General features: G+C 43.3%; 7 protein-coding genes across 19 annotated transcripts; 4 read left to right on the plus strand and 3 right to left on the minus strand.

Moving 5' to 3' along the window:
• Nucleotides 1-14488: 14488 nt before the first annotated feature.
• Nucleotides 14489-125857, plus strand: 5-HT1 (serotonin receptor). 3 transcript variants are annotated; one of them, XM_076532924.1, is made up of 8 exons: nucleotides 14489-14885; nucleotides 20764-21026; nucleotides 89920-90339; nucleotides 98999-99132; nucleotides 119868-120011; nucleotides 121417-121572; nucleotides 121961-122121; nucleotides 122632-125857. In XM_076532924.1, exons 3-8 carry the CDS (start codon nucleotides 90222-90224, stop codon nucleotides 123116-123118), a joined length of 1200 nt encoding a protein of 399 aa, XP_076389039.1. In that variant the 5' UTR covers nucleotides 14489-14885; nucleotides 20764-21026; nucleotides 89920-90221; the 3' UTR covers nucleotides 123119-125857. The 3 variants fall into 3 exon arrangements, with proteins under 3 accessions (XP_076389039.1, XP_076389040.1, XP_076389041.1); XM_076532925.1 differs by lacking the exons at nucleotides 14489-14885; nucleotides 20764-21026 and adding an exon at nucleotides 62638-62797; XM_076532926.1 differs by lacking the exons at nucleotides 14489-14885; nucleotides 20764-21026 and adding an exon at nucleotides 81308-81419.
• Nucleotides 125858-127813: 1956 nt separating this feature from the next.
• Nucleotides 127814-132367, plus strand: or (AP-3 complex subunit sigma-2 or). 3 transcript variants are annotated; one of them, XR_013038569.1, is made up of 4 exons: nucleotides 127819-128325; nucleotides 128392-128775; nucleotides 129586-129993; nucleotides 130087-132367. XR_013038569.1 is itself a non-coding variant. In XM_012287568.2 (3 exons), the coding sequence occupies exons 1-3, from the start codon at nucleotides 128257-128259 to the stop codon at nucleotides 129247-129249; spliced, it is 519 nt and encodes a 172-aa protein (XP_012142958.1). In that variant the 5' UTR covers nucleotides 127814-128256; the 3' UTR covers nucleotides 129250-129490. The 3 variants fall into 3 exon arrangements, 2 of the variants coding, with proteins under 2 accessions (XP_012142958.1, XP_003704232.1); XM_012287568.2 differs by lacking the exons at nucleotides 129586-129993; nucleotides 130087-132367 and adding an exon at nucleotides 129184-129490 and having other exon boundaries at nucleotides 127814-128325; XM_003704184.3 differs by having other exon boundaries at nucleotides 129586-130095.
• LOC100875047 (GATA zinc finger domain-containing protein 1) lies at nucleotides 130374-131220 on the minus strand. The gene is made up of 3 exons (XM_003704183.3): nucleotides 130945-131220; nucleotides 130671-130873; nucleotides 130374-130606 (listed from the first exon to the last, which is right to left on the minus strand). Exons 1-3 carry the CDS (start codon nucleotides 131218-131220, stop codon nucleotides 130393-130395), a joined length of 693 nt encoding a protein of 230 aa, XP_003704231.1. The 3' UTR covers nucleotides 130374-130392.
• On the minus strand, nucleotides 131694-133076 carry Pym (partner of Y14 and mago). 2 transcript variants are annotated; one of them, XM_012287566.2, is made up of 3 exons: nucleotides 132919-133076; nucleotides 132563-132659; nucleotides 131694-132439 (listed from the first exon to the last, which is right to left on the minus strand). In XM_012287566.2, the coding sequence occupies exons 1-3, from the start codon at nucleotides 132925-132927 to the stop codon at nucleotides 131964-131966; spliced, it is 582 nt and encodes a 193-aa protein (XP_012142956.1). In that variant the 5' UTR covers nucleotides 132928-133076; the 3' UTR covers nucleotides 131694-131963. The 2 variants fall into 2 exon arrangements, with proteins under 2 accessions (XP_012142956.1, XP_003704230.1); XM_003704182.3 differs by having other exon boundaries at nucleotides 131694-132489.
• A 976-nt stretch (nucleotides 133077-134052) lies between these two features.
• LOC100880684 (uncharacterized) lies at nucleotides 134053-147157 on the plus strand. The gene is made up of 14 exons (XM_076532929.1): nucleotides 134053-134873; nucleotides 135035-135168; nucleotides 135274-135505; nucleotides 135616-135780; nucleotides 136193-136422; nucleotides 137273-137482; nucleotides 138296-138539; nucleotides 139070-139344; nucleotides 139420-139726; nucleotides 139780-140253; nucleotides 141402-141532; nucleotides 145623-145774; nucleotides 146015-146274; nucleotides 146725-147157. Exons 1-14 carry the CDS (start codon nucleotides 134738-134740, stop codon nucleotides 147000-147002), a joined length of 3228 nt encoding a protein of 1075 aa, XP_076389044.1. The 5' UTR covers nucleotides 134053-134737; the 3' UTR covers nucleotides 147003-147157.
• Nucleotides 147158-161150: 13993 nt separating this feature from the next.
• On the minus strand, nucleotides 161151-165539 carry LOC105662731 (uncharacterized). Of its 8 annotated transcripts, none has more exons than XR_013038568.1 (6): nucleotides 164563-165539; nucleotides 163772-164104; nucleotides 163548-163715; nucleotides 163398-163480; nucleotides 163268-163332; nucleotides 161151-161808 (listed from the first exon to the last, which is right to left on the minus strand). XR_013038568.1 is itself a non-coding variant. In XM_076532928.1 (5 exons), the coding sequence occupies exons 1-4, from the start codon at nucleotides 164941-164943 to the stop codon at nucleotides 163442-163444; spliced, it is 921 nt and encodes a 306-aa protein (XP_076389043.1). In that variant the 5' UTR covers nucleotides 164944-165539; the 3' UTR covers nucleotides 162729-163332; nucleotides 163398-163441. The 8 variants fall into 8 exon arrangements, 2 of the variants coding, with proteins under 2 accessions (XP_076389043.1, XP_076389042.1); XR_013038567.1 differs by having other exon boundaries at nucleotides 161151-161868; XR_013038565.1 differs by having other exon boundaries at nucleotides 163398-163485.
• Nucleotides 161852-208727, plus strand: LOC100874822 (uncharacterized). The gene is made up of 7 exons (XM_076532923.1): nucleotides 161852-162308; nucleotides 165537-165636; nucleotides 167539-167701; nucleotides 198339-198527; nucleotides 204014-204206; nucleotides 204287-204579; nucleotides 204654-208727. Exons 1-7 carry the CDS (start codon nucleotides 162065-162067, stop codon nucleotides 205197-205199), a joined length of 1728 nt encoding a protein of 575 aa, XP_076389038.1. The 5' UTR covers nucleotides 161852-162064; the 3' UTR covers nucleotides 205200-208727.
• Nucleotides 208728-217004: the final 8277 nt, after the last annotated feature.

Raw genomic sequence — 217004 nt, forward strand, 5'->3', positions numbered from 1 at the left:
TAAGATTACGTAGACAGAGTTAATTGTGGAAAACTAGAACCACAGTTAACCGAAGAAGCTAACTAAAGAGACCGAAGTTACCTAAACAAAGTAATTTAATTAAATAGAAAATTCAATCTAGGAAGCTAACTGAAAGATATTAAAACTTGACTAGGAGTAACCTATCAAAGCTTATGAAACTTTCCTTCAAACTATTCATTCGACTCGCTCAGGTAATAAAATCGATTGTACGATCACTTAGGGGCTCGTATCGCGAATCACCGATTTCGCTCGTATCGCGAATCCGATAACAACGATACATTCGAGGCAGATAACGAAAAGGCGTTTATTGTCGACGCGAGGTGAATTATTCCCCACACTTTTGGTTACGTGTGTTCGCTGTAAAATTCACCGTTCGCGGAGACATGAAATATGAAACGATCTTCAGAGTTTGATTCACCGTCACTCTGATGTCTTTCAGCGAACCAACTTCCTCAGTCGCATCCAGATTCCGTGTAATATCTGCATTCGACATCAAAGACGATGCTACCTGTCAGCGTCATCTATCCCGAGTCATCGTTGGATCTACGATCAGCGGCTTATTATGCGGCATCAAAGACCTCGTGTTTGCCGATGTCCACGAACCTAGAATATCGTTTTACCGTGCTGATTATATATCCGGAGTCCTCTTATCCTTTGCGACTCAAAGATGTTAATTTTCGTGTCAGTCAAATACCATGCGCTAGGATTTTGTAACAAACTATCGAGTGCAGTGCACTAATTTTTCAGAGGTACAGTTGAAATGCTGTGTTCATTTGGAAAATTAATCTGAAGCAAAATTGTAATAGTCTCGATGAAATTTGTACTTTCGAATGATATTAAGCTAGCAAACCCTCGTCCCAAGTATATTATTTCCTCTGCAAACTCCATTGAAAGTTCTCGCGGAAAAAATTAGTTCGGTTTATTAGAAAGAATTTACTGCGAGAAGAGGGTCATCCTAGGGAACTTTATCCGAGTAGTAATCCTAGTTCCATAAAGCCAATATCTGCATTTATAAAGCATATGAAAAATTGTCAAAGTTTACGGAAGTCTTAACCGAGCTTGCGGCCTCGCTTCTAGCAACATTGACAATGTATTCTACTCGAAGAAAGTTTTTTAAAGCATGCAAATTGAAAAGCTCGCTAGGCGATGGACCATCTAAGAGCAGTGTAACTCAAGGTACGTTTAATGGAACTTCATAAATTTCTGGCCATAGTTAGTGGGCCCTAGATCGATCGTAATATTGCCCGTCGTTTACGAACGTTTCCAGGACTAATTAACGACACTGTTATAATTAACACCAGGAAACAGGCGGTGCATACACGTGACGACGTTCCATGGATCGCTTAACGCATTATCCTGGTTTGTCGGCGTAATTAATTTCCTACTAGATAGCAAGTTCGCGAACACGGGTCGGATTCGATCTGCAAAGAAAGAAACGCAAACGCACGAAGTTGGATTAAGAGGAGAGTTTCAGAGGTTTGTTATTTGATTTTCTTTGGAGTTACGATTCGAGATTACGGTTAGGTCCACTTGAACAAGAGTCTCGATGTTCCAAAGCATTAGTGGTCAGATGTTAAACGGATTACGGGTGCAGAGTTTGATGAGGTGTCGGGGACTTTGTAATTTAAAATTCGGAGTTATTTAGCGATATAAAAATATGGAAATGCAGATGCAGTAGCCTGTTTCAAAGGAAATTTTAGATGTAGATTAGAGAAGCTCATGGTTGGTCTATTTGAAGAAAATCGCACGAGGTCGGTGTTATTTTACGCGGCGACGATCAAACGAAAATTCTTCCCGTAAAAAATTCCACTTTATACTCGCAATGTTTCTCCTTGTTCATTGAACTCGGTCGTATTTACATCTCATTAATTTTAACGAGCATTGAATTTACAGGCAAGGGACAGCGAAGCTAGCGGATTACTTTTCTGCGTATAATTTTCGAAACGAATTTCGTAAGAAGTTAAATAAACGGGAGGCTGATGATTTCGGAGGAAGTAAAAAAGTAAGAAGCGGAAAAGCAGCGAGGGTTAATAAAGTTCAAAGGACCTGTTTACGTAACGAAATATTAGCAGGTGGAAGAGAAGGTGGCTCGTACGCCGTCAACGGTCTTGGTTGCTCGGTGAGACGGTCTTATTTGGGGTCGACCCCATTAATTTCTTCCACGTTGAAACGGCAGGTTCGCGATTTCTAATCCGAAAACGGAAGTTGCTCGTATCGGCAGTTTTCTGAGCTCTTCTATCCCTCGTGATTTATTATTTGAGGAGTAATCGATCGTCGAGGGGCCGAGACAAGGCGAAAAATAATTTTTAATCCACGCTCGTCGATCAAGCAGACGTCCGATAGACGCTTTCGCAGAAACAGGGACCGTTCTCTGTATTAACGATACAGGTATGAAGCGTGATTTACAATCGACCGTATAACTCGTAGCAGCTCGCATCGGGAAACAGACTATCGATGCATTTTCTCAGCAAGCCGTTTCGCTGCGTGTGATTTATAATAGCTGCATCGCCTAGCTGTTTCGTGGAACCGTTGATTACGCTCCAATATCGCCTCCCTTATTGAGTTTCGAAGATTAAACGGGCCTGGCTCGTACGAGTTGCTTTCATTTTCCCATAGATATCGTTACGGCGCCATACGAATGTCCCCGTTAAGCGATAGAACGTTTTACCCTGCTTCTTTTTATCTACCTATAAATTCAATTTAGTGTACTTGCAACGCTGAAATATTTGTAAGTTTAGACAGTTTTACGGGGACCCATTTGACCCCGTGGAAACACGTGCGCGTGCTCGTGAGAAACGCTCGGCGAGTATGCATCTGCAAGGAGAAAGAACGAGGTTGAGAACGAGAAAAAGAAGCGGGGAAAATTGAACTGCCAGATGCGCTTCAGGGAAAAAAGAGCTGACTGAATAACGCTTTATAATCCTGTCCGCTTTCTCCCGTTCTCGTTGATTTATAAACAAACATTTCCACGTCTCTCTGCATACGTATGCCTTGCAACGTGTTTATTCAAAACTCGAATAACGCGAAACTGGACGCCATTTCCAGGGGGAGAAAGGTTCATTCGGGGCTGAGTGGCTTTTGTGCCGTGTTACCCTCAATGGAATTTTTCGTTTTCGAACAAAAGACACGCAGGGATGATTTCGTAGATCGCGCCAACTATTATTGTTCTCTGCGTTTGTATTTCGGAATATGGAATACAATGCCCGATAATACAGCCAATGAAAATGGTACGATATCGCGATACAACTTGCTCATACTATGCGTTAACCCCTTGCACTATGGCTTATTTGTCAAGTGCGTCGGTCAGAATTAATTAATTACAGCTACAATATTAATACAGACAAAACAATTTGAAATGTTATGTCAATATGTTATTATACAATCGTTGACTATGTAAATTATTGGACTTGAACTTCAAATTGAAGCGTACTAAAAATTCGAGTAAAATTGATCACGGCCGAAGTACGAGTCTGACTCGTCAAAATAGTGCAAGGGGTTAACTACGTCGACAGTTTAACAGGTAACATGCTGTATAAACGGTGAAAATGTATAGTAGCAACGCAAGTACTTTGTCTAGAACATAACGACAGTTCCCTATCAATAATTCTGATTTACCCTCTGCATTATCGACTCGAGAGCTCCATATTAAGATAGATCATGAAATAGGAACATAAATTGTGAAAATAGGGGTACCTATCACTACGGTTTATTTAGTCTATTGACTCGGAGAGTGTGACTGGAAGTTCGTGTAACCTCCCACGCGGTTGATTTATGGTTTCAATCGCGTCGCAAAACACGCTCGCTGTTTTAAATGTAGATTTATCGATCATTTGCCGTCTCGAAGGAGCGGTGGGAACAGACGGTCATATGTTAGCTGCATTAGTACCACAAGTGGCTTTCAATCGAGCTGCACTACTGCCTCTTTGAGGACGAGCGTTCTCTCGCGTCGATATTTGGGTATTCTCGAACGGAGAAATCTCGCCATTCGAAGGAATAGTTTCTAGACCATCTTCTTTTCTCGAGTCGAATTCGATTCCGTTCGATTCACCGGGAGACGAATTTATGAGCGCAGGGGTTCGTTCGTAGCTCGTCGAAAACGAGATCCGTTGTTTCCCCCGAAACGGAATTCGATTTCTTTTCGATAATATCGCGAAATAACTTCACCCCGAATCGGTGTAACGGATTTACAGACAATTATGCTAACATTAAGGGCTCTCCATGGAAGGGAATTGCTTTCGAACGGTTTTCTTCCGTTTCATTTCGATTCAACGACGCTTGGTAGCAACCGTCGAACGTTTTAGTTCGATGAAAGTTGAATGGTGGTCGGGAAACCGATGTTACAAAGCCAAACATCGGAAATCTAATGTGTATTTCCATTCTCGCGCGACTTTCGTGTATGAACGAGAAAAATATTGTAAATCGCGATTCAAGAATCTTTCGGAGGAAATTTATCGATAAGCTGCCGATCGTGCACAAACGCTCGAATCGATACGATAAATTTGCAGATTTCATTTTGGGATTTCGGGTCAGCGTTAAATCGAGATACAAACGTATCGTGACAGAAATGTTAGACCGGTCGGTAACACGCGATAAAATATTCGCTTGATGCGTTTCCCCGTGTTAATGGAGTTTGAAGGAAATTATAATGGACGTCGCTGATCGTACGTTGCAATCCTACAATTCGTAGGAGAGCCATTGAAATTTTCGCGATAACTTTTAACAGCAATTTCTATAAATTAGAACGGATACGATCACTCGGAAATGTATTATCAATATCCACTTTCTTGTTATCATTTTATCGGAAAGAAATAATTTCGTTATCTCGTGTTAAATGGGTCGATTACAAGCTCTCCGAGGAAGCGAACCTTATTTATCGTCCATTTGTGCGGGGGCGCAAAAGGAACGAACGAAAAACACGGGGCACATTGTCTGCAGGACGAAAACTTTCAAACGATTCTGTATTTTATCGTTTGATCATTAGTGTTGTTCCTAGAGCGATTGTTTGCTCGGGGATACGCGGAAACTTCCTGTCTGGTATATATTGGACATACACGATGTTTTCCTTCAGATATTTTTGTGTAGAACTTTTCCAGCTTAACTTCGCGACCATCAGAATATCGCGATTAAAAACGAACTTTTCGGTAATTTTATTTTCCTCTTCTCCGACCGTGAAAAATAAATGTCTCGTTCAGAACGGAACAAAATTTGATCATAAATTTATTAAATTCATATCCGATAATAAAATAATCGGTAATCACGATTCGGTTATCGAAGTAATAATTAAATATAAAAGAGTTTCTTTTAATTTGATTTTGTAACGGTACGCTGGAAAGTTTCGTGCGTCCGAATGGAAATTATATGTAATTTCCGCGAGTGCAGATGATATTTCGTTGCAGCGCAACGGGTATACAAAGTTGCAACCAGCGATGCTCGAAAATCGACGTTCCGAAAAAAATAGCCTGTTATGTGCAGTTTTGCGGCAGACGTAAAAAATCCGTGGGCCGCGAGAACATGCAATTTTTGAGAGTAAAAAGTTGCCGCGCAACGAGCTTCTTCTCTACGGGTCCAAAATGGAAATGGAGGAAAAAGTTTGGTCCATCGTGCCGGCCAACGAATATCGACTATTATGCCCAGTCGAATTGAAATGTGTCCGAACTTTCACGAGCCGGAGATTCTCCTCTCGTCTTTTATTGGAATATTTTATACAGAAACGAGTGGAAAAAACGAACCAGCCGCGTCTAATAAAATACATCCTACGACCGGTACGCGAAATTGCCACGATTTTTCGATCGATCATCGATTGGCCTTCGAATCTCGTCTTACACCGCTTCGAAAACGAACGACACTTTTCTTGATCTTTGAAATTCAACGAAGAAATTGAACCCGGGTTTCTACGAATAAAAATATCGGATGAATTTCAGACGAAAGTCGTTTAACTTCAAACGACGAACCAGAGTGGCTCATCCATTTTTCCTTTGTATTCAAATTTTGATAAACGAGTATTCCAGATTGGATCGCTTTCCGCAGTCATTTTTTACATCGATCTTTCGAATTCCAGATCTTCGAAATTTCCGTATTGGAGATATTGGCAGGATATAATCGTTTACAGTTCGGACATCTTAATTTTCGATGGAGTCGCTTCATTGCGGCCAGGATTCGATATCTGGTCAGGATAATTGCTTTCTGGTATTCGAGGAGTATTTAAAAGTACCCGCTTGTGCAAAATCTCTTATTACGCGGCCACCCTCAATAATTAAATTCACTACTCTACTCCGGGCTTTATTAAATCGTTCCGAATCGGGATCACGAGGAAATATCCGAGCTCGCTGTCTTCGGCGTCCTTCTCTCCTCCATTTCCAACCTGGAGCTACGTCGAGTGTACGATCTACGTGGAACTTTCCTCTCTCCACGTTTCCCTAGGAGCCGTCGATTCCCGGAGGATTCAATGTTCTCGCAAATTAATCGATTGTCCACGTGGAGGATTTAGAAATGTTACCTAATGACCACTCGTGATTATCCTTGCCTTATGGGACGTTGCTGGACATCTTCTCATTAACTAATATCATTTAAAATTTTTAAATTGAAGTTTACTCGATTACTTACGATTGTCCAATACTTTATTCACAGATAGACCCTTTAAATAACCCTTCTATAAATTCCAATCTGACCCTTTAAACTTTCATCTGGATATCATTATCTTCGATGACTTATCCTTTCAACACCGACGGTAGCCGAGATTGAAATTTTTGAAGATTCACTAGTCCCTCGAGAAGAATCGATAGCAGGGCGATGTCTTCTTGGAAATTTAATTTTTCTTGGGGACGAGAGAGGTTTCATTTGAAAAAGATCTGGCCCTGTTTCGATTTCCGAGAAGGCTACCCTGCGTATCGGTCATTTGCATTCTCGACCCTGCCACGTTGAGATATTTAAATTTCTCACTGAAGCGTGAAAAGCACTTTCCGTCTGTGGTTTGAGCGACGCAATTTTCGGTCTGAATACTGGAATCATCCCGTTTCATCCAGCTTCCTTTTTGCAAGTGATTTCGACGAACGTCTCCAGCACAAATTGGACAAAAATGAAGCTCTGCCTTTTGAAAATTAATACCGGGATACTGCGCCATGGGAACGTTTTAACGAATTCACCTGATACTCTATTAACATAGAAAATTGATAGCTCAAGGTACGGCTCGAGATATTCTTTCTCCAATTAATTATTTCAAATGATATCAATTATAGTATCTTGCCTCTAAAATAAACAAGAACTTTGTAAACTTTCATGGAGATACCTTAGAAGATCAGAAGTTATCGTAACTTCGAAATGAGATACTAGAAGGTGCTATTTTATGAATGCTATACCAACAAATAAATTTTTGAAAGGACCTTGTAAAATATATTAGGGGTACCGAAAAGTGTTCAAAATTTCTTCGATGACATTAAAGTTTTTCTACGAAAAGGACTTTTTTTAAAAAAGGAATCAAACAATTGCCTTTACGTTGACAAAAAGCGTTAGAAAATAATGGAAGTTATTTTGTCGATTAGCATTTAAGATTTCTTTAATAAATAAATGTTTCTTGCCAGCAAAATTTTGATTACTTTTCGGTACCCCTAATATATTGCATCTCCTGTCACGCATATCTCTTTTAAAACTACCAGATTTTCCCGAAATCTGCAGCAGTCTAGACGTCACTATCGACTAAAACACGTAAGTACACTTTCAATCAGAATTTCCTGAAAACCCGAAATAAGTCGGAACGTAAAGGAATGATTCGTTGACGCCGTAAGAAGACGTTCCCTTTGATTCGTGGAAATTGGACGTCGAAGTATCTTTCGACTTAACGTTCCATTAGGAAATATCGAGCTCGCATGCGAGCACGTGCACACGCGTCGTTCCACTTATTCTCTTTCGGATTCGCGTGTAGCGTGTGTAATGTCGCAACTTAAAAAGTGTCGAGAACTTCCGTCGCGGAAGAAACTTAGCCGCCATCGAAGGGATTTCCGCTACTCGTGAATGCATGCTGCTCGGTCGAAACTTTCCTAGTCTCCGGCAATTTTCTCGGCTATCGTGGCAGCAACTGCGAAATCTTTTCTACCTTTATGAAAATTGTTCGTACGGTCGAATGCCGATCTTACATTCTACTCAACGTTTCTCTGTTCCGTTTATGGGACATACGGCAGAATTTTATCCGCCATCTTAACTCTTTTGACCGTTCGACGAAAATCCTATTCGGAAGCGTGTGGAATAAAATTGCGCTTCGAAACGTTTGATAACGTTTTGTTTCTGCGGAAATGTATTCACAACAATTTCAATAGTTATAGTTTCAAATTATATGAATTAATGGATTATGTAGTTTAAACCTGATTAACACATTGTCGTATTGTATATTCATTAGGTGTGTTTTCTCTAAATTTTATAAATTATTAATCTGCATTATGGGATATTGTGACCAAAATATAATAACAGTTCCGAAAATGTGTGCATCATATACTGTCTCCTGATATGATCTTTGAAAACGGAAGTACAAGTGTTTTTCCTCTTGGAAAAGACTTAGTTTAATTTTTCCGTTGTTGCATCGATAGCAGCGATTCCGACGAAGTTCATTTCGCCCGCTTTAAAACCCGATTACTCCATAAAACATAGGTTTTATTGCTTTCGACACGCGATACAGTCATAATTTTTCGTCCCGAACGAAGGAATTAATAAAACTAAGGTTATTTATCGCCGCATGGCAGCCGATCTATTCGGTTGGCGAGAGCAACGATATCGAAGGCCCGACCAATTTGCTAATATCGAAGGAACCTGGTCCGATAGGGGTTTCCGTCGAACAAAAGGAAATGAAACGATGCTAGCAGCGCAGCAGACGATGGCATCGATTTATTCCACGGACAATGAATAAAATACTGAAAACTCTCGCACTGGGCCAGGTTGTTTAGAGAGTAGCGAGGGAAAAATAAAAGGGCAACAGAGAGAGAACACGGTGGATCAGGTGTGCAATTCGTTGCATGCAAATGGACATGCTGCGCTATAATTATTTATGCGACTCCCTGTAATTTGTATCTTCTATCTGTGTCGGGAAATCCCGAACAAATGTGCCCCTACGGCAAAGGACACTTTTCCATCACGTTTGCGAACCTTACACCGTATCCCATGATTTCCCTAGCCCTTTACGTGTCATCGTATCAACGGGAGACGTTTAAAATTCTCGCTTTCTTGCGAAAGAATTTATGAAGTAAGTCGGGGCTGTGCGCCTGGGGGTTTATAAACTGGTATTTCGGGACGAAATATAAAATCTCTTTCTATCGTGAAAAATTCCAAATTTCCATTTGTACTTCCTTTGTACGAATGAAACTTTTGCAAATTTATCGTTCGAAGACTTCATCGATTCAGGGCACACGTGCAGGAGTTTAAAAATTCCTAAAAGTTCATCAAAAGATTTTACGGAGATTCGACCGTTGAATCGTGTTGTCGGTGATCGTTTAGTCGACGGTAAATTTCAGTTCCCTCGACACCTCGAAGCGGTAAAAATCGAACGTGTCTCGTTCGGTGCTCGATGAAAAGGGCAGGCCACGGTTGTGGATAGTTTGACCCCAAGAAGGGTGGAGTTTGTCAGCTGGAAAGCCGATTGTTCGCTTGTCCCGATTTTATGATCACGGAAATTACTGGCTGGCTGCCTCCCTCTTCCTGATACAAGGACGAGTGCCGAGAGATCCGATGAATATGTACATAATCGGCAAACATGCATCGAGCGTGAATCGAGCCCGTTTATTGGCACAGCGGGATGCACTACAATTTCGATAATTAAACCGGCTTACATAGAGTTCCACGACGTCCTACTTTGACCGCTTTTCCACCGAGATCGTCAGATCTTGAACCGACTTGGTCAGATCGATCCGGATCATTTCGAAGTTTATGGCTGCCGCAGGTTGCTCGTAAATCTTGGACCGTGCTACGGGATTTTCAGCGCGAGCCAGCGTGACGATGGCGCGGGAAAATGGCTCGATATTAAGCAACGAACACCCTTTTCCATCTACCATTATCAACGATTTACTCCGATTATCGGTAGATTAATCGTTAACACAATTCCAGAGAAAATTATAGTTCGAAATGCTTGGTTGCATTGTAAATGTCCTTTACGGCGAAAATGGGTGGAGTAGATATTGCTCGCATATTTCCTGTTTTCCGTTATCGGCGATTTACAGTAGACACTGGAGATTGCGGGTTCAATGGGGTGAGAAGAATTTTCAATTTAATACTGCGATGGAGATGAAGCAGCTTGATTTGCGTTTCATCTAGGATCCACTGGTGGATTAGTCGCTGAAGCTACTCGTACATCCGGTGCTACAACAGTTAGAGTCAGATTATAGGGTATATGCATTTGAATGGATAGTCTGAAATGCCTGTTGGTATTGCGAATGATCCTTGTGACGACGGAGGAGGAATAGAGAAGATTATGATTCCTTAACACTTTGAGGTGCTAATTTGCTCCTTCATTTCTTAGTACTCTTTAATCTACTCAACAAGACTTACTGACTAGTCAATAAATTTAAAAAGTTATAGGAACCTAAGTTAAAGAACTTTGATTTAAAGGGCAGTACACGAATAAGAATAAAGACTGATATCGTATTAAAAGATTAAAGAACTACAAAGAACTGAAATTAAAAAAAACATTATGATAGCACAGTTCCCTCGAGTTATTAACTTTAGTTAAACATTACAACACTCGTTTCTGCGTTTATTCACTCTGGAGAATCAATTTTGCGCGATTCAAGGGAATTCAGTCGGCGTTAACTCCGACGCGTCTGATCAATCGTCGACTCATTCTACTTGTTCGCACTGTGTTTCCCGAATCACCAAAGTGAACCGTTCTTACTCGTTCAAAGTCTCGAAACGGTTGAATTTCAGTACCGATAACACCCTGACGTAGCGTGTTCGCCTCTAAATTCACTCACGACCCCACTGCATGCTCGTAACTTAAGTATACCAGCCTGTACATTAAATATAACGCCGCGTCCGCTACTCGAAATGGCTCCCTCGACATTTTCGATGGGAGGGTGATCATGCGAGCAACGTTACAGCCTGTATTCGTAGCGGTATGCCAAGGGAGAAGTTCGAGGGAGGTAAAAGTTTGAGATTCGTGCCTCTTGCCGTTTACACCCCCTGTTTTCCAGCCCATTGATCCGAGTACCTGTTTCGCCCCCTCTTTGTCCACGCAACTTTACGCAGCTAAACCTTCACGAGACTAACGAGAGGTTCCAGTAATCTTATTAGATGATCGTCACTGATTCGGTGGTATATTTCGGGGGCTGATCGCAATCTTTCCAATTCAATTTAGTTGACTTAAGTAACTGAGTGTTGAGAGACTTGTTGGAAGGATTTAGGACTGTCTGTATCAACTGTATAACTGCGAATAATTTCTGCCGATGTGCGTTTATATTTGTTCAACCCTTGAAGGTTATCAACTTGAACCAGATTGCCAAATTTTGCTCCCTGTGAATTATTTTCCATCTCTCGTTACCACTTTTAAAGCAAATCGAGGCGAAATTTCACCCATGTTGATATTTCCTGTGATGGTAGTTTTTAAGGGATAATTAGTAAGGCAAACGATGGTGCAGCAAATTCGAAATGATACGATATCGGCAAATATTTAAATCCGCTAAATTATTCGGTTCTGCTTATTCGGATCTGAAATTTATTTATAGAATGTTTGTATAGTATCTATCGGGAAACATTTAAACGCGCTAATTTCGGTCGCGTTTCGCAAGCTGCGGTTTGTATCCCCGAATAATATTGATAGAGAGCAACGTTAATAACCCGAAGGGATACATCCGTGGATTTCAATCTCGAGGCAAAGAAATCATGCTTCATCGGAAGACGTCATGTTTCACGGAATTATTTCCCCTTATCTACCCTCGGCTGTTCTCTTTGCTCTTCCTTTTAGAATGTACTTGAAAACTCTCGTCGAGCTCGAGGAATCCAGCAACCGAGAATTCCAGCATCGGTTGACAATTCTTCCTGGTGGTGCGAAGCTCGTATCGAGAACCACCCAGGCCAATATCGCGCAAACACCGACGCTCTTCTTTTTTCGAGTAATAATAAAGGGGGACATGCTTCAAGGTCGTAAATAAGTCGAGTATGAGTCTAATAACGGATGAACGAGGCGAAATTGAATACGCACGTGGTATGACGATAGATACGATATTGAAATACGAATTTGAAAGATGACCCGTCGAATAAAGCGATCGTTTACGGAAACCGATCCGAACGAAATATCTTAGAGACGTACTGCACTCGGTAATTCGGTTGCTCGAAATAAACTTTCAATTGACTCGGAGCGAGTTTGAACGAGTAGGTCGGACGAGGTTGTTAGAAGAATAATAAATTTCCGCGGAATGAAATTGAAATCGATTCGCGAGAAACAGAGTTTCTGCGAGTTCGAAAAGAGCCGTGACAAATTTGTCACAATAATACCGGGTCCGCAAGAGTCGGAAGGATTTGGAATAAATTTGCCAGTGACACGAGTCTTCCACGAGTTGGAGCGGGTTATAAATCGAACCAGAGATATCTTGTACCTTTTCATCCAGCTCGAAGGATTTATAGAGAACCATCGAGTAGCCGTTTTTAAAAAGCTCCCTACCAGGCCTACGATCTTCTGTTGGTTAATTAATAGCTAACTGTTCTCGATGTAATGAAGTTCCCTTATCAAACGCAGATCGAAAATACTGTAAGACCCTCGATAACGTTGAACGAGAATCGAGGGATAATTCAGCCTCGAATAACAGGAAATCCGATGGTTCTTTACTTACTCGATTCACACAAATTCTACACCGTTCTCGTTTAACAAATTCAATCGTCCCAAGGTGTAATCGGGAAAGTACGCTACATTCTAGCGACGAATTTCGTAAATCTAATATAGTACATTTGTATCTCAGATTTCTCTGAAAGCAGTTCAGCAGGACAGAACTCCGTTGGGACTATGCCTGAAAGTTGCAAAAGCTTCCTTATGAACAGCTCCGCGTTCCCGAAAGAAAAATCTACAGGCACGCGAAAGGACGAGGTGCAACTTCGAAGACGAACGAGGTTTTCAACTCGTCTGGCAGCCGAGGCTGGAAATCAGAAAGACAAGAAGACGAAGGAACAAACGAAATATTGCGAACGATCATCAACGGGCGAAACGAAGAACTGCAAAAAATAAAGAAAAGCGTTCGAGCTTGAATCCACGAAGAATTACAAGCATCGAATCAACTCCGTCACTAGGATCAGTCCTCTCCGTATAGCCTGGGGCGCGCTATCCTTCGACTTTTCAACGTTTCTCCATCCTTCTTGCCTGTTCGTAGATTCGATTCGATTTACTTCGTCAAAGACGCTGAATCTTCGCGACGACAACGTCGAATCATCGGAACGCTGTTTTTCACGGAGCTTCAGCTTTCATTCCTGTCGTTAACGAACGTCGGTCAGCCCCGTGGCCGCGAAACGATGAGGCCGCTGAAAATCTACCGAATTTCGCGGCCGCGAATAATCATGCTAATCGATTTACAACTTGACGCGAATAAATTTCGTTGATTACAATCGTTACGCGTTGAAACGTTCCTGGCAACTGCGTTTCTGGTCGAGTTTCATTCAGTTACGTTATTGATGGATGCCGTTATTGGAATTTCGAATGGCGAATTATTCAAAACATACCTGAACACGAGTATTTTGATATTCATTCTCTCGTTACTTGAATGCTTGCAATCTTTTCCTATTTTTGTTGCTTTGTTCGAGGGAGTTTGCTAGAACAATTGGTGATTCATTTCGTGGTATCATTACTGTCTGGCCACGCGTTGTGCAAGTGTCAATATCGCTACATGTTCTTGCTGTATTTTAGTATTGTGAGCATTAACATCGCTACACGTTTGTATCGTCCGCTACGTGTTAACATTGCAGCACGTTGTATTATGCATTAATACTGCGATGTATCACAGTGCGTTAATATTACCACACGTCGCTATTACAGGCGTTTATCCTCGCATTAGTACCACTTAACCGTTACTGTATCGCGAAAGATCAGTACCATGCGTTATACCATATTTATATTCTCTAAATTCGAATGATAAAGAAATGGATGATTCACCCCTTACGATGGAATTACCGCAGGGTAATTATTTCCAGCGACGCCGTCGTTTATCAGTTTACGCGGCGTCGTATCTGGAGTCACACGTGTACACGCGTGAGGAGGATCTTCTTTCGACGCGTAGACGGATAAGCTTTTGCTGGATGGTGCGAGCGAGCGTGTAGTTGGCATCGGTGGCCGTGTGGGGCGGTCGAGCACTCGAGTTTAGGGGGTTGTCAGAGCAAGGGTGGAAGGAAGGTGGTTGTGAGGCGAGCAGAGAAGTTAGCGCCTGCGTAATACCATCTCTGTCTACTTGTCAGCCAAGCGGAGCTGCCACCACCCTGCTCGCTCTTTCCTCTCGTCGCTACTCGATAACAAACTCCACGGCACCAGTACTGGCACGGTACTCCGGACCAAACGGGTCTCTCGAACGTCGCGCCGCTTTTCCTTCACCTGCCATCGACCGGATATCGATAAGCCGTGTTTACGCGACCGGCAACTCGATCGATCGTTTCGCCGTTCCCGCTCGGTTCGATTCGATCGCGATTTTTCGCGGACGTTCGCGACTCGTGCCTCGTGGACCTCTTCGATACTTTTTTCTTTATCGATTCTTTTGTGAAAAATGATCGATCTATCTTGATCTTTTAAACGCGAACGCGGGGAACAAATTATTTGCAGACAGAGATCGGGACCTCGAATCGAACGACCGATTTGAATCGTGTTCTTTCGTGGACGCTGCACGTCGATCGACGCGTGTGAACAGCGAACCTGTCAATCGGTACGCTTGTTATGGTGTATAACTTGTTGCACGGCCTCGCAGAGGGGCCGTGATCGTTGCCATGATTTTAAATCGCGAGCCGGAACGTCGTGCTCCGAATAATTCCTCGCGGTAGTTGCCGTCCACCCTTCTCTCGATCGTTCGTTGTTTGACGACCGCCTTGGAAGTTTGCGAACCTCGAACGCGATCGACGGCTCGGTGAGCGACAGAGGATCCTCGGCGAAAAACGAAGAGGATTTTTCATCCTTCCAGGCGATCCCTCTCGTTATTCGCGGCTTAAGATGCCAGAAAACAAACAAGCTCGTTCTGCCCCGATATTTGCTCGTCGGATTATATTGTTTCCCTTGGGATCGTCCTGAGGCCCCAAGAAGATCGAGTTCCTAGCGATCGATGTCTCTGTGACGGGCAAACAGTCGCGTGTGATATCGGTAAACAGATTCCTCGTAAGCTTCTTTTGTTCTTTGGAATTTGGACGTTTTCGCCGAAGAGTTTCGAGAGGTGGAAAGTAAAGAGGAGGAAGAGGCGTTGGATGCTCGTTTAATTCTCCAATTTTGCAACGGTGCTTCGAGAGGGTAAACCCGTGGACGGAACTACGAAGAGACGTATCGGTCGATTCGATGGAAAAGCAACGGAAAAATCGGGTAAACTCGATGATGGAAACAAATTGGAAAGTCTTGGGGATGAGAGTCGGTCCTCTCCTTTTTACGATCGTCCTGACGCCCGTTTCTCTTCCAACGAATCCTGGTGAACAGAGATCGATTCACGGATCGAGATTACCCTTCGGAAATGAGGTTTCCCCTACCGTCGATTCCGATAATTTCTGGTTGTGTTTCCCTGCCACCACCGAGAAGGTTATTCACTTTCACGGACGCGTTTGAACGGCCATCCATGTCAGGGAATAAAATGGGATCCGGTAGGATGCGACAAGGGTTGATTGTCCCGATTTCATGCGTCCAAGTTTCGTGCTCTTAACCGATGGGTTCCACCTCTATCGGGGAAAAAAGTCCATCCGCGGAATCGAATTAACCAGCGGATCGAATCTTTGGGATCGATTAAAGCTTCTTCGGCAATGTTTACACTGGTGCTGTTAAAACTCATGTAGATCGAAATAGGAATGTTAAATTTCAATATGTGCAATTCATACAAGTTCTTCTTCATTGTTTCGAGCTATTTTAAAATCCTCTTCACGTTCTTTACATGTAGAATCGTGCTGAACGACGGTGTAATAAAACGATAATACCCATATAATTTTAATTCATCAATTCAGGTTTGCTTCTCGTGTAATACGTCTACGTTTTACAAATATTTCCTTATAATATTCTAGCACGTGTAATAAAACGACGCTATAAATTATCTATAATTTATGACACAAATTGCTCCGCAAGTTTGATAGTCCAATTATAAGCGTATTAAAATTTAACACTCTTGTTACATAATATAAATGAATCGATATTAAATCCTGAAATATTATAATACGTATACTGTGGTATTTTAATGGGGAAATTCGTTGTCATTTCTTTGCTCAAACATTCTTTATCATCGTCGAGAAAATCTGTCAGTCAAATAAAACGGAGCTTGATCTTTCCGTTTTCCCCAGTCTATTGTCGACCTAATCTCACAAAAGAATACCGGGTAAAATTGTGTCGTCCTTTTTGTCTCTAGGCAAACACCGTTTTATCGCCAAGCGATACGAGTTGCTTTCGTTGAAAGTCGCAACTCTGTTCGGAAGCTTTGTCGTTTTTCGTCTCGTTGAAGCACGGCTCGACACTAATTTCGTGCGATCGAAAGTTTCATCGGTTCCCCCTCCGGCTTTAATCCCCCCACCCCTTTTTGAAAGATCCGATTTCGAGATCTAGCCGGCCGACAAATTGAATCTGTACCAGAGTTGTCCGTCGAAAGGGCGAACTCTAAACTCCGTTGAAAAACTCAACGAACAAGCGTTTTCATCGTTCGACAATTCGTTCATTCAAGGGATGGAGAGCTGCATGGATGCAATATCATCGATGTAGTCGGCGAAATTACGTTGCCGAAAATTTTCAACCCTGCGCAGTTCGAATCGTGAAATATTAGGAGTACGCAAAGTACTGCTGAAGTTAATACCCTGCTTATGGTATGTAATCGACTTTTTCAATCTGTATAACATAGGGGATCTCCATTGTTACCTCTGACGTGGATGGCAAAATTTAGTAAAATAATTCGTAGCAGTCAAAGAGGAAATTAAAATTAATATTTAATAATGTTGCTCGTGTCTTTGATTGGTGTATTCGAATATTGTCAAAGGTTGTGATCGGTCGAATCATTTCTCTTTCACGCCTTTGATCTCTACAGAATTTGAATTCGGCGAATTTCCGGTGGCTCGGATTCGCTAGATCAGATTCACAGATCCAGCTAACAAAATTGAATTTCCCTGGAGCGTATCCGGTCCGAGACGGGCGTGTCCCGTTAAACCTCGGTTTTATTCGTTAAAAAGCTGCAGGATCAGCTAAGGTGAAGTTTAGTTGGTGTTACATCGACGTAGATAAATCGAGCGAAGCAAACAGCTGGACCATCGGGTCGTTGCGGTTTCTTGGCACCAACGGAGCCACGAGGATTAAGCAATTACGGCTTCTTTCGAGCAGCATTACCTCGACCCATTCACCGTTTTTCTCGCCCACCTGGTCGTCGATCCGTAAAGCTCTCTGTTCGAAACGGGAACCGACGACGACATTGTTCAGAGTTTTCCCATTGAGGGGGACTCGATGTTTACTCGGTGTCCAGCTGTTTGTAATCACCGAGGACATGTTCTGTCTGTCTTTGTCGGTCCGTCTTTCTGTACCGCTACACAAATGACCGGATACGCGGTGACGTAATTGCGAAATGGTATTTGCGTTTTCCAGCTTGACCGAAGTTCCGAATCCGTGACATTCGATGAAAGGAGGGGGTCGCTGACACCCCGAAGCCAGCTTGTTTCGTGGCTCCGGGCGTGTGGAGTGTTAGTTTGACCATTAATCGGACCTCCGTGTTCCCCTCGACAACGAACCGTGTCGTCGACGAAAGTTCCGCACGTAGCTCGCACGCGGAAACTTCTTTGCCAGCTTTTCTTCGACCCCTGTAAACGTTTGATCGAGCCGGATACAAAGTTCCATGCAATATTTAACGAGGCAACTGTTTCCTCCTGCTTTTCTTCCTCGTTTCTGACAGGCGGCGAGACAATATTTTCGTTATTGTTTCAGGGGCGATCATTTTCGCTGCTCTTCTTCTTTGCTTATCCCTCGAAAAGTCGACCGGAGCCTGTCCTTTTTTACTCGTACATGCACTTTTAGTACAAACTTTAAATTTAGTTTTCGAACTCATTCATCCCTGAGCAACTTTCCAAACAGAATGTATAAATGCAACAGTATTTACATAATCGGGAAGTGACATTACAAGCCAGGCCAAAATTATTATTTTTGCAGTAGTTTCATCGTATAGGGAGGGTAATTTTGAGACTTTGTAGAACATAAATCAGAAGTAATCCGGTAGCAAGCGAATATTAATACTAGTAACCGGAAATTTAACGCGTAATTCGATAATGAGATTAATCGGGTGTCCAGTACCAATGACGTAGTGCTAATTGCGAACGTGTAACGATAATTTAAGAGAAAAATTAGTAGAGCCAACGTCGAGGATTAAGAGGATTATGTCGTACTTCGATTTATGAACAAGGGAGTAAAACGTTATATCTTCTTCTGTTGTACCTGCGGTAACGTGACAGGCTACACAGTTGAATAACGAGTCTCGAAAGAGCCGTGGGAAATTGATTTTATCATTAACGTGGCCAAACAAAAGGGACAAGCTGGTTACAATACCGCCGCGGTTATTAAATAAGAGAGTTTCCAATATTGGATCTTATGGTCACGGTTATGGTTATAGTTATGGTCAGGATATGGACCATGGCATACCCGCGTAAAACTTGGAAAAAATACATTTTCGTTTCTTTGTTCCTTGTTACGATATCGTTTCGTTAACACGGTTGCATAACGGACCTTTTTTGTGAAGGAATTTTAAAGTTAAAAGAATAGGAGAAACGTTCGATCGGCTGTTTGTTTTCCTCTCGCGATTATTAAAATTTATTGGTTTATCGAGCATGGTAACCCTCGCTCGGCGGAGCGTGAGATCGTTGGATTAAGAAAGGTCGTTAACAGGGTCACCTTTGTCCTCCATCGTGCGCTAGAAATACCTTGATAATGCAGTACATTACGCATACACTGTTTTATCTTGCAATTTCGTTCCGTTGAAGTAGCTCCAGCCAGGCTTTATGACTTTTTAAAATAAAGAAACGCGAATTGCGCGATAAAAACGGTGGCAGTTTCTGAAGCAAACTTTACGAGAATCAATTATCTCGATCTTTGAAGCGCGATTAAAAAGCTATGATCATTTTTACGAAGAGTCGGAACGAGGGAAAGAATGTAAATGTTCATTTTTCACGCGTCATTTGCTCGCGTCGAGGGGATGTTATTAAAAAATATTTGTCGAATATTCACGGTGTCCCGTGCGCCGGCCGATTCGTCGATTCCGATTCTATTTGCTTTTCATTTCTCCCCATTAACCTCGGTCACAAAATTCTTCCCGATCTTCTTATCGAATCCAATTCGGTCCCCTCTTATCGGCCTACGAAAGTTCCCATTGCGCCGCAAATACTTCATCCCAGAAGGATGATTTCCTTAATCCAGCAGCGGCTGGAGGAGAAAAGAGAAATAGAAGAAAACGGAAAGGTCCTTTCCAGCCTGGACGTTCATTCGTTGTCGACGATTTTAAATCGCTGCGAACCAATTAATCTGCTCTCCGTTCCTTCTGAATGTTGAATAACGACCGACAGACGTGTATTAATTGGAACTCGATGAGGGGATTAAAGGCCAACCAGTGAGCTGACCTTTTTCCTCAGACATCTAACCTTCCTTGCCATCTCAGGCCGATGAATCGTGCGGTTTTTCTGTCGCGACACACGGGTCGTCATCGTGTTCTTGCACGCTCGGAAAAGTCGGCAAGACTGGAAATCAATCAACGGACAGATTCGTCATCGTTCGATCGACATTCGATTATAAAAGAACTGGAGCACCGTTTGATCGCGAGTGATACGCTGGATAGGTTTTTTGTTACGAGTACCTTTTATCATAGATTTCCAATAACCCATTCTGTAATTTGTTTACTTAAATTAGTGCCATATTCTCTAATGCGCCACTCGAGTTTCATCGCGAAAACTGATTCGAAACACCTGCGCCCAGAGGAAAGATCGAACTCGTAAACTTGTCATTCGACGACTATATGTCTGTAATCGAAAAGTTTTCAATATTCCATCGGACCATTGATTCCCTCTTCCAGAATGCAGACCTTCGTTTCGAGATAAAGTATCGGCTTAAAAAATGTCCTCAAAATAGCTGACACTCGTTCATTTCGAAGTTTCAGATCGAACCTTTTGCAGCTAGAAGCCGATATTTGTTATCGAGCTATTTGATATTTGTTACGCTGGTACTTAGAGTTTAAAGTCCTCCAGCAAAGTCCTCGAAATCTATAGTTACCGATGATCAAAGTCTTGAAAGTCCTCGAAATCTATTGTTACAGATCATCCAAGTCCAAAAGTCCTCCAAGAAGTCCTTAAAGACCTTCGACTTCACAATCGTGAAACTAAAATCACCAAAGTTGAAAGTGTCGGTACTTGCACACGCGATAAAAAGTAGGCTCTCGCAGCCGCTCTAGAAATTGAAAGTCAAAGACCTATTTTTTCAGTAAAAAATCAGGCTGCATCATGCGAACCGCTACTTTCAGCTCGGCTAAAGCGTGGCTGACACTAGATTATCGGCCGTCGCGATTCGATATTCGTTCGTTCGAAATAAATGGCCGTTAATGGTATTTCTGGTAGGTGTCTCGAGCGATAATGCGCGTCTCTGGTCCAGCCACCGCTAAAACGACGAAAACAGCGCGTTGCCGGTCCCTGCTGGTGTCCAGTCCTCGCTAAATGATCCAACGAGTTTAATCGATCGCGTCGACCCGTCGAGTTATCCGCGTGTTCCGGCATCGTGGACGTTGGATCACGTACATCATCCTGGAGGAGCGTCGCGACGCCTGCTGGCACGACGATGCACGTCGTCGACCGCTGACCACCGGCCTGCGTCCAGATTTCAGGTATGAACTCGCCTTTCAAGCGATCACGTACGCGAGCGTGACTTCTGTCGCGATCTATCGAATGTTGATTGGTTCCGTATGACTTTCGTGAAAGTGGCTGAAATATTTTATCCGGTCGATCGTGCGACGTTATTGATTTACGGTGACCGCAAGATAGATCGTTTCTTAAAAATACCACCGTATGTACTTTGGTTATTGAAGGAAACAGATGGGCTTCTGATCGATTTTTCGAAAAGGGAGTTATCGATATAAATAGAAGGGATACACTTTGGATCCCGATCGCATACCACTCCGAAGCGATAACGTTGATTTTCTTGTATTTTTTAGCGAAACTCGAGATGAGACTCTTGCGTAATAAAATAGTGAAGCTCTCGTCGATGTAGGAAAACATGCGCATAAATTACGCCAACTTCTCCGTTCGGTAGTTTAGTGTATCGAGAAACTGCAAACATCTGTAGCCGTGTAACTCGTGAAGCGAAAGGGTCGTGTTCGGCGAACTGTGATATCGTATCATTGTTGTCAAATGCAGGGACGAGACAGGTCTTCTTTTTTTACTTTCCTTACTTGCTCGTTGCTGTCGGGGCTTGTTTCGATTCGTACGTTTACTCGGCCGTGAACAATGCGAATTTTGTACGATTCGGAGCCACGGGAAAGATCGGTCGACCGAAGGGGTACGATGTTTAGTCTTCTTCTGCCTTCAGGGCGATTGGATCGAGACGCGTTCCGCTGGAAAATATTCACGATTTTTTCGATCCTCAACGCTTCGCAATGAAACACTGTATTATTGATACCTTAACTCCTTCATCACAAATTGTTTCACACTTTTTTTTTTAATTTAGGATATACAACGATCTCGTCAGAAAAGGAATATTTTATGATACATGTACATCGAATTTTACTTTCTTCAACACTGTTAAGTTAGATAACATTGACAACCACCGGTGTACAAGGAGTAACTACGCTGACGTAGATACGTTACAATATAGATTATTAATAACAAACTCGATCTTCCAATTTCATTTTTTAATCTACAGCCATCTTCTATCGCCCAATCTCAAAATACAGAGAATCCGTATACTCGGAAAAAGCTTTTATCGCACGCGTATACGTCCGCCACCCGGATGAACGAATGGTCGTTACGTTACAGGAAAGCCATCGAATCGAACAGAATTTTCTTCTCTCGTTTTACGTTCTCCTGTAAGCAACAAAGAAATTTATGCGTTTCCGTTGGAAGCGTTCATTCAAGCCTCCTTCCATTTACCCAGGCGCAATCGAAAGCATTTAGTTAGCGATCCACAGATCAACGGTACTTCGTAATTTGTTGCAGACTCGGGTAGTTTCATTGATTGCTTCGTTCCATAAACAATTCTCTTATCACAATGGCAATTATTCGTCTAGACTCTGTTAACTCCGTTTATGGTGTCGAAACACTCGTGTGTACTTCACATGTACACTCAATGAAATTGGTACACGATTTTTATTTGTTAATTATTTGACTTGCTTTATGACTTTTACAACTTTGACAGCTGTTTTGTGGATTTTTAGCAGACATGTATATTTAATAGATTGATAGTCATAGAGGTAATGTGATAAATCTAATGGAGCCGAGTAATTGATTAATTTTTCATTCGATTTGATTTTATCTGGTCGATCGGAGATCGTTTCATGGTTCTCAAGTATTCACAACGGGATTCTATCACTACCGTAATTTCACAGTTTAATTGCAACCGTTCGAACTCGAGGCGCCGCTGAAAATCCTTCTCTGTTTTACTCAGCAAACGAAATCCAACGCCGAAAATCTCCCGGGACCAAAGTGGAATTAATCTCGAAGATAGTTATTTCGAGGTTGGCCTCGGAAATACATAAACGTTTTCCCAGCCTCTCGTGGAACGCGAGATTAACGTTCGATCGAAAGACAAATATTATATTCGCGAACGAAGCTGATCCGTTTGACTTTCAGCCACGTCACGGTTCAAGGAAAACACAAACCAATTCGCGGATTTCATTCGATTTGCTCGCGAACTTCGATACACACAGATTTCGTTCCCGAACAATTTTTTAACCTCTCAAATAAATTGTCGGTAAAAATTGTTACTAAGATCAACTAACGTACAACTGAACTTTCTGAAAAATCTCACTATTCAGAATGTCGAGCCAAAACCCTTGCGAGTAATAGTTTTAAATCCCACTCGTGACGAAAGTTTGCGTCCATGTTTTATCGCAGTCGAACGCGCTGTCGTTTTCGCGGACCGCACCTTATCGTGGGAACGAAGGTAAAGAAAGATCAAGGGAATTTCCTCCGAGAAACAGGCCAAGCGAGCTGGTATCGGTGCTGCCTCAACGGCAAAGCCTCCTTGTTCTTTTAATCTAGATTTCTCGCGAACCTCGCAAGGTGCAGCCTTTAAACGCTTGTCTGCCGAAAGAGAAACGGCTAACTTGTTGAATTCGCGTTCAAGAAGGTTGGCTTTGAACGACGACCAGATCCTTTTCTCCGGCCCCTTCAGAGGCCCAGTCATTTAGTCTGCAATATTTAAAGAGCTTCGCACTTTCTTCGACCATTCGTTACTTCAAGGATTAACATCCATCTTCGCTACTGAAACTCATGGTGCTTAATGCATTATTAACGTGATTAATGTAGAATATTTTATTATAATTATTTGTATGTGATTTGTATTATTTGTAATGTGATTTTATAATAAATTGTAATTCACTTATTTAGAATTTTCTGAATAATAATTGATATTCAGAATTTTGTCCCTGGTCAGGAATATTGACACCCAATAAACAACACTGTAATTTAAGTTCATGTTCAAGTTCTATAGTGAGGTTGGAATAGAATTTTATTATTAAATGTAAAATTTTGTTCAAGTTACAGTGTCGTTCATGTGAGATGCCTATAGATGCTCAATTAACGCCTAACATGAAGAGTGTTAATTCAGAAATCTTCCCAAGAATTTTTAACTTAAATCAGCGTTTCTTTTCCTTGCAGAAGAAAATTAGGTTTGTATTAACATTACGGTGTCCGCTGGCAATGGCGCAATAAAAGGTAAAAGGAATACGGGTTTGAAGTCTCTATCGTTTCTTGTCAGTTTGGTGGTCGAATCCAGTAGATAGCAGTTTCCTCAGGATGCTCGTAGGTTTTTATGCTTCTCGATGCACGTTCATCCGGGATATCGCGAACATAAAGGCCGGGTATAAAGATTCAGTCGCGACGAGAATGGCCGAGAAAGCGTTCCTGAAGAGTCTTCAACGCGCCACTATTCTTCAGCTTCTAAACAACACCGAAAGCTGTTTGGCTTTTCAAAATGGCATGAAAATCTGCGGCGTTGGATAGTCGAAAGGACGATAAATGAAATAGTCGAAAGGACGATAAGTGAAAACTATTACGTCGACGAGGATCTTGGTGCGCATATAATTAGCAGAAAATTCTGCTTCATCACGTGTTCGATGAGCGCGTGATTAACGCGGAATTATCGATAACGAAATTTCAGCCAACCACTGGATAAATGTAGCGGGTTTATTTAGTTGCACACAGCGCATTACGCAATTCGGCCTGGATGTAACAACGCGGAGAATATATAATTTAACGGACGTTGCGCGAATACGGTCGAAACTTATTAATCAAAGTCACTCGATCGATCACGAGCTGCCGTGTGCAAACAATGACAGAGGCATTTCATGGATTTACGATACGGGAGTTTCTCGTGGCTCTTTAAAAGTCGAACTTCATTTTACTCTATCGAATAGGTTGCGTCCCTTGCATTTATGTCTCCTAGCTTCATTAACTTGGACTTGATTTACATTTGTAGTCCATTAAACGTTTCATGTCTGAAATTTCTAGTCCATTAAACGTTTCATGTCTGATAAACGTTAAGGACTCAATTAATTCGGTATTCAATTAGTAAAGGGTCAAATTGTTCACTTTATAATTCAGAGCACACTATCTTGAATAGTTTCTTAATATCTTTTCGCTTCAAAGTCGGTGAAACATCAATTAATACCATTTTTAGTACTATTTCGGTTAAACGGCAAGTAAAATTAAAATAAACGCAGTAGAGCTTTTTGCAACTAACTGCAATTAGCTGCAGTTGTAATAATTGTAGGTAAGAAAACAAGGGCAATTTTTGCTGGGCGTTTTTGCGTGGCGAGCAAAACCGTAACAATGAGATTCCCGTCTCATAAGAGAATTATCACGGCAATAAATAGCGCAGATAATGGGAGAACAAGTACAATACAACCGCGTCGTTTTGCTTTACTTTTACAATGGCCGGGCAAACTTCACGACCGGAAATCAGAAACTAGAACCGGTATGAAATTTCCGTGAACACCACGGGCGTTGTGTAATCGGTATTATGACCGCGTAGTTTCGATGATGCCGTGAAATGTTCGTAGTTACGAGGTTTTAGAGAGATGTTACGTAATAATGTTGTAATACTACACTTCAACCCTTCGGTTGACCCTTCAAGCGACCCTATTCTCCGTGGTACATTCAATACGTGTCGAGAGGGTATCATGTTTGAGTTATCTGTTAGAGCACAGTGTACAGGAAGTGGGGAAAATAACTGAAAGCAGCTTTGCGAACAAGACTGTTGATGAATACCTTTGTTCTGCCAAACGAACATGTCGTTGTTTCAATTTTACATTGACTCCCTTGCATCGATTGCTTTTCCGTTTGCGATACATTCTCGGTGCATCTCATGGGAGATACATTTTATGTCGGGGGATCAAGTACTCGTCAACGAGCTTTTCAACTTTTCCACCCTGTTAATTTACTAAGTCTTTAATAATATGAAATCCGATAACACAGGAAGGGAAAATTTATTTGTTTCTAGTAAAACACGTTCATAATCCCTCCGCAATATAATATGCATTTCTACGCGGAATGAATTATGCAACGAAGAATATTCAATATCTGATTGCAAGTAGTAGAATTTTGTTACGAAAATTCAATCCGCAATCGTTTCGAAATCGCCTCGCATCGACGTTCGAGAATAACAAAGCATCTTTCCCATTCTCGCCCGTTGCAGATCGTATTTTTCCTTTTTATTACCGCAATAAAATCATATATCGAGAGCAACTCTCAAACGGGGCGAAATTTCTCGTTACACTGCTAAATAAAGTGAATTGTTTGAGAGGTGATTCTACGGGTTGTTTCCCCTGATCGATTAAACATTATCGCCATAAACCGACAGCGCGTAATTGCCGCTGTAAACCCGTATATTTTTACAATCTTGGTTGCACCGAGGAACCGTGTTTAGAGTCGTTGAAACGTAATGCGATCGAATAAATTTACCAGCGTTTCCGGCGCAAGATAAGAACCGTTTAACCGAGAAAACGAATCGAATCTTGTAAAAGCTCGACAAACTTTCTGTCTAAGAGATAGGAAGCTTCCAATTTACGGCTTAGAAAGAAACATGTTTGTTCGATTCCTTGTAGTCGATTTCCTCTAACGTTGATCAACGTTCCCAAAAATTAGACACATTATGAAGCATTAAAATACAGGTTCAAAAGTTTAATCTTATTCAGTCTGTTTATCGGAAAACTCTGTACTATAAAAGTTACGAAAGAATGTAATGAAAGTTAAAGGTAAATGTTACAGGTATTAATTTTTAAACGTAAGATCTTGAAAGTTTAAACTGGTTTAATCGCCTGTAATGGTGGCTATAGAAAAAGGCGAACAAGTATATCAGAGAAATTTGATATATAAACACCAGTGCACAATGGGTTAACACTCGTTAGCGACAGCACGAAGTTATCAAACGTTCCCTAACGTCTCTGTAACTCCATCGGCTTTTTTAGTCATCTGTTTTTCTATTACCGCACGATTCCGATACGCCCGGAATGTTTTCAAACCCGTCGCAGTAATTATCGATGTATCGATCCTCGGGAGTGCATCGAGTGGCAAACAACCTGGTCCCACGAATTACACCAGCATGGTCGAAAGCGTTCATCTATCATCACGGTTATGTACGAGCACTTTGACGTGGTGCAATTCGCCGGGAATAAGCGCGCGATATCGTAATATCGAGCCTTCTAGATACGGTTGCCTGTAAAATATGTCAGAACGATTTCTCGGTACAAACTTTCCAAGGCTGCCTTCAAATTGTGGATACAAATTATACTCTTCCCTCTAAAACATCGAGCGTTTTCTGATCGCAGGTGGATGGAGAGCATAAAGTTCAAACATACGAAGTACTAAAACTTTGAATCACCGTATAAATCAGAATATTTCCGAGAATATCAAGAACCGAAACAATATTTTAAGAATGTTAGACATATTTTTGCTGGACCTTTTTCTCTTTCATCACTGTTAACTCTAAACACCTAGGTAGTGATTTTAACTACTTTCAATTTTATATTATCTCAATGCATGTTACCGTTCAAACTTCATTTTATCAAGTACGTGAAACTTCTTCATGAATACCCTTCCAAAAATTGAATTGTTAGGAGAAAGTTTTCCGTGAATAAGTTTGACTCTAAAGCAGCAGATACCTGTTCGATATAAACTTGTTCGCTTTTCTTTCCATCATTCCTCGTTCAATATCGCCGTCAGAACGTCAACGTATTCATCATCCACGATTGGCGTACGTATCCGGGAGGCAGAAGTGCACGACAAATTTCAAGGGCGTCATTTTCTGCTCGTCTGGATGCGGTCGAACGTTCATCGATCATCCGAGAGTTAAATGCACGGATGCGTGCACTCGATGCCATGCAATTTGACACTACACTGGAAAATCGATTCTAGGTAACAGTTAGCTCGATACCACTTATGATGCCGGACTTCTGGCAGAGTCATCTGCGTGCAAAGAACTTGGAAACAGTTATCAGTTAAGCTTAATGATTAGAATAGTCATCAAGCTATGACTCTGGGTTTCAACTGGAAGTAGAAATAATATTCCAAGAGGTATAGTCTTCCTCTTGTAGCTTTGAAAGATGTACTTCTGCCAGGAGAGACATCTGCGTTCAAAGAACTTGGAAACAGTCGACCGCCATTTTTAAGCTTAATGATTAGAATAGTCATCGAGCTACAACTCTGGGTTTCAACTCGAAATAGAAATAATCTTTCAAGAGGAATAATCTTCCTCTTGTAGTCTTCAGAAGTATACTTCTGCCAGGAGAGTCATCTGCATTCAAAGAACTTGGAAACAGTCGACCACCATTTTTAAGCTTAATGATTAGAATAGTCATCAAGCTACAACTCTGGGTTTCAACTCGAAATAGAAATAATCTTTCAAGAGGAATAATCTTCCTCTTGTAGTCTTCAGAAGTATACTTCTGCCAGGAGAGTCATCTGCATTCAAAGAACTTGGAAACAGTCGACCACCATTTTTAAGCTTAACAATTAGAATAGTTATCGAGCTATAACTCCGGGTTTAAATAATCCTCTTGTAGCTTTGAGAGAAGCTTGATTGTATCACATTTATGTGGAGATTACATTACACATATTACGAGTTTTCAATCATTTTCAATTTCACATTTAATCATTTTCAATTTGAACACGATTAAAATCAGAGTTTGCTTTAGACGTTTATATTTCGGAAATTTGGAGACGAGATATCCGCCATTTGAATAATTTGACGATTACAGTCCTCTGTTTTATGCTTCAGATCAGGTTATTCTCTCTGTTGAATATAAACCGTGGCGCTTTCTCGTTGTCAGAACTTAAAACACGGTTTTCACGTTCGATTAAACGGGTCACAAGATTACAGCTAGAATAATGGATGTTTAGATCGAGATCAAGCTCTTAAAGTAGCCCACCGTGTTTCGCTATTAAACCTTCACGAATACCTTATGGGTATTTCCTGAACGATATTCAATTCCAGGGCACAGAACGTGTAACTTGTTTTTCGATTAAATGGATTGCGTTTAATCGATCCGCCGGGCGATTTTGTTTGTCAAAGGTTATTTTAACCGAATAAACCGAGGTAAATTTTGGTACCATTTCAATACGTACGGGAATAAATAAATATGGAAATCAAACACGTTCTGATTAAGAAATTTTAATGCTTCGAAATTATCGTCGAGTTTTCACCTCTGAATTAAAACCAAAAGGTTTGAGTCCAAGACTCGGTGTTACGAATAATATGCTGATAGAGGGAGCGAATTTTGATATAGATATTGCAAAACGTGTCCGAATCGAAACAGACTACGTTTCGCCGACGGAATAACTCGACTTTCGAAGACGTTCGGAGATACGTCAAGTTATAGGAGAACGTGGCATCGAATTTCCCAAGAAGAAAAAAGAGCGGGACGTGTCGGATACAGCATCCGGATATTATCATAGAAATAGAGTCTTTGGATATTTGAAATCCTTCAGGTGCATATGGCATCGTGGTGAGCTAATTTGTTTGCTCATTTCGAGGAATATGGAAAGTTGCAACGAGAGGGAACAAATTTCCCGGTAATTCGTTTCTCGGCTAAAAATTCCTCGAAATCGAAGCACGATCGAAAAAGTTTAAACATTTTGAAACTTTCGACATGAACCGTTCCCTCCTCGATTACGCAAATGATTTTCAAAGGTACTCGTTTCCCAAAGCATTCGAATTTCAAGAGCTCCCGAATATGGGACAGAATTTTTGTGGTCTTTGATGTCCACTTATGGCGACGTTAAATCGAACATGCTACAAATGCTCCAATTGGAATGCTCCACGTTGCCCTAAAAATATCTAAAAACAGAAACTTTTAAAGGATATAAGTACCGAGCAAGTTCGTGAATCAGTCGTAATGGATCATATAATTTTACGTAAATTTATTACAGAACTCGATATCCCATTATTTGTTTTCGATTAAATTCGAAACCGCACTGTTAAACGTCCATTAATTAACGTTTAATTAATTGTATCGTGTAAGTTAATGAACTGTTGGATAATCCAGTTCGCATTGAAACACGAGCTTCGTGTTAATTTTTATCGATTCGAAAGTTGAAACGAAATCGAAGATGGGGTTGCAATCTATTAATTATCGATGACATAGGAAAACGTGTAATTTAATTAAAAGAACGATTATTTGCAAACATACAAATAAAGCGGATTAATATGAGACTAGTTTTCGACAACGTTGTAAATCGCAATTTATTGTAAAAATAAAATAGGTTTCTCACTGTATGGTTACAACGTATTTTTTCGACGTTGCTCGTCCCTCAATATACTTAAATTAATTATATCCATAATTTCAGTGCTCCAATTTCGCGCATCGCAGACGTTTGTTTAAACGTCCAGACAAAAAGTCGAACGTTTCGTTTTTTCTCGGGTTCTTCGCAAAATTTCCGCGTAATCGTCGCTGGCTGCGGTCCTCGAGGTACATCGAATTATTCAACAACGGAAAAACGTGTGTAACGTTCTGGAAAGCAACCACCGAAGATCCCCTTTATTAAATTGAATCCCCGACTCCCAGCTTTAATCTTGTTGCCTGTCCCGGTCCGGTGAACGATACGTCGCGTTCGTGAAATTCTTACGGGCATTCTGTGCGCGATTTACGACTCGTCCGATTCGGTTTTGCAACCGTGAGACGAGAATTTCTCGCGTTAATCCATCGCGCTCGCAGACCGTGACCGTTCAACAACGATATTTTACACATTTTGCGTGCACAATGTTTCGCATGGATACCGTCCGAAACTATCCATTTTCGACGCGATTAACGCTTGCATGCTGGGCCGATCGTGACCCAAATCTTCGAAATCGACTGCTTCGAACCAGAATCAGATTTCAAAGGACTTCACTCGCAAACTGCCATAAAAAATACTACAAAATTTAAACAACTTCGAACACTTAGGTGATGCAGAATATTTTGAGATCCTTCAACAAATTTGAAAAGTCTACGAAATTTAGAAAATTTGAAGAAAGATATGGAGAATTCTCCTGTCAATTGAACGTTTGTTTCGAGTATTTCCTCGGATTTCCAAAGAAAATGAGAACCTGAGTAAGAAGAGTGGATGTAGAAAGCGGAAAGAAGGCTTTTGATGGAACAGCCACGGAAGTTAGAAGCGATCAGGTGCGCGAGCACGCTTATACCATCTTTATCACGGTATTTGGAACGGCTCTGAACGTCTCTAAAGCTGTCGAGCTTTTATGGTTATGTTATATAGCTTTCACCTACGACGAGTATACTTGATCCTTTAATAAAACTGGTAGTAAAACAATTTTTCTTTGGTTGTGTCTCGTGAAATATTGCGTGCAGCTGTTTCACATTATCTGTTGCTTGTTAACACTCTGAGTGCTGCGTCGTACAAAGCAGAAAATTGGATCGTTATTGCGATATAAAACTTTAATCATTTGAAAGTTTTGAAGCTACAATTGTATCATAAATTGCAGAATTATGATAATCCTAAAACGAAAGAAGGGAAATAACGTACGGTGTCGATATAGTATCGCTATTACCAATTTCCTATAGTAATAACGTTCTTTGCTGAGTTCACTCGCACAAAGATTATTCAGATTCGATATCACGAGCCATAGAAAATATGCTCTCCGTTTCTCGAGAGAATATGCGACGACACATTGCATACGTGTTTCCGTGTCGTGTACACTCCTGGGTGTCGTTACAAGGAACTCATATTTACCGTATAAAATAAAACGTATCCGAAACATGAAATGCGTCCGAAAAGCTTTCAACGCGCTCCTCGCAGTGAGAGCTTATCGATCAGCAAAGTGTATCCATAATTTACTGTATAGCATTTCGGAGGAAGAAAGGAGGAGCCATTCGTTGCAAAATGAAATCGCGTGATCCGACGATAAGTCTGTTAAACGAGGATCCGGGTAATAATTACCATAGATTTAGCCAGGTGAAATTGGACATTTATCCCGGTGGATTAGCAGGGGATGGCGTCATCTGTTAATTTCCTTTGAATGGCGTGCGATAAATTAAATTAGCCGCGATTGGACCACGAGGAGATGCCAGATCGAGGTTGCTTTATTATTTCCATCGATCCGTAGCCGGGTAACCGCTTCGCTAGTTGACCGATAGTTGATATTTTTACAGTACATCGTTTAAAAGGTCATATTTCTTGTATTTCCAATTTCAAATAGAAGTCCTTTATCTCCGGTGTCAAATACGTCAGTTATTAATTTTCGAGAGAAACCAACTGCATTTTTAATCAAATTTTTTAATAGGAACATTTCAGTTCGTTTAAAAACCACAGGATTGTCTTCTAGTATCCACAGCTGGCACGTTTAATATCGATTGTACGAATCGCTCGATTGTCTTGGCTAATCGACGCAGCATGTTTAATCGAACGACGCTGATAAAATTATCGGCTCGACCGATTATCATCGTCACGCCGTTAAAAGTCACTCTTCGGAGCAATTATCGAATAATTACAACTGGAAAATTGTCGTGGAACAAGCGGGACGCGTTAATCGCGTAACTTTCAGGATTGAATCACGGTTAACGAGGAAAAACGTTCGCTCGTGCGTTGCGTTCATTTCCTTTCGTTTATTACGCTGACATTTGGCTTAATTGCTCTGCTCTTGAACGATTATGTAATGGCACAAATGGAGGCTGTCGTTGGCTCATAGTGTCGGGATACAGTATCAATTTTTCACTTGTGTACCCGCTTTTTCATCTGTCTAATTAATTAAGTGTTCCCGCCAATTTGAGGCTTTACACGGGTTATTAAATGCATGCATGTTGTTCGTACTCATCGCTCTTCATTACTCTGACACACCCGCGATATTTGGCTTAATTGCTTTGCTTTTGACAGATTATGTAATGGCGCGAACGGAAGCTGACATCGATGGTTTAACGTGCTGATATATCACTAATTCTTCTCTGTGTAGTCCGATTTCTCATCTGTCCTCTTTAATATCGTCTACACGCGTATTTTATACCTATCATTTTTTAAATTTCATATGCAAATGTTGCACAGAAACCTGACTTACATGACTTCATACATTTGTAACACAATATTTTTGCTTACTTTCTGTTTACATGAACATAGATAATATAAAATATATTTATAAACATACATATAAAATATATGTATAAAACATATGTATAAAATATATGTATAAACATATGATGTATACATGCATGTATAAACATATGATGTATACATGCATGTATAAACATATGTATACATATGATGTATACATATGATGTATAAACATATGATGTATACATACATTATGTATTGTATGTATACATATGATGTATAAACATATGATGAATACATACATTATGTATTGTATGTATACATATGATGTATAAACATATGATGTATACATATATTATGTATTGTATGTATACATATGATGTATAAACATATGATGAATACATACATTATGTATTGTATGTATACATATGATGTATACATACATTATGTATTGTATGTATACATATGATGTATAAACATATGATGTATACATACATGTATAAACATATGTATACATACATAACATATATGTATAAGCAATAAAATATATGTATATGTGCATCATATAAAACGTACGTCATATAAAATATACATTACATAAAAAATTAAGTAGAATGTGAAAATGTATAGAAAGTGGAAATTGTGTGGTGGGTTATGGATACGGTGGAGATAAAGGTAGCAAGAATGGGCAATCACGATGACGCTGGAGCACCATCGATAGAAGTTTATCTAATGATTCGTGATAGTTCCGAATCGGAAGGATTGTGACGGAGGTCCTTGCATTGAAATCGAACCACATAGTTTCGTCCAAGTTCGAATGGGTTTATCGATGCTCCGTTGCATGTGCAACCCGCTCAAACTAATTTTCGATTTTCGTGGCAATCGAGGTCAGGATGAACGATACTCGACCCTGACTGAATCGGCGCCGGTTGCAAATTTGAAATTGTACGGCGTTACCGAACAACATAAAGCGGCGACAATTATCGGAGATTTTTGTAGATTGAATTAAACGCGATAATGAAACTTTATAATGGGCCGGATATTGCTTCACCAGAGCCGGACGGCAATTTGCAATTTAATACGAGCAATTTGGACGGCATCGCCGCGAAATTGGACAAATGCAATCAAAAATGTAAAGCGATCTTTTCGATTCAATCGGATTTGCACAATCAACGAGAGTGGGGAAAAAATATTGTTGTATGCTCTTGACAAGCACGTTAGTTTGGCGTAGATAAATTGTCAAGTTCGGCGATATTTCAGTATTTTCACTAACCATTGATTCCGAATTTCCAAATCCACAAATTTAATCTCTGTGGTACCATTTATCATGGAAAAATAGGGCTATCCAGTTTCGCCCTACTTTTCTTTATTGCTCGTTGGACCAATGGCCACCCTCGTTAAACGAGACATTTTGGGTAGATTTTTACCAGTTCGGCAAGTTGTGATATATAGCGGGCAATTAGAGAGAAAGAATGTTTCCTTAGTTACGATTTACAGTAATTATCCGAACAAAGTTGCTCAATCCATTTCCCTGATGGGTAAACATAGTTGGAATAGTTGGTTGGTTAGATAGTAACAGCTGGTAACAGTATAATCTAGGGATTGCTTACGTACACGTACGGAAGGGGAATGTAATTAATTGGATGCACGATAATTGTGATAACCCTTTATCTCTCCTTACGAGCAGTTAATTGGATTAATAGCGATAATTGACGACGGCGTCGGGAAAAGTCAATTGCGAGACGTCATGAGAGTCGATGGGATATAAATATCGATCTTACTGGGGCGTGAAATTGATAGTTACCGGTATCGAGGTTGAAAGAGGAACGAATTTTTCCGCCGAAACGTATTGGTTTTCGTACATGGAAAGGGATACAAAAGGGTATCTTGTAAAAAAAGAACCGAGAGGAATACTTTCGAGAACCGGCTGATAGGATTGAAAATGCATCTCGATACGTATTTCACTATTTTTGGAAAATAATTTTCGGAATTGAATCCCTCTACACCGTGCGAACGCGTGGTTTGTAAATGTTGCAAAAAGGTCCCTGAGCGAAACGCGGAACCAGCACGCGATATCGAATGCGCGGTATAAATTGTTTCGCTTTTATTCTTCTTTCTGTTTAAAATAAATTAATTTACAACCGGTACTCGTAACGAACATTGTATTGAATAAATTTTCAAAATTTATTCCGAATATTCGCCGATTGATCGATGCTTAAAAAAATAAAACTAAAAGAGACGTTATGGGAACGGGAGACATGTTGACATACAAAATGAGACAGCTACCGCTTCATGTTTATTTTGTACAAATATTTATTGTAGTTAAATGCTCTTCGTATGTATTACTATTTAATCAGAACAAACATCGTCGAAAAATTGAAAAGAAATATCAGGTTTCGTATTGCTGTTGAAATTAATACACTACAAATTGCCGAGTTAATTAATACGTAGTTGGAAGGTTGCAATAATTAATAATTCCAATCAGTTCTTTTCGATCGCGATTATGTTTCTATGTGTTATCACATATTCGGGATATTTATTTCATACACTGCGTATAAGCAAAACGTCCGTGTCCCCTTGCAAAATTAATCATGGAAATAATCTCGATACTTGGCGAGACACATCTATACCGGACAATGTATTATTGGTGGACCGTATCGAGGCTTTAATTATCACCGACAATATTACAACATTTCATCAGTAATGTTTTAATTAGCGATGCAGCTTCGTTTGAGCAATATCATTTCACCCTTTCGTATCGTATCTCAGTACCCACAGATTTATCGTGAGCATTATCCGTTTTATTCATTTTCGAAATATATCTTTCTGTATTTATGATTAGTGCAGGTGTTTGACACCCTGTATTAGCAAATAGTTCGCTCGTCCACTGTTCAAGAGTGGATCTTAAACTGTTCTCATTCACTGTTAACCATCTCATCTACAGAAAAGAACATGATTGCTACCTTCGTACAATAGATTCTGAAGTCTGTTGTTTGAAACGTGTCCAATTTCAAGGAAAATTTGTGTCCAAATGGATTCTGCAAGTGTGCACACGGGAGAAGAGTCCTAATTTTGAGTAAGAAACAGGTGGTTCGTTTTATTTTCAAAGGCAATTCCCTTCGAATATCGTGGAGATCCCTTAAGGAGTAGCAGCGGATAAAAGACTCTTGACAGTTAATAAAGACAAACACTCTGGTGCAATAAAATTATAAAACTTGTAAATTCTGTCGGGGAGTTTTTAAATCATAGAAACGAAAGTTTGATCAGAGCCTTCCGAAGGGATAAAAGAAATCGGCTTCTTGATCCCATTCTGTCGAGTTCGCCCTTTTAATTAACAGCTATTAACGCCAGACAATTCACTTTTTAACGCCGAGAATAATGTCAATACAAGGAACGCTGTCGAGGTGAAGTTCGAGCTGAGAACAAAAGTCACGTCGGTTCTCGAAGACGAGGGTAATAAAATCGCATCAGCTAAAGTCTGCTTTCTTTCTTAGCTCGTTAGCAACGTCGTAAAGGGTAGTTTGCATTTTAAGCGAAAAATAATGCAAACGAGCCGACGGTTTTCGACGAGCCGTTCCGTCTCGCGGAAACACCGACGGGACGCGGAAAAAAAAACTTCCGGGGAAAAAAGCGTCGTTTGTTTCCGAACGAGCTTCTATTTTTCTTCGTCCCGAACCACTCTGTTTCCCGTGTGCTTTCACGCCGCGCGATCGGGAAACGATTCCGCTCGAAGGAAATATGAAATGGAAACGTCGAAAACATACGAGCCGCGTGCTCTCCGTCGCCGACGAAAATGGCGACTCGTGATCGGTAATACGTTAAAAGCGATCGTCGAATTTATTATTCATGAGAGGGTTGCAGCGATGGATCTGCTTTTCGCTTATGTTCGTGTTTTAGATTAACGTTGCTAGAAAGACACACTATTATTTATTTGGACTCTAGACAAAAATTATAAATGTTTCAACATTTTTATTACATTTCTCGGTGTGTTAATAATAATTAAAAATAAGATGGACTAACTTATCAAACTTCTATAAGTCATAACATTCTACTCGGACATAGTGTGGCAGACATTTTGTCGCGTGAACAATATGGCGAGACTCGAGGAGTTTCACAAAATGGTTAAAATGATGAACCTCAGTTTACTAGTTGATTTATTGATTTGAACACAAACGAATTTTTGAGGACTACAATAATGTTGATCAAGTAGATGATTGATACACGCAGGACACGTCTTTGATGATAAATGACAGGGTCTATAGCTTGTATTAGTAAATCTAACTGAATCGAAATGGGGCAGTCGATAAAGAAACCTAATCCTTCGCAACAGGTATCTTGTAAGTTACACTCAGACTATGGAGCTTCAAATGTGTAATTCACGTAGAATCCTGATTTAAAATGGAATTCTTTTATCTGAACCTTTCTAGCTATCTTTTGAAATACGTAACTCTTCTTGGTAGCTATTACATATTCACAACATTTACGTTGAATAATCCTTCCAATTTTATGTGTCTGAAATGAAAATAAATTTTCTGATTTCCGTTAAGGAAGGAGACAAAACGTCCAGGTGTTCGTTCTATGTTAAATTAGAATTTGATCGGCTTTTTCCATTAATCAGCTACCAGTTTTCTATCGTAATATTCCTCCTAGCACGATTCTCGCCGCAGAGAAAATTCGTAGTACTCGAGGAAGTTTCCTGTAGTTTGGGCCGAGGAGTTTCGACGCGGTTCCTATAATCGTTCAAATTAATAATTAACACGGGCGTTCGTTAACGACCTGATTCTGCGTGTAATTCATCGAGGGAGTTGATTAATAAAATATCGGAAAAGTTCGCTAGTTTCCAAGAAAGAGCTCGTTGCCGCGTGAGATGCTAGTATCGAGCATTGAATCGTCCAATTAGCCGTTCGCCTGGATAGATCGGCGAATTAATGGCGCAGGCCTTTTGATTAAACGCCCTATAGTGGCTCGTTACCGAATCGATGATAGAGGAACCTTGCTGTTGCTTTACTCCGTTCGACGTGTACGTTTTCAGCGCTGTTAATCTTCTTCGCTGTTCCAGCCCACCATTCAGTCGATCTCAACATCGAAACATGGAAAAACTTTTTCGATACTTATCGAAGTAATCTATCGGTGAAACCCACTAAACTGTACGAATATTAAACCAAGACAGACAGTGTTCCCGAGCGGAGAGAAATTTACGATAAAATTGCGAGAATGAGGATGAAAAGGAATTTTAAATTAAACTTGTTCGGTTCTGTCGCCGTAATAATACCAGAATTCAGTGGACCCCATTCCAATAGGAGTTAAAAGAATTTGATCCGTTTCTGTAAATCCCGAATGCCGTGAAGCGTAAGCAACGGGAATTTCGACGTTCGCGAGTTTCAAAATGGAGTCCAGCCCGAAAGTCATAGAGTTTTTAAAGTTGCCGTCCTCTGTAGAGTGGAAAGCTTCACAGAAGTTTCGAATTGTTCAGTTTTGGTTCGATTGTTGCCGCGTGGAAGTTCCAGCAACGGCATCCTTTGTGAGCGTTTCGTTCTGCAAAAAGTAGACCGTGATTTCGTTGGTCAATAACTTTTCTCTTATTCAGACATTCCCGTATGGTAACAGAATATCAACGAAACGTTCTACATAAAATCCACATAAGACTAATCGGCAGAACGACAATGGTTCGTAGAAAATATTTCACGAGCCATTGACTTTTTTGACATTATGCTGTAATATTTTTTCACACTGCCTCGAAGAATCGATCTATATATAAAAAGGTACGCCATTTGCTTTGAAAAAACAAAGTTGACCTTCAGGTCGCACACGCGCCTCCACCTGCAAACAAATTATTAATACCGGACTATGCCCTCTCGAAAACAAGCGATTCTAAAGGTTAAACAGAAACGATATGTAAATGTTCGGATCCATCGGTGGAAATTGATCGACGTTGTACCAACGTAGGTGACAAACGTTGCGTCGGCTTTACAGCTTTCTGAAACGCTCGCGAACGAGCAAATCTGTTTGCGGAACCGCTTTTTCCTTGAAAAACAGGAAAATGTTGGCGCAGGCGTCGTAAAATGGATCCTCGATTTCGTCTAAACACCGAGCACGTACGATGGCGCGTAAAGAACGCGATAGATCAAGACGATCGATCGATCGGCCCGATAAATACCCGCGAGAAAAGCCTGCCAAGGGATGTTTGTACCCCTTTTTCTTCCACGATACGAGATTTATGATTACTCGCTTCTGTAGACTTTTTTTCTTCGACAATTCTCGGTGACCCACATTTTTTTTAATCCTCTTCGATGGATATTAACTGGAAGGCTGTCCTTGATCCTGGTTATTGCGATAAATACGAAGGGCGCAGCTTTTAATTTCGATAATACTCGACACTCGATCGTACATAGATTTTCCAGTATACAACAAAAACTTTGGCCCGATATCGCGCGTCAATCTCGCGAAATTAATTAAAATTTTTGAAAGGTGTGACACCTCTCTTTGTTTTTGTCGAAAGTGTCACGGAAATCTCTCGTCAATTTTAATATTGATCGAACGTTTACTAAAAGCTGGGTTAAGTTGTAATTAAAAGAGTGGACCTGTAACGTCGATCAAACTTTATCGAAATGCTGTTAAATATTTACACCGCGCGCCAGGTTAAACGTAGAAATTTGTTAACTCGGTAATTTGGAATTTTACGAATTTGGGAACAGAGAAACTTGAAATTTTCCAGTTATGAAATGCATTATCTATCAGAGCCGGCGAGCGCTGTTTGCGTGTTTATGCCGCATTCTAGCGGCCACGTTCGTCCATCGCCGAACTATACAACTATGCAATTTATTTCTGACATTTGGTTACCAAACAGACTGTTCGATTAACAACGGGGAAATAGAGGCATTTAACGAAGAACAACGACAATGGGATATTGTATAGGTTAATACAGGTATAGGAGGCTCAATCAGCACACAAGTTACACTGGCCGTATTTGCAGTGCCGTTGGTCGTTAGTTAGCTGTTCAACACGATCAGGTACAACGCCTAAGAGGTGTTCAATACCAACCGCAACCTGGTAAACGCGACGTAACGAAGACCCATAACAATTTACCCACCGATGCTCAACCAATCTAACCGTAGAAGGCATTAATTACAAACTGGTCGCCACGCTACCTGTTAATTAATCGAGTCTCCCATTCAGAGAAAGTTTACTTTCTTTACAAAACGTTCGACTGTTCCTCGTAACAAGATTTGCCAACTAAAACGCATTGTACTGAAGTTGAAGTACGTTGAAAGTAGATTTGGTACAAAATTGATGCAAGTATTTATCGTGCACTTCAGTAAAGCCGGTGAAAATGGGAGCATCAACTTGAAATTTACGATCGAAATTTTAATTGTATCGAAGCTCTATTTTTTAACGATATAAGACGCGACGCTGGGAGTAAATTATCCGGTGAATTTTATTAACCTCATCGAAGCGCCACGATTCGATCCTCCCTGTCGTCTTTGCCAGGAAACTATATCCGTTGCCGCACTTTAATGACGCATAACGTGATAGCCGATCGCGTTAGAGTGAATGTAAAATGTCAAAGACTTTCCTCGTATCGTGTTCGACCTTAATACCATGCTGTTATAGCTTTCAAGGCGACGGCAATTATACTTTCAAAACCCTGTGACGGTCTTCCAAAAGGTCGATATGTCCAAGAGTTTTCTATCGTCGATACAGGAAACGAGAGGCTCGACGAGAAAATATCGAGAAAAAGGTCACGATTTGCAGTCTTCAGTTCTTCCATAATTTTACGTGTGGGTGGATGAAGGAAATTGCTTAGCTATGTCAAAGAATGGAGATAAGGAGTACAATTGAATCGAATTTGCATGTTGATTTCGTGAATATCTGCGACGATTTAGAGGAATGGTTATCTACCAACTTCGTGGTTTCATATACACCGGTGCATAGGTGTAGGTGTTGCGAATGACCCTTTACAGGCGAGTACAGGGGAGTTACGGCACATATTCAAGAGCTCTTTGAATAAAGGGCAACTTTAAAAAGAGCGCGAGAGAATATACGTATTGGCTGCCTTGTAACTGGTACAAGTGAAAAAGTGATGATTCTGCGCGAGAAAATGAATGGAGAATATGGAATAAAATTTGTTCGTACGAGGCTTCGTTATTGGGGAAATTGATTCTGGAAACGCGTTTGATATTTCAGGAATCTGCCGATAAAATATTCATCTCCGAAACTGGGAATGTGCCTGCAAACTTTAATATTAAATAAAAATATCGAATAACACTACTATTGAAAGTGATAGCGAGAGGTAGCATCACGAGTGATGAATTCTTGATTTGGCGCTTGGCTATCGCACGTGGAGCAATTCGGTGCGCGGTAATTTGATATGTGGGTATTTAACGCCTGGTAATCCCATGAGTAGAAATTCGACGCGTGAATTCGGGGAGTAGTAATTTGATACGTGGTGACTTGACGCGTGGTAATTCGGCTTGTGGTCATTTAATGCGTGGTTATCTCACGAGTAGTAATTCGATATGGGGTAATTTGATGCGTGGTTATCTCACGAGTAGCAATTCGATATGTGGTAATTTGATGCGTGGTTATCTCACGAGTAGTAATTCGATATGGGGTAATTTGATGCGTGGTTATCTCACGAGTAGTAATTCGATACTTGATGACTCAGCGTGTGGTAATTCGACACGTGGTGAATTCGGCGAGTAGTAATTCGATATGTGGTGATCTAATGCGTGGTGATTTGTCACATACTGAGTTCGATGTGTGGTAAATTCGATGCGTGCTGAATTCGACGCGTGGTAATTCGACACGTGGAGAATTCGGCGAGTAGTAATTCAACATATGGTGATCCAATGCGTTGTGATATGTCACATACTGAGTTCGATGCGTGGTAAATTCGATGCGTGCTGAATTCGACGCGTGGTAATTCGACATGTGGTGAATTCGGCGAGTAGTAATTCGATATGTGGTGATCCAATGCGTGGTGATTTGTCACGTACGGAGTTCGATGCGTGGTAATTCGATGCGTGCTGAATTCGACGCGTGGTAATTCCACACGTGGTGAATTCGGCGAGTAGTAATTCAACATATGGTGATCCAATGCGTTGTGATATGTCACATACTGAGTTCGATGCGTGTAAATTCGATGCGTGCTGAATTCGACGCGTGGTAATTCCACACGTGGTGAATTCGGCGTGTAGTAATTCGATATGTGGTGATCCAATGCGTTGTGATATGTCACATACTGAGTTCGATGCGTGGTAAATTCGATGCATGCTGAATTCGACGCGTGGTAAACTCCATGTGTACTATTTCGATGCACTGATTCAACACATGGTAATCCTCGTATTATATTCGCCTCCTGGTGATCCCACATATGACAATTCGCGAGGTGTATTCGACATAGAATAATTTCGGTGCACGGTGCATTTCATCCGTACTGAGGTGCCCTAATATGTGACGATTTGTCGCATAAACTACATAACGCATAAGGATTCAATGTGTCGCAATATAGCACAAGACCATCCGTAATATAAAATGGAAAAATATAGGCGATCGAAAGCTGAATTTGAAAGTTAATAAAAGGCAGGAAAAAGGAGTCGTAACAAATGTCGAAGCTTTCTACCTCAAATTACCAACCATGATCGTAGCTATTGAAAAATCTACCGGAAAATGATACCGCTTCCAAGCGGTTTTCTTTGCCTTATACGAAGTCTCTACAGAGAAATTGCGATCTTCCCTGATTTTCCTACTGATCTTCTTTTTTGTTCTTCGTCTCGTATGCTGACGCTGGCAAGCGTGCTCCATTTTATTCCAAGCTCTCGAAAGAACACGTGATTTCTCCAGTCTCGTGTATTGGATATCTTTTTATTCCTGCCATTTTCGTGTGCATTAACCGTGACAACGTTTCTGACTTCGAACGGTGTTGCCGGTTAGAAATTCCCGAAGAGAAACGAATAAAAATGCAACGGACGTAGGGACATTAGTAAACGGTGTTCGAGTAGTCGGACAACGGAACGATAATTTTTCAAAAAGGTATTCTAAATGCCGAAGCGGATGCTCGGTAAATTACTAGATTTTTCTGTGGCCTTTTAACTTTTTCTCCCGGCGTTACTCTCCACGCGGTTAAAGAAGATTAAGCAGCCCTTGTTCCGAAGAAGGTAAGTTTCAACGTCAAGAGTGTTTTCGGTTGTTCGTGGAATCGATCTTTCTTTTTTCTCGTGCTTTCTACTATTCTTCTATTTAACTTCCTCCGTAAACAACGAAGTGTTAAACAGCGTTGTACCACGGAATCATGAGAAATGACTTCGAAGTTACTTTCCTTTGTCCATTTTTTTCTGTCGTCTCTAATGAGTTTCGATACTGCAATACTTTGTATTCGTGTAAAGAATTTTGAAGTCCGAAAGCATTGGAGAAAGGTAATGAATATTGACTTCAAGTTTAATTTGTTCCTCCTTGAAAAATCTTGTATGGTTTGTTTAACATTGTTTCCTATGTGCACATATTTTTTCTTACTCCAGCCGGATTTATTTTCTAGTTTCCACGCGTTAACCTGTGTCAATCACCGTGATAGCTATTAAAGGTTTAAACTGTAGGAGCTTGATGTTTGAGGAGAATCCATGAATAATTCACGAAGAGTGTCCTTCGAAATGGTGCTTGATGAAAAACTAAACGTCCAGTTATGTACTAAGAGGATAAACGCCTTGCAAGCACGAACTTATTTTCAGCGATGATCGACGGCGTCAGATTTACGGTGGTCGATCAACTTAAAAAAATAGTGGGTCAACTATGTACGTTTCAACGATCATCGAATGAAATATCGGCGGGCGGCGATCCTGCAAACGGAAAATCCAGCCTGTCACTCTCTTTTTCTCGTTTTATACCATTGGTTGTCTGTGTTCCGTTTGTTTGTCCTTCCTCTTGGCTTTTTTTCTGTTTTGCTTTATACGCGACGATTATCGAATGGCGCGCGAGTGTCGTTGAAAACGAGTGCCGAATCGCGATTTATGAGATCTTCATTTATCGCTGTCCGATGCTCCCTTTCGCTCGATTTTTTCGTCTCGTGTTCCGCGGCTCGTAAAACCCTCGTTTCTCTTGATTTACGACGCGTTGAATAATTATTTAAACATCGACCATTGTTTTGTATCGACGTTCTCTTTTCACCGCAACCAGCTCGGAGCGTCGAAAGAAAGAAATTGAAATTTTGTTCCGCCGCGAAAACACGAACGCTGTTATATCGCGTTACAGTTGATCAATTGTAACCGCGATACATACATCTTTGTTAAAACAACATTCAGGATGCATCAGTTTGAATTATTCCGTGCTGTCTCGACCTATATGATTAATAGACGCAATCGTGACGATAGGGCAAATAAAGAATGTAACGAGCAACACGCGAAATTGAAGATTCAGAAAACACGGTCAAGCAGAATAATATATGGGTGAGGAGACCGAACTTTGCTACAAACTTTGCTGGAAATGAGAAACGAGAAAGTTCTCTAAGTATCAGCTTATTTCGTAAGTAATGTCATCTCTTATCTTGCTTACTTTTCCTATTGCCTATGGTACAATTACTTTATCTCAAACTTACGAATTCGTTTAACGCCATTGGTTTACCGAAAGTCGTATCTGTAACGTTAATACATAACAATTTCTAAGTGCTGAAATTTTATTAATTTTGACTGCAATAGATAAGATAATTTATTTAGATGAAGTTGCAAGCGAAGATACGTGATTCTTTTTTTTTAGAATGATTTGAAGCGTGGTGATTCGTATGGTAATTAGATATGTGGTGATTCGACGTGTGGTAATACGACGCATGGTGATTCAGCGAATGATGATTCGACACGTGGTAATTCGATCGATTGTAATTCGAGACGTAGTAATTCGACGCGTAGATATCTAACGCGTGGTAATTCGACGCGTGGATATCTAACGTGTGGTAATTTGACGCTTAGGTATCTAACACATGGTAATTCAACGCGTGGTAATTTGACGCTTGGATATCTAACACATGGTAATTCAACGCGTGGTAATTTGACGCTTAGGTATCTAACACGTGGAAATTCAACGCGTAGATTTCTAACGCGTGATAATTCGACGCGTCGATATCTAACGTGTGGTAATTCGACGCGTGGATGTCTAACGTGTGGTAATTCAACGCGTAGATGTCTGACACGTGGTAATTCGACGCGTCGATATCTAACGTGTGGTAATTCGACGCGTGAATGTCTAACGTGTGGTAATTCAACGCGTAGATGTCTGACACGTGGTAATTCGACGCGTCGATATCTAACGTGTGGTAATTCGACGCGTGGATGTCTAACGTGTGGTAATTCAACGCGTAGATGTCTGACGCGTGGTAATTCGACGCGACGATATCTAACGTGTGGTAATTCGACGCTTAGATATCTAAAGCGTGGTAATTCGACGTGTTGATATCTAACGCGTGGTAATTCGATGCGTAGCTATCTAACGCGTGGTAATTCGACGCGTCGATATCTAACTTGTGGTAGGTAATTTGACGCTTAGATATCTAACGCGTGGTGATTCGAAGCGTAGATATCTAACGCGTGGTGATTCGAAGCGTAGATATCTGACGCTTGGTAATTTGACACCTAAGAATTTATAGCGTGGTGATTCGAGGCGTAGATATCCAACGTGTGTTAATTTGACGCGTAGGAATTTATTGCGAGGTAATTCAACGCGTAGATATCTAACGCGTAATTCGATACCATTCCAATGACCACACAACCAATGACCTAAAGCTATTACCCCCATAACTAGAAAGTTACTTCAAATAAATTGGTAAATCTACTAGGTTTCCCAGAACAATTTCTTGTTCTACAAAACCTCGTTTCGTCGTACTCGTCAGTATGACGCTCGTTAATATTATTTCGTAAAGAGCGTGGAAGGCAAGTGTAATTATCTTCTATAGAATAGCAAACAAGGAGATTGCTCGATTTTACCGGCGCCTAACGTAAGATAGACGCCTTTAATGGCGGCGTGTCAGCCTGGTAAATACTCGTCTTAGTCGATCGAGCGTAACGCTTCACCATCGACCTGCGATGTCAATGTGGCCTCGCTATAATTGCATGCCATTCATCGTACTGAACATAGTAATTAGAAAAGTTGTATCGAGACACTGAATTTATAGGTAGACGATGAATCCCGACTGTCACTTAAAATTTCATTCAACAAATTTATGTGAAAATGTCAAAAAATTATCGGTATCAATTTATGTTAAATATGCATTTAATCTCAGTGTGTTGTGCTATGTTACACCTTGTGTAAATCTCCGTAAAATACATAATCGTCAAAGTATAACTATAATGTATATCTATCTAAAAATATCTCCATTCTTAAAGCAGTTGATTCAGAAAGTCCATTCCTTTCCCGATCGTATTAAATCGAATTTAATAATTGCGAGTTCCCATAACCACCCGAGAATAGAATTGCTGAAATATTAAAAGGAGTCTGCAGTATATACTGAATCTCGGTTTGTTTTGAAATATTGCACACGTAGTACGTTAGGGAAAGGGGAAGTTTGCAGTTCCCTTGGGAGACGGAATATCGAGGCTGGATAGCAGATAGAGATTCGTGTACCGTTTCTTACCTTTTTATAGGGGTTCCTTGTATATCTAATGGTCCATCGTTGTAACAGCTATCTGCACGATAAATAATTCGGGTATTCAAATGCTGATTTCCAACGAGAGAAAAGATAGGAAAGCCGATGAAAGGCGGTATCCTCTTCTCATAAACGATAAGGTCGAGTAAAAATTTGAAAAGGGAGAAAAGAATAGGAGCATCGGAAAATCGATACGTGACGATGTATCGATTGGCGAACGAATGCGGGTGCGGTGAACCGGACATGATTTATCAAGATATTAAGTGTTTGTTATTTATTTATACGAATTAATCGAGTCGATTAATAGTCACGATAGTCCAGATATCCGATGGCATATCGATTGCAAAATGAAACGAGCTGCGGCGAGTTAACCACAGTTTTTAAGCGATCCTATGGAAACAAAAATGGAGTTTCGCTCGTTATAAATTTGTGACAATGTTTTTCATTGAAAGAGTCGAAGCGATTTTTCATCAAGACCCAACGGAAGAAATTCATTATTTATAGCGTTTCGACCGACGTCCAGGGTCGATTTTGTCCTCGATATAGACCGTAGGTAAAAGTGAAGTCGATTGAAACGACTTTGTAACTTTCGTTGCATTCGAAATGCAGATATATCGTGTCACGAAACGAAGGTATGCATTGTTAAAGATGGATGGAAATAGCTGACTAGATTGACCTTCGGCAATATTCGTGCATATTTCACGAGGTAGACGAATTGTATAGATACGAAAGTGAAGTGGACAAGAAGAGGATGAAACGGCTTTTAATTTGAAAACATTCAGCGGGACAATTGCGAGTAAAATTGTCTGAAAATTTGAATAATTCTGAAATCGCTTGAAAGAGGTGGCATCTTCTCGTTGAAAGGAACAATTATCCTGAATTACCTCGTCCATTAAAAAATTACACAATCGTCCCTTTTATCGGAAGTACCCATCAGTGTTTTCTTTTTCCTTCTTCCCGTCTTCTTCTTCTTATTCTACTTTCTCTTTTATACCGCTTCCCGACCGATTAACGACTACAAAGATAATTCAAGGCACATCCGTGAACGGTCTTCCCTTCAAAGAGCTGCATCTCTGTTTTCGAGTCAATCCTTTCAAAGACCGTGCCGTTTTAACTAATTAAAAGAACGTGGATGTTTATGAAATTATAAACGTTCCTTTACCGTTTTGAGATCTCTACAATTTTAGGTTTCGTTTTAGGAAATTGGCTAATTAGTAGATTACAGATATTTATGTGATGTACTCTCCATTTTGAATTCAGACCAGGTTCGATTTGGTTCAGGTAATTAGTAGATCGTAGATATTAACGCAATCAGTTCATAAACCATTCTACAGTTTAAGTAATTTTAGAGTAGATTAGGTCTGAATTGGTTAGGGTAATTAGATAATTGGCTGCGGATGTTTGTACAATCGTGCTATATTATTTTGAGATTAAAACGATCCATAGGTTACGTTAACCAATCGTATTTATCGTGACCAATGGACCGAGGATTTAATTAAACGAAAAATTTCTTATTCCGTTGGCAGCGATAACTCGTGGACGGGAACGGGCAAAATCCTGAGTAGGGTGAATAATTTTCGTGTCGGTGAAAAATCTCTCTTAGGAAGGAGAGAATTTTTTCCTCTTAAATCGCTGGACTTCTCTCCGGAGCTCACCTTTTTTCAAATTGTCTCTTACAGGGATTGTTTGAAGGAATACCATAACTCAAAAGCGCAAAACGTTTTAAAACAATTTCGCGAGATTTCTTGCTCTCGTTGCATTATTACTGGCGAAGCTGCAGGAACGGAATATTCACAGAATTCGCAATATACTTGATGGATCCAAACATTTCCGTGCATGCGAAGGTCATATATTTTTGTAATTCTGCAACGCGATGGTCATATACGATCATATATTTTGGTACCATTATGACATTGCACAAAAGGCAACTTTGCATGCAGAGGACATGAAATGGTATCCATAAACAAGGAACCTAACTCGGCAGCATCCATTGACAGGAAATAGACGCAGAAACCGACGTCTCAAAGTGTCACGCGTTAATTAGACTGTCGACGGTAAACTCAGCACGTGTTACAAACGGCACCTGCATCCTCGTCGGTGACATTTATTAAATCGCAACACGCCACAACTCGCAGGACCGTATAAGCGTCGAATTAACGGTCAGCACCATACAATACTTGTGTACTCCATAAATTGTATCGTCGATCGCTGTAACGTGAATCGTTCGTTCGATGGAAGTGGCACATGTGCACATTTCGGAGATCGATCTTTGCCACAAGTAAAGCTCACGGGAAATTCACGCGACATGACACACATTGCCTCGATGTGTATTCGCCAAGAAATTACTCCATTGCAAAATTATCCGTTGTAACGCGGTGTCGACATAATTCAGGAATATTGTCCGGTCTCCTGTGGTCGAACAGTTGCCATGTTAAGAGCCTGCAACGCTTACCCGACACTGATGAGAACATTTGTTTCGTCTACGATCGCGAATTTCGATGGAAATTCGAATTCGACGTTCCATGGAGATTTTACGGGCTTATTCCCTGTTCCGTCTATATTCTCCGCTGCTTGTATTTCGCGTAAAAAAGGCGAAGGAAAGAATGATTTTCATCTCATGGAGCTTTGGAAATATTATGAGGGAAAATATTGGTCGAATTGAGATTCTGGTGAAAATATATTCAACGTCAACTTCGGTATTCCCCAGGTATAGCCGGAAGAATCTCAAGTGCACGTACAGCGCAGGACAAAATGAGAACACACTTTACATATTCTTATATTTTACATAATTGTAAAATGTGCATTCATCTATCGATTCAATAATCTCCATAATTTTCGAAATTATTGGAACTTGAAAAATCTAACTCTTTGAGTTGATACTTCAAGTCGAGGAGTATAACTACTTCTCGAAATAATTAAATGGTACCTCAAGAATAATTTAAGTTGTTCCATCGAATTGAATGAAACAGTTTCGAAGAAATTAGTTCATTCGTAGGAGTTGTACACGGTCGACGAGCCGTGCTAATTTCATTTCTTGCGAGACATTACACTCATCGGCCATGCAAACTGGTGAGACAATCTCGAGGAATACGTTATTACGCCACGGATTGTCGTTCCTTTAAGAGGTTTCGCTTGTGCCTGAGGAATATCCGTGTCCATGTCGTCGGCTAAAACTCTGCGAGCATAATTGCATTTCCAAGCGGCGGCAAAGTTACCCTCTTCCCTTGTTCAACCATTATTCCCAAAGTTCGTCGCATGTCCCATTATTTTTGCTTGTTTCCTGGGATTATTGTTTCGCCCGCGACTCAACCGTGAGAAACATCCATTGTCCGATATACGAATTAAAAAATTTCCTTCGCGCGAAACAAATGTTTCCAGTGAAGTCAACAAGTTGGACAATTGGAACAGACTGACACGATGAAATTTGTTCTGCTGAAAATCTCGGAAAATTCGAGGTTTAGCGACGTAACACTGAAACTTGACACCACCAAATTTTCAATTTCCAGATTTCTGTATTTTTCAAATGACTAAATTTCTAAGTTCCCAAATTTATAAGTGACCGAAGTTCTACATTTCTGGTGTTCCTAAGTTGTCAATTTCTAGGTCCCCAAATTTCTAACTTGCCAAATTTCTATATTATCGAGTCTCCAAAGATCCTGGACATCTCATTGTACACCATGTAGCCCACGAGGTCTGCCCATTTCTGCAACAGCCGATAGTCGGCAATTGGAAACGCTGCGAACCTTTTGATGCCCACAGCCGATGAACCGATATTCAAACATTATCGTTGTTTAAAGCATTCCCGACAATTCTGTTCATATTTCTGTGACGCGTCAACAGCTGGTTAAACTATGCCTCCTATCTGCCCACGTTTTATTGGCACTCGTCCACCGATAACAGTCGGGCCAGTTATCTGGTGTTCCTTCCATAAAACTATTCCTGCGAGTACACTTCAAAATGGCTATCGCCGCAATTTTCCGTCGTGAACTTTAATTAGAAGAATACCCAAGTAAGCGGAAGAACATCGAAGACGAGTTTGAAGTTGCTTTCGGATTCGATATTCTCGGCATGGAAAGGAATTTCAACAATTTCGCAATCGTAATCGTTTACGATTGTTGCAGAAGAGACTGCACTGCCAGCACGCTGCTTGCTCGTTAGGTATTCGTGTTCGGAGATCGATAAATAATGAGGCGAATGAAAGGTGCAATTTGATTACAAATAGCACGGACGTCGCTTTGCATACAGAGGGAAGTCGGTTCATTGGCATGCAGAATTGAAACAATAGGGGTAGCGCAACTCGGCTTTGATGTTCGATGCCTTTTCGGATAATGCAGTTGTTTCCATTTAAATCGCTATCGTTTTATTTCCCCGTACTTTTCGTTTGCAGTCCGCGGAGAAAAACGTTGTTTTAATTAATAATCGATCGGATCACTCGATGGAAAACGATAACTTGTTGAAACATTCGGACGCTCGAAATGGACGCAAAGCGAGATAGATTAAAAGTTCCTACGATTTCATCGACTATATTTTCAATGAAATTAATGTTTAACATTCTGCGCGATAAAAGTCGCATGAGTGGTTTTTAATTGCGTTCCACCGAAACGTTCCATGCGATAATAGATCAACCGTTCTGAAATACGGACAATTTTAAACGGTTCACAGACTGATTAGAATAAACGTAAACCCTTGGACACGTCTCTGTGGTCGATGGAAAGATATAGAAGAAACTACTCGAAGATTATACATCACCCTGTCGAGCCAGCATCGAGAAACATTCGCGTGTTTCTGCTTCGGATTACGTTCGATGTTACCGGTATTTTTCGTCACCATTTCCTCCGTCTATTTTATCTGACTCGTATCGAAGAAAAGATACAACGTCTGACAGGTCGTTGCATCGTGAAAGTCAGTGATAAACGGCCAACATACTTCCTGGATTACCACGTTCTGCTCTTCGGTCGTATGTCCACGGATAATGGATGTGACAAGTCTGCAGGAACTGTTTCTTGCTTTTCTTTCCTCCTTTTGCTATGCGTTTAAAGGTTTAACTGACTGTCGGATTGACCCCTTTCTTTACTTTCCTCTGAAACCTTTGTCACTGGCAACATTCGTCGTGAAAAAGGTGATGTATAACGTATCTCTACAGAAAGATTGATATTAGTTGATACTTTGCAATGGACTGCACCTGAGTTTCTTCTGGATTCTTTTAACTTGAGAAATTTCCAGGTTCCGGGGTTCAGACTTTAAAGATAGGGGTTTAGAGATTAGGGATTTATGGAGTAGGGATTTAGAGAGTAAGGGTTTAGGGATTAGGGGTTTAGAGATTAGGGGTTAAGGGAATAGGGGTTTAGGGATTAGGGGTTTAGGGATTAGGGGTTTAGGGATTAGGGGTTTAGGGATTAGGGGTTTAGGGATTAGGGATTTAGGGATTACGGGTTTAGGGATTAGGGGTTTATGGAGTGTGGATTTAGGGAGCAGGGATTTAGGGAGTAGGGGTTTAGGGATTAGGGGTTTAGGGATTAGAGGTTTAGGGAGTCGGGGTTTGGAGATTAGGAATTGAAAGATTAAGGGTTTAGGGATTAGAGGTTTATGGAGTGTGGGTTTAGGGAGCAGGTATTTAGGGACTAGGGGTTTATGGAGTGTGGATTTAGGGAGCCAGGGATTTAGGGAGTAAGGGCTTAGGGATTAGGGGTTTAGAGATTAGGGGTTTAGGGAGTGGGGGTTTGGAGATTAGGGATTGATGGATTAAGGGTTTAGGGATTAGGGGTTTATGGAGTGGGGATTTAGAGAACAAAGATTTAGGGAGTAGAGTTTTAGAGATTAAGGGTTCAGGCGTTTAAGGATTAGTGGCTTAAGGGTTAAAAGATTTAGGTGCAAGAGTTTAGAAATTTGAAATTTTCAGGTTCAGAAATTTCAAGATTTGAGGTTTAGGAAATCGGGGTTCAAGAATAAAAATTTTTTAATTTGAAGTTAAAAAAATTGAGGTCCAGCATTTGATCATTTAGAGATTTTAATAATTAAGGAATGTACAGATTTGACACTACGCTGATTCAAAGACTTCCACACACGAAAACTCGACAAATTGTTGAATTGTCAAATTTAAAAGTTTCTGCACATTCTGCACTTTAGCTATTTCTGAAAACTGACGTTATTTAAATTCACCGATTATGTGATCGAAATTCTGACGAAGCTTATGTTCCTATTCGCATCGATAAAGCCTCGTATAAGTCGATTTTTATGCGAATAGTATTTTTATTTTTTAGAAGTCGTTGAAGAACAAAGAGTCTGAGATTTATTATTCTCTTAAAACTCGTGCGCCGTCCTTCAAGTAGAAGGACCCCCCTTTTTTATTTCTACGTTTCCCTTCTTTATTATGACTTCTCGAAACCACGAAAGGTTCTTCAGAATTGAGCGTACGGCGAATGAGGGATGGGGGACGTTCAAAGGTTCTTCGGCTTCAGGTTCCGAATCTGTACGCGGACAGATGAAAGGCGTTGCCAACTGTGTCATAAAAGGGTAATATAGTTCTTGATTTTTTAGGGGAGATTTCATTTTTTTGTCCTGGTCTGCGAAGGAAGGCAGGCGATACAACGTTCTGAAGAAGGTGAGAAAGATTTCTAGAATTTAGTGTCTCTTTATCTCGCGTTTCTTCGCCAGCTTTTTTGAGATCTTTTGACATATTCTCGGTGTTTGATAAATTATTCATTTCTTTTATGCAAGAAACTTTCTTTCTTGCCAAATTCCCAAATTCTCCTCCAAACCGAACATTAAGCACGGTTCATTTCATGATTCTTGAGACACGAAGTGACCTTTCTTCCGGGTTATCGCAGCAGCCTTCTTGTAATCCGATTTTAATCCGAATGCTAATTCGAAGCGTCCGTTATCTGGCACGAAATTACCGTAACTTCTGTTCTCTGCCACGGGGCTTGTCTAAATTAGAACGACATTAACCCACTATCAAACCCTTTTTCTTCAACTTCTGCTAATTTCGTACGTTTGCGAGTTTTTCGAAAAAGTCGCGAAACAAGTGACGTCAATAAAAATAAAATGTTATCGGAATCGGTATGTGAGACACGAATGAAAGTTTTGTGCAAACAACTGGATGCCAGAATGGACCAAAACTGACTGAAAGTTTCGCGACTGGGTTTCTCCATACATCAAACTTTGAATCGGATTATATTGACGTGGGTGTACTGTAAAACTGCGAGGCGAATCGCTAGGGATGTTGATTGGAAACGATATCATTTTGCATACATTTTGAAAAGAATACCATCGTAAAAGCTACTAAATCAGTAACGAAAGTAATAACATAATTCAGAAGATACTAAAAATGCAGATGTTAAACTGAGAGGACCATGGTTGAAATATCATAGAATTTCAGAAATCTAGAAATTCTGTAATTTGGGATTTTGAGAAATTGTGAATTCAAGAGTTTAGGAACTGAGAAATTCAAAAATTTCAGAAATTGTCAATTTAACAATTTAGGTGATTAAATGTATAAATTTGAAGATTTGAATATTCCCAATGACCCTCTCAAAAATTTGAAAACTAATATCTCTAAAAATTTCTAAATTTGCAATAAGAGTAATCCGGTCAAAAACCGCGTTTCATAAAGAATCCGAAAAATCCGGAGCCCGATAAAATTTTCCTTCCGATGCAGAATTTCTCATTCAGCTGCATGGTAATCAGACCGTCAATTTTCTCGGGATATTGAACGCGATACGCGCGGTGGGTAAACAGGCAATATTTCGAGCAAACAGTCGTTGTAAGCGAGTGGTTTCACGCGGGATCTCGAGGGAAACATTTTTTCGGGGCTTTGGTCGTTTTTCTGGCATGTCTCCTCTTCAATTATGCAACGAGATCCCGGCTTCATTTCTAAAGTTAACGGCGTCGAATCGTCGTAAACGTGATGACGCCCGGGACCTTGCTTTCTTTGGCACGTTCGGCGTGACACGTTTAAAAATGGAGAAGCTTGTCAAAGTCGTGAAAAGAAAACGGAAACAATGAGCACGCAACAAGTTGAGCTGATTTTAGGAGAAGCACGTCTAACGATCTTATCTATCACGCCACGTTAGTTATTTAACGACGTGATTCTGAAAAGTGCCGGAATAATTAGGACACAACAGGTGGAGCCTTTCTTTTTTGGTGCCATTAATCGTTCTTACCAAGGTTCACAAAAACTATTTTATCAAGTATTATCATCAGAGCGAAGATTTTAGCATCTTGGGTTAATTTAAATTTTATTAATTGTCATGTTTCTTGATTTTGACTAAAATCGTAAGCCTTCATGAAGGTTTTTGATCACGATTCATCATAAATTTACATTTTTAAATGGCTGTAGATGTATCTTGATTTTTAAAACCATAAATCTTGACGAAGGTTGTTTTTGTTCACGAACGGTTCATCACGTTAAATTTTCCTCTAAGCACATTAATCATGAAACAATCGATATTTGTTTAAAAAATAGAGTAGATGTGTACCATGATGCTTCGGTTATTAATCTTGCTTTCTTATGTAAAGATATTCATCCATCAGTGAAATATGTTGGCATCAATGTTTAACGAGTTTGTAAATGGAGCTAGCGTGAAAAGTATAACCCACATTTGACAGCACACGTGACACGTCGTAAAGAGACCTTTCTCTCTGCGCGACGAAATATTTTGACGTTCGATGCGCATAAATGACACTTTTTCATCTTGTTCACGTCGACGTCGATAAAGATCATATTATTCTGGACATACATACATTTATTATTCTATGGAAACATTCTATAACTCGAACGCATTGATTGAACCATCCGTTAAAATGATAATCGCCTCGGAGTTGGGAAATTCTGATTACATTCCCCGAGCAGGAATTTTTTAATTTCCCTGCACTCTGATAACATTACGACTTCATATCGCGTTATCGGGCGACTACGTTCTCTCCAGTCCGTGTTAATCGCGAATTCTTCGTCGGTAAACAAGATAATTATGGGTGTAAATGTGATTTGAAACTTCTAGTTCAAACACTCGAAATAATTTACAATTTGAGTTTTGACAATCGTAGATTATTTGACGAATTGTCGAGCTGCCATAATGAGACGAATGAAATATTTGTACGTGGCCTTAATTCGATGGGCAGGGACTTGGTTGGCAATTTCTCAGAGCAACAGGTAGTCAGCTATGGAATTTGATACAGCTTATGCCCGATAGGCTTGCCGTGTGTATTTTGCGAAAGCATCGGACGTCGGATTATTGCGATACTTGCGTATACAAGCAAGAAACAAGCCGTTCATTCGACAGGCTTCCCTGTATTCACGGTCGGATCGTTTAATCGTCTGTAATTAAGGTTACCCATGGGCTAACAACGACCCTTTGACGGGAATCGCTGACAGAACGATCCGCGACAGGCAACAGGATTTGCTTTGAGTGTCGCGACGATTGTAAACTCTGAAACGCAAACTCTGAGAACCGTTTAACGCTACACCGTCACAATCGAACGTGAATTTCCGAGTTTACCGATGCCTTGCATTTAAGTTAATGGCAGTTTCGTGAGATTTTCGTGCGGCGAAAATCGACTGGTTTCCCCGGTGGAACGGGAACGGATATAATAATTTCACGGTTGAAAATGGCGTTGCAGATTTGCTACTCCTTTTTGCCCTTACAGAAACTTCGAATCGTTAAACTTTTGAGTGCTTTCACGGCTTTTTGGCGCTTTCTGGCCTTTTTCGCCCTTTCCTTTCACGTCCTTACTCGTAATAACACCGTCGATATTGCGCAGAAAAATCTACCATTCGCAGGGAACCAAGAGAGACAGGATAAACGAAAGCGTCATCTATGAACTTTTATACGAGTCCTTTGAAACTTTTTATCCCACTCGCGTTCGAGGTAACTAACATATTTTTTTTCCAGACTAGGTCATTCGAATTTATCCATCTTTTTACTTAAGGTGCAAAATATCTGCATCGGAGCGTGGAGAACCACAGGGGTTCGAGTTTTAATTTGCAGAACGTCGATCAATCACCGAGCTTTCGTGCGGATGCTACGTTGACTAAGCGCGCTCAATTATGCAAGCTCGATTATCGATTTCTACACGCATCATGGCCCAAATTCCTCCATAATCGGGGAACACGCGAAGAAGCTACGTTTGCGGAGATAAGAAACCGGTGGTTTTAAAGACGATTTCCGGGAAGTCGGAGATTTTCGTACAAGCCCGGGGTGAATTTTGAAGCGAATTTGATTCGGGGATTCCGCTCGAGACCCCGGGGAATTTAAATTCCCGCAGACTCGGAGTACAATTGAAACGAAAAATGGCATTCGTGATGACGTTCCAAGCGCAAACAATCCGAACGAAGGGTGAATTTTTCTGCTCGTACGTGGAACAGTCGTCTCGAAATGAAATCGCGACGCATGTTTTTATCGCGTTAGCGTCGTTTAATTCTCATGGATATTGAATAGCGACGGAGGGTGAAAATATCCGGGCCATTTACTTGGTCGTAAGTCCGCGACCGATTATTAACCGTGACAGCTCGAAAACGGCCATTTTTTCCGTTCGCTGGTTAATGTCGGGCGTATAAGCAGCACTTTTTAAGCAACGAAATATCACGCGCACGCGATGGGCTTTAAGTAGATCGTGCACGAAATAACGTGGAAAAAAACAAGGGGGAGGAAACGCGAGGGCGGTCGGAACGCGAACAGGAAGTTATGTGGCGTGACTGTTAAACGCGATACATTTCGGGATAGAAGAGCGACATAAATATCGAAGTTACGCGACATAACCGCTGGTCGGGCATCAACGCGTTGAAAGGTTTTGTTCCACTTTGCGGAACATAACTAATCGCGAGAAGGATTCGTTGATCGCGGGGCTAAAACCGGAACGACGATTCACACTCCGCGAGGAGTCTTTGTCTCGATTTGCCTCCTCAAGAGTCGAATACTGGGTCATGTCGTCACAAGGATGGTCTTAAGTGGAAAGTTGGCACGTCACGAATTCTCGGGACGCCATTGAAAGGGCTGGCTAACGTGGCTTGCCATGTAAGCAGCGTTTTTCTCGCTTCTTATTCTTGGGTCGATGCCACGCGAACGCTCGGTTACACGTGAAATTGATCGGATATCTGGAACGGCAAAAACCCCGTTTTTGCTTCATTTTGACCATCTTCGCGACGGTCGTATCCATGTTACAGTCTATCGAAAATCCTGGCAAAGTTACATGGTTGATATTCGAACATGTTATATACATCTTTGTTAAAAGAAGACTCTAAAGCAGAGTTCAGAAAATATACAGATTGCGAGCATTTTGAAATGATTTCTTAAAAAGTAATATATGTGGTATATTAGAAGCAGAACAGTGTTCTTTATCGTAACAATACTGGGGACGCTAAAGGATAACTAAAATTCGGTCCTGTTTACACAAAATAATATCTGGTTTATTTGAGCGAGCACAAATGTTTGCATTAGCGTTTCATTGATTGAAACTACTGGTTATATTCGAGCTGCACCAAACGGCAGAATGCACGAACTACACAGACGCATGTCTGTTTGCACTCTAACCGTATTAGTTTCCGGTTTTCTTCGATGTTTGCATTCGTGATATCCGCTCGCTCCGTGCTAATACGTTGTGCCGATGATTTCTCACGGGAACATCGGCAACGCTTCAAGATTTATGCTCGTATTGGTGTTTTCCCACCGATACTTCGATATTCTTCTCTTCGAAATCAAATTCATACATGATGAATGTAAATGTTGTTATTCCAACAAAATGTTCGTTATTCGATTTCGATTCTATATATTTGAAGAGGAAACTAGTTTATTGGAAACAATTGTTTTTATCCCGATTGTTCTATAATTGAAAAGCGGAGTTACAAAAATGAACAATTATATTTTCGTACGTAGTTTTTGAATTTGTAATAAAATAATGTATTGTAGAATTTAATAGAGATTTATATAGGTTGCTGTAGGAGTTTAATACGCGATGCAAAATATCGGCGTTGTTTTTCAACAAGATCTCGCTTGTAAACGCTTGAACGTCACTCGTTCGATTACCTTTCGATCCTCCGAGCGGATTTTATTAACAGAAAGAACTCTCTGGGCAATTTAAACGGTACACGTATGCTCGTGCACCATGCAAATTGTGTGCGCTGGCCTTAAAAACATCACACCGTGCCTTCGATACTGGTACGCCTCGTTAAACTATCGATTTCATCGGGTGGGCACAGCCTGCAAGTAACTTCGCGGAACGAGCGGCTAAAAAAATCTTGTACACGAACGTTTTCCCGTAATAATTCGATTAACCCGTCCAGATACGATCGCGTCCGCAAAATATTGGCCGGATGAACGTCCGAAACGATGCTCGAGACGGGTCGTATCGAGGAATCGAACGACCCGTTTCGCGCCACGTGTTTACCGCTGCTTCTACTCGTCGACGACGTGTAACAAACCAGCGAAGCAGCGAAAAAATTGGATTAAAAAAAGACCACAGGCCGTAGAACGAGCAGCGTATTTTTTTTCACGCTATTTAGGTTTCGCGGATGACTCGCCATTACGAAGAATTACGTCGAATGTGAAATCGCTGACGCGATAGCTGGTTGAAAGGTGGCTTCGTTGGTTTAACGAATATTCCAGGCCTCGTTCGCGCGATCGTATTTTTTCTCGGAAAACTCTGCACAATCACGGATGCTGCCGTCAGCATTCATTTTTACACGAATTTCCCGCGTTACACCACTCTGTGCTGGTTTTGAAGGATCGTCTCAATTTTGGGAGCAACCATCAAACGATTCGACCCAATTCATTTAAAACCTGTGGATAGTACCTCTGCAATTTATATAGATATGTAGATGCTTTAATGTATAACCGTGTGCATTTTTAAAAATTGAAATCAGTCGCAGTAATAAAGCGTGTCCTTTGAACTTTTTCGTAATAAAAAATCTTCCGAAATAATTGAACGGAAGAATGTCAGGGAATGTCGGTGCATTTTTGGCGATTCATAAGAGTCGTATAACGTCGTATTCGCGTTATGCAGCACATATGCATCAACGCGAGGGGAACGCAGAAAATGATTCAGATGAAAGCATTCGTGGAATATTTGGGGCTGATAGCAACGAGACAAGAACAAGCCGTTGAACGTGCATACGAATGGAACAATGCATACCCTGATTGCGAGCTACGAACAGGAATCTGTTTTATTTGAAAAATCGCGCCTTGGGGAGAGGCATTCTTTAAAATTGAAACTATTGCCCAACTTTCCTTGAAAATATTCAAAGCAGCTACCATTAATTTTGATACGTGCTTAACCTTTTAATAATCCCTTGCTGAAGAGGAACATAAAAGAGTCTGTTTATGCTGTTAAAATTTAAAGCTGATAAGCGTAAATAATTAGTAGGTGCATTTTACTGTTTTATGAAATTCGAACAAGTGGGAATTAAACATGAAAACCGCGACAAAATTTGCAACGAATAAGACACGAGCTAATAATTCCTGCACGAGCAGAAACTCGACGTAGCGCAATCGCGGCAAATTATAAATGGCAAGCTTCAAAGCTATTTGCCGCGCAAAGTTTTAAGTAACGAAGCTTATCGTTATCCATTGACCTCGATTTTGGGAGGAGTTCATGATTGTCGAGCAACTTGAAGCGAGCAACAAACGCTCGTCATAATTCTACGCTCGAAACTTCTAGTGGTACACGTCAATAATTTCGGCCACTTCGAACTTTCTAACAGTCGCATCAGCCGCTACCCGTTGGTCGAGATTTCGTTATGACAAACACTCGCTTTGAACAACTGAGCACTCAATAATATACAGTACTCATGGATATGTCACTCGATATAGAAACCCTTTACTTTTTCGTATTCTTTGAAAAAGTGAATAGAAACATTGTCACTTGTCTGTAATTTCTATAAGTGCAGATTGTCATCGAGTTAAAGTTTGCAGAGTGAAAAGATGATGCTAATTAGCATATTAAACTTGATGGTGCGCCACGAGGGCGCATATTAGCGTCACTCGATATATCACCCTTTAATTTTTCCATACACGCATTCTTTCAAAAAATTAATGAAAACATTATCACTTGTCAGTAATTTCTATAAGTGCAGATTGTCATCGAGTTAAAGTTTGCAGAGTGAAAAGATAATTCTAATTAGCATATTAAACTTGATGGTGCGCCACGAGGGCGCATATTAGCGTCACTCGATATATCACCCCTTAATTTTTCCATACACGCATTCTTTCAAAAAATGAATGAAAACATTATCACTTGTCAGTAATTTCTATAAGTGCGGATTGTCATCGAGTTAAAGTTTGCAGAGTGAAAAGATGATGCTAATTAGCATATTAAACTTGATGGTGCGCCACGAGGGCGCATATTAGCGTCACGTCTTTAGCGTATTATCCATAACGAGCACGTTTTGTCACAATATCGTTAGAGCAAGAGGGTTAAGTTCATTAACGTTTGCTTCACCGACTCCTAAAATCTGCAAGGAATAGATTGTTGCTTACTTCCCGAGAGTTCACTTGTACTCTAACGTCGAGTTTCATTTTTAAAACTCAGAAAAGCTCGCTTTTGATATTACAAGGACTTTCCACCGTGGCATTTTATCTTGAGTTTCTTAAGAAGCTCGTTTAATTCTCCATTTAAAACATCTTGAATGAACGCGAATCAGAAGTTTGTAAAATTGTATCTGCAGCAGCAAAAAGCAGGAAGCTTACGTAAACGAAAAGGTATCGAAGTGCTTGAATGCGAGGGTGTATACAGCCATTTGAAAGCATCAAAGTTTAATACTTTCACGGAGACTATTACCTCTTATCTTAAGCTTTCAAAGCTTTCAAGCCGCGAAATTTCTAAATTAGAAGCTTGTAAATTTGAAAATTACCGAGGAAAGGAAGCGACGAAGCGTATTCCCGTACGTCGTAATTTTTAGGAGAAAAAAAACTGACTGTACTCGGTCACCTGCTTCTGAAGCGTCGTTTCTCAAATGGCGGAAGTTTAAAGGCTGTTCGTGAACGGTGGTCCAAGGATTGAAAAGAACGCGGTTCGACGTTTGGTAAGCAGAAGCGAGTTGCGAACAACTTCCGTCACAAGAGGAGTCTAATCGCGGCGATTGGACTCGCAGAGTTTCATGAAGTTAATCCGGCAAATGCAAGCAAGACGGTCCAAGTCGGACAATAATCCGAACGAAGCCTTGCACGCTCTCTCAAACAGTCCATTAAAGGTTGAATCCCGCTTCGGGTTCGAACACGGAACCGATGGACGTTTATTGTGCACGGTCCGTCCGCACTTGCGTCGTCGTCGTCGACATTTGTTAAGTCAATAGCAGCTGCCGTCTCTTATCTATTACAGATGTCACCGGCTGACTTTGGGCTTCTGGGTCAATTGCACATTTGGGTCGAGTTAATCGGAAGTAGCGGGACCGATTCTATTTCCTTCTCGCCACGGGGATAAATTAATTAACCGTCCCTTTAGGCACCCTGTTGTTAATGGCCGTTGCTAAGACGATAAATACACCGGTTGTCAACGAATTTTCCACGGAACACGAGATTTTATCACCGTTTATGTTGCATGTTACCCTTTTATGTGTAGGTGTGCGCACACGGCTTGCTATTGTTTGCACACTTTATCGTCGGGATAATTTAATGGCGCGACCCTTCAGAAAATGGAAGAAAATCGGACTCTGTTGGTGGTCCGGGCTTTCCAGTTTACTGCTTGCAACTCTCGAGCTCTGGGTAAACGAGATTCAAAATCACCCTATGCTGATTTCGCCGCGCTCAAAGTTTCTATGCTCTCTGATAACTATACCCTCTATATTCCTATTTCCATATACAACTCTGTATCCATAGTTTCTTACCAAATCTTTACACTTTACAATCTACGTTCTCATCTTTTCATATCTTTTAATCTTCACATCTGAAAATTCTCTACATGCCCACATTTGAAGTCCTAGTAGTTCACACCCCTAACAACTTCGTTTAAAATATCGTCAGCGTGGAATGAAAATTTCAAATAACTCGTGAACGTCTAATCTTATAATTACTCGAAATATTTCGAATGAATCGTCTCGTAAAAAGGAATGAAATACCTCGAAGAGGAGGTATCAGGGTTCACCGTCGTTCCGACGGCTCGTAAAGTACACATCCTTCAGGCTGGAGAGGTTTTTATCGTGCATTCTGCTTTTATGAAGGAAACGAAAGGACGAATGCTCAGTTTGGACTAAGTGGAATACGAGCATGATGCCGTATCGTCGAACAGACGGGGAGAGGAATCAAGAAAAGGACTATCGCGGCTGAATCATGGAAGAAAGCAATAAAGAAGGTCAGTGATTTATGGACGTAGGTAAAGTATGAAGACTAACGGCATGATTCTTCTTGCCGTGTATTTACATTCGATGCGGTTTACCTGCCATGGTCCGCCATTTATTTTGCGCGATGTTAAGAATTTTTACATTGGAAAATCTATTTGATCAATTTAAAGAACCGAGAGGCGTTTCATAAGAGTCCTTACCACGGATATGTACAATAATTATTGTCGCAGTGTAACATTTGCACCTTCGGTCGAAAATATCCGAAATAGTTTTGAACCGCCAATTAAATTAATTACTTACGCCATCATCCTGTGAACCAGGTAATTAGATTTAGATGATACTTGCAAAATGGAGGCACACGGTTTGATACATCGTTCAAATGATCCAATCAAATTTATGTACATCCCCTGTACACGCGACACTTGTTTCCTGAACAGTGTTTAATTACCTCCGAAAATTGAACACGTCGCTTTCATTCGGTTCTCTTATAACGTCTGACAGGTTTTGACGTCCCTTGTTTCCATGCAAGTATTTTTGATATTTTCCTCTAAGAAACATAAGGAGCAGGAAATTGCGTTGCGAAAGGTACACAAAGTGGATCGTGTCGTTAAACGAAAATTACAATGTGCCACACCAGATGCCACGCTGCAGTAATTTCTCTCGCGTAATCTCTGACGAACAATGTATTAGGAATTCCGTGTTCGACTGCAACAAACGCGCCGCACAAATGTCCACCAACTCCACTTTATAATACTGTCATATTGCGAACGATTTCCGATACGCTGACGCATTTATGACACGAACTTTCCACTAAATCGGAACATATTCCATGCCCGGACCGCCCTACTCGAATATCAAGCATCCTGTTTCCGAATTCAAATTCGCCATGTTGGTACACCTGAGCCAAGACTCGCGTTTCAGAAAAAAATTATCACATTCTGCCTCTTGGACTTTCGTCTTTTTCATAGACATATATTACAAAAAAATATTTGATGATTTTGGAGATCGCTCGATGACAAATTTTTTAATAAATTTTCTCATTTGAGGATTTGATGGTTCGTTAAGGACTTGTCTATTTAATGATTTGTATATTTGGGAATTTTTAAATATTAGCACATGTAAATTTAAAAATGTAAAAGGTTTTTAGGTTTTCAATGATTTGTCTCGTTGTTTAAATGCATACATAGTACGCGTAATTATTATTAACGACAAAGATAATTGTTCGTAAAGCATAATCTAAAAAAACCGCAAATAGTCGGTATTCCGTATGGAATGGAAAGCATTGATATTCAGTAACGGTCGGTAATTGCAGCGTCACAGCTATTCGATTTAATAACAGATGAATTTACGAGGACGATAAATGTTGCTCGGCCCGTTGGGCTCCTTTGACGATCGTACCGTTGTTATTATCAGCGGTTCACGGCTGTTTAAATAAATATTAAATTAAGCTTTATTACGGCCGCGATGGTTACGGTCGCTGTATTCCATCTATCAAAAATATAAATCAACGAGTTTACGCCGCTTTTACGCGTGTACCACTCACGTTATATTTCTGTTGATGTTGTTTCGTAATAAAATTATGCGAAGTGTCCCGTTTCTCGCGGTGATTCTTTCGGAACGTGTTTTCGAGTGCGAAAGAAAACAAGATTTTACGATAAACAGGCACTTTTTTATGTGCAATTATTTTGAGAATGATCAGTGATGTTACATCACGAGGATGTAACGTCGAATTAAGAGAAATATCGAATGCAAACGTTTCGAATCGTGGCATTACGAGATGAAAGACTCGACTAGTTTCCACGAAAGCTAAGTACGATTATTTTCCTTTCAATTAACGCCGAGGAGAGTTTCCGTTTAGTTGGCGGCGCTTTCTCGCCTTTCGATCGCGAAACTCGAGGACACTTCTGAAAAGTGTTGGCCAAGTAAACCGATCCTCGGAACCGTCTATTTCGGTCGTCCTAACATCCTATTAGCCGGGAAACTTAAATTAGATTCGCACGGTTTAACTTTTCACTTTTTGACCGACGAACACGCTCCTTGGACTCTTGGGACAGGCTAAATCCAGCCGTTCGTCGGTAGAAATTATGCGGCGACTGGATTGATTTATCGCCAACGATCTTCGTCGAAGCGGCACGCGAAAAAAAAAATGAACGCCTCTCGTTAGACGGGAGAAACTTTGTTGGAATATTCTTCGTCGTTGGTCGATCCCATCGGACGAATTTCCTTCCGATTCGAGTCGAGATTCGAGAACAAACGTCTCGTCGTGTCGTGCAAGGCTAGAATTTTCCCGTGTAAAATTCGCCCCGGGACGAGGGGAGGGAACTGGTTGCACGGTGTTGATAACAGCGTGCACACGTTGTGCATGCACGTGGTATCCTTAAAGCAAGGCGGGAAACAGCAAAGAAATATGATCGTGTGCTTCGCGTGCACGCCCCACGGTTGCACTTCATGAATTTTCTACCGCTACCCTCTGTGTTATAACTTCATGCTGGATTTTAATACGGGATACGCGAAGCTTGAAAATAAAAAGGAAGGGACACGCTGCCTGTTTCAAAAGAGCTATTTTCGCGGCACTCTTTATTCTTAACCGATTTAAAACGCGACCTGTGCTATCTGACACTCTATCCAACGCCAGGCAAAATTTACTAAATTCGTGTTGCTAAGTCGTGTTAAAATTACCGACTTATATTAAAATTAGAATTTTATCACGTACTTTTATATATCTGATAAATCAGTTATATTAATTCTATCACTGTTAGAATTTGTTATTTGAAGTTGTTGATGAACCAGGGTTTGAATTACGTGTTTGCAAAATTATTTGAACGGAGACTTATGTTTGAGAACAGTTATTTATCACGATGTACTCATTAATATGATATTATGATTGTATAATAATATACAATTCTCATAAGCTATACAATTAAAAGATTTTAATCTCCCAATTTCTGAACGACCAAAAATTTAAAACTTGCAAGGTTCTGCAAATCCAACCTGTGGATCGAGAGTAATATTTCGTAAATCCCGATGTAGAAGCAAATGGCTGGTGAACGCGTCTCACGAGCCGGCGATATCGTTGCGTTAAGTAGAATAGCCCCGTGGCTGGCGTAGGATGTCTGACAAATGCGGGCCTCATACTACTTACTCTACGAAGCTTTACTCCTGTCGCGTTTAAAGTGATACAAATGGAACGTCTCTTTTTTACGTTATTACCGGCCAGACATTTCTGCAGGATTGTGCAATAAATCAGCCGGAATATTTGTTGCTGGCCAAGTCATCCTTAATTAAGGAGAAAAAATGTGCGCGTGCACCGCGGACCGCGTAGCGTCTAGTTTTATCGTCGGTAATATGTTCCAAGCTTTTGAAAGTTCCTTATACGCCCGCGAGTGGTATGTCTTTATACCGGTGAAATCCTCCGTGGTTCCGTTTCGTGGAAGTCTGGTTCGATCGTCAAATTGCCGGAGCTGACAATTAAAAGGGAGGGGAACGAAGAGACGTTCCCTGGACATCGAGAATAGCTTGGAAATTCTAGTCATTTATGAGGGTTTAAACGTTGCATCGAATTTCGGCAACTCAGTGTTTCGAGTAAGCAAAATTCTCGAATTCAATAGTTGCAGAATTTCGAGCCGAGTAACACCGCTAAATCAGCTTTTTGCGAATCGGTTAAGTGAAGTATCCTCGGTTTGGTCGTTAACACTTTTAACACCGCGATAAAATAAATGTTTCTTTTTAGTAAATCTACTGTGACATTTTCATATTTGATGCTTTCTAATACGCTGAAAGTTATTTGTTTTACCTACAAGACTTTTATAAATATTCAGAACACTCAAAGTGTTAACATAATTCTTTGAGACTCTTTGACGGAATAAAAATAATCCCACCAGCACGTTTGAATATCGTGTTAAAATATTGTGACAGCAAACAGCTTGGTTTTGAACAATTTTAATGCAAAAATATCACAATGTTTACATTACGGTGGATGAAATACATATAGCTTTGGTTTCTTTAATGAGATGCAAATTCAAAGGTAAACGAACGGTATTGGGATAAATTAGCAGCGTTTACCGAACAATATAGCACGAACGGACCAGTTTACGATCATTTATACGGTGATATATGTATGTAACGCCACGTTCCAACCGCAGAAAATTAATCGATCAACGTGGATATCATGGACCGCGGTTTAGTTTTGCCTCATTTTCAGAACATCGGTTTTCAGCGAAAAATATCGCGACCAAATTTGACAAGCATAACAGCATTGATGTTCCGACATCAAAATAATTCGCGTTGTCGTGTTGCTTTGGTAATTTCAAAGCAAACAAAATTAATTCACGATGTTAACAAATATTGATGTTTCTCAGGAAATTCATAAAAATTCAGTTTCAAATCAAATCTGTAAATTTATCAATTTTCAAGTCCCAAAATTTTCAGATTCCAAAATTCCCAAATTCTGAATTTGTTCCTAAATTTTCATTTCCTAAAATTCTCACACCAGAACCCTAAATTTCCATATCGTGAAATCCCCGAATCCCCAGATCGTCAGTCCCATAAATCTGCGAGCCTCAAAATCCTTAAATCTCCGAATCCCCGAATCTCCATATCTTCAAACAGCCAAATATTTCACGGCGTTAAAAGTGATAGTCGGTCGAAAAAGCATCGATGGAGCGCAAGATGTTAACGGGATTCGATTTGCAAGCTAACAGAATCGCAGTTTGAAAGTTTGAATGGCCGCTAACTACGCTTTTTCACTCGTCGCACGTTTCCTCGTCCTTATGGAAAAACTTTGCGTAGACTCGCCGGTAAATTTCCTCCGACCAGTCGCGATTTCCTCGTAGCAGGCAGCGTAATGGCGTAATTTCCATACGTTCAAAGTTATCACCCACTTATCCGGTCGCCATACGAATAACCCCGTCGCAAATTGAAACATCATATTCAATTCAGGACCCCCGTCACACGAGCTATCGACCGTATCGCCGTTTCTGTATAAGATTTTGTTTGCTTTGTGACGCTTTCAGTCGTCAACTGGCTGTCAAAATCAGAAACTTTTATGACCGTTGGTAACATCTGTTTTTGAGCCAATTTTGACAGATATCAGTTATCGCTTCCCATTTTTCATTTCTTTTCGAACGCGTTATCTGACAGTGAAAACGTGGACATACGAAGCCCGATGTTCAATGTGTTACTACACCAAGAAATTATACAGTTTTAATGAAATTTCAGATAAACTGACAGTGCAAACTTGGGAGTTATTTAAACCTTGAATAACGTTTCAATTTATTCCCGACTCGTTGCTTCGGAATGAAAGCAACTTTGAACGGAGATCAATTTTATCAATCGAGAAGAAAATTATCGGTAAAATTTCGCGGAACTCTCCCAGGGTCTATCTGCGGTCGAATCGACACAAAGTTGGCGTGCCTGTAATTCGAAAATAAGAATTTTAAATGTATCCGTGCGATGCTCGCTAAAGCGTATTGTATCGAAAATGTGTGCGGATGAAAGCCGATATTCGCTAGGTTCTGGAAAACGTTGTCACCGATGTGGCCGGATATTTCTGCCTCGCCGAGGTTCCGTCGTGGACAGTTTCCATTTGAAATTTAAGTGGAATCCGGCCGTGGATCAAGAACACCGAGGTGGCTAAATTTAAATTCAAGTTCCAAACAAAAGCCACGGGAAGCCGGACGATCAGCTTGGCGAGAACTGTCGCTATGAATTCGCTCGTGTCGGAACTTTCGCGATTTTCATGGAAATTTAAGTGCGAATGACGCTGAAGCTTTCGTGTTAATGTCAAGAACTCCTTGGAAAAGGCGAAATGTGTACAAACAGATTCTTTAGACTCTTTAACAGTGGATTTGTCTGTTACTGAATTGTTCATTTTATTACTTGTCAGTTTTGTTGGTGCACGAAATATGCAAGGGGTGCTTTGTTGAAAACGTAGATTAGATTTCTCAGTTAGAAAATTTTATGTAGGTTCATAAGTTTCAAAATGTGCAAGGGATCGAAGACGTAGATTAGATTTCTCAGTTTAAAAATTTTATATAGCTTCATAAAGTTTCAAATCAAGTGACAAACGAATTTATACAAAATAAATTCCCAAGTTTTGGAATATAAAAATTTTTAAATGAGAAATTTCCGGTACGGGTCGATGCAGCTGACCGCAGTTTTAAATCATTAAGTCTACATTAATTACTTATGCATGACTCGTCGGGCGATTTTATTTGATTTGCAATTTTCGCCAATTATTGAATGTTACACATCGGATTTTTTGAGCGGAATTAATGCGTTTATAATGCGGCGTGTTCGACAGGATGCATTAATGAATCATTAGTTAAGAAGGAAAAATTGATTTCCACCGCATCCGCAGGGTTATTAATAAATCGAGCGATGCACGCCTGTATCCGAGAATCATTAATACGCATTTCACATGTTACACGCATTGGTAATTACGATAAACCTTTTAATTAACGTCGATTATTCTGACGAGCGGAATAACTCGTCATTAAATTTCGCTCGACTATTCGTGTCGCAAATTCTAACGTATGTGAATTGTGTATCTTTCGGTACATGCCTCGGATAAGCCTCTGACGTATTAAGGAGATAACGAATGCATGAATGTCTTTGAGCGATTCTATCACAGAGGGAGTAAAAATAAATTCGTAATGGGGGTCTCTTTGACTAGCAGAATTTTCTTTCTTCTCGAGGAGCTTTGTAACGCACTTTGACCCTTTTTCGTAGGCTGATTTATTTTTACTGCCGCTGTCCGTCAGCTATAACTTGCCTCTGTACCTGTTCACTCGCGTGCCATGTTTAAGAAAGTAAAGAATGGTTTAACGTCACGACGGAACGGGTTGAATGTTTAATGGGTCGTTTTACATCGAGTAACACGAGCCACACTTAATTGGTCGGGATGGGAGGAAGGCATTTTTAAATATCAACCGAACAGCCTTGCCAGAACGTGGGAGTGAATGTGACCCAGTGTCGATGATTTACGTGTTTGCGGAACGGGAAGTCTTTGTTTGCTGTAGCATTTGTAGGAAATGGATTGACGCGAGTTGTGTTTAGCTTTATTGCTTTATCATGTTGCATGCGGAGTAAACCAAGATGGTGTAAGGGTATTTCAAACAGCGCCGAAGCTCTATATTCCGAGAACGTCTCTTCGAGTGGAAGTTCTGTATTTTACTTATCATTCGATACTATTCGTAATGTAAATTTTCCATTGGATTTCAATTTCAAGACACATGTAAGTGGAACGGAAAAGAAATCGCGGTCCGGCGATGTTTATCGATGCAGCAAAATTAATTGCGCTTTTCCTGAATCGCGAGGTCACCTAAATGGAGTTTAATATCGTCTCTGGCAAAGCAAATACCGGTAAACCGCGCAAACGGAAGAACGGCTCGTTCAAAGTTGATGTTATTTCATTCGAGAATCGATGAATATTTTTATTTTTACATGGCTTTCATTGCCATCAAATTGACGTTCGAACTATCGTAAAGGTCCGCAAAATATCAAACACGATATTAAAAACTTCACGAAGCAAACTTCGAGACGCAAAAATTGAACGTGCCGATAATAAATGCGAGTAAAAAGTGCCGGTTAAACCATAGTTTAAGTTGGAACAGAAACGCGAAAAAGGCAAGTTGAATATAAACGCGTTAAAGTTGTCGGAACGTGGAACCATGTGGCGGAAATAAAAATTTAAACTACTCACTCCGTGGTCGAATAATCAGGAAAAAAACACACACGGCACAGAGAAGTTTTAGCAGTTGGGAAAATGTGTGTAGTAGCTGCATGGATGGATCAGAATCGCAGATGTTGCCTGTGGACCCTCTGCTGTAGTTCACTTTCCAAAGTTTCCAGCGATTGGGATCCCCTCAGCGCGCGTAATGCATTTACGACAGTTAAGAAGTTCCGTGTATGCTGATTTATTTAAAATATCGAACGCTTCGGTACGCAGCCGGGAAGTTAAACGACATAAAATAAACAGGAAGTCCTGGATCCGCCAACTTCTGGTACACCAAATGTTAGGAGAATGCTTGCTGAGGACGCCATCCGATTTGGGAGCCTCAAGTTTCGACGTGGTTTTGACGTCAGGCGAATTTAACGGGACGCGAAATCGTCGCAGTGCGATTTTGGGTTCGAATTTGGAGAGGTTTGGATTCGATGCGAGTCGAATTTGGTGTGGTGGTGGGGTGATTTAAGTATGGTAGGATTAAGATTTGGCGGATTCTGAATTTGGGGCGAGTGGAATTTGGTGCGACCCGAATTCGACGCGGTTGGAATTCGATGTGATCCAAATTCGGGACGATCCAAATTCGGTACAGTCGGAATTCGACGCGATTAGAATTCGGCGCATCCCGAATTCGATGCGATCCAACTCCACGTGATCGAAATTCGACGCGATCCAACTCCACATGATTCGAATTCGACGCGATCCAACTCCACGCGATCCGAATTCGGTGCGATCCAACTCCACTTGATCCGAATTCGACGCGATCCAATTCCACGTGACCCGAATTCGACGCGATCCGAACTCGGTGCGATCCAATTCCACGTGACCCGAATTCGACGCGATCCGAACTCGGTGCGATCCAATTCCACGTGATCCGAATTCGACGCGATCGAACTCCACGTGATCCGAATTCGACGCGATCCAACTCCACGTGAACCGAATTCGACGCGATCCAACTCCACATGATTCAAATTCGACGCGATCCAACTCCACGTGATCCGAATTCGACGCGAACGAACTCCACATAATCCGAATTCGACGTGATCCAAATTCAGCGCATTTTGAATTCGACCCGTTCCAAATTTGGCGCAACATGAATTCGACGCGATCCAAATTCAACGAAAGGGAATTCGACGCAACCTAAATTCGACGCGATGCGACTCGGTGTAATCCGAATTCGGCACAACTTTACCAACGCAATTCTATTCGATACAATCGAAATCGACCCGATGCATTTCAATTCAATTCCACGCAATCCTTTTCGTCACGTTTCAGCTCTACTCAGGGAGAATAAAAATTCTCAAACCCACTCCCAAGTGGATACACTATCTCTTCTGAAAATGAGTACAGTAAAAATCTTCCAGATAAATACGTAAACTTAAGGGAATAAATTTACCTTTAGAACCAGTGTAAAGTAATAGCAAGCTACAAATTAGAACACTAAGCTTGGCTTTAGTATGTATACTTGAATCGAAGCTTAACCTAAACGATAAAGTTATGGAAAATATTCAGTCTCGTATATCGTGTTTTTAATCAAGAGGATTAGGAAATTTTGCGTGGAGAAATTCCGGGAATTTCGGGGATCGGTGTGAGTTAGCATCGACGAAGCGGAGTGTAAAATTACATAGATGGTTTATCATTATCAGGTGGAATGGCTGGATGAACGAGCAAACTGTCAAAGTAAATTTAACTAGTAAATATCGGCTGTGGTGCTCTCATGTCTAATATCTTGCGAGTAAAACGAGTCGATTTCACGCCAGGGAAAATTGTGTTCATTATATTGCCGGTAGGATTAGCCTTGATAATGAGATTTGGAAATTAACGATTCCTCGTTCAACCGAGTTCCTAGTTCGAGCGGTTTCTAAATAACCTTCTCTTGTTCCTCTTCTCTTTTCTATCTTCTCCGTTCCTGTAGCACGAATTTCGTCTACATTTTGTTCGCGATATATCAGCACTCGTTATTTCGCGTTATCGCGAGAAATATTTGCTCGCTGGAAATCGGGTTAAAAGTGTGGCAAATTCTGCTTGCTATTCGAATCCTCAGATTATGGGAATCCGGAGATAAATTTGACCCAATAACGACGCCAAATTAACGCACAGTCATATCTCTCCGGTAATACATTTCGGATCTCCTCAAAAATATACGATAATTCGAGTTGCTGATTATCGTGTAAATTCTTGTGATCGAAACGACTGTTCCACGGATATACAGCTTTTATTTCCACTGTTACTTGTGCGGTGATCGATAGCGTGGTCAAGAATCTCGCGCAAATGAAACGATGGTTCGCGCGATTGTGAATTATGCCGGCTATTCGGGAAACGAAATATTCGAAACTGTTCGCTGCTAAACTGATTGGAATCGAAGATTACTGTGCCGGAGGATCGTCTCTAATTGCATTCTTAGAAGCTGCCGATGAAGCGAATCGCAGGAATTCTTGATCGTACGTTCGTGGCATATCGCTGAGTTCTGAGCATTGATCTTCCTCGAATTACGAGTAACTTTGATAGTCGCTCCTTCACGGTATTTATTAATTATACATTTACTAATCGTTCATTTTTTCATCTTACACCTGATTATTTCTTTTCTTGTACAACAAAGAATAATTGCAGTCGAATTTTTCGCTATACAAATTGTATAATTTCATAAAAAGTAGAAAGATATTCTTATAAGAATTTGTGATACTTGACATATTTAAATACGAAATTCCCATTGGATTTTCATCGAATTGTAAGTTTAATTCAGACTCGAAACGTCATAATCGCATGCAAAGTACAGAGATTTCCACGCAGACGCAACAATGCGACTTACAAAAGATGGTAATCCAAATAAGCGACTCGTGGAACAGTGCGACGCATCGAGAAACTGGAAACAGTCGGCTAACGATATTATTTTCTGTCCTGGGAGTATGGTTTCATTAAAGTTATGTTAAGTGAGATTACACAGTTAACAAGACGTAGCTCGTTTCCCGTGTAACATTGATTATACGTGTTGCGTAAGTTGCCTGTTAAGTTATCAAGGGGATTGCCGCATCCAACAAGTGTTACCATCGATCTGCTCTTAGAAACGGTCCTCAGAGAACCAATCTCTGGGTCATTTACGCTCATGACTGCCCTTTCGACTATTCCTCCTTGTCCAAATTTCTAAATTTTCCAATCTCCAAACTTTCATGTTATCAAATTCTCAGATCTTCAAATTCCTTCATTCCCTCTTATTCCACAATATGCAACTTTTATGAATCTTCAAATTTCCAAACGTAGACAACGGGAGCGCACCTATCTGGAAATCACATTTTATAAGATAGAAATTTACGTGAAAGGATCTGTTCCAAAAATCCTTGAAAATGAGGTGAAATCTACGGTTAAATGCGAAGCTTCCAATAAGCTCCAGGAAATGGCACGTCCGGACCATATTACGGTTGTCACGTAAGCGCGTCGTCGTTGGTGACGATATAATTTCCTGCAAAAACATCGTCCGTGGTCTTCGCAACCGATGATCGACAAAATTATGTCTATCTTCGTGGGGCAAGTTAATCGAGCCTCGTCGATCGAATCCGTCTACCGTTATCTAAATGGACCAAAAGTCTAGGAAGCTGGATCGGATGGCGGATATCGTTGGCTCTATCAACAGATTCGCACGGGTGAACGAAATCGTGTCAAGCACAATGATTAACGAGGTCCATCGTCGTTTCGGAACTGTTTGGTGCCCGCCGGTAAATGAAACGAGAGGATCCGGTAGATATATATTTAATGGCGCGACACCGTCATCAGGGTCGATGGAGCCGTGACACTTGGTTAAAAACGAACCCACCGACCGACCGGGTTCCCTCTGCAATTTGCGTCGCATTTTGTCGTATTATACACGGAGTCGAGCTAGAAACGGGACACCACGGTCCCGCGAGCAGCTTTTGTGCCATCGTCACCCGTGCGCCTGTGCCTCTTAACGCGTTGCAATGGAATTAAATGAAAGAGTCTGGCTTTTCACTCGCATCCTTCGTTCGCGGCAGCATACTTTTTCCCGCCGTCCTTCTTTCGAAGCGAATGTCCGCGTCGACATGCTGTAATTATTCCGTTTGTTCCGCGGGAAAATACAGTCCCTTTTTTTTCCTACCGAACGGTGTCACGAGTAACCGGGAAACTAGAAGAGACTGCTGGAAAATATTTAATTACTGCGATCTCTTTGAAACTGGCGATCCAATTATCGCGCGTCTACAAATTAGTCCAGCAATTATGTACCGATCGTTTCCGAGCGCTTAATTTTTGCTGGACGTTACAAGAATCGGGGAATCTCAGGTACACACTCGTTATCTCTCCTTTACGAGTCTTCCATTTCTCGCGGACTGATGAAAGAACGAAAACTAACCGAGCGGTTTCTCACTTAACGATACTTCGATCGAGGACGCAATAAACTTACGAATGATTGCGACGTTCCCGTAATTCACAGATAATGGATCCCTCGTTTTCGTCGACCGCGTTCGAACGATTAGTTCGAGCGAAGAGTTGCGGAGCGAACGTTGACTGAATTAATTGGACGAAGTGAGTTTCGGGAGAACCTAAATTTAATGAAGGCTTCTGGATAGAAGCCGTGGAAAAACGAGCAGAAGAAGAACAGAGGCGACCGCGATTTTCCTTCTTCTTACCGAAAGAAAAGTTCGGAAAGTAAGGCGGCTTTAGATTCAAGATCTCCTCTCTCTTCCTCTTCCGCCTTCTTCCGCAGCTGGAGCTCACCTCTCGACTCGTCCCTCGTGCTCTCTCCTTCTTCCTCCTCCTTGCACTTGTTGTTCTAAGTACTTTTATATGAAAGTTCTTTTAAGACTTTTTAATCTGGCCGCGTGCAGACAGAAAGATAGAGAGCTGACAGCAGAAATGAAAGAGCGTTTTCTGCCCGTATGATTCCGCTCGACGATCAACGGGACAGAAGCAAGTCGACGACAGGTATCTCTCGTTGACAAGTCGACTCGTCGATCCGTGTTTTAGTTCGATAGATTGTTTCGCCGACAGGTATTTTCTATCGACTCGCACGATCGCAGCTACATCGGATCCACCGACCATACGTGGCCTCTGTAAATCGCTCTGTCACCGAGATATTTCCTTTCCGCGCAATTTCTGACGGGACACGTTATATATTGCACGCGTCGCACTTGTCACGAGCCACGGCGATGATGTGCCGAGGATCGTGCTCTTTTCTCAACAGGAATTTTGTTCAAAGAACATTCTACCGTGATGTTGATTCTGAAAAATGACCGGCAATGCGTACACATTTCTCTTGGTACGCGATTTTTATATGATTCAATAGATCTCGTCGTGAGATCGTAAATACTTGTCCAATTGACAAGCACTTTATTTAGTGCAATCATAAAGTGCAAGATTATTTTTCAAAAGTAGATTGTATCTCTCGGAACGGATAATTTGAAATTCGTTAAACGTAAATGTTGAAAATGCATGATACAACAATTGAACGAAATGAAATTCTGAACACGTGCAGAGAAGTTGCGTTGTAAATATCGAAGCAACAGGAAAAACGGGAAATATGTGATCAGATGAAGCCAGGGTTTTAAATTCAAAGGAAAACGAGTTGCAGGATGCATTGCAAGCTGGAAAGTCATTTGTTTCGCTGTCATTGTGTCTCCCCATGCAATCCACTTTATAATTTAATTCCCTGACCGATAGAAATTCTTTTCGTTCTCTGAGAATGCATATTTGCATAGCCACTTGTCTGTTCGCATTTTTAGAACAAGTTCATCGAAACACTTTGAGCCACCGGTTTGCACGATTCTGTAGAACGTGTACTCGTTACTGTCAGTCTACCGAAATCGTCTAATCTTGTGGCAGAGGAGAAATCCATGAACGGGAAATTCGCCGTGCGAATTTTTGCAGCGCAAACTCGCGAATTGTGTCGCACGGTCGACGCGTTTCAATTTGTTACCGCTTGTTTCGTTGAAAAATGCAAAATCCTCGGCGAGATTTTTCCACGTCACAAAGACAAAGATGCGAGCGCCGGGACAGGCTGCATTCCGTATGTAAAATGTTGTCCTCCTATCGACGCCCATGAATATTTCATCTTTGCAGCCACGTTCCATCGCGAGAACGACAACTTAATTTCTCCGGTATTCTTCAACCGCGGCAGACGTCAGGCAACTGTTCCTAAAGTATGGAGCCCTTGGGACGTGCACGACATGTCCTACGTTATTGCCGCGGTTAGAAACGGTGCGAATGAACGTCGACGGTTTATTGTAGGACAAAAATATAGCTTCATATTCCATTTTACTTAACAAAGGCTTCTGCTCTTTGTTTCGCACGTCAGAAAATTCGTACGTCCGCCTTGGTGCGCAACATCTTCTCCAGAATGCATCGTTTGCTCAGCGACGAGGAAATTCAAGAAAATTAATCGTTATCTTCCGCCGTCTCGACGCTGTTGCTATTTTCTGTTGCCGGCAGACCTTCTTTTCAGATGAAATTTCTATTAATCCGTCTTGTTAATTAACTATGTATAGATGCGCCGTAATTGATTCTGAGAGGAATTTCGAAGAAATTTTATTATTCTCCGTAACAGCAGGATTATGTTGCATATTTTGCAATATTTCTGAAATTTCTGCTCGTTAAAATTTTTGTATCAAAAATGCAAGCAATTAGTAAATGAAACGGGATCCCTCCGAATGTTTAATTACTCTTCGCAACAAAGTATTAGTTTTAATTTTCGTTAATGCAACGAAATCCCGCAGGGAATATCGAAGCTGTGCGTTTTGTAATTGTAATGGGATATGTTTTTTCTTAAAAGAATGAAACGAGGAATTTTTTTGATACTTGTTTTTATTCAGGACGAGGGTGGAAGATCCCGTTTGCCGGATACTTTCAATATTAACAGGGCGACAAACTCGCACGAGAGCACCCTTCACATTTTCCCTCATAAGTAACCAAGAATCTGCCGTTGCTCGCTCCACACTCATGCTCGAATGGGAAAAAGAAGAGCCGGAGAAAAACTGTTGTGTCCGCTCGACATTTCGATCACGTTCCAGCCTGTCGAGTCGAATAATAATTTCCAAGATTGATGGAGCATTATCGCGCAAGCTGAAAGAATAGGACGCGAGCGGGGTCCTCGAACTGGCGCGTAACTCGGAAACCAAACTTTATTCCCAGCTGCGGAACACGCGATGACAGACTTTCACAGTGAATAAATTACAGGTAATTCCGTCATTTCCCCGACAGCGTGTACGGAAGCGCGTTTCCTTACGGATGCAAGGGTGAGAGGGCGAAACAATGCCGAAAATCCTGATCCATTTTCAATCCGGGTCACAGACAATAGAACGGCCCCGTGAATTAATCCATAATATCGCCTTGCAGTTACAGTACAATGCGTGAATCCCATTTCCTGCTCACCCTATTCCCTTTACCCCTAACACCGCATCCACTCGTCCCTGACAGAGTAAATCCGCTTCAATTGTCGACGATCCCCTTTCATTAGCATCCGTGACGAAGTCCGCCAGTTTTTCATCTCGACTGCCGCTGTTTGACTAAACGTCGACTCGACGCTCGGCGACACAAGCAAGAAAAGCGACGCCCGTCCACAGGGTAGAAAGCCGCTTTCTAAAGTTTCTCGCCCACCCTCCGCACTGCTTTAAACGCTCGTTGTTCGAAAACGGTATCGTTCAGTTCGTGCGTTTCGATTTTACGTGACCGCACAGTTGGCAACGTGTCGCTAGTTCTCCCATGAATTTTCCAGAAAAGAGGATAAGGGTTCCTTTCTCGAAACGGAAACGGCCAAAGAAACGATCTCGGAGGAGGGGATCGTTCTCTCGGATAATCAGCTACCGGGTTAACCGCGGTTTCGATTCGGCGAAAGTAAATTAAGGACCCTTTTGCGACGTGTTCTATTTGATGGCCAGACCTGCTGAACCGACTGACAGAACTGAAATTTATCGTGGGTTCGAGACGGCTGCTTCGGGATCGGCTACGTAACTTAATTGCGGGAAAGGGTCAGTGAAATTCACGTGGATTGTTTGCTGGAACCTTCTCGATAGCTTCGGATTTTCTTTGAGAACGTTCGAGGGTGAAAGAACCTGAGGGAAATGCGAACTTGGGCTGCTTTAATAAAAAGTAATATTTCTCTTGAATAAAAATAATTATAGAAGGGTGGGAAAAAAATATCTGAAGATATGTCAAGGTAGAAGAATATCCTAACATAATTTTATATTCACTACAACATCATTATTTATAATTTCCTATGAAAATCCAAATATGAAGAGAAAGCTAATACGTAAAGGACAATAATTTGTTTAGGAGCAAATTCGTGAACGATAGAGAATATCATGACAAACGAGGGAAAATCGAATTGTAGAAGATTGGTACGGTATCGTTGGTTGACACGTGGACAGGGACAACAACGAAGCAACGGGCGTTGTTTCGACGCGACAGGGTGTGTTATCGTGGCCGTGTTAGCGGCGATCGTTTGATGTTTACCGCGATCAAATAGAAAATTGGGTTTCGTCGACGTCACTTGGACAAAATCTCGCGGCGCGGCATGTGTTCGCGTTTCGACAAAATTGTCACGAACATCGCCACCGGTATTATCGACGCTGTTGTAGTTGCGGTTTTACGATCGACGCTCCTTTACAAGTGGTATGATTTTACGGTGTCCATTTGCAGTGTTTCTCGCTGGAAATTCTTCACAATTTTCCGGTTAGCACATCGTATAATTGACACTCGTTAAAATCGAATTTATTGTTCGTAACAATGCCGTCGTCGAACAGAAATATCTTTTGAAATAAAGACTTTTTCTTCCTTTTGCCCTCGGAATGAAATAGGAAATTCTTGGAAGCAGAAGTTTCATTAAAAAAGTTAATCAAACTTTTTGTCCAGGAAACATTTTATAAATTGGACGTCCTTGGTGTCCCTAATTGGGCTACCATAAGTTTGCGTGATGAAATAATTAGGGAAATAGTAGGAGAGAAACTTTAAATATTAACATTATTATACTTCGTGTAGCAAATATAAAATGTGTATATGTTCAAAATTATGTCTATTAACAAATTCAGTATATTATAAATGATAAGTATTGTTAATATTTTATTTCTTTCGCGAAGAAGATTCTTGTCGTATCGAGTTACACACGAAACGAAAGACTCACAAACTACTTGTGGAACAAGATCCTGCTCGGAGCCTTGAAAACATCGACATGCAAATTCACTTTATTTTTCTACGAACAATGTCGCAAGCTGTGCTTCATAATTCGGTCACGTAACCCAGCAAAAACTCCATAGATGGGACGTGCCTTCACTGTCGCTGGATATTCGGACGGAATAAATGGAGGACGGTGCCGTTACGTGAAATATGTGGTCCGTAAGAAACACGGAGATAAGAAACGAAATTCTTTACCAGACGCGTCGATGTCTCGCTTTCTACGTCTCTCGTAATCGGCGATTAAGTTAACTCTTTAGTTACAAAAATCCTTTGTTGCTCCATGAGCGAACGTTAGTTCTCCTTTACAGGACTGCATTATTTACGTTGGGTCCGTACTTCAATTAACATAATTTAAGCTTAAACTTCTCTCGCAGCGTAGAGAACCTTAAAATCCAGGTGTATTGTCTCGGCTAAGAAAACTTGAAAACATTTTTCAGCTAAGTAAAGTTACGGAGACTAGAAGTTTGTTTAGGACCAGAGAGAAGTTATTATACGAGTCGGCGCGTATCACAAAGACTCGTGGTATGACGAAAGTTTGTTTTCCGGTGCATCGACTATTTTTTAATTATGTAATGTAACGGCAGATTCCTCTCGCGATGTGGCGTATAGTAGCCACGGTTAATTCAGAAATGCATTTTTTGCCACCTCAGTCCCTGGCCAGCCGAGTCCGCTTTTTTTCTCTTCGTCGCGACGTACGCTTTCATTAGACAGGATCCAAGCCATTCGCCGGAGTCGTTCTGAAAGTCCGTTCGGCCACGTTGCTTTCGCGTTTAAAGCTCTCGAGGAGGTATTAAAAATTCCTTGGTCTGGGGATTAGGACGATCCTGTCTAACGAAAGAACGTCAATAACCGCGACACTAAAGGCAAAAAAGTTTGTGTCGTACTGTATTTCTTGAAAGAAGTTGCGGAGCAAAAAACTTCGCAGCCAGGAAAGGAGGTATTAAAAATTCCACGACCTCCAGAGAATCTCATACTAAGGTTTTATTTCATTTATTTTCTTACCTGCTGAGTTGTTCTACTCGTCTGCTCATCTACGCCTTTATTCCACTCGTTTCACTCCATTATACACGTATTCTACTTGTCCGACCACCCACGCTCTTGTTCCACTTGTCTGACCACTTACAGATTTGTTCTACGTTTCCGAGTACCAGCTTCTACCGTTAGTTCAACAGTCTTCTGATTACCTAATAGTTCTACCTGTCTCACGACCTACAATTCCTCAGCTACGATCTTATTTTAGCTATCTAACCACTTGTAATTGTATGCCACTTGCTCGATTACTTACTGTCCTTATTTAAACATCTGAACTAACTATTTACCAGACTGTTTGTTGTCTGACCACACACAGTCTATTTTACTTATAGGACTAATTTCCTTGTACGACCACTTGCGGTCCAATACCTTCCTTATCATCTACATGTCTGATCATCTACCTCCTCTTTCCAAACTAGCATCCTTACTTTCCCAGCCATGTAGTTCTTTCGTATCTGCTTTTCACCTCTTACGAAGCTAGGCGATAAACGTCCAACAAGCGAATGATTCAGATTAGTATATCCGTAGCTTCGAAACGAGGAACAGGCGACGCAAGTCTGTCTGGAGTTAATAGTTCGTGCATGTGTTGGTGGCGGAGTGTTCTTAAGGTTGGTCAGTGTGTTCTGGAACAGAGTTTGCAGAATGGAGTTTTCGAGTGCGCAGCAGGCGAAGCGAGTTTCGTGGCAGCAAGTTTCATCGTAACGGTATACAGAACGACTGTTGTATATATATTTATCTTGCCATTATGTCTTGCCTCGGTTAATATACTACCATACGAGCTGTGCGTTCACTCCAGCCATCGTATATATGTATTACATGGTACAATGCTAACTGCGCAAATTAAGACGCTTGAAAATTCGAGTTAGAAGCGAAACAATACACCTCGCACGTCACTTGTTGCAGGCTGAGTTTAAACCGACGGGCCTTTAAATCGTCTCTAAGTCAGACTACATAACTGGCGACGTAATCACGCGAGGATTTTGAACCTTGAGCTCGTTAAGACTGAATCACCGACGGGATTACATGGTGTACCAGTTCGTGGTCGATTTGTCGGTTTCCCTGTAATTCCGTGATCAGGCTGAATACCCAAATTCGTTGCTGGAAATTTTCGTTTCGCTCACCGTCACGCTACATCGTGTGTTTAGGTCTCTCTGTTATCAGCGTTTACGCGATAGCGCTCGGTGAACGTATCGGCATGTGCAGGTTAATATATGCGCATAATCTTGATGACGAAGTAAACAGAGTGTCGTGGACGCGCATTCGATTCTCGGTCTTTCTGTATTTTCACTAACTCCAGGTAAGAACGGCACCGTACAGAGCGGAATTTATCTCGCGAAGACCCACGATATCAGCTTTAATTAACCTGTTCGATCCGCTGAAATATTGCCAGCTCGAATCTCGTTAAAATTCCCAGCATCCTCGACCCGGAAAGCGGATCGAATTTCCGCCGCCAGGTTACTGTATAATTATTCAATAAGCACATCAAATCGGAGGAAAAAGAAAACATAAATCGTGCCGATGGGTGGACTGTCCCCTCGCGTTTCCGTCGATTTCAATAAAATATTTATTACCGATGGGGTCAAGTGACGGGGTTCGAAAATCGTGGCAGGACATCAAAATCTATCCGTTCACGATCCCGGGGATCGAAACCCGAACCATATATTATATTAACGTAATGAAAAGTGAGAGACCGCGGGGATGTCTAGAGCTGATACCCGAACGTAGTAAAAAGAAATTTATGGTAAGGATATTCTACCATAATGGCGATGCTCGAGGTGCAATTTCCTCCTGCATATCGGATGCATTATCTTGGATATAATTCCTTCGGTTTCCTAAATGTATCCTCCGTCTCTACTCTTTCTTATTTCCGGCGGAGGGACTTCGTACCCGGGCCTCGCTCTTAAACGTCGGTACAAATAAATTCGATAATTACTATAATCGTGTTAACGCGACTCCACGATTTTGTTCGCGGTAAATTGAATTCCATAAATTGTGGTTTCGCGCGTGTACGGAATATGGCAAACGGAAAGGAAGTAGAATATTCAACGGTGAATCGATGGTAAACCACTGGAGCGAGTATATTCGCGGAACGTGTTGATTAAACACGACGTAGTAAATAAAAGGAATGATCTTACTTAGGTTGCTAAGAGTTTTAATTAAAATGCTACAATGTTGCTCGCTAATTACAATTTTATCCTTTTCTTTTCCCAAGAGCGGCTAAAATAACAGTAATATTTCCTCGAGTTTTGCGCGAAAGTGTAAACGCAAAAGTGGTATCGCGGTTACGTTGATGGCTAAAACAATGAATCCTCCCCATGCTTGGAACACGACCAAACTCGCAGTCATCGTTCAAAATTTGTTCTCGAACGTTTCCTCCGCACAAAACGACGTTGTCTCGTTCACTTTCTGCGCGCCGTAATGATTTATTCGTGCACCGTGTCCGTTTTATCCGCGCTGCCTTGATCGCGAAAAAAATCTATCGTAACGTGTAACGAAACAAATCAACGGTCAGTGATTTATTGTGCCTTCAACTGTAGATGGATCGGTCGGGCCACACGGAAATGTGTAATGCGATGATTTTACGTCGAGCATCCTGTTTCCGTTTGCATCGACGGTTCCGTTTCAAAAACTATTGCATGATGCGGTAGAAAGAGGAAACAGGAAAATAGAGATTGATACTCTCTTTCCCGTTGATAAACAACGGCACGTCTGCTTACGGTCCCACGATATTTATCTGATCACCGTCAATCTGTATTACTGTCTGCCTGATCACTCACTATGTAATACGTTATCTGATCACTTTGAGTTAACACTTGTCTAATAAATTATTATTTAACTTGTCTGACCACTTACGAGATAATACTACTTGATCACCTGTGTTCTAATACTCGGCTGATTACTTACGGTCTTATACTACTTGGCTGATCGCTCATGTTGTCTCTTGTCTGACCACCTACAGTCCAATACTACTTGCCTGATTCTGATGGTATATTGTTTTTCTGGCATCTCTCCACGGTTCGATACTATTTACCACTTTATTTTGTGTTCAACAGACTAACAATATACTGGAAATGTTTGCGGAAACCATTTCTAAGAAATAAAGAATAATTGCGAGTACGTTGTAGCAGTTTTACGTAGCTATAGTGAATCATGACACGTTGAGGGGAGCGGCAGGAACCACAGCGGAAGTACGCACAGGCGAAACGCTGCGAAACGATAAATCGTGCCGCAACCGCCCTTTCTGTTTCCCCTGAATACGAAAGAAGTAGCATTTTCACGGCAGAGCGTGAAGGATTATCTCCGTGACGTCAGTCGACTCTTCTTTTGTTGGGGTTAATCTCGACGCTCCCTGTACAAAAAACTGTACGAGCCTCCAGGTGTTACGGCTTCACTTTGCCCTGGTATCAGATTTCTCTGTCCATTATTTCGCGTGAAGTTATTCACGCAACTACCACCAATTTCAACCTCCGATCTTAGCATGTGTAGTGAAGTACATAAAAGTAACGTGGTTTGTCGCCGAGTTTAAACGGTGATCTATCGGAGAAGACACGCTTCAAAGAACTCGAACGATAATCGTACTGATAGCCGGTAACGGTGTCGAAGTCTTGACGTTATTAAATTTTAAACCTGCCCTGTTCAAAGTGAATATTAATATTCACTGGGTGGTAAATCTTTGACGAGATTGTGATATCACAAGCCCAACCAAACTATCCCAATATCCTAATCCTAGATACCCAGTTTGGCCGACGAAGATCGGGTAACATGGCTCGCACAGTGGCTCGCTCGGCCCTTTCTATCATCGCGTGTAACCCGCGCGTGCATGTGTACGTGTATGACCGTGTCTCCGATTCTACTGATACCAAAGTTGCTCGCTTAACTAAGTTCTCGGTGAATGCGCTTAACAACCACGAGCCTTGTCTCGCGCTATCGTGCCGTGCGGAGCGTCTGCTGTATGATTTAACGGCAAACTTTGCGGTCTTACGTGTAAACGCGGCCAAATTAGCTGGATACGTATTGCTGCCGGTTATTTAGACTTATGCTGATAGTTTTAAAGTTTCCTCTGCAACGATCCCGCGGAACGAACAGGCCTCTCTAACGCGAGGCTTTCGATTTTCCTGCAGTGTTATTCGTTCGCTTGCATATATCAAAAGTTCCGCCGATTATCTCGAGTGGAAATATATGGATAACGCGTTCGGGAACTTTCGTTGGGGTCGGTACTTCGGTCCTCTTGAATAATTTATCATTTAGTGCTGCGTGTTTGGTGCTAATGTTGCGAGTATCGAAGACATAGAGTACTTCCTGAACTGTTGCCGATGTTAACACGTTGTTCAATACTCTATGCGGTACTCGATGCACGTGCGAATTAATTATTAGTCCGACTAAGGCTCGACCTGGTGCGTTGTTGATACGTCCAAACACGCATCAGTGATTTTCGATTAACAGTTGATGAACAAATATTTTACCTAAGAATCGAGATCGACAATCGTGCTAGAAAAATTGCGGAAAGCATCAGCGGCCCGTTTAATTACTATCCTGTCAACGTTGCATTGAAAGTACAAGCGTGAAAATCCTCTCCGCTCGAGGTGCACAAAGTCTCATCAAGGAACGTGGGAGATCCATTTCCATGATGACGTGATATCTTCATTTGAAGAGAAAGCTTTCGTCCTGCGCATCCGTATACAATAACGGAGTTTCAGGGCGTTTCTAGAGCGATCTTTATGTCGAGATTCCTTTCCCGATGATTCCCCCGGTTTAATTGCCTTCTTTCACATTCCGATCATGAATATTCAAGCAACATCCAGCTAGCCAAAGCGGTGTCGACAAAACTGGAAACGGAAGATCGTGTCTCCGTTCAGCCCCCTCGCATGCGAAATTTTTCTCCGCAAAATTATTGCTCGGTTTAAGTTTCGCGAGCAACCTGCACCCTTTATTGCATTCGTTCCGTCGACAGAATGAAAAATCACGTGTTCCCCTCCCACAGAATGAAAAACGAGCCCTTGAATATCTCGTGTCCCATTCATATTCGACCAACTAAATGCAGCAGATTGATCGATATCTTATTTATAAGATGTCGTGACCAGAGGAAGTTCATTTTGTTCCGTTTTTCTTCTTTTATTTCTGATTTCTTGCGAACTGCGCGCCTCCCGTTCCCAGATGTCTCTCACGGGACCAAGCGACGAATATTATCGTAAAGTTCGGCGACAATGCTGATATCTGACGTCAAACTGGCTTTGGAAAGCCGGGATTCAGCGACTCCTCAAATCCACAGGAAACAAGGATCCAATAGAAGATCTTTTACCGAAGGAATTTCACGTTTACAACATGGTGAAACGCGTTTGGTGAACTTCCAAGAACATCAAAATTACGGAACGAATAGTTAACGACGAAGGGGTACTAAAACCATCCCATGATTTACAAAAGACACAAACGCTTCGAGACATTTTGGCGTGTCTTTACGCCAGAATGGTTTCTTGATATATTCCGCGATGCAGAAATCTGGTTTTATTGATATCAGTGTTTACAATCGACCCATCTGCGTCGAATCGTCGCCTCAAGCTCCAACGACGCTTCGGTTTCAATACCGAACGAAACGATATAAGAATAAAGCAGTCCCGGCGCAGAATATCCACAGGGGCGATTGAAATTCGAACGCCAGAGTCAGATTAAGAATCTCGACAGACGTATTCCTTCACCGAGTGTGTAATCATGTCGAATCGATAGGGCAAAAGACGGCATCCATTTTCGTCAACGGATCCCGTAGGTTAAAGTCCAGATCCAGTAAAAGGAGGGTCGTTTGCATAAAAGTATCACCGAAATTCTCGAATAAAATATAATAAGGGAGAAAGGATTCAACAGTCTGGCCAATTTATTTTCCGTAGACCGTAGGTAACAGAGGAAGGAAGCTTATGGTTTCATCGGATATTGAGTTTCCGACGATTTCAAGTCCTGATAGCTCGTACGAGCAAGCTGATAACGTCGCGAGTTAAAAAATTACCTAGAAATTATCGCGTGTGCGTGTAACATGGCTACGCGTGTGTGAATTAAATCAGGGGAAGTCCGGGGATCAGGAATCAGATTAAACTGTAACGTACAGCCCCGATTTTGCAGTTTCCCATTTAATTAAAACTTTTACTCGCCTTCACACGTACAGCCTATGTGTGTGTGTCTGTTCGCGCGCGCGTGTGAATCTGTTATTTCGCGTTCAAGAGCGTGGAAAATAAAGTTTCACCGTTATTATCGTTTATGACCAGTTCTTTCAGATAACGAGCGTCCCGGCTTTGCGGCTATTAACGCAATTACTTTCATTGGCTCGTTACACGCCCAGCGTTCTTACATTAATCTGTATTATCGCGCTACCGTGTGTCCGACGTTTTGCTTAATTAGAAGTAGTTCAAGCAACGAAGAAGCTGGTTCAACATGATATATTGACTAAACTCTTGCCGGTGATGCAGGTTACTCGGCAGAAGAAACGAGGCTGCCGGAAAGTACGGCTCGAAAAAGGAGTACTTACTAACAGATAGATCATTCGAACAAGTATGGGTTGCGACAACCTTCTCTGCTATTTTATTTTGTAACATCCTGTGAAATTACGTCAAAACCAGGAAAACATCCTCATCGGTGATATCACAGTGTTGCAACGCGAAATATGTACAACTTCTCTTTAGTCTTGCATTTTGCTCCTTCGCCCGTAACATTTATAAGTAACAGCGATAACCGAAGTTAAAAGGGTAATTGAGAAGAATCGAGCAGTTCCGAAGTTATCGCAAATTCCATTGATAGTAACAATCATTAGATCGACTTTGGAGTATACCCCATAAACACTTGGCGCCTGTTGGGTTGCATGGCAACGAATTAATTTACAGGCCAGACCCTTACTTTCAGCCGCGGCTCCCTCTCGAAGCCAATGGTAACTCGGTATTTCCAAATTAACTTAACTTCTGTAGCCTTAATTACGTTTCTTGGCCTGGGCAACTTTGTTAGTGTGTCGCTGCCGGTATTGTTTAGCCGTGTCGCCACTGGCTTCCATTAGCCCCCGTGTAACTAACTTCCCTTCTCTTCGGAGGACTTTCCGTTTACAGAAGCTTACGGGATCCGCGGATTACCGAGCGGCTCGGCTCTCAGCCAGCTTTCGAAGGCCACTCGAAGCCGCTTAGAAACAGCTCGGAACCGATAACGATTTTCTAATTCGATCATCCCTTTCCGTAACTCGTCGACGACGATTAATTCTCCGATTGTCATAACCCATATCTTACGCTCGATTTCGTTCCAGTCGTAATCGCTGTTCGAAATTGCTTCGATTTCTAGGTTAGTCGAACTCTGTAATCGGCCGAGAACGGTTTACTGCAATTTTGACGGGTCGAATTTTGTGAAAATTGCTTTCGTGAACGGTAAATTGAGTACGTCGGATTTTGATAGAGACTACTGGAACGCGGAGAACGGTTACGGAAATGAACAAGTACTGGAAGAGAATGAGAAGAATGCTGGAAAATTGAAAAGTCAAAGCGATAACGCGGTGTCCGAATTAAATTTCTGAGTTAAGGAACGTTCAATCGGATAAGAATCATCGTTCACGCGAAAACATTGATTTCCCTTAGTAGATTCAGCTCGTCAGAGGCTGAGAGGTTCTCGCCCCGATCACTCGTAAAATAAACTAATTAATACTTGGCTTCTCGGCTCGAGTTGCCGCTTTATTCGATTAACGGTACCGTTGAAACAATGGCGCAATTAAGATCTGGTTTTCGAAGTAGCGCTCGCTATAACGTTCGATTCACGAAGGAAACACAACCGTCTTTGTTCCACGATGGTGCAGCCTCGAAATTTTCTGAGATACAAATCGAGGAACAATATCCAGGATAAATTTACAATATTTCTGGCGTGCGATTAAGGGAAGAGTAATGTTCCTCGGGACGAGGAGAATTGACAGAAAAGTGCACAGCTGCTTCGAAAAAGAGCGTATAAATGCCGTAAAGAGTGTCAGGATGGATAGTTGGTAATGGATCAAAATGAAAGTGGAATTTCGAGAGAGCTTTTACTCGTTCCGCAATTCGCGAGATCAAGTTTGAAGCGTCTTGCGAGATATTCAATGAATCTCCCCTAAATAAACGGTAATTGGAATCGTCCTTTCGCGACGTTTATTATTAGAGAATGAAACGCAACAATAACTGGGAATAATGAGCGGATAAAGCAGTGCTTTCGCGAGCGCCGTTTCGCAATCGTATTATTCGTTCGCCGGCTCCAATCGTCGCGTCGTCCATTAAGAAAACGGCGACTGCGTTTATCAACTGTAAAACTCAATCCTGCGATTAAAGCGTTGGATTAAAAGGAGTAACGTTTAAACGTGAGCAATCAAACGCGCTCTCCGATGTACTGTTAAAAGAAATATATATATATATCCATGAAATACGACGGAAACGTGATACCTTCGCTAAGTATCGCGAAACGAACCGTCGTAAAATTTACTTAACGCGTTGATTGCCGTCCCGGGTCTCTGCAAACCGACGTCACAGATGTAATACAAACGAATTACCCGTCGGAAAAAAGAAATAACGCGGATAAAGTTTGGAAAGATAAAAACTGAAAGTTAAATTGGAAAAAATTTCATGGCAAGAGCCTTCGTTCGAACGGACTGAAGTGTAGTCTCATCCACGTCACTCGATCCACGGTAATTCGAGCGAAAACGTTGGTATTTTTCCGCGAACGGAAAACTACCAAATGGGCGATGAAGTTTGATACAGTGTACCGAAAGTGTCATCGACTCCCGACGATAGTTTCGTAAAACAGTAATTCACGGAACGTCAATTCGATTCGCGGACCAATCGAATCTAGGCGCCGAGTTCGAGTTAATGAAACGTGTCTATCGAACAATTAAATATAGCGCACGTGACCTCGGTGAACAATTTTATAATGGTCGTTCATCGCGGACACCTCGCTATCTTCCTTTGTTTTTTTTTTGCACCATATTTATAACCGAGCACGACCTCCGCTACCAGTTGCAATTCCAATTCCAATAATTGCCAATCGATTGCTTCAATCTCGATGGTTTCGCGATACTTTTCGTGTGACTTCCTCCGTCTTTCTGCTGACACGATAAAAGAAAATTAGTGCAAAAATACCTATTTCGAAACATTCTTGTCTCTGAAAGTGCAGAATGCTCTTGTACGGTTATGTTGCTGTAATTAAACGCGATGGTTTATTCTGTTGCAGAATCGTCGACCGCTCGATATCGATTGTTCGAGAGGTAAAAACGTCGAAGAGTCCGCGAAATGGATGCCGGCAAAAGTTGTGGATGCCGAATGAGAATGTCAGCCGATGACACGCGTATTAAAGTTTCAACGGACAGACATTAACTCCGTTTTCGAGGAGTGGAGCAACCAAGGATTCTCAGAATAGAAGATTCATATCAACGGATCTGGTAGTGACGGCGGACCATGGTACATTATTTAAGATGATAACCAGCGGACATTGAAGAGCCTGCCAGGACAAGGGAATATATATCTCTGTACGTCATGGAGGAACACGTGAACCAGGCTGGAAACTCGTCGATGGATGGGTTGGTGTTCACCGATGCCTCGATTATCCTCAGGGCTCTGGTGCTCGGTCTCCTGATACTCGTCACCGTTTTCGGTGAGTCGTGTTCCACGTTTCTTACCTCGCTGCTTCCTTTTTCCACGGAAACTTTTCGCCAAGAAATTCGATAGGTTGTTAGAACAGTTGTCGAAAGTTTTATTTGTTTCCTGCCTCGAATTCTCGCGATTCCAATCGCGAAAGTTTTATGAAAGTGGATGTCGCGGGCAAAACGAGGATATAGGCGCGTGTTGAAAAATATTTGAAAATACTCGAAATCGAATGCAGGAGATAAAAATTCAATAACGTGTATATCGAACTATGTTTAAAACTTTGTACCGGTAAGATATTGACCGGATTCCCTGTTCAGGAAAATGTTACCATGGGAAACTATTAACGTTATACCAGAATTAAATGAGGCATGCTATACTAGTTCCGATCCGTTTATCGCCCACGGCACCATACCAGTTGTCAAAAGTTTCATAATACGCGTCTGACCATCTTCGATACAATACTACTTGCCTGACTGCAAAAGCTATGTTTCATTCGTCCGACAACCGACTGTCTGCTTCTACTTGTCTGACAATCCAATGTATTCGTCTTATCATTTCATAAGTTACTGACCACTCCCTTCTTTGTCCGAGCCTCGGTCATAATCTACTTGTCTGACCATTCGGTATCTCATTCCACTTGTCTGACCACCTACAGTTTCCGAGATCCTTTCTTTTATCTCATGACATACTTTTAAAGTTTGTCCAAACTGTTTACTTGCAAAAGTGAAGATTATTTTCTTTCTTTACTTATATACGGATCGATCTGCTTTCTTCGCGAAATCTCCAACATATTTTTAGTTTCAGTATTGTCGTTTCAGGACGACAGCTAATATTCGGTCTGATTCATTGTTAACCTTAAATCGATCTCAATGCCGGCTCTAATCAATTGTCAGCTCTGATGCGGTTATTGTATCAGCAGTGCTCAGACAACGTCTCGGTTGATACGGCGTTACGGCAATTGTTAGTACGACAAACTAGACGCGCGTATCTGTACGCAAGTACAATGGAAGATTAATTTAAAGCTGACACGCTTCCTTGACGCGTAATATATTATCGGAAGTGACGGCGGTGGCAGCGTGACGTTTGCACGTGTACGTATCGACGCGATCGAGAAAGATAACGGAGGCTATGTACCATAATATCCGATTCGAGCGTAGGCAAAGTTTGCTCGTGTACAAGTTTGTTTAACGCGCTCGGAAGAAATGCACGAATTCGATCTACGCGTTGAGCATCGATGTCGTTCTCCGCGATTATGGACGAAATTTATTGCGTTTAATAAGAAGCCAACGGTGGTCGGGACAATGATTTACGATTAGCTTGCATATTATAACATCCTGACGGAAGTTATATTTTATCAAGCTCGTTGCATTATTAAAGATAGCCGCAATCTTTGATTTATCATCGGAATATTGAAAAGGCTAATGAACGTCGCGCGACACTTTCTCGTTAATGAAATTACGAGATGCTGCTGTTCAGTTTTATAACGAATACGTTAAGTGATTTAATTACGCGCGAACGCAGACTCAAGACGATGCCGGCGGAAATAACACGCTTTGGTATAATTTAACGGGTTGAAGAAGGTAACGAGATTAAACGGGCGACAAGTGTCTGCAGATCGCATGACCCTTTTACGACACACGGTCAATTTGTTTGATAAGTTGCAGATGCGATGCAAATTACTTAATTTCTGGATGCTTCAAAGGCAAATAGGATTTCCCGAGTACACCCGTGTCCCTGGGATCATAACGTTACTAAGAATTCCTAACGAGATCACGGACATTCTGAAAGGATCCTTAATTGCGTTTTTTGCTGCTTTCCCTGCCGCGCTGCTGTTTCATTTTCATTTCTGCTATTTTCTTTCATTTAGTTCCGAAGGAAATTTCAAAATTAGACAAAAATTTGATTAGCCGAGCGACCTTGGTCAAAGTCGAACGCTGTTGTTTTGTTGAAGTGGTGCTCGGAGTGGCGTTTTAGATACCCATCTCGTTGAAATTCAGTCAGCCTTCGATTTTAACATATTCTTCGGAATTTGTCGACTAACACGGTTGGTCCAGTCCGAAGCGAACCTTCAAACTTTCTGGTTGCGGTCAATAGTTTGAAAACCCAATTACCGGAGCAGCATTGGTAGCACTTGCTGGTTCGCAGTTTCCAACAGACGTAGCGTAATTTCCGCCCTCCGCCACGAAATATGAAAATAAAACGTGACGTGGTCGATTGGTCCGATTTGACGAGGTAATTTGCCGCAATAACAATCACGTCCAGACGGTGGACGACGCCGATTGTTTTCGATGAACACCGTCCGGGCGTAACGTTGCTCTCGCGATTCGAGAGTCGTTCAAACAGCGGCTAATTAATTTATAATTCGCACGGTCACTAACGGATTATTGTACGATCGACAATCGTTCACGCAACGAGCGGATTATTTATTATGATTGAAATTTGATAGCTATCCGAGTAAAGTACGTCATAACCTCGTTTAAAAATGCTGGAAGAATTCGAGACTCCAATACGATCGTAAAATTGGAAACCTTCGAGTAATAGAATTTCCCGAGTTTCCACGAGATCAACGACGTGTAATTGATTTTCGTTTAATAAGCGATCCTTTGAAAACGCAGGATGCCCTTTTCGGAGCGTCCATAGGAAAAAGGAAATATTATCGTACGTACCAATAAAGGGACATTCTACTTCCCGAATCGAAGTCATCGAATTCGTAGAATTTCCCCGTTTTCAATTGACAAGTTCGATTTAGCTGCATCAGGGAACGATATGGGCGAAATCACGATCCCTCCTACAACGTATATGAGATCCTCTCAGAAGGCAGGATGTCTTTTTCGCATCGGGGATAGCGAGAATAGACGCTTTTATATCGGCCGCGTTTTCCCGGCTCGCGATGACCGAGCAAAAGGAAGGTAGTTTGGTCGTTCTGAAACCTGAATGGCCTATTTAAGCTGTGTAGAAAAGAATCGTGAACCTTTATACCGTGGTAAACCCAGGTGACAGTCGTTCTAGTGCCATCATTCGACAGGAGCACATTAACCTGCGTATAACGCGTGGAATACGATCCTACGCATAGCGAATGATGGGACAACTTTGACACGCTAATAAAAACTTCTACATATCCGTAAACAAGCGTTTACATAAAATTTGTTACATCGTATACAATTTAATAACCAATATTTTCCCGAAAATTTTGCAAGTATCAAGAGTAAGAGGTTAGGTTTAATTCGCAGTTCGATCGATTTCTTGGCAGCAGGGAATATTTGTCGAACTCAAAACTATGATCAAACGATAATATTGACTCGAATCTAAGAGGGTCCTGTTCGGTTCAATTACGTCTCGAATCGACTTCGGTTTAAGTTTGATTCAAGATCCTTTCGTACTCTGCGGTTCTGTAGGGAATAAAAACGACAGAATCGAGTTGGAACGGTAAAAAGTGGTGGATTTTTTATGTATTATGTTAACGAGTAATTTACATTTGGACACCGATCCCTTGTACTACGCTTTGCGACAAAATCGTTCCATTTTCATGCACTCGCGTACCGTCTCGCTTGAAATTCCGAGCGATAAAAGTTATTAACACGTGGGATGCCGCGGGGACCACTGGAGACCACTGTCGTAAATTCAACGCGAATAACTGAGGGAGGAAGAATAAAAAGAAAACTCGAAGTGACATTAATATTGTATTAATTTCCAGGGTAGCAAGTGGAAAATTTGAATTGGAAAATGAAACTGTCGGGTTCTGCAGAAGTTGAATACAATGTGTTAATACGTTAAATGTCGGTAACAGATGTTTACTGTTTACAATTGTAATTATTTAGAATTCCATCTCTCAATTTAAACTTTCCATATTCAGTCCATGCAATATTAATATCGCTTGGGTTAATCTTTCAGCTATTTCATTTTAGATTTCATTTTCGTCTCAATGTTATACTGCATTTTTAAGTTCATTCAGTTTGTCTTGTCTCGTACGCATCATCGTAGTGATTACTTCTAACTAGAAAAATCTAGGTCCTAGAAACTTTAACTAGGAGAATGTATTAGGATTGTGTAAGTAACAGAGATGACTCTTGGTGACTCAGCCAGGCAAGAAAAGTAATAGAAAGAAATGGGAATGACAAGGGACAGAACAGAAAGAAGTCTTGGCGAAGTCCGAATGTAGAGACTAACGAGGAAAAAGTAATACAGCTTCTTGGCTAGAAATATGAGTTGCGGTGGTTTGCGGCAACAACAGAGCAGTTTAATTAGAGCGAGAGCAAACCACCGGTGGACTGGAAATTCAGCCAGAAAGTTGTGCTGGATCCATGAACCTTGTTCGAGAAGTATTCGTTGGAAAATCATTTTCCGGGACGTTTAAGATTGAAGAAGTTCAGGGTTAGAATTCAACTGTTCCAATCTTCGTTCCTGTCAAAAATCAATTTCTACCGAATCCTCCTTTTATCCGGCAGCAGATCAAACAGCGAATCGTTTAAATTTCGACGATGAGCTCCTCAAGTTACTCGGAATAATCGCGTTCCGAAGCTTCGCTTGTGCGCTCTCGCTCGCGACGATACTTGCATAGCTAATGGACGGAGATCGATCGAATCAGAAATCCAACAGCTTCCTGTCCGAAGCGATTCTGTAGTTCATTTATCGTGGCCATGGAGTTGCATCCAAAATGTCGAACGCGGTTTAAACTTGGACGGAAAAGTATCCGCATTATGAGCAATCGTGGCTGACAAGGATGCTCGATAGAGTTTCTTCGCATGCATATTCATAACCGCTTCTCGTTTTCTCCAAGTTATCTGACTGTAAATTCAGTTATTAGTACAGTTCACTGGCTAACTAACGGCTCGTTGAATAGCACGCGAACTATTCGTGACGTATGGATTAGAGTAATTTCACGAATACTTGACGACCGGCAAAATGTTCGGCCATATGTTCGCGTATCGTATGAATTATTCCTAACAATTTTATTCCATTAACCCCGTAAAACTACGTCTATTCGCTTTGACGAGCTACAATCGTGAGCCGAGATTAATTGTCAGTTTAACGGAACGGATCCGACTCGTTTCACCGAAACTGGAAAACGTTGTTACACGGATCTCCCTTCACGTTCGTGTAATTAGCGATTAAATTGCTAATCTGAACCTACACCGGTTACCCGATATCCATAACCTTTCGCCGTTATGGTTCGGTAAAATATCGAACTGGCAACCACGTGACACCATGTTGCATCGTTCTCGAATAATTATCGCCATAATCACCGATGATGGATAATTGGATATCTCGATAGTTTCATAGAATCCTCTGTTAATACTTGCTACTCGAGGTAGTCAGCTCGTTGTATAACAGAAATTCGAAATTAACCTATGCATTAATGTACCCCCAATCAAGAGTAGACCGCAAAAGAAATTTCACTCTCCATCGAGTAATTTAAAGATTCTCAATAGTTTGAAAAGTGTAAGAGGAATTGGTATTTGACGCCATCATCGTAAAGCTTATCGGTGGACCAATGGACGCCATTTACATCGGCTACCTTGGCAATCTCCGTTCCCAGCTTTGTCCTTCCCCCATCAGGATTTCTCGTTCATCTTAGCGACCACACGATTTCTCAATTTCTTCTCGGCTGTTTTACGATCGCAGGAAAGAAGAGATTTCCCCGTATCCTGCTGATCCATGCTGAATTTTATTTCACGCATACAATCGTTGGAACGAGTCGTAATAAAACGGAAGGAAAACAGTGATTTGTCCGTGATATTCAGCTAACACTAAGGCCACGAGGGAAGAAATATTTCTTCTTCGAATGTTATCGATCGGATGGATGCTTGCATTCAACGAACAGATTGAATAATTTAAGAGTAGTTTTCAAGCTCGTGTGAACGGCTGTTACGTATTCCACGTGCGTTCTCAAGGTTTGCCTTGAAAACAGAAACAGGAACATCTCATTCGAGCGAGCACGTGTGCACGTTCCGCTTGCGATGCACGGAACGGTGTCTCTGCTTCTGTAATAAAAGCACTATTCTATACTCGTAACTAGCTTGAAAATCTTAATCATTCCTTACTAATGTAATAGAAACGAACAAATGTTTCGATAATGAAGCGGTGGTCTGATATCTTCCCATGGTGCTTAGAGAGGTGCTAAAATTAAACTAGCAACGCTGAGATTATCGGTGCTCGAATTTCGAGAGCTAACAAAGTTGGCAATCGCATAAAGAAAATTGCTATCTTTGATACTTATCAAAAGCGATTTCGACGTGCTACACGAATCGCAGGGGTCTGACAAATAAACGATCTCGATCGTAAACAAGATTTAAAAGTAGTTATTAGCCGGATCCATAAAAAAAAGGAATTGTTCTGTTGGATGTTGCGCGAAGCTCGTATCGTCGCGTCATTAAGCACACCGTTGATTTAAATGGAGTAGAAAACCATTTAACGTAAACCATGACGCCTGTAACGTCGAGCCGTTAATTTCAACATTGATTTAAGCCGTGTAGAAACCAATTTAACTTGCGCCTGACTGTGCAGCCTCGATGCAACATCCGGTACTCCTGCGGTCAACATCGAGGCCCAGCATGCGATAAATTATGAACCCAGACGAATTTTCCGTTGATGAATCGTCTGGTTTTGGCGGGGTAAAGATCGATCCAGATGCCATTAATCGTAAATTTACTGTCGGGAGGCGGACAATTTGAAATTCGTTCGGATAAGCCCATAGCGACGTCGATGACACGAATTTTTTGTCCGCTGATATTTCGGGATTTTCATGAAAATATTTCCGCGCGTTTCATTTCGAAGCGTTTTGTTTGTCCAGGCATGAACGCGCTAATTGCTTGTCCATCAATGACGAACGACCTATTGCGACGTTGACAATTCATTTTTGCAAAGTATCACGGTTAGTTTAATTACGATCGCAATTAGTTTTACAGTATTTACAACGAAGGCCGATAACAAGCGAGTTTATGTTACAAATCACTTCTCCCGTTTATCGAGTTCATGAGTTTGCTTGTTTCATTAAAATTTCAATCGCAAAAGCATTACCGATGTACTGTATTTCACTGCCAAAGGCAGTTGTGCATTCATGATCAAATAGTTTCGTGTTAAGCCTGGATCACCGATATCGAGTTGTCTATACCACGTTCTACTTGTCTGACCGCGATAAGGTACTCTTCTACTCGACTGACCACTACACGGACCTATTCTACTTGTCTGTTCACCCGTGCTTTAATGCCGTGACTGACCATGCGAGGACATATTCTACTTGTCTGACCATCCGTCATCTGTTACTAATTGTCAGACAACATCGTCTTAATCCACTTAGCCTATCAGCTACAACTTTACATTCGAATAAACTTCGCTATCTACTTGTCTGATCAGACTTGTACTACTTATTTGATTATGTACAAATTCATACTTATCTACGCTTTGATACTACAGCTGTCTGACTATACATTTTTATTCTACTTCTCTTCTCTCTAAAGTCACATTCTACTCGTCTCACATCGACTAATACTACTTCTGTGACTGTTCAGACTCGCGTTCTACTGTTTTGACTACACACATCACTGTACTTATCTGAATACACCGTTTTATTCATTATCTGGCTACATACGGTCGTATTCCATTTGTCTGACCACACACCGCCCAGTACTACTTCTCCAGCCAACCGCTACGGTGCTTTACCGTACCCTAGCGCATTTAAATTTTAAAGCAGTCGATGTTACTGTGTTTTGCCTTTTAACTGCAAATGTTCAATGAACCATGTATCCCATACATTATACGAGTTGCTTTTTGTCGAGGCAATGAAACAGATATCAGTTACGCGAATAAATGTACGAGGCGTCGTACGCGATGCAAAAGAAAGATTATGGCCCGAAGAAGTTCGTGAACTTGGCGGGGAATTACGGTCGCTGACGAAAGTTCCGCGTTTAAAAATTCTTAAACTAAAGACTCGCGAAGTCGTGACAAGTATTTTGTCCCTGACACGAGACACAAGAAGACAAGAAGTGAACTAAGAGTTCTTCGTTGGGAATTATTAATTCGAGCGAGTAATACGTGAAATTCCTCGCGAAGAGGAAGAGAAATTGTCCGGTTCAGTTCTTTTTCGAGAATCCTCTGTAATCAGCTTATGAATTATTTACGTGAAGCCTGTAGGATCGCGTGTATTTAACCGGAACGCTGATTAAAACTGTCGGCTTGTGTGATCTTACAAAAATTACCGTATACCGGCTCAAAGCATGCGCTGAAATTAATTTTGTCCATTATCCCTTTGACTTTCATACAATAAACTACAGATCAACGTTGCAATTTCATAAAATTGTTCAAAGCTCCGGCATCGACTTTAAGCTCCGTCGTTATGTCTGGCTAGAAGCCAGCCAAGCTTGAATCGCTGGTCCTTATAGAAATCCTGTAATTAAGAATATCCTGTTATCCAGCCCGTAGAAGTTGAATGGCTCCCTTGCGGAAATAATACTACTGTAATTCGTTATTTTTATCTCGTCTAATAAGATTTTTATTTTTATCGATTCTCGTATTTTACTTTTACCGTGAAAGCGAAATACGTCGAAATATATATTCCTGAATTATACTTGTACATTGTTCTGTTCCTAAATCCCTGAACTCCGATATTTTTAGTATGGAAGTACTCTCTGGGAATATTCTGCAATAAATGATGAAAATTGATGTTGCAGGGAATCTGTTCGTGATAGCGGCGATCCTGTTGGAGCGAAATCTTCAGTCAGTGGCGAATTATTTAATCGTCAGTTTGGCTGTCGCTGATCTAATGGTCGCCTGCCTTGTCATGCCTCTCGGAGCAGTTTACGAGGTAGGTAATTTAACGAAGCTATTAAATGTCATCCCTCGTGATCGCACAGCTTGTTACGAATCTCAATTCCCTCATAAAGCCGTAATTTCGATAAAAATTCGCGCTCTCTCGGCGCAATAAGCGAACGATTCGTACAATTTCACATCCGTGGCGACTATTATTTTAAAATGAAAAAACCGATGAATAAAGCGATGTATAAAACTGCGATCAAACGAAGGGTACTCGAGAAATTCCGTGAAATTCGGTCACCGTGAATTTCACCGGGAAACACGTAATTAAGCGGATTCGTTTCACGAGTATAGGAAACTCGATTGAGCCTACACGGATAAGGTGGCCGTTTGCGTATACGCGAAAGTTATGTCCATTAATTTTAACCAAGCCGGTGGTCAGTCCGTAGGGTTTCCAGTGGTTATTTGAAGTCGACCATCCATGATCACGCCCGGTTCGGGAGTTAACTCGTTTAGTAGTTTGCACGGTGATCAAGTTTTACAACTTGACAGTCGCAGAGTTTTCGATAGAAAGCAGATGTCCATTTTGCATACCGGTAATCGACACGACTGAAAATGTTAGAAATATCAGCAAATATCGATCGATAACGGTAATCGTAGACTCTCGAGTAAGAGATTTTACTTTCGCACTGAATAAGATTCAATTTCATTCATTAGCCTGGTTAAGTTCGAGGTTTCGCTTTTAATGTATTCCGATGGGTTTGCGAAATCCGAAGAGACTCGTGTTACCGAACGATGATGTATAATTAAAATGGACTCTCGTTACGTAAGAAGCTCGTTACGGCGCCCTTCTTTGAGAATTAATTATCATTTCAAAGTTCGTAAGACGATTACCGGCCAACTTACACAATCGCTTACACGAGCTCTCGAATATTTTCCTCGTCCTACCCCGCCGACCTGAGCGTTTCCGTTGTTCGCGTGATATCCTCCAAGTTACCTCAAAGCCCTTAAAACACACAACCTATGGCACGTCACGAAAACGCTGAATTCAAGAAATGCCGAAGTTGGAGAGCTTACGATCCTGTTTTCGGTAATTTCGAAATATAAGACCAAAGTTTTGCAACTTCGGTTATCGATAAAATTCAATAAGCAAACATTCGACGCATAAAAATCTTCAATTTCTCGGTTTTTACAATATTTTTATACTCCGTATTTTCAAAAAATGTCCACGTTTTTAAATTAAGTTCAAATCGATAGATTGTGGATGACGGTTTAATTGGTACGCCAACATGTCTGACCATACACCGATCATTGTCACTGCTACCCGCGTTAACCACTTTACTCCAACGTGTACCGATCGTAAATCGATCATTATAATCTGATAAACAGTTTACAACGTCCATTACGTATCTCAATGCGTCCCCTGGAATATGACCGAAGTGACGTAATAGATTGTCCCGAAACGAAAAATTCGAAAAACTAACACTGATGGAACAAAATTGTCCGACGTTGCGGGTTGAGCCGCAAAAATTGGAAAAATATCGGCACCGGTGAAAATCTCTGACGTAAATCGAGGATTATAATTCCGTAGCCGTTGTCAGTGTATTTTCACGAGGATGGAATAATAGCTTGCTCTGATTCCAATGAATTCACGGCGCATACTGGGGAAAAGCTTTGTTTTATTTCTTTTCTACAAATTTCATCGTGCTCCAGGGCATCCCTATTTGGAACTTTCACAAAGATTCTACTTCGTGTCTGTGTGTGCGAATGAACATGGCCCTAGTTGTGGCTCTGGTAACGATGCGTATACCTTCAGTCGCGTGTTTCAACTTCGCCTAGGCTCGCAACTTCTCATTGCGGTTTCATTAGGTTTACTAAAAACGAGCGGGAAATAGCACTGCTGGAATTCTCCAAGAATTTATGAGTTAACGACCTTAGACATTTTCCTCGAATATGTAAATGATATCGGGGCACCAATTTCGGGACACGCGTTGGCGTAGTCAGAACTTTTGAGGTTAGAACCTCACCTCCGCTATTATTGTCAACATTCCACGCTTATCTTACAAGCAAATTCAATTTTGTATATGGAGAAATAAAGAGGATTGAGGAATTAAAAATTTGGAATTCAGGTATTGCGACATTTTTGTCAATTTTAAACTGTACAAATTCTAAAGGTAGCCTACATTGTACACATGCATTGTACCCAGTGGATGTAAAACGTGTCAGGATTCGGTGACACAAAGATATCGCAAAATCATAACTATTGTATCTCGGGACTTTGTGTTCGCTGCATAAGCGATTGGAAATTGGATACTCGATATTTGGCGTTGAATCAGCAAGCAGCCGAGAGCAAAGCGTTTACGTATACACGCGCGGAGAATGACAATAAAAGGATAGACCGTCTGGAGGTATGCAGGCAACGCAACAACGGTAGCAGAAATCCGCTGATGCCGAATTCCTGGTGTAACCGAATGCACGTCGTATTGTTGAACGGAAAAACAGACGGACAACGGTTTGTTGGCCGACATTCGAGGTTTCCAATTACATTACGAGGGACCAAAGCTCGTTCGATGCTTGGCCATCAAGCGGGGAGCGACAGAAAGAGGACAGATGGCGAGGTAAAAGACAAGGAGAAGTGGCGGAAGGAGAGACGGAAAAAGAAAGGCGCATTTTCCACGCCATGTGCTTTAAACGCGATCGTACTCGAGCTCGCGAGAGTAGAGAATGGAAAATTGAAGCCGTCTAGGAGTTCCTTGGTATAGTGCGCCGTTCTTGTTTGACGCAGGTTGGAACAAAACAGTGGAAAACGTCGAGGAGCGAATGTGTATAAACGGCGAATAACATTATGGGCGTGGCGTAACGCGAAAGGCTAATGGAGAAGCAAACGTACGAAGAAAACTAATTACAAGGACGCGAGAGGTAAAGTTTGAATAGAGAATGTTTTTCGAGTAATAAAAACGACCACCGTTTCGCTCTAACAGACCAGCGCTTTCTATGGCATTCTTAAATCAAGACAATCCTACAAAAGACTACTCGTACAAAAGAGTAATCCCGACAACTTGTACGGATGAATCGAAACGTTCTGGAATTATCTTTAGTCCCTCTACAAGAATACCGCTCATGTAAAGAGCTATGATTTATTTTTATACGCGTGTTCTCTTCGAGAAGTTTGAAACTGGAGCTCGATAATAAGAAGGAACTTTCAGCGAAAGTCGATTAAATTGCAGCGAACTAAACGGCGAACAAGCGATGACAGTCAAGACGGTTGTATGTAAATCATCCCGAGACGTTCAACGTGGCCTATAATTCTCAGACAATAAGGCAAGAAGCTTCTTTACCTAATGAGAAGCTGCTTGCTAAGCTGTCTAACCAAATGACTGAACATCAGTCACGAGTGTTACGGAATGAGAAATTCCCCGAAGATTGAGATCGAGTGGCTTCACCTTAGAGGATTACACGCCTCGGAATTTCTCCGATATGTCTTACTTCTATGAAGGATAAATACAGACACCTACGTGGACCGAAGCTTTTCCTCGTCGAACATGCACATCTGGCGAGTACGTACATTCTACAATTTCGGACATGTACGCGAACATGTTGCATCGTGTTAACACGACAACCTCCCACATTCAGACAGAACGCTCTGAAACCAGACATGTAATGAAAAATCCGAAAGCATTCGGTACTTTTACTGAATACCGTTTACGGTACAATTGAACCCTTTTAATAGCACGTGGAACATAGCGTGCGGTAAATGCAAGGTATGTTAAACGTAATGCTTGACAAATGGAACCAAATACAATGCTTAGTAAATACTACATGTGACAAACTCAACGCGTGATGAATATAATGCATGGTGAGCGCAGCGCATGGTAATCTGAAACCCGACTGCACCGCGTGTAGTAATATAACGCGTGACGATGTAACATTTGACTCGGTAAAAATGTCCACAAAAGATTTGCCAGTTTTTCAACGTCGTAATAAATATCTTGGGAGAATAAAGATTTGGTTTTATGAACAATGTGTATAAACACGTCGCGTCCAACGGGCTGGAATTGACAGATTTTCATGGTCGATCATTCGATGGATGTTTAAACAACGCTTCTTTCAATGTCGATGATTGATATCGTAGGGTGAACTTGAATGAAAGCTAATCCGATTACTATGGCATGTCAAAAATCAATAGAGACAAGCTTTACAATATACTACATTGTGTTTGTCAGTTTTTACTTAATCTGGTAACCAAATTTATGAGTATGTCCATAAAATCTTGGCACGTTTCGGAGCAACTTTGTTCTGCACCTGTCTCCCATAAATCAAAATGTGCTGACCAATCTTTTGAATTTAACAATTTTTTTGAAACTTGCTACATTGTTGCCGAAACAATGCGCGAAAGTTTTCGTTCCCGCAGCGTTTTTATAGATGAGCGTGCGACTATAATATTCTATTGATTTTTAAATTTCATTTCACAGCAGCCGAACTTTCATTGTTCATTCATTCGTTTGAAGAACGTTCCTTCCACGGAAAATTTCGCGTTCAAACGTTTCCGTGCTACCTTTTTGTTTTACACCGTTCGATCTATCTCCGAAAAATTTTTCCCGCCGGACTTTTGTCTCTTTTATTATTCGATAAATTCATTTCGCTTCCTTTCTATTTCCTTCGTGTTCCCTTTTATCTCGCTTCTGGTTATCTTTGTTGCCCCTTCACGGTAATTTTTTCGATGAAAGGTCAAATTTTATTCGCTACCACCCGTGTATTTTATCTTCCTTATGTTTCCGACTTCCTTCTTTCCCAGGTCTCCCTGTTCTTTCCACTTCCTCGAACGGTTTCTTATTTCAGAAACTTTCCTCGGTATCGTGGCCGGTTGTAACCATTAATACGTTTCACTTTATTCGATTAACAATATTAATTACCCCGCTTCTCGAGCACACTTTATTCGTTTGTTTCTCATAAATCCATTTTTATTATTCACCAGCTGCGAGAACGGTAGAATATTTCAAAAGATTCACCCGGAAAAAAAATGTAAACTGTCGCGTTTACTAATATATTCCGTTGCACAACTGCGAATCATACAAATTCATGTCGTAAAAATGAAATAGCGAGACGTTACCGTTAAAATTTACACGTTCCGTTGAAATTTATCAGTCCAGAAGTGGAGATCTGCAAATCTATGAATTTAATCAAGTATAATTCCACGTGAAATCCCAAACGAGAAAAACACGTCGAAGGCAATCCTTCCAGCGAGCAGAAAAGTGGAACGATACAAAATCGAATGCAATCAATTGACGAGGTAAAGAATGCCGCAGAACGTTCGTCAAACACATGACATTTCCCCGACGAAGCAACGATATACACTGGAGCGAAGATACTGTCTGGTTGGCAGAAATTTAATCGAATATCGACGATAAATCGGTGCCTCGTACATGTACAACTTATAGCTGCCCGCAATCGGATGAATCATTGGCGGCCAGATTGATCGCGTTATCCACCATGAAACAAGCATCGTCTTTGCCTATCGGAGAACTATGTGTCTGGAAAATATTCAGTTAACGGACTGAAGAAAGATTTTAACACTATTCACTTATATAGTTTTTGAAATCGATCTACTCTGTTCAAAGGGAGATTAGGAAAATGAGATTTAGGCTGAGGGTGTGTGATAATTAGGGATCTTTAGATTGAGGTTATGGTAGATGTGACACTTGAGAAAACGGGTGAGAGACTTTTGGAGTTGGTGATGTATGTGGTGATTTAGGATATGGTGAATATGATGTACGATATGACGCGTGGTGAATACGCGGAGTGAATGTGATATGTGGGGAATATGGCGCGTGGGAAGTATAGGGCGTGGAAATATGACGCGTGGAAATATGGCGCGTAGAGATGCGATGCATGGTGAATACAGCGTGTGGAAGTACGGCGCGTGGAAATTCAATGCGTGGTGAATGCAGCGCGTGGGAAGTATGGTGCGTGGAAGTATGACGTGTGGAATTATGGCGCGTGAAGATGCGATGCATGGTGAATACAGCGCGTGGATATACGGCGCGTGGAAATTCAATGCGTGGTGAATACAGCGCGTGGAAATACGGCGCGTGGAGATGCAATGCGTAGTGAATTCAGCGCGTAGGAAGTATGATGCGTGGAAATATGACGCGTGGAGATGCAATGCGTGGTGAATACAGCGCGTGGAAGTACGGCGCATGGAAATTCAATGCGTGGTGAATACAACGCGTGGGAAGTATGGAGCGTGGATATATGACGCGTGGAAATATGGCGCGTGGAGATGCAATGCGTGGTAAATACAGCGCGTGGAAATACGGCGCGTGGAGACACAATGCGTGGCGAATACAGCGCGTGGAAATACAATGCGTGGAACTACGGTGCGTGGAAATACAATGCGTGGAACTACGGCGCATAGAAATACTACCTGTGGCAAATACGATGCGTGGAAATAGAACACGTGGTGATTACTACGCGTAGTAAATTCGGCGCGTGGAAATACGAAGCATGGAAGTACAGCGCGTGGCAAATACGACCCGTGCAAATACGGTGCATAGTAAATACAACGCATGGAAATACAATCCGTGAAACTCCAAAACGTGGAATTACAAAGCGTGAAAACACCGCATATATCCATAAAAATTGCATACAAATGAAAAGATGCATATAAAAGTGTAATAGTAGCAAACTGATTAACATTATAATTGTTATCCACAGCCCTGGTTGAAACGACCATAATGTATTCCCTTGTTTTCTCGTAGACGAGTCGAACAACATTCTCCGCGATACCAGTGAACGTTCCCTTGCAGCATTATTCACTTTGCTGCACGATGTTGTTCCATCTGTTTGCACAGAGATTTAGTTCCCCTCGACGGGCATGCCAGTGCACACATTATGTTAACGTTCTCGTTGAAGAATGCTCCTACGCGTAAAACCAGTGGTGAGACTCTTTCTGAATAACGCTGGTTATTACGAAACCTCGCGGCACTCACTGTCGTTATCATAATCTCAATTTTTCATGCAAGATTATTCAGTTCAAGTAGAAAACGGCTCTTTGTAAATTACCGAGTGTACAATATATCTTATTGCAAGGATTGCTGTACTTTATACTTTGCTGGCTGGTGGAAAATATCGAGTATGGGGGAAAAAATCTTTTGACGTACGGTATAAATAACTTGTTTATCAAGCTTATCGATTTTTAACTATCGCACGACCTGGATAATAGAGATACCGCGGAAATTTTTGTGTGTTGACTCATGCAGAATTTGGGCTTCAGAGATTCGGGTTGGAAGTTTGAAAAATCAGGGATTTCAGATTTAAGAATTCGGGGACTTGGAGATGTTGAAATTTAGGAAGTTGGGAGATGTGGACATTCAGAAACGTAGAATTTGAAGATTGAGGATTTGCAAATGTAAAAATTTGAATATTTGAAGATGGAAATTTTGAAGAACCTGGTACAAGGTCCTATCCATAATACATTTCTTTCATTCCCAAATGATATTGTGCTTCTTCGGACGCAGCTTCCGTGTTCGTTTGAAATATTATCCGCTAGATACCAAGCACGTAATTAAATTCCTTATGAAGCTACCCTCAGTGTAAAAACAAATAACAAGGAATGATAATAACAAGCAAGGAATCCTTTGTTATTTAAAAAATATAAAGATCTGCTACTTGTTTTCTTTTAAACAGAAATATAGGATTTTAAACATCAGCAACCGATAACAGTGGATTAAGCGATCAGTTCAATGGTAATAAACTTAATTGTATTCCAAGTGCTTGCACAATGTTTCACGTATGACCCATGGCGTTCAACGAGTTATTCATCGTTTGTTCAAAGGAAATGGGTCTTGATCATCGATTCGCAACTTTCGAATATGAAACTCTCTGGTCAGCTGAATGAATCGGTTTAACGAACGTCATCGAACTGTACATAACGCGAAAATCTGTTATTTCGCATTGATATACAAGTACGATAACTATACAATGGCAATTGGAAAATGGGAAATCAAATTTGCTCTGCAACGAGGTAGCCTTTAGAAACAAAATATTAAAATTCAAATTTATTCTTCTCGTATTTTTATAGCCGCTATTTTATAACTCATCATGCAATTATTTTTCTATCAAAGGCTAATTACCGTTCAAAAGTTGGTAATTTTACAGAGTACGAAGCTCTTGAATATAATTTTATTAATAATCTCCCGTTGGATATAACGAGGTACAATTAATTTCTGAAGCGTTTGTGTAAATTAATCAACTGTCAAAGTAACGAATACGTTTTTGAAAGTTTCCTTGTTCCGCTAAAAACGATCGATAAAGTTTTATTGGGAAAATAAAATGGAAGCCGTAGCTCATATGCAATATGTACTTTATTACTACGAGCGTTGTTTTACGGCCAATACAATGAACGTCGATTACAACCTCTTCAATCCGCCATTCAATATCACTGATTTTATTGAGATATAAAGATGATTAATGCCAAATTGGCTCTATGAAAGCATGCCAAATGCACGAGTGTCGCTCGTAAAACTCATGATCCATGAGGAGATCCCAAAGTAACTTTAATCATATTTTGAAACACGAATGATCAGACGATCGGTCATATTCCGTGCGGCAATCGAAACTTGTTATCAACGTTTCTCAGAACGTTCCATCATTTATGGATCGATTCGGAAACAATTTCGTTCGAGGGAAAGTTCGAGGGATCGTGCGATGCATGAGAGAATTCGATGATGCTTCCCGTTGCTTAATAAACACCCGGTCGCGATGGTTAACGCTGAAATATTTACGGAAGAATCGTGCAGTGAATTCACCGAATCCTTGCCCCTACAAGATTACATTACTCTAATTGAATACTTAAAGATTTAACTAGGCACGCTTGTACGATACAGATTAATTTTACATGGTGAATATGATGTACGATATGACGCGTGGTGAATACGCGGAGTGAATGTGATGTGTGGTGAATATGACGAGTGGGAAGTATGAGGCGTGGAAATATGGCGCGTGGAGATATAACGCGTGGTGAATACAGTGTGTGGATATACGACGCGTGGAAATTCAATGCGTGGCGAATACAACGCGTGGGAAGTATGGTGCGTGGAAGTATGACGCGTGGAAATATGGCGCGTGGAGATGCAACGCGTGGGGAATACAGCGCGTGGAAATACAATGCGTGGTGAATACAACGCGTGGAAAGTATGGCGCGTGGAAGTATGACGCGTGAAAATATGGCGCGTGGAGATGCAATGCGTGAGGAATACAGCGCGTGGAAATACGGTGCGTGGATGTACGATGCGTGGTGAATACCGCGCGTGGAAATATGGCGCGTGGAGATACAACGCGTGGTGAATACAACGCGTGGAAATACGGCGCGTGGAAATTCAATGCGTGGTGAATACAACGCGTGGGAAGTATGGTGCGTGGAAGTATGACGCGTGGAAATATGGCGCGTGGAGATGCAAGGCGTAAGGAATACAGCGCGTGGAAATACATTGCGTGGTGAATACAGCGTGTGGAAATACGGCACGTGGAAATACAGCGCGTTGCCCCTTCAAGATTACATTACTCTAATTGAATACTTAAAGATTTAACTGGGCACGCTTGTACGATACAGATTAATTTTACAGAACTTTTTTAAAATTTTCATTGCCTAGCAAAATTATTATATTAATAAAATTTTTATGTTTCGAGTATTTGAATGTTCGTAGGTGCTTCGAAAGAATACTGTTAAATTTCTTGAGGGTATCGAGGGTTTTTCATTGTCGCAAATGGCTGATACTTGTTGTAGGTAATGACGGTAGTCGATTACGCTAAAAGCATATAAGGGTGACGATAGATTAAAGGAACTCGCCTGGAGGAACGAACTTCCTGTTCGACGAGGGTGGATCAAACGTGAAACGATCAGGCAGAATGACCTCGATTCCTGTCGTAAAAGTTTCACTGGCTGGAAAAACGTGGCTCGTGTGCATCTGTATCAAGCCCAGATGCATCAACCCTTCCAATACGACAGGAACTTTCAATTCCAATTGTATCCCTCGAAGGCTTCCCAGAGAGCTTCACGGATAAGCGTCGGATCCTTTGAAAGCTCTTCGCACACTTTACCACGGGCTCGTTTGCTTTTCTTGCCTCGAGTTGCCATTTTCTTCTGCAGCAAAACGTTTGCATCGTTCTTATCGACTTCTCTTCTCGCGATTCGTTATGACTCTCGAAGATCTTCAGCAGGAAATCCTTGATTGGCCCTGTGCCCTATGCAAAGGAGAGGATCCACAGAATTATCCTGGAATTATGGAACTGGAATGAACGGCAAACGAATGTTCCAGAAAATCGAGAATATTAAGAAGTAAATATCTGAAAGTCTTTTATTCAACAATCAAGGATCTTCCGGCTAAAAAGGAGCATCTTTCCTTCATTATATACATTTCTTATTACGATAATATTCCAACGTTGAATCACATTTATATTAAAAACAGCAGTGATTCGCTAACGTTAAAGATACACGTCGTATCAAATTTAAGACCAATACGTAATCGCTGTATGAAGAGGAATAATTTTCTTTGACAAACTTTTCGCGATCAAAGAGGTGATTCGAAAGAAGCAAGTACCCACATGTGACTCGTAAAATTAGACGAGTGAACGAGCAAAAACGATGATGGGGCCATTGAAAGTAACAAAACAGCGAGCTGTTAATCTTTCGCTCCGGTTTCCGGCTCGTTGCCTTTCATAAAAGGGTGAAATTCGTTAGCGAGAGGGGCGAAGCAGGTGGTTGAAGATCGCGTGAATATACGATTCGGTTTGCTGGGCGTTAATACGATCGAGCCAACGTAATCGCGAACGAAAGAGAGAACTCGTGGTGAATCCTCTGGTGAAACGGATTCCGGATCGAGGTGAATCTCGTGCACGGTTCGTCGAGCAAGACCGTCGAGGTGACGAGAGAACTTTCAACTTCAGCCACGCTTTCCGAAGGCATTCCATCGTTTCTTCGGAGATAAGTTTTTCCATTCTTTGAAAGCTCTCGATAAATACTCGGAGGTTCTTCGTTCTCAGTTAGCAAGAAGATTCTTATGGACGGTATCTACCATCTATTCTACTTTTCTCGTTTTTTGACAATGAAAGCCTCGGACCGGAAATGACTGGCCGACCTACACGCTTTCTGCATTTACATTTAGCTTCCACCGAGCTTAGCCGGACAACTTCTTTCGAAATATTTGTCAAATTTCTTTTTTCTCTGTCGGTATTGTACCCGTGAATTTTTGCTGCGCCATTCTACTGTTCTTTCAACTTCTGAATTATTTACCTTTCTTTTTACTCAAATATGGCGTGTGCTTGTTTTGCACGACGCAGAAGTTGTAATTTTACTTGTATATTTGCTTCGACCTGGTTTCTAGGCAAATACGCGATTCGGCAACTTGCGCTTACCGCTTTCGCGAATATGTACGTAAATATCCTGAGGCGGCGTTTAAAATTAAAAATGATGAAATAATTATTTAGCCGTCGCATTCTTAGCGTTACGGAAGTAAAGTGACATTACACGTTCGTAGACAACTTTACGGCGGGAAGAGTCTAAAGATCGAACAGTATCTACACCGACTCATCGAAATAAACGTCTGAACTCGTAAATACGAACATTTTATTTGTCTCGAACTTTATGAAGCTTGAAACTGTTTCGCTTCCAATCTCGGATTACGATTTCCGCTTTAAAACTTCTTCGTGACCACGCGTCATACTTCGACGCACCATACTTCCCACGTGTTGTATTCACCACGCATTGAATTTCCACGCGTCGTATATCCACGCACTGTATTCAGCATGCGTTGTATCTCCACGCGCCGTAATTCCACGCGTCATACTTCCACGCACCGTACTTCTCACGCGTTGTGTTCACTACGCATTGAATTTCCACGCGTCGTATATCCACGCGTTGCATCTCCACGCGCCATATTTCCACGCGCGGTATTCACCACGCATTGTACATCCACGCACCGTATTTCCACGCGCTGTATTTCTCACGCATTGCATCTCCACGCGCCATATTTCCACGCGTCATACTTCCACGCACCATACTTCCCACGCGTTGTATTCACCACGCATTGTATTTCCACGCGTCGTATATCCTCGCGCTGTATTCACCACGCGTTGTATCTCCACGCGCCATATTTCCACGCGCGGTATTCACCACGCATTGTACATCCACGCACCGTATTTCCACGCGCTGTATTCCTTACGCATTGGATCTCCACGTGTCATATTTCCACGCGTCATACTTCCACGCACCATACTTCCCACGCGTTGTATTCACCATGCATTGAATTTCCATGCGCTGTATTCCCCACGCGTTGCATCTCCACGCGCCATACTTCCACGCACTATACTTCCCACGCGTTGTATTCACCATGCATTGAATTTCCACGCGCTGTATTCCCCACGCGTTGCATCTCCACGCGCCATATTTCCACGCGCGGTATTCACCACGCATTGTACATCCACGCACCGTATTTCCACGCGCTGTATTCCGCACGCATTGCATCTCCACGCGCCGTATTTCCACGTGTCATACTTCCACGCACCATACTTCCCACGCGTTGTATTCACCACGCATTGAATTTCCACGCGTCGTATGACTTCGTTAAGTGTCACGTACTCGGTTAACACGTTGAGTGCCACATCAGTCATCGGTGACTGACACTGAACTTTCCGTTCAGGCCGCGTCAGTCACCGGTGACTGACAGTGTAAAATATGACATAAACTAAAAAATTTACATTGTTTTAAGTTGTGACCTAAAATTTATTTAAAGTCCACTTAATTTTTATTTAATACGGGATTCTATTATTAATGGATTTTATTAAAACATGGTAAGCATAAAAAGCATTGCTGTACCACGATACCAGCGCGCTTCTAGGCAGCGTGCGTGGCCTGACTGGGATTTCCTTAAAAAAGCGCGTGGCACTCAACGTCTTAATAACGAAATGTTCCCGACAGGAAGCTGGATTCTTTACTTGCTGATAGTTGCATTTTATGAATGGTTGTCGATGCTTTAATATATTTTGATTTTGGACAAATTTGACACGTCCTCCCGCGCATTTTTCCAACAAGAACGATTTATCCAGCGACCCGACATTTCTATTTGCGATGCATCTTTTGCGATCCATCAAATAGGATTATCGATAGGTTCCTACGATTGCTTGACACCTTTCTGCTTGATCGAGTGCACCTCGCTATTCGAAAATGCTTGACCATTCGTTACTTCTCGCGGAAAATTGTGCTGATCGCAATCGAAATCGTTTGTCTTGAGGTAACGTATCAAATCGAGCTCGAAATGAAAGTTGAATCGAACGTGACCCGAATTTATAGGCGACTTTACCAAAGTGTGCCGCGTTTTAATCGATAAATTAATCTCACTTTGGGTAACGGTTGCCGTAAACGAATCGTAATTAGAAATGACTGTTCTTCTGGCTCCAACTTTTCTTCATTCTGAAGCTAAATCTTGTTCATGGGGCGGAAATTGTTTCGGTAAATCAATGAAAGTAACTTGTAATTACTTCACCAGATTCAGCGATATAACTCCTGAGGACGTAATAACCGCGGCGTTATAACTGATATCTTTCACGCGCGAAAATTAATAGGATAAGATTGCAACGTTTACTTTGGAAACGTGTTTCAAACTTCGTTTTGAATGATTGAAAAATACAGATGAAAAAAGAGGAAAAGTCAGAATCAAATGTTTGTTACTTTTATATACAGTTTTCAAAGATCACCAGCTAGAATTTTTAAAAACATATGAAGATTGCGTTCGAGATCAACAGAAAGAATACAATCCCCCATTACTAAATTTAAGCACGAAAGTGGCTGCTGAGTCGCGCCACCACCTTCTTATTTCTCAAAATCGATATCTCGGCAAAATCGTGCTAGTCGAGCAAAGAATCACTCCATCGAACTCGCTGCACGACGTCTCGGAGAAATCTTTCCATCTGCGATATTCGATTCAAACGTTCCTCGAATTCCACATAGGTGTTTGTCGGTCGTAAAAAGCAGAAATCGCGAGGACAACGCAATCATCGAATTACAATCGCACCTTGCGGATTCGAAAGGTCTCAGAAAACGATTCGGAGGAGGTGCGAGCAGAATTATAAAGCGTGATCTTCCGTTAACAGGAAATATCAGATTATTGATCGTGGCGTTATAATCCAGTGCAACCCTTCGCGCGTAAGGAAAAATTATAAAGGGCAAACGGGGATCAACTAGTATTTACTCCGTGTTTACAATGCTTTGTACTTTACCGAGAACCTTTGTTGACCAAGAAAATTATTCATTCGTTAATTAGAAACGCGGTCGGTACAGCAAACTTCCACGATTGTAGAAGTTTTAAAATAATAATATATTGTATATATTTTTACCGGGACATACATTGGTAAAGTTTTTCAATAGTTAATTGAAAATGTTAGGGGTGAAATTTGAATCGAGGAGATATCCTGAAAAGAAGTCTCTTTAATTTAAAGTTTCCGTCAGATAGGAAAAATCGAAACTAGGTAATTCTATCAGGAGAAAGAAGTCGAGCCTGTGAAAGCAAATGTAGCTTAAAACTTGATAAAATAGTATCGACTGAATGTGATCCGTGGAAGTATAACTTTGTTTTGTTGGAAAAATTCAGTTTCTCGGCACAGTTCGTTGGACACAGTATCGGAAAGTTGGGTTGTTTGCAATCTATAAAATCATCTATCGAATAAATGTCTAGAACAGAGCGAAGGATTGTTTCAGGCATAGACTCGGCGGCCTTTCTCGAAAGAATTCTCACAGAAGAGGGAAGAAAAAAAGCCGAGGGTGGAGGGAGATAGAAGGTGGCGAAGACAAAAGTCGATTGGCTTTCGAAGCTGGATTCCAATACCATGAATGGACTTTTAAGCAGGCGTGCGTCAAACCCCAACCTATACCCCTCTTTCATTCTCTCCTCTTATCAATACCACTTTGAACCAGCCATCCTTCCTTATCGCTGAAATCTTTCGACCAACTAACAAACAAGATTTTTCTCCGTGGCTTAAGGAAACGTTAATTAGCGAAAAATTCACGATTTTCTTGCCCTTTAAAACGGACCTTTCAAAGCGTATGAATTGCTCGTTAAATAATTCTTCTCCTCCGAGATTTTAAAAGAGACGTTTTCGAGTTTAGAATTACGAGGTTGGTTATTAAAAAATGCAGGCTACGGAACAGTTAGCAAAGGGGAAGGAAAAGGTGCGTATTTTTAGAGCAAGTACAATTGAATGTTTCAGGAAGTCGGAAGAAGGATAGAATTCTTTAGAGAGACTTTCCGACGACGAGGGAAAAATGTTTTCGCATGAATAGAAGTCTTTTGTGAACTACCCTTAATTTTTAGCCCTGACCAGTTCCCTAGGTGACTTTCAATTATATACCGGTCTTGGTTGTCTCATTTAGCCGCCAGCTCTCGATTCAACGAGCCTGGCCTGATTCCGTTTATCCCAGATGGTCGAAGTCCGAGTGCCAGTGGAAATTGAGTTCGCTTCAACCAGCTGATACTTAAGTCCTTCCCAGGTTCTTCACCTTACGAGACCACTTTGTCCTTTTTAATTGCTTATCGTGGAAATCCTTCAGTTTCCAAATTTCTAGATTTTCTCAACTTCCAACTTCTGAAATTCCCAAGATCTCATTTTCCATATTTCCAACTCACATATCGCCACGTTCCTGATTTTCTGAACCTCGAAATTTCCAAACGACTGAATTTCCGCGGGTCCAAACTTCCAGAAGCTCAAAGGTCTAACTTTCCAAATCTCAAATTGGGTTAATAGATAACAAAATTAAGCGTCTCTCGCGTGTGGACGACGCGTCATCGAAGGTGATAATTTCTGACAATTTCAGCACTTGTTGCGTGGAAACTAGGCATCGATTTCAGGGTAATCGATTACAGGTTCGAAAAGTCGTACAAGTAAACTGTTAGCCTCCACCTTCGGCGATTGTCGATCGAGGAGTGCATAATTTATGAAGAAATCAATGTCGCTATTTGATTCACGAAAGCAATCAATCGAACGTATAAACAGCGATACATTCGATCGTACTATTTATTCATTTAATACCATTGAAACCTCTGGAGCGGTGATTGGACGTTAAATAAATATTAAATGTCCATTATGGACGAACAATTAATTGAACGCTCCCCGGACAGAAAATTCCACTAGAAACTTCATCACGATTTGATGGTGGTTGTAACGAACCGCCTCTTGAATATCAAAACCGCCCACATTTTGGATGCGGTCCAGAAGCGAGCAGAGGTAGGCGAATCTGCGTGCCGGCAACTTGAAGGGAACAAGAACGACAATTAAGGGAATCCACATGCTCGACACAGTTGTCCAAGTCGCAAAATCGTAAAGTTTCACACAGCGTGACCGTGTGTCTGTTGGAATTCGGATACCGGTATCGATCCTAATCTCCTTACGAGAATGTTGCGCACTGACACAAGCAGATGATTTACGAGGCCGGCCCGTTATGGCAGCCGAGCCGGAGATTCTATTATACGCGAACAAATGCTTTCCAACCCGTCTACCCAGCTCGATGCCCAGTCTCTTGATACCAGTATTCAGATAGCTTGTGTTCAACACATTGATGCACGACCACAGCGTTACGATTACCTTCACGGGTCCCGATCGTCTTGCTTACTGTAATGGATTTGTATAGAAAGAAAAAGCTCGTCCCGGGAAAACATATCATATACTTTATCGATCAATTTTTGTTAACGAGTTTAGTCGACGCACCCTATAGAATATTATACGGAAATGGAAGACAAGTTTGATAACTGGCTCCAATTATGGAAGCTCGTTAGTCATTCGAGTACAGAACACTCGGATACAATGCACGTCAATCTTAGTTCAAGAGAAATGTAGGAATATCTGAAGTCAGCTCTGGATTCTTTGTTAGGTTCTTCAATTTTTCATAGGACACTTTTTCTTCAAATTCTTCCCTGAGTTCGGTCTTGCAAAAGTTTCTTTAAGTTTCACTAGGATTTCAGCTAAATTTTTCTCATGATTTTTGTTAGGTTCTTTCTACTTGCTCTTCAGTATGTTTCTTACGCCCCTCAGGGTTCTTCCGAGGTACTCCATGGGTTTTGCTAGGGTTCTCTAACTTTTCTCATAGAATTCCTCTCTATTCTCCTTAAGATCCTCTCCAGGTTTTTTCAAGGAATTTCCATAGAATTTCCGAGAGTCTAAACGGTCGAGGATTTGCGAAATTCTTCCTACGTTCTAGTTTTTTCTTAATAATACAAAATTTTCTCTATCAAACGCTATCGTGTCGATTTGCTTATTGCAGCTCGTACCCTAATTCGTGATTTGTGATGGAACTAAAGGTCGCCCACGACAGTTGCAACTGTCTAGCTAATTTGCCTAGAAATTATTGATGTTACCTTGAATCACGCACGTTTCATTCTATTTGTAAGGAAATAAGGATCGCGAGGTCGGTTGGAATGTTCCTCGAATTTACACAATAATGAAACAATTTCCAACAGAAATGATTTGGAGGCAAACGTGTCTGGCGAAATTAGAAAGTGATGGCCTCGTTTAGCTAAGGAAAAAGTGCCGACCTTATCAAACCTAAGACACAGTCTTCTACGACTATGACAGAAGAAGCTTTATTTAGGAACACGCTTGGTAAGCGACACCGAGCACTCTTCAGGGACTCGAAAAATGGGACAACGTTTTAAATCAATCGTCCCGCTTAGTGTACCACTTGCCGGCTACTCTCGTGATTTAAAATTTCGACGCGAACAGCTTTGAATGGAAGCTGTACCGGCTGCCCTTCGACCGAACGTATTAACCACTTTTATTATTTATTACGGATGAATTATTTATCAAGTAACAGGAAGTCCCTCACGGCTTTCCGTGTACGATAAATTTCACAGCAGGTAAAAATCGAAGCGATCATACGACATTGATCACCATTTTTCTAGACAGACAGCTACAAACTTGTGGTGGGCCACTTTGATTAACCTTGTTAATTAACAAGCAGGTTTGCTAAATTTATAATAATTATTGTGAGGTAATTCGTTTGGCTTCTGAAATTTTATCGACGTTCAATCAACCAAGTAGATTGTCAGAAATGTTTGAAGAACTTAATCTTGTCATAGTCATTTAATTAACCCGACGTAGTAAAGGCAAGAGGTTTGGTGGTCATTTCCTGATGTCTTTTGGGAAGGATGTTGCCTTTTTCCTTTCCTGGCAAGAGAAGTCCTTTATAAAGTTAGGTGCTTTTGAATCGGTTGCTTTTCCCTCTATTAACCCACGTCTTTTGTTCCGTGCGTCGAGTTCATAAATGTGTGTGCCACTGCATTTCGGTGTCCGTGTTCTCGGACAAAGGTAAGGATTTTCGACCACATGTTGCGATCGAAGTTCCATGAAATGTCAAAGAAATAAGCGATCGTTGACCAGCAACTAGGCCAATTGGAACGGTTCAATCCGGTCTCTTTCGTTGCCATAAAGTTAAGCGCTTTCGATCAGCTCGTATTTCCAACCTTTGACCGTTTGTTGCAACAACTACTTTGTCGTCCTTCTTGGTTGTTTGCTCTTCGGGGCCATAAATAAGAGGATTGTGAAAAATAGCTAAACTGAAATTTATGTTGTACTTCGAACGAAAAAGTTTTCAGCTCCATCCATGTGTGCAGTACAACAATGCTTCAAAGTTAAATTTACTTTATGTTCAAATGTGAATGCAAACAAAAGTAATAAAACATGCTAAAACACAACTGTAAATAGTAGTCGGTACTTCATAAATCACAGTGCGAGGTACTTAAAGTATTAAGTTGAGGGATTTCAGAAATTTTTCATTGACGGATTTATTGTGGATCTTATTTTTCAACTCGGTGCACCGAAGTTTCACGCATTCGTAGTTTCAGTCTCGAAATTCTCCAAAAATTCCATGCTCTCAACCTAACTCACGTGATTGACAGACGAATCAACATCTTTACTATCACCGTTCTCGACGTACGCATTTTCCAGAAAAAATATAGGTCGCGCTTTCGAGAGTTGGTGTCATTCAACATTCTACGCTCGCGTCTTGCATGCTGTGCACACTTTGAACGCTTATATCTCTGGAACGGATTGAAATATCGAGTTGGAAGAAACTGCGGCTTCACGAGCAGACTCTTACCTATCGATCAAGTATATTTCCGAGCTAAATTTTGTAGTTTTTCGCGATGGGGTTCTTCCGCAAATCTTTCAAATCCATTACACTCCCAAGTATTGGGTCTTCAAATAAAATTGTGACGCTGTTATTCTTTTTAGTAATGAAACACATAAAATGAAGGATGTCTACGAAATTTTCTTCCCAAAGAAATTGATGACACACGTTTCAACGCTCACAGTTTGTTTTATTGTAAAAAGCGATTTACTTTATTCGCGACATTTTAAACCCCGGTAAAGTAATCATATAAAACGGTTCATTTGACGTTATTATGAACATCCGACTGTGGTTTTATTTAAAAAGGATTATTTCAGCTGGAATTTATATCGATGCAACAAATAAATCCCGCTAAACCGTTGTTTGCAATTTTCTGTCCCATGAAACACGAACACAGATTCCGGTATTTATATTTTCGCGCTTCGAAAGAAAAGCAAATTTACCGGAAGTTTGTAAAAACAAAAAAAAGGGGAAAGATCGATGGACGTGACGAAACGCGATATTTACACGACCGCTATCGCTCGTTCACACGACACGACAAATTGGAAATGAGTATGTCACGTAGTTATCGTTTGTCACAGATCGTACGATGAAGATTTGCACGTTTACGGAATCCCGTTGATGACACGATAGCTACCGCTTCCAGGTGCAGCAGTTACCAGTATTTCCATTATCGAGTCCGCCAGAGCAGTAATTTTCGTTATGTCGTCCTCTGTTACGACAGTTTCCGTCGAGTTACAGAAGCTCATATTAAAATTTCATCCTGGTACCCTCTCGTTTTCATTGTATCGTATATTCTTCCCTATAGGAATCGCGGTAATTAGACTTCGTCTTCAACGCAGCGAACCCGATGCTCGCTGAAACTGAAACGACGTCGACGTTTCGCTAACGACTCCATTTTTATTTCGAACAGCCGTATGCGAGCGTGCAGTACCACTTTCCAGGCTGACAATGGAAATTAAAAAGCGCATGCATTATAAACTATAGTGTAGAACAAGTTTTTACGCGCGCGAGAAATTGGGTTTTGGATTAAAGTAAAATTGCTCTTTTTTGCTCATTAGTGCGATCATTTCTGCGCACTAAAATGCTACGTAGTTTACAGGAAATATGGGAGTAAGTCAGATATTTCCTGCGATTTTTAACTGGGCCAGGGAAATTTGAAAATGTGCAAATGAGGACTTGAGAGAGTGTAAACTGCAGATTTGAAAATTTTATAATTTGAACATTTGAGTATTTGTAACTTCGGAAATTTCTACACTCGTCTTCCCTAAATATTTCCTAGCGTCTCAAAACCCTCCCTCAATTCTACTTAGATTTTCCCAAAACCTCCACTTCTATCTTTACTTGAAAGAAGTTTTGCGTCCAACAGTACAAGTACCTCTCGTAATCGATGAAACTAGTAAAAAGCACTCGATGCACCAATTTACAAAATTTGAATCAACCGATCCAAAACTTTTGGACAGCCTTGTACACGTTGCTGTCGAGGTCCGATGTTCGACGAGCTTAGGGTTGGCCGTATTCGTTAAATACACCCTCAGGATCCGTGGAGGCAATCGATCGAACGTCGCCACGCCACGTACACATAGATATTCTCTAACAGATAATTCCGTTTATTGCAGATAAATTCGGGATGGTCGCTGGGGCCGGAGCTTTGCGACATGTGGACCAGTAGCGACGTTCTCTGCTGCACTGCCTCGATATTGCATCTGGTGGCTATCGCGGTCGACAGATATTGGGCAGTCACCGATCTCAATTATATACAGGTTAATTAACAGCGTCGCGGTTCGACGGCGAGATGCAAAGTCGAAACTAGAACGTAACGAGTAGAACGTTAGGGCAAGACACCGGAAGAACGATGGTACCGGAAAGGAGATTAGAACACGACGTAGAAACGGTCGTGTATTGATCCCTAGAATGCAATTCGATAATCATACTCCGGCGTCCTGTTCCCCTTTATACGACCCGAGATCGTTAAAGAGAAGGATGCAATTAGCAGGATTATTACGTGCACGCCTGTAAAATGGTTGAGTAAAGAGTTCCATCGTTTTTTGATGTCGGAATGCGGGTATTAAAACATGCACCGAATGTCAAGCAATATTCTGAACGTATGTTCTCAAGTGAACGTATGTTCTTAAAATTTAAGTTATTTGCTTTCTTTGCACTCAGAAAATTCGCCTCTACAAATTAATCGAATGAAGTAATTGTTGGGTGAAATTAATGTTTTATGGGATTAAATCGCGTCCAGGGAGTTAACGAAGGAACGCGTCCGGAATTACATATACCATTTGTACCTGGCAATCAAGCTGGGCATCCTATCACTGACAATCAATAGTTAATCGAATCTAAATCCTGCGATATCCTGATGCCGGTGCCCGCATGTTGCAGGTAGTTAGTGCATTGGGATTCAGCAGACAAGATTGAGATGATATTGTTACGAAGCTGCACATCTCGAACGAATAACGAGCTTAACTGTGCTTCGACGTTTATTACGACCGACTAATTTCAGACCCTTCGTTGTCACGTCGTTAATCACTTAATCGATACTCGATTTATAAAATCAGCGATTTTCCTACTATCAAATTTAACAATGTTTCGCGAAGTTGCAAACCTACTGCTTCATCTTATCGGCAACTTTCAAACCCTGAACTCTATGTTTTATCCAAAAAAACGTAATCTACTTTAAAGCCTTTCGTGAAATTGCGACAGCGTTGCAAAACGTTGCAATTTTTTAGAAAGCATCTCGCGAACTTTGGAAGTTTCTGTACTCGAGTTCTGCTTCGGAAGAATAGAATGGGTCTATAATTTTACAAAATTATGAGTTCTAAGATTCCTGCTAAATGTACAAAATCTCACTGCAAGTAGCAGTGAAGTAAAAAAGATGAAACCGATTCGCAACTTTGGGCTTCACTAGCACGTAACAATTCGTAATCGCGTTTCTTATCACACTTGAGCGAAGGTAGCATAAACGTTAAATATTCAAATTTCTGGTCGGTCGTGTTACCTCGATATAGAGATATGCCATTGTTGGTCGGAATATTATCTCGAACGTGGGAATATAAAAATGTCTGAAGGGCAAAAGAAGATCCCCAGGGAGATGAAACGGGGAGAGTATAGTCACCGTGTGGTTCTTGAGTGTGATAGCTGCTGATGGAATTTCTTTACTTCCAGGCGAGGAATCCACGCAGGATCGGTATGTTGATCGTCACCGTCTGGGTGGTGTCCCTAGGAATCTCGTTGGCACCCCAACTCGGTTGGAAAGATCCCGATTATTTAGATCGTATAGCGGATGGAACGTGTCTGGTGTCGCAGGATCCCGCATACCAGGTGACTGCTTCTTGATAAATCAGAATCATACTTCTATAATTCATTTGATCCCATCAAATTCTGGATCATCTCATATTTCTTTGCGTTTCAAGTATCTCCAACTAAAATAATACTTCCTATACATTCCCATGAAAATATCATGCACATATGCTACCGTCCTCGTACGCAAAATTTGAATATTATTTCCACAATTTATCGTCGCCACAACATATGACATACATAAAAAAAACCATTACGTATAATTTAATAATACGTAATTAACGTTAAATTACAGCTACAGCTGAAAGCCCCTTGTAAATGTAACGAATTTATAATTGCGAATGAAATTTCTATTTAGAGATACATTCGAGGGTGAAATTAACCCGGAGTTTCTTAAAATACTTTGCAGATCTTCGCCACTTGCGCCACTTTCTACGTGCCCCTGCTGGTTATTCTATTTCTGTACTGGAGGATATTTCAAGCGGCACGGAAACGAATCAGGAAGAGACCAGGGACTATCGTGCAACCACCTCGCGAAAGAAGAGGCATCCTTAGACTCGTCACAAGAAGGTTCCACTTCCCGTCGCTCTGAATAAATACGCGTTACCGAGACTCGTTAGCGCACGTCTTAAGTTATTCCTCTCTGTGTTCGCTGTTTCTATGCGGCTGATTCTCGCGCACGGATTAATTACGGTGTCGCGTTTGTTAAACGAGCTCGCGGGAGCACCGTATCCGAAGAAACTCGAGAAATATCACCTTAACGCACCATAAATGTATTATCCGTAACGCAACGATAATTGAATGAGTTTCTTCTACTAGACGCATCATGCTCGAAATTCTACTTCGTTCCGCAACTAACGAGATTTCTTGCTCTGCAACTTTAATTAGCAATCCCGACAAAAGCCAATTGTTCCCATCACGAGCTTCAAATTATATATATTTAATTAAAGACTTTATAACAAGTATTTTCAAAATGCAACTCTACATATTGCAAGCGTTAAAGATTTGAAAGTGTACCATCAAGCTATATTAAATAATATAGTATGCAAATGATTTGATTAACTATTGGTGTGTTTCCAGGCCAAGAGAGGAATCGACGGCGTTCACCATAACGAGATCCACCCCAGATCACTCGTCCATCTCTCCAGAGAAGTCGTCGTCGTACAACGGGGCCAATACGACCCAGTCGGCCACCGTGACACCGTCCACGGTGTCCACGACGACCACCACAACCATCACCACGGTGACGAACCCTTCCAGCAGCCATTCGACTTCCTCCAGCAAGAGAACACGCGAAACGATCGAGTCGAAGCGCGAGAGGAAAGCAGCGAAAACACTGGCGATAATAACGGGTGCATTCGTCGCGTGTTGGCTGCCTTTCTTCTTGGTCGCTCTGCTGCGTGCCACGTGCGAAGTCTGCGAGCCACCGGAGCTGATAGCTAGCGTCTTCCTGTGGCTGGGCTACTTCAACAGCACCCTGAACCCTGTGATTTACACGGTATTCTCACCAGAGTTCAGGCAGGCCTTCAAGAGGATGCTTTGCGGTGGTTCTAGGATAATTCGCTGACAGTGGATTTAAATTCGATCGTTTTCGAAGCGAGTGCGAGCGTATGCAAAGTGTGACGACGAGTGCGTGGCCGTGTGTTTCTCGTGTACATAAGACAGTTATTACGTCAACCTTTGACTACTATGGCTATTCGAACTGTTATCGTGTTAAGTTAAGTAACACTTGTTTCGCGTCGATTTCATGAGTGTGAATGCGTAAACCTTTCATTGATACTTAGCAATTAACTAAATTGTTAAATGAGCCGTTTCAAAATGTCGAAGTTTTAGCAAGATTCACTGACAGCAAAGTAGATCAGACTTGAGGTCCTGTCCTCAGTTGCAACAAACTTTGATCGCAAAATCAAAATTATAATAAATGACTTGTGAAAATAAAAAGGTTTAGGCATACAATTTTGTTTAATGAAATAATTTGCCTTGTCAATGTACTTAACGTTTGCTCAGGTCACGTATAGTGAAAGATAGTATGAGGAGATGAAAATGGGGATGATTGAGAATTAAAACTGATCTCACAAGTCCATAGTAGTTAATGGTTAACATTTTCCTCTCCTTCGGATAGCGTTCAACTATCGTATCACGTACTTAGGCATGCCTTAGAAAATCCGTAGTGTTTTTCATTGAAAGTTTTCGCTGGAACGACAAAATTGGCCCCGAAAGTCTGCGAACAGCCAACGTTCCCGGTCGAATTCAGCCTCGAGAATGGATTTTTTCCACGAGCTCCGAGGGTGACTCGACGTTGTTTCGAGGCGATTGTTCCTAAGATAGCGTTACCTTACGAAAGTTCTCTTCGAAATAGCTACATTCTCAGATATGTCTATGATAAACACTTAACTTGCTACCGTTTAGCTACCACTAACGAGAGAAGGGGCGGCGAATTTCGAGCGGACAAAAGAATACGTCAAACTATGCAACGATGGAGTAATAATCAGAATACATCTTTAAGCAGCAACATCCTTCTTTTAAGGATTAACATCAACACACAATAAAGTAGAAACCCTAATGTTGATGCTTAAAAAGAAATATTGTCCAGCAGTGTAATTAATATTAGAAGAGTAACGTTAAAACAAAAATCTATGAAAATGTCATCTAAATTTAATAATGAATAATGTTTCGATTCGAGTAAAAATAATATATTTCCACGAGCCACAGGAAATGCACTTTGTGGGACGAAATCATGCTTCAAAGTTGCGTAAGCCCGAAATTAATTTACATCAGCCAGAGGATACCATCTTGAGGATTAATTAAACTTAATTGCCGAGTTCCCGGTGGCTTGATCCGCTCGAAATCTTGCCGATATAAATTCGTATATGCAACAACTATCGTGTACAGATGTATAAACATTCATTTGCTCCGTTGCTGCTCACGAAACCACTGCGATTGTCATTTTAAAGATAAATCATTAATAATAAACTTAGACTTCGACATATCGTTGTCGATTTCTCTTTGTCGAAACGTAAACGTAGCTCCCGCCGATTATCCATCGATTTCATGCGAATCTTCTACTGTACATACTATGATACTTCTATAGCGAGTAATCTTCACGGTATCGACGAATCGATCTTCATTTCCAAGTTCAATAGAAGCGACAGAGATCGATACAGTGCCACGAGTTTGCATCGTTGTTCTCGAATACTAATTGAACGTTTGCGGTTCTGTGTCGCGACTGATTCTTTAGATTTTAATGCAGAATTATTGTTTATAGGATTTTGAGGAATTCTCTAAATTTACGTATTTCCAAATTTCTACTTTTCCAAACTCTCACGTTCCCAAATTCTCAAATCTCTGAATTCCCACATTTCCAAATTTCCGCTTTCTCACACTCTCACATGCCCAAATTCTCAAATCCCCCAATTTCCACATTCTCGAATTATCACGTTCCCAAATTCCCACGTTCCCAAACTCTCACATCCCCAAATTCTCAAATCCCTGAATTCCCACATTTCCAAATTCCCACATTCCCAAATTCCCACATTCCCAAATTCCCACATTCCCAAATTCCCACATTCCTAAACTCCCACATTCTCAAATTCTCACGTTCCCAAACTCTCACATCCCCAAATTCTCAAATCCCCCAATTCCCACATTCCCAAATTCCCACGTTCCCAAACTCTCACATCCCCAAATTCTCAAATCCCCCAATTCCCACATTTCCAAATTCCCACTTTCCCAAACTCTCACATCCCCAAATTCTCAAATCCCCCAATTCCCACATTTCCAAATTTCCACTTTCCCAAACTCTCACATCCCCAAATTCTCAAATCCCTCAATTCCCACATTTCCAAATTCCCAAATTCCCAAACTCTCACACCCCCAAATTCTCAAATCCCTCAATTCCCACCCTCCCAGATTCCCAAACGCGATGGCGACACAGAGCTGCAAATGGCGTAAGTGACGTCAAGATACTCAGCAACGCGAAGAAGCTGAAGAAAAGAAACTGTTCGTACGCTAAGTGGCAGTAGTAAAAAGATAAAATTTTCCAGCGATTCGATTAGTTTAAGGCTACGTCCTTTTTTTCGACGATGCAATATTATAGAAAGGATCGTTGTTCGTTTCGTACTCGACAACGAATCGTTTAAGAGAAGATGTACGTTCTGGAATAAAGAATATTGTGCAAACGAGCGAAGAAACCGAGCAGTACGTTCACAACGATGCTTCGTATGTATATTTCATTGCAATCACTGATGTAAATAAATGCAACAGTTTCAAAAGGATAGGCTGGACCATTCAGCCGACGTTAACTCGATATTTTGTGGTTTCTTGTTCAGTTGTTCCATTCCGTATGTTCATTAGCAGTGTTTCTCGTTTATTAATTAGAAGAAGCATTTTTGTTCGTTTAACGAGGAAGCTGTAGCAAATTTAATAATGATCCGCAATTACGACAACATTGATATTACGAACTTGTTAATTAGTAGAAAGATATAATTATTATTTTCCACGTCGTGTAGTTATGCAAACGATGTCGGTGTTACTGCGTCGATATCTGCAGAAATGTTCGAATCACTGGTTAGGAAATACTGTTAACATTGCTCCTAATCAGCACTGATAAAATGCCGATGCTCTTAACTGAAAAATATTTGGCATTTTCCAAATGTTCACTGCAAAAATAAAGTAATAAAAAACGATATTACTTTTCCATCGAAGAGATACAAAAATTCGTTTATGAAACTACAATACATGTCACGTAAATTAATGAGCAGGAAATGTTCATTAAAGACTCATTGAACTGTAAGATCTGCACTGGCACCTCGTAATATCTTTACAATTAACATTATTATCGGTTCATCAACATTTCTGATTAATCAACTGAGAATTTATCTGTACGCACAAAATAATTAATTTTCCGTTTGGTCACTTATTTAATATATTTCGTTTTATAGATTTTACCGCGTCATTTTAAATTATTTGATGCAGAAAGAGATTTCAAAGTATTTAGGAAATTATCTATCTTTCTCTGGTGAAATATCTTTCGCAATTTCCGTGGGTAGAATATTTTTCGTTTACGTTGAATGGATAGACTGATACCGAGGAACAGAAACGCTTTTGCGGCTACGTGTGTGGACTTCTATGAATATGTATGCGGCAATTGGCCGAGAACACATCCAATTTCAGGTGGGAAGCTTTCATTGAAAATGTGACTGCCCTGGAAAACGAGAACGAACGAAACATACAGGGTAAGTTTTTCCTTTTTCAGAAGGGTTTTATTAAACAACGCCATCAAAACAAAGTAATTAAATAACTGTATCAGAAATCGATGACATATTTTTAATTTCAAGATAAGTCTGCAATGATCAAACAGTTAAAGTTAATGAACACATTAGGAATTTTACTTTTGGAAATTGTAGATATACATGGACACTTATAGAACCATAATGTTGGTAAATTACTCTACGATTTATTGAGTATTTGTACGTATAATTAGTATAAATTTATGATTTGTATGATTCACACAAATGTATTATTTCTTCCTTGACAATGAAATGAATAAATAGTATTAAAAACCTTATAGAAATTAAAAATTAAGATATTCGAGGTCGTCGTCTTTAATCAAAGTAATATGGCTATTTAATTTATGCAGTTCAGCTAAAAATATTATGCAACCCTTATTTCTATCGTGTAATTTGAAAACTGAAGCACCAGTGACATCTTGGAGCGATCACTCATGGGGTGGAAATCTTACTTTCAACTGGTACATGATCAATTAATAACTAAAATATTTTATAAATATAAATGATGTTCAAAGAATACCTATATATTATACAGAATAAAATAAAATAAATGTAGTAATGATAAGAATATTATAATGTTATCCGTATGCATTCTAAATAATATACATCCACCCCCATCTTGCAATGAAATGTTGAACTCAAATTGCAAGTAGCACTTGGCACGATATCGCCTTCCAGATATCGAAATGATAAATATAACTAATATATTTAACCAAAATTAATTTTATGAATAAATGTTCATTAAATTATTATCGTATCTATCACTATATATTTGAATTTTATTTATTGACCCCTGTGAATTGAGCATAATGCAATACTCGAAGGCTATCGGAGACGGTGGAGACTTCTTTTCATAGACCACCGTTTCCCCTAAAAATTCAGATTTGTACTCGAATGAAGTTGTCGTGATTAGTCTAGGGAATACTTTCTAGGAATAACGATTCAAGCACCACCTGGTGTAGATTATTTGAATCATCTTATTTATTGGATGATAAGGTAGAGTGTTCGCATGAACATCCACACAGAAAAACTGTATCCGTTTGTGGTTTAGTTTATTGAATTTTATTATTATAATTTATATTTGTGGAACTATATTTTTTAAAAATAGTGCGTTACTATTTTCTTCGATATAAAATTAGTTACAGTTTATTGAATGAATCAGTTTTTGTTTAGTGAAGATAAGATAAAGACTCCAAAATTTATGGAAAGTTTAAGTACATACTTTAAGAATTATGAACTTTTATCGCTAATTCAATTAGAGTTAACTCCGACTCTATCAATGATGCACTGATTAGGAGTTAAATATATTTTTATTATGAAATATAAAAATTTGAAGTTTTAACCTTTATATATACAAATGAATACTTCTTGTTTACATAGTAAAAGTGAAACATATTTTGTTAATTAATCGTTAGTCATGATTAAGGCAATTTTGGTATTTAACAATCATGGAAAGCCTAGACTTTCTAAATTTTACCAATACTTTGTAAGTACAACAGTTATTTTTTATTATTGTTATTCTCTGTAGAATTTAATGAAAAACTTTTTTTAGAATGAAGATATGCAGCAACAGATAATAAAAGAAACATTTCAGTTGGTTTCCAAAAGAGATGATAATGTTTGTAACTTTTTGGAAGGTGGAAGTTTAATTGGAGGTTCTGATTATAAATTAATTTATCGACATTATGCAACTTTATATTTTGTATTCTGTGTCGACAGTTCAGAATCAGAATTAGGAATATTAGATCTGATACAAGTTTTCGTTGAAACATTGGATAAATGTTTTGAAAATGTATGCGAACTTGATTTAATTTTTCATGTAGATAAAGTTCACTATATACTCAATGAATTAGTGATGGGTGGAATGGTCCTTGAAACTAATATGACTGAAATACTTACACGAATTGAAGATCAAAATAAATTGGAGAAACAGGAGGTAAGTAATAATTTATTATAAATAATTAAAAAGTTGAGAATATATATTGTATGTTTAACCTTTATTTGTATAATTTATGGATATTGAAGATAACAAATTCTTTTATAACAATGCACTGTGATAAAGTTCAACTCGCTAAATCACAGATGTGATGACTAATTTATGCAAACATCCCTTAACTTTTTGGGCCCAATTTAATTTTTCTTTTATTCAAATTATAAAGTAGCAAGATATTGGTAAAAGTGTGTTATGTATAAAATAGTATTTGAAATTTTATAAAATTAGTTTCCTGGGCTTGAAGGAGTTAACAGCCTATAGCAGTTTATTTGTTAGCTATGCATGCTTTGGAATGTTTTGTAGAGCAATTTCATATGGTGGTAGGACTGATTGACCTAACATGAATTTTAGGGAACTTACAAATCAGGACGATCTTGCTCACCTCGTCCGTTTGTCCTTCTGGGGCCCCCTCCCTAAGTAAATCGGCAGTAAAAAAAATCAGATCATTTTGTACACTGTCATTCCTTTATACAATTTATCTGTGATTTCTTTTTTCACCAAGAATCTCAAAACATAAATCTTTCTTAGCTTTACAAAATAAATAGTCATAACACGCATGATGGTGCTATTGTTTGTAAATGTCTGCTCGGTAACAGTGCCTTAAATGCAAATGTATACGTCGCCATGCTCTAAGAATAAAATATGTATTGCGTAGCTACTCATTTGTCTTTACTTCTACTAATGAATTTAAGCTCAAAAATCCTCTAAATTTATCCGTTTTCCATTTTTTTTCCATCCGTATGGTATGTGCAGGCAGGAATCACAGCAGCGCCGGCGCGTGCTGTTTCTGCTGTCAAGAATATGAATATACCACAACAGATAAAGGACATGAAGTTGCCTGATTTGCCACAGGCCATAAAAGATCTCAAATTCTGACCAGCCGTTACATCGTTGGCTCCAAGCTGACTGATTTCATCTACGAATCCCAATGCAAGTGACACTACAAGGGTTTTTTTCTCCCCTCTTCAAACAAATGAAAATGCACCAATACTGCCTACGAATTCCACATACATTTCGTCTCAACGGTACCAGAAATGAAAATAGTAATTGTTTTAATTTTTAAGGCTTGTAAGTACCATTTACAAAGTGAAGACGAGTTTTAAGAGATGTATGTATTTAGTTTTGAAAACAAGGATCTGGACTTGTTATGTAAAGAAAGAGGTAAAACAACTTTATGGCTTTAAAAACATTAATATTTTATGAAGGATGTAATATCGCTCCTGTATATTAAAAAAATATATGTTTCCATTATAGTGTAACCTATGACATTGCATTTTCATTGCTATATCTGAAGCAGTATATTTAATGTTATGTTATTTGTGAAGGTTTCCATCCAGTTATTAAAGATACTAAATAATGTTATATTGTATCAAAGAAATATGTAATAAACATTACAATAATGAACAATAGTTTTTATTTTCAAAGAGCTGTTTAACAGCTTTAAGTATATTCTAATCATCAATGATTCATTGTTTCAAACAAAACTTTCTTATATTTTTATGAAATTAAAAAAAATATAATTAAAAGAGGGCTTAAAATAATTGATCCACAAAAATAAATTTATTTTTTAAATGTCGAAATTTCATTTCTAAGTGTAGTCCATATATATCCAGTGCCTCTTTCCGCTAGTGATGGTGGATATGGTGTATTTTTTAATTTATAATAATCTGATGGAGCATGCATTACAAATTCCATGCATTCTAATTTACGTGGAAGATCTTCCTCTGGACCTATAATATATGTCTCTGGACTAAATCCTTCATCAGGTGGTGGGCTAAATACAAAATGTACATGAATGAATTGATTTATGAACTCATTAACATTTTTCGATGTATTACCTTGCTGTAGTAGGAAGAAGCCAAGTAACAGCAGCACTTTTTTCACAGTACTGATCTGTGAGTAAACCACGAATTTGTGCATAATAAATTCCACCATCAATATCTTGCATTGAAACTATATCACCCACTTGAAAGTAAGTGCCTTTATAAAATACATAATTACTTGTAACTGGAGTTGCCGTAGCTGTTGGTGCTTTCACTGGCTAAGAAGAAGAAAAAAAACAGTTAAAGTACAGTGTCACCTTCTCATTAGTAAGACAATCATTAAACATACAGTTTTTTTGAACAAATTCCTTCGCCCTTTTCCTTTAGGTATTATTTTGTGCGAAACTGTTTTCGAATTGCAATATCTTGTTATTCTTGTACTTCTCCTAGTAGGCTTTAATGATCCTGCTTTATCTTCATCCTCATTTTTTACATTTGAATTCACTTCTGAGTTTCTCTCATTTTCAAGACAGGAATTACAAAGGTTACCGGCTTCGGTCGAGTGCCAAAGCGGGGTCTCTCGAGTCCCACACTTGACACATTCAGGTTTACTGCCGAGAGGCATCGAATTTTATTTAATTCGATTTCATTAACTATCCATCGATAGTCTATCGACAAATGTTTCTTTCAGTCTGCTCCTCGATCTTTTCGTCGATTGGATTCCACTCAATATCATTTTGACTATATACAATATATTATTAAATAAAAAAAATAGGCTTTCGTATCTAAAAATGTAACAGAGGCAAGAGCTACCGAAATGTTCATATTAATTATTTACATTTTTCACATTACAAGTGCAGTACACGATTGTATACACTGTAAACGATACTTATACTGTACAGTATTTATAACTATGAAATACTACTACAGTGTAGGAATTTTATCCACCACTAAGAAAGCAATAGTGATCAGTGCGCCCACAACCCAAATTCCCTAGTATTTAAACCGAGTTTTCTATAATTTATGCGAAATGAACAAAGCATAAACTTAAATTTTATCGGCATGATATTTATTCTTATAAACATAAATAACAACATATAGTATGCAAAAACAATTTTTATTAAAATCTGATTGGTCTTTCACAAGTATCAGGTAGAGTATACTATATTTATCAATATTCAATTTTAATTTTTATATATAAATGTATATTTTATATTGCCATTTACTTACTGTATAAACAGGATAAAAGTGTGACATTACAGAAGAATGTATTAAAATTTTAAAAAATTTGAAAAACATTTGTTTACATACTACTACGAAACAATGATTCACTGAAGTATGTAAATAAAGCCTTTTCATTTTTTCCTCCTATTGACTTGTTTCTAATCTCTTTATTTCATTTGAAATCTCAGCTTTCCTTGCTAATTTGTCAAGTATTTCTTTTTCTGGATTTTTTAACAATCCAGATTTTATCTTCTCCTCCAAAGTTTCAATCTCTCTAATCTTTTTTCTTAGGTTTTTTAATCTTTTCTGTGGATCCTGTGCAGAAGCTTCAGATTGATTTAGAATATTTGGTTTTGAAGGTGGTGGTTGACTGTTTGTTACTGGCTTTGTATCAACGCGTGGTTTATTATTTTGTGGCAATGATTCCTTTTTCTGTTCTGGTTCTGAGATAGTAGTTTTAGCTAATTCTTCTGTAATATGTTCACTTGCTTTATGTTTGTTTTTTTTCTTTTTCTTCTTGGCTTCTGTTTTGACTTGTACACCAGGAATTGTTTTAGATTTCGCTGCTAGCAATGCTTCCTGTTTAGCTTTGTGCTCTGCTATAAATTGTGGACTTGCACCTATTGGATACATAGGTTTATTTTTTATTTGTTTACCTTTACTTTCATACCTGGAAGAGAATTAGTAACATTCAGTATCATAAGCTTAAGATTATTAAGATTATTTTATAAATATCTATGTACAGTGGAACTTCTTCTTGCGGTATATAACCATCTTTAACACGACGTGGCTTGCGCCATGTCCCATCTGGACGTTGGCTGGCAGGAATGAACGTTCCACCTGCAACATTTCCAACACAAGGAGTTAAATTTTATGAATTAACATCAACATATTATTTGAGTATTTTCATTTTGCAACCTTATTAACTTACATGAGATTTACAGATTAATTATAATCAGAGGAAATTAGTATTTAATCATGATTTGGTATTACAATGCAACACATATTTTGTACAATATTAGTTGTTTACATCTTACAGGTTATAAATAACATAATAATGATAATAACTGAAATATTTTCACAAAATAAATTTTATTACCTTGTTCATCTTTAATATAAGCCGACGCCATCGTTATGTAGCACGATTGTTCGCCGTGAATATTTTTTATTATATTTCTTGATAATTTTTACTATCCGTGTGCCATTTTGCGATCGTGGGGACCCCAACTTCTTTAAGCTATATCGTGCCTTCGAATTAACAATACATATACCATTTCTTATGATTATAAGATGTCGCTACAATATTATTATTGTAAGGGCTTTTTTAATTAAAAACCGACCTCAACAGTATATGTACATGTAATTTATATATGTATATACTTAAGAAGACATCAGAAAATAATAATCAGAATAAAGTCTTCAAAATAATTTAATGTTCAATGTCTTATTTCACTCTATCATAAATAAAATAGATTAAAAAGTCGTTTGTGAGATTATTTATAGTGGGACAGATCAGACATGGATTGTTATTGCATGCAAATTAAGATATTGTTAGAAGAGGAATAAGGAGTGTTTGCAGTCGAGCTTTTAGTGGCTGTAAGTAACTAGTACTGTGAGGTGTATTTAATTTCGATTTGAACCACCAAGAGCGCTGAGTGTAAAATCAGCACCAGTTGATATGGTAGGATGTGACCCGAAAATGGTAATAGGATTTTAGAGTCCCGTGGGATAAAGCAAACAGCAATTTTTCGGTAGTATCGATAGATGTTAAAACAGTTTTCTATAAGAAATCGAAGTCGACTGAAATCTTTGCAAATTAGAACTAACTATCGGTGGAAATATTTCAAATCTATTTTAATGTAATGTACATATAAAAGTTGACGTTGTAAATTTATTTCACAATTTAATGCTTAGTTGCCGTGTATGATGGTCAGAGTAATAGAAGCAATTTTAATTTGAGTTTTATTATTCTACAAAACTAAAAACTTGTTATTTTGAAAGCGAATTGAAAGACCCAACGTATGTAGCTGGCTAGGAAGTATCACGATGGCAACATAATGCATAATAGGTGAAGAGGGATATGCGTTCACAGTAGCGGAAGTGAAGCACACACAATCGGGATCGGAAGTAATTCCGGTGACCGAATGCTGCGTTGGCATTGGTAGTCGATCTGCTGAATAATAATTGGCGTTCGATGCATTTACATGGACACTATTGTGAAGCGACAATATCTTTCCGGATGGAATGGAAACGTCAGTCGGTTGCTTTGCTTCGTGATATAGCGTTTGTTCAGTATTTACCGTGGATCTCTATGTCTGTGAACTTGATCGTGCTCGGCAAATAGGTATTAAAGTAAAATAACTTCGGAAGTTTATTATTTTTCACAAAAGTGTTCTATTATTCTTGCGTGGATTTTATTGAAATCGAGACTCAACCGAGGTATTTAGAAGACGAAGAAGCGAGACTGTTAGAAGACGCGAAAAAAGGGGTAGTGTCACGCCGAGTGAACGTGAAGCTGTGCGGCAAGCTGACAGGGACATATGCACGGAATCTGTCGAGAAAGCGAAACGTGCATTCCCGAGGAATTCCTTAAACCGTTTCGAAACTGTTCCAGGCTATCGCTATTAAGCGGCAAGCTACGGTACATAGGAAGGGACGTGATTTAACAACTTTTCATACGAAGCATCGGAGATCGATTCTCCCACGTGATTTATCGCGTTACGTCGTTTTTTGTTTCCTCTTTCTTGTAGCTGTTCCGCATTTCCGTTGGAACAGGGAAACGTTCGAAATTCTTCTTCATTTCTCCCTTGAACCGGAAAACGTTGATTGCCTCGTAATTTCGCTCGTGTACTGGTTGCTGCGCGAATTTCGGTACGCCATCGATTTTTACGTTTATTTTGTTTTCTGCTGTCAGGAAAATGGGCTGTTCACCCAGTACACCGTCGTGTAAGAAGGGTGGCATTCGATTAATGGCTACGAAACTTGCTTTTACCAAGGGTCAGCTGTGCAACCTGAACGCGTACTTCCGCAATCTGGTCGACCAGGCTCAGAATGGTGAATGTTTAACGAGCGTTCTCGATAAATGTTGCACGTAGATTCATCCTACCGTGAAAAGATTTCGTGTAAAACAAGCAGAATATCGGATTCGGGAATTAAATAGGATACTGCTCAATTTTTTATTCACTGACCCTTTCAACCGGCTGAATCCGTTGCAGAATCCGCGAATGTTTCCGCGATCGAAGCTGTTGTGGAGAGATTGGTACAACGTTTGATGCTGGGCGCTGGTAATCTGGATCAAAGGTTTTCATCCATGTTCCTCGTTTCGTTGAACGAGCCCCGACGGGTAAAGGTAAAGAAACGTGGCAGATAGGATTCGTTGGAATAATAACGATATTTTCGAGTTCGGAAGCAACGTCCACGTATTCGAGTCAAGTGTGATTTTTTCTCCGTTTAGCAACTTAGGTTCGAATACTTGCTACGAATAGACGAGTTGTCGACTCCCAGTGCCGAAGATGTCCCGAGAGTAAGCGTCGAGGAAGATGCCTCTCTTCCAGGTTTCATTCGGATAAAGTTACTAGCTGCTGGAACAGAACTCTGGCAGGAGTACACGGACGCTGCTGGGAGATTGAGGAGGGATCTTGTAAAAGCCAAATTAGCAAATTTGTTGGCTACGGCCATTAAACGAGGTATTTCGTACTCGAACAGTACGTTCAGTTTACCGAATAAGCCACGGATTTGTTACTCGAGTGCTAACAAGTTTGGTGAACGTCGAAGGGTAACGCTCGACTCGTTTCAGATGTTGCAAACCTAATGGAGGAGCAGAGTTGCGTTTCGCCGGGACAAGTGGTCGACGCTGAGATTCTCGACAAAATACTGAAACAACCGGACCACTGTCGGATATTTTACGGATCAAATTCCGAATTATCGGCAAACTCGCACGATAATGTTAATCAAGATAAAAGTACGCGACGAATTCTTATCGCGAATACTACTCGAAAAAGCATTCTTGAGATATGTGACGTTTATCTCTAGTCACTGCTTCAAAATTTTATACTCCCTTCTGCGCCTCGAGCTCTTTATTCTTTGGATTAAATAACAGATGCACTAAGCGACTCAAGTAGTTCGATATATCGCATGCCCCATAAATCAGAACAAGATGCTCCGGCAAAGTTACTTTATAACGACTGTAGAGGATTTAGAATAACGAGCGCCGCAAAATATGCCCAGTTCCCATGTAACTGTATTAAAGGAGTGTCTTATAAATCAAGCCGCGTCGTGTCTAGCGTGCAACAACGGCTCCTCCGGCTAACGACGTGATTTTTAACCGTGTAAAACTAGATAACAGGTTGAGTCGTGAAACTGTTGGTTCGCAGGCGTCTCGAATGGACCGTTACCTGAACCGAGGAATCATCGAGTGGCCATGATAGAGGACGCTGGTGGAATACTCCTCAGAATTGGTTTGGATGGGCTCAAAGCTCGAGAAGTTGAGGTCAGACTGTTAATTGGTATCGGTATATCGTCGTGGCCTAGTTTGGCAGATTATCCTCGAAGGATACCTCTGTACCATTGCGATGCCCTTCTTCATTACAGCGTAGCACAAAGCGTGAGTACATTCTTGATCGAACGATTCATGCAGATCGAGATAGACTCTAGTTAGTCTTATTAACATCGTAAAATCAAATGATACGATGTCGCAATTTGTTCAGCGATATTCAAAGTTTGTTGATTCGCGTTATACGCATGCGCTATGCAATTAGAGCATTGATTATTCTCGTCTCACGGTTTGTAGACAAATGATTATTAAAAGCTATAACTTGTAAAGGATCCGACTACGACCACGGAACATCGTCGAATTATGGAACAATAAAAACGGCTAAATGCAACGGGTACTAGCGAACTCGTTTCCAATATTCAACGGTTTCGTTTCTCGTAAAAAACTATGCAATATTCTGTTTTACGCTCACACTATTTACTTTGCTCGTAAGATAAATATTGCTTTTGGTAACAAGCTTCAGGTGGATCTTCCGTTTTCCCTGGTTGCGTTTAAACGATCTATCGGTTCACGTGGCTGTAGAACGCGTGTTCTGCTCGAAACTGCACGGTCGGAGAGTGTGACGTTTGTTTCGTGTAACCGAGAATCGCGGGGATATCGATTTGTACGATATTCGCGAGGCAAATTCTTTGGCTGTAGGTCGATAAATTGCATCGACCAAAGTTTCGCTGCGCCATTTCCTTTTAATTCTAGAACACGTCACTCACTTCGCGAACGTTTAAAATGTTAATTAACCGGCTCGCTGTATGTACATAAGTAAAGACAAACGAGTTTTCCTACGACCCGATGTACAGAATGGTCGAGTTCAAGAGATTCGGTCCTGGTCATGTAATTTTCATGCTCCTGCCTAAGAAGACTGATTCATTTGTTTCGCGTGCTTTCTTCGTTGTTACTGTTTCAGGGTATGTACGCCGTAGCCGTTGGACCATACTCCGGTGCACGCTGCGAGAACCGAGCAACCCTCTGGAGGATACGTGTTCCGGCAGCGGAGAAAATTATGAGTCAACAGTATGCCGACGACAGTGTTCCTGCTCTCACGGAATCTGTGCTGCTGGAAATTTTGTACGAGCTCCGCGAAGGACGTCATGTGAATTCGCCGATGAAATCAAAGGCAAGGAGAGGTTTAGTGTTTCATAGAGTTTGAAGGAAGGAGATCACGCTATCGTAGTCGTTACAATTTGGCGCCACCTTGCAGAGAACACGAAGCGAGCATATGCACCTTCCGCTGCACGCGACATTTCTGATTCTATTCCTAGCCGGATGCGTGATAAATGCACTTCTTTGCGATGGATTTTATTTGGACGATTCAGTAGGCGTATCATTTGTTTCCCCGTTCGAGAGTCGCCTCACTGATATCCCGGCTTCGTTCCTTTTGATGGTTTCATCTATGAGAATATTACGGTCTATACTTTTGTCGAACCGAGGAACCATGACTGATTTCGTAGGGCGTTTCAACAATAATTTAACATGCATCCAACGTTCTCGCGACCCCAAATTTCTTGCTGTATATCTACAACACGAGTCTTCGACACCCTTTCCTGCCTTTTACAAATGACCCGAATGTTCAGTCGCAAGACCGTGCAAAACCTATTCTCTCTGTCGCCTCGTCGTCGTGGTTATTTAATAAAAACGTTGCCGCCTGCGATTCGGCAATAATTTATCTGCCCCCATCCGCGGTATTCGAACATGCAGCGTCGGTGAATACGTAATGAGAAAAGTTGAATCGATTTTAAAAATTTCCATCGCGTTTCCTCCTTTTACTGCTTCTGGTTTAGTTACCCCATCTCATTCTATCGATCGCAAACAGTTTCCTGTTCGCTCTTCTGGCGTGTTTAATGCTCTTGCTTTACAACATGAATTTAAGGAACAGGATAGATTTTTTACGTACTCGTACTTTGATTAAATACGATGGAAATTCTTTTAGATAACACGGAAGGGCGCCTCTTCGTCGCAGGATCGTTTACGAGTGGTATCTAGACACATTTTGAGAACCGTATACCGATGGTCGTTGGAAAGAACAGGGCCTGATCCGTTGACGAGCTGGTCGCCCGACACCCTTTCGCGACACGTTTTATTAGCGTTGGACGAGTTAGTCGCTGCTCTGAAATGCCAGAACCTGAGGTGTTACTTTCATCCGCGGTGCAACGTGATGCTACAATGCGCGAGAGGTAATTCGGTTCACTGTGAAAGGCGAAAAAGAAGGAACAAAAAGTTGCGCGTTTTACTAGGGTGACGAAAGAGCCGGTGTTGTTTTCGTCTCGGCCTCTATCCAATCTCTGGCTTCTTTTTCCATGCTTATTTTTCATATGACAATCAATACCTCCGTCCGATCGTCTGGTTTCCATGGAAATTCGTAATTGGTGACGATAACGAGGCGAACCATTGTGCCGTGAACGTCGAATTCATAGTATTCTACGATACTCCTCGATCGTATCAGCATTTTTTCATAGAAATCTCTCTCGCTATGCCCTTCCATTTATTCACGGACACGCCCGCTGCTTCGAACAATGTATACAATTTAATCGTCCCGTGATTTAATTAAGGCGCTCGAAATCCTGCTAGCACGAACGGCTCGAATTAGTTCCGCTTGCCGTTTCAAAGTTTAAGCTAGCGGAAAAGGAGCTCTTTATCCTAGTAACGTTATACTTTAAAAAAAGACTACGGTTATATTCAGATTACGTATCTCCGCATTCCGTAGGTGGCATAGTGCATCACGAGGATTCTTACGTCTCCGACTGCAGGCTGCTCGAGTCGTACTTGGAGACGCTCCATTATCGTTCCTTTTCCATGACACGGGACGTGCCCAGACCTTTGGACGTTATGGAGGGCGAGCTCATTGTCAGATGGCGAGACGTCATGACCTCGCTGCCTAGAGGAAGCCCGAGCGAGGATCACGGATATAGCTCGAGGCAACTGGAATATTTCAGTTTGATCCTGGAGCAAGTGTTGCGTGCGAAGAATGCCACGTTGCAGGTAGAATTTTGACTAAGGATTCTGCGACATTCGTTTAAGCGCTTCGAACAAAGAGGAGATACTTTACATCCGCAGGATCATTCGAATAACTATTCCTACCTAAATTTCCCGGAATTGCCTTACCCCGCGATGGAACACGTGGAGAACTTGGTGTATCTGTTGAGACTGGTTTTAACCCAGGCTAGGGATCAGATATACGCGATGACGAATCGTAGAATGCGTCAGTTATCCAGGAAAGAGAAACGTTGCAACGCCAAAAGCCAATTCGATTACGCGGTCGAAGTCTTGGTCGACATAGTCAGGAGGGACGGAGAGACCGCCAACATGGATCTGGAAGCTTACCCAATAATGACAAAAATGCTTCTACACTGGTTGCACTTCGGTGAGAAAACAATTTCTCTACAATTCCTCAGTTTAATATCGGTATTCTTCTAGGTATGGACTACGACCGAAAGATCCTCGAGCCAATCTTGCGTTCGTATTTAAACAATCTCTTCAACAGTCTTCACGAGCACTGTTGGTGCGCGTCGTCGTGGAAGAGGAGGCAACAAATCTACGCCTCGGAGATGCAGTCGTTGGCCAAGTTTTGTAAATCCGTGATAAATCAAGAGGTGTCGCCTGCCAGTGGAATCGTGGACTACCTATCCGAAGGCTGGTGTTGGGCAGAGAGTATGACGAACATGATCGAACGTTCGGGGAACTGTCTGCCACTGATTTTCTTTTACCGAGGCAAAGCGATTAGATACAATTTAACGTTTAACGATAACAGGGGACTCAGCTCGTTTTCCACGTGGAGCAAAGTCAGGAGCGTCAGCAGCATCGCGAGGCGGAAAAGGATGAACTCGAGAGCTAACGAAATCATTGACTCTTTGTTGCAGTCGCGACGAGAAGCTTGCTACGAAACGAAAGGTGAGGCATAACTCGGGAAGTAGTCTAGGAGACGAAGTAGTCAGCCATAACGGAAGACTTCGGAATCAATACTGCCGGTTCTCGTTTTTCATAAACTGTGCTTATAAATTCGGTTCGTTTTGCCGAATCGATAGATTAGGGAAACGTCGTGGAGAAGCTACGCGTGAGTAATTACAGGGAAACCCAGTAAATCAGGTATTAAGACAGGAACTTAAGTAAGAAGCTTGTCTGGTTCCGTTGTACTGCAGGAAAACTTGTCGCGTTGTAATAAGGTACTCCTATCAAGCGTTCTCGAGTTCGAGTTTAGAGAATTAATTAGATTCACAGGCACCAGTCGGTTTTCGCGAAACTTTCGGACAGAAGAAAAAACATCCGGTATTTGCTCTCTCGAGTTTCGGAGATCCGAAAACGTCGTCTGAAACTTTGCCCATTTAATAACAGCGAGCAAAGATAATTATTTTCAAACAAAGCACGGTAAATCCTTGCACGAGTAGAAAAACGAATACAGTCAGGTGGCAGAAAACCACGTTTTCGCACGATTTCTCTCGATACATTGTTCGTTGGGGCTTTATTCTCTTCGCAAAAAGAGGGTTAATTATCTTTTGTTTACGAATTATCTTTCGTGTATACAAATATATGCAACGTTCGTGACAATATTGTTGCACGTTTACGACACCCTTATGAAGTTCCAAGTTATCCGTTTAGTAAAGATTTATACGGTGCTATTACAAATATGTAGCGAGCCTCAAAATCCAGGCTTATCTCGCTAGTGGACGTGAAATCGAGCTATTCGCGTACTTTATGGACTCCTTTTGCGACGATAAAATAAACGCGCGGTATTAAAAATTGAAAGGCAAACGCTTCTATCCAACGAGGGTTAAGCGCACAGAACAGAGAGGAAGATTCACGTTGACGTCGCTAGAGAATATCATGGCTGTAGCGGATACGAATAATTCCGGCTAAAAACGGCGAGCGATAGATCAACCGTGCAAGCTGCTCGAAAAAGAACGGTTGGGATCCACGTTCTAAATCAACGCCGTCGAGCGGCTGACGTAGGCAAATTTCTGCCCTCGGTCACTAGATCACAGAAGCGTTTACGGAAATCGCGTGACACGCAGGACAAGGCATAAAATCAATATTTTTGTTAGGCGTTGCAGACTACACGGAATTGAGGGACGTCAGCCCTTTGACATACGTCGCGACGATGAGCAGATCGCGCGCCCGACAGCGTGGTCCTGGCGATTTGATCTCCGCCATGGTTTCTCTCGGGAAGTTTAGGGTGAGTTTTTATTTCATTCTACCCCGTCATTCGCGAAACGCTCGCGTTACGAAACAACTGCTCGAAGGATAAAAGTTTTCGGATCCGACTAAAGTGTTCTTCGGAAAACTGGTCGCGAATCGTCGCAGCGATTTCGATGGTTCAGTGTATCATACGGCGACGCGGTCCAGGTTCGATGGCCGATTATTTGTCGGTGTAATTTCCGCGGCGAAACTTGCGTTCCCGGTCGTTCGTGTCCCGCTGTTTGCCCGGAGTTTGCTCTGCTTTCATTCCGCGCGGCAGACGCGGCGAGGCAGCTTAATTACACACAGTTCGCGCAGTTTCATTAGATTAGACGAGCACGGATTTCCGGCGTGCGGAGGCAATTCCACAGGACAGTAATTTCGTAGGATCGTCCGCCAGGGAACGTTCGTTCGGCCGATGTCGAAGCAACGCTGCCAGATTCTACGACAATAATATCGATGCGGAACTCGAGGGTAACTGCAAACTTCGTTGCTCGAGTTCCGTCACCGCGTCACGTTTCCGACGATTCTCCTCTTCCTTGACGACCTCCCTATTATCCTTCGGTTATGTAATCGGCTCGCGGTCGATTTATCCCTTTCGTCGCGAAATTTCGTTACGGTGACTGTGCGCCAACTTATTAGGCCACCGTGATGTTTCGTGCCGTTGGTACAGGGCTGCCTACGGTTAATCTATACCTGTAGGCTACAGAGCGTAGGTACACAAAATGATGAGAAAGTATTTGCGTGGCTTCGTTACGTACTCTGCATGTCCATATATGCTCGTATAGCTACGAGGGAACATTTATCTCCTTTCAGGAAACTTCTTCCTTGACAGCACGAATTAAACGTCGCTCATACGTCGTCGTTAAGAAACCGGCTCTGTCTCTCGTGTATCGTTGTTCATTTCGTTCGCATAAATCTTCGCCGGATGCGAATCGACTTTTAATCGAGACGTAAATAAGCATTAATGGTACGTGTACATTAAATCACTCATTTGAAACCTTGCATCGGTCACCGATACCGATGGAAGGGTTTATCGAGAATTTGAAACAGGAAGTGTCCATCGTTAATTACTATTTACCTACTCTGCGAGATTCTTTCGCGTTCAATCAAGGGTAAGAGGAGGTAATTAACATTGGGTACAATTTAAAAACAGGTAGAAACGTGGAAAAAATGTGTTGACCCGGAATGCCAGTACTCCAGATTAAATTTGAAACGAGCGCAGTCAAAGGATCGGCTGAAAAGACCGCTAGAAACGACTTCCGTTTTTCTTGCATTTTCGAGTAGCGCTCTGAAATCCGGTTTAATGCTTCGGGAAAGCCGGCGGCGAGAAACTGCGAAGTGAAACCTCGGTTTACGGAGAGATCATAAAATCGGGCTGTGATGTTGCTTCAAAGGATCGTGTTACCGTAATAACGACAAGAAGGTTGTTGCCACAACGATGCTCGAATACCTAACGATGCTCTCGCAAATGAGATCGATACTTTTGCGAAAACTGTCGTCGTCGTTTTACACGGCATCGCAATTACTTTCTTTTACAACTGTTTTGCCGGTGATATCGATCGTGACATCGTTAGTTATTCGGAGAGGTTGACGAAACTTTAAATCCGATAAAATCGTCCGGAGGTATAGGTAAATCGATTTCGTTGTTACGTACAAAACATCGTGTTTTCCGAACGACGCCAACTGGAAAATGGCAACAAATGTATTCGGTGGAACGTGCTTCGTATACCGACACCAAACATGGGTAGCACAAAAAAATATGTAAAAGAATGCAATCCGAATATTTTGCTAGAAAAATTTGGATCAGAGTTTCAATGTCCGAGGTCGAAGGTGAATTTTGCGTCCAGCTACTTTCTGGAGGCGACTCAACACGTATTCAAGAACGTAATTTTCTCGGAGACGTTTTCGTTATCGGCCGACTCACCCGGAGGATAATTAGACAGAAGGTCCACTTCGATAGCGCGAAGAATCGATGGACGAGAGTCATGCAAACGACAGGACACGATCCTGCACTTACCGGAGTCCAAAAACTTTTTTGCGTCCAGTTAGACGGCGTCGTTCGCTCTGTGCGAATCTCGCCCGTTCCCGTGAGTCTTTTCTGCGAGCTTCGGATCAAACGGACTTTCCTACAGGTTAGCGAGTCTCCGGAGGATCTTAAATGTATCAGCAGCATTCGAGAAGTCGGCGGATCGTGTTAAACCAGACCTAATAGGTGTCAGCGAGTTCTAGCGACGCAAACGGTTGGCCAATCCCTTTGGTCGATATCCGTAAACGACACCGACGAAACTCTTTTCACGAAGCTCCTGGGATCCTATTTTCGCCGACTGAACTCTATTCACCGCGAAACCCTGAATTCGAAGCAGGCAGCCGGTCTAATCGACCGAGCAAAATTCGCGCGTCTTTTAATCTTTTGCTCGCGAAATCCATTCGATATTTCTGGTTGAACGGTGACCAGATTTATGAGCGTCCATCTACCGCTTCCTCGTGCAATCGATAAAGATTCTGACCATTTCCCGGTTACGTACGAGAACCGTGTATTTAGAAACGGAATTCTCGTACCGATGCTTCGAGGCGATTGCTCCTTAGCCCATTAACGTTTTAGTCGATCTATCGACGTTCGTGACCATTTTTCTCGGACAAAATAAACGATGGTCGTTCCTGTTCTTTGTTGTGAATCGCACGAGAGACAGGTGGATTTCTAAGGTCTCCAAAGCTGTTCAAAGTTTACGAAGCGACGTGCCTTTCATCGGACCGATGGTATCGTTCCGGCGAACGCGACCGACTTCTTCCTTTTATTTTTCCCGGCGTAATAGTCAGGGCCGCCTCCGTTGGACCTACAATGCCTCGTCGTACGAATATCTCTTTCTCTTCGCGATGATACTCGTTCGATATTGCTCCTCGCGCGACGATTATCACGAGTAGCAAGTTTCTCCGAGGAAACTTTCGAATCGACGCATTCCTCTCCGCGTTCCTTCGAGCGAATTGGACTCGAGCGTCGAGAAAGCTTCTTCGCGAACGAACTTTATCCTCTCGAAGGGATAATATCGAACAGTCACCGGGGATGAAAGGGTATTTCTCGCTTTGTTTATTCCGCTACGTCGAGGAGAGCGCCTCGGGGGGTTGGTCGCGCGCTTCCATTTCAGCTAATTTCCGGTCTCGCGTGTATCCGCCACGAGGCAGAACCTTTTGGGAACGTTTCGACGCTTCGAGGGTTGATTCTAACCTCGCGAACGCGGTCTGGTTTCGGTAGGAAATCTCTTTGAATACGATCAATTCTTTCTCGCGAAACTGCGATGGAATTTTCCCGACCGTTTGGGAAATTTTCATCCTGTTTGTTCTGCCAATCAATTCTCGTTTTAAAGAGAAAAGAAATTTCAGCGGCGAATCGCGAGTTTGCCCGTCTCGATTAGATTGCGTTCCAGATGTCGACAATTCTTCGTGTTTTCCAACGATTTCGACTGAAATCGGTTCGACGTCCATCCGCCAGAGCGATCTCGAACGAAAGAAAATGACGACCGACTCCCGTGTTCCTGGGACTATGGATGAATGTATTTTCAGAGCCACTGAAGACCGAAATAAAAAAGAGAAAAAAGTAGACACGTATTTACTTTCTCGAGCGCGCTACGCCGAGAAGCCGAGGAGCACTTGGCTCCTGCTTCTCGTCTCCATCCTCTATGTGCCAACTTTCTACTTAAAGAGCGACAACCCGATTCACCGGGACGGTACGGCTCCCCTTATGCTTATGGAAAATGCGTTTTGCGCTTCGAAACTAAGTTTAATCCCATCCAACGTCGAGCGTGGTCTCGCCCGACATCGTTTTCAGTCTTTCTCTCGTCCGACTCGCGGATAAGGAGGGAAGACCTCTCAGTCGACGAGGTAACCGAACATCCGAGGAGGAATGTTCTTTTTATTTAGCAAGTTTCGAGGCTTCGTCATGAATAACGCCCCAAGAAAAAGTCACCTTTTTCCACCTATCCTAAACCCACCACCGGTTACTCTATCCGGCAAATCCTCGTTGTGACCAGAGTTAAGATCCTTACAGGGTGACTTTACGAATCTACGGACGAAGTACTTTTTGTTCATAGGTTTTGCAAGAGCTAGCGGCCCTATTGCCTCGAGAACAGCGGACGGTCATGTTGGATACGATACAACGGGTCGCCAGAGACTCCTCTCGCCGCTCGAGGAAGCTCCTCTGCGTCGATGAATCGGATTCTCCGAGACAAGTCTACAGACCGAGGTGCAGTTTCATCTCGCAGAAAATTGTTACCTTTAACCGAGACTTAATCGGATAATCTAGATACGAGACATTCGGAAGTTCATTTAGTCGAACATAGAGAAAGACATTTATCTGTACAAGTCGGGGAAGCATTTCTGAACGTTCACGCACGCCTTTGACGTTTGAAGAGGTGTTAATGAGCGCGCTATTACGCTTCCTCTATGCACGGCGAATAAATAGAATCATCTTTATCCTCTTCAGGTCAGAATCGGATCTGCTGGATTCATCTCCACGATTATCGCCCGGTGTTCGCGAGCGTCGCATTGTCGCGGAACATCAGAAACAGCTCGAGAGGGAAATGCAAGAAATGCATGATACTTTGAGACGCAACGCGCTCGCGAGGCAGCGCTTCTGCGTCTGGGATTCGTATTCGGTGTCGTCTTGGAGCTCTTCTATCGATTCCTTCGCGGGGACAATAACGCTCAGAAAATACCGCGCTCCGATATGGGACGCCATTAAAGGTAGCTATTATTCTTCTATGTGCCATGGTGGCCGTATAAAGTTGAACGAACGTAAACTATAGGTAGCGAACACGTTCGTTAAAACGATCGGTAAATCGACAGTAATGTACGTTTACTGACCGCTTCATACAACGTATCGATAAAAACGCAGCAGGATAAATACAAGGTAATTCTCGGCGAGAAGAGCGGCAGAAAATAATTTACAGCAATATCCTTCCGAACTTTTCCACGTATGAAATTCGCGCGCCGGGGTCGATCGCTTCTCGAAGTCAATTATTTTATTCTGGCCCGCGTTCCGTTTTATTTGCATTTATCTCGGTTCGAGGCATTCGATCGTTTAATACGAACGTGCCAACAATTTGCTCGCAGCAGATACGGGATTTATTTTTTCCGCGAGCGAATACCGGTAACGGTGCACAAACAATACGGCAATTGATTTTTCAATTTCAGGAAGTACATCTGCACGGGTCAGTCCCTGCGTGAATCGCGGTGTCGCGAAAAATACGTTCGGCGAGATGATCAGTCGCGAGGAGTCGCCTAACTGGAGCACGCTGGACTCGCGACGGAAGCTGGACGACACCGAGTCGAAGAATGGAGACGGATTGCCATCTTGGGCCACGCTCGAGGCTACGCTGAATAGGAGGCTCTGTAATTACGACAACGCTCTGGCAGGATCCTTGGAAACGGCTGAAAGTATTCGTGGGAAACCGCGTGGTGATGCAACGTGAGGAATTCGAAGGAGTAGCTACATCGAAGAGAATGAATTTTTTATCTCGGGGCGAACTCGTCGCGAACATTTTTCGATTTTGACGTTCGCCTGACATTTTCGATTCGTCGACTTTCGCAAACGAGAAATAAATGTTTCCGCGGAAGATATTTTGCAGTCATCGAGTTTTGTCGCTTGTTCGATATAACTTGGGGGAAACTTATTTCTCGCAGATGGCAGCTTTGAGCGTTCTTGTCAATTCGTAAGTATCTAATAATTGCTAGGAAGCCCTCGCAAAGCGCGATAAAGCGGTACGAGCATCTGGATCGTCTTAAATTTTAATCCGTAATCAAAAGCGACGACGACGTTCGAAATTCTGCTCGTTCGTTTTAACCCGTCGATAAATCGTAGCCTGATTTTGGTAAAGACGAGAGTAAAATTTTGTTGCAATTTCCATGCTCCTCCTCTCGTCGCTCTCTACCACCTCCGGCTACTCTGTGATCGTAGGTTTTTATTAAGGATCCCTAGGCAAGCCAAGCTTTTCCTGAAGAAGAAGCCTTCCCGTGTACTCGGACTTTCCCTCGGTTTACACGTTACGTCGAAACTTCCGGAGCGCCTTAAATTGCGAAAAGATGTAACGTTACTTTATCGGCCAGGGTTATTTGATTGTAGAACGTCTTGCATGAGACACGGAATGAAAAATGAAATTTGCCACGGGAAATTTCGTACACGCTCCCCTTTCAATTTGCCGCGAACGATGCGCTTGTCAATAAAATGCCTGGAAACTTTCCTCGAGAGTCGAGTCGGTTGTCACACGATCGAACAGCGAATTCGAAGACGAAATTTCTGAGTAGCGAGCGAAAAGAGACTGCTGCAAATATGTTAAATTTGTTTCGAACAAAACTGGATTTTCGATTAAAATGTATACCCGTGACAGTATGAATGTCCAACAAATGAAATTAATATTTAACTGTAATCGATTAATTGCGATGGCCGCATACGGTAGGAACTTTCCAATTGCTTTCTCGCGAGGACATACGGGAAAGTCAGTTTGATAGCGACTGGTTAACGATTTAACGCGAATCCGGGAAACGCGAGGATCGGGGAGTAATTGGAAGCAGGCAGCGGAGACACTCTATGAGCGCGCGATTCGATTGACCGAATTTAAAAAAGCCCGAGTTTACCAACGGCCTCGTAATTGCCAATTAAAGTCCTCGGAATGAGCAACATTGTTCAACCTCTATCAATGAGTCATCGAACTTCAACCACGCAAGCTCTAATCGAGTGAACTCTAGTGGTTCGATAAACCTCTTGTATTTGTTTTGATATAATCCATTGATCATAACACCTAAATGTATATTACAACATACAATACTGATTACGCTTCCCTTTGTCGATATACATTAAATCGTGTCGTAGGTAAAATCGTTATAAATGGTTTCGGTAGCATCATAAAGTTTCGTTAGGATTCGAAAGGGTGCGAAAGGTGATTCTGATCCCTTGCCGCTGTTTCCATTTCGGCCAGTTTTCGAATCGGTACAGTGATCAATCAAGAACGCGTTAACGAAACGAGGAACCGACAACTCGGAAGTTACAGCAGGAAGCATCGATTAATGGGGATAGCGGTCGGTAGCCACGAAAGTCGCCGAGGTTTCGATTCGTAGAAAATTTTGTGGTCGGCCAGCAGGAAGAAGGCAGAAAGAAGGAGGACAATGGAACACGGAGGAGAGGAAAAATGGAAGCGAGAGCACATCGTCGTGCTCGTCGCACGGTGGTCCTGTTGAGAAGGTAAGTAGGGAGGGACGAGGGGTAACGTTCGGTTGGCCGGGCTGCTTCCGTGTATTCCGGGGGTGGTTTTGTGCGCGCGCGCACAGGGGTTGCGCCGTGGTTTCATCTCAGTTTCGCAGCCTCCCTTTCGCGGTCCGCATCAACGCTGCCGTCGCTGGTACAGAGGTGTGTCGTTTTACACGTCGCGTTTTTTTCTGGTTCGTGTTTCGACTTCTCGGACACGCGAACGTTCGAATCTTTGTTATCTGAACCGGGATCACGTGTCTCTTAATTATCGACATAATCTCGTGAAAATCCTTCGATCGAGACGAAGAAAGTTGACGAAGATCTCGAGGACAAGTGAACGTTTCGTTTCACGGACACGTAACGTCCTCTCTCTAGTATGTTATCGTGCGATAGGTGATCCAGCGACCGACTTGCAGGACGCGATGGTGCGCGATGCGGAGGTTGCGACGCGTGTAACTTGGTAAGAGAACGTAATTCTTTTACGCGCTAGTATATCGGTTATCCGTTATTCCGTGGATCGCGTTTGTACAATCAATCATCGGTTTTTACACCGAACAATGCCAGTAGTTGTTAGTTGTCGGTCGGTTCAACGAGATGGAGCACTAAATTCCGCGAGAAACGCTTTGTCGATTGTACTCCCGAGAGAATACCGCATTCTCCGGTTCTGGCTGTACCGGTTTGGGCCGATAAAGTGCCCTTTGAACCCTTGCTACGTCATTACGCGTAATGTAGTTAATCGTCGGAAAATCGGTCGCCGTAGAAACCAACAGAGGCAGTTCAAGTTGAAAGCGGAAGTCGAGATGTAGCCTCCCGGAGAGGGAGGCATTCGTATTGTACCGGAGATAAAGGTGGGAGCACGTTACAGCGTCGAAACGTATTGCATATGTAAATTGTATCAAACTTAGACCTCGAAATCATTTTACGAGTTTTCAACGAGTTTTCTCGCCACTCGAGAACTAGTTTGCTATTCAGTGGCTGCTTTTTCCCCTTTCCTTATCCAAGCATTGCCGGTAGTTCGTGTCACCGGTATTCCCCCGTACGCGTATGTTTTTTCACCTCGTTTCCGATCATCCAGACGAACAACGATCGCCACGGATTACGTATTAACGCGATGTCGAATATTCGAACGTTACTCGTCCGACGAGTAACACCCTCGATAACTGATTTTTCATGTGCATCGTTTATATCGTACCTCGTGCGAGGCTGGAGGCACAGGCAAACGAACCGTGTTCCCTACGACCCGTTCTCTACGATCATTTATTAAACGAATGCCAATATCGACGCGATTGATTTATAGCCAGCCTTCTCGGGACCCTTATATTTCTTGTCGAAGTTCTAGTTTCACGTTTGTTCCCCCGGTATACCGTTCTTCCGGATTCCGCCAGCTTTTGAGGATTTCATACGGAAAAAATGCTGGCGAGAGAACAGAGGAAACTTATCCCCGAGCGAATTTTGAATAATCTCGTAATTAATCCTCGAGATAGGTATTAAGGATACTTTCGTTCGTTCTTTATCCCGTTTCCCTCTGCCGTAAAATGAAACGTGCACGACTCTATGTAGCGAATATTCTATAGAAAGGTTGAATCTGCGACAGAAATCTAAAGGGTTAGCTGAAAGTAACGCATAAACGAGAGAAGTCCCGATTATTTTATCGACTCTGCGGGATATTTTCCATGGAATTTAACCGGAGCAAACGCAGCAGCGTTTCACGATCGTTCCATTGAACGATGCATAGATGAATGCTTGATGTCGTGTCGAGTTCTCCATCACTCGCTTCGAATAATCGCGCCCGTCCGCTTGATGTTCCAGCCGATCCACCTGCACTCGCAATTACCGCAATGGCCGATGAAAGACAATCGAATTCGCACGGTCGCGCACAGTCCCGTGCATTCGCGAATTTCAATGCAATTTCTGTCGAAAGTGGAGCACAAGCAGCGACCAAAGGCGTGCAACTTAATAAGCGAATAATTCCTCTATGCGACGACGAATTCGAGGCGGGACTCGCCGAGTCAGCGCTGAAATAAACACGAACGTACGCGTTTGCTATTCTACCTTGCGCCTTTGACGCGTCGCCGTTCTCTTTCTTGCGTTTAATTCGATTGAAATTACGAAGGAAACAGCTTTACGCGAAGAAACGATCAATGGGACCGTGAGCTTTCCACCGAGCCTCTACGTGCTCTTATATATTGTACGATGATGATTTAATAAGTAAACGCAGCTTCGAAACAATCGACTTAATGGGAGAACCGTTTGATCGTTTCACGGAGGAATATAATTTTCATCCGTACGAGCCGATGAACAATTCCGTTGATCGATCGGTTTCTCCACGCGATACGTTCGCTTTATTTATAACTTGTACTCGAGGAAAATTGCGAACCAGTTATCCAGCAGGCCGTGCCAATATCCCCGGGTCTAATGACTCTTGGAAAATGAAATTTTCCGCGGCGTGCAAACAAGCATTTGTCTTCGTACGCCGTCTCTGGTCAACGCTTTGAATACAAACGATCGCCCGTGTTCTCGCGATGATCATCCGCACGGAGAAAACGTATCGAGCTCGAGGCAGGATCGCGATAAATGTTTCTTGTGTTAATAGCGAGCGGGATGCGCGCGCGTGGCAATTACATCTGAATATTTCAGCCATTCATTTGTCGAGCGAACCAGGACACCACGAATAGGAAACGTGACTCGTGCTGGATCGGACTTGGCCGATTTTCCGTCGCGATCGAGCAACGAATTCGAGCATCCCCGTAAACGCGAGACCAATTCTAAAGGTCAGTCTGAGATTTATGCCGAAATTTATTCGCTGTTCCGAGCCGTTTTACGGTTCTTCGAACACGACGGCGTAAATGGAACAACACCAATGATGATAATAATAATGGCTTTACGCGTGAGGTGTCGGTTTCCATTGTGGTCCTGCAGTGCGCGAGAAATTGTACGCCAGGAATTTTGTTGGCTGTCTCTAGCGGAGACTGACGGGCTTTATCTTGCCCCTCTTTCTTCGTCTCATTGTTCGATTCTTTTCCCCGCTTTCTCTACGTTTCGAATTAATTCACTCCCTTGAAACAGTCGAATTAATTACAATCTTTGCGTTCGAGTTAACCGTTGTTCAGAAACGATCGGTATTGGGAACGTTGACACTCGAAACGGTCAGCAAAATTAACGAGAGCGATGTAGGGTGCAAAATTGTCGAGAGTACCTTTACTGCGAGAGAACGAGTCTCCGAGGATTACTAAAAATGGTCGGAAAATACAAGAGCGAGTATCGTTGATATTTGTGTAGTCGAGCAAGGCGCGGGGCAAATAAACGTCGGTCAATGAATTAATTAGTGGAAGTTCGTGTCGGTGGTCGGGCGAAGACCGACCGGGCGGTCCCGATGTTGTAAATTGTACTTTAGAGAAGTGCCTCTTGACCTGTACCTCTTCTTCATTATCATTCGCCACTCCGAAAGTGTAGCGGAACGTTTACAGTTCTTAAACGGTTCTCTCGTTCGATCGAGAGTTACCAAAGACAGATTTCTCGAGCGACGAATCACGAAGAAGCAGCGAATATCGCGGCGAAAGATGGCAGAGAAACGAGAGCCTTTGACGTTCAGAAGCATCTGTCGGATCGTCACCCGGCACAGTCAGCAGTTTGGCTTAACTAGAACAAACGGTGCAGAGTACCCCTTGACCCTTTCTAACACCACTTTCCCTCTGTACGATCGTTCCAGAGTGGTCGTCCGGTGTTTAACGTTCTCTCGTCAGTTTCTTTCGGTTCCCTCGGTTCCGTCTCGAGAAAATACGGGATCGAGTTGAAGCACGAAACGCGTTTCGCCGTTATGGACTGACGTTACAATATTTGTCTTTCTCCCCTCATCTTCTCGGCAGGGCAAGTTATCAAAGTCGATCGATTTGTCTTCGCGAGGTCACAAGACGCGGGACCCCCATAACCCCGGTTCTCGTATGTTCGCTTCTAATAGGAGCGTTACCATCGTGTAAGCTTCGCGTCAATCATTAATTCCATACTGCTCCGGGGGCAACATCGGGTAAATAGTTTGCGCTAGTAATACATATTCCACGAATATGTAACTGTCCTAATTTGCGCGTGCCATACACGCCCAAGAATGTTTCGTTGTTCAAAGTTCTCGTTGTCCTACAGAATCCAAAATGATCCAAGCTTCCCCAAATATCGTGAACTCTTAGTAATTATGACATCTTTCGTAGCTTCGGATGTGCAAAGATTTTTCGAAGACATTTAAAACGACTACGCGTGTCGTGCAATAAATAAAAAGATAACAGAGAAGAAAAATGGCGAGTCGGCGTTTTAATAGGGCGGCAGAAAAAAAGAGCAGGATAAATCTGGAAATTTACGGTTCGAGCTGATTTATTTTCACGGTGTTTAATGGTGTCAGCGCACGGAAAAATTTACTCCCACGGAAATCTCGGTGGAGCCATTCTGGCCGGATACGACGAGCCAGGGATGCTTCCTCGCCGATGTACACCGGAAAGGAATTCCGTAATTAACCGGCTCGAGTAATTAATGAAAACTCTCGCGTCCGGGACCCGGAGAACGTCTTCAATTCTGTCGAGGATCGACGATTTCCCGAAAATATAAGCAAATTGGAAACGCAACTAATTACGCGACAGGAGCGCTCGTCTCTGCTGTGTTTTCCTGATTAATTTAATTAATACGTTTAGCTGGCTTTCTCCGTTATTCGCCTTTACGAACGGTAAACATCGTTCACGCGAGAGTTACAGCAATTTCGTTACGCGAAAGTGCAGCAATAATTTTCGAGGTACTTTCAAAGTAATCGCTGTCGCGACAGTTTCTTTAACGTTCGAATAAACATCTGTCGAGAATATCGCTCGCTCTTTACGATCGTGGCTCGCGTTCCCAAAGTCTTAACCGAGACGTTGCATCGCAGAGAACCGCACACAGTTTGCGGGTTGCGTGCACCTTGGCAAACTCCGCCAGCGTGTTTGGTAAGCGATACACGTGTTAACACACTGTGTCAGACGCTCTGTTCGCTAGGGTGGTTTGCTTTGAACCCGGATTCGCGTTGTTCGCCTTGCTATTGTTTCTAAGACAGAGCACGCGCGCGAGAGAGAGAGGCGAACAGTTTGACCAACCAAATAAGCGAGTTCATTTGCGAGCGTACGCGATTAAATTTTGCTTAAAGGGACAACCGTTGGAAAACTATCGCGTGAATTTGATTAGCCGGCAGATCTTAACGGATGCTGCAAGGCAAACGGTCTTGCAGGGTTTTTAAAGAAGTTACTCTTCAATGGGAGTCCATCAACTTCTTGAATAGAGTACCCTAACAGCTTTTAGAATTCTATTAGCATTGCCAACTCCAAGATAGCGGCGAAACGGTATTTCTTCTACGTTTCTCGTTTATCTTGGCAGCTTGGTTTACCTCCCGTGTTGCACAGTTGCTTTACGTCTCTAGTTTTTTTTTTTTTACTCTTTTTCGATCACGAACCGTTCTTGTTTAGGATTAACGGCGAATTCGCCGGGTTTACGATACGATCTGAGCACAAAGAGCCATTGTAACGAGCGCCGACAACGACAACGCCTTCGAAAGGTCCCCGTCAAAATCGAGCGGACTAACGAACCTTGGCGAATTTCCCAACAGAGAGATTCGGGTCGGCGTACGAGCCACCGGCAACCCGTCATTTTCGGAATCGGAAGCGGAAACCCTATTCCAGCACCAATCGAATCGCGAGCTCCTCGCAAAACGTCCATCGAGCACAAAAAGCGCTGTCCCTCGTTTCATTAGGCGTACGCGAACGCCTTTAAAGATCTGCAGAGCACGGTAATGTCCCTACAATTTTCCCTCGAATTCCTGCAAAGATTCTGGAGACCTTCCTGTAATGACAGGCTCTTAGTTATTTTAAGGATAAAATTCCGGAGCTTATCGATCGCGCGAGAGGCGTCGAATTAATCGGTGACTCTCGTATTTCGTGGATGCCTTTAAAATAAATAGTTCTCAAGTTATGGAAATTTTGCAAGGAGAATATTTACTGAAAAATTTCCGACTTAAGACATTAGCTAATACTTGCGTCGACCGATTTGCGAATTATCTCGAGTGAAATAACTAACGCGTAAGACGAGGTTTGGCGATCGATTTATTAAAGTATGAAACTTGCCTCGCTTTCCGCGAAAATACGGCACGTTTAACGCGTGTTCGAGCTCACGAAACTTCTCTCCACAAAGTTTCCCTGCTCGTTCGAACGACAACGTCTATCGAAGCCGATCGATTGCCTCGTCTCTTTTCCAGGGATTTGTCTGAGCATGCCGTGCATCATACACGAAACGCATATTCACCGGGAATATTCGCTAGCGATGTCGCGACCGCGTTTACAACGCCGGAAAATTCTCGAGGGCAATATTCTGGCAAGATGTTTCGACAGACTAGATCGCGGTCGCCCGAGGCTGCGAAATCTTGTCGAATCGCGACCTCGTGATTCATAAACGTGTTCAAAGGGCAAACGAACTGTTTACCTGGCTGAGCGTTTATGTAACGCGATAGGAACTTTTTATCGTTTCACCCTCTTTTGCATGGCGGACCATTTTAATGGTTAGTTACGTTCGGTGAATGAAGGGTCCAACAATTGAATCGAATATCTTTGTTCGCTACACGCGCGGAGGAAAAATAATTTCACAGTTGAATGGAAAAATGTCGAGCAAGAAATGTCACAGAAAAATTTTCTACCCTTTTCAAAGGTACCTGCTAGTTGAAAGGGATTCGAAAATTCTTGGGCCGTTGAAATTGGTTGAATCGCCTATCAAATTCTATGTCGGCGGCGCAACAATGTCGCGATGTTCTTCCACGAAAGGACAATAAACGTTTTATGGAGGAGTCGCGTGACGACAGCGGAGAACGAAAGAAGCAAAAGATACAGATGTGTACGAACGCATCGAATAGCGTTTTTCGCGAGAAAATGAGATTCCGAGGCTTTTCCGCGGTCTGTACGCAACGTTCCCATTTCCCTAGGTGCCTCTATGTTTTCCTAATACACGAGGAAGAAAATCGCGAAAAACTGTGAAACGCGCGCAAACCGATACGAAACTGTCTGAAAGAGTTACCGATACAAAGGATATCGATCGAAGGCACGGAGAAAAGTATGTGTCGAATAATTGTTGGCTAGCAAACTCCTACGATCGCACTCCACTCCGATACCGTCAGAGTCGCAGAATAATTTAATTAAATCGCGCATCGTGCGATATTTCCACGCTCTGTTCGGTCTGCAATTAAACACGGTCTAACGAGCAGCGCACTGAAAAGGGACACGTGGTCGACCCTTTTTCAAATCCACTCGCTGGCCCGACTTTCTGCTCCACGAACTTCTCTCCTTGTGCGATCTACTCGTTGAACCCTGAAGGGTTTTGCCCAAAGTCGGCTACGAGTCCTGCCTCCTGAACAGATGCGTCATAAAACTGATCAATTCGAGGTTACGCGTTAACGCGATCTCTATTTGATGCTGCGTAAGCCGATATTCAAAGAGAAACGTTCCCCGATGAACGGAAACGGGATGCACAGTCTAGCCGGTATGTGTCACGTACCCGCAGCGACCGTGTTAATATCGGTTTCCTCTTTCGACGATCCGATCGATACGCGTCAACTACAGATCTCGTCAAACGTCTCCGAAGCGCAGCTAAACAAATTTCGTCGCGGGATGAGACCCAATTATACAAATCTAATGACATTCGGTAGCATATCGAATTACGGTTATTAGCAGCAAACCAAGTTTAATCGATTGAATTCGCTGCAACAGAACCGATACGATGTTTGGCCAGGAATTAGTTTCGATTAATTTGCTGAATCCTAATGTAATCGCAATGTTGCGAGTGCCGAGTTGAAATATGGAATCTATCGGGGCAGCATAGGTTACATTACCGTAATTTTCAGTTAGATAACAATAATAGATGCACCGGTCTCAGCGATGAAATTTGTAAAAATAGACTCGAAACAAATTTCCGTAAAAGTGTGTCATAGGCCTTCCGTCGCTTAGCTGAAACAATTGTCAGCGTAAGCGTGAATACGCCAACATCGAGATTAAATTTAGCGACATAACAACAGATGGAGTCGCATCGATCTGTCGCAGGATAGAAACACGAATTGTTGCAAGACGGCGCAGGCGAGATAGGGAGAGCGGAATTGCGGTCGCGATAGAAGCCAGCCTGTCACGTTCACCCGCTTGCTGACCATTGTTCCTTCGATGCGACTAATTTGCACGCGAATTTGCGCGTTGTTACGTAAATGAAGCCTACGAGAAACCGTCAAACTACTCGGCAGTAAATCATCTTCGAATTCGCGACAAGAGGCTCTCGTCGCTGGGGATGATCGACCCCGATGGAAATTAGAGATGGTTCGAACAGAAAATAATGTCACCGGTTCAGCTGGCGGGTTCTTTGTTCACCGATGACTTTTCGGATCTCCACGGATCCGGATTTTTCTTCGTCGACGTTCGTTCGGGATAATGCCAACTGAAAAGCACCATTCAGTCTGGTAGACACGCTGGATGCATCGTCTATTCAGATTTACACGTTACGTATAAAGCGTATGCACGGAGGACTTGCATACTCCGATGATTCGTCGAGTAGTCGGAGGATCAAACGCCATAATACTTTCTCGTAGGCCTCCTATCCCTTTCATCTTGGAAAAGAATCGGTTCGTTTTGTTCGAATTAATCTTTAAAACGGTCTTCGCCGTTTTAACGGTGTATGCGGTTCGTTAACCGTAACGCGTAGCACCTACCATGGAATACATATGAAGCGCCATCGAAATTGATTATTTCCAGTCCAGCGATTTCTATACTTTGAGCGAGTTTTTGCAAATGACGTACATTTACGCAGTGCGCGTTACGCGAAATTTACGAGCGTGACTAGCTTTTATCTCGAATGTAATTCGCGTTGTACGAGGCGTGGCGCAATGAGTCCGTTAAGTTTGTAATTAGCGCCGTTAAACGCGCAAAGTTCGCGTAATTTAATTGGTTACTCGATCGGTCGCTCTCGTGTCTTTGTCGATCAAAAATCACTCGATCGAATCTTTCGATGTATACATCTCGTAAAGTTTAAGTACTCGTTTCCCCGTTTTTACTCTTTGAAAACGCGTCGATCGATATCGGCAAGGAAACGGTTGATCAGGGTCAGTGCAGTTTGCTGTTCGCTGAAAAGCGTGGCTGAAAGTCGAGACGCGAAAGGGGCTCTGGGAAAAGTTAATTATAAAGCAGTATCGAAGATCAAAGTGAATGCATCCGGTGCACTCACGAAATTTATTCCGTGGAATGGTCGACAGATTTGCCGAGTATCGGCCAAATTAATCTACAATTTAATTAACCAACGATAGGAAGCCGGTGACCTCGCGTATTTGCTCCGCTGCCAAAAAGGCTCGTTAGACAAACCGAAAAAATTCTTGTAAATTTCGAAGACGTCGCATTACCGATCTTGGCTCGAAAACCGCGCAACCTATCAATTTTAACCCTTTAACGATATCGAGCCAAACGATTAGCGAAACAGCCTCGTTTATCATCCAACGACAAAGAAATTAAAATCTAAGTTTTCTCGTTAAAATGCATCGATATCGGTCCCGTTATTTACCAGTCACGACTCGTGTTTTCAATTTCGCTATTAGAACAGACAACCACGAATGTCGTTACTCCGGCACCGGTTTAACGAACCTAACGGAATTAATGTCGAGAAAGTTTCTTATTAAACGCGGCAGATGCCGCGATCGCGTTTAGCTGGCGCAGCAGTTAGCGGGCCGAAAGACCGAAGTCGAGTTCGATTATGCAAATCGGGCCGTAGCGATCCTCGTGAAACAGCGTTACGTAAGAATTACCGAAAACCATAACGGTCGGATGTTCTACGAGGCGAAAGAAGGAACTTCGAAGCCGTCCCTCGTTTCATCCGCTTGTAAAACGACCACGCCGAGAATCGTCCTCGTCCCACACGGCAGGCGAGTTAAGCTGATATATTCTCCGAAGATGCATGACGTACCAGGATGGCTGACAGATACTCTGAGAACACCGGCGCCACCGTGAATGTAAATTTTCATTAAAATCTCGGCCCACGAGTACCCGCGTTCCTGTGGTCCTGCAATTTCCACGCCTGATTACGACCGACCGACAGACGTTTCGTTGATTGCACAAACTCCTGGAATCTTTGTCTTTTGCGTTTCCCAACAAACGCATTGTTTTGCATCTCTTTCACCAATTTGAAAATTTGTTCGTATAAAGCGAGAGAGCTGGAATCAAAGAGTTGCACAAATGTGACTCGTATTACGAATTCGGAGAATCATCGTTTTTTACGACGAGCATTATGCTTTGTTCTCAAAAATCCGAGTCTGTTCCACGTAAAATTATATTAAATTGGAGAGGATTTTTTCTGGAATAGCTAATAGGCACTTTGAAAGCGTACGTTTCGTAAGAAGTGGATTTCATCGGTTTGAGAATGCCACGAATACGTAGATAAATTCTGTTCGACTACCTCGCTCGGACTTTGTTCGATCCAGAGACTCTTAACGAGAGAGAGGTTTGCCTCAGAAATAATTTCCAGGTCGAAGACGTCAAGTTCATTAGATATTCTCGGTAGTTCCAGTGCTACGAAGAAAATGAAAGATGGCGATAAAAGAGGTCGCAAAAGAGTACGGTGTTACCGCTCTTGTTCCCGTGGAGACGGTGAACTTCCGTGGCAGAAGTCTAATAAATTAACCAGGGACCGCGTTTTAGGCATTCAGCCGTCACAAAAGAAGCTCCTTCCGAGACGTGTCTCATTGAAACTCGCCGTAATCGCTTTTCAATCCGATTAATAATTTCGTTTCGTGCCGCTTGTTACGCCGCCGTCGAGTTGAAGTTGGGCTCGAGTTCCAGTTCATTATACGAGCCGAAGCGTGCACGGTAAGGGTGGCGTGCATCCTGCGACGATGCTGCCACGATCGCAGGAGTGTCCTCGAGGCAGCCGCAGTGCAGTTGCAATTTCAATGCGCCCTGCCAATTAATGCGAAGTCGTGTTCGAACTACCGATGCTTCGTGTTAACAACGTTCCGACACGGCCATCGAGTGCCAATTACCGACATTAAACGTCCAACAAAATCGTAACGTTATTACGAAATATTTTTTCCGATATCCCAACTTTTATCGGTCACGATTTACCGCGGTATCGCGTCGCTGTTAATTTTATTTGTTAGTACGAACTCCGGAGTCTATGCTTTTCGCGAGCGTTTTCATATTTTCTGCGAGCTCTACATAATACTTTGGCCCCGTTGCGCTCGCCACAGAGTAGCCGGGTAACTACTTCTTTACGTTTCGGAAGTTCCGTTTAACGAGGGCTTGTAACGTTTTTAGCGAAAATTTACGCGCGTATAGCGCAGTCGAAAACGAGGATACAGGAGAGAACGAGCGTCCCAGGAAAATTGGAGAGCACGAGGTTACCGCGCTCTAGGCAGCGCTGGCCGAATTTTCAGCCATTTTCCCGCAACGCGCGTGCACACGTTTATTACGAACTTACGCTTATGAATAATTACTGCACCGGCGGAAAACTGTTAGCGGAACAATGCAGCGTCAACTATCGGCCAAGTTTAATTATCGAGTACAGGTCCGCTTTGTAAACCGTTGTTGTGACTGCAGGTCGGTCTGCTCGGTAATTGGTTGCCCGTGGCTGCTTTGAATTCGGGTTAGATCTATCGCTAATCGTTGTCAGCCGCACGAACGGATGAAAATCAGTTTCGATATCCGGTTCGGTACACGGATAGCATCGCGTTCGTCGTGGCAGGGATTGAAACGGTTAAAGGACAAAGGATCGTGAGGATCGCGGAAAGCGAAGGGTGGGATTCGATGATACGGTCAAGCGGACAAAGACAAATTCGAGAGGGTGAATCGTGCTAGAGACGAGATACAGGGGAAACTGTCGGATTTATTTAGAGAATTAGTTGCGCGTTCCTTATCGAGCGTAAATTCTTAACACGCACCGAAAAGATCAAGCGGTCGATTAAAGTTTCAGCGCGTCGTGGAACTTTGTCGCGCAACGCAACAGCGGTAGAGGGTATAAACGAGAAAGTGGAGGGTTGGAAGACGTAGAAGGTCTGGAAAGGATGTTTCGAGTAGAATTTTACGAGCGTAAAAAGAAGGTTGGAAGACGATGTAGATGATGAACCGACGTGAAATGACCTTGAAAAAGATTTCTCTCTCGAGCATCGCGCACTTAAAGACGGTAATGACCGAGCAAGCTGCCGCGACGGAGGCGCGTAAACCGTAAGCCGAGACGCTTTCAAGAATCGCGCGACGAATCGCGAGATTCCTCCAAACGCGGCCCTTAACGCCCTCCCAACTGTGACACGGAGGGTTCTTACGACGCTCGATGTATTCTCCGGCAGGAAATGAAATTACACGGACAATTTAGAACACAGGTTTGCCTTTTTTCTGTTTCAGAAGCGAATCTCCCGGGAAGGGTAACGGCAAGAATGAACGACGCTCGCTTGGCTACTAACGTATACCTGCAGGATCGTCCCCTACGTCGGTGAAATTGAGCCGAGAAAAGTTTCGCGTTGGTTACCGAGAAAAAGGATCGACAAGGATATTTTTTCCATTCTGCCCGGTTCAATCCACCTGCGAGGCTGAGAGATCGTCGATTTGGAATTATGAAGAATTCGTTTGTTTCGGCTGGAAAATAGCTTCGAACACCTCGGTCCAAATCGCTCGGTTCTCGTTGGCCGTTTAGCGAACAGGGACTTTGAGAGAGGATCGGTAAATCGCGTTCAAAGTTAACCGATAGAGCCGACTTGTAGCAGAAGTTTCTTACCCGGTTTTCGTGTACTCGTTATCGCGTTCTTTAATTGATCGATAGGATGCCGGTGGATCCAATTAACTGGATGTCTTTAAGGAAACCGGCTTAAGTCGGTCTGGTCCAGCTAATTGCGTTCCAATCGGCCAGTGTTTCGGGTATCGTTCGTTTAGCCTTTGGAAAGAGATGCGAAAAGCGGCACGTCGGTTCGGTGTACGCTTCTCGATCGCAAGGAACTCGATTTTAGGTCCGCCGACACGGTCAAAGATCGTCTGCATCCCGAACGAAGAGATTGTCGTGTTACTCGGCAATCCGATTGGCGTAGCTTCGGTCTAAATTGAATAGCAATTGCAAATCGGACGTTGGTTCGTGTTCATCCATCGACGATACTGTTCGAGGAATCGATCGAACGACAAACGACACCGTCCGATAAGCCGGCCGATAAAAGCAGCATTTTTGGTTGTTCGAATCGCGACTCCTCGTCAAAAGTGATATGCTGTAGCGCGCGGAGACAACGTCACGGCGACAATGACGAGCGAGATGAACGCGACAAAGGTCGAAAATTCGACCAGCACGATGAATCTCGTATCTACGATATCCTCCTCGTCGCCACCTAGCGCGGTCGCAGCCGCGATTAGCGCTGGCACAGCAATTCCGACTAATCCGTCCACGACAGTAACGGGTGGAGCTGTGGTCACCAGCACGGCTAAACCTGACCATCATACCTACAACGTGACCGGCTATCTTGTGGAGCACGACGAGCTCGATCACAGTAAGTAATAAGGGGACACGCGCGTTAACCGTGCACGATCAAAGCGTAAGCTGATGCTACGTGGCGTGGCTTTGCTCCGCTGTCATCTTCAAGCGACGCTCGATATAATCCTGACATAGTTTTCAGTTTTTCCTGAAAATCGAACGTGTTCGATGATAGTCGTATCGTAGCTTCGCCTAGAATTGGCTGCACCATTTCAGCGGACAAAAACGGATTTCCATCGCAACATGGAAGCCTCCGAGAATTCCTGGAATCATAAGGGATTTCCTTTGAGAAATCGAGCAGATGATACGGTGGCTGTACCGTGGAAGAGAATGGAACGTGATTCGTTTAGAGCCTGATAGTAGACTCATCAAAGGGGCTACCCGAACGATTTTTCACGCGAAACACGGTTAGAATAATGGATAGTGGCGTAGAGGATTCGTTTTCGACTCGAAGCTATTTATTGACCAGTACTCTTTCGGAGTATTCGAATTCGGTATTATCAAGAGGATTTTAGGATCCGGTATGAACATCCCTCGGTGCCAGTACGCATTCTGTCCGCTAATGTCTAGGTTCTCTCTGCTCTTCTTCTCGAGTGTTATTTGTCTCCCAACTCGTTACCCGACTCGTTTACTAATTTTGCCTTTGACAATGTCTAGAGCGCGTAGTTTTTCCGAGACACGGCTGGATCAAAGGATAATCCGTTATCAGGATTACAGGCTGCGTGGCACGCATCCTCCGTTTTGCCAGAGCAAATCTTGCCATCCTTGTCCTTGTTCGACCGGCCGACTGCGACATCGGCTGAATACTAATCGTAACGCTGCGGTCTACCAAAGCCGGATCGATACCATCCGCGCGCTACAACCATGATATACGACCGAATTCAGTCTCCGATCGAAGCTTTTTGCTGTTAGATATTCATGTGACTCGCGAGCTACTCACGCCACCACGTTTTTTGCAATATTTATGAGAGTTACCTGCTACGCACGAAGCTGGTAAACGAACACAGACTCTTTCCCCCCCGACATATTCGACGGTGGATCTGAAAAATTGAAGAGATCGTTTTTTTTCAATCGGGAATCGCTAAACTATTTAACAACAGTTTACCTGGTCTAGTGATCCGGATTTGCCTTTATCCGAGAACTGATTTTTCAGCGAATCCTTTTCGTTCGAGGCACAAACTTCGAGGACTGTTCTTCGATAAACCGATACAATGAATATAGTCTTTACTCGTAATCGATAATTCGTAATAATTACCTTCGAAATTTCTGCCTGCCCCTTCAGCGGAACTGGGTCGTTTAACCTGCCCAAGTAACGCGAAACGAGTTTCGAAAAGTCATCCGTGTGATCCGAATCTGTCTCGAAAGAATTGTCGCTCGACGATTCGCTTCGTAATCCGCAGATCGTAAACTCGTATTCTTCTTGCTGATCGATAACGATTCTTTAAGTGCAAGTCAAGAGACATCGCATCGTCGATTAACCTGTTTCGATGTGTCGCCGTGTTGCAGATTTTCGTGAAGGTAACTCGAACCGTTGGTCGACGGGCGGCCAGTCGGAAATTCGTTCAGCTGTTTCCTCGTGTCGTTGATTCTGCTGCATGAACGGGAACAACTTCGAGGACGATTCTTGACCTCTGGCAACGAAACAATGGGAGAACTGATCGAATTCAGGGCACAGGAACCCCGGCTACACGGCAAGAAATTCACGATCCGATCGTTCCTCTTCGGCAACGGACAATCGATGCAACTGCAGTTCGATGGACCGCCATCGAGTTCGATCGTTTCTCCCGGTTCGACGACAATTTGGTCGATGTCCTGTGGACCACGGAAAATCGGATTTAAGGTGGAATAGCGCATTCCGTGCCAGGAATAGTAGCACGGATATTGCGAATCGAACAGAAAATCTACTTTTAAGTACTCATGACTGGCGTCTGCTGAAGGGTCTTTCACGGGGCTTGAATTTTATGCGGAAGAGTAATTTCAAAGTAAAAAAATATAGAATAGCTTGTTAACGCGTTCGATAATCGAAAAGGATCGTAAAAGCGAACCGGCCATCTAATTTTCACGTATCTCGTTATCGTAATCGAAGCTAAACGGCTATCATTAGTTTCGCTTAACGTCGAGAGAGTAACGTTGTAATAGAGGAATTAAAAACGCTTCACGGCAAACGTCGCTGCGCTGAAGCTCCCGTAACGAGAAGCTACTGCGAAGTTATCGGCGAAAATCGTCGAGCGTTAGCGAGCTAATGGCGTAACGAGTTTATCGATACGAACGTGCAACTCGACCGCCTCCTCGTAATCCAGGTACGGATAAAGAAATCGATGCAGATCGTAGAACCAGGGGATCGTGATCTCGTAGCGCCGACAGTTGGACTTGGCTCTCAGCAATCTTTTCAGTTCGTTCACGTACAGTCGTCGCATTTCACGAATCTTCAAGATGATCTCGACGAAAGTCACCCCCGGCAGGTTCATAGCCTGGTGAATCCGAGCGTAAGCTCGATGCCTCCACTCGCTGTCGAGATAATACCGCGTGTCTTTCTTCCACAGGCACGGTGACTTCCTGTACAGCGAAGCCAGCTTCCGAAAGTAACAGTTCATCCATTCCTGTTGCTCGATCCGCGTTCGTGACAGTCTTCTCGCGAAACACTCGTTCATCGTGCCATTCGAAATCACCCGTTCGTTATGGTTTCTGGAGCGAACGAGATCGTTGATGGATTCATTCTTTCGGGACTCATCGTTGATGGATACTGGAGGTTAGGTTAGGTCGCGTTGGGAACCGAAATATCAGGACACGTCTGAACGAATTCTTTTTCAGGAAGAAGTTTAACCGAGAATTTTGAAGGTACAAATGGTTGACGAATAATTTAAATTCACATTGCCACGTCGAAATTAGGCAAACGCGGGTTGTGCGGTGCGTTAGCAACACGCTCGCTCGTTCATTATTCTCGTTTGCATCGCTCGTGCGTTTTAATTGGTGAAATCGAAGTGGCCATGACCACGGTTTGAGCAGGATTCCAGGGCATCAACAAAGTTTAATGACTTTATTTCATGACCCGTTAAGATCGTGCTATTTCATGAACCATTATATTAGGTCGTTGCATCGTGTCTGTCACCGACCGTGCATCGACCGCTTGTACATCAGTCTATCTTTACAAAATCGTAGCGCATCGAACGAGAAATTGATGATTGGTTTTTCGCAAGAAGTAGAATTGCCACGTCGTTGAAATTAACGCGTGCAACTGTTGCAGGTATACTGGCTGGTTTCTCCGATATACAGACGGTTTTTCTAGCCTGTTTCTCGACGCTGCTGCCGTTGATCGTCGCGCTGGGAATCGCCTTTGGCGTCAGGTAAGAATACAGCTGCCCCGTGTACCTAGAAAACTACCGCAAACTTCTCCGTTCTTCCGCCAGCACACTTATCGCCATAGATTTTATATTCTGTCAACTACCATACTCCATTAGAAGCGAAAAAGATGAAAACGTTCGCGAAGAAGCATCTCCCAATGCGCTGACGTTCTGTTTTATTATTTATACAAATTTGCAACTTGGTTTCGCGTAAAATTCGATCGGGCGCGCGTTACCGTTTTAATCGAGGATAATTAATCTTGCTAAATATCTGAAAGCACGTTAATAGACGGGGCCAAATATCGTGTAAATAATATAGCGGATCGATTGACCGTAAAATGACTAACCGATTTTCGATCATTTCCGTGGCAGTCATGGTGTCAATCGAATCACCCCTCGAATCGTGAATAAATGACGCACGTCGCTCGAGCTTTTCAACCCTTTTCAAATAAACGTAGAAAGTTAAAACAAAGTTCGCGAAAGTCGATTATAGCGCGTAGGCGAATTCGCGAAGGGACACGAAACGGGATTCGGGATCTAACCGCGCAAAGAGCAGCTCAAGAAACCGTTAAGTCAGCGAATAAGTTAACGGTACAGCGACAGTCGCGTTATAACTGCGAATAAGACGACACACTGGTGGCTGTCTTACGAAAGCGAAACCCCTCGACGTTGATTAATGGAGCAATTAAAGACTTAGCTGGCCTTTATGTCGCACGCGAGTCGATCACTGTCGAAGCGACTCACGACTAATAACAACCTCCGCCATTGTCGGAAATTTCAGGCCTGATCGATCGTCGTCTTCGTTGTGTCGTAATCTCTAATCCTTCGCGATATTAAACCCTTGCGATTCCGACACCTACGCGTCCACGACGAGGGTGTCGTTAACGAAAGTGGATTTCCTCGGCCTTGGAAACGCAAACTATGATGGTCGAACCACGCGATCCCCCTGCCACTCTCATGGGAAATTGAATTCTCCGCAAATAATTTCGTGGAACGTTTTCATCTTGCTCCTCTACGACATGACAAATAGCTCAATTTTTCTGCGGAGCCTGTTCCACAATAATCGAAAAGATAAACAATTACCTTCTCATTTAATTTGTATCATCTTCGAGTACCTTTCGTTTAAGATCGCTGTTTTTTGCAGCACAGGCGAAATCGTGAACGTAAAATTCAAATGTGCACGAATCCCTTAATCCTGAAAAATTAACTCTATCCTAGGTGTCCGGTGTTACAATAAGAGCCGATTCCACGGATTGCCGGAAACTCGCGGATGTTCATGGCAACCTGGGGGACCCAACTAAGTCCGTGCTATCGTTGAAATTGTAGTAACGAGCAGGGAATTGTTCCGGATCCAAACGGCAATAGAGGAACAATTTATTCGACGATTGTTTGACTACTCGCGGTTGCGTTTTCTACGTTTGCACGATATGATTGTTGCGAAATTATATGGCACTCCATTCACGGTTTCGAAATTTTCCTGTCGAAATAATTGCCACAAACGCGTTCTAAACAATGATGAAACGTCCATTCGCAACGGGGCTATTCATACATACTGACGCCAATTAAAACGAACACGTGCTACTGATTTATTAAAAGGTCAGCCAGGTTCAGAAGAGGCGATTCGTTTTTACCCGTTTCAATTTTCCGGTCGCTCAACGTGTTCAAAGAACGGTCGCGAGGAATTATCCTTTGTAGACGGAAAAGGTTTCCGTGTTTTCTTTTCCCGATTGAAATTCTTTCTAAATAGCGGTATGTTGGCTGGGTCGAAAGTACTTGTTGCTCTCGAGACTTGAAAAAACACGGCTTTCGAATTGGTCAGAAGTTTCGAACGTACGAAAACGACGAAATTAAACGCGTCGTACAAAGAGCCGAGAGACGACCGTTTTGTCTTGTTTCGTTTCGCAGGCACGTGTGGAGGAAATATCGGGACAGACGAGACAGCTCGAGTGGATTGCCCTGGTACAGAAGTGTCTGCTCTCGAGACAATACCGCCGAATCCTTGCATCATCGACCTCACTCGGGAAGCATAACCGTTCAGTCTGCTACGAGGATTCTCTCTGCACAAGACGTGAGTACGGGTTTTACTAGCCAAATGGAAACGATTCCCTTAATTCGTTCGTGACTCGAAATCCTATTATACGAAACGATTCGCAGGAGTCACAATCTTTCTTTACTTTTTTACACCTAATACGGAATTATAAATTTCACCGTAAGATGCATGGGGTAACTTGAAATTTCCCGAACCATTGTTCGATGGGTCGTCAGGGTTTAGGTCAGTGAACACGTGGCTGACCGAGAAGTGTCCCTGACACGTTCGGAAATCGATTTTCCGTCGATAATTTGGCGGTGGTCGATGCTAATTTTGCCCAGAATCGTGAATAAATAAAATGCTCGATCCGTTCGAAAATCGAGCCGTGTTCTCGAGCGCGGAAAACATAATTCTTATGCCCCAGTTGTTACGGACCTCGAACCAGTCTACCTGGTGACTTTGGACAGCCAACGAATCGATAAATCTTTCACGTCCCCGAGTTTTCATGGTCGAAATCGTGACGAGTACAACGTCGATACTAAAATAGAGAACAATCTAACTTGTCCAACCTCTTGCTCGGACCATCGACCGTTAACGAAACCACGAGATTCGAGGGATCAAACTCCTCGACCGTCCAGGACTTTCGTACTTACAATTATGTTGGCACGAAACGCGGGGCGAAAGTGGGAAGTTCGTTTCGCCGCATATTCCGGGCTGAAAATAACGAAGAGAGGTGTCGGGCGACAGGCGATGAACGAATGGAAAGAAAAAAAAGATAATGGACAGTCCCTCGAATCGGTTGTGCTATGGGATGGACGTGACACCGTACAACGATGCGAGCGTACACTGTTTTTCCATTATGCGGCGTCAACAGCATCCACAGAATTTTTTTCTATTTGCATCGAGACGTTTCACCTCGGCATGGATGAATTTTCGCCAACGAGGGAAACAAATCTCTTTTTTCCGTTTGGATCGTTCCATTAATCATCGAGGGAAATTTTCGGAGGACGCTCGCTGGAATCTCTTCCGGCTTGGCCCCCATTATACGTCGGGTAAACGGGCGCGAAGTAACGAAGGCGTCGTGATTATAGCAGAAGTTGTGCGGCTACGCAATTATGCCCGCGGCATGGTATCTCTAAGGGAACACTCGCTAGCATAGAAAGCATCGATCCTTTGCCCGGAGTAAATCCTTAAAGGTGGGATTCCAGTCTCCTCTGTATTTTGTTTCGATCACGAGTGAACCTGGATAAATTCTTTTATCTGTCGAAAGACGTAGAAGCAATTTACCGATGTTGAAGTTTTAAATCTGATTGACACGAGGTAACTTGTATCGTTCAATGCGGTTGCGCCCAGCTTTGATCGTTCGTTTTTGTCGGCTTGTACGTTCGGTTATCGTCGCTCAGGCGCCGATGCTTGAAAGAAGCGCTCGGCAACTTGAAGGACACTCGTCGATTAGGAACGATAAACGTAATCCGATATCGCGAGAGGAACACGTCAAACCGAAATTTGAAAAGTGGCGTTAAGTGCGTGTATCGTCGGCGAAAGATATCCGCGAATCGATGGCGCGTATAACGGGAGAGTGCAATGCGCCACCATCTATCGAGTGCAGCTGACACGAACGCCGCTCGCTCCGAATGAGTCGAGCTCCTATCGGACATCGATCGAATATGCAAAAGCGATCGGACCAGAAATCTACAGAGCTACGAGCGCGATGCACGCTCGCCTTTTTAACGGCGAACGTGTTGCTTCGTTGCAAACGGCTGCAAAACCGCTTTGCGAACCGCCCGTTTGCTCCACGACTTTAAGCCGAACGAACAATGTAGGTCAAATGACTCGCAGCCAGCCTCGCGTCGCTGAACACCCGGCGCGGTTCAACTTTACGACCGCGTCCTCTTCTTCTTCCCTCTCGCCCTTTGCGATGACTTTTCGTGCTCACGGCGTTCCCCTCCCGCCTTCTTCTACCGCTTCAAACATTCATACCTATATAGGACGCTCAGCCCATGCATTTTTTCTCTGACACGATTCGCGCCTCGAATAGCGCCGTTGAAACGTGCACTCTGCATCGGGGTTATCTAACGGGTTCCACGCGAATTAGAACTTGACGAACGCATGACATTCGGTGTTCGATCGTAAAATTCAGTGAGACGACGTTTATCACGTCGATCGAATACTTTTGACCAATCGCGAAAGCGATCGTATCTAGTCGCGATAACGCGATGTTAGCATCTATGTTCCTACGTTAATACCATAAATTACTTTCTCTTATCGTAGCGCGATAAAGTAATTGCGTAACGGCGATTTTATTTCGAAACGAATCAATGAAAAAGTTTTAATGCAGTTTGTCGGTGCAGCCACGCGACACACGGTAACGGAATCGTTTAAAGTGCCAAGAGTTAATTTTTAAATCCAGGGTTTAAGAATATTTCCCTTTTGCCTAACTTGTTAATTACTTGATCAAACGAAGTTTCTTGAGCTTGTCGCCGGTGACCGGTCGCCGGAGTCAACGCGTTAACGGGTTAATTCTATCGATCGACTATACGATGCACCGTTGTCACGATGCAGCGCGAACGCGATCGTTCGAGTCGAGCTGAAAATATCAAGAGCGATCGTTCTGCCGGCAGTGACCTGATTTTAATTTCACGCGTGCTCAATAGCACTCACCGGCGCTTAGACGAGTTTTCCGAGTACACCTTCCCTGCCCCAGCGTGGCGTGTTGTTTCGCTTACCTCTTCACTCTCTGTTTCCCTCTGAACGCTTGCCACGCTTTAATCACGCCGCTCGCTGACCGGAATCTAAAACGACTCTTCGTTTTTCACAGCGCTGCGCTCGATCCGGTTCAAAGATTTCTCTTTCTTGCGGGGAAATTACGAGAGTACGCGAGCTGAACAACGCTGTTCGCTCGAAATCACACGAAAACAGAGCGAAGGGAATTCTGCTGAAATATCGCTCTTTCTGCTGGAATTTAACGGTCGGAACATCGTCCTTTTATCGCTTCACGGTTACCGAAAGATAAAAATTATCCATTGGCGCTGGATTTTTGAAAACGGTTTTGAGCTACGGTAGTAGATACGTCGGACGAAAAACGTTGGAATCTAACCGGGCAAGCAAGCAAACGCTCGGAATACCTCGTTTTTCGTGTTGCTTTCGTAGGGAAGGCGAACACGCGACATTACGTAGTCGGGGTCAAGGAAAATGCGGTGCACCGGCTGAAATGGGAATTGCCCGCTTGGCGCCGCTTTTTCGCAGCGTCAGTGTTCTCCTCGCGTCCCTCCGCTTATGCCGGCACACCTGGACGAACAACGGGAACGATGCCGCGGGCTACTAAAGAAAAAGAGCGAGGGTTCTCCACGTGAGAGGCGTCTCGTTTAAACGACGAGGGAGGGTTATGAAGGAAATAAAATTACTCGGAGCGACGGAGATGGGCCAAAGAACACGAAATACGAGTTATTAGTTCATAGAGCGTTGCCATTTTGCGACCGTTCGTTTTCTTCGTTTCGCTTTTCCTTTTCCTCTTGTTGCATTCGTGCGCCGACGTTTTATTAGTCGCGTACTTTCAGACCGCGTTAAACGATTCTGACAGCGGCGATCGCGCGTGAAAATTTCGGTAACATATTATCGGCGAGTACTTTCGACAAGCCATCTCGCGGCCCACGATCCGAAAGTTTGACGCGTTTGAAGAGCGGTCGCGAACAAGTCGATCGAGCATATACGAAAGCGGTTGGATAATTAAGAAACCGGACCGACGCGAGCCGATGTGTTCGTCACGACTTTATTGCCGTCATAACTCTATCACGGGTTCGCCTTCTCGTCGTTCTGTCACAATCCAGGGACCGATAAACTTTTTTTTACGCACCCTTCGAATTTATGAGAACATTCGATCGCCGATGCTCTATTTTAAACGCTCCGAGAATGCGAAAGGAACGGTGACGAAATTGAGTCGTGAAAAATCTCCAGTCCTTTGAACCCCGTTCGTCGACCGCACTCATTTACTTACCAAATTTCTTGCATTTTAACGAAAGAAAATTGATATAACACACGAATAGAAGTTAAAAAACAAAGTATCTTCAGAAAAATATTTTCCAGCAAATGTTATAAAATAGCAGGTATTCGAAACGACATAGTCGTAAAACGAAAACATCGTCCTCGATTTTTACGGCAGCAGGACGAAGCATAAAAGTTGTGCGGCTCCGAAGTACTACTTGGTCCGCCCCTTTTGCCACCGTTTCCCGCCCAGCAGAAGGTCCGTAGGGCATTAGGGCATCGACGTCGCTCGCAATTGGTCTCGGGTGGTGCGTGCCAATAACATCGCGACGAACTATCGAAATTTACAAAGCTTGGTTACACGGAATGAAAGGGACCAAGGAGTAAACCGCATCTCGTTCCGTAATAATACCGTGACCGAAAAAAATGAAAACGGCGTACTCCCGGACTAAAGAGAGGCGCGCAAACGAGGCTACGACCGCAAATCCGTAACGAGCGGTATTCAAGAAAACAGCGAAACGACGCTTTGTACAAAGTGCACCGCGACGCACGGTGATCTCTAGAAGATCGCGGACAATGCATGCCAGATGGCAACGCGCACCTTTTCATGCGGTGCATCGGCCTCGAGTGCTCTCGAGTTACTAAGTAGCCAGCTTGTACGCTCATTATCTATCCCAGCTTTTTTGTAACTCGAAGCTGGTCCTGACGTTAGGCACCGCAGAGGATCGCATGCGAAAGGGTGTACGCCAGGATCCAGCCCTTATGCGGCGCGCGTTAAACAACGACGCCTTGGTAAATTGCATAAGCCTGTTCCGTTAGCCTAGCTAATTCGTCCGGCCTTTGGTCGCTGGATTTCATACATCGTGGCGCAACGTATAATTGGCCGTGCATCGTACAGTCTGATAATCCCTACGGCCGTTTTAATGCCGGTAAATGCTTGTTAAACGTGGATTTAAACGCGGATTTCGTTGCGCTTTGCCACTACGCGAGAATCATTCGCTGCTCTCCTGCGCAAAGACGAGATTAATTTTACGATACGCGAGTCGTTCGATGATCGATCAACGGACGTACTTGGAGCTCGATTTCGTTCGCGTCACGGAGACCTTGTGGTATCCTTCGTTAATTATTCCCTGCTGTTGTGCCACGATCCATGGCGTAACAATTGCGACCAGCTGTCGAAACTTGAAGCTATGAATAGTTGTAGTTGCAATTTGACGGACGCTACGTTTATGGACTGCGGTGCATCGATTTCCTGTAATACGTCAGCTGGCCAATTTTGACTCGTTCGTTGCGCGTATGCTGGGAGCTATTGCTCTAAACAAGATCGATCGCATGATCCGTCAGACTCGTTACAACGCCCGATTTCTCATACAGCGATACATCGGTACGAAAAGTTTTCCGAAGGATTCTTTGCTGTCGGTGCAAAGTTAACCAGCTCGAAAGTGGAACTTGGGGTAATCGTAAGGCGAAAGCAGCGCGCTCGTTCGCAGGATAAATGTTACCATTACCAGTCTCGAAGGATTTCAAAGGATTCCCATAACAAATTCATGCTCGCATTAACGCGACCAAACCCGTGAACTCTCGATAAATCGAGGAGATCAGATTGTTCCAGGGCAATGTATCTAGCTCGGAGAATATCTCGGTTGATGCATGGAACCTATCGATAGTTTCAGCACGGTCAGTGTTACCTCGTTCTTCTTCGATCGAGCTATTTCAGGGATTCGGACGTCGATTTCCTAACGTCGACATAAACTTCGATATTACAAATTTCGAAAACTAATCGATGATGCAGTTTTCGCGCTTACGTTCTTTACCCCCTATCCTAAAGTCTCTTCTTTCCGACACTGCCTCGCCTCTGTCCATATTTCAGCCGATAAAGGGTAATCTAGTGGATTTTCTATGCATACGAGGATCCTATATGCAGTACGCGGAGCTTAAAAAGATTCTTGGAGGTAGTTTAGTGAATAGCAGTTACCATGAATATTTCACGCGCATATATCAAACTATCGTGTCGCGTAAGCATTCGATAAACAGTCCGAGGAAAAATGATATTCCAAAACACCTTTTTTATTACACGAATTGTTAATTTGTTCGCAAAAGTCACCGGAAATCGTGACACCGATACGAAAACGTTTTCAGGACTACTTTCCTGGTGTGCACTCTCACCAACAACTTTTGTACAAATTCACCTGATAAATTTCCACAATAGCGGAACTCGTCTATGTAACTTTAGTTCGACCATACGAAGCTCGCCTAAATATTTAGCTACCGACGTTCGCGGTATTCTAACGATAACAAAAGTTGCTCGTATATCGTGGAATAATTGAAGGAAGAGACAGGGATATATTTTTGTGACCGACATGGTAATATTGTACCTGACAAAAACATTAACAACGAAATCACATTCTGGCATACGCGTATTTCCTCCACTAGCTCACCACTCGCGTTTTTAGACACTTTATATGACTTCCTCAATTTCACTCAATTCACCATCTTCTCGGAATACTGTCATTAACTAGTAGTTATCGTTTAACGTACACCACCGGTCAAAAGTTTCGGACCACCTAATTCGTGGTCCATGGTCGAAGCGAATTTCTGAACACCATTTCACTTAACCGATTTCGATAATGGTTAACACGGAAATTAATAAGCACCGTTGTTACCAATTTCTTATCCCAACATACGTGCTCGACTGGCCGAATTCGCGAAGCAAGGTTGTGCCATTTCTTGTTTCCCAAGCGCGGTAGGGTGTCGGTGCGATTACCGAGATTTCAGTACGTGCCACGATAAAAGATTAGATCTCTCGTACGTGCACGAGCTCGAGCAGAGGCGAAGAGGTTCGGCTCAACGTGGTAGGTGCTCGTGACTGCACTTTAATCTCGCAAATGATGCGAGGTCGACTCTTCCTAGCTCGATGTCGGAAGATTCGGAGGTAAAGGGTGTCGATGGTTCCAGGATTTCGGAATCTTCTGACTTGTTTATCCCCGCTGAATTTGCCCTTGTCATCGAAACGATTCCTCGAGGGAATCGTCTGGTCGATCTTGAGATACTATTCGGTCGAATTGAATTCCGGAGGAAACGGAAGAAGCGTGGAACGCTGCAACACCGGCACGAAATTGAAACTCTAAAACGTGGAACAATGCAAACGACGAGAACACCTGTCCAGTGGAACGACGGGAAGGAACTAGGTATCCTAGAACTTTGCCGAAGCTACAGAAAGCTTGCATGTTTCGACGAATTCCGAGCGATTTATTGGGAAATTGGTTGAAATTAGTTTAAAAACGTTTGCGTCTAAAATGGCACTTCGGCATTCGTCTCGCGAAAGGGTGCAGGAGAAAAATGCAGTATGCAGCAATTTAAATATTCGATGCGTTCGTAACGCTCGAAAACCGTGCAAACTTTGTGGGGCACAAAACACGCCGAGTTTTTCATCTCCACGAGACAAGTGTTCGCGGAAACGCGAGTCGGCTATGCACCAAACAGCATCCGTCGGATGATACGCCTTCGAACGAAGAGTACGTGCGAGATACGTGCGCCACATACGCGAGACGCGTGACACACGTGCGAGTTACGTTAACAATGCGCGCATACGTACGCTCGCGATCCAATTTTCCACGTGCTCTGGGAGAGCGTATCGTCAGGCGGTGTAAGCGGTTTACTGGTTTACGGGCTCGACGTGTCCATACCCTAGCCACCTGTCTAAATGCAATTGCGGATCGCGCGGTGCACCGACACAGGTCGTTGAATAATTTCGCGATCGTCGAAACAGTCGTCGACCGGATAAAGCTGAGCGGGAAGCTTCGCACGGCCTACGATCGACTCCCGATAAGTCCCGCTTTACTTTGTCCCGGCAATTATTAATGAACTCTGGAGAAGGAAGACCAAGCGCACCTAACACCGAGCGATGTGGCGGGTGGTAAAGTAAATTCGATCGAACAGGGCAGAGAGCTTCCATGGCGGAAGAAGGAAGCGCGAAGTTAACTGAAAGGATCCGAAGACGAACGGAAAAGGAAGTACTTTCTGGCCGCTTTTGGCAAAGCGCGAACGCAAAAGCAGGAAATTCGGATGCATAATAAATTAACCGTCAATCGAACAGCGGCCGCCCCTTTCAACCCTTAAAATTATAATACGAAGGAGAAGCTCGCGCGATAAATCATACCGCGCGTTGCTAAACGATTGCCGAATGCACAACAGCAGGCAGTAAATCTTTCCGCTTCGACCGATACGCGCGAAATTTCTTCGTCGAATCTAATAAATCGCGCATCCCAAAGTGCTCGAAAAAATGCTACCCCGATCGATAAAGCGTTTTCGCGTATTAATCGACGCCGTAAATTATCGACGATACCCACGGACGCGCACTTTATCATCGAAACACAGTTGCTTCTATGTATCACCATTATTTCTCCGCAAAAACCATGGTTAATCCTGCAGATACGGTAAATTCGATTTCGTTTCGGCGACTAGCCATAAAAGGTCGACTTTCTTGCTGTTTCTCGAGCGGCGCGTTCCGAAGACGGTAATTGAATTTTCACGGAATTCGATCTCTGGTAGCAGCGAGCGAGGATTACAAAGGACAGCAACCACGTCGTCGAGATAAATCCGTGTCGATTATCGAAGAAACATGCGCTAAATAGTCTGGCAAGAAGCAATTTCCCGAAGCAACGCGACGCTCTAATGGTTACATCGCGTTCATCGATTTTCGAAATTCCGTTTAGCCAAACGGTGCCAGGGTGATCCCGGTTTCAATCCTTCTCGCGAATCATCCCGCAGAACGGTTTTCCATCGAGCAAAATCTTCCCGATACACCGATCGGCCGGGTCGTGCACCGTTTTTCCGACGGCAAATGGAAGCGATCCATCGCTTCGAAGTTTCATCTTCTACCCAGCGATTCTCCCGAATAGCAAAAACGTTCTTCCGGCAAGCAACTGGCTTCGAAACGAAGAGCACTTTTTCACCGATCGTCAAATATCCTGGACGATTTTCCGCGACGATTTCCCGCGACGAGCCGCAGAGCTCGAACTATTTTCCAGTAATAGTAAGCGCGAGACTTGTCTATGTCGACCGCTAGTTGCTCGCGTAGTACTCGAGGGTGGGGGGTGCCGCGCGCCTTCTTAAAGCTTTGCGGTTTTTTCAAAAGCGGCGCGCCGACCCCCACTCTCGCCAACTACTCTCCCCACTACCGAGCGTTGCGCTTCGTTCCTCGTTCGAGTTGCATTCTAGTCGTCTCGGTTGCACCGCTGCGTTCGCTCGCGTCGCGATTCGTTCCTCTCCGTTTATCGTCTCTTATCTCGCTCCGACTTCCTCTTTCTCCGTTCCACCGTTTCTCGAGGCTGACGTTCTTCCTCTGCTCCCTGTGCCTCTCCTCTCCTCTCGTCCCGGCTTCGCTCCGCTCGCATGCCGCTAGCTCTTTTCCCGACGCGATCGCCTGCATCGGCTGTACCGGCCACGGCTATGCAGCTTCGCACGAATTTCGACTTTTACTCGAACGCAACGAGTTTCATCTTTTTCTATCGGATCGAATTTCCATGACCTGTATACAGAGAGAACGGCCTTTTGGATATTTTTACGGAAATTTACGATGGGAGCACGCCGGCTATCGTGGCACGGATTTTGCGAAGGATCGCGAGGCTGAGCTTTTTCTTTTCTTTTTTATTTCTTTTACGAGCATGAATAATTTATGCGTTGCCCACGATGGGGAAGATGTCGCAAGAGTTAGCGATCAATTTCTGTCCCCGTTGCAAACGCGTTTTAACCATCGCTCAAGGCTACCTATCCCGTGACATATGCACGAGCGCGGACAACTCGATACCCGCGAACTCTTCGAACGGGCCAGAAGCCTCGCTCCTTTTCGAACAGAAATTCTTCAGAAGTTTGCGACCAATTCCGCTTTGTCGTTCTAGCGAAGCGTGCCGAACGATGCATTTGCCGCGGGGAAGGCTCGCGCTCGGTTAACTGTAAGATAAATAAGGGTAATTATTTCCGCTACCAGTTACATTTCCGTGCTGGAGTCACGCGAATTCTTTTCGAAGGTACAAACATTTTTCCGTCAATTGACGTTGCTCGACGGCGATCGTCCAAAAAAGTACACCGTAAAAAATCGATTTCGAAAAAATTATCTGCCGAACAGTGACGCGTCTGGCGATCGCGGTTCGATAGTGCCGCTGACAACGAATCTTGAAATGATCTATCGAACATGCGTGCATCTTTTGCGGAGAAATTTCACCGGCCCGCCGTCGAATGACTCGTCGGAAGCGTTCGATGCGAGGATCGGAGGTAAGATAAAATCCTGGGCCGACGAAACGAGCTGGCAAGCCTGCGAGAAAGAACGGAGATGCACTCGGACTGCGAGCGAGCGGGGAGAGCCAGCTAGCTGGACGCGGCGCTAATGCGCCTGCTAACCTTACTTTCGCATTGCTAGACTCAATTCATGCCAAGGCTGACTGGGTGCGTTGCCCTCCATTGCCCCTATACCGCCGTCATTGGTGGTTTCCTCTCGCCCCTCGGGAGCCCTGGCGGTCGACGTCGCCCGCTTCCACGCCGCCCACCGACAGTTTCTTGCCCCCTCGCCCTGCCCGCTTAGCCCCTGCTAGGCGACTTCGTCTTCGGCTGCAACTCCCTGGCTCCAGCATCGGCTCCGGCTTCGGTTCTGCCTCGGCTTTCGCCTTTTAATGCACCACGATGCACCGCTGCAATTGCCTTAGACCTTAATCGGCTGCTCACGGCCTAAGTGTCCCAATTTCTCTTCGTTCCGTTTCGCGCTTCGTTTGCTAACTTCCCTTTTGGTCCCTTCTTTTCTTCTCTTTTTTTCTCCGTTACGTCCTTTTTTTTTTTCGCCGCTCGACGTCATCGCGCCATCCTATTTACCGTAGACGTTTGACCGTTCGAACGTTGTTCGAAAAATATTTGGCTAGCAGATCGTTCGGCAGAGTAGCAAGGGAGGACGAGACCAGTCTCGATTGATAAGCAAACGTTGCTTCCACGACGGAAATAGAATTCGAAGGAATTGTTTTCGGATCGAATACGGGAAAGCTATTTCCGTTAGCGAAACTCCGCGTGCTCGTTTGCTCGTTATTATTGTTTCGTCGATCTTTCAGAGTGCACCGCGATGTTTTCTGGAATCCGGTGGTGTTTTTCGACCAGTCGTTGCGACGACGATACGCTGGCCAATGTATTCGCGCCGAGAACAATGGAGCGACGCTCGTAAAATTTTTATACGCCCGGGCCTCGGTGCTATTCGCGCCGGAAGGTTACGGACCGCGAGGTTAGACGAAAAAAATGGAAAACAAGCATCGGAGACTATTGCGCGTCGACGCGCACCTAGTTCATCGAAAGTTTCCATTGCGCGATAGAACCGTTTCCATTATCGGAGAGCGTGCAAGCGTGTGTTTGATCTTCGATAACGTTACGCTGCATTTCGCTGGTCTACGCGGTTCGCATCACTATTTCGAGCAAGGAACGCTCGCGTGCTCGTTTTACAGCGGGTCGTGCACTATCCGCTCAGCCCCGCCCGTAGAAACGCTGCCTATTATTAAAATCCTCGAGCAGCGCATAAACTTTCCCAAAAATAAAACTGCAGCATCGCTACGCGGACGTAGACAGGGAGCATCGTCGCGCTGCCGCTCGCCTCCCCCGCGAGTCTACTCGATCGCGCGCTCGAAAACACCGCGAAACCGTACGAGCGAAGATCGATCGGTTGTCTCTGCGGAGCCAATCAACGAACTCTCGCTCGATTTCGTTTCCAAACGCGAATAGGGATTTCCAGCTCCCTCGGGATCCGAAGACAGCGTGACGCGTTAATTGGTCCACGATCAGTGTCAAGAAAACGATCTCTGTATTTGTATTAGCAACCAACGCGTCGTCGAACGCAACGCTTATTTATAACTTTTTCATCCGGCGAGTTCTCTTATCTGGCGCCTTGCCATCGGTTTCTCCCCCCTCTCTCTCCATCTCTGTTGCTTTCTTTTTCTTCTTTCATAGCCGCTTCTCGTTTCAACTGCAGGGCACGTTGATCGGTGCCAGCGTGCATTCGCGTTCCACCGCTGCGTTGCTGTATAAAATAGTCTCAAAAAACAGCTTCCTGAAACGCCCCGCGAGAGGATGCATCGGGAAATTGCTTCCCTCGATAACAGAACATCTCGCCGTATCTCGTTCGGTTTATTTTATTCGCGTCGATTATCCAGCAACTTTGACTATATGACATAGACCATCCGATAACTATGAATCTATCGTTTAGATTAGTTACGTATCTACCCTCGAGAATAATTCGTATTCGATCGTTGGTTCATGAGTTTCGACGACGCGCGTGCACGTACAGGCGGTCGGAGGACTACGAGATAAAGGATGCATAGGTCGATGCACGCGAGGTACGTTCGGTCCCGTGCAAGCTGAAGCGATACAGAAGGTAGAACCGTGCAAATTGCCGTGCACGTTGCGCTGCTCTCTTTCGGAAGGATGCAACTTGTTCGAGCTGCCGTCGTTCCGTACACCTGTTTACATGGGAGCGGCGCGCGACCGCGTCGATATTAAAAGGATTTAACGTGGCGTGTATCGCGCGTCTCTCACGAACCGAGTATTCCTCGAAAGGATCGACGCGTCCGAGAAGATTAAGAAATTTTCTATCGAGCGCGGACGAGTCGTTTTGAAATCATATATTCCGGTGTTGCGTAAAGCTACTTTATTTATAAGTTCGTTAAATTATACGACACACTTCTACGCGTATTGTTACGAAGAAAGTGGCTTGCATCTTTCAAGGCACGCGGCTACGGAACGGTCCTCGTGATTCACGAGGAAAGTTATGCGGACCCGGTCAAAATTCTGTACAGTTTGCCCATTGTTCGCAAGCTGCAATTAGAATACGTTTCGTTACGACGCGCGACCTTAACTCGAAGATGACACCGTTGCGAATAAACCTTGATTATTGCCACGCGAATTCCTACCGAGAGATACGAACGAAGAAGCAGCATCGTTCACGAATCGCCTCGAAGCAACGATGGATCGAAAGTAGTTTATACCGCGAGTACGTAGGTGGTCAGACCGCGCCTCGATTTCGCCCGACTCGCGAAACATAGCGTAGGTAAATGCGAAGCGATCGATCTTTAGATCGTGTTGCGACTGTGGTTCCCGATACTGTATCGTGTTTCCTATTCTCGGTAGGTTTCTCCTTCGTTTCCGATATCATAGTCCACGCTTTGTGCCTTCGATTTTCGTCGAATCGAAACTCTCGTCGATCCCGTTTGTTCTACCTTGCACATCGCAGTTCCGCTGCGATCCTGAAACGCGGATCGGAGGAAACGCGTAACTCGATTCGGGGCTTTTCCCGGGGTTCGCTCGTATGTTTGTACTCTCGTTGGTCGAACGTTGCCCTCTGATAAAAGCACGGGAAGTACGCGAGGCAATTTCGAAGTAAATTCCGAAACATTTTACGGTCGTGCCACGCTACGGTATGGTTGGCGAAAGCCGTAATTTTATGCTTTTACCGCAGAGTATGGAGAATTTGCTACAATTTACAAGAATTGCCCGCTACTGTTACATTGGCCGTTGGGAGAACAATCGATTCGTAGAATGGACCCAACCGATATTCGAGGCAAATCGATCTGTTCTCGATACGCGGAGGTACGTGATCGTAGCTACCTCTGCATGGAAGGCGGAGGATCGGTTCGTAGAATCGAGCAAAGCAGGTTCCGCCTCGAGTATCGAATCGAACGACGGTCTTCGCGAGAGAACGCGTCGCGGTTACTCTCTCCGCGCGATTACACGATTCTCCAAGTTCGTCCATCCGACTGTCCATTCGTCCGTACATCTGTCCATCCGTATGTCCGGCCGACCACCAGTCCAGTCCGTCTGTCCGTTCGTCCGGTCCGTTCGCGTTGCTTCGTTCGTGGGGTAGCTGACCTAACGGAAGGGGTCGTTGCACTCGGTTGGGCCCGCTTTCATCCCCTCCACGTCACTGCTTCTTCTGGTCAGCCTCGCGGACCTAACCGCTCTTCTTCTTTTCCTCCGTCGTTTCCTCCTCCTCTCCCACTCTTTTTCTCCCTCGCTCTTTCTTACCGTTCCCTTCCTTCTTTCTTTCTTTCTTTCTTCTCCTCTCCGTCTTCTTTGGTCCGTTCTTCCTACCTTTCTTCTTCCTTTTCCTCGGCCGTTCGCCGCCGCGGTCGCTTCTTCGATTCTCTCTCCGGTATCCTTCTATCGTCGTGTGCACACGTGTGTCGGTCAGCCTACTCAACCCCCTAACGTAGCGGGGTCCAAAAGAAATTATAGTTATTTACCGTCGGCTCTTTCGGATAGTCGGTTATTTCGCGGTAGTTGTTCCCTCTCTTGTATGTAGGCATAACTCGAGTTGGGAACCGAGAGACAACTTCTTTGCTCGGGCCAACGCAACGGAGGGCCGAGAGTCACGATAGAACGGCACGACCGTTCGGTGGACGGCGAGAGGGAGAGACAGACGGATAGACGAGCGTCGAAGGAGGAATAAAGAGGGAAGGATGGTCGCAGCGAGGAGGATGGGGGCTGGTAATGCCGGTGATGTTGCTGCCGTTGCTGCTGCCGCTTCCACCGATGCCTGGCACCGATCCTCGAGGAACGAGGAATCCTCTTTTTCTTCCTTCCTTTTTTCCTTTGACAGGGGACTCGCGATAAGTATCGTATACGATTCGCCTATCTTGTCGCGCAATCTCGAGGAAATTATGATTCTTCGCTCGGAATTTCGCCGACGTACTTCTCTCCTCTTCTCGCGAAAGTTATTCCGTCTTCTCCTCGATCTCTCGCCCACCGCCGCGACGTTAGACGAGATCGAATTTCTCGCGGACCAGGATGGATCGGTTGCCGGATTAACGAGTTCTCGCGACGAATCGCCAGATGCGACGACTTCTAGCTCGAGGTGCGTTTGCCTTCGCGGTACGTTCGACGAGCGAGGAGTCAATGCCTTCTAAAAAGGGGCAAAGGGAACGGCACGCGGCGGGGGCCTCGGGAAAAAGAGGCCCAAGGAAATCACGCTGTTTCGACGGGATTCACGAAGCGTGCATGACGGAAATGCAGCGGCTCGGTCGTGCAGCGGTGGCACGAAACCTGGCCAAGACAAAAAATCCTCTCCGCAGGGGAGGAAGAGAAAGGAAGAAGCGCATAGAATGAAAACGAGAGAAGGAAGAAGAAATCTGCTTGGTCGAAGGGGGGCCCAACGGAGCCAACAGCGACGAGCACGAGGAAGAGGAGGAACAGCGGGAGGAGGAGGGGGAGAGTAACAGAGAAAAGGGGAAGAAAAAGTTTTGGCGAAGCGACGTACACGCGCGAGACTCGAGGCTCGAAGGAGTTGCGATCGGCTAGGTATCTTCGTGCGATCGTGATTATAGCCCTCTCGTATTTTATTGCAGCGTCGATCCGCTCTCTGCCCTCCTGCGATTCCCGTTTCACGCGCTGCTGCCGAATCGCGATACACGAAACGCTTCGAAACACGGAAGACCGAACCGCTCGCTCGCTAGCCAAGCCTAGTTCGATTCCGGAATTCGTCGAATCGATCGCGCCTTATCCGCTCTCCTCCGCAGACTGTCGCATCGACTGCGCGACTAATTTGTCCCGGCTGGAACGCGCGATTTCACGATCGGCTGAAAATACGAGCGGCTCGGCCCGAGGAACGATAATTCTTCCCGCGGGCGGAAAACGGGAAAGGCAGTTATCGATTCGGCGTGCAACCAATCCCGGTTGCGACGAGTCCGCACGAACTATTCGCTCGCGGATTTAGATTTTCAGCACGAAATGGCGCGGTTCTTGTTATCGGCTGACGTAGCTGCCACGATAGCCCGTGATAAGGATATTTGTTTGCCGTGAGCTCACCAGGCGTTCCAGACTATGATAGAGATTAAAGTTATCTCGACTACGAACCACAAGAAAGTCTCTGTCCGTTCGCCAGTGTACTATGTCAATATTATTTCTGTGACCGACGTCGCGCAAACATCGTCGTGGATCTGCGGAACCGTCATTTGATGCGCGTTTTCGGCGAATGTTATAAACGTTTCCATGGAATCGATTTTTTTTGCGATAAGGCGAAACTGAAATTCATGTAGTAGCGCGTAATAACGCCCTTTTTCCGAAGTCGTACATTTCTATGGGAACCAGTAGGAATTTCATTTTGGGGAGCTAGAATCAGCCGGAAATCCGTCCAGCATTAATCACGGTCTATTTGCTCGCGCGACGCTAGAATACGAAGTAGGGTATCGTGGAGGGTGGTCGAAATTTATTTCGCTGCATTCGCGCGGTCGAGACGGGGTGGACGGATCACGGCGAAGAGACGAAATAATTTGTCCGGGAAAAAATCACGGGAACGAATGGAAAACTGTCCTCTCGATGGTCCAACGAACCGACTTCGTTCGGAACCGTTCCTCGCGACGCTTCAAACGACCGTGTCCGCGTTCCTTTCGTCGTGAAACTTAAATTATTAATGCCAGTTGCTTTGGGCACTCATGCAACATTTATGGGAGGCGGCGGTACGAGAAAAAACGACCGAGGAGATTCGCCGATTCGCCGTGAGCGAATTCGCTTGACCTTTATAATAAAAGCGACCGAAATAAATCTAGTAGCTGATTCAGCGAGCTGCGCTCATTATCGTTTTACGACAACATTTTTATCTCCTTTGCGACTAGCTTTTCCACGCGTACGTGCAAAATAGAGCCGCGAATTCGACGTACGCGTACGAAACGTTTCCTTCGGTCGATCGTTTCTAGCCGTCGATTCCGTTTCTGGCAGCAGTCCACTCCGCTCGACGGCCAAATTCGTTTAATTTCATTTCCATATTCGATGGTCGATTTGTCCCGTATATCTCTCGATTCGAAGCGATTCTACCGCATTTCGTCCGAGAACGGACGAATCGAACGCGCGATAGCAGGCTGGGTTCCACGCGTTTTAGTTTCTTTCCGCGCGAAATCCCACGGCTCGGTTAAATCCGAATGATCGGTCGACTAGCTTAACACGTTTTCAACGACTCTCGATGAATATCAATCGAAGCGCTGTAGAGCGTGTACGAGCACCACTTGCTGGGAGCCGCGTGGAAAAGCGTCGAGTGTTCTTCAACAGATATTTTGCCGAATTATAATCGACGAACACGCAATCTTTTGAGAGAGCGAGCACTTCCTCTGTCAGAAACAAACTCGTTCGAGGAGAGTGGAACCGTTGCTTCGTCGCGTTTTTGCGTATCTTTGTCCTCCGACCGGAGCACCGTGTCGTCATGGAATTTCAATTTTTCCACTTATAGAACCGTTTCCACTTTTGCACCGACGTCTGAATGGATCATCGTGCTGTTGTGCTTTCATTCGTTCATAACGACGCAATTCACTGCTGACTCTCGTGTTTGTAACGCGAGCTCCTCTACACGAGCCTCGGGCGTTAGTTTCAACAATTGGAATTATTATTCTCGAACCATCGTCCCGTACGACCGGTTACGAAATCGCTTCCCGACGCTCGATCTCGTATTCTTCTTTGATACGCGAACTTTGTCGTGGCATCGTTTTCCCAAGTTTCTAGCGGCAACCGCCCGCGTTACTCACGGCGGATTACAGGTGACAAACCCGCGCGAAAAAATTCAACCCGACCAACTTCGTTTAATTAAAGCCACCGAGAAGGCAAACAGTCGGCGGCGCAATGTTTGAAAATTTAATTTAAAAACTCATCTCGATACAATGAGCCACGCCTACAAAGCAGAGAATCTCGGATTACCGCTTCCGTTTTTCCCTCTTTGCTCGCTGTTTTATTTTTCATTAAGTCTCGCGCAAATTTCTCCGACACCGTCGCCTCGATTTATCGATAATTTCCTCCCTTTCGCCCAATTAGCCAGTCCGGATTATCTTTGCGCCGAGTATGACGATATATATTCTTCATCGAAACATGATCGAAAACGACGAGTCTCGTTCGGCTTCTCGTTACGAGGAACGGTAAACTTCTCAGGACATAGAAGAGGAAGACATCGATAGAGGGAGACAATAAGGAAGACGTCAAAGGGGATGCAGGATAGCCGGGTAGGGGTTAACAACGGTTTCCCTCAACAGAAATCGGAGATTCGCCGAGCAGGAGTCGGATATAATGGCGTGGACGGTGCAAAGCTGGCGGCAGAGAGTATCGCGGCGGGCCATCTTTGCTCTTTGTCTCGGTGACCTCTCCGACGCAGATTGCTTTTGGGTATTATACGAGAGACGTGGGCATAATACTCGCACTACCTGGCCGCTGCCCGTGGCTACCACTATTCTGTGTACTAACGGTATATACAGAATACACGAAGCAACGTGTACAGCCGCGTAACGGGCGACTGGTTTATGGTGGCCCACTAAGAGAGAACTAAGTTCCTCTCTAGCTCCAACTAGCCGGTTCTACTAACGAGGCCTCGAGAAAGCCACCTCGCGATTTGATACGTCGCCAAAACGAGAGAAGAAAAAAGACACGCAAGATCGTTCGCGGACAATTCCGGCACGAGGTCACGGCTTAATTATTCACGCTCGCTTCGCCATGTTTTATCGACGAACGCTGGCGCGGCGTTAGCTATGCGCCGTCTCGTTCGACTAGCGAACTTTAACGCACAGTTTCTATGGAAAGATACAAAGCTTCATCGAACATTAACGTGACGAGTCACGTAGAAATTGAACGACCGTCCCTGTGATTCGACAAAACGATCGATGGACTTATTTGCGCTAACCAGATATCGATGTTCCTCTTCTACGTGTGTCTGTTTAGTATCAATTACGATATCCAAATAAACCATATCTGATGCATTTATCACTACGCAACGAGTGAATTTGATAGCAGACGTTTGAATCTGTTCAGAATAAAGCGGACAGAAAAGAAAGGACTTCTGCGCAGTTTTGATCAAATTGCAACAAAAAATATTGTGAATTCCACGGTAAATGTGCGTAGACGCTACGTGAAAGAATAAGCCGTTCACGATCCAGTTTGTTGGAATAAATTTTAACGACGAAAATACTGCTAGAATTTCAAGCAACTCGTTCTGCTTCGTTCTTGGATCGAAGCCTCTAATCCTAGCTTCTGTTTGTTGGGAAGAGAAATAAAGAGCACTCGAAGGATTAAGCTCGTACCTTCGGTGGTTAAAGCGGTCAAGTTCGAACCTCGATCAACCTACTTGAAGATCGTAGAAATGTCGCGTGCTACGAGGGATTAGAAGAGCTAGAAACGAGCAGTCTCTCGATCGAGAAATGCGAGGAAATCGCGGCTTTCGGAATCCCAAGTTCTCGCGGAATCTAGGTTAAGCGAGGAAGCGTTCTCGTGACGAGGAACCTTGGTTGTTCCTAAGGAAGGTCATTGTCTCCGTTCAGACCTTGATATTGAATCCATCGCTCGGATGGTATGCCATTAGAAAACGGCCTCGACATCCATGGAATAGAACGAAATGGATAGACGGTTGCGTATCCGGAAAAGTCGGCCAAGATCAACGAAAGGACGAGTGTTCTCGATTCGTTGACGTCGGGTAAAACCGTTTCGTTTCCTGCTTACCAGCTTCTGACTCGTTCCCGTGAAAAACGTGTTTCACCGTGTAGGAATCTCGCGACGCAACGATTTCGTCAGAGAAACTTCATCTACCGGTGCATCTAGTTTCGCGATCGCCGAAAAAAAACTTATATCTGTTCTGTTCCTCTTTTCCCTTTTACCGGCGGAACGACGTGTTTTCCGATAAAAAATAATTGTTTTTAAACGAGGCGAGGAATATTTTTCAAGCTTACCGAAAACCGGTTATCGAGTCGTGTTCGTTGAATAAATATCTTTTCGTTCCGATTGTTTTATCCTGTATAATTTAATCGAGGCGACAAAACATTTAGACCAAAATACAGCGATAAATCGTAGTATTATTTGTGGAGTTATTTGGACAAGAACAGTGTCCTGTCGATATCGTGCAATTTATTGCTCTAGACTCGTGTGCACACACGTACGTGCCACGGGATAGACAAATTAACGTGAAATATACGTGTAATCGTCTCTCGAGACCCGAATTAAATCGCGTGTCCTACCTGAAACCGATTTTTATTTTCGAGCGCGACGATAAAGTCGGCCTTTGAAACGTCCAAATGAATAATTACGTTCTCACAATAATGGTAATGGGAACAACCTGGCCCGCTATTTCCGTCCGTTTGTTTACCTCTTTATTTCTGACTGCAAACAGGTCGGCCGAACGTTTCTCCGCGTTTTAAAATTCAACACAGGCCCGGCTCGCGGGTCTTTTGTTCCTCCGTGCGTTATCTAGCCACTTCGTACGTTCAATTTCGTATCCGTATCGTCGCGACGTAAAGATCTCGTAAATTTTCAGTAGAATGCGAGATCCCAGGGAAACTTGCCGGCGAGCCGGGAGAAACGTCAACAGAGAAGAAAGGCCGAAGCTGATGATTGAAGCCAGACCGGAAATCGCCGAACGTTGTCCCGACCTTGGCTGACGGAAAGTGTGTTAAGCGAGTGTTTTATTGGTTCCTGGTCGACTTCCTTTATTCATCGAAAACATTCTTTCGTTAAATTTACCGAGGAGGAGTAGTATGTTTCTTTCGAGCGTCCACAGAATTTGTACAGGACGATTCAAAATAGATTTCTCTCGAGTTCCTACGATCGAAGCCTTAGACTCGAAAGTAGAATACAGATTTTGAATCGCATCGGTGAAACGAACCGGAACTGACCGTCTTTTACGAGGAACACAATGGGATCCGTAGGCGTACGTTAATACGAGATATCGGGGAAAAGAGGCTGGATTAATTAATCAGCGTTGGTAATCGAGCGTATCGTGGAGAGGATTTCGTGCATTCAGACCAGCGGCTCTTTCTTCGTCGTTTGATGAAAAGAAATAGCGGGACGCAGCGGCGGTGAATGCGCGAAAGAATGGATCCTCCATATTTCGTGCGTCACGAAGACAGAACGAAACGTGAGCAGCACTCGCGATGTCGAGGGTGAGAAGGTAGAATAAGACACCTCGTTGATGTTTTTCGAGACGAGGAAAAACACTTTTGACGTTTGCTCGAAAATAAGAGACGAACAAATGAAAGGCTGGGCTGAATTATAGCCACGAGTCATAGTGGATTTTCGGAGGAAGGAACGAACGGGTCGCTAGAGGGGAGGATACAAAAGAGCAACGCGAAGCGTACGGTCGAGTTTGCTATTCGGTTTTGGTATTCTTGCCAGTCAGAGAATCTAGTTGGCATTTAAAGTTCGCCATTGCGGAGCCACATTTGCAGACGCTTAGGCTCACTTAGACACTTACGTAATGTTCAGAAACCGGTGTGCGAGCGAGCGTTACGGCAAAGTTGCGCAACTAAGCCGGAATAATAATGATCCTTGATCGTTCTAACGAGCCTACCTCGGAGCGACCGTCTGCGACCCTGCCATTAGAAAGCAAAAGTTAAAGCTGCCGGCTCATTCTAGTCAATCAAGATTATTTCCTCCCGAGACGGTGGCCTTGATTCGTCTTTTTTTTCTCCGCTTCAGTCTATTACCGTGAACTAGCTACACGAGCTAATGTCGCGACCACTCGTCTCTTTGTAAAGAACGCGATAAAACGCGAGATTTCAAGGAAACGTGGAATTTTTTTTCAGAGGAAACGATTACCGAGATTACGCGCTTCGATTACTGGCTCGACGTTGCTGATGCAATTCTTTAATCGATATAATCCCGAGTTATAACCTTGACACTGCCGATGCAACAGAAACGATTTCGATTCGCCGACAAATTATTATTCAACGCTCCAATTAAAAATGATGAAACGTTCAAGTTTCTCTGTTGCCCGTGACTGACGTAATCGAAGTCTGTTACGATCCCAAAGCTAGATTCGATTTGACCGTCTGGATCCTCTAACGGTATCGATATCGATACAGAAACCAGACCTCCCGCTGTTTGCTAATCAACAGTTCCTATTATTAAATACTAGAATATTCCCTCGGTGCCAAGCTAAAAAAGAGTTTGAATATTTCGCGCTAGTAAAAATAAAGTCTTCGACTCGAGTACAAGGAAGGATTCGTAATCGACGTGGCACGATGTCCTTGAAGTCTCGGCGGTTAGAATGTTTCCGTCTAATTGTAAGTGTCCTTCAAAGTTGCTTGACCGTCTGCAACCTCTAACGGTGTAAGCAAAAAACTAGTCGTTAAACAAAGATCCTTATCCTTGAGTGTCTAGCACTGTGCTGTTTTCTTTGAAAGGGATAGACGACCGTCGTCTGGTCTGCTAATGCGATCGTGATAGAAACGATCCACGAGATACGTTTGCCAACAACGTCCACATACTCAGTTTCTAGAATCATTTACTCGTTCTCTGGACCGACGTAATTTTTCGAGATAACGCATCAAGAGTCTCTGTTTTTGCGATTACTCCACAGTGGAATTTTAGCAGTTTCTGATTCTTTTAGACAAATATGTGAAGTAGATGTTTCTCTACGATTAGCGGTAAGCTTTTTTTAGCAAGTTCGAAGAAAAAAAATGTTTGTAAAAATCGACGAGCAACTTTAGGAGAGGTTTTAAAACAGGACGATGAACATAGATGATGGTCGGAACATTGACGATCTGCGAGTCGTTTTTGTGGGCGTGTAACGCAAACACTCGTTCGCAGACTAAGCAGTCGGAGCTGCGACGCGCCTAATCTTGCGGCCACTTGCGGCCCTCGGTCTGCTCGCTCGTAAAGGCATCGTTTATGCAGAGCTTCCAGCGAACTTTATCGCGACGTCGTTTCCGTCTTTCCCGGAAACGAGAGCTTCTAGTCGCGAAACACGATAACTAACCAACGTAGAGCAAGTTCGCGGCGACGAGACTCGGTCGTTTGAAATGCTCGACCGCTGGAGCGTAGGTATAATGCGAAGTTCGAGGTCTAAGTATAGCAGTCTGTGGTCCGTGAGTCACTACGAATGTGACTCAATCTATTTTTCCTCGTAGCTTCAATTGACTCATTGTTTGAGCCAGGCTATATCAAACATGCGAGAAATTAAGCCACTTAAGCGGCGATCGGACGAATCCAGGTCGTTTGATTTGTGTTCTACAATAAAATCACGTGGACGATTGGACGCTCGATAATACCTTGCTTAATACGTCAGATTACGAAACGATTCTAGATCGTTAAGTTCCCTTGCGAAACTTTTAGTTCGACGAATTATTTGTTTAACTTCGGATGACCATGTAACGAGACAAAACATATACACAGGACTGTGAAATGGTCGGCGACGCGCTAGCGCGTTGCATACCTAAACGCTCAAATTTGCTTGATCAGCTGTTGGAAAATTCCGTTTAATCCACTTTCGCGAAAACACGCGGGACTCCTTCCACCCAATAACTACCTACGTTTATTCGAGACGGAATTCTTCTAGAAACTTTTTATCCGCTAGGCAAGCGCTCAAATTGTTCAAACAACAGCGTCATTTGTTCGTTCAACAAAATTGAAAACAAACAGCGGCAGACTTTGCCTGTTAGCATCTATTCCGAGGCGAGGCTGGCGAGTAAGCGCGAAACTATACTCTGACCGAATGCATATTTTTAAGCGGATGGCGTAAATACCATTAGATCGCGTCACGATCTCTATGACTCAATCTCCCGCGGTCTACGTTTGACTCATTCGTTAACGCGGTTCGGTCGGTGCTAGGCACGCTAGTCTGACCTTCATAGTGTCACTAACCTATGTTACCAGCACGAAATGGCCAACCAGACGCCCGTCTAATTCCTGTCCGCTGAAAGACGGACGGTTTTGGACAACGCGTTCATACACTATGTATTCCCAAACACGCGAGACAAGCCAGACTTCCGTTTGATATGTGCTAGCCTTGAACTAGCGTCGTTAACCTTGAGACTCGTTCGAACGCTCGGAAGCCACGCTCGCCCTATGAATAGAAGCCGCAAGCTGTTAGAATCTACCCGCTGGAATGCGAGCCCGAAATATTCCAATCGTGCGACTTCGAGACCGCTATATCGCGAATAGAACTTTTTCTGGGATCGAAATGCTGCGAAATGCTGGAGAAATATATTTTTTTCAATCGCTGACATAGCTTAACACGATCATCCATAATCGACGCTTAATTCGAAAATTATTTAAATTGGAGTTCGAACTCGAGTAGTTTTACGATCGGAAAGACGTAGAAGGTGATCTCTCACGTTTTCGAGTAAAGTTTGGCACGGCTCGAATTTTTCAGTCGACTCGGACGAGAATGATTCGCAACGGACGTTAGCCGGGGTCTGTGACCAGCGGTCAACGACGAGGATTAGACTCAAGGCCGAATTAGAGTGAACGAGTATAGTCTGCCCGTGACGTCGCCCAAGACTATTGCAACGATATTTTAATCCTTCGCGCTTCGCAGATGTTTGCTTAACATTGAACGTTGGGTAAACTGCAGCGTGAGTCATTTAACTTTGCAATTTTATTATTTCTTATTGGCGATCGCGAGGAAATTTAAAACTGAAAAGACGAGTTAGATCGGCACTCGAAGCGTAAAAGGTGGAACAGCAAATAGAAGGCTCTCGAAAACATCTGTTTTTAGATCTTCGCTCGAGTGAAAGGCTGGACTATTAAAACGATATTTTGAGCGGTAAGCAGAAAATGGTTTTCAAGCGTATCGACGCGACGAAGCGATAGATGGCTGATCATCGCGACGATCTCGCGGAACGATCGATGGATCGATCGGTACGGTTACGTAACGAGAAACGCAGGATTTCTGAATACTCGAAAGCACGCTGTTTACAGCCTACGCGATCGTGTTTATCGCGTGACTTCATTCACTCGTCGAATGCCTCCGCTCGACTATTTTCATTCTTCGAACCGACACTCTGTTGAAAGTAGCGAGCGTGCATACGCCCGGGACACGAAATAGCCTGGGTGGTCTGGCGAGAGGGGCATTAAAAGAAATCGCGAGCAGACCAAGTGCAACATTTCAGAACGATTCGATTCCCTGGAATCCAGTCGCCAACCAGAATCGACAAGGTGCCTCTCGAATCCTGGAAACGTCGTAGACCAATCGCTTTTTTTTCTGTCCTTTTAAGACGACGGTTAGCAGAAGAAAAAGGAAAAGTTTCCCTCATGATTTCCGGTACGAGTACCGCGGCAATTTCTTCGCGATACTCGTTGGCAAGAAATCGCGCGTTCAAAACGGCGAGAGATCAACCTCGCGTGAATCGTCGAGTGGCGCGAAAGGTGAAAGGCCTGGTATATGGGACACCGGCTGGCCAAAACTCGTCTACGTGGTATCCTTTTCTTGATGGTACGTCTACAGGACGTATTGGAAGGGGGAAGCTTACGGGACGTGGGGCACGGGGAGAGATCTTAGCCGAACCTTTTATGGGGAAGGCGAACGACCAGCGAGAAATCGGAACGCGAATCGCTCGACTATCATCTTTTTTCGACTCCGTACTCTAACACGATGGATATTTTTATTCGATGGAAATATTTTACTCGTATACGACACTATTATATACTCTATGATAAACTAGTAGGTTACACGCTAGGTACTTCTCTAGAACATCTCCAATATGTCGCTCCCATATGACTCTTCATATTTCAAATAGAATCTTAATCATTCTTTCCTTCGATTTTGAAAATAGAATAGCATCTTGAGAATAGTGAAACTAGGATCATAGGAACACATTAGCAGTTTCTTTAGAACTCTTCCAGTATTTGGCTCTATGATCGTTCTCTACGATCCTTCATCGTATTTCGAGTAAAATCTTGATCGATAAAATCTCCTTCGTTTTCATAACGTTCTAGGTACAGTTCAACGTAGAGAAAATGTAGTTAGTTTTACGATGTATAAAAATTCTAACAAAACGAGGACAAGATCGTCGGAAATTCTTCCGTTAATTAGGACCGTTCAAAGCCGTACTTCCATTGGCCAGTGAATTTGGTGGAAGGCGTGGGGAACATTTAGCGTGCATTCTAATCGAAAAGACCCGTGCAGAAGAGAACGGCACCGGATCGCTTCCTCGTTTAGCCGGTCTTCGCCCAAGCGGATTCGCCGAGACCGGTGCCGATTACTAGTTTCCAAAGCGAACGGTTTAGCATCCGTGCAAAAAAGAATCCCGATGATGCCCGGACATCGTTACTAAGCCGTCGCTACGTCGGTGTGAGCGATCTAACAGAAAAGGAACGGAGAAACGCACCGTAGGAGCAATGCCCCTTGGGTCAGGGTCAGTACCCTTTGGCACAAGCCACTCGAACCACAGCCACGCACGCGAAACACGCACACACGAGGCTTCGACTCGCGCCCAAACACGCACACCTGCGTGGATCTCGCTTTTTGGCGATGATCGTGCTAGGAGTTAGGCGCGTCTATCGTCACCGTTGTTGCTATCGAGGTTCTATCGTTCCTCAGGATATTGTGTAACGGTGGAAAATTTCCCGGTACCTCTCGAGAAAATTCATTTGAAAGATTCGGCATACCTAACTCTTAAAGCATTTCGCAATTCCGCTTGTATTTATCGCGTTCGCTAAATAAGGATACGGAATAAGAAAGTACGTTCGCTTGTTAACAGCTTTTATTTTAACGCACCGACTGCCTCAGGGGTTATCGGTAACTGGCGCCTCAAACGGAATGCGATCGTATAATTGATCGAAGAAAGGAAAAGAAATGAAAGGCTTAAAATAATCCTTAGCCGTTTTGAACGCGATTTACGAATATCCGACAGTGTTTTATGTTATTCGAACATTTCTACTTCGAGGATGAACGTTGCGTCGTTATAAATCGTTCTACTTAGAAGGTCGATCGAGCGGCCAGGCAAGCGAAAGATCTTGTTATGCAAAGAAGTGCGCGACTAGGTTTCGTTTCTCATTCGGCCAGCTGTAGCTCGGACGCGATCTGAAATTGTAATGGTAACGCGGTTCTGTTCTGGATTACGGTTTCTTGCCGGTCGTCGGTCGCCAGTCGGTTCCTTTGACCGGCTCTATCGCGATTCAAAGACTAGACGAACAGGTATCCGTTCACCTGAATGGACTCGGACAACCTTGGCCGTTCTGTCTAGGAATCTATGTCTAGCCTGTGTCTAGCCAAGCCAAGCGTGACTATGAACTATCGCCGTTTCTATCGTTCTTCTCGAGGTCGTACTGTCTCGTACCGTCGGTTTCTATGACCGTGAAAGCAGTCCGTGTACTTTTCGACCGTCTCCTTCCTGATTCATCGTGGCTGGCGATTTTTCAGCTCGGTAAATAACTCCCATCGCGATAACCGCAGAGTGACTCGAGAAGAAAATTCTTAGATATAGTCGATTCGAAAGTGTACTATGATTCTTGTAATACTTTTCGACGAGACTTTTTGGCTGGTACGGAATCGTCGATCCATCTCTTTAGATGTCCAACGTTTCTTTTTCCAGGCGGCTTATAGCGAAACGCTAGTTTTGGCAAGCGTTCATCGTCTATTCCAAGAACGTGTATCGATGCCATTTCTTCCTACACTTTTCTATTTTATCACTCGTGGCAAATATGTTAAGCTCTCGGAATCCTCTAACCACGCACACGAATTCCATTCCAATTGTCTGTACTCTGGCTGTATATTTACGACGGTTCACGTTTCGTTTCCATATAACCCACCGACTACGGTTATTGTCTCGCACGGTTTCGTTCGTATTCCGTTCTAAGATATTTTCCCAAAGCATTCCGCGTATTCTTGCCAACGGCGACTAATCAGTTTTCGATTCTTTTTCGTACTGGCTTAGAAAGCTGTGATCAGCTTTAGTCGCGGCAATCACGGATCGTGTATACCAGAGATAATTGACTATCGAACGGACATCGAGTTCGAGGAATCCCAATTTTAAGCAAAGAATTCGCGAGTCCCGCGAATAAGGACCGCGTTATTACCAAAAATTGTTACGCGTGTCGACAAAATTGTGGCAAGAATTTCCAGCAAATAACCGGTTGCTGGGTTACTTTCTTGTACAAGGAGTTTCTTCGTAATTGCCGCGGTGTGTCCGGTTCATAGGCGCTAACTTTCTGACGTTAACTGCCAGGCGGATGGCCCGGTTCCAGTCCGGTAATTAGGAAGGTAGCCATTGCTCGGACCCCCTCTCGTCCCTTCGATCTTTGAGAAATCGCATCAATCTACCAGAAGCGAAGAGATCGTAATCCACCCGTTACACCACGGTTCTCTCTGTCCCCGTACCCAGCAAGAACCCTTTCTTAATCTATTCTCGTGCGAAACGCGTTTATTACGGTTTTCTCTTAACACGGTTTCGTGTTCGATTCGTCTCGATTCGAAATCGAAGACTACGGTAATTCGAATGCAAAGGAATGTCTGTTAATCGGTGGAAAGCGCTGGATCGAAATGGTTAAATGATCCCATGAAACACGCGATCGTCAAAGCGTTAACAGTACGAAACGCGGCGCCGTTCCGAGGACACCGAAATGTATTGTACCTTTGAATACAAAGTTCCGCGAAGCAGCCTCTTACGGCGTGCTCGAACCAGCAATTATTTAAATCAAAAGACCTCTCTTGCACGGATACACTAGGTTCCCAGCTCGACGATGTCTCGGATCGACCAGTTTGTATCGAAACTCGAGGGACGTTTTATATTGCATAGACGGTGTTCTACGTGCTCCGGGAACCTCGAGCGAAGAACGATAAAGGATGGAGATAAGGATTGCCAGAAACGAGGGGAACGTACTTATATCGGTCGTTTGAACGTAACATTAGTTACAGACGTTCGCCGACTCGCTTAAATTGGCGATTCCTTCGTTTCCGATGGAGCGACTCGGTTGTTCCAGAAACTGGAAACTCCACGCTCGGTTTTCTCGTTTCGCCATAGAGAGGCATGCATTTTCTGTTTCACCGGAACTGCTCGATGCCGAGCCGGTAATTTCGTCGGAATATCGAGCCAACGGCCCACCCAGTTTCGTCGTTCGCGAGTCGTTTCGTAATCGAAATAAAAGGAGAGTCGTTAAGGACGAACCGAGAGGCCGGAAATTATCTACCTCTCGATATCGCCTCTTTAACGAACGCTCTCGAAGAAGGTGGCTCCGCGCATTCACCCTTTCTAAATCAGGGACGATTCAACGAGGAGGAGGCAATGAACCAATCAGCCCTTCGATCGACAGGGTTGAGAAACGAGGTCGCACCCCTCCGAGCGACACCCGCGAAGTCGTCCTCGCGAGATGACGCGTCGGTAATGACACAAAGCGTAACGAGGGTTCAACGCGTTCATCACCGCGAGTCGATCAATTAAATTTGACCGAAATATAACGAGAGAGCATTATGTACTTAACGCGTTATCGCTTACGGTGAAACTAGCTCGAAAAAGAAACAAGCTTCCAGATTAATATTAAATTTTTACTGATGCCGTTTCGTCCTCGTTTTCTATATCACGCGCGCCCTAGGGGAGCGTACAAGGAGGCGAAACGACTCTTTTATAACGAGATGAAACGTCAACGGCGCCAGGTGAAAACCTACAGGAAAATGAAGACCGACGACGGAAGTCACCTCGCAAGATGTTCGTAAAGGGAATATAAATGATTGCGTTGCACTGCTTTGGAGATCTCCTTGCGCCTCTAGATCCTATTTCAGACCTCGAAGAAATCTGCTGAGCAGAGACGTGGATATTTGTCGAGCACAGAGTATTTATAGCGAAAAAAAGGAAAGGGAGAAAGGAAAACGACGATGACAATAGGACGTCGTTTTTCGACGTCGTAGGACTTCCAACGGGACCTTAAACGCGAAATCTTACGATACTTTCCTTGGGGGAAAGATTAGACGAGATAAGAGTTTCGTTATGCTTCAACCATCGATAACACGATGGATTGTTTCGAAGAGCTATGCATCTCGCCTTTTGATATTTCACTGTACCGTTATCTGCTCTTATCGGACATCGTACTTGCCGCGTCACTCGTCGCTCATTATCGAAAGGATGAAGTTTCTCTGTATTCTATTATCGTCATAAATTTTATTTCTTCCTAAATCTGAATTTAGTCGTCGAAATGGCGCGATAATTTCTTTCCCTCCTTTAATCTTCGTTACTGTCCCGTGCTTCCTTTTTTGTGAGAAACAGTCAATCCGTTAAATTGAAAGGAAATAAATTAAATTCCGCTCGATCTGCGCGCAACTAGCCGAGAAAGGGACGATGAATTTCTGTTTCGAGCGATACCCGAGGAAACGAAGTCGCGTACCGGAGGTGGGATGTTCCGTTTCACTGTCAATTTCCTTGACAGATAAGCCCTCTTCCGTTATTCAGGATCACGCTAGGAACCGTGGCTCGACGATACCGGAGGCTGGCCGTGCGCATCCATCAAGAAGGGTTAGAAACGTAGCTACGGGCCTATAAGCCGATGGTATCTCACAGTCGTTGACCCAGTTTTTTCCACTTCGTAACACACCGTAGGAGAAAAGTTCTCGCGCGAAGAAATCGAACTGGCGCGGTTTAAAAGTAGAAATGGCATGTCGCGGCGCGTTTATCCGCGCGAGCCAGCTCATAACTCTACCGCGAATTCCGTTGAATTACTCGGAATTCTCGTGCCGTTGTAAATTCGCAGGCTAAAAAGTTTTAATCGTGGCCGATGCTCGACGAAAAAACTGTCAGATGCTGAACCTTGCAACTTCGTAACAGCCTGCCCACGCGATTACGTGTCCGTTCAAGGTGTGGATGACCGGTTCTCCGATTCGATACGTTTCGTCTTTGGACCGAAGAAACGTTATCTTTTTTTAAAATAACTTTGCACGATTTTAACGTCCGATCCGATTAATCGACGGAATCTAAAGATACATCGACTCCACGTTTCTTTCTGTTTTCAGCTGGTGAACGGTCTCGATGGACCCAGGTACATTTGCGAGACCGAGGTCATGGAAGAGGTAAACGTAGCCACCGCGACTTCGGCGGAGTACACGCCTCCAGGGAATCATACCAATAAAAACTCCAACGGGAACATCATCACGCTCACCCTGAAGAACAACCATCTTATCGTAGAAACCGAAGAACGAGCAGTGAGTACATTAGCATCGAAAGGACCCTGGGTCACGAATCCGTGAAAAAAACCACGGAGGACATTCTCGTAGATCGATTCGACGTTCGATTCGGACGTGAACTATTTTTACGCTCGAGAGAGCGAGGACCGGATTTTGTTGACGGACAAAGGGTTTCTTCCGTGAGTTCAATTAAATGGAATTCGCCGATAATTGGACGGCGGCTTCATTAGTGGTTCGCGTGCTACGCGAATTGAGCCGGGAATGGGCGGGGAAAACTGGTGAAAACATTTCGTAGCGCGGCGTGTAATAACCGAGATGTCGGTTAATTCGCTCGAAAAACGAGGCTGGTCGAAAAAGTACGGGCGAAAAGAACTGTTAATTAGCTTTGGAAAAAAGGGAGTCGCCGTTAATTTCGGAAAATCGATTGTTCAAACCGGTGGAAATTCAAGCTGGTCTCGAAAGGAAGGGGAGAGTTTAGCCGAACATCGATCGGTGTTACCCCAAGCAGGTGTCCCAGAACCCTCGACCCACCGAGATACGACGAAACAAAGGTTCCTGACTCCTCTACCGGTTGCGTCGCGTCGTGGAACTCGTGTAAGTCGCGCCACGGAATAATCGGCATCCCAGGTACAATAAGGGTGCAACAGGTGCGGTAAGGTCGACGAATCGACAAATCGGGTGGAGAAAACGAGCCGATAGCTACTGCTTGTAACCAATTAACCTGATCGCTACGCGCGAGATTCCATGCTATCGGAGACTTCCCACCTTACCCTGTAGGCTCTTATTTTAATTACTTCGTTGTTATGAATTTCGTAATTATTGTGTAGCGGATGTTTACGACGTATAGGGTTAAAAAAGCCATTTTTGAGGATACTGTTAGATTTTCTTTCTTTCTGGGCCCGACGGTCTCTGACCGTGCAGAGGAGAGGTAAGCGGTCACTGAGAAATCTCGTTGCATTGCTAAATTTTTTGTTTGGGAGTCACCTCCACTAAGGGATGTCGGGTGCATTTGAAAAAACGTGTCAAGGGTGCGAGCAGTTTGAAACAGACAATTGGCGTCAAACACCTTAACAATAAAGACATTATTTCTATCACGTTCACCATCTCCTAAATATGGAATTCGACATTTTGCTCTCCGGGTTATGGTGGTCGTTATCGATTGTCCGTCGAGTTCGAACGATAAACGATAGCTAACACGATACGCTCTTTTTCATTCCCGTCCATGGTTTTCCATCGCGTGTTCACGGTGAAAAGGAACTAGGCGAGGGACGCGCGAGATTAATACCTTCTTTTGTTCGAGCGAGCCGACAAGGGCATCCGTGGAATCGATTCACCGGTCGGAGATTCGTGCAGCTGGGTCAGCCACTGGCTCCCCTTTGACAGGGATAACAGGTTCGCAATTATCAGGACTCGCACGGCCCTGTAAGGTCGAAGGTTACCAGGCAATTTCGCCTCCGCCTATCGTCCTACTTACGGGCTCAGGCTTATCCATGGAAACTCATCGTGCCGGGGATTCTCGAAACTCGCTGCGTTACTTCCTCTCCTCCTGTCCGGATTACGGAGAAATTTCATTCAGGGGACGCTTTGAAAGTAAATACGACTTGCCTGAAAGTGGATGTTTATTAAAAGCAACTGTACGAGAGCGTCAAAAGTACTCTTAATCGCGTGGAAGCGAACTAATACTCTTAGAATTAGTAATTTCTCGGTGAGTTCCCAGAAAATACAGCTAAATCCGTGGAAGTTGTCCAGCTTCGATAAATTTCGTTAGAGTAATCCTCTTCTCACGGCTTCTATGTACTCAGCCGCGTAAACAGAGCGACAACTAACGGGTAAAAAAGTCCCTCGTGGATCAAGTCGAATGTCCAACGTCGTTCGTGGACCTTCGACCGAAATTTCCTCCCTTCTTCTTTTTATCCCCGACTGATACGAGTACACGATTGAGCCACGCACACTCTAAACCAAGAGCCACGATCGAACAGCGAAAGGGCGTGGATCCCAGAACGAGTCCCTAAATCCGAGGTAAGTCTTCGCGCAGCTTCAGTACGAGGAGTAAGCAAGTCCGTTAATCGACAGATAAACGGAACAAAGTTGCCGGGACTCGAGGCACTTACACAGGGGTTGGATGTCCATGTTTCCGCGGCGATAAACCGATGCGGTCCGGCGATAAGAAGAGGATGGTTTTCTCCCGGATGATGATTCGATCATTTTTCGTTGGAGAGCTATTTCAATAAAAAAAATATGCTTTTAGCGATACCTCGTCTTGTATCGACTCAGTTTCCGAAGTATTCGAGAGGAAAGGTAAGCGGATTAAAAATAAACAAATCTGTTGTGTCTCGTGTTTAGAGTGCAAGCGTTTTACGATGCTTCCTCCTCGGAGGAATGCGAAAATCGCACGATAGCGAGAAGACAAATACAAAAAAGGAACAAGGAACGAAAGCGGTCTTAAGGGGTGGATGCCCGGGATGCATCGACGTAATACTTGGCTCGACGCCAAGACACGGTATTCACCCTTGGTCGCGTGGAATACCCTCAGAATTCGAGAAACACTCACACCATTCAGACTAGGAGTGCTTCTTTCGAATGAAGCGTTGCTTCCTCGAACACTATCCAAGACTCGGATCTATCGTATCCGTTGCTTCCCGCTGAATCGAATCAAAGGGAGAAATTGGCCCTTCGGAACGCTGATATTTTTCGTTCTTCGGAAAACTTTATCCGATCACGGAAAACAGTAGGAACTCACGGATCTGTCCTTCTTCGAAATTCTGCTTCTAGATCTGGGTCGATTTTTCGCGTAACTGACTCCGTTCTTCCGAAACGAGTAAAAGCTGGAAATGCACTCCTGCCATCGAGATACGCGAATTAACCGTCGTTTAGTGCAAATACCTGGTACACTCGCAAAGTTGAACGAAATTTTCGTGCGAGTACGATTGTAATCGGAGTTGAAAAACATTTCAGAGCATACGGTTATCAGATATCTGAAACGTTTCATTTGAGCTGGTTATTGAATTTTTTTAATTAAACTCATCGATGCAAAGTTCGCGAACAACGTTCAAATTCCATCGCGATTCCTCTCAATTTCCTAACCGAGTTTCAATTATTTCCTATAATTAATTTCCGGTTGCATTCAACGACTGTCGCTCACAGCATTCCAAGAACAAAAGAAATCATTTGGGTTATAGAAGGTTATTAACTAGCAACCGGTATAAATAGCGGCTAGAAGGGGGCACGAACTGCGCGTCAACCGTTTAGTAGAGCATCCGGGATCAGTAACGCGTGATCGGTAATCTCGCACCCTATTATGCATCGATTAATTTATTACGTGGAAGATTAAATTCTCGACGAACCGTCCCCCTTATGATCTCGATAAGCAAACATATTTATACGTGTAACGTCGTAATACTATTAAACCGTAGATCGAGGCACAGGATCTCTCAAAATCGGTATCCCAAAACCGAAAAGGGATGGTTCCGCTCTAAGCGACACCGCGGGTTAAATCCGTAAAATAAACTTTTATGTTATCGTTATCTCTGTTTGTCGCAAAAAGGACCTACTTTTTTCCTATGTAATCATATCCATTTTGGTTATACTACTTTTTGAGGGATCCTGTACACACGTTCGTATTTGCGTTTAATCTGCTCCATCTAGTTATCGCCCTGCTTCTTCGCCGAATTTCCGCCAAGGTATTTGCATTCAATTTGTGGCCCGTGTTCTCCGTCCACTTTCCGAATAAACAGCAATTTCGTGCAGCTCGTCGGTAGACTATAAAGTGCGATCTTTAATAATCGCGTGTCAGGTAAAGGCGCAGGAAGCGGAGGTTCAGAAGCGCGACGCGAACCAACTTACTTCCCTTTCGCCGGTGTTCGTGAGCCACTCGAAAGCGGAAGCGAGTCTCTGAATTATGGCCGTTTCCCGAGACTTGGCTTTTCGAAAATGGTCCAGGTTACTACAACTTCCTTCTAGTCGAGATTTCGAGCTAGACTTTCAAAGTGGAACGAATGGAGTCACCGTCCAATTTCGCCCCGGTCAGACACCCTCCAACAATCCCCTCGGGATACGTTCCTTCTTATTTTCTCACTCGGTATATTCTTACGGTTTCTCGTGTCACGCGTCATCAGGGTTCTTCGAGGCGTCTCCAGCGGACGATTCTACGGTTCGATACGTCGAAGGCTGAAGATCTCGAAAAGTGAGCGGACTCTTCGATAAGGGTCGTGAAAAACTGGGAGTCTCGCGGTTCGCTGCTACGACGCCTCCGGGAGTCACTTTCGACGAGAAATCGTGAAATAGAAGCCACTTTGCTTCTTTTTCCATTTCTCTTTAAGGCAGGGTGACGCTTTTTTATCCCTTCAGATTCGGTGGCACGACAAAGGCGCTATCGGTTCGACTGATTCCGTTTCCCCTCGTTGAATTACTAACCGCGAGCACTCGGGGAAGTTTCTCGAAGAACGACCCCGAGGCAAGCGCGGCGTGATTCGTCGCTAAAAGGTCTTTACGGATCACTGAAACTGCTATTCCTTTGAAAAGCCCGTGATATCGGTAGAAATATCCGATCAATGGAAATCAACGCACGATATGTTCTATTCGCTTAAAAAACCAATTCGTTTTTCGACGACGTTTCGCAAAACGTAATCGTCATTTTTCTGTAAAAATTCGCGGAATTAAGGGTGTCAAAGGATGCGGCACACGTTCCTGTCGAGATGCTTATCGATCCAGCGTCGATGGAACGGTCGGGGATATAGCTGAAATAGAAATAAAGCTCGCGAGAGTGGCGGTTCGTTCCAGTACGATTTATGAATCATAAAAGGTACGTCGTTCCAGCGACACGATACTTTTGTTTACGACCGTTTGGCAACCGACAGGAAGCAGGTCGAGTTTTCAGCCGTCGTGTAGTTTCGTGGATACGTTTCCTCTTCGACGTTCTCGATACCGTGGATCGCGTGAGTGACGTGCCCCGCAGGAAAATGTTGCTCGTCGAGGTCCAGTTTGCGAGAAACACGTCGGAATTGCAACGGAACGAACAATAGCGAGAAACTAATTCCGCGGTCGAGTCGACTAACTTCCAGTTGCATTTATACACGGCCCGCGGCTACGACAGGCTCGAAACTAGAAACATTGCCTAGCAAATCCACATAGCGAAAATTAATTTGCCAGTTTCGATACATGAGTTACGAACCCTGCAACCTCCGTGTTCCTCACGTTGCGGACGTTGAATTAGTATCGCAATATTCTGAACGAAAATTTTGATATTCGTGAAATAAATCGACGAAGCGAAACGGTGGGAAGTGCATTCAGTTTATAACTACGAGAAGTGCTCTCGTTGCAATCGTCAAACAATCGATTTCCATCGCTTCGTGCCGCTGGTCCAGCGATGATTAATTCGTTCTGCGGAGATTTTTTACGCGCGAGCGATAAACGCGTTTTACCATCGGGGTAATGGGGTACGCGTAGGTTAATGAAAAAATAAAGAGTCTCGAGGAGAGGGTAACGAAGTTCGTTTCGTGTTGCAGGTGACGATGGAGGATAATAAAAATCGTAGGTACCAAGACAACGGGTGCTCGTTCGTGGTGGAGGTGCAACCCAGCTATCAGAGCAACGAGGCCGAGGCCAATAAAGGAGGATCCTCCGACGACGTAACTGCCGCCGTGACCGATCAACAAGCTCTCGTTCACAGAGAAGAGATTCCGGAGGATCGATCGCCAGGTTCGTATTCGAGATTTCACCTATTCCGCTTAAAACGAAGATCCAATTTTCAAGGAAAATCGTGCTCTACTCTGACGTAGGTTTCGAGAAAGCGAAGCTATTCGGCAGCACGAACACTGGTCTATCCCAATCGGATCTCTCGATCTCTAGCCAAGGCTCGGTTAATCCCAGCTATCGTTATGGAAATCAAGTGGAGTACGATGCGGGCCATCTGGGTTATCCGATGTACGGTGGTAGTTACGACTCCGATACCTTGTCCCGGAAACTCGAGGGAGGATCCAAATGGGTAGAATTCGACAAGTCTCCGGATACCGAGAAGACGTTGCTGAACGTGTCCAATACGTCGAGCATCGAGAAGGACACCGAGGAAAGCGTGAGTAACTTCTCTGAACTTCGAACGACGAACTATCGAAATGCACTTCATATCTACGATCTTCTGTTGTTCAGCCGTCCATGCAAGCGAAACAGAACAACCTGGACGTTTCGCAGGGGTCCGGAGGATCGATGGACCAACAGGATTCGACGGATGCCAGCATATCGACGGACACGGTGCGCTCGAACCCCAATCTCCAGGTGAACGGCGCCACTCCGAACAAGCTGGAAATCATGGAACAGAAGGCGCTGAGCAACGATTTCGGCAAAACGGAAACGAACAAGCCGATGATCACCGGGGCGTTGTTGAAAGACGACGTTCAAGAGGACACTTTTCAAGAACAGCAACGGAAACTGGGCAACGGGACCCTAACCCCGGAACACAAAGAAGACAGGCCAAAGGACCAGAAACCGGAAGGCAGCACCTTTGTGCCGAGTCACAAGCGTTCCGGTAGCATTCCACCGCGATTGATCGAGGAGACCCTCGAGCTGGATCGAAAGAAGTCGTTGGATATCTACAGTCAAATTAAAACCAGCACTAAAAGCATCCTCCCGGGATTGAGCACAAAGTTCGAGCTGCTTCAGAACGAAGTGAGTCCCATCGAGGAGAAGGAGAGTTAATGGGGACGACTCGTTTATCCTTCGTGATTCGTCTCGGGTCAGATTGCGACGTCGAACGATCGTATTCGGCGGGCAGAGACGTTTTTGCGTGGATTTCGGATAGACACGGTCCACTGTCGCGGTGATTTTGCTACGAAAACTCGAAAGTTCAAAGATGGAACGTCCCTCCTTCGAATATTCATTCGGGAGCCAAATCAAAACAAAAACGACCACCGGTTTTCATGTTCGCCACTAACGGTTTTTATTTCACCAGAAACTCCAAACTCATTGTAGATATCTCATCGACGCTAACGACCGACTCCATCTTCCTGAAGCGTTCCCTGAAACTCCCGGAAATTTCAAAGCTTTCCCAGGAACTTTGGCGATACCAGAAACACAGTTCCATCCTGCGTTAATCATAGCGGTCTCGCTCGAAGAACTCGGAACAGGACTGCCGACGAAAAAGAGATCGTTCGAGTTTACGCGCGATAAAATCATCGAGGGAGAAAATCACGGCGGATCGATGCGAGTGGCAGAAGCTTCTATCGACCAAAGATAATGCTCGTATTCGGAGGAAATCGTGTTACATAGTTGGCTACCGACGAAGGACGCATAATGCACGGAATTGACTATGTATCCTAATGATTTACCATACTCTCGACCCTTAAGATCCCTTGCTTGCCTCTTCCTTCTCCTACGCGAGTCTCCTTCGGTATCCGTTCTTCCCGGTCCTTCTCGTTCCACCGCTAAATTTGCCGGAGCGAGGATCTACGAATTACGAACCGCGCAGAACAATCGCCGGCTAACGAACTCGACGCGGTGCCGCTATGCGTCGAGCAACCGTAACCGCACCAACAGAACACCGCAATTGTTTGTGACGAGCACTCGAATCGAGCGTTGCCTGGAATTATTTGTCGAGAGGGCCTGTGATCGTGGACGCGTTCAAAATTCAAGGAATTAATAGCCGAACAATGGGAGAAAATCCCTTCGGAATACGACCGAACTGTATTTTGCTCGAACACGTTGAATTAACCGTACCGATACGATTTTTCTATTCTTACGCCGTTCCTCCTGAGAAAACATTTTTGAAAAGCCGTCCAGATCGTAAAACACACGAGTACGCATTTGGAGACTAAACTGGCAAAGTTTGTTCCGCAGAGAGAGAAATATAGAACGCGCATTGTTTTCCTTCTTCCCACTTTTCCGCCGTTTCCTTCCCCGATCGCGCTGGGTTTTCTCCTCGCCGGGAGTTACGCGAAGGAAAATTCGCCGCGTCCACGTAGCTTTCGAGGCTGATATCGTTCGCGTTTCGCAGAACGTTTTGCGAGTAACACGCGTTTAAAGGGACCGATCGACAGAGTCTTCGAGCGGATTCGTAATCTTTTATAAGCGTGCGCGTACGTTGAAAGGAGCCGTGTCGCGACACGAGTATACGTACGTCGAATTTTGTAAATGGTTCTAGGAATCGTAGCAACAGGTTCCATACGACTAATGGCAGTTTTACTAAACGACGAACCAGATTTACTAAGAATTTTCTATTGTCCGAACACGTAGGTACGAGATAGATAATTAAGCGTCGTAATTGGAACGCTATTAAGTGTCCAGATCGGTAGAACGTAAGATTTCGAGCGCGAGTCATCGAATTCGCGCGATACCCAACGGCATTTTGTCGACGATTTCGCCAGACATATCCGTGAAACATCGACAGAACGCTTTTGGCCTCTTTCGGCTCGATCCAAGATTTCGAGATCAATCGGAACCACCAAACGATTCTAGGTATTTACGGTATCGAGTAAAGGATACGTTAAGCACGAGGTTCGCGACTCGAAGAAGTCGAACAACAGAGGCTTAAAGTTTAACGTTAACGTGGATTCTAGTGCCAAAATAGTTCCTTAAGGTTTCTCGAGAGCAACTCGACGAACGTATTGCCGAACAACTATTACTCGACGATCTTATACGTATTACGTGTACGTTTCGTGCCAGATGCTGCGTTATCAATATTTCAGATTTTATACGCTTCCGTTGAATAGTGCGAACGTTTGTTGTTGATATGGTGCTATCGCGTATGAATCCGCGAGACGAGGAGCTGTTTTTAGCTTCCACGTTCTCGTTTCTTCGTTCGTCGCGCCTCATTTGGCTCTCACGCGCCAACAAATTCACTGAGAATCAACGTCCTCCCGATTGTACTTTAGAGACGAGTCTTTCGGTTGTTGCGGGCAATGCTGTATCATCTTTCCAACCGAAAACCTTCGTGAAACTTCATGAAAAATTCCTCTTATCAAGTCTTATAACTGGGAACAACACGACAGACTTTTTACGCGTCACGATAGTCGAGGTTCAAAATCATCCATTTTAATAGCTGTTCGTTAGAACGGTGTCGCTCGTAAGCAACCGAGACTCTTAAAAGTACCGAGATACAATTCCGCATTTCGTGTACAGCTATTGTCGATCCGACTACAGCGATCACACGTACACACACACACACACACTCATCGAAAAATATTCACCGTCTATGTAAGATAGATTATAGCGCATCTAGAGACTAAGTACATCCTGTACGTAAGAATCTTTTAGCCGTAATCTCGATCCCTTAAAAAAACGAGAAAAGAAAAGAACAGACTCGATTCATTTACCGACTCGCGCGTATCTCTCCTCGACGCTCGAGTATCTCCTCCCGCTTTTACATTGCTAACGAGTAAAATCTAGTTTTCAGGTTTAGCGATTCTCGTGTGGCTGTTACTAGGTGGTATTAGAGGTCTAACTGTGGACAGGTATAAATTTTCTATACGACCTGAACGTCTCGCGTATTTCTAGAAATATTCTGAGAAAAGTAGCTGGTCGGGTAGCTGTCGATCGATCGACGACTATTTAGGTCGTCTTCGAGTCGATCTCGAGCACCCTGGAACACACGGCTCGCGTAACGTGTAACGCGTTACGAGTAGCACCCTTTTCGTCGCGGAGATGCTCGAGATCGGCGCGAGGCCGAGTCACGCTTTGTAAGGGAAAAAAAGCATTCAACTTTCTTTCACGTAAACGCTCTGATATTCTATCGCATCGCGCATCGCCAACTCGTAAGGACACTTTAGAGATAATTACTCGTAGAGACTCGTCGAAGTAAGACTCGATTAACGATTAAGCGAGACGCGGATCTCCGTGATCCCGGTACACAACCGTTCCATATGATCAATTAAAAAGAAATCGAATCGTAGTAATTTAAGCGAACGACGGACAGAGAGCAGCGTCGGTTAAACTTGGGCTTGAACGATATCGCGCTTTCGATCACGGATTACGTTTTCACTCGTTCGGCTAAGTTTCTGCACGGTCCTCCCTTCAGTTTGTCCTCTCGCTCTCTCCTGTCACCAGGCGGGAGATCGGAGCGGGTCGAAACGAATCAAAGTCCGAAAGTATCTTTGTCCATCGTGCTGCATAGTTGTACGCTGGAGTCGACACGTGCAAGTCGTTCTAGAACGAACGTGTAGACATTCATTTTCGCTAAAGTACCATGTTGTATATGTCAATTTATTTTGCAAAATAAACCATTGGACACGATCTCTGAGTCGTCTCGAGTTTACGTAATTAATCTCGATTACCCGCTTTCGTCGTCGAACCAGAATACTCTCTCGATTACTCGTTGGCGGTACGGTTAACTACGGAAGATAAGGTCGCGTCGGTAAAGCGATTCGATAACGTCGCAGAGGGTGCACACCCCCGATAGCGCGAGACCATCGATCGAACCGGTAGATTCGCGTCAACGGGGTTGAACCGCGACATTCACCCTCGATATCGCACGCCATCTGGAAACGAGGAGCAGAGGATCGATGACGTACGACTCGACTGATAAAACGTCGCAGGGGGTGAAACACGGAGGGATCGAAACTGGCGACGCCAACGGCGAATCCGGAGACACGCGAAATATCACCGAATTATACATGCGCGTTTTTAATTCGGTAATCAATAGTAAAAACCGCTAATACGTCCCCACCATTTTTCCGCTATTTGAGATTCACCAATGCCCGACTGCCGACAACCCTTGACGATCGCGCGTGGGTGGAGTCGCGAAATAACGGCTCCGTATTTTCGCGGTCGATCGACGAACCTTTTTGAAAATAGAATTTCTGCCTCTCTTCCAGGCAACTCGTTCGTCGCGTCGACTCGAAATTCGAAATCTGACGGAGAAGTCATCGCGTATCGATGCGTGACTGTAACTCTATCGTGACAAAGAACGAGCAATCGCGTCGAACGACGAATTGAAAGGACATCCAGAATATATCGGACGGTTCATCGACGTTTTTCCAAACCGAAGCCAATTAGCTGGCAAAAGATGCGAAACGACGGTGAACGCGAGTGGCTCGTAGTCGCAGGCACGCACAGGCCATTCGAGTAAGCGCGTGCACCACCGTAATTACTGTATATTAAAAACGATTGCAAAAACGGAGCAGGTGCTCCGGACAGAGAGAACGAGAGGGCCCGTTGTTAAGCTCTCAAAAACCCTGTACCTCTATCTACAAGAGTTCTCAGCGGTTTTATTGTAACCCGGCCAGAGCCCTCGCGCTAATTTCCTTGCCTCTTTGCAATTTCGTTTTCGCTAAGGTGGCTTCTCGAGAGGCAGCGGCACGCTCCGCGGCGGAAGCGTGGAGCGCGTTCGGCTTCCGTTTCTCGTGGTCGATCTCTCGCGTCGCTTAGCGTCGCGTCGCCTAAACGGGCGTGTGCTCGAGGAAAAAATCGGCCCGCGAACGAGCAACGGGGACGATCCGCTCGATCGTCGAACTTTCGCATCGACGTCCCACCATTCGCGAACGCTGACACGCTAGCTGGCCACGAATCGAGGGAAACGGGACTGCCCACCCGCGCTCTTGGCCAATTATTTTTACCCGTGGAATCGAATTATCGGGCGCGGCGATTAACGCGGATTTAATCGCGCCACTCGTGTCGTCCTTCCGCGAATCGACGCCGGTGGAAGCTTGGCCGGGGGAACGGGAGAACGGAGAACGAACGCGTAGAAAGAGGAATGCGGAGAGAAAGATACGCGGAGATAGAGAGAATAGAAGATGGAAAAAAGGGGTGGTAAAGGGCGGTAGCGTCATACCTACGCGTGGGTGACAAGAGAGCGAGACTAAACAGGAGGTTAAGGGTGAGCGGGAAAGAGAGAAAGAAGGGGGAGGATCGTCGAGGCGGATAGAGAAAAAGAAAGAAGAGAAACAGGGGTGACGCGGGACAGAGGAGGGTGCGCTCGAGCGTCGGTACAGATACGGCATTATGAAAACACGAATGTACTTTTAAATCAATACCACCATCGCATTGTGGGGAGTGCTCTGGTGGGGGCGGCACGCTCGCATCCCGGAATACAGGAGAAGAGAGAAAGAGAGAAAGAAAAAGGGAAAGAGGAAGTGGAAGAGGAAGAGGTAGAGGAAGAGGAAAAGGTCGGTGGCGCTGCCACACGGGAATCGGCGGAGGAGCAAACGGGGTGTCATAAAAGGATAGGATAGGCTGCGTGGGTGGTGGCAAGAGGTGGCCACGAGGGTGACGGAAGAACGATTCAACCGGGTGAAAAGTACGATCACCGGTTACCGCCGTTGCTCAGCCTCGTAACGAGAACGACGCGATGCGCTTGCCGCGAGAATGCCTTTTGACAACGCGATCCGTTCTCGTCGACGCTTTGGAAGCGTCTCGATGCCGCGGGACGCTTCGTCGTTAATCGTCGTTTTTGTCCGTCGACGACGCACCGTCACCGTCATCCCCCTTTTTCGTGCCAGACGGCCAGCGTGCCCATCAGCGAAACGAGAACAAACGACGTAGCGTCGGCGTTTTCCATCGGAACTGGGTTCGGGTTCGATTCGAACCGTATACAAATTGGGGCGAGAGTCACGCCGTTCAAATCGATTAATCCGGTCAGCTGAATTTTGATCGATGCACGACAGTGAAAGTATCGGGGGATTATTAAAACATAGAGCTGGAAAAAAGTGAAAAAAAAGAGGAGATAAAATGAAACAAAAATGAAATAAAAACAAAAAAAAAACCAACACGACGGAGGTTGCTCTCCGCGCGGTGTACGGATAAACGCGAACAAATTGGCGGAGAGGAATATTTATTTTCAATAATATCGATGTCGCGATTCCCGATGTACGTAGCCTTCGTAACCGTTTTAATGCATCAGCGACTGGCCAATTTATACGCGACGCGAAATTAGAGTTTACGTTAATTATTTTAATTGGTTTTGCTAATTAAGCGCAACCATTATGTAGAACCGGACAATGGTCACAAAACGGACATATTATTTGCTAAACACAATATCGTTGTCGATTACCATGGCGGAGCTGACGAACGCTGTCAGTCGGCTCGTCTGCTAGGTTAATTACGTTGATTAGAATCCGTCGCGTTTAACGTCGAAACGGTTCACCCTTTTATTCTGCACGGTGTGCCTTCGAACGAAGAAGTTGCTTGGAAATTAACCGGATGATCGAACGACGCCGCGTGACACACTTCGGAAAGACGACGCCTGATTGGAACCGAACGAAAGCATCGTCGTTTTCCACCCCTTTCCCTCTCTTGTCCCCCTTGTTTACAAACAGGACACGCAAGGTCGCCGATCTTGAGGGAACGGAATGGGTGTCGTTCAGCCGATGTCCCCCTCCGCCCCTTCGGCCAAATTCCTTCGATTCGTTCGTCGCAGAAGGGTGCAACGGGACAGACTGCTCGCCGGATGTGTCGACCGGGGGTGGGTTTTCCGATACGTAACCATCGGGGGTGGCAACCCCATCGTTCGTCGACGTCCTCTCGCAGCTTCTTATCCGATACGACTCCCTCTGTTCGTCTTCGTGCCGGTAAACATATGCCCGTGAGCCACGCAGACACGAGCCTCGAGCACGGGCAACCACGCGCACATACACGCGTACACGTATACACACACACACACATACAAACACGCGGATACACACGGTCGCACGTGGAAAGGATGATGAAAGCGTGCTCGGCCACCTGTATGCTTTAACCGTGGATCGAACCTTACCTGTTACTCGTCCGGCGCACCGAGGTAGACGGCCCGAGGCCCTCGACCGGGGATTTCCGTTTCCGGTTAAAGACACCACTTTTTCCGATTATTCTTTCCTCGGTTAGATTCGTTTCGCTCGTTTCGGCGGACCAAGTTTCGCGACCAAGCACGAGTTCGGCTTCGATCGATGCTAAACGATCCGTGCCCGCGTTCGTAAACCTCGATTCGAGATTAGAGGAGAACGAATTAAGCGGCCAAAGAAAGAGCGAAAGCGTGAAATCCGGGGAAAGCCTCGGCGGATCGAGAGAAATAATTTGACTAACAAATCGGATCACTGGTGTGCCAGGGGGGAAACGCTTCGATTTAACGAATGACTCGCAGTTACGCGGCAACACAACAGGTACACACCGATTATCCTTCCGTGGTTCCGGGGCCGTTTCGTGGCACCGGAATCGTGGCGGTTTGTTCTCGTTTCGATCGCGTGTACGCAATATTTCGCGTTATTCGCGCCACGACCGACGCTGGGATTAAATCTACCGCTCTCTAACCAGTCGAACGAATTTGAACGAAACTCGATCGTGGCAAAAAAAAAAAAAAGAGGACGCGGGAAAAAAGAGAAGCCGCGACGCGCGGTGGAAAAAGGAAGAGGCGATCAACGAGAGAAAAAGCGAGACGGAAAGAGATTCGCGTTGAATCGCGAAAATCACGCGACCGTCGAGAGAAAGTGTATCGATATCGGCACTATTTCCGAGCACTTTTCAGGGTTCGAGGGACGCGGTGGCTGATGAGGGTGGCGGTGTTCCTGGCAGGGTCCCCGGGCACGTGGTGCTACTATTGATTTTAATTTTAGTGAAAGAGGTGGAAAAATTAGAAGGGTGGCACGAGGAGGGCTGACACGCGGTAGGAAGGTAAAGGGAAACGGGCGCGAGAGGGAGGGAGCAAGAGATACAACGAGGGAGAGAACGAAAAAGAGACGAGAACGACCACGGTACGGTAGAAGAGAAACGCGAGTTCGCGTGAGAGACGGAAAGAGAGCGAGAGAGAGACGCGAAATCGGGTGAGAGCACCGCTCTGAACAGTTTCGCTTTCATTTCCCTCTTTAGCCGAAGGCAAAGGTAGTCGCAACGAGGGTGGGAGGGAACCCGGTGCCCGAGGGAAGGCAAGGAAAGGCACGGCAAGGCAAGGCAAGGCAAGGCATGGCAAGACGAAGGGAGACGAGGCGAGCCGAGGCGAGGCAAAGCAAGGCGAGAGGGTGAAATCGTATCACGGTAGGATGAGAGGGTTAGAGCGCGATGGAGAGAAAAAGCGGGATGTAGAGTGGCGAAGAAAGACACTTGGAATCGGTTGGAAAAAGAGAAGCCGAGGCTAAAAGGAGGGTGGTACTATTGAATGAGAGGGTGGGACGGGGCAGGGCTCGCGAAAAAGAGGAGAACATACCCTCGACTGTGTAAAACACAGAGGTTCGCGGTGCCGAAGCGAGTTCGCGTTTAAAAAACGGCTTCCCTGCTTTTCTCTCCCTCTCTTTCCTTCCCTGTATCTCGACCCCCTTCTTCTCCATCTACCCCAGTCCTATCCGCGAATCTTCACGGTATAGCCGTGTTGTACCCCTTTCGTCCCACGTGGTTGTATTCGTCGGTAACCGAGGACGACCTCCGCGATAATTCTCGCCGCGCGCTGGTCGTGGCCCTCGCGCCACTTTTCTTTCTTCCTTCCTTTCCTCTTTTTTTTCCCTCGTTTTCCTCTTTTTCCCCACTTTTTTTTTCACTATTTTCCTCTCGCAACGACCGCGTGCGCGTGGCACGCCGCGGATCACGGACAAACGCATGCTTTACGGGTGCATACGCGTACGCGCGCTTCCGCGTCGAGGAACGAGAAAGCGAGAGTGAGACGAAGCTAGAAAGGGAGGAAAGGCGTACGCGCGAGAGGGTGAAGGATGAGTTCCTTTGTGGCCGCCTAGATTAAAGGCAGACGCTGATGGGCCGTCAAAGGAAACTATTAGCGTAGAAGGTAATGCAATATTTTTTCCCACCCCGTAAGCAGGATTTCTCTGGGAGCAACGACGACGCTCTTTCGAGGAGAAACGAGGAGGAATACGCGCGCGTCTACGCACGCACGTACACCGACGCGCGTACTCGTATCGGCCGGACGGACGAGCGAGTACAGAATCGTTTTTAGAGCCGCGCGTATACGCGACCGAGAGATTTTTCTCCGCCGACTATTTTATTAATATCCGATTCAATAATGGCGTTACGCATCGGAACTCGTTCGAACGAACGAGTCGCGACGATGGATAATTAATATTATTATGCCCTGCGAAACACAAAGAGCGGAGTTACGACATTTAATTAACAATATTACGAATCGAGGGGTGGGCGGCAAGGGAGGGCGGCAAAGGGGGAAGTGTACGGGGAGGAGCGGCGATGGGATATAAAGAGAAACAACGGTGTGTTTTTCCCGTGCGATAGTCGAGCCAGGTATGATGATCGAGGGGGGTGGGAAACGGGGGCCCGGCTGTATAAGCGGCGTGTCGAGAGGTAGGAGACGAGGAGAGGGACGGGAAAGAAGAGCGACAAAAAATTGACTTTGCCAAAAGCCGGCATCGGTCGTGATCGTTCTCATTGGCCGGCAGCGAAAAAATCCCATCGAATCAGCGGACGAGGTGAGATTTGCAATTAAAACGCGGCATAGTATACCACGGTCGGAGGGTGACGGAGGGTGACGGAGGGTGGAGGAGAGCCGTGGCTGTTAAGCGGGGAAGGGGTAGGCGGATACCGTCGACCGAAAGGGCGCAATAAATGTACGCATTGCGCAGAATTAGTTGATTAAAATATAAAAGAAGAGCGGTGGGGATGGTGGATGGTTCGGTTGGGGCGCGGTGGCGCGGCGCGGCGGGAAGGGTGGCGGATAGGCGCCAGAAGGAGAAATCTCTTTTCCCCTCTCGCTTTTGCTCCTCTTCGCTCCTCCGCGAACCTGCCGTAGCGGAGCGAGAGTCGAACGCGGCGGAGAGAAAGAGAAAGAACAAGACTAGGCGGGAGAGCGCAGCAGCCCGGGAAAAGAAATAATCTGCGAGCTGTATTGACGTTTCTAGTCTAACTCTGATTGAATTATGCATGAGCACACCGGAGATGCCGTGAGCCGCTGCCCTTCTCTTTTCCTCCCTATGCGCATAATTTCCTCCCTGCGTACATAAATATCGCGTACACGGTACGCGTACGCGTACAGGACGAGCCGAAAGAAGGGTTCCAGCGTCGCCAGGTGCGCGCAATAGTCGCGAAAATGAGCGGAGAAAAAAAAAGCAGAAACAAACGTTTGCGAGAGATCACCTCGCGAATCAACGCTCGCGGTAAATATTCGTTGAATTCGCCTCGCCGATGTTGAAAAGATCACACTTGTCAAACAACCGCATCCAACCGGTGCACAACCGAATACACCCTTTGCAATACGCGTACGCGATTGTTCGAAACGGAAGCCACGAAGCTCCTCTTCGACACTCACCGACCGCCACTCTTCTGTATTTTCATAGCCGTCCCCTGCGCTCTTCCCTATATTTTGATATCGTATCCGCGTATATTTTATACGCACACGCGTCACCGATCGACGTCCACGAGTAACGGTATTTCGTTGTTCGTTATCGACGATTGTCACCCTCGCCGCGTCGATCCGTTATCGCGAAATCATCGAAATTCTAGTTACGATCGTTTCAATCTTTTTTTTTTTTTCATTCCGACTACTTTCCAACGATGAAAGATAACGGTACGCGAAACTTCCCGTCCTTTGATTTGGAGAGGGGGACGAGTTTTCGACGTGGATCGCGGCAAGATCGACGACGAAAGAGAGAGGACGAGCCACTCGTGGATTCCCCGACGCGCGTCGGGACGCGTGCCTTTGAAAATCGCAGAGGGAAAGCGGCACCGGTATGAGCAAGCAACGCGTATGTACGTACACGATGCCGTTTGAAAAAAAAAATTGACGCCTCTTAACTACCCCTGGTAACGTCGTCGCCCGCGTACCACCCTTTTCGACGTCCTATCCACCGTAGCAGTCTCGAGTAACGCATTTTTTTCTTCCTTCTTTCTCTTTCTTTCGCAAACGTTTCCCTAACTAATTTGCCGAGAACACCGCTGTCCTCGCACGGTTTAGAAACTCGCGGAAATAGCCTCTTCTCCGCACGAGTGGCTCGGCGTTCCATCTCGACCGTTTCGAGGAAGGTGAACAAACGGAAGTACCGGTTGCCGCCCTTCCGAGGGTACTACTCGTCCGTTATGCGAACGATTTACGAAAGTCGCGATCACCGTTCGCGTCGACGGTGTATTTTTTTTTTTCCTAGGCGATCGTTCAACGGATCACGCGTGTCTACTTTGCACGCACAGCAAAGGAAAACTCGAGGTTCTGCTATTAATAGAGAAAACCAGGCCAGGGGAGGACGCAACGTTCGACGGTCAACGGTGCGTGCAAGAAGGGAAGGGTAGAAAACGGTGCACGATATCGGGAGAAGGGTTGCTCGACCGTGCGTGTATCTCGACTGTGGGAACGAAACGCGCGAAAATCTTCCTCGTTGACGGTGTCATCGACTCCTAGAATACGGAAATCGTTCGCTACCCTATCCGATCGAACGCCGACACCGCTGAACGATCCTCTCAAGATCCACGCAAGATTCTAGATCGCATTATCGATGTTTGCGCGATTGGTTTACTCGAGGAAGCTTTTCGCGCAGATACATGTACAGGTCGAAGTTACGAAGATTCTGGTCGAAACGGTCGAGATAACCGCTGCGAAACGGATCCACCGAACCGTTCAACGAGTATAAGGATTAACCGGATATTTCGGATCGGCAAATG

The sequence above is a fragment of the Megachile rotundata genome, chromosome 6, assembly GCF_050947335.1.
Source record: "Megachile rotundata isolate GNS110a chromosome 6, iyMegRotu1, whole genome shotgun sequence".
Classification (NCBI taxonomy): Eukaryota; Metazoa; Arthropoda; class Insecta; order Hymenoptera; family Megachilidae; genus Megachile; species Megachile rotundata.

What these genes read in the sequence shown, in the direction of transcription:
- LOC100880684 (XM_076532929.1), top strand. Translation starts at nt 134,738, where the DNA reads ATGGGCTGTTCACCCAGTACACCGTCGTGTAAGAAGGGTGGCATTCGA. An exon ending in TAATGTTAATCAAGATAAAA is followed by an intron (nt 135,781 to 136,192) that starts GTACGCGACGAA and finishes GTTGGTTCGCAG; the next exon opens with GCGTCTCGAATGGACCGTTA. An exon ending in TTTCTCTCGGGAAGTTTAGG is followed by an intron (nt 141,533 to 145,622) that starts GTGAGTTTTTAT and finishes TTTTGTTCATAG; the next exon opens with GTTTTGCAAGAGCTAGCGGC.
- 5-HT1 (XM_076532924.1), top strand. Translation starts at nt 90,222, where the DNA reads ATGGAGGAACACGTGAACCAGGCTGGAAACTCGTCGATGGATGGGTTG. An exon ending in CCGATCTCAATTATATACAG is followed by an intron (nt 120,012 to 121,416) that starts GTTAATTAACAG and finishes CTTTACTTCCAG; the next exon opens with GCGAGGAATCCACGCAGGAT. An exon ending in CGCAGGATCCCGCATACCAG is followed by an intron (nt 121,573 to 121,960) that starts GTGACTGCTTCT and finishes AATACTTTGCAG; the next exon opens with ATCTTCGCCACTTGCGCCAC.
- or (XM_003704184.3), top strand. Translation starts at nt 128,257, where the DNA reads ATGATTAAGGCAATTTTGGTATTTAACAATCATGGAAAGCCTAGACTT. An exon ending in CTAAATTTTACCAATACTTT is followed by an intron (nt 128,326 to 128,391) that starts GTAAGTACAACA and finishes AACTTTTTTTAG; the next exon opens with AATGAAGATATGCAGCAACA. An exon ending in ATAAATTGGAGAAACAGGAG is followed by an intron (nt 128,776 to 129,585) that starts GTAAGTAATAAT and finishes TGGTATGTGCAG; the next exon opens with GCAGGAATCACAGCAGCGCC.
- Pym (XM_003704182.3), bottom strand. Translation starts at nt 132,949, where the DNA reads ATGGCGTCGGCTTATATTAAAGATGAACAAG. An exon ending in TTATATTAAAGATGAACAAG is followed by an intron (nt 132,660 to 132,918) that starts GTAATAAAATTT and finishes GAAATGTTGCAG; the next exon opens with GTGGAACGTTCATTCCTGCC. An exon ending in CCGCAAGAAGAAGTTCCACT is followed by an intron (nt 132,490 to 132,562) that starts GTACATAGATAT and finishes ATTCTCTTCCAG; the next exon opens with GTATGAAAGTAAAGGTAAAC.
- LOC100875047 (XM_003704183.3), bottom strand. Translation starts at nt 131,220, where the DNA reads ATGCCTCTCGGCAGTAAACCTGAATGTGTCAAGTGTGGGACTCGAGAG. An exon ending in GGAATTTGTTCAAAAAAACT is followed by an intron (nt 130,874 to 130,944) that starts GTATGTTTAATG and finishes TCTTCTTCTTAG; the next exon opens with CCAGTGAAAGCACCAACAGC. An exon ending in CTTCTTCCTACTACAGCAAG is followed by an intron (nt 130,607 to 130,670) that starts GTAATACATCGA and finishes TTTTGTATTTAG; the next exon opens with CCCACCACCTGATGAAGGAT.
- LOC105662731 (XM_076532927.1), bottom strand. Translation starts at nt 164,943, where the DNA reads ATGAACGAGTGTTTCGCGAGAAGACTGTCACGAACGCGGATCGAGCAA. An exon ending in ACGGCGACACATCGAAACAG is followed by an intron (nt 163,716 to 163,771) that starts GTTAATCGACGA and finishes GTTATCGATCAG; the next exon opens with CAAGAAGAATACGAGTTTAC. An exon ending in GGCAGGCAGAAATTTCGAAG is followed by an intron (nt 163,486 to 163,547) that starts GTAATTATTACG and finishes GGTTTATCGAAG; the next exon opens with AACAGTCCTCGAAGTTTGTG.
- LOC100874822 (XM_076532923.1), top strand. Translation starts at nt 162,065, where the DNA reads ATGACGAGCGAGATGAACGCGACAAAGGTCGAAAATTCGACCAGCACG. An exon ending in TAGAAACCGAAGAACGAGCA is followed by an intron (nt 198,528 to 204,013) that starts GTGAGTACATTA and finishes TTCGTGTTGCAG; the next exon opens with GTGACGATGGAGGATAATAA. An exon ending in TCCGGAGGATCGATCGCCAG is followed by an intron (nt 204,207 to 204,286) that starts GTTCGTATTCGA and finishes ACTCTGACGTAG; the next exon opens with GTTTCGAGAAAGCGAAGCTA.